This window comes from Meles meles, chromosome 6 (genome assembly GCF_922984935.1).
Source record: "Meles meles chromosome 6, mMelMel3.1 paternal haplotype, whole genome shotgun sequence".
In the NCBI taxonomy this organism is placed as follows: Eukaryota; Metazoa; Chordata; class Mammalia; order Carnivora; family Mustelidae; genus Meles; species Meles meles.
This window is the reverse complement of record NC_060071.1, coordinates 102,209,635-102,497,992: the sequence shown is the minus strand read 5'-3', so window position 1 is coordinate 102,497,992 and position 288,358 is coordinate 102,209,635. Positions and strand designations below refer to the sequence as shown.

At 39.5% G+C, this 288,358-nt stretch overlaps 9 protein-coding genes, 1 long non-coding RNA gene and 2 other non-coding genes across 20 annotated transcripts; 5 read left to right on the top strand and 7 right to left on the bottom strand.

Moving 5' to 3' along the window:
• Nucleotides 1-62,481: 62,481 nt before the first annotated feature.
• On the bottom strand, nt 62,482-66,535 carry ARF6 (ADP ribosylation factor 6). The gene is made up of 2 exons (XM_046009689.1): nt 66,382-66,535; nt 62,482-66,281 (listed from the first exon to the last, which is right to left on the bottom strand). Exon 2 carries the CDS (start codon nt 65,793-65,795, stop codon nt 65,268-65,270), a length of 528 nt encoding a protein of 175 aa, XP_045865645.1. The 5' UTR covers nt 65,796-66,281; nt 66,382-66,535; the 3' UTR covers nt 62,482-65,267.
• Nucleotides 66,536-98,891: 32,356 nt separating this feature from the next.
• Nucleotides 98,892-151,811, top strand: NEMF (nuclear export mediator factor). Its single transcript, XM_046007390.1, has 33 exons — nt 98,892-99,014; nt 99,838-99,906; nt 100,047-100,149; nt 103,199-103,324; nt 112,087-112,235; nt 113,216-113,283; nt 114,452-114,538; nt 116,638-116,711; nt 117,840-117,910; nt 117,990-118,065; nt 118,432-118,494; nt 120,604-120,681; nt 120,835-121,043; nt 121,606-121,797; nt 122,093-122,156; nt 124,931-125,019; nt 130,576-130,679; nt 132,238-132,300; nt 138,667-138,779; nt 140,570-140,627; nt 141,100-141,158; nt 141,248-141,368; nt 142,496-142,775; nt 143,911-143,953; nt 144,097-144,146; nt 145,711-145,864; nt 147,069-147,146; nt 147,767-147,964; nt 149,232-149,264; nt 150,118-150,218; nt 150,318-150,361; nt 150,442-150,521; nt 150,776-151,811. The coding sequence occupies exons 1-33, from the start codon at nt 98,956-98,958 to the stop codon at nt 150,851-150,853; spliced, it is 3,234 nt and encodes a 1,077-aa protein (XP_045863346.1). The 5' UTR covers nt 98,892-98,955; the 3' UTR covers nt 150,854-151,811.
• On the bottom strand, nt 150,878-163,024 carry KLHDC2 (kelch domain containing 2). 2 transcript variants are annotated; one of them, XM_046007393.1, is made up of 13 exons: nt 161,229-161,261; nt 159,767-159,846; nt 157,968-158,085; nt 156,125-156,240; nt 155,739-155,820; nt 155,501-155,584; nt 154,922-155,002; nt 154,789-154,847; nt 154,305-154,414; nt 153,833-153,905; nt 152,718-152,805; nt 152,566-152,618; nt 150,878-152,366 (listed from the first exon to the last, which is right to left on the bottom strand). In XM_046007393.1, exons 1-13 carry the CDS (start codon nt 161,244-161,246, stop codon nt 152,243-152,245), a joined length of 1,086 nt encoding a protein of 361 aa, XP_045863349.1. In that variant the 5' UTR covers nt 161,247-161,261; the 3' UTR covers nt 150,878-152,242. The 2 variants fall into 2 exon arrangements, with proteins under 2 accessions (XP_045863349.1, XP_045863348.1); XM_046007392.1 differs by lacking the exon at nt 161,229-161,261 and adding an exon at nt 162,452-163,024 and having other exon boundaries at nt 151,933-152,366.
• A 6,365-nt stretch (nt 163,025-169,389) lies between these two features.
• KLHDC1 (kelch domain containing 1) lies at nt 169,390-218,984 on the bottom strand. 3 transcript variants are annotated; one of them, XM_046008839.1, is made up of 13 exons: nt 218,606-218,984; nt 204,827-204,897; nt 204,208-204,361; nt 203,693-203,811; nt 196,670-196,748; nt 194,989-195,072; nt 191,523-191,606; nt 190,992-191,050; nt 186,142-186,254; nt 184,593-184,665; nt 179,466-179,550; nt 177,766-177,818; nt 169,390-169,816 (listed from the first exon to the last, which is right to left on the bottom strand). In XM_046008839.1, the coding sequence occupies exons 1-13, from the start codon at nt 218,699-218,701 to the stop codon at nt 169,630-169,632; spliced, it is 1,257 nt and encodes a 418-aa protein (XP_045864795.1). In that variant the 5' UTR covers nt 218,702-218,984; the 3' UTR covers nt 169,390-169,629. The 3 variants fall into 3 exon arrangements, with proteins under 3 accessions (XP_045864795.1, XP_045864796.1, XP_045864794.1); XM_046008840.1 differs by having other exon boundaries at nt 204,244-204,361; nt 218,606-218,982; XM_046008838.1 differs by lacking the exon at nt 218,606-218,984 and adding an exon at nt 209,233-209,281.
• Nucleotides 218,985-226,746: 7,762 nt separating this feature from the next.
• Nucleotides 226,747-255,944, top strand: POLE2 (DNA polymerase epsilon 2, accessory subunit). 2 transcript variants are annotated; one of them, XM_046007594.1, is made up of 19 exons: nt 226,754-226,833; nt 229,957-230,057; nt 231,581-231,656; nt 234,345-234,422; nt 234,565-234,658; nt 238,467-238,541; nt 240,640-240,723; nt 241,315-241,371; nt 242,063-242,111; nt 242,745-242,817; nt 243,588-243,760; nt 244,771-244,860; nt 245,030-245,084; nt 245,895-245,954; nt 246,039-246,116; nt 247,967-248,075; nt 249,304-249,480; nt 251,583-251,650; nt 255,369-255,942. In XM_046007594.1, the coding sequence occupies exons 1-19, from the start codon at nt 226,766-226,768 to the stop codon at nt 255,385-255,387; spliced, it is 1,584 nt and encodes a 527-aa protein (XP_045863550.1). In that variant the 5' UTR covers nt 226,754-226,765; the 3' UTR covers nt 255,388-255,942. The 2 variants fall into 2 exon arrangements, with proteins under 2 accessions (XP_045863549.1, XP_045863550.1); XM_046007593.1 differs by lacking the exon at nt 241,315-241,371 and having other exon boundaries at nt 226,747-226,833; nt 241,988-242,111; nt 255,369-255,944.
• Nucleotides 227,939-262,262, bottom strand: LOC123943411. Of its 3 annotated transcripts, none has more exons than XR_006818635.1 (6): nt 262,164-262,262; nt 261,131-261,334; nt 251,559-251,793; nt 240,326-240,389; nt 229,069-229,192; nt 227,939-228,495 (listed from the first exon to the last, which is right to left on the bottom strand). It is a non-coding gene; the product is annotated as an uncharacterized LOC123943411 (long non-coding RNA). The 3 variants fall into 3 exon arrangements; XR_006818633.1 differs by lacking the exon at nt 251,559-251,793 and adding an exon at nt 236,471-236,541; XR_006818634.1 differs by lacking the exon at nt 251,559-251,793.
• On the bottom strand, nt 232,278-232,388 carry LOC123945318. Its single transcript, XR_006819162.1, has one exon. It is a non-coding gene; the product is annotated as a U6 spliceosomal RNA (small nuclear RNA).
• Nucleotides 252,168-252,329, top strand: LOC123945151. The gene has a single exon (XR_006819067.1). It is a non-coding gene; the product is annotated as a U1 spliceosomal RNA (small nuclear RNA).
• DNAAF2 (dynein axonemal assembly factor 2) lies at nt 261,183-269,697 on the top strand. Its single transcript, XM_046007592.1, has 3 exons — nt 261,183-263,012; nt 266,410-266,550; nt 267,367-269,697. The coding sequence occupies exons 1-3, from the start codon at nt 261,183-261,185 to the stop codon at nt 267,871-267,873; spliced, it is 2,478 nt and encodes an 825-aa protein (XP_045863548.1). The 3' UTR covers nt 267,874-269,697.
• A 765-nt stretch (nt 269,698-270,462) lies between these two features.
• MGAT2 (alpha-1,6-mannosyl-glycoprotein 2-beta-N-acetylglucosaminyltransferase) lies at nt 270,463-272,179 on the bottom strand. Its single transcript, XM_046007595.1, has one exon. It carries the CDS (start codon nt 271,895-271,897, stop codon nt 270,557-270,559), a length of 1,341 nt encoding a protein of 446 aa, XP_045863551.1. The 5' UTR covers nt 271,898-272,179; the 3' UTR covers nt 270,463-270,556.
• Nucleotides 272,180-272,438: 259 nt separating this feature from the next.
• RPL36AL (ribosomal protein L36a like) lies at nt 272,439-273,730 on the top strand. The gene is made up of 2 exons (XM_046007597.1): nt 272,439-272,582; nt 273,305-273,730. The coding sequence occupies exon 2, from the start codon at nt 273,322-273,324 to the stop codon at nt 273,640-273,642; it is 321 nt and encodes a 106-aa protein (XP_045863553.1). The 5' UTR covers nt 272,439-272,582; nt 273,305-273,321; the 3' UTR covers nt 273,643-273,730.
• A 1,467-nt stretch (nt 273,731-275,197) lies between these two features.
• LRR1 (leucine rich repeat protein 1) lies at nt 275,198-286,880 on the bottom strand. Of its 3 annotated transcripts, none has more exons than XM_046007243.1 (4): nt 286,338-286,880; nt 282,523-282,624; nt 280,329-281,050; nt 275,198-277,404 (listed from the first exon to the last, which is right to left on the bottom strand). In XM_046007243.1, exons 1-4 carry the CDS (start codon nt 286,548-286,550, stop codon nt 277,164-277,166), a joined length of 1,278 nt encoding a protein of 425 aa, XP_045863199.1. In that variant the 5' UTR covers nt 286,551-286,880; the 3' UTR covers nt 275,198-277,163. The 3 variants fall into 3 exon arrangements, with proteins under 3 accessions (XP_045863199.1, XP_045863201.1, XP_045863202.1); XM_046007245.1 differs by having other exon boundaries at nt 282,523-282,621; XM_046007246.1 differs by lacking the exon at nt 280,329-281,050 and having other exon boundaries at nt 277,246-277,404; nt 282,523-282,621.
• Between the last annotated feature and the right edge of the window lie 1,478 nt (nt 286,881-288,358).

Genomic DNA, 288,358 nt, shown 5'->3' with positions numbered 1-288,358 from the left:
TGTTCTCTAGAGCTTAGAACAATTCCCTGTCCAACCCAGAATGTAAACTTCGCATCAGAAACCAAATTTAAAAAAACAAAACAAAGAGATTTCCAAGGTCTGGGTGGAAGAGAAGATGCCCAGATTGTCAACAAGGACAGACAAAGGCTGACACTATCTTGCATTTGTGATAACAAAAGCTAAAGGGAGATGGGAGGCTGACAGGAAGGGGCTGGCCAGGCTGTAAGGCCCTGTTATGTCCACTTCCCCTAAGCTTGCCGTCAACCCAAACTGCTCTGACCAGCTTCCGCATGTTCTATTACTGCCAACGAACCCATCAGGAAGAAAATATTCTATCCCTTCTTCAAAGAGGAGGGGGTCGAGGAGAGAAAAATCCCATCAAGTGTTGGCTCTTCAGGCCTGTGAGGTTTCCACAGAGACCAGTGTCTAGAAATTCAAATCAAAGGCACTGTGGCAGTGCAAGAGGAATTCCTGAAGAGTGATTTTTTTTAAAAATGATTTTTTAAAATGATTCAACTTTTATTAATTAGCATCTTGCATCTAGAAGAAACAAAATACTTAAGACAGTAGAGCCAGGAGAGCTCCCTGGGCAACCATAATAAAATAGGTGCGGACAGGGCTCAAGAAGCCATGTGAATGGATGGAGGCAACACCCTCTGAGAGGGGGCCCAGACCCAGGGGTGCTCCAGAATCTGGGCCAAGGGCAGTGCTCCTAAGACTGGTATCTGAGAAGCTTGAACATCAAGTCCTGTGCCCCCAAAGGTAATGATGGGGGAAACCTTATATCTTCCTTGAGGATGTGTCTATAGGTCTCATTATGGGATAAGCTCTCAAAGGGTGGATTTCCCACCAGCGGCTTATAACACAGCACTCCTATACACCACAGATCAACCTTCTCATAGTATATTCTCCCTTTAATCATTTCTGGGGGCAAGTAGTCCAGAGACCCACACATTGTTTTTCTCCTCAGAGGTGGGGTGTTCAAAGACCAGCCAAAGTCTGCAATCTTCACCTCACCCCAGAACCCCAGCAGTAGGTTCTCCAGCTTCCCTACAGCTAGGGAAGGCCTGACACACACAGGAGCATGGTTGCCCCAGTGACAACAGAAGCCGAAGCACCCCAGGGTCTCCAAGCCGTACTCGGCAGCCCTCATCCTCTCATTTTCTGTCCTTCTCCACAGAACAGACCCTCCAGGAGAAAGCTGCCATCTGATCTGGGAGCCCGAGGCCCATACTTCAGAGGAGGCTCCCACATCTGGGATCTCACCGGGCTCTGTGGGTTTGCTGGGCCTTCTATTCCCTAGGTGAGGACCTCCTCTGGTTGTGGAGGGAAGTCTTCCTCTCTGCACCTTTTAATAATTCTGGAGAGAAAGGAAAGCAAGCCCGCAGGCAGGCAGGCAAACCTGGACAGAGAATAGAGAACAGATGAGACTGGGACAGAGACAGGCCACCACAGGGGGAGGCCTGAGGGGGGAACTCACAGCAGAGATGGTGGGGGCTGTGGTAGTGAGTGGTGGGTGGCATTTCTTTCTGCTTATCGAAAGAGATGGCAAGTGGGTGTCTACAGAGCTGGGGATAGCTAGAGCTTCCCTTTCTGTGGCTAAAGGGATGTTGCATCTGGTCTGTCCTGGGTCCTCTTTTCTACTCACTTTCCCTCAGGACATCTCACATACTTCTACAGCTCCAATTTGCATCAGTGCTGGGGTTTCCCAGATGTCTTCACTATGATCCAGACTCACACACCCACCCTCCAGCCAGTCATCCCCATGAGGACGTCTTATAGACCCTTCAAACCCAGCCTGTCCTGACAACCCTTTGCCTTTCCAACTAGTTACACCCCCCATTTGGGTCCTCTCATCTCAATCAATGCAGGGGCAGGGGCAGTTCACATACACTGACTCGCTCAAATAGGTAACTTTGCCTACCCTTCCAACCCTATCTTGCCAATTACCAAGTCCTACCAACTTAACTCCTAAGAGACTCTGACCACCACCTGGGAGCTCAGGCTACTGTAACCTCTCACAGCATTACTGTGGCAGCCTCCTTCCTTTCTCTACTCTCGTCTTCCTCAAATCCAGCCAGGGTGATGTTCCTCACAAACAAATTTTACTTATTTCAAGTCTCTTTCTAGATCCTCATTCCCATTTAACATATTCAAGGCTTAAGTCTGGCATTAGGGGCTCACAATTCTATTCAGAAACAAAGCTTTTTACAAAGTTCCATTCTGAACTATTTCAAGCCCACAAAAAGGAAGATGGAATATAGCAGCGCACACGTACCCATCCCCTCGCTTTAGACACAATACCTTACCAGAACAGCCAAAGCTGGGGCACCTGGGTGGTTCAGTGGGTTAAAGCCTCTGCCTTCGGCTCAGGTCATGATCCCAGGGTCCTGAGGTCGAGACCCGGATCGGGCTCTCTGCTCAGTGGGGAGCTTGCTTTCCCCCCCTCTCTCTCTATCTGTCTCTCTGCCTACTTGTGATCTCTGTCAAATAAATAAATAAAATCTTAAAACAAAACAAAAGAGCTAAAGCTTCCTGTGGATTTCCACATCCCCCTCCTCACCCACGGAAGTCACTGCTATCCTGCATTTGTCCTTATTCCTATTATTTCTTTGTAATTTTACTTAACATGGCTTCTTTATTTCCTTATAACTTATTCTTCCTTATGAGCCTCTTTTGCTGGGTAAATTTTGGGTTTTGGTATGGTTCAGGAATTGCTATGAAGAGCTCATTTAAATATGGAGTCCCATCAGGCACATTTTCAGGTTCTTGGGTTTGTCTCTTCTTGCCCTCATTGCTCTCCAACCTGTGTCCGGGTGAGTGGGAGCAGTGTTGTCTTTTGTGACCTTATGATTGGAGGTCACAGAAGATAAGGTGTTCAAAACCATAACATGTCTTCCAGATCCTCACTGGTTTCTACTACAGGGTGGCTGGGAACTCCTCTTCTGGTCTCTCAGCTTAGTCAGGACTCAGTCATCCTGCTCAGCTTCCCCTAGCATTCTGAATCCAAGGGCTCTCTGCTAGTCTCCTCTCCTGCCTGTGACCCACCCAGCCTTTGCTACGGGCTTACCTGGTCCTTCACCATTGAAGACTCCAGTCAGCTCTTGGACTCTCAACTCAACAATCTCCCATGACGTAGGAGAAACTCTGAGTCCTGTCTATGTCACAAGGAAACTGAAGAGGGGTCAGAGGAGCCAAATGCCAGCCCTTTCTCTGCATAATCACATTTCCTGGTCTGCTTTACTTTGATGGGTCTGGTCAGTCCAAGAGGCATTCTCCTTTCAGATCCCAAATATGAAGCGGTCTTCATATTTGGTCTGGTCTGGCATTCATATCAACCTACCTGACAAGCAGACAAGTTTGTCCTGGATCTGTACCCTTCTTACTTTCATGGTACGTCATCTCCAGAGATGATCACTGTCAATTCATCTCTCCCCGCATGTGAATTCTTCCCCTCCCATTAAGAAGTAGAAGCTGCTTCCTCTCCCTGACTCAGGATGGGCCTTGTGACTTGCTTTGGTCAACCAAATGCAATGAAGTGGTGTTCTGGTACTTCTGAACCTAGATCTTAAAGGCACTAGCAGCTTTCTCTTCTTCTTAATTGGAAGCCATCAACCCTGTAAGAGGTCCAACTACTCTGAGACTGTCATGCTGTGAGGAAGTCCCAGTTACTCAAATGGAAAGAAAAGAAGAGAGAAGGATGGATGGAGAAAAGAGAGGAGAGGGAGAGAGAAATACCCAGCCAGTTGCAAATATTCAATTTTTCCCAGTTGAGGCACCAAACATGGGAGTTAGGAAGTTTTCTTGTATGTTCCAACCCCAACAGATAGTCTATGACCAGAAGAACCACCCAGCTGAACTCAGCTCACATTGTGGAATTGTGAGAAAGGATAAAATATTATAGCTTTTAGCCACTAAGTTTTGGGGCTAACCTCTTCTGCTGCACTAGGTAAATGAAACACCTCACCATTGCCGGCCTTATACTCTATGCTCCAACAACTCAGACCAGCCTGTGGCTCTCTGCACCTACGATGCTGGGTCTCACTTCCATGCCTTTATTCAAGCTGTAATCTCTTTGCCCACATTTCTCCTCTGCCTGACTAACTTTTTTTCCACTTTTGTCTCATTTTCTTTTTTTCCTAGGCAAATCACTATCATTGCATTAATGACATTACATTGTAATTGTTTCTTTACGAATCTGCCTCCCAAAGTAGGTTCTATGTCTTATTCAGCTTCGAGGCATCACTTTATATGGAAATGCAACCAAGTCCCTTAACTGCTTTTGTTCAGTTTAACTACTCCCTGTGTCAGGGAGTACATGCAGTTGTCTACAACAAAAACCCAACCTCACTGAGTGAGTTAGCCAAATAATGTTGTTGTTTTTTTTTTTCACATAGCAAGTCTGAAAGCAGGCCTTCGAGGACAGAAACATTGGTTTTGCAACATCAGAAAGTCCCAGTTTCCTTCTATCTTCTTGCCCTACCACCCTTAGAATACAGCTGTCCTCCCCATGGTGGCCTTGAGGTCACAATACAGCTCCTCCACCACCTGCCTCATACCCACGTTCCAAGCACAGAGAACAAAAGAACAAAGAGGAAGGAGCTATGCTCAAATCAGGAAAGCAACACTTTTACAGAAATCCTCAGAAGACTTAGATTCAAAAGTCACTGGCCAGAACCACATCACACGGCTATCCAAAGCTGCAGGGCAAAAATGAAAAAAATGTTTGCAGAATGATAAATATCTACAGTAATTGCCCAGACAGACCGAACTTTGAACAAGAATCAGTGACCTCTTGGGGTTGTCTGTGTAGGAAACATGGAAAGAATGGATGTTGGGTAACTGCTGATAATGTCGGCCTCATTCCCCCTATCGCAAAACAGGATTGGTGCCTACCTCGCAGAGTGGGTGAAATTAAGACAGAGTGTGGACACAATACGGTTCTTAGTACCAAGGACATTGTAAGCACTCAATAAAAATCATTCTCTTTCTCGGGTTTGCAAATGTGGCACTTAACTCTAACATCCAACAATTTTCCCTGAAGGAGCAGAAAATTAGTTGACTCAAGGAAGTTGTCCTGCTGTCTGAAATTCTTCTGCAGTGAATTTGCTTCTGATGATTAACAAGTCTTTTCTCAATAGTCTATTCAACTGTTCATAAATCCAAATGGCATTATCATTATGACTCTTCACTTAGAACGTGCGACCCAGAAAAAACAAAGCTTGGAGAGATACAAAAGGCAAATGAACTGTTTTCATTCCTTTGTGGCGACAGAACTGCATATTTCACTTCTGATTCATGGAAAAAGTATCCAGCACACAGGAGTCGGCTAGATTGGTGAGAAGCCTCAGACCAGGGGTTCAAGAATACAATTTCCAATGTCTTTGTTACTGAAATCCAGGAAGCTGACCTGGAAAATGTTAGCAATAGAAAGACTTTTTTGCCAAAAACTTGCTCTGTGAATCTGCAAGCCTCCTACCGCCACAGGTTGTGTTGGTTTAAGCAAATTATTTAAAACTTCTGTATTGGTGGGGTGCCTGGCTGGCTCAGTCGGTTAAGCATCTGCTTTCCACTTAGATCATGCTCAGAGTCCTGGGATAGAGACCCACATTGGGCTTCCTACTTGTTGGGGTGTCTGCTTCTCCCTCTACCCCTCCCCCCTGCTTATGCTCTCTCTCAAATAAATGAAATATTAAAAAAAAAAACCTTCTGTATCGGTTAGGACTTTTTTCATTTGCAAGGGAAAAACACAAAAGGGCTTATTACAAAGTGAATTTATTGGCCTGACTAAAACCTCCAACAGCGGAGTTTCAGGCATGACTGGATCCAGGTGCTCAGGAATCTCTCCATCTCTTGGGTTCTCCTCTGTGGTAACAAGCTTTGCAGCTCCTAAACTACTACTTACCATTATGACAATCTCCCAGAAAGACAATGCTTCTTGGGCAATGGTTTCAAAGCTCTGGAACTGGTCAACTTGGGTCACATACCCACCCCTGGAACAGATCACTGTGATAAAGAGAATATGGTTCTCTGATTGGCTAGTCTGGGTCACATGCCTAAGGGAGATGGGGGCGGAGTCACCTCATTCAAACCACTTGGATTGAGTGAGAGAGAGAAAGGTGATCCATTAAAGCATAGCTGGGTTATTCCTGCCAACAGAACGTTGTGCAGAGGCCAAAAGCTCTGAATATCCTAAACAGAATCAGATTCATTTAGCTATTATTGGACATGAATACCATAATAATACCAGTGACACTCTTTACCATCTGTCAAAATCCTACTAGTTTTTCAGGCTCATTTCAAATGTCACCACAAATAAATCATCTAATTTTCCATCAGCACATTGTTTCTTTTTCTCTCATGGTCGGGATCATATCTTGCCCCGGATTATGTTGAGTTACATACCCGTTTGTCTCCACTTCTGTTTGGAAGAAACTTCAGGCAGAGCCAGAGTGGGGCATGCCTCCCATTCATCCCCCCAGAGCCTGAGGATGAGGGCTTCTGTCCTGATGTGACCAGGCCTCGGAATGAAAAGAATGCAGGATGGAAAGGGGAGAAATCACATGGCTCGCTCCAGGAAGAAAATGCATCCATGACGCAAGATAGGATCATAGAAGTCAGGATGGCTTTTCTTTCTTTCTTTTTCTTTCTTATTCCTACTAGAATAGTCTTTCTTTCATGCGGGTGGTAAAACGTGGAGTGAAGCTGAAAACAGACTCAACCCTTAAGATGACAAGCAACTCTGAAATTTCCTGTCCTGAATGAACTGGAGAGAGAAAGAGAAAGAGTTGTGAAGTGCCTTTCTCCCTTCAATAAACAAAAATGCAGATACTCCAGATGCCTTTTACACTCTCCCCAGGGCTAGCAGATTATTAATAAGTTCAGAATCTTGCCACGCTGCTCCTATTTTTATAAGCCGTCTGTTTCCTCTCCTGTCGCTGTGGCTTGGTTCCAGGGACACTCCCTTTGGGGGAAGGAGCTGACATACCAAGATCTTTCTAGTGTCACCCTTGCTTACAGGCACCTGCAGATTCCTGTTGAATGTTTCCTGTTCCACTCAACAGGTTTTAATTATGTGAACTAATATTTGCTCACTGTTAAACCATGTTTACCCTCATAAAAGGCCAATTCCAAAGGACTGCGATTAGGCAAACCCAGAAAAATCTCAATCCTTATGCAAACGTGCTGTTGTTTCCCGCCACCTACCACTTCCTTACTGGAGTCATTCAGGGCACTCCGCTTTTTGGACATCTGTCTCTGGATCTTATTTAGAGCAAAAACCCACAAGTTTTTTCTTTTCAATTTCTACCTACCCCGGAACTAAGTTATTCTCCTATAGACACCTGATCAATCGATCTTTCTTCCTTCCTTCCTGTGCGTGTGAGAGAGTGAGCCTAAGTGGGGGGGGGGGGGGTAGGCAGAGGGAGAAACAGACTCCCCACCAAGCAGGGAGTCCAATGCGGGACTGGATCCAGGACCCTGGGATCATGACCTGAACTGAAGGTAGATGCTTCACCAACTGAGCCACCCAGGCGCCCTACAGATAACTGATCTTTCTGTGAAGAAATATCCTCTGTTGGCTCCTTAGGGAAAATTAACTGTTAATGACCCTAATAGGGCTGCAATGGTGCCTCCCTTTCTGTGTTTTCTTAGTCTTTACTTTTTGGTTCAGAAATAGGACTTTCTCAGAAAATCTGAGATGTATTCTTTCTCAAGTCTTGTCAAGCATATCGCATGGTTGGTCCACTGTCAAGTTTCTCCCTAATAATTCTGACATGTTTGGTTATGGGAAATGAGTGTGTTTGGTGACAAAGAGCCTTGTGGTATGTTGGGTGGGGGAAGGGGAAAATCTTTAGAACTCAGAAGATATAAAAACAGAAGCTAGTTATGTATTATAATACGTATTATATGCATATAATACGTATTATAATAGCAAACACAAGAGTTCCTTATGTATTGTTTTTGTTGGCTGTTAGACTCCAATGTCTTCATTCTGAGCTCAGAGATGCAAGGTCCCTCCACTCCCCCCAAACACACAAACCAGGCTGCTCACCTCTTCGGGAAGGGGGCAGGAATCAAGTCACACATCTATCAACCAATCAGAAATGAGCCATTTTATCCACAAAGTAGGCTGAAGGAAGAGCATGTACAAGTACCTTGGTCCACAACAGAACCTGAGTACAAATGACCAGCACTCTGGACCACACCAGAAACTTAGTACAATAGATTTTTAAAAAGGCAAAATGCATGCCCTTCCTCTTCTCTAAACTAGTTCCGTGACAGTGGTGGAATGAAGGTCTTCGGCTTTCAATATACATCACTCTGATATAAATAACAGCCTCTGGTGCCCTCAAACTTGACTTCCTCAAAGCTCAGGTCTTCACTTCCCCCAGTGTGTGGCCAAATGCACCTGTTCCCCCAAAAAAGACACGCTGAATACTCCTCAGTAATTATCCACAGATATTTCTGTACCTTGTGGATCAGATTCTCCAGGGCATTTCTTCAAAGACACCAACCTACAAATCCAGATACGTGATGCTTGAAATCAAAGAAAATCTGCCATACACCGGGTTCTTTAATCATTCCCCGCCTGTGCTGACAAGCCTGTGCACACCATGCACGCACACGCACGTACACACAGACACACACACCATGTGTTACAAACAGTAGAAAATGCCGTGCTTTTAGGACAGGCATCAGCCAATTCCTTAAATTGTGAAACTCAGAATGCAAGCAAAAAAACTTGTGATTTGAGGCCACTTTTGATTTACATTTTCTGGAGCTTGGCCAGCAGAGCAATTTCCAAGCAAACCAGCTCAGACAGTTGACAGCTGCATGTTCAGCTCACCAGCCTAAAACCAAGCTCCCTGTCGAGCAAAGGGAGATGTCGCTCCTCTTATTCCTAGCTCAAGCTTCAGGCCTACCACACGTTAACCAAGTCACAGGTAACTGGCCTTCCCAAAAATGTGTAAGGAAGAAAGAAAGAGGAGGGACAAGCAGAACACAACTGCCTCCCACTGGGTCATGGGAGAGGCAGCCCACAGCCAGACAATCTCATGCTGAGCAGTGAATGTGGCCAGTCCATGGGCATGACAGGCTGGTGCTCATTTCAGACAAAGCGGGGAGGACAGACTGAGTTCAAACACTGTTCTCCCATGATGTGACACCCATACCAATCATCCAGCCAGCCAAGAAAGTAGTTCTTGTAAAGAGGGCAGCTTGGCTGGGGGAGTCCTGTCTCTAACTAGAAGTTGACCCTGCAGAGTGGCAGCTGGACCTCCGTCTCTACTGGTGGTCGGCTCAGAGCACATAATCCATTTGGGGGCATCTACTGAAAGAAGCCAGGCATAAGAAAAGCACATGTTTTATGATTCCATTTGTATGAAATCCAAAAACAGGCACAACTAATTGGTAGGGGTTCAACATCACGACAGTGATTACTTTTGGGGTGGCGGGAAAAGATCTGATAACATTCCATTTCTTGACCTGAGGGGTGGATGCAAGAAGAGCTCACCTTGTGTTAATTCCTTCAGCAGCACTCAGGACTTGTGTACCTCTGTAATTTTATGCTTCAAGAAAAAGTTCAAAAAACCCCAAATGGTCAACAGGCATGTGAAACGATGTGTAACTTAACCAGTAAACCAGAAAAACGCGATTTTAATTGATGTTGCTTTTTCTGATTGTGATGCGGCCAATTATTCAAAAAGCTGATTACATCCTGTGTTGATGAGTGCCACATTAGCTATATAAATTACAACAGAATTTTCAGAGAGAACGTTTGTACTATTTACCAAAAACTGAAATGTGCATGCCCTTTGGTCCAGAAATTCCATTTCTCGAAATACATCCTTCAGAAATATTTATACATAAGCATACAAATTTTTGTATAAGAATGTATGTTGTAGTACTGTTTATGGTGAAAAACAGCAAACCACCTACATGTCCTACAGTAGGTTAAGAAACTGTGATGGAGCTCTACAGCCTGGAAGCAATGTAGCATTAAAAAAACAGGGAAGCCTAAACATACTAAAACAGAAAGATCTCCAGGGAATATTGTTAAGGTAAAAAAAAAGTCACAGGGTAGAACATGTTAAATGATTTCATTTATGTATAAATGACTTGAATATAAATAAAAAGATTTAAACATGAAAACGAAACTAAAATCTGATGTGGTTCATTTATCTAAATATCTTACGAAACCTACCACAAAAATGAACTTCTCTCCTGAGATAGAATGCACTGCAAAAGAATTTTCTGGAACTGTCTCTGCATCCTGAGACAGACTCAAAGGACTGCACCACAACAGGAAAGAACTGTTTCTTGTCCCCCGGCCTCCAAGAAGAGCCTCAGCATCTCAGAAATGCCAGCTCCCACACAGGCCTGAGCAACAGCACATGGAGTCACTCCAGACCTTCGTGCTTCCAAAGCACTTTTTCAATAACTAACTAATCCGCCTAACGGGCGGGGCAGGCGTGGCTCCCACAGACTGGGCACTCCCTGCTGCCAGCTGCCCTTCTCTGGAATGCAAAGGCATCCTCTAGAAATGGGTGTTCCTCAGCCCTGGTCCTACCTCAGCCCCCAAAACTCAGTGAGGTGAGGAGGGCCTTCAAGGCACCACCCGGGACAGGACAACCTCTTCTTCTGACGGTATGTTCTCTAGAAGAGTTATACCATTCTCCACTCTCCTGGCCCCACATCTACCTACCTCCTCCCTTATCTGAGGAAGAATAGTGCCACAGGCCACGGGAGGAATAGCATTTTAATACTGTCCGTTTCAACTCTGGCATTTCTGTTCGAGGATCCTATGAACAATAGGAAAATGCATAAAACCTTTCAATTTCTTATTGTATAAAGAAGTTGATAGCAGTAACAGTCTCTGTTATAATATTTTCAAATGGTTGCAAAGTTTCCCAGACTTTGGAATTTAAGGAGCCATTAAAATTTCAAAAAATTTTGAGAAGACTAACAGACGGGAATTTTTTTTTGTTTTTTTGTTTAAGCAAGCACCAGGCCCACCGGGGGCTTGAACTCGGGAACCTGAGCTCAAGAGTCTTGTGCTTTACTGACTGAGCCAGTCAAACACCCCAATTGTTCATTTGTATTTTGTCAAATATAGGCATTTAAAAAACAACCTATAGTCACCATCAATTCATAAATTCATAAATGAGTAGAGACCAAACCAATTCATGAGTAGACACCAAACCAATGTGGTCATGACAATCTCAGATTTTAAAACAGCACTTTAAATTTAATACACTTAGATATATGAACAATACACATATTAAACATAGACTTGCGAACATTTCCTCACAGACTGGCACCAGTTGCCTTGGAAAGAACAGGCAGATATTAAATCACAAATTTCTAAGCCTGGCTATGTCTGTGAAAGACGGGAAGGCATTAAAAAAATCTGGGGATGCCAGGTGGCTCAGGCGGTTGGGTGACCGACTCTGGGTTTTGGCTCAGGTCATGATCTTCCGGGTGTGGGATTAAACCCCATGTCAGGTTATGCACTCAGTGGGAAGTTTGCTTCAGATTCTCTCTTTGTCTCCCTCCCCTCTCTCTTTCTCTAACTCTCAAAAAAAGACAAATGGGATTCCAGGTTCCCAACTCATATTTACTATATCAGCCCTCTCAGCCTCTTTAATAGTAAGGCCCTGGTATGTGTAATTTTTTTTCTTACTGTGGTCAAATATACATAATATAAAATTTATGATTTTAACCACTTTGAAGTGTACAATTTGGTGGTCATAAGTACATTCACAGCATGGAGCCTTCGTCATCATCATCACTATCCACTTCTGGAACTCTTTCATCATTCCAAATAGAAGCTCTGTACCCATTAAACAGTAACTCCCTACCCCTTCCCCCCAGCTCCTGGTGACCGCTATGCTACCTTCTAAGTACCTCATAAAAATACAATCACCAATATTTGCCATTTTGTGTTTGGCTTACTTCACTTAGCAAATGTATTCAAGGTTCTTACATGTCACAACATGTACCGGATTTTATTCCTTTTATGGCTAGATAATATTACATTGTATGTATATACCACATTTTGTTTACCCATTCATCTGTTAGTGGACAGATGGGTTTTTTCTACCTTTGGTTATTGTGGAATAGGCTGCTGTGAACACTGGTGTACAAATACCAGTTTCAGTACCTGCTTTCAATTCTTTGGAGTCAAATGGCTAGATCATATAGTAATTCTATATTTAATCTTTAAGGAAACACCAAACTGTTTACCACAACAGCTGTACCATTTTACATTCCCAGCAGCAATTTACAAGAGTTCCAATTTTTCCACATCTTCATGAACACTTGTCATTTTCTGTTTGGTACAGGGTTAGGATGGTTGGTTTTTGGCTTTTGGAATAGCCAACCTAAGGGGGGTGAAGCGATATGGGTATGAAGCGGTATCTCATGGTGGTTTCACGTTGCATTTCCTTAGCAACCAACGATGTTGAGCATCTTTTCATGTGTTATTATATATGTATATCTCCTTTGGACAAATGTCTATTCAAGTCCTTTGTCCACTTTCTATTTTATATTTTTGAAAGATTTTATTTATTTATTTGGACAGAGAGATACACAGTGAGAGAGGGAACACAAGCAGAGGGAGTGGGAGAGGGAGAAGTAGGCCTCCCGCTGAGTGGGGAACCTGATGCAGGACTCGATCCCAGGACCCTGAGATCATGACCTGAGGCGAAGGCAGATGCTTAACGACTGAGCCACCACAAGCACCCCTTTTGTCCACTTTCAAATTAGGTTGTTTTGGTTTTTAGTTGTTCAGATATAGGAGTTCTTAATATATTCTGGATACTTATCCCTTAACAGACATATGATTTGCAAATATTTTCTCCCACTCAGTGGACCATCTTCTCACTATCTTGATAATGTCTGTGTATGCATTAAAGGTTTTAATTTTGTTTTATTTTTTATTTTCTTCCCTGTACTTTTGATGTCATGTGTAAGAAATCATTATCAAATCCAATGTTGTGAATATTTTCTGTGTTTTCTTCTTTCAGTTTTATAGTTTAACTCTTAAGTCTTTGGTCCATTTTTAGTTAATTTTTATAGACAGCATAAGGTAAGTGTCCAATTTCATTCTTTTGCATGTGGATGTCCAGTTCTCTAGCATCATTGTCAAAAAGATTGTCCTTTCCCCCACTGAATGGTCTTGGTACCCTTATCAAAAATCATCTGACCCTATATGCAAGGATTTGCTTCTAGGATCTCTATTCTATTCCACCAGTCTATATTTTCTGCCTTTTTTTCCCTAAGATTTTATTTATTTAACAGAGAGAGAGATCACAAGTAGGTAAAGAGGCATGTAGAGAGAGAGGAGGGAGCAGGCTCCCCGCTGAGCAGAGAGCCCGAGTGGGGCTCGATCCCAGGACCCTGAGACCATGACCTGAGCTGAAGGGAGAGGCTTAACCCACTGAGCTACCCAAGCCTCCCTACATTGTCTGTCTTTATGCCAATACTGTGCTACTTTGTTTACTGGAGCTTCATAGTAAGCTTTGGAATCGGGAAGTATAAGACCTCCAACTTCATTCTTTTTTAACAAGATTATTTTGACTATTGAGGGTCCTTCGAGATTCCATATGAATTTTAAAATGGGTTTTTCTATTTTGGAAAAAAAAAGTGGGACTTTGATAGAGATTGCATTGACTATGTAGAGCAATTTCTGTAATATTCATCTTAACATTAGGTCCTCCAATACAAGAGCACAGGATCTCTTTTCATTTATTTGTACCTTTAATTTATTTTAGCAATGATTTGTAATTTTCAGTGTATGAGTCTTTAGCCTCCTGGGTTAGAAATCTATTTCTAAGTATTTTATCCTTCCATTGCAAATGAAATTATTTTCTTAATTTCCACTTCAGAGTTTTCTTTTCTTTCTTTTTTGAAGATTTTATTTCTTAAAACAATCTCTACACCCAACGTGGGGCTCAAATTCACAAACCTGAGATCAAGAGTCTTGTGCTCTACCGACTGAACCAGCCAGACGCCCCCCATTTCAGAGTCTTCATTGCTACCGTACAGAAATGTAATTGATTTTGGTGTGCCATTTTGTATCCTGCAACTGCTGAATTTGTTGATTAGCTTGAGCTGTTTTTGTGTCTGTGTGTGTGCAATCTTTAGGGTTTTCTGCATATAAAAATCACATCATCTGTGACCAGAGATCATTTTACTTCTTCCTTTCCAATTGGAATGCCTTCTATTTCTTTCTATTGTCTCATTGTGCTGGCTAGACCTTCCAGTGTTATGCTGAATAGAAGTGAACATCTTTGTCTTACTCCTGATCTTAAGAGAAAGCTTTCAGTCTTTTACTACTGAATCTGATGTTAGCTGTGGGTTTTTTATATATGGCCTTTATTATGTTGAAGAAGTTTCCTTTAATCCTCAGTTTACTGAGTGTTGAATTTTATCAAATGCTCTTTCTGCATCAGTTGAGATGATCACGTGGTTTTTTTCCCCTTTCATTCTATTAGTGTGATGTATTACATTGATTTTTCATATGCTGATCCACTTTTGCATTCTGGGAATAAGTCCCATTTGGTAATTGTATATAATCCTTTTAATATGTGGCTGAATTTGATTTGCTAATATTTTGTTGAGGATTTTGAATCTATATTCATAGCAGATCCTGCTCTGTAGTTGTATTTCCTTGTGGTGTCTTTTTATGGCATTGGTATTAGGGTAATGTTGGTCTATAAAACAAATTAGGAATGTTCTCTCCTCTTCAACTTTTGGGAAGAATTTGAGAAGAATTCATGTTAATTATTGTTTAAGTTTTAGAGAGAATGCTCCACTAAATCCATCCGATCCTAGAATGTGTGTTTCGAAGCCAATTTCTCTTCTCTCTCCCTTCTTCCCACGATATACAGCTGCATTTGGAACCAAACGCCCAAAATACCTCATTTGAACACCTTGGGGTATTACTTGTGATAAACTAGCAACATTAGGCTTTAAAAGGAGAGAAATGTAACCAAGAAACATCACCAAGCTTCCTGGCTCCAGAAGGGTCCTGCAGGAGGACAACAGGCCCCTGGGAGAGCAAGGTTTGGAGAAGGAGGAGGGCATCCACTGCCTGGGGAGGAACCAGGGTGCACTGGGGCGCAGCTTCCAACTTCACCTGCTTCCGTCCAGCCAGCTACTCCTGGCAGGCACCCCGGCATGTAGCCACTAGAGAGCTGGACAAGTCCTTAGTCTGAAAGAGGGGGAAAAGCAGAGGCGTTGTGTGCGAAATGTGACTCATGGGAGTCAGACGGCCAGGGGTCAGGTCCCTCTCGCAGCTCTAATGGGCCCAGCAGATGGTGCCAACAGGAAAAAGGAAGCTTCTTGACACAAGCTGATTCCTGTCAGCTTACTCTCCCTGAAACATTTTCTTGGGCTCTTCGTGCACAAAGATCACAGACCTTGGAAAGGGTCCTAAAATTTGTAATTAGACAGAAAAGCAACTTTCTGTAGGTTCCTCTGCCTTTAAAACTCCGCCTCTCCCCCTCCACACCACCCCCATGGTTCCTCAGGCATTGGTCTCAGTTTCCAGTAAAAACTGGCCTGGCCACTTGTGCAGAAAGAGGAATGAATTTAATATTTGAATACTCAACTGACTGGTTCTCCTTGGGAACAAGGAGCCAAGCGAACATCCGAGAGAGAACAAGGGAAGGAACAAAATGGCAGGAAGCCCGAATGCGAAGTTCCTCCGTCATCCTGCAGCGCCTTGGACGTGCCACCATGTCCTCTGCGGGTGAGTCACCGCCGCCCACGCCCAGTGCAGTGTAGAAACATTTGCCTGAAACCCGAATGAGATGGGAAGAACAAGTCGAGCAGGTAAAACATTTCCCTGCTGTCATTTTCATAAACTGCTCAACCCTGCTTCAAGATAGAAGGAAGACAGAAGGAGGGTTTTTGGCAACACAAGGTTTTACATCATCGCACAGAAGCTCGGGATCTGCAGTAAGGCAGAGTTTGAAGACTGCGAGCCCCGCGAACATTCCCATTTTATAAACGCGAGAGTCCATGCAAGCTCTGAGCGGAGAGTTTGTTTTCTATTAAGGAGAGGGGCATCTGCAGAGCTCTAGACCTGGAACAGATGATAAAAGACACTTGGGCGGGTCTGCGTTTCCCCTTCAAAATCCAAGCTCTAGGTGCATAAACACACTGTTCCTGTGCCTACTTCCCCTGCCCCTCCCACCTCCGACCCCTGCAACGGAGAAGAGGAAATGAGGATAGCATCCCAGCAAATCAGAACTGGCTCAGAGACTGAAGACCTGAAGGAGATTGTACCATTAGCAAGAAAGGCTTTGATTAAAAACCCAAATTGTAACCCCAGCGCTCAAATACTCTAAGCCGTGGTTAGAGCAGGAGCGTGATTTGTGAAGACAGAGAAGGGCTGGTGAAAACCCTTACGGGTCTGCAAAGGTGTGAACTCACCCACAAGGCTGCTGCAGCCCAAGCTTTACCCTTGATGAATGCAGAAGTTCCTCTCCCTCTTCATATAAATAGAAAGTGTCCCAAATAGGCTTGTAGGAGGTCTCCGCATCATTATAGTGGTGGTTATTCTCAATAAATACTTCTTAGGCATTCACTTGGTCAGCACTGACCTAACCAGACCTATTTCAACTTCCCTGAACCACCACGTGGATGGCAAACATATCCAAGAGCGTTGCTTCATCCCTGTTCTGGAATTATAACCTTTGAAATGTCTATATAGGTAGGTGCTGCTTTTGACACAAGCTTTCATAGTAAGTAGGCATTAAAATAGAGGCTTATAATTAGCTGTCCGGGGAGGCAAATATGTGGTAGAGCAGAACTCAGCAGGAGAAAAGTCAAGGCAGGTATTGGAGAAACACCACATGGGAGAGGTTTCATGAACAATGTGTGGATGTGTGGGCAATCCCACTAAAGTGGGAGAAGGGAAGGGATTCCTATCACTGCAGACCCTTCTAGTTATAACTTCCATACATATGAGTACATGGTTCTGAAAGTGCATCTGCAGTTTATCTCACACCACTCAATCTTGGAAACGTGCTGTGGGCTGGAGGACAAGACCTATGATCCTGGGAGATCACAGCTCTGGGAGGGCAGCGTGATGTCTAATCCAGTCTGCGTCTCTAGCCCTGAGGCCAGCCCCTGGTCCCCGGACCAGCTCTCGATTTATGCTCCTTGAATCACACCCTTCCAGACCTCCCCATTTGTCACTTCTTCATCTTTTGACAATTTAGTCTAAGATTAGGTGTCAACGTTAAGCCCTATATATTTAAACGTCAAGCGTTCCGCCACTGTACCTAAGACCAGCCTTGATCCTGGAGTAGAAGCTTAGGACTTCTGCCTTGTCCTTGTCTGTGTGTGACTTACCACAGATGGGCTTCCGGTTGCCTGATTTTCCAACCCTTCCTGCGTTCCCTGACAACTCAGGTGACAGGCAGTCTAAGGACTTAGGCCCCGGGTCCCGCCCCTGTTCACCCTTTGCAAGTTTTTCCTCCCTTTGTATCACTTTTTTGTTACTCTTCTTCCTATATTTGGAGACTGTCTCTCACCAGCTTACTCTCACTTGGGTGAACCTAATGGACTATTTTCTCTTCTCAGCTTGTGAAAACAAAAGTTACAGTGGAGTTGAGTCTTGGTTAAGCTTCAAGCTTTTTGCCACCCCATGACAATCTACAGTGATCTAGGGGATGAGTATAGATGTGTCCCCAGAGCAGCTAACAACGGCACCAAGAAAATAATATGCTCTCTGGCAGTGTTTCTTCTCCCCTCCCCACCACCAAGTACGTGAGGTAGTGTTTGCCCCAGGGTTGGAGTGGGGTTTTCAGGGTACAAATCTGATGGGGTGATGTTCAGCAAAACTCTCTTTCGAGCAGACTGACAGTTCTAACCAGTGTCCCTTACACCCCATTTCTGCAGAGTGAGACAGACCTTACACGAATTTTAATAGCTGCGTCCTTCATACTGCATCCTGTAATAATATGATTTTGGAGTTAGATTGAGTGCAGTATTTTATTCCCTGCAGAACCCAGGAGCATAAGGAGGCATCCATATGATCCCCAAATTTCAAGCAAGTGACAGTTTGCCTGGCTCTATTCTCTTTTGTAAAATGAGTAAATAAACTGGTAAGTATAGAATAGTCAAAAATAAAACTCAAGCGGAGCTAAAACCTGCTCAGAAGATTTTTAACATGCAGACCAACAAATCAATGTGATTTGTGTATTTTTCAATCTACCCCAGGACTGGATGGGCAGGACGGGAGTAGGAACATTTGACTCAGAAAGCCTCCTTTTTTTCTTTCTTTCTTTCTTTTTTTTTTTTTTAAGGGCCGGGAGGGGCAGAGGGAGCCCTTGTGAGAGACTCTTAAGCAGGCTCCAAGCCCAGTGAAAAGCCCATGGCCAGGGCTCTATCTCACAACCACAAGATCATGACCTGAGCCAAAATTAAGAGTCAGACGCTTAACCAATGGAGCCACCCACGCACCCTAGGAAACTTTGACAATGACATTGCTTCACAGGAGGAGCCCTCCAGAAGTCACCTTCTACAGACGTTCCCTAGTGCTACTCATTTCCTTTATTTTGTCTTCAAGACTCCCACCCGGAGGAGAGCTCTCAAAGGTTTGATATAATGCACCCCAGAGCAGTCCCTGCATTCATCATTGACCCCCATCTCCTAAAAAAGCTACATTTCTAATAGTTCAGGAGCAAGAGAGAACCACCCTCTCCTGTCATCCCCAAAAGCAGTGCTGGCGAAAATACAACGAACCAGGCGTGACATTACTGAGCTGAGATGGGTGCACCCACAGGTGAGGGGGATTTCAGAGCCGGGTGTAGGAAGTGATGAGCAGACCTCCCGGTGTATAGGGAAACATAAGTCACAGAACTGTTGTATTTCGGAAACTCCCAGACTGTAACCAAAGAGCTGATAATTATGTCAATGAACATTCTACCTTCTTTTTATTGCACTCCTCTGTTCACTCACAGAACTAAAACTTCTAGGATTTCTTCCCAGAAGTCATTGGTTTCCAAAAAATGTGGAGAGTTTCACCAGAAAGAGAACACTGGGTTGCAGAAAAGCATTTTATTTTCATAATGTTTTTATTTATAGGTGTTCGTTCATCATCTTTAGGGGAGATAGATTATTCGGTTCATTAATTTCATAAAATTAAAATGCGACATATAAGAGGGAGATTAAAGCAAAACTATAAATTGTGGTCCGAGTAGCTGTGATGACGGTGAACTTCCACACACTAGGAAAGTCTCCTTTGATTCCCTTTAGTCAACCATTATCAAGAACACAATGTGCCAAACCGACGCCATACTGGATACAAGAAGGGGATACAAGAAGGCAGCATAATAAATGATCTATGCCCTCAAGGCATTTTTTAGTTTAACTGGAGAAAGCAATGATATATAGACGTAAATATAAATATCAACAATTCCAGGGGCACCTGGGTGGTTCAGTCGGTTAAGCATCCGACTCTTGACTCCAGCTCAGGTCATGATCTCAGGATCATGGGATCAAGACCCGCATCAGCCTCCACACCTGATATGAAGTCTGCTTAAGATTCTCTCTCTCCCTCTCCCTCTGCTCATCCACCCCCCTTCTCTTAAAAAAAAAAAAATCAAAGAAACCAAAGTTTCTTCTGGGAAGAAATCCTAGAAGTTTTAGTTCTGTGAGTGAACAGAGGAGTGCAATAAAAAGAAGGTAGAATGTTCATTGACATAATTATCAGCTCTTTGGTTACAGTCTGGGACATGAGTAGTGTAATGGTTAAGAATACAGACCTAGAGCCAGACTGCCTTGGTCTGAATTCCAGTTCTGCCACTGAAGGCCAGGATGAGAGTGAGGCACTCACCTGGGGCACAGAATTTAAGACAAGGCCCCCCAAAACCAAACCAAACCAAAAAAAAAAATCCTCTGTAATCAAGATAAATAATATTTTAATGCACTATTTTAAAAATTCATGATGCACAAAATAGCAGAAGTATAACTACAGACAGACTCTAAAAATGCTATGCCGAGGGGCACCTGGGTGGCTCAGTGGGTTAAAGCCTCTGCTTTTGGCTCAAGTCATGGTCCCAGGGTCCTGGGTTTGAGCCCCGCATCGGGCTCTCTGCTCAGCAGGAAGCCTGCTTCCTCCTCTTTGTCTCTCTGCCTGCCTCTCCACCTACTTGAGATCTCTGTCTGTCAAATAAATAAAATCTTAAAAAAAAAAAGCTATGCTGAGTCATACTGGAGCTCAAGGCCAAGGAAGAAATGTGCACCCCCATATACATGTTTCAGTGTATTTTGTAATGGTTCATTTTGTCCCAGGACATCAGTATAGTTGAGAAAATATTGAAAATCAAAAAGCAGGTGTACTAAAACTCATATTATTTTAAGTTTAAACATTTTATTCTTGCCCCAAACAGTATTTGTTAAAAATTTTTACTTTCCTGGGTTTCAAGGAAGCAAACTCCTCACTTACTAGCTTTGAAAGCCCAGGCGAGTTTCTTCACTTCTCTGTGTCTTAGTTCCCTCTTCTGTAAAAAGAGTAGAGGAAACGGTGCCCCCTTAAAGGGGCGCTGTGAAGAGTAAATGAGTTATTATGTGGTAAGCATGCAGAATGCCCTGCCTGTGTAGCAAATATTCAAGGTAAGCCTTTGTTCTACTGTATCTTCATTATGTAGGCGGTGTAAGTTCTAGAAGATCAGAGACAGAAGATGGGCTCCAGCTGAGATAACTCCTCACTCATATCCCTTATATCCAGAAGCGCAAGCTCCATGGGAGCTTGGACCCTGCGGCTTGTTCACTACTCTATACCCAGCTCTGTAGCAGCTCAGGTCCCCTAACAGGTTCTTGATACATACAGTTATTGGATAAATGATAATAAGAAAGTGGTTATGGGTTTATGAAGATCCGTCCTTCCCTCTTCCAGGGATTTGCCAATTTTACTGGAAGTGAGCCTTCCTCTGTGTGGAGTGAACTAAACCTCCAGATTCCCCCAAATGTGGATTCTTTGCTTCTTGGAATCAGCGTCTACAACGAATTTTTAATTAGCACCTGCTTATTTTATTTTAGTTTTCATAAGTTTTTTTTTTTGAGTATAGCTAATATACGATATTACGTTATTTTCAGAGGTACAGCACAGTGCTTTAGCTTGTCTATACGTTATGCTATTTCACCACGAGTGTAGCCATGGTCCGTCACCATCCAATGTTATTACAGTACCATCGACTGTGTTTCCCATGCTGTGTGTGCTCTTTGCTTCTATGACTTATCCGTTCTGTAACTGGAAGCCTGTATCTCCCTCTCCATTTTACCCATTTTGCCCATCCTCCCACCTGCTCCCCTCGGGCAGCCATCAGTTTCTTCTCTGTCTGTATAGGTCTGATTCTGCTTTTCATTTACTTACCCATTTTGTTTTGGTTTTCTTTTTAGATTCCACATATGAGCAAAATCATGTGGGATTTGTCAGTCTCAATCTGACTTATTTCACTTAACATAATACACTCTAGGTCCATCCATGTTGTCACAAATGGCAAGATCTCATCCTTTTTATGGCCGTGTGATATTTCATGAAATCTACATTTTCCTCATCCATTCATCTATGGCTGGACACTTGGGTTGTTTCCATATCTTGGCTCTTGTAAATAATGCTGCACTAAACATAGGGGTGCACATATCTTTTCAAATTAGTGTTTTCATTTTCTTTGGGTAAATACCCAGTCGTAGAATTATTGGATCATATGATATTTCTGTTTTTAATTTTTAGCATATACTTATTTTAAATGTGTCAGTGAATTACTAGGCTTTCATACCAGCAGAGACAGTTCACTTAAGCCACCTTACTACCAAGACTGGAAAACCTATAGTAAGTGGATTCTATTCCAAGAAGCAGGAACATGGGACTCAAAAGGAAACTTGATTATGGATTACACACTATTACATTTGTAACATAAACATTTGCTTCCAGCTGGAGTGGAAGTCCCATATTAATTACAGCTAGAATTGCTGACTTGGCTTACAGAATATAGACAAGAAACACTCCTCATTCCTGATGCTAAAAAGTTGGGATGGGAAGGGAGGGAGTGACATTATTCATACCAGAATAGCTCCGAATGAGACTGAATCTCTTATGAAACTTTTAGAAATCACAGAAGGTAGTGACACCAAATACAAATCCAATTAGCCCTTCCCTTTGGCAGCTGATAGCATTCTAGCGCTTCTATTTTTCCCCTTACTAATTTTAAATGTTGACAAGCCTTTTTTTAATCTATGAATTTGTTTTTATTCCCCTCCCACACCGTGTAGTGACCCCTCTCTCTTCTCCTATTTGAGCAAAGAACAGGTTCTGTACTTCCTTGTTTCAAAGGAGGTTTGTGGCAGAGCAGAAAGTACATGGTACCTGTGAGATGTTTCCCTCCTTGCCTTTTGTTTTCAAAAGCTTAAGTCATTGATTAATATATTGGGGTTGGGGGTCCCGTAAGGGAAACATGAAGAAAATGGCATGTTCATAAGACTAAAACATTCTGGCAGTTGAGACAGACAGACAGAGGTCTATGCATTCCTCAAACATCAGGGACCAGATCGCTCCATACCAGTGCCCCAAGGAGGCGACCAAATCCTCAATGGCTTAGCTTCACAGCACCCCTCAGGAGACAGAACCCTAGGCAGCAGACTCGCCAAAGATCCCCATGCTTCAAGCACCTCAGGGGAGAAAACAGAACCAACATAACTGAAGGGACTGCACTGGCCAGAACGAGGGGTGTTTCAGCCATCACTGGTACAATTCAGTGACTGATGGCTAGAGGGCCTCCCCCCATATCTGGTCTCTCTGAGACCCTGGGCTTCCAAACAACCCTCGGGGTGCAGGGGCTCTACACAAAGTCAGCTCTGCCTGGGGATACACTTCCTTCTTGCTGCTTAGGAAAATGTGAAGTTGAAATTCAGTTGATTTAACTACATAAAAAAAAACTCAGTATCTCTTGCCACCTATATCTGTGGCTGGGATTCCCACCTGCGAACCCATACTTGATGAATTTTCTCTCTACATTGAGTTAGGCGTGTCCACTCTGGGAATATACTCCAAACCCTTGATTCTAGGTTTGTCTTAAAATCTCTACATAAAGCTGCTTTCATGTAAAGGGATATAGCAGGCTTACTTCCAGACCATTCTAAACTGAGACCAACTAGGAACAGAGGGAGCATTTCTTAGGATTTGAAGACAGGAACATCAGATGGCCCAGTCCAACTCTTGGTAACAGGCAACAGAAGCAAACCCTGTCTAACTTTATCTAAGCTGGAACGGAGTGGAAAGATGTTGAATAGTTCACAGGATGGACGGGAGGGTTAGAGAACAAGGTTCAGGAAATGCACTGGAGGTCAAGAGAGAATGCGCAATACGGACCACAGCCAAGGTCATGCCACAGGACAGTGTGCACGCCCACGGGTGTCCACAGCATGACACTGTCAGCACAAGTGGCTTCTGGACTATCCTTGAATCTTTGTTTCACTCCTTTGATATTCAAAATCCCAGAGAGAAGGGTCTGACTGGCTGGGCCTAGGTCTTGTGTCATACCCTGGATGTCTAAGCTAGGGAGAGGGGTATCATCCTTGACACAATGTAGACCACTGCATCTCCCCAATACTACATGCAATGGGGAACTCCCTCCAGAGCAGAAAATAATGTGGATGAGTGCCCACCATGTTCCCAACCACTTACGGAAAACAAAAGCGTGTTAGAGTTCTGAAAGCTCCAGCTTTAAATTAACTACCTTAGAAATATATTCTCTTTATTTCCTGGAATCAAGACCTATGAAAGCTTTATGTAGGCTCATAATTTCACTCCCAGATCAATTTGTAGCTCGTGACCCTGATTCCTGCCATGCACTTAGCCCTGCTCATTGGCCCTGGATTTCTTCTTCTGTTGAATTTAGATTACTGTAGCAGTCCCCCAGGCTCAGGGGCTGAAATGCTTGGCAGACACCTAAGTTTAGAACAGTCTTTTCACTTGACCTCTCACCTCTGACCTCCACCCTGAAGCACATGGGTCATGTTGCATTCCTGGTGAAGCTGAAGAGGGGAAGATAAACTTAAGTACTATAGATTTAGAAAGTATTTTATGCCCTTATGTATAGAAGAACTAAATTCTCAGAAAAATCGAAATATGGTCTGTTTTTTAAGCTCTTCAGAAGCAGGAAAACAATATCCTTGATATACCCAATGATAAGGCCCAAGCTGTGTTTGAAGATTCAGTAGAAAACAGAGAACACTTTAGAAAAACAGGAAAAAAGATGCTCACAGACTATCAAATCCATTCACGTGCCCAGGAGGAGGATGTATAAACGATCGTGACAATGGCTGGGGACATTTCACTCCCACATCCGTGATGGCTCTGCTGCTTCTCCAGCTTTGGGCAATGGACAAGTGAGCAGACAGCTGGTGTCATAGGTCAAGCCAGGAAAAGAGCCCTCTCTTCCATCTGACAGCACTGGAGGAAAAAAACTCGGGATCTGTGTCTGACAAAACAATCTCCTTTTTTCCTAGAGGTTCCTCAGGATCTAGGACAGGACAGAGGAGACAAATGCTCTGAAAAGGGAAAAACTAGATGAGGTCTAAGGGGACATTCAAACCTTTGTTGTGCCACGATGAGTGTTATGAAGTCTTAGAAAGTATTTATAAGCCACAAATGATCAGTATGCTGCAAGTGCTTCTTAAAAAAGAAAAAGTTGGGGGGTGGGTAGCTCAGTGGGTTAAGCTTCCAACTCTTGGTTTCGGCTCAGGCCGTGATCTCAGGGTCAGGAGATCAAGCCCTGAGGTAAGGTCCATGCTGGGTGTGGAGTCTGCTTGAGAGTCTCTCCCTCCCTCTGCCCCTCCCCCAGCCCGCTTTGCTCTCGCACACTCTGTCTCAAGAAATAAATAAATAAATAATCTTTAAAAAAATAAAGAGAAAATAAGTTTGGAAATTGTAATTAAAGACAAAATCTTTCCAATGCTTCTTATTTGAACTCTCCTTAACTCTGTCACTTTGTTCAGTTCATATTCACAGTCTCGTGTTGTTGGCTGGGCCAGAGGAAGGGCAAAGTTCGCCCTAGGCTGCGCCTCCCTGCCCTGTCCCCAACCAGTGTGTAAGTGACTGTGTCAGTGAGCAGGACCTTGGGAGCCACAGCACCAGTGGCCCCGAGGTCGGCCACTGGCCAGGAAGAAACAGGTTCTGGCGGCTGTACCTGGGGTTTTGAAAAGCTACTTTGTACCCAACCCTGAGGTGCTGTGTGAAGCCTGGACAAGAAAAGGCATGCTTCTGCTGAGTTCTGTGTGGGGTGAGCCTGCTCTGGGCTGACTCCAGGTGAGGCTCCGAAATGGGAAACCTGAGGCAAAAGTAAGAAGCCTCCAAGAGAAAGGAGCAAATTTGAAAATTCTAAGGGCTTCGCTAAGCCTCAAGAGCCTATGTCTGCCTATCCCCCTCCCCAACCCCAGTTCCCTTCCCTCATGGCTGAGCACTCTGCAAAAAAAGAAGCTTCTACCTCATGCAGCAGCAAGAATCTTAAACCAGAAGAAGAAAGTGAAATGACATAATCGTCTCATTTTTCATCAGAGGTGAAGCTTATGTATATCGCATTTATAAGTATTACAAAAAATATAAAATATTGATGTTCTTCACAACATTTTCATAAATAAGATTGACAAGGGCTGAAGGTCACAGAATGAGGCTTTTCTGTGACTCACATTTATTTCTTTCCGTTTCTTAGCTGTCACACTCATCCATAATAAAAGGCCTTCCAGCCTATTATTATTTCAGGAACACCAACATTTCTCAGAGGACCTCCCTACCCCAAGGAGTTTTTACTCTATCTCCAAAGAAGATCCAACATTCTCAAAGAGTGAGTCGGTTTATCGGGTGAGTTAAGGCATAAATCACTCAGCCCGCCATCCTCCCATCTCAGATCTGCACGGCTCTGCAGAGCTCTGCCCTATTACACCAGGCTGCATCTGAAGGCAAGCCCTGGGCTCACCAGAAATTCCCAGGATGAGTTTTGCAAGCCCTGGAAGTTTTACGTCACTTCCGTGGCCTTTGGTATAAGTTACTGACCCTTGATCATGATGTTTTAGCTCTCAGAAGTGAAAAGTCACTCAGGTTCCAAAATGGAAATGTCATCTATGAGTTTGGCAAAATCTCGGTGCATCCCATTTTAATTTAGAAGGTTGCTGCCAAACTCCACCAAGGTGCCTTTCATGCTCAGCGGATGCACGTCCTGCCTCATTGAGAAGGGGAAGGGCACCAAGACTGATCGCTCTCTCAATTCCTCTGTTTCCTACTTCCTAACGTACAGTCTCACTCTCCTCCAGTCTTCCAGCTGCAGGCGTGCGGGACCTTCCTCCCCACGTCGAGCCCTACCATCCTGAAACCACCAACCAGCCCATTCTCTTTGCTCCTCAATTTCCCCCTTGCCGCCAGTTCCCCCATTCCTCTTCTCCCTAAGGAACCGATCAACACGCTCTATCCTGACGAACTGCCCCGTTCCCTCCTCATCTTCTCACTGCCAGTCTCCTGGAAGGCACTGGCCTCTCTCTCTTCGCCATTCGCACCTCACCCGAGTGTGCTTAACACCGACCTTTTTTCCCCCTTTGGATATTCACATCTATTCATGATTTCACATGTCACTTATAAACCAATTATTCCAAAGATCTACCTTTAGCCCTGAACTCTCTTCTGAATTCCAAACTGTTTCTAAGTGCTTGATGGCTCTGTCTGGCTGGGGGTACCAGAAGCAGCTAAGTAAGCATGTCTCAATCCAAACACACCAACTCAAACTGACACCCCCAACCCCACCCTCACCCCCAGCAGATGCCTGTGTCTCATCAAGCTAAGAGTTAATTTTCAAATATCAGAAATCTATAAGCAAGGAAAGATTACAGTTACCGTAAATAACTACAAAAATGCAGAGTTGTAAGGGGGGAGGAATCTGTGACACCCATAAAACAAACAAGCAAACGCAATTGAGAATAACCTAAAGGATTATTGAATGGAGAAACCCCAAAGAAGTAGAAAAATATATTGAAATAGTGAACTGAAGTGATGTCTTAGAGACAACTGGTGAAGACCAGACACGTCTAACAATTAAGAAGTCATTAGCTGATTGTACTTGCTTGGATTTAGTTTGCTTTGGCTGACCATTTGCAATGGAAGAGATCAAAAGACATCATTACCTGGACTGTGGGATTACTGCTGGCAAAGTGGATTTGCCTGTTGGGTCTGCCCCACACAGCAGGAAAGTTTGCTTCTAGAAGAAGAGGACATATGATTTACAGCTTTCCATTCTCGTTTCTGGGAAGAACCGACACCACAATAAGCAAGCCCTCAAAGTCCCAGGAGGAAAAGCCAGGAGAAGACACATGTCAAAAGTCGGCACTGATTCCATGAGCTAAACAAAGTTGCACACATCACGAATTACAGTCACTTGCTACAAGTGACTCTGAGATATAAGAGAACTGGATTCCAATCAATATTCAGCAGTTCCCAGCTCTAATCTGTTATTATTCAGTGACCCTTGACAAATGACTTACACTTTCTGAGCTGATTTCCAGATCTAAAAAAGGACCGTCTCCCAGCGAAAAATCACTTGACAAAATCAAGCTCAAGAGTGATAGTTAAGTGCTCGAAATTCCCAGCCCTGCCAACTGACTTGTAGAACGCTCAAATAGAACTTTACAGTTGCCAAAAGAGGGAATAATGTTAGCTTATATTTCTAGGAAATGTCAGATGAGGCAATTTGGAAAATCCACCTGCTGTGCTGAAGCCTGAATCTAAAACAATACACGGTCCATTTTTCTCTGGAAGTTGAGTTCTACTGAATTAATCTTGTTACAAGACCAATGCCTGAAAGTAAATATGATGATTCACTCCTCCTACCATGTTTTCCTCTCGTGGTGCTAGCAGCGGTTCCCTGCTCTCTCTCCAGCAGCATTCTAGTAAGGAGCCAAACGTCTGAAAGCGAAGTGTGATCAACAGATGCTCGTTTCCATAATTGGCACTTTTCCAATAGCCAACCCCAAATTTAATTAGCCACTTATCTGAAGCAGAAAGGGCTTTCTAAAGCATTCTAGTAATCTGTGCTTGTCCTTGCCACTGGTGCCTGCCCTGGCCCCGTGTGCCTCCTCACCCAGGAGTCTTTGGAGCAGGCGTAGCAAAAGCAGGATGTGTGCTGATTCCTACTGTAAATAAACAATTCTCTAAAAGTGTGCGTGAGATTTCTCTACAAGGGAGGAAGAATGATATTCTGTTGAACTGAAGCCCACACACAGCACATGGGAAGGATGCTGGAAATGAATCTGCACGAGTAGCTCAATATAGCAGGTCAGCATGTTAGCGGAGTGAAGTCACAGCCCTTCCACCGGGACCCACCCAGCGTCAGACTCCCATCTACAGCCGGATCCCAAATGTCCCGGTGGCTGCATTCATTTAATACTGCCTGGGAAATGCTGTCACTCCACCCTTCACTCTGTGACCTTGTACTCAATGAAGTCTGTCATAGCTCCAAATCCCTTGGAACAAAGCAACGGTCTACATTCAGTCCTGTTGACAACTGACTGCTGTAAGATGGGGTTTCCAGGAACTCGTGTGATCACATGGCTCCACTATCACCTCAGGGGGTCCTGTTGGCTCAGGGGTCTGGTGTCAAGCTGAAACAGAAGGCATGCATGCCCGTGAGGTGATGGCAGATGGGGTGGGAGGTTAGGCATCGCACTACCCGCTGCGGCTGGCTGTGTTCCTCTTGCCTACCCAGCATCCTTTGCCCTGTCTGCTGGGAGCAAAACTCCTCGTGGTGGTGGTGAACCCACCCCTGTGGTTCAGTCAGCTGACCCTTCCCCGTGCACCGCAATTGCTCCGAGACCCCAGCAACTGGGAGAGAGTTGGACCAGTGACCCACATCAAGCCAGAGACTTCTTTGAAATCTGGATTTTCAGAAAAGGTTTTCTCCTGAGTCCCTGAGCTTAAAGAGTGTGAGTCCTGCTGACCACATGGAGAGAATCTGTCTACCAGGTAGAGGTAGGGCCTCTTCCATTCCACATCTTTTGAGCCCTGGATCCAGCCCTGCCTGGAGCCAAGCAAGATTAGCCTGGATTTCACTTCCATGAGCTAATCTAATCAAGTCCTACTTTTACTTACACTGCATAGGATGTGGTTCTTTTCCCTGAAAGCTTCCCTGCTAATGAACACCTAACACCATCCCCCTTCTCAGCTTCTGCCTAACTTATTTAGAGGATTATCTTCCTTCTTTTTGTGGTCTTTGTCTAAAATTTTCCATATTCTCCCCTCCGGCCCTCAGGTCAAAACCTAACTCTTTTTTTTTTTTTTTTTTAAGAGAGAGGGAACACAAGCAGGGGGAGCGGGAGAGGGAGAACAGGCTTCCCGCAGAGCAGGGAGCCTGATGTGGGGCTCAATACCAAGACCTGAAGGCAGATGGTTAATGACTAAGCCACCCAGCTGCCCCCAAAAACTAACTCTTAAAGGGACCCTTCCCATATTAACCCGTAGCTTCCAAAGACCTAGAGTCCTTGATGTATGCATATGTGGGTATCTTTCCTCCAATAATCACATCTTACCTATTCCGTAAGACCGATTCTTCCTGTAAGAAGAATCTTACTTTAAACTTCTTACTTTACTTCTTTAAACAAGAAGTTTTAATTATTGAGGTGGGGGGTGGAGAGGATCTTCATTTTTAAATGTCCTACCTATAAAAAATGGGCTCCCAGAGGAAAATGCAGTGAGGCTCCAAGGTGTATGTATGTGATTTTTAATAAATGCTAAGCTTGAAAGCTTATTATATGCCAGGCAATATGCTAAGCCCCTTATACACATTTTTCATTGATTCTTACAACAACCTTACATGCCATGTACTTTTACCTCCCATTCTGAAGAAGTGTTATTAAGACTGCAAGAGGTTAAATGATCTGCTCAAGGTCACACAGCTGGTAAGCCAAAGCAACTGCACCGACTGCATTCAAAGGCCCTACTTATCATCCTTGACCCCCACCTACACACTAGGGACCAGGCGTTTGCCCTCTTGGAAGGGCCCCCAGTGAGGCTCCCTTTGCTGTTCCTCTGCACAAGGAACTCAGAACTAGCAGCTCAGTTAGCTGGGTTAGCTCAGTTAGCTGCTCTGGGTTAGCGCACAGCTCTGCTACTCTGACCTACCCAGCCCTGGACTCCCTCCAACCCTACAGCCGCATCCCAGGTGGTCCCAGGGGCTGCCTGCATTGAATACTGCCTGAGCAGCCTTTGGTGTTTCACTTTGTTAATAGTATTAATACCGATTTTTACACTTACATCAAATACTGCTTGGCTCTTTTGCTTCCTGGTCCACAGCAATTCGAAAAGAATAAAAACTTCGAAGTGATGGGGAGATGGAAGCTGACCCCAGGGAGTGGTCATCGATAACTGGTAGCGTTGGAAGGAGGTTAGACAATGGTTAAAGGAAGACATGGGAGCTCTAGAGGTGTCCGGAGCTCACCCCACCCCTGGCTCTTCATTGGCTGATTCACAGCCCTCCGAGTAAGGGGTTTTCCTTCTGGGGACTCTGCAGGGTGGTATCTTGACATGAATTGGGTCCTCCAGGCTCCTCCATAGAGTTGGCAAGTGTCAGTCTACAAAAAAGCTTACATGAGGACGAAGTATACTTTGAATGAATATGCAGTCATCAAACTGTCTTTACAAATACCTAAATTCTCCTTGGCTCTTCCATAGATGGTGGTGTTGAGGCAGGAGTCACACGTAATAAATCTAACTTCATAATGTGTCATATGAGTGCTTGATTCCCCACATGTCTTTATTACATAAATAATGAATTCTCTTTCTTTCTGTGATGAACGAGTTGAACACCCTGATTTTAAGCAGTAGTCCAAGTTGTACATGTTTGGGTTTAATATCATTCCACAGAAATCGTTCCCTGAAATTTACATGTTTTACCCAGAGAAGGGCACCTAAGTCCCTTCATCAGCACTCCATACTTTCATTTGCCTACAAATCCGAGTAGACTAGAATGTGAGAGAGAAGAGTAGGGAGAGCATCTTAGAAATAGGTACACAGAATGGGGCAGGCAGTGAAAAAAGTGAAGAGAGAGGAAAAATCTATATCAAAAGGAAGCATACCCAGGGCGTCTGGGTGGCTCAGTGGGTTTGGGTTAAGACTCTGCCTTCAGCTAGGGTCATGATCTCAGGGTCCTGGGATCAAGCCCCACATCAGAATCTCTGCTCAGCGGGGAGCCTGCTTCCCCCTCTCTCTCTCTTTGCCTGCCTCTCTGCCTACTTGTGATCTCTGTCTGTCAAATAAATAAATAAAATCTTTAAAAAAAAAGTAAGCATAACCCCCAAATAGCTAAAATTAAAAATTATTATCCCAGGGGTGCCTTGGTGGCTCTGTTGGTTGAGCATGCAACTCTTGGTTTTGGCTCAGGTCATAATCTCAAGTGATGGGATGGAGCCCCAAATTGGGCTCCAAGCGCAGCATGGAGTCTGCTTGGGTTTCTCTTCTTCCACCTGCTGCTCCTTCCTCTGCCCTCTTGTGCTCTCTCTCTCTCTCTATTCCTCTAAAATAAATAAAAATAAAATTTTTTTTTAAAAAATTATTATCTCCGGAGAGAAGCAAATCTCCCTAGCCAGTACCGCCTCCTTCAACCCCACCTCTACTCCACAGGTGTGAGAGATTTGTATGTGCATGTATCAAACTTTGCAGAACTCTGGGAGCCAGCCTCCAAGGTGACCCTGAAAATTCTTGGGTGGTGTTGTCCTCTTCCACGGTGAATAGGTCTGACTTGTGTCATCAATAGACCATTGTGTGAAATGTGACTTCCGAGGCTAGATCATAAAAGACATTGCAGCTTCCATCCTGCTCAGCTGATCTGAGGGAGGCCAGTTGTCATGTGTGAAGACACAAGCAGGCCTCAGGAGAAGTCCACATGGTGAAGAACTGAGCCTTCCTGCCAACAGCCAGCACTAACTTGCCAACCAGGAGAATGAGCCACTTTGGAAGCAGATCCTCCAGCCTCAGACAAGCCTTCAAAATGTCTGCGGTCATGACCAATACCTTGACTACAATCTCATGAAAAGCCCTGAAAGACCCCAGAACCACCAGAAGTTGTCCCAAATTCTTGGCCTACAGATAATGAGATAGTAAGTGTTTGACATTGTTTTAAGCCATTGAATTTTCGGGTAATTTGTTACACAGCAGTAGACAACCAGCACAAAAGATGATTTAACTCTATACTCTATGCTCACATAACTCTGATTTTAAAAATCCTAATCTTCGGTATGATACTATTTTCTGGAATCCTCACCTGACATCAAAATGTAAGATCATGGATGAAATGATGGCTCGTAAGTTCAGCTTGTATATACAAGAACCAAACTTTTCCAGACCTGACACTTCAGTACTTAAATCTCAAGAGAACAATAAAGCAAGGACGCTTGGATTCAGTCCTTAGTTCTATATTTAATGTTTGGTTCAGCTTCAGCCTAGCCAAGAATGCAGCTATAAAAGGGGGTATATGTATTGGCGAGGGGCAGGGAGCAGGTAGACACCCACCCATGATCATATGGCCATGACTGGAGGGGAAAAATCAGGGTTTAAAAGTGTAAAAGTAGTACGTTCATTAAATCAAAACACTTCCTTGAAGTGTAGAAAACACTTCCTTGAAGTCCAGGCACTAATAGAACCACAGCTCACATTTTTTTTTTTTTTACTTCTTCCCATCTTTTTTGCCCATCCAGCCTTGTTCATGTGTACAGCACTCGGAGTTCTTGACAATGAGAAAGGATGAATCAATGTCCAAACCCAGCCTTAGCAATTGGTGCCAAAGCTTTGCTTGACTACATTTTTTTCTTTTAAGATTCATTCTCAAGGGTACAGAAATGAGTTATAAAAATGTATGTGTGCATAAATATGTATAAAGTTCACTTTAATAAAATACTTAACAAGCATTTTTCAGCACTTCCTGTGTACCCCACACCAGAGCAGCTGTTTCCGGGAATCCTGAAGAAGATAGTTTCCGCCCACAGAGTCTAAATCTTACTTCATACCACTACGAGGCTAACATCAGAATTCATTTGTTTCATTGTGAGCAAGTGGCCATATTACTAATCCGGATAATTTTCTAAAAATGTAGATCTTCCATTATTCTATAATGCATAGAGATCGTGATTAGAATCACTATATATATTTATTTTTTAAAGTTATTTCTAGTTTTCACCTCACTGTTGGAGACAGGAAATACCAAGCTGGCTTAAATATGATCAGGTCAGATGCTTCTGTCTTCAGTTAATAATGAGAAAAACAATGGTTAGATAATATTAAGATTAAGATAATATTAAGACAATATCAACCCCATTTTACAGATGGGGAAAATGTAGTTCAAAATGGTTAAGTAACTTGAGGGGCACCTGGCTGGATCAGTCGGTAGAGCATGTGATTCTTGGTATAAGGGTGGTGAGTTCAAGCCCCACGTTGGGTGTAGAGCTTACTTAAATAAATATATAATTTTTTTTTAAGGGGTAACTAATTTGCCTGAAATCCCCAGCTTGTAAATCTTGGAGCCTGGATTGGAAGCTCAGTCTATAACTCCAAAACCTTTGTTCTTCTCATAGCACCACCCAACCTATTAAACTGGGCTCTTATTTTCCATCTGATCCCCAGGCCTCCTATTACTTACACCAACATAGCTTTACAGGTCTTTGTCCTCCCACAAGAAAACTGAAATATCTCATGAGGAGCCATGAGTTGAGGTCTGTGGGAGGGGCTGGGGATAAGAGAGGAGATGGATGGTCACAACCACCATACCTTAGCCTCTCCACACAGATGGAAGCCAAACACCTTGCCCGGAACTTTAATTGTTAAAAATTCATAGATTCTTAAAACTAAAAGGAAAAGGTTTTACTCACAAGAGTTAAAATATTCACAGAACAGAGCAGATAGAGTAACTTAATCTTATTACTTCATCTCTTTCATCTTATCTGGTTGCTTATTTCCTGGGCTAACAATTTTTCTATGCTTACAGACTCACAATTTGATCTCTTTCCATTAGAAACTATTGTTCCTTGGTGTTCAGGACCTTACCCTTCCTTCTCTGTGGTTGGAATGAGGGGCTTAAACTTTCCCACTCTGAAACAGGGTCATTAACTCTTCAGATTCCCCTGACAGTTACATGGTACAGCTGTCATGGCGCTCATGTACCAGACATTGTTCTTGGAGATCTGAGGTGCTTTCCCTCTCGAATGCAACTTCCTGTCTGGCAGTTACCAAGGTGAGAGCTCCAGCTTGGTGCCTCTCCTTCACACACAACTCCTCCAATCAGTGACTTGTTTCAACAGGGGTTTCTGAACACCTACTAATCTCTAGGCTAGGTAGTAGTAGTTAGCCACTACTCTCCTAGTACAGCTATGGGTCCAGGGAGTAAATGAAGACAATAACTAGTGCTTATCTTGATAGCTAGCACTCATACAGTGTGCAAAGTGGGCCAGGCACTGTTCAAAGCTCTTTACTTATGCTAACCCATGTAATCCAACACCAACCTTCATTCTACACGTGAAGAAACTGAGGCACAGAGAGGTTAAGAAACTTGCCCAAGTTCACACAGCTTTTAGAGCCAAGATCTGAACCCTGGCAGTGGGACTCCAAGTCTACATACTTAAACACTATGCTACATCGGTTCTCATGTGATTAGGTTAATGGTAGGCCGGGAGTGTTGTTATTCAAAAAGCAAACATTTTCCCCAGAGGCCAGCTCTGGTAAAAATCACTTGTGTAACTACATTATACCTCTCCAAGTCCTGAGCAGACAAATGGTTAAAATGAGCTGCTTTGTGTTCTGTAATTCTGAGCAGTTCTGTTAAGTCGACGGCCTCCATTACTTAGCAGAAAGTAACTGCTGACTCTGCCATTCGGAAGAATCACACGAAGCTGAAGAGGTAATAATTCAAAATTGACAAGCTTGGAGAAACTTGAAAAGTCAGGCCTGTTATTAGCATTTAATGGAATCAAGTATTTAGTAGACTTAGTAGAAAGTATTACAAGAATAAATCTCAATAAATCAGCAGATTCCAGGAATATTTTGGAGCTAAGAATCTTTAAAGTATTCTATATATAAAGAGTGAATGGCTATTCCTGGAAATGAATCCCTTAAGTTGACACAATAGTTTTAGATTTCTTACAATGTTTATTTTTAGAAAGGTTCAACTGAGTAAAAATAATTTAAACCTCATAAAAACTTTCAACACTACAGAGTTCTAAAGACACAACACAGACTTTCTATACACTGGGAAAAAGAAATATTAGCTTTCTAATTGGCTACCCTATAATTAAAGAAGTGTAACACTGTTACATAAAAGGAAAAAATAATTACAATTGCATATCAGCTCAACATGATCCTTATGAAGTATTTTTAAGTCTTAACATAAGTAAATATTAATTCCTATCTGTGAGGCAACATGGGTAGAATTGGCATGCTAGACTGAGAATAAAAGGCTATTTTGATGAAATGAGTACTAAAAATAGTGTACATTCCTTTGTTGTTCAATTCATTGTGTCACTGACCCCTAAAGAATGAGGGACACCCAAGGCATTTCCAATTTGAAGATGTCACGTAAAATTGGCATTTCCGTCATCTTTCAGAAACCACCCAGCAACAACAACAAAAAACCCAACAAAGGAAATGGGGACAGGAATAAAAACCCCATCTTCAATAAAAAATTCAGAACAGGTGAGGCTCTTAGCCACAAAATAGGTAGAAGGAATAACCAAAAGCAGTGGAATTTGAGCAGAGGCATTGAAGGGAGCTGAGAGAGGGCACCCAAGGCTTCATATCTCCTGAGATGCATACGCTGAGGTGAAAAATCAGTAGTTCTGTTTGTACAACAATGAGAGTAAGGTGGTATTATGAATTGAATTGTGTCCCCTCAAAAGATACGTTGAAGTCTTAATTCTGGTACTTCTGAATTTGACCTGTTTGGAAATAGAGTTTGCAGATGGAATCAAGGTAAAATGAGGTCTTCCGGGATCAGGGTGGGGCCTAATCAAATGACTGGTGTCTTCATAAGAAGAAAGAGATCTGACACAGGAGATAGAGAGGAGAACGCCACGTGAAGCTGGAGACAGAGATCGCAGCGATGCATTTATTTAACAGAGGAGAAACACCAGGGTTGCCAGCAGCCACCAGGAGCCAGGATGGAGGCAAGGAACAGATTCTTTCTCAGAGCCCCTAGAAGGAACCAACCCTACCAACACCTTGCCTTCAGAATGGCGAAAGAATATATTTCTGTTTAAAGTCACCTAGTCTGTGGTATTTCATTATGGTGGCCCTGCCTGTCTAATACAGATGGGTAGGCTGGTAGCATGAGTTTCCCTGGACCAGGTTTGGTTTTGAGTAGCAGAGGAGGTGGGACTAAAGTAGAATCCCACAAACAAGCCATAGTCACAGTAAAGAGACTACACTGAAAAGCTCTGTTGCGGCTTCTCTTCACTGGCTGGGGAGAAGAAAAAGCTAAAATGTCTCACATGCCAAATCCTGGGTCAAAAGAAACGTTTTCACTGATGGAGTAGGTGTCCATGTCCCCTTCAGAACACAAATGTTCTATAAATACAGTTAATCTAGGAAAAATTCTCAGAGGCAAGGAATAAAAAAGGAACCAACAAAGGCATAAAGACAAAAATGAAAAACAAACAGAAGAACAAATGCAGATGAAGAGTTACCTCAGAGCAGATGAAAATGTTGAACACATATTTTGTCTTAAATGTTTAAAAAATGTAACAAAACCATTGTTTCCAGAGAGAAGACACAAAGAACAACTCAGAGAAGCAGGGGTGAGATGACTAAAGGAGATGAAGCATATACTGACAGAGGAAAGACGAGAAAGAAAAAGAAAAAACAATAGTAGAGATGTATGCAGAACTGGCCACAGGACAAGGGTAAAAAGACACGGTATGGAGGCGCCTGGCCAGCCCAGTCCATGGACCGTGTGACTCTTGATCTCGGAGATGTGAGTTCAAACCCCACATTGGGTGTAGAGATTACTTAAACATAAAATCTTTAAAAAAAAAAAAAAGACACAGTATGGAACATAGGGCTCAGAAATGAGAAAAAGGTAGAAAAACGAAATGTAAACACAGACAAAAGTGTCCAGGGAGAAATTCATAAATACAAAAGCAAGGGTAAGCAACTCCGCATGTGAAAAATAAGAGGACCTGAAGAGAACAGCATAAATACTGGAAGAGAACAAACATTTAAAGATACACTTTAAAAAACTTTCCTGGAATAAAAGGCAACTTGAACCTACAGGTTGAAAGGGCATACCCTGGGGGCGCCTGGGTGGCTCAGTCGGTTAAGCGGCTGCCTTCGGCTCAGGCCATGATCGCAGGGTCCTGGGATCGAGCCCCACATCGGGTTCCCTGCTTAGCAGAGAGCCTGCTTCTCTCCCTCTCCCTCTGCCTGCTGCTCTGCCTACTTGTACTCTCTATCTCTGTGTCAAATAAATAAAAAACCTTTAAAAAAAAGAGAAAGGGCATACCCTATCGCACAAAAATCTCGACTCACTATGGTCATAGACAGTTTACTGGACTTTGAAGATAAAAGATTACTTAAAAGTAAAGACGCTTTGGGCAGCCAAGGTGGAAGGGTGGGGGGAGGGAGGAATCAAGTTATTTATAAAGGTGAAAAATCAGATTAGCCTCAGATTTCTCCACGATGACATTCACTGTTAGAGAGTAGAGCAGTATCTCCCAGAAAGAAATACACACTCCAAACTGTTCTTTACTTCTAAAGGCAATCAGCAATTTTCAACATGGAAACACTCAGGGAATATTGTTCCCATGAGCTCTTTCTGAGGAAACTATCAGAGGGCAAATTTCAGTCAACCAAGACAAATGGAAAACCTACATAGCAGAGAGCTGCCTGTGAGCATTGAATCTATTCAACTGTTGGACTTGAACTAAAACAAAAATGGGAATTACAGTTACAGAACCAAGTGCGAATGCTGTGAACTTTGACAAAGTGAAAACAATTTTTCTAAGAAAGTTGAAAGGGGAATGAAGAAAAGGTAGGAAGTTAAAGAATAATGATTTCTCTATTTTTTTATACCTGGGGCCAAAAGTTTTCTTTTAAACTGAGAAATTGGGGTGCCTGAGTGGCTCAGTGGGTTAAAGCCTCTGCCTTTGGCTCAGGTCATGATCCCAGGGTCCTGGGATTGAGCCCCTCATCACGCTCTCTGCTCAGCAGGGAGCCTGCTTCCCCCTCTCTCTGCCTGCCTCTCTGCCTACTTGTGATCTCTGTCAAATAAGTAAATAAATAAAATCTTTAAAAATAAATAAACTGAGAAATTAATTAAGGAAAATATAGGCATAATTAACAGTTACAAAAAAGGTAACATAATTTTTATAATAATATGGGTAATAGATAATATCACTAAAATTATGTGGCAAAATAAAGAGAAGGGAAATAAAGAGGAAATAAAATAATCTCATCATTGTTCCTAGTAGAGAATTACTAAACATCAGATAAAGAAATAGAGGATCCAGGGGCACCTGGGTGGCTCAGTGGGTTAAAGCCTCTGCCTTCAGCTCAGGTCATGATCCCAGGATCCTAGGATCCTAGGATCCTGGGATCGAGCCCCGCATCGGGCTCTCTGCTCAGCAGGAGGCCTGCTTCTCTTTCTCTGCCTGCCTCTCTGACTGCTTGTGATCTCTGTCTGTCAAATAAATAAATAAAATCTTTAAAAAAAAATCCACTCACTTAAAAAAAAATAGAGGATCCAGGATAATATTAACTATCCTTTTTAAAGTTTATTTAAGTAATCTCTATCAATACAGGGCTCAAACTCAAGATCCCAACAAGATCAAGAATCACACGCTCTTCTGACTACAGCAGCCAGGCATCCTGTATCAACCATTCTTAATGGACAACTCTTAGATCAAAAAATATCTGATCTATAAGAGCAGTGAAACACTCCAAATCAGATCCTAGGTATACATCTAAAACAATGGTCCTGAAGGCTCATAGCCTTGGGTAAGAGTTATGTCTACATAAAAAGGAAAGAAAAAAGAAAAAGTTTAATTTCTGACAACTCCATATGTTACGTTTACTTATCCTTGTTTGTTTCTTTTCTAAGGAAAACAAAATAAAGCAATAAGGATAAAAGTAGACATTAATTAATTAAAAAAAAACAAAGAAAAAATAGAACTAATCCCAAGAGCTGATGCTTTAAAACAAAAAAAGGCAAATAAAATCTTATCTAACAAATCAAGGGGGAAAAGGGAAATCTTGAATATACAAAATAAACATAAGGAAAAATCGCCACAGATACAGAAGAAATGAAAATATTCGTAAAAGTTGACTTTTCTCAATCTTCCAAAGAAATTTGAAAAATCTCAATGATACAAATACTTATCTAAGGAAGTATAATTTAACTAAACTTCCCAAGAAGAGACAGAAAACCTAAGCAGATCAACTATAGAGAAGAAACAGAAAAAGTGGTCAAACAGCTTTCCCACAAAAAGCACAGAACCCAGATGGTTTCACTGGGAGAGTCCTATTAAACCAACGGCTCTCAACTGTGGCTACACGTTACAGTCACCTGGGAAGCTTTGGAAACATCCAGGAGTCCAGGCATGGCCCCAGCCAATTAAATTAGCACCTCTGGGGAGCACCTGGGTGGCTCAATGGGTTAAGCCTCTGCCTTCAGCTTAGGATCCAAGGGTCCTGCTTGGGACCTGCTCCCTGGGGAGCCTGCTTCTCCTTCTTCCCCTGCTTGTGCTCTCTTTCACTATCTCTCTCTCTCTCTCAAATAAATAAATCTTTAAAAGAAATTTTTTTTTAGAAATTAACATCTCTGGGAGGTATTGATAATTTTTAAGCTCCCCAGGTGATTCCAGCATGTAGTCAAGGTTCAGAACTACAATATCAAATTGTCAAAGATATTTATGATGCTATTTAAACTGCTCCTTTGTACAGAAAATAAAGGAAATTATTAATTGTTAATAACTTACAAAGTAAATTCTTACTTTGTAATGTTACTATTAACAGTATTGCCTTGTATGTTTAGTGATAATAATTATAATTATTTACATTAAATATAATTAAGGGGGCGCCTGGGTGGCTCAGTGGGTTAAGCCCCTGCCTTCGGCTCAGGTCATGATCCCAGGGTCCTGGGATCGAGCCCCGCATCGGGCTCTCTGCTCAGCAGGGAGCCTGCTTCCTTCTCTCTCTTTCTGCCTGCCTCTCTGCCTACTTGTGATCTCTGTCTGTCAAATAAATAAATAAAATTAAAAAATATATATAATTAAGAATTAACTTACAATGTTTTTATTAGTAGTGTCATTTTGTTATAATATCAATAGACTACAATACTGACACCAAAATATGATAAAGATAGCACCAAAAAAACCACTACAGACCAATAGCACTAATGATCATCAATACCACAAAGCCTATATTGACTGTCAGCAAACAGAATCCAACAGCACATTAAAATAATGATACACCAAGTAGGTTTCCTTCTAGGAATGTTGGCTTGTTTTAATGTTAGAAAATCTCTTCATGTGGGGTGCCTGGGTGGCTCAGTTGGTTGGGCCTGACTCTTGATTTTGGTTCAGGCTCAGGTCACAATCTCACGGTCATGAGAGTCTGCTTCTCTCCCTCTCCTTCTACTCTCTGTGCACCCCCACCACTCGTTCATGCTTGTGCATACGCACTCTCTCTCAAATAGCTAAGTCTTTATTTTCTTATTTTTTTTTTTAAGATTTTATTTATCCTTATCAGAGAGAGAGAACATGCATGAGTGGGGGCAGGGGCAGAGGGAGAGGGAGAAGCAGGCTCCCCACTGAGCAGGGAGCCCCATGCGGGGCTGGACCCAGGATCCCAGAGTCATGACCTAAGCCAAAGGCAGATGCTTAACTGAGCCACTCAGACACCCCTCAGATAAATCTTTTTTTAAAAAAGGAAAAATCTATTACTGTAACTTACCATAACAGATCTAGGGAGAAAAATCATATATATAGTCCTCTCTATAGATGCCATTAAAGGATTTATTAAAAATACAATATCTCTTTTTTTAAGATTTTATTTATTTATTTGACAGAGAGATCACAAATAGGCGGAGAAGCAGGCAGAGAGAGAGGAGGGGAACCTGATACGGGGCTTGATCCCATGACCCTGGGATCATGACCTGAGCTGAAAGCAAAGGTTTTAACCCACTGAGCCACCCAGGTGCCCCATACAATATCATCTTTTGATTAAAAACTCTCACTAAAATAGGAGTAGATGGATACTTCCTCTCACCCAATCCCAAAGCTGTACAGTGGGGACACACTGGCTCTTCTCCCCACTCAGGATCTTTACTCTTGCTGTGTTCTCATTAAACACTTTGCTCCCAGATCTTCCCAAGGCTGATTCCTCCTCCATGTTTGGGTCCCAGTTCCTCTGAAGGGCTTCCCATGACCATTCAATGGAAGTGGTTCACTCTTCCAAAATATCCATTTGTTCACTTCCTTATTCACTGTCTTTCCTCATTAGATTTTAAACTCTAGATAAGCAGGATTTGGCCTGCTTTGGGGCTCAGTAGAGGAGGGGAGAGAGAGAGAGAAAGAAACTATCCTTCTGGAATACTAAACCCAGAGCACAGGCGTGGTGAGCAACACAAAGGCCTATTTATGAAAAATAAAATACCTGTGGTTTGTGAGGGTTTTTTTTAAATATTTAAAATCAGACAATGCAGTAGCTACAACTTAAAGGATTTCTTTGTTATGCATTTCCTCTTCGTCACTCAAGGGTTCTTCTTTGGCTAAGTCCACCTGCTTTGAAGCATAGGATTTTCACCAGCTATTTTTATTCTTGAAAGTAGATGTAACAGGAGCTTAAATTTGATTGGTTTAATTTTTTAAAGATTTTATTTTTTCAAGAGAGAGAGAGCGCATGGGGAGAGAAGCAGATGGAGGGGGAGAGGAGGGAGGAAGGAGAAGGAGAAAATCTCAAGCAGACTCCACACTCAGCTCGGAGCCCGACTGAGGCTCCATCTGACCCTGAGATCATAACCTGAGCAGAAACCAAGAGACCAATGCTTAACCAATTGAGCCACTCAGGCACCCCTTAAATTTGATTTAGGAAAGAGTCTGCCTTACTCACATCATCATCAGCTTAGTTCTCTTCTCCACCCTCCATGTCCTCCTAGACCCAGTCAGCAGGCACCTCAGCCATCCCAACCGACACATCTTTCTCTCTTTGTTGACCTTGGTGGTCGGTATGTGCTAAATCAAAACTAAACCTCAGAGAGGAAACACACTGGAATGGTTCTGGCTTAATTTGGCCTTTCCTGGGACAAAGATGTCCCATGACCTATACTCTTGACCTATTAGGCTACGGAATTCCAGACTAGTGAAGTGAAAAGAGGGCAACCAGCTGGTGAAATGTGTATTGACACCAGTATTATCGATGTACCAGGTCTTCTAGAAGCTAACATAACAGGAACTTTTCTCAATCTTTCAAAAAAGTCGCTAAGGCTGAGTTTATTTAGAGATCATAAGAGATTTGGAAAATCTCGAATACCTGTGTATTTGTGTATTCATGTATACCAGGGCACGCATCTGGCTTCATTCCTGATACCCCTAGGAACTGGTCTAGATGGCTTCCATAGCTCCCTTTTACTCCTAATATTGTTTTTTAGGGCTTTTGATAATCTTTAAAAAGAAAAATATGCCTAGCAAATTACCCATCATAACATTCAATACTGGAAAAAATGCAGAGAGGTTGGCATTCACATACAACTCTTGGGGCATACATTGGTTTAATACTCTTTGAAAGCAACTTGGTATTATGTCAGTGGTCCTTTTTTTTTTAAGTTAATATTCTAACAAAAAAAAATAATGACATTGTAACCCTGAAAATGGATCATATAGTACTATTTAAAATTACATTTAAGAGTTTTTGATGTGGGGAAATAAAATTTTTCATGCTAAGAGAAAATTGAAAAAGAATAGAAATATCTATGATAGTAGTTTTCTTTGGGTGGTGGAATTACAAACAATTTTCCTCTCACCTCCTGTTAGTTTTTGCATCTTCCCAATTTTTCATACAGATCATGGCTCACTTTCATAATTTTAAAACCTTAATGAAAGACTAGAGGAGGTAAGATTCTAAGAGGAAAATTGTAAACGAATGAAGTAAATTAAGGGAAAAAATTCAAGTGGGTGACTTTGGATAAGCTAAATAAGCCAGGATCACTTGTGAGTAGCTTGGAGTTTGATCAAGAGCAGATGTTGGCAGTCAGACAGGCTATTGAAAGGAGAAGCAGTTTGGTGAGGCTATGACTTGGAAAATTGGATTAAGAAATAATCAAACATAATATTGCACAAACCCAAGAGGAATAGTTTAGAGAGTCCTAGGAGTCAAGGCAATAGGAAGTTTAAAAATGAAACATAGGGGCACCTGGGTGGTTCAGTGGGTTAAAATCTCTGCCTTTGGCTCAGGTCATGATCCCAGGGTCCTGGGATCGAGCCCTGCATCGGGCTCTCTGCTCAGTGGGGAGCCTTCTTCCCTTCCCCTCTCTTTGCCTGCCTCTCTGCCTACTTGTGATCTCTCTCTGTCAAGTAAATAAATAAAATCTTTTAAAAATTCAAAAAAATAAAAAATGAAACATAGGACAGAACGTATGAGCACAGTGATCACCTAAAGAACAAGTGGGATGGGAAGATTCATGTAAACACTCCGTGTAGGTGTTGCTACGGTAGCCTATTTGGGACAGTCCACAGACCACAAAATATCCATAGTGAAGTATAAGTGCTAGGCTATAAATAGTAGGAAATCAATATTTAGAACATAGTTGTTAGCCTTGCCTCTAATTAGATTTTATATGATAACGTCACTTCTGTGGTTAGTGAACATAAAGAGGGATTGAATATCCTGCTTGGTACTCACTTTCCCTCTGTGGGAGCTGAGTGTAGTCAAGAGACCAATGATGAGCATAGGCAATAACATTCCTAGAAAGTGTAGAACATTAAAACATGACAAAGGGACTGGGGCTGTGTCAACTTGGCAAGTGTCTAGGAAGAAACTTACCCCTGGGACTCTTAGATTCATGCATTTTCCCTTTGTATGCCTCCTCACCAAATTAAAATTGATTTGTACTTCAGTACAAAAACCTATAGGTTGAATACCTTTAAGAAAATATAACAGTAAAAAAAAAAAGAAAATATAACAGTACTTATAAGTACTTATATTTCTGCTCAGAAACTACAAGTCAAAGTATCAGAGAGAAGCTTGGCTTTAGATACCTGGACTGGATGTAACCGGGAGACAAATTCAGCCAAAACAAATACATTACTAGCTTAACATACCAGCATACTTCCTTATACCCAGTAGAGTGTTCTATAGGATGCTAAGTGAATGATTCTTGCCTGATCTCACTGATTACATCCTATTGTTTTTTTTTTTCCTCCACCCTCTAATTATAAGTGTCCCCTTGGATCAGTTGTGCTCCCCTGTCCCAGTCTTTCCTCTGGGACAACTTATCCACATTCTGGCAATGCATTGAACAGATACAGATTAAGGACCAACTCTGAGCCAGGACAAGACACCAGGACACTCCAACACCACATTGTCCATGAGCCAGAGAGAAACACTTGAGTAAGGATAATACAATGTGATAAGCCCTCAGTGCACATTACCATGGGAGAAAAAAGAAGGGTGGGACTGACATCTGAGAAGTCTTCGTGGAAGGAGATATTAGTAAAAGATGACCAAAATGTTGAAAGACGGACATGACAATTTGAGGCTAAGAGCACATTAAGTGCAAAGGCATGGAATCATGACATAGCCCAGCACTTTTGGAAAAGGACAAGAAGTCTGGCGTGGAAGAACTTAGGGGGGTTCAAGTGCATGTACAGAAGTGAAGCTGGAGATAAAGTGAGTGTTGTGGAGGGTCCTTCTAAGCCCTGGTAATAAGTTCCAATTTTATTCATTGTGTATTGAAAGCTAGTAAAAAGGGTTAAGCAAGAAAGAGACAAGGTCATATTTGTACCTTAAAATGGTCCTCCAGTTTGGATGTTTGCCTGCGAAGACCTAAGCAAGTAAGGGCATCTTAATAATCCAGAAGAGAAGAGATGGAAGGAAAGACGGGAGAGGAGATGGAGAGGAAGGATGGATTCATGAGGCAGAATTGATCCGGTGTATGAACAAAAGGATGGAGGGGTAAAGAGAAGGACTGATCAAAGGCAAATTCAAAGTTTTTAGCATAGTCAGCAAGTTAGAAAATACGAGGCAAATATGAAGAGATGAAGCAAAGGGAAGGAAGAAAAATGATACCTATTTTGACAAGATGAGTTGGAAGAGTCCATAGAATATCAGAAGGCAGAGCTCCAGTGAGCAGTTGAATAGGAGAGTGTGGAGCTTACAAGTAAATGTGGGGTTAAAGCTGTTAGCAAGTGACAGCTTCAGCCTCGACAGGAAATGAAATCATTCAGGAAATATAGAATGGAAAGTACCTACTTTTATCTAGATACTCACACTTTTCTCTAATACTTTACTCTCAGAAAGTCTGTGTCTTCTATCTTCATGTACTTACCAGTCCTCTCCATTAGGACATCCTACCCTCCATTCAAACGAGAATTAATCTAATGATGTTGTAGGTCAAAGCGGTTGCCTATTGGAATTACATGTGATTCAGTTCTAGTAACTGGCGTTTCACACTGCATCATCACAGCGATTTCCTGGCTTCTTTACCTTCCAGTGTACCTTCTTCTAATTCATATTGGCAAATATTTCTCATCCCCTTCTTCATATATTATTCTCCTGCTCAAAACCCTTCAATGGTGTCCTGTTAATTATTACAGCAATGTAAGCCCCACACTCAATTCTATCACTTTTTTTTATTATTATTAAAGATTTTATTTATTTGAGAGAGGAACACAAGCAGAAGGAATGGAGAAGGAGAAGCAGGCTTCCTGCCGTACAGGGAGCCTTATGCAGGGGTCAAACCCAGGACCCTGGGATCATGACCTGAGCTGAAGGCAGACACTTAACAACTGAGCCACCCAGGTGCCCCAATTCTATCACTTCACAACATTTTTCTCCACCTAATAGGGCTGGGCTCCTCAGTGAACTGTGAACCAACCCACAGTGTTCAAGCAATTCTTGGTTCATGTTGTACTGCTAATTTTTAATTTCCTGCTCTAAACTTATCCAAATCCTGATGAACATTTAAAGCAGCACTTGTCAACTTTTTGACCATGATTACCTTCAATAAAGCTAACTCAAAACCAATTCCTGACCCTTTTCATCCCTGTCCTATTCTACCAGGAAGGTTGGAGGAGTTCAGTGCCCTTTTTCAGAGCCTCCTTTGGAACCAGGAGAGGCCATGGGGTATGGCTCTCTTTATCTCCCTGCCTTAAAAATGGACACAGGTGGGGCACCTGGGTGGCTCAGTCAGTTAAGCGTCTGTCTTTGGCTCAGATCATGACCCCAGTGTCCTGGGATGAATCCAGTATCTGGCTCCCCGCTCACCAGGGTCTGCTTCTTCCTCTGCCCCTCCCCCTGCTCATGCTCTCACTCACTTGCCCTCCCACACTCTCTCTCAAATAAATGAAAAAAATCCTAAAATAAAAAACTGGGCACAGGTATGTAGAGCTTCAGCAAACATGGTGGGATGATCAATCAACAAACTGGCACAGTAAGGATTACAAGTGGTGAAACACAGATTCCTGGGACCTTGAGTCTATCCCCAGGCTAGGCCAAGCCAGGACCACCTACCTCTGAACTTAAACCTTGGGAGAAAATAAGCCCTGAATTGTTTAGGCGATAGTTGCCTGTCTTGTTTGTTTGTTGTTTGCTATTGCAGAAGATATTCCAAATTGATACACATGGCATGCTCACATTATATATTTTCAAACAGTAGCATGCTCTAATAGCCAATAAAGTTGTGTAAATTTGTCTTTCTGCACAAAATGAACATTCCCCTGATAGTTCAAACAAGTCTCTAATAAAAAGCCTGCAAAAAGATATGTAGTCACACATATTCCACTGATTATGGCTTTTTGCAGCAGCTACTCTCTCTGAAAATTACAGAATGTAGGAGAGGCAACAATTAAACCCTTAATTTGTATTAAAGAGAGAGTTTCAGTTCTTCAATAGCTATATGTTGAGGTTAGTCTATAAGCATTTAGTTCCCCTTTATTGCAACTGCAAAGGGAGTTCTAAATTTTCAGATTTTTATATTTTAACCCTCTGCATTCCCTCTGAAAAGAGATGGGCAACCCCTCAGAACAGGGTACTGCCAAGTCCTCTGTCCTGACGTGGAGGGATGGCCATTCCACGCTGTGGGAGACTTCCTCAGAGATGGCCTTGTGAGTCTGCACCTCTCCGTATTTCCGGTGTTTGATCTGCTGCGCTAGAGCATGGGCAGGACTAGTTGCCAGGTCATTTGATAACTTGAATTTACCATTTTTAGAAACTGTCAAGCAGTTTTTCTGAAGTGGTTGCAGAATTTTGCAATCTAAACTACTTTTTAATCCATAGAATACATGCAGATGATTTAACCTGAGTTTTCCATCACTGATGGGACAGGATAATTCCAAAAATAAAGACTCTCATTTATTGAGCACTTACATGTACCAGCACTGTTCAAGGCAATTTCTCAGATTTCCTTAATTTAATCCCCTGCGATAAGGATATCAGATAAAATAAAGGACACTCAGTTGAATTTAAATTTCAGATTAAAAAAAAAAAAGAATAGTTATGTCCTATGCAATCTTTGCCCAAGGTCTAACGTACCAGGATGGGAAACTAGGCTGTTTATTTCTGGAACAACTGCTCTTAATTTTTAGTAATGTCAAGCAGTTTTTATAAGACAAATAAAGTATGTGAAAGGATTTTGTACCCACAGTAGGGAATTTTCAATAGATGTTAGTTCTTTTCCAGGTCTCTTCTTTCCCTGTCTTCCTTCTTCCCTCACTGCTTCTCAATCTTATTATAATTTTGTCAACCCTTTGGGGGCCCATAACACTTTGGGTACCCATACCTCCTTCATAGTAATATTCTACAGGTGAGTGTCATTGTTGAATGATCATAATTCCTGAACTGAGACATTAATGAAAAGTTATTTAAATATTAATTTGCTATGTCAAGTTATGGTAAGGACATCCTTGAGGAAAGCTTTAAGAAATAAATAATTACTCTATAAGCACAGACAGGGAAAGTAAAAGTCCCAGTTCTCTCTAAATTAACACATAACAGGCGCCTGGGTGGCTCAGTGGGTTAAAGCCTCTGCCTTCAGCTCAGGTCATGATCCCAGAGTCCTGGGATCGAGCCCCACATCAGGCTCTCTGCTCGTCAGGGAGCCTGTTTCCTCCTCTCTCTCTGCCTGCCACTCTGCCTACTTAAGATCTGTGTCTTTGTATCTACTTAAGATCTGTGTCTGTCAAATAAATAAATAAAATTGACACATAACATCTAATTTTGGTCTTTAAAAATAGGTAATTAATGATCAAGAACATCAAGTTTGATTGAAATACTGAGTACATTAATTATAGTCCTATATCATGAGTGCCAATTGCTTAGGTGACTCTTTTTTCCCAGGAATGGCTTTCTCAAATGCATTAAGCTCTGGAATTCACCCCAACAAGATTTGTAGGGATTTTTTAAAAAGTAGATCTTTAGTTTTCTGCAGTTATCAATGTGCCTTCAGTCAATCACAAAACACAAGATGGTCATACTTTTTTTCCTTTCAATGCTGTATAAAACAATCATATCCCTGTGAGTAAGTAGTCCACATTTGTTTGATCTCTGGAATTTATTCAGTTATGTTTATAACTCAGTATACATTCATTCTTAGAAAATTAATACGGTTTAGAGGAAAAAATGCTGGTTCATCTATCCTAAGATAAAGAGAAAATGTCAGTATATAAAGCTACTTCCCATATCATAAAGGTCATTTTGGTTATTATGTTTCTTGACCTAACTGGTCTTTCTCCGGCTGAAAATTATGTTGGCTGTGAGCCATGCCACAGCACCTCTACCCGGAGGAGTGACTCAGATAATTAGAAAAAAAGCACTTAAGCCTCTTCAGGATTTTTCAGGCTTCCCTTTTGACATTTCTTCCTCTTAGTCAAAGAACTATTCATGTTGTGAGTTGTTTGTTGAGAGGGAAAAAACTACCACCATTCATAAACCAGCAGTGCCTGTTCTCAATGATCATCTTCAAAAAGGTATAATCAACAAGTAGATGGTTCCTCATCACCTTGAGAAAGTCTTTGTTCACTGGATATTTTTTTGTATACAGTACAATTTTTAGAACTTTTTTTAAAGATTTATTTATTTATTTTGGAGAGAGAGTGCAAGAGCAGGGGGTGGGGGGCAGAAGGAGAGGGAGAGAAAGAATCCTCAAGCAGACTCCCTGCTGAGCTTGGAACCTGACATGGGGCTCCATCTCAGGACCCTGAGGCCATGACCTGAGCTGAAATCAAGAGTCAGTCACTTAACCAATTGAGCCACCCAGGTGCTGCTAAAGCTTTTTTTTTTTTTTTAGCTTTTTATTGTGGATAATTTCAAACATATAAATGATGAATGCCCATGTACCTATTCACTCGACTTGAACAATTGCAATTGTATAGATTTTCATCTGTGATCCCACTCCCAGATTATTTACTACAAATCCCAGTTGTATAATTTCATATTTAAATGTTTCAATGATACTAGCATAACTCTTGAATTTTATTTCTCCTTTAGTTTTTTTTTAAATTATTAAACTAGAGGGAAAAGGAGAACGGAACTAACTTTTACTGAGTGCTTACCATGCTGGAGACTTTCTCCTAATTACTGCTTTTAGTGATCTAACCCAGCAAGGCGAACATTACCACTCCCATTTTTAGAAAAGAAAAAAGATAAAGAGGGGCTGCCTGGGTGGTTCAGTGGGTTAAGTGTCTGCGCTTAGCTCAGGTCATGATCCCAGGATCCTGGGATGGAGTCCCACATCAGGCTCCCTGCTGGTGGGGGCTCTGCTTCTCCCTCTGCCTCCCCTCTTTGTGTTCATGCTCTCATTCTGAAATAAATAACTAAATAAGAAAATAGATAAAAGAGATAAATTTTGCAATGTCACTTAGCTATTGAATAGCAGGGCTGGGATCCAAACCTAAGTCAGCCTACTGGAGACCCTATGCTCTTTCCCCACATTAACCCTGTCAGACAGGGAAGTAAAATGTGATGAAAAGATAAAGTGCCTTATATGATGCTTTGAAGAAAGGGGGATCTCTTCCCCCTTCAGTCTTCCCTCCATGCTATGAATAGCATTCACAACATCATACATGGGATGTTTCCAGATCCTAATTTCTCTAGTTTTACTAGTATTGTAATTCAGAATTCAAAAGCCACACGGTTTCGAAACCCACTGTTCGGATACTCAGCAAAGCTACATGGAGTCTGAGGTGTACCAGCAGGCAACATACTTTAGGTTTTATTAGGATGGGACAGGCAGCAAGAAAAAAGAGAAAAGGAAAGAAAAGCCTAGCGATCACCAAAGGTATGCACAGAGAAAAATTAACATGTCTAAGCATATGCAAACAATAGCCCTGCCAACTTACTAATTAGAAAGATTAGTTACTCAGCATGTAATTTAGAAGTTTTGTCATGCTAGTCTAAAATCTCCATTCAATGACATATCCCACAAATAATAAAAGAAGAGTACCTATTAACACTGATTTAAATATTTTCTTCAAGATTCCAGTAGCATATTATTATACAAAGTAAAAAAAAAAAAAAAAGGAATAAAAAATGTAGTGTTTCATTATCTATTTCAAGTTTGTCTTGATAACAAAAATAGGACTTAAGAAACCCCAAGTAGCTTTCTAAATACCAGGTTCTTACATGAAATGCATTCAGTACCTTAAACTAAGTATTACTCATGAATTGGAAAGAATAAAAAATGCCATCCAACTGTATAAAAAGTTCAACTCATAAACAACCAACCGCAAAAAGCTGAAAGTTTCATATAGTGGCACTAGCATTTACTTCGAGATACCTATCTGTCTTCACTCTCAAAGCCAATAATTACAGTTCAGATTTTTAAGGTTTCGAAAAGAGGTCGTAAAACAATGTGTTCATTTCAGTCATGGGCTCAAGGTTCCTAAGAAACAATTCATGGCTTAGGAAAAAACTTAAGTGTATACGATAGAAATATGATGTGTCAATAAATGAGTCACCAGTTATTAACCTCAAAAATCTTGTTTTAAAAGCTGATTAAGAATCACTATTGGTTGGGGGCCTGGGTGGTTCAGTCAGTTAAGTGGCTGACTCTTGATTTCGGCTTGGGTCATGATTTCTGGGTCCTGGTATCAAGCCCTGTGTTGAGGCCCCAGCCACCCTCCCACCCCTGCCAAGCTCCAGCTCTGTGCTCAGCCAGGAGTCTGCTTGAGATTCTCTCTTTCCCTTTCCCCCTGCGCCTCCCCTGCTCTCATGAATACATAAATCTTAAAAAAAAAAAAAAATCACTATTGGTTGCCTAGAGCCAAATGTATAACTACTGCTTTTAATATCCCTGTATTTCTACTAAATGTTTGTTGAAAGAATGAATGAATCCCAAATACTAATTACCTTTAAATTTCTTTTTAAAAAATATGTTTTAAATTTACCAATAGCAAGCAAGAAGAGTTTTAAAAAATAATTCAACGTTAAGCTCTCAAAGTCAAAGTCTCAGAAAAAGGAAAGTTATGGTTCATAACCACTGACTCATTTCCTTAGATGATTCAACCTCTTGGCTTTAACACCGCCTTGCCTTCCTCTCCCCCTTCAAATTTTAAATCGGTCCTGGGAGGAAATAAACCACTGCTACTACCAAGCCAGCTTTCCTGTACTACCACATCATAATCTTTTAAATAAACTGTTTCTGTATAAGCTTTGATACACTTTTGATAGTAAAGTCCTATTACATAATTCAGTTAACAGTGGATCAAGCATATACATGCTACATGGATTTTTCTAAAAGGTACTGAAAACATTCAGGGATTTTATTTTTTTCCACCTCTTAAAAATGAGTAGTTAACTTGTCACTGGCACAAAGGCGATTTCATTAAAATGTCTATTTTTCTGCTACCCTACATAAACCTTTGAAAATAAATAAGTCTGTGCTTCACCTTGTTTTTCCATGTATTCTTTCAATATTTATATACTTTGAGTTCTTTATGAATAATTTCATAAATTTACCTAATACAAAGTTCAGACCAACAAAGACAAATTAAGAGAATTAAACACAAATACACCAAAGGCATGTCTACACATGCCCATAATTCCTGGGCAAATGCACAACAGAAACGGAGTGCGTCTGTCTCCTCCTCTCCAAATAAAAGCAACACAAGATCTAGCCAGCTAGCAAGGGTTCAGAAATCATGTGTCCTAATGCTGCTGTTGAAAAAGAGCAGCGTGCAAACCATCCCCTAGTCGGGGAACACAGAGGTGTAGTTCAAACTAACTTGCTTTCACTTCATCTAATCTAGGACCTGAGAGAGAAGAATGCGTTGTCCTCGGGATCCATGCCCCACCCCCTGACCCAAGGCCTTTCTTGTCAACTAGGCCCCCAGTGTCTAGGGGCGGTATGAAGAAGAATGTTTAGGAGTCGTTTAAAATTGCCAACTCTCTCACTCCTTGGATGGAAGCTCCTCCCTCACACATTTCAAACATTTCAATTAAGTCTCTGTCCCACCAAAATGTTGCTTCCTCTCCAGGAGCACACACAAGAACCCGTGATAAACTCGATTGGCAGAAGAAAGATCTGTCGGATATAGCCACCATGTCTTACTAGATTCAATTTTTGGTTTTGTTTTTTTTTTAAGAATGTATTTATTTACTTGAGAGAGAGAGAGAGCAAGAGCGAGAGTGTGCATGAGTGGGGGGAAGAGGGAGAGGGAAAGAGAGAATCTCAAGCAGACTCTCCAGAGTCCACGTGGGGCTCAATCCCATGAGACCCGAGATCACAACCTGAGCACAAATCAAGAGTCAGATTTCAACCAACTTGAGCCACCCAGGCACCCCAGATTCAATGTTTAGAAAGTATTTTAAAAAGTATATTACAGTTTATTAGGATCTCCTTTCCTAAAAACTATTGCTTTGGCGTCAACAAGACTTGTGTTTGAGTATAGGGTCTCTGGTCAAATAGCTGTGGTACCATAAACAAATTACTTAAATTTTTGTGCATTAAGTTTCTTATCTGTAAAATGGGAGGGAATACCACATATTTTGTTAGTCTGTTGTGAGGATTACATTTAAAACCGGTAGCCCACTAGCAGAAACACACTTAAGGATGTGTACTATTATTTAATTCATTTTAAAATTCATTTTGTCATCCTAGCCCCATTTTTCCCTCTAGCGCCAAATCATTGTGGAAGAAAATATCCTAAGGTTCAGAATTGATGGTGACAGAAAGTATTAAACCTCGGTTTGCAAATCTTAAGAGAAGTTTCATGGTAAATTCGCAACTCTGTATTTTAGTTAGAGACTAAGTTAATTGGCATGATGCTTACATATTAGAAATTCTTTTAAATTTCACTCCATGACTGTGTGAGTGATAAATATGGAGATATATTGAGTCTCAAGTTATATCACTAACTTCCATGATTTACTAGACAAGTCATAGCCACCCTGGCTTACCTTCTACAGTTGTGAGATAAGGATGTCACTATCTATACCTGTGATTGCAAGTGGGATCAGAATTACATGCACATGATCATTGCAGGCATTTCCAGGAGGAGAACCTTAACTATGCAAAAAGAGCAGCTTTAAGGAATTAAGATTCACATTTTAAATGGATTATTTTCCTAATTTTTCTTTACCTCTAGGAAACTAGTGGTAGGGAGCAGATGTTCCTCCTTTCCTACTCCACCCTCAATAAGCAATACCTACCACATTTATCTGAACAATGTTTTGAAAACTAAATGACCCTCTTGTAGTAAGGTGTCTTTATAAAGGTCTGCACACATCTCCCTCTGACTATCCCATTCTTAACATCTATTATCATCCCTTTATCTCCAGCTTTTTGGAACACTTCCTACCGCCTCTTGCCTTTTCCATCTGCAAACTAGTTTCTGGCCACTTCACTCAAACTTATCTAAGGAAAGTCCTGATGACTTTTTATTGTCAGTTCAAAAGAATTCATTTTGAACTTCAACCTTCTTGATCTCCCTGTGGGATATGACACCATTGATATTCTCTCCCATTTCTTCTTGGTCTTCTTTGTTAATACTCTCTTCTTCTGGCCACCCCTCAAACATTAGTGTTTCCTAGAGAGGTGTTGCGTCCTCTGCCCTTTATTCTTCTCACTCCCAGGAAATCTCACTACCATCTGAGGTTTCAAAAACCATTTACAAGCTCTCTTGTAAACATCTATCTGTAGACTAGATGTCTCCTGACCTCTCTACTGCATATCTCCATGTAGATGTCCCTGCTGTAGACGCCTAAAATTTGCTGACAAAACTGGGCCTCCTCCCTTTAAACTTGCTCTTTCCCCTCTAATTTTTGTCTTTATAAATGTAACCCTCATTAGTAGTCACTCATGCAGATTTTCCCCTTGTTCCCTCTCATCCAATTGGCCAAAACTTGCCAATTCTGCCTCCAAAATAGGATTTCCTGAACTATGGTCCTTGGCAACTTTGTTCCATAGAATAGTTGTTTTTTTTTTAATTTTTCTTTATTTTTTATTTTTTTTAATTATTAGGGTTCTGTGAGCAAATAACCTGGGGAAATGCTGGGGATGAAAGCAAGACTTCTAAGAACCTTCAATATAATGCTGAGGTGACTTGTGACTCCCAAATGCAGATATAATATGAAGCATTTTGCAAATAGCCTGGGAGTTTTTTCCTAAGGAGTATCTTTGGTGATCAGTGTTCTACAGAATATACTTTACAAAATGCCATTCAAGTATTTCTCAGACATGTTCTCCACTCCACTACCATGGCCATTGTTCTCTTACCTAGTCCACAATAGCCGTCCTGCCTAACCTTTATTCATCCTTTACAGTAGTTGGTAAGCTCCCTAAAATATAAGTCTCATGCGGTTTTGTGCTTAAAAGTCTTCACAAGGTTTTGGGATGCCTGGGCAGTGCAGTCGGCTGAGCGTCTGACTCTTGGTTTCCTGATCGCAGGGTGGTGAGATGGAGCCCAGTGTTGGGCTTTGCACTCAACAAAGAGTCTGCTTGAGATTCTCTCTTCCTCTCCCTCTGCCCCTCTGGCTTGTGCTCTCATACTCTCTCTCCAAAATAATAAATAATAATAAAATTGGCTTTTAAAAAAATCCCAGAAGGTTTTCCCAGTATCCAAACTATAAAATCCAAAGTTCCTTTAAAAAACAAAGGCACTTCATACCCAGGCCCTGACCATCTTTCCGTCTTCATCTCACACCAGTCCCCCTCATGCTCCAGGTATAACTAGTTGTCAGTTGCTGACTGCGCTCTGCTAACACCTCCTGACTTTTGCTCGGAACTAACTGTTCTGCGGCCTAAAATGTCATCTACCTCCTATCTGAATAGTTTCTGTTCGTCTTTAAAATTCACCTTAGGGGCACCTGGGTAGTTCAGGCAATTGAATGATGGACTCCTGATTTCTGCTCAGGTTATGATCTCAGGGACCTAGGATCAAGCCTGGTTTCAGGCTCTGTGCTCAGCTGGGAGTTGGCTTGAGGATTCTCTCTCTCTCTCTCTCTTGCTCCCTTTGCCCCTCCCCCGCTAACGGACTCTCTCTAAAATAAATAAATCTTAAAATAAAATAAAAATAAAATTCACCTCAGATGGACCTCTTCTTCTAGAGCCTTCCATTCCCCTGGATACCTCCCATTCCCCAGCTAGAGGAAGGTGTCTCGCTGGTGGGCACTCAATGCACCATCTGTTACAGTCCATCTCTGTGATTATCTGGATATACATCTCTATTTTCAACTAGCATGTGACCTTCTTGAAGATCTGGGACATTTATTTATTCCTGTGTATGGGGCCTACTATAGTGCCTAGAACCCAGTAAATAAATTCTTGGTGAATAAATGGATCAGTATATACATTACCTTTTAATGATTTCAATTCTTTCTGAAAAACTCATCTAAATGTATAAAGTACATGTTTTATCCATGAAACTTTAGTTTGGGACCTAAAAAGGTGTTGGCAAATTTCTATAAAGGGCCAGATCATAAATGTTCTGTGCTTTGTGGGCCATATGGTCTCTGTCACAACTACTCAACTCTGGTGTTGCTGTGAAAAAGCAGCCACAGACCATATACAAATAAATGACCATGGTATGTTCCAATAAAACTTTATAAAAACTGGCAGTGTGCCAGATTTGGCTTGTAGACCATAGTTTGGGCATCCTTGGTCTAAGAGGTTCATTATATCAACAATCTTAACTAGATCAAAACCCTCTAGTGCAGTTTTTAAAATTATAGGATGATAATAGAAATAACCATCCTCTAAGAATGAACTATTCAGTATGATAGCCATCAGCCATATACTGCTATTGAGCACTGGAATGTGGCTAGTCTGAATTGAGAAGTGCTTTGAGTATAAACTGTACACTTGGACCTTGAAGATTTTGTATGAAATAAGGAATGTATCTTATTAATACTTACACTGGTGCATTGAGGTAATATATTTGATATACTGAATTAAATAAAACATTACTAAAAATGATTTTACCTGTTTCTTTTTACTTTTTACTTTTTAAGCTGTGACTCCTAAAGCATTTAAAATTACATATGTGGCTTACATTACATTTATATTGGACAAAAATGCTCTAAGACAGAATAGTTACAAACAAGAGTACACTTAACAGATTCAATCTCTTTTCAAGATTACAAATGAGGTACTTTACCCAATTATCAAAGTGTCTCTATTCAAATCTGCTCTACATCCTGGTTTCTTTCTATCAATGTTGTGATTATCTTTTATGTAAGAATTGGTTTCATGATCTCAGGGTGATGAGATTGAGCCCCGTATTGGGCTCCACACTCAGCAGGGAGTCTGCTTGAGATTCTCTCTTAAGGATCAAAATCTTTAACTCTTTTTTTTCCCTTGGAGGGGGAGGAGGGGCTGAGGGATAGAGAGAGAATCCCAAGCATGCTCACCCACAATGTGAAGCCTGATGTGTCTCAATCTCATGACCCTTAGATCATGACCTGAGCTGAAATCGAAGAGTTGCAATCCCAACCAACTGAGCCACCTAGGTGCCCCTCAAAATCTTTCTTTCGCCTTCCACATGTAGTGTTTGTCCACCAATTTATATTATCTCACTTGTTTCTCACTTTCTCTATGCTATACTTTGTCTTCATTTTCTCACCAGAATTAGTAAGTCTCTTGAAAGGACTTCTATCCTTTATCTATCCATGACCCTGCCCCATGATTCTATACAAAACTACTAGATTAATATCTCTAAACATCATGACTCTCTCCTGCTATGTGAAAGTTTAAAAAATCCAGTGGTTCCCATCACACACACACACACACACACAAATATCCAAACTACTTGGTCTAGCTCCTGAGGCCTTCTAAAAACCTCATTTTCAACTTTTATTTTGAACCATGTCTCCCCCACCAAACACTCAAGTCAAACATAGGATTGCCGATAAGATATAGGCTACTCAGTTAAATTCCAATTTCAGATAAACAATAACTTTTTTTAGGATTTTATTTGACACAGAAAGAGAGAGAGCATAAGCAGAGGGAGCAGTAGAGGGAGAGGGAGAAGCAGACTTCCTGCTGAGCAGGGAGCCCAACAGGGTGCTAGATCCCAGGACCCTAGGATCACTACCTGAGATGAAATCAGATGCCTAACCGACTGAGCCACAAGGTGCCTCAACAATAATTTTTTTATATATAATTATAGGATATTACATGAGATATACTTGTACTAAAAACTGTGAAATTGAAATTTCACTGGCACCATGTATTTTATTTAAAATTATATTAGTTTTAGGTGTACAATATAGTGATTTGACAACTTCATATGTTATACTATGCTCACCACAAGTCTAGCTGCCATCTGTCACCATACAATGCTATTATAATATCATTAACTATAGTCCCTACACTGCACTTTTCATCCCCATGACTTAGTCATTCCGTAACTGGAAGCCTGTACGTCCCACTCTCCTTCATCCATGGCACGCTGTATTTTTATTTGCTAAATCTGGCAACCTTAGTCAGACAAGTCTTTTTTCTACCTCCCAAATACTTTATGTAGATTACTACCCATGCACATTTACTCACATTTTAAGTGAGATAATGCAAGTAATGCACATAGAACAGTGCCTAGCACACAATGAGCATGCAATAAATACTGTGATTCTCCTGAATTTATGGGTCCAACTCAATTCCTACTGGCCTTCTCTAGCCCATTCCAGCTCACAATATAATACTTCTTTGTGCTCTCCAGTATTTGATAGAGCCCTTGATTACTGACTTTGAACACTTCATGTGTACGTCTTACCTAGCCTTATATTTCTACCTCGTATAGAAATTACTGAGTAGGGGTGCCTGGGTGGCTCACTTGGGTAAGCAACTGCCTTCAGCTCAGGTCATGATCTCAGGGTCCTGGGATCAAGTTCCGCATCAGGCTTCTTGCTCATTGGGGAGCCTGCTTCTCCCTCTCCCTCTGCTGCTCTCCTGCTTGTGCTCTCTCACTCTGTCCAATAAATAAATAAAATCTTTTAAAAAAAGAAAGAAATTACTGACAAAATAGGATTTTCAAATAACACATTTTACATTTTACCAAAATTATCAACGTTTACTCTTAAGTCCTGGCTTAAACACCAACGTACATGATTAAAGCACTCTTGCTGAACTTAGACTCCAGGTTCTTGCTGACAGGAGGATATAGCATTAAGTAAACCTCACTTACAAAAAGTAAGCTATAATAGGATCGAAAAAGCAAGAAATTCACTTATTAAACAACGCCTGAAATGTCTTTAATTATGAATTTACCAGGTAGAAACACAATATAAATTGTACACTCTAAATTTCCTGAAAATTTTTCTTGTAAATAAGCGTGCAAATAATCAGTTTGGTGAAAACTTTAACTTTTCCTATTTCTTCAGCATGATCTGTAAAATTCACAATGAAGTAGTTACATGTGATTTTTACAGAAAAAACTAATTCTCAAACAGAGTCCAATACCATGCTCTCCATTATACAGAAGGCTCAAATTATACAGAGTCTCAAAATCAGGTGATAATCTTAAATAAGAAAATTATGGGCTATTACCTAGACTGACCTTTTTGTAAGCTAGACACAGAAAGTATTAAGTACATGGTTATTCACTAGTTCACCTTAGCCATACTCATAGTATAGTACAGACTACCCAAGTCCAAAGTCTGGCTCTGCTACTTATTAACATATTACCTCCTCAGCCTCAGTTTTCCCAACTATAAAATGGGGGCCTTTTCTCTCAAGTTTTTGTGAGGATGGAGAGAATTAATAATTAATATGCATGAAATGCTTAGAACAAGGCCTGGCACATGGTAAACATTCAAAATATGCTCTTATATTCTCTTATTCTTAGAATGTTTCCCAATTTGGTATCTTTAGGCATAGCTCCAACCTAGGACTTATTCACAAAACTGATTTAGAAACCGATATGGAGAGAAAGCACTTCAGTTTTCCAAATTAGAATAAATGTCAAAGATCCAAGTTCCTGCTGCTATTACACCCTTAAATTTGTGTTTTTATTTGTTTGTTTTCCTCTCTCACAATGCTATGACTTTCTCAGGCCAGTCTATTTGGTTATAATGGGAAACAATTTTTACTGGTCATAAATATCCAGTTGCACAAAGATCTTTCTATGAACAAGTGCTTTTATTTTTTAAAGCCCATTAGTAAACGTCCTCCATAAAACTTACTTCTGTTAATTCCTATTTAAGTATTGTTTAGTTTCTCTGTTAGGGTATTTAGAAATTCTCACGCTCTACCATGTAAATAGTATGGAACAACTCTCCATCCAAGAAATAATTCATGTGTGAATTTCCTAGTTTGTATTGCTTAGAGGAATAACAGTACAAGACATCAAATAGCATGCAACATGTTAGTTTCCAAGTCAACAAAACACTTCCTCTTATAAAGTTTCATAATATAAAATGCTGGACTCGGACTTGATTACAGTAATACCTGTATTATTGAATAAAAGTCAAAGATGTTATTTGAACCTATTCCAAACTAATCTAGGTTATCTGGAGAAAAGGGCACTTCGTAACAGAAACAGTTTTAACTTACTCTAAAACCAGTAAAACTACCATGAAGATATGGGAAATAATTTTAATGAAATGATTCATAAGATCTTAAAGAATATTAAAGTTGAACTTGAAAAACTACTGATTTCACATATTTAAACGTGTTTGGTGAGGGTGGGGGAATCCAGGTTAAACTACTCAATAATAAGTTTCAAGGATCACTAAATGTTCAAAAGTGGTAAATTGTATGAGCCACTGTTTCCTGAAGTTTTGATAAGACTCATTCATTAACCAAAGTCTTTTACTTTGGATTTCCTATATATTTTGGTAATACTTTAAAACTGGGCCTTAGATTTGAGGTCAATGTTTTTCATAAAGGGCCAGATAGTAAATATCTAAGGCTTTCCAGGCTAAATACACTCTGTCACAGTCACGTTTGTATTTTCCTAGTCTTTAAAAATGTAGAAAACATTCTTAGCTCATTCCCTGTAAAAACTGGTCAAAGCCAGATTTGCTCTAGGCCAGTTTCCCTGTCTTAGCTTTACAGTACACATATTATCTTTTTGTTACCATGTAAATTCCACTGATATTTTTCTTCAAGTATTTGTTCAAACATCACTTTCTCCATAAGTCCTCTGAGGACATTCCTACCAGTCCCCCTATATATAGAGCATACTGTATGATACATAGTACATCACCTAACATATCTTTATTATTTGGTCTTTGTTGTTCCCCACACCCACATCCCCACCAGCATAAACTCCATGAAAGCAGACTTTTTTTTTTTCACTGATGGATGGTCTCTATCTAGAATAGTGCCGGGTATATCTTTAGGCTCTCTAAATAAATCTATTCTTGCAGTTATAAAACAAATACCATGGAGGAGAGATGTATCCAAATGAAATTATGTAACAAGTGGAAAAGTATTTCAGGAAGATTGACAAATACCTTCCTTTTAAAATTGTTTCAAGTACTCATGAAACATTTTAAAGAGAAAAAAAAAATGTTCAAAATTACAGCATTTTCTTACTGTCCTACTGAGTGGTTTTTCTTAAAGACTAATTCCCGGGAAGGTTACCATTACTTTGGCTTATTTAAAATCAAATTTCTTTTGCCATTCCTAAACCTCTCTACAGAACCTGTTCTGCCTCTTTGATCTCACTTGTATGTATTCCCTGCCCATTAAACTCACTAATCTAGTTTGGCAACTTTATAAAGTTTAGCAAATCAGGGAAAAGTTACTTTACCTCTTCTCTGACTCCATGTCCCACCATTCCCTTTTTTATAAACTTCCTAACATTGTAATCTTTCCTACTTACCTTTACCATTCAATATAAACAAGGAGCTAGATTCTATTGAATGTTCTACTCCAAATAATTTCTGCTCAGTAATTAGTCAAACTTAAAAGTTCTTTTTGCTATATGTGGTTTTACAATCTTTAAAAGCCAAGATTTTTGCTTTACCACACCCTGATGTATACTTGGCAAGGTACTGGGGATTCCCAGGTAACTGGGAATTTAGGAAGCTCCACTACCATTCAGATTAAGGCTACTATATTTTTAAACATGAAAAACACAAAAACCCACTAAAGAGTAAAGTTATCTTCTGCTGCTACCACTGCTAAGTTGGTATTTGATAGCCATTAGTAAATCACAGTATTAAATATATTAACATTAATATGAGGGTTAAATAATATATCATCTAGAGAACACAGTAAGATATTCTAAAATCAAGTTATAAAAAGTGCTGATTCAAGGGGGAATGCTTACCAAAAAGGAAATGTGTTTAAAAAAACCTTTTACCCAACAAGTTATTCTTCATCTACTATTTTCCTTTCTAAATGACTACAATTCTGCCTTTCTTTTGAGACAAGCAACTGGCTTTTGGAAGACAAACTTTAAAAATCTAAAAGTCAATTGTCAAGGCTGAGACCACTCTGCAGGCCAATTCTTTACAGACACAGTTCTCTACTCCTAAAAACGGTAAGGCTGTGATTTTGGAAAAATGGTAGAATACAAACTGCTTAGAACCTTAATTCTTAAAAAGTTATTTTCAACTTCTTCTGTGTCCTAAGTTATCATAAAATCAGATTAAGTTTGGTGGAACTAAATCAGTACAAAACCTTCTGTACACCCAGCATTATAAAAAGCAAATTGACCCTTTTGTGTTCTTATAAAAGCTAGGTGACTCCAAATCTAGTCACTTTATACCATACATCCCTGGAGAGTAACATGGCCCAACACACCACATGTCCCACTTAATCTAGTCCAAACGAGTAACATAACGTGAGAAACTGCACTGTGTAATTCCTTTATTTTCTGCATATTAGTGCTTTACCAACACTACAACCATATAGAACACAATTCCAAGTACTGCACTTTTTAGTTTGGGGAGATCACAGTCTACAGACTCATTTACTTATATTAGACAAGATTAACCTCATTCAAAACTTACTGCAGTTTATAAATTCACATAAATACAGAAATTGATGCAATTAAACAAAAACTTCAGGATCTTATTTTTTAAATTCCTAGATTGTAACTTTTCCTGCAGGCTCAATTACCTGCCCCATGATCACCAATGGTTATGGCTCAATTTAACTACATCAATTATCAACCTTTTATATCCTTAAAGAAAATGTAAATAAAAATTACAATTTCTTACCAAGAAGTTTAGGGTTTTCCAAATTTCAAATATTTTCTTCCCCCCTCCCCCCTTCAGTTAGACATTTCAAATAAACTAAAAATAACCACATCTCACCTGCAACATTCAATAGCAATCACTTGATGTATAAAATTTTAACTATGCTCCCAGTTATTTTAAAACAAAAAAATGGCTGCCTATCAATCTGTCTGTCACAAGTTAGAAATACTACATTTAGGAATTAAGATGAGGGTTTCAAGTTTCCTCCAGTTTAGGCATTTATACCTTTGTGCTTGTCTTGTCTAAAGATGTTACTATAGCATCGGTATTTGTATAACCCATGTTTATGTACCTTAAAATGCAATCACTTAAAACACTAAGAATTACATTTATGTGGAGCTTTGGGAATTTTAAAAGCAACTAAAATGTTCTCGGATGTGTCTGTAAGCTTCACTTCTGGAGATCCTTCTAAAGTAAAACTGAGAACTTTAGTTGCATTTTGAATTCAAAAATCCCTCTGCACCATCAGGAGCCTACAACATAGCACCCTTTCTCATCTGCTTTAAGTAAAATGTGTCAAGACTTTTACTTTCAATAGTGAACTTTTTATAGCCTTATGCTTCTCATACATCTTTGGTAAAAGCTCCATTATACAATATGGCCAAAACATGAAGGACCAATACTGTCCAACTATGTACCATGATATCCCATTCCATTTTAGTTTTCAGACACCCTCATGAACAAAACCCACTCCACCTTTTCCTGTATACTGCCTTTGCAGTCTACGTTTCTTAAATTCCCTATGTTTAATTCCTCGAGGACCTCTAAAATTAATCCTTAAGGCTATATGAGAACCAGATGCAGCTCACAATTCTTTATCAAGCATTAACATTTGGCTCAAAGTATCATCATAGTGGTCTCAATCTAATTACCGGTCCTAACAAGCTAAGCAAGTAATCTTGCTAGGATCTGATTATCACCAGTGAGCACACTGCTTACCCTTGAAGAAAAATAAGTTTACATTCATTGTCATCCGTAGGTTCTTTTTCTTCATCCTACTTCCCCTTTAATTGTCATTCCTCAAGTCTACACATCATTCATTCATCACATTTCCTTCCTTAGGGGAGATAGTGTATTAATGAACCAACAGGATATTTGACTTACTATTTGTATGAGTTAATCCTACAATCAAACAGAATTAAATATCTTTTTTATAAAACATCTTTTCCAGTGTTCTAATTAATGGAGATGTGGATCACTCATCTACAAAAAAGACTTCTATCTTCAGCTTAATCAGTTGCTCTCATGTGAAAACAGGAATGTGTATTTTCCAAACTAGGTAGGTGTATATAATTTGAATTGTTAAATGCTTTATTAATGAACAAAGTAAACATTCTAGTAATTGTTAAACTATTGGTCTTAAACATTTGAAATGTAGTAGAAGTATTTATTCCAGTTTTGCCCCAAAGTCACTTAAAATATCTACAAATACCTCATCTGTGTGTGGCATATACCATTTATTGCTCCATATTCTGGAAAATCTACTTTTAAAGTTAAAAAAGAGGGAAAGCACAGCAAAGTTGGTAACCTTGCAGTGAAAAAATCCATGTTGACGGGTTACACTTTCATCTCTTTATGCAGTGTAAGTTAGCTATGTAATAAGGAACTTGAGTTTTATCCCTACTCATGCATGACGTATGTTTCAGAACTTAAGAGCTGACATTTCAAAGAACTTCTTACATTACCTGTTTAACATACTGATGTGCAACTGGAACATATTACAATGGTATTACTCATTATGTGCCACTGTAGGCTAAGTTTACTACACTGGTCTTAGATATAAAAGGTCACATTCGAAATTACTAAGTTAAAGGTAAAACTCATAAGGGCGGGGTAAAGGCCTTAAATATAAAAGACAAACGGCAGTTTGATTAAGCAATAATTTTCAGTTTACTAGATGAAACAGACTTGCAACATAGTCTGCATGAATGCAAAATAAGCCATCTACAGCAAGTGAAAAGGAAACGGGGCAAAAAGGGGAAAAAAAAGCATACATTGCAAAAAAGATTCTCTCGAAATAAAAAAATCAAACCATTATTATAAAGGACTTTACCAAAAACTGCTATATTTCCCCATCCCATCTGCTGGAAGTCAATAAGAGCATCTAGCACTTTGTGTTCATGTCAATTGTCAGATCAGAGCATCGTAACGCAAAGCAAAAAGAAAAAAGAGGGGGAAAAAGGAAAAAAAAAAAAAACAAAGAGAGAAACAAAAAAAGGAAACCCCTAACCCCCCCCCTCCCCAACCGTAGAACAGTAACTCCAGAGTTCAAATTCAAAAGAAGAGAAAGTGGCAATTGAAAGAGGTGATGGTGGCGATAATCCTATGAATGGGTTTTTGATTTCTCTCCTTCCGGGGGATAAGTAGAGAATGCTCATTAGGATTTGTAGTTAGAGGTTAACCATGTGAGCCCCTCATAGAGTCCATCCCCTGAGGTGGCACAGGAGGGCTGCACATACCAGTTCCTGTCCCGAATCCGGGTCAGGCCCAGTTTCTCCTGGATCTCGTGGGGTTTCATGGCATCAGGCAGGTCCTGTTTGTTGGCGAAGATGAGGATTATGGCGTCCCTCATCTCCCGGTCATTGATAATGCGGTGCAGCTCCTGGCGGGCCTCGTCGATGCGGTCGCGGTCGGCGCAGTCCACTACGAAGATCAGACCCTGGGTCCCGGTGTAGTAATGCCGCCAGAGCGGCCGGATCTTGTCCTGGCCGCCCACATCCCACACGTTGAACTTGACGTTTTTGTAAGTCACCGTCTCCACGTTGAAACCCACTGTGGGAATGGTGGTCACCGACTGGCCCAGCTTCAACTTGTACAGGATTGTTGTCTTGCCGGCCGCGTCCAGGCCCAACATGAGGATCCGCATTTCCTTGTTCCCGAAGATCTTGGATAGCACCTTCCCCATCGCGTCGGAGGAGCCGGGGCCGGGGGCATTCAGGTGTCCCGGGTCCCCTCAGCCAAATACGCCGCAGCCGCCGCGAAACCGAAACGAAGCCTCCCGGCCGCGAGTGCGCCCGTGCGGCCTGCGTGGGAGTTGCCTCCTCGGGGCAGAGGCCCGGACTCGCCACTCACTCGGGCATCACCGACCGCACAACTTGATTCCTCCAGTCGCCGCTGCCGCCCGGGCCCTGTGTCTGCGCCGGGAGAGCCGCCGCCCTGCTGAGGCGCGGCCCGGCCCGGAACTGCCCTTCCCCCCGCAAGCGCCGCGCGAGCGCCGCCGCGGTTCCCGCTCCTCCGCCTTCTCCTCACTCAGCCGCGGGAGACCGAGGCCCTCCGGCCCGCCCGCCGGTCCACGAGCTCTGGGCTCACCGCCGGCCCAAGCTACCCGAGAGTCAGCAAGGCTCCGGCGCCTCGTCAGGTCATTGATCCTCGCGGGAACTCGGTGCGCCGCCTGCAGAGACACGGAGAGGAAGAAGAGAGTTACTGGCGGAGTACCAGAGGGGAACGGAGGCCGAGGTGGCCCGCCTTTCCAGCTCAGTCCAAGAGGTTACCTCCAGCCGCCGCCCTGAGCGCGGGCTCCCTCTGGTCTCCACCTCCTCCTCCCAGTTCTGCCGCTGCCGCCGCCGCCGCCGGAAAAGGCGCCGAAGAAACCGCCTCACTTCCCCTCCCGATCACGCAGGCGCAGCAAGGCCGACCGTTCGACGAGCGCGACCTCTGTAAGGGGCCCGGCCCGCGCGCCTAGCGTCATGGGCGCCACGCGCGAGGGGCGGGGCTACGGAGGCTCGGAGGCCTCGAGGGTGCGGCCAGGCCCTAGACTCGCGAAACTCGGACTCTGACCCGTGCCCACCTGTTGCCACACTAGAGGCTCGCGTACTTTCTGCATTCCTCTTCCGCGCTCTCACCTCCTCCACCCTCCCTCGAACCGGAGGAGCAAATCCTCTGAGGAGCTCCACAGGGTGGGGTCCGCGGGAAGGGCGCTCCCGGGATGAAAGCCTCCCCCATGCTGCTTTCAGACTTGTCCTCAGACGTCGGTGCCCGCCAGGTGCTCCGCGAGTTCCCTTCATCCCGCCCCAGATTTCGCGCGTCTCCAGTCACCCGGGAAAGCCCTACATGCCCTTCCTACCCGTCCCCGCCTCTCCTTGCCCTCTTTTTTCCCTCGTGTTCTGTGCATTTCCTGAAAGACACGTGGGAGGCCCGTGTTTTGTGTGGAATCTGCCAGGCAGTGCGGCGCTTTTACTAGGCTTGGGTTTGCTAGGAAACCCTTGTTTTGAATGTTTGAGCTCCATCTTTATACAATCTCCTCCGGACCAGTCTACGTTACTAAAAAATGACAGTGTTAACCAGAGTTCCCGTGCCTTGCCACGTTTTCAACTGTATAAGGTGATAGATAACTTTTCATATTTAAGTATTACTTCCCTTCAATGTGATGAGCAATAACTTCTCACCCACCCTTTCTTAACTTTTAGAAGGCTAGATGATAATCATCTTAGCATACGGTTTAGAATCAGACTAACTACTTTTGTGGCCTGGATCTAGGCATTTAACCTTGCTGCGTTTGTTATCTCATGTGTAAACCCAGTGTCATGCCGACCTTGCTCTCTGTACTCTGTTTCAGGGTAAATAACAAAATGTTTGTGGAAGACTTTAGGAAACCTTTTTGTAGCAAATGGTTAGAGATCAAGTTAGACTTAAAGTAAGGCGAAGCTTTAAATAAATGAACGAAGGGGAGGAAAAACAGGAAATAGGGTTTGTTATTTTTTAAGATCTGTAACAGCATGTGATAACATACTTATTTCATAATACGAGAATATTTGATAATGGTAGATAGGTTAAATGATAACCTTACAAGCTTCAGCTGAAAACCTACTGGAGTCACTAGTACTCTAACAATGATCCAAATTACTTTCTGTCTGTCTTAATGGGCACTGTCATTAAACTTGAAGAATGATTTTGGAGATTAGGCTTCAAAGTGTTGCCTGTTTTATGGCTGTGAATCCTTAGGCCTCAACCTTCCTAAACTTAATTTTCCTTATCTGTAAAATCAGTCAAAGAATGATATTACTAATAAAAAAGTCACTATTTATTGTTTGTTATGGCAAACACTGTACTAAGTACTTTAAATATATTTTTTAATCCTGACAGCAATCATAGGAAGTAATTTTGAGTACTAATATTTTACATATGAGGAAACTCAAAGACAAAGAGTTTAAGTTGTTTTTTGAGGGTCACAGAACTGAGATTAAATCAAATCTGCAGCTCCTCCTCTTAATCCCCTAATTATGCTCTCTCCCTGACTACCTCACACCGTTGTTTGGAATCTCAGTTACAGTATTTCTTAAAATACTTTGTAAAGTGCCATACATAGTACTTATTATTATATTGGAGGGATGAATTTTTTTATATGTGGCAAATAGAAGTATTTTGTTGCATTTCAACATAATAGTTCTCTCAGAGTAGATTCTAGTTTTTCCAAGCAAATGGAAGATTGATCTGCTGGAGTTGGATCTGTTTTTCAGTGGGAGGAGTAATATAATGGAAAACAGAAGCAGCTGGAAGCACTAGCATCTACCTGACACTGGCACTTGTTAGGGTAAAAGTTTGTTTTTGAAAGCCATCTTCTGTTGATCTTCCACCAGAATACAAGTGTCATAAAGGCAGAGACTTGTTTTGTCAACGTAATGTCCGCAGTGACGTCATGTAGGTATCAGTATTTGAATGAATGAATGCCATTTATACCACAAATAAGACCAAAGGAAAAAGACATACTATATTTATCTGGGGTTAGAGTACTGCATATCTAGAGTAGTTCCTCATACAATAAATTATTTTAAGTAATAATTGTAAAACAAAATAATGGCCAGAAAATACAATGAAAATGTTAACTTTGTATATAATCATGGCAGTTGAGAAGATCACTAAGTGAATTTCAGTGAAACCAAAATCTGTAAAAAGTAACAATTTAGGCGACTACTAAATCATATCACTGATGAAACATTTTCTTGATTTCTTGAAACAGTTGACAATTCAAAAATAGTAAGTTTAAAAAATATTTTCACTCTGTGAAATATTTTACAGATAAACTACAATATGCATTTATGAAACAAAATATTACATTTCTCAGTGTGTACCCTGTTTCTGTTTTAAGTTTCAAACACAAATGAAAGCTCCAAAACTATAGAAAAATTACCCTGCTTTTTAATTTAAAGCCTAAGAATGAAAAGTTTTCTTTAGCTTACTTAGAAACCAGGCTCCCCTTTTAGAAAACACCATAATTTCTAATCTGCTGAACAACCACATTTATTATCTTATCTTGTGATATTCCTGACTAAAACACATAAGAAAAATACTTTAAAAAACAGCTTAATTTTTTGCTTTTAAAATGAAACGAACAAGTCTTTAACAATAGCACCCCATTCTGTTTACCCTATTTCTGAATTCCTAAAGCTCTTAATCTTTTATTCTGTATGACTGTCATATATTTCTTTTTATCCCATGCAGTGCTAAGGACAATTCTGACCACACAGCAAGGGCGGTCAGACTACATACCTGGTTAAGGAAGATACCATCCCTTGTTTATGGCTTCATTTTTGAGCCCTTAGTCCACTTACCCAGCATTGAGCTCTACCTAGTTTAACAAAGCCTAGAGCCCCCAGGAAACCTAGTAGCAGTAGAAATAAAGAGCAATCAAGAAGCTATTATAAATTATATCTTTAGAAAATTTTTAATCTATTCCGACCAAAACACTGAGGCAGGAGAATTAGCCCTCCCTTCGTATTATACCTATCAGTTTATAAGCTCTCTAAGAAAGGTTTCATGTTCTTTAAATTTTTGAATCCTTAGTCCCTAGCACAATACGGGCTATGTAGTAAAATAAAGTAGCAAACATTTTTTGACAATAATACAGTGAAGATCTAGACTGTTAAAAATAAAACTGAAAAATCCAATTGAGACAATAAAAACAAATAATTTTAATTTGTAAGTATTCTTGGTAACTTTTTTAAAAAGATTTATTTTTTTGACAGAGCACAAGCAAGGGGAATGGCAGGTGCAGGGAGAGGCAGTCTTATCCCAGACCCTGGGATCATGTCCTGAGCCAAAGGCCGAAGCTTCATGACTGAGCCACCAGGCACCCCTATTTTTGGTAACTTTAATGGATGCAGATACTTAAAAATACTTAAAAGGACACTGGGAACCAAAATAATAGTTCACTCCCTTGGCCTCTTCCTGTGTCAGCTAAGGAACCACTTTCTAATTCTTCCTGTTTAACCATTAAAAAAAATTTTATATCCCAATCTAAACCTTAATAATTACTTTAGTTATGCCTGAGTATGAAGATCTCATCTCATTTTTATTTTATTTTTTTAAAAAGATTTATTTATTTATTTATTTGACAGACAGAGATCACAAGTAGGCAGAGAGGCAGGCAGAGAGAGAGAGGAGAAAGCAGGCTTCCCGCGGAGCAGAGAGCCTGATGCGGGACTCGATCCCTGGACCTTGGGATCATGACCCGAGCCGAAGGCAGAGGCCTTAACCCACTGAGCCACCCAGGCGCCCCTCATCTCATTTTTAAAAGTATTAAAAGTGAGAATGATAAAACTAAAAATTAGTTACAGTTGATATTTTCGCCAATTTTTTAGCGGTTTCCCATTTATTTATTTTTAAAGATTTTATTTATTTATTTGACAGAGATCACAAGTAGGCAGAGAGGCAGGCAGAGGGTGGAAGGGAAGCAGGCTCCCCACTGAGCAGAGAGCCCGATGCGGGGCTCGACCCCAGGACCCTGGGATCATGACCTGAGCCGAAGGCAGAGGCTTAACCCACTGAGCCACCCAGGCACCCCTAGCCAATTTTTTAATAGTTAGGGCTTCAGACCGTAAACACTGAGGCAACATGGTCTAGGGCACAAGTGAATAGAAAAAACTAAATGACATCCTTAAATTATTCCCAACACTTCATAATTAGGTTTGGGTAAGTTATTCATCCTCATTGACCATCATTTTTTTCTGTTCCTGCAATGGGGACATCTCTCTTAATTGACTAGGACAGTATTTAGTATTTCCCTTTACAATTGAAAGAGCTGAGCCACTGAGAGGATAAGTTACTTTCTTAATAAAATGGTACAAAAGAGGTTCAAATTAAGATTTTTTATTTTTTGATCCAAGTCTGGTGTTCTTTTTTGTACCAAATAATTGTGCGAACTCAGTAAGCTGGACTAGATCAATGGTTTTTAGCCCTGGCTGCACATTAAAATCACCTGGGGCATTTTAAAACCACATAAATGCTTGGGCCCCACCCCAAATCAATTAATTCCAAATGTCTAGGGTAGAAGTTCTACCTACCAAGATTTTTTTAAGGTCTCCCTGAGTGATTCTAATGTGAAGCTAAAATTGAAAACCACTGAACTCATTGCTAACTTCCCTTCACATTAAAAATGAATTTTGGGGCTGCTGAAGTGGCTTATTTGGTTAAGCATCTGCCTTCAACTCAGGTCATGAACCCAGGGTTCTGGGATCGAGTTCCTGATTGGGCTCCTTGCTCAGCAGAAAGCCTGCTTCTTTCTCTGCCTGCCACTCCCCCTACTTGTGTTATCACTCTTTATTTATTTTCCGACAAATAAATAAATAAATCTTCTTTTAAAAGTCTATGAATTCTAAGCTCTACTTATATTTTTATTGCTCTTCCCCAAATACATACCTCGACACACAGTTTTTTGCATCGTATAGTGCAGTAATACCTTAATCACTAGTATAACTTACCAAGACATTAGACCTGTCATAAATATTTCTGAGATTCTTGTAAAAGAGTATTTTTTAAAACATACTATAATTATAGCTAAATTTATTGAATTATTAATAGAACCGTTATTAAGTATTCAGCACCATTCAATGAAAAGAAAATAAGATGGAATGCTTGGCAGCCATAGGATGATCAAACTCGTAAACTGTAGATTAAAACTTGTCTGTGGATACTTGCCATTTGGCTGCCCAGTATGCAAATACCTCTCCTTTTTGAGTTAATACCAAAATAGGTAGAAAGAAAGATGAAGGTGGGCAAATAGATACATTCCTTTTCCTATCTCCCTGGTAGCTAAGATCTGGGTAAGTGAACTGGGCTCAACCAACTAATTAATCAATGTCCTACTACATGCTTTGAATTTTGAGAGATTCAGAATTACAGAGTTGCTGGAACAAGTGCCCAGAGTGATTGAGTTCAGCAGGATGGTAGCAGATATCTAGTGGCAAGAGTGCCAATAGCAACAAATGTTATAGTAAAATCACCAGCAAACTGCTCTGTGGCATAGGCCCAACAGTACCTTTCCTCCCATCTCTATAGACTTCCCGACAATTCTATGGGTCTTCTAATACACTTCCTATGAAATTATCTTCAGTTCAAGTTAACTATGGTCAGTTTGATTATAAATAAGGACTCCAAATGGTACGCATTTTAATTTAAAGAATGCAAAATAAAATCTTGAACCAACATTGTGCAAACTGGAGATCTGATTATGTTGGTAATTTTCCCATTAGGCGGTCATTCGGAAATGGAGTCAGGTAGAATTCTAGAATCTTTCCAACCTGCTAAAATTATATTCCTCCTCACAGAAATCCATGATTGTATCATTTTTATATCAACCATTTGAATCATTATAATTGTTGGAGTAGGAAACATTTCATGTCGTGGAGATAACCATAACATTTGCTCTTAAAAAGAAGCATATAATGTCAGAAATTTGGTTTTTAATATCAGAAAAATATTTTTAAGCTAAAACAAGATTATTACTTCTGTCTAAATTGACAAAGACTGAAATATTGATTTTTCTGAAAAAGAGTTTAGTTTCTTAACAATGGAGAAGCTTAATCATTCAGACTGCTTAACAGAATCCTGCAAGCTTTGTAATTAAGTAATAAAAGAACCGTTTGTGTGAACTGTTTACAGTAAGAGTTGTCAGGCTCTGTTGTATCAGTTACTCAGATACGTTGTTATTATACAATAGCATACTTTATAGCTGTGGTTTGTGTGAATAGTGTACTCTTAGGAAGATATTCAAGGGACACCAAACAGCTGAGGGCTAAAATTAACCTTGTTCTGTCTTTATGTGATTCCAGCTTTAAATTTCTTAATTTACAGGTTCTGTTTTTTGTTTTATCTTGTTTTGTTTGTTTCCTCCTATGGTTAGATACATGAAGGAAATGGCATGTAGGCAAAATACTGACTTCTGATTGATGAGTCACAGTGGTACTAAACAAATAGATTACTCATTTAAATCATTATGCAGTATTAGCTCTTTATATTACCTTTTTTTTTTTTTGCCTCTAGCATAGTATTCTGCATTTGATCTGCCTTATTTCCTAAGTTGCTGGTAGGGGATTCAACTTCTCAAGGAGATCCTTCTAATGGCCAAGTTGGCAGTAAAAGCAAGGACTTTCTACGTTACAGAGCCCAGGGAAAAGAATTAATCTTCCAAATCTCAAGAAAAGGTGGTAAGCCAGTAAATTTAAAACCGTTTATGGATTAGAAATCAAATAAAATATTTTAAATGCCACACAGTGCTGCTTCAAAGACAGAGAGTAAATGAATAAATTTAAAAATGAGTGGAGAGGCACCTGGGTGGCTCAGTGGGTTAAGCCTCTGCCTTCAGCTCAGGTCATGATCATGGGGTCCTGGGATCGAACCCCCGCATTGGGCTCTCCCCTCACCAGGGAGCCTGGCTCCTCCCCCCCACCCCCTCTGCCTGCTTCTCTGCCTACTTGTGATCTCTGTCTATTTATTTATTTATTTCACAGACAGAGACTGAGCCACCCAGGTGCCCCAAATAGATAAAATCTTAAAAAAAAAAAAAATGAGTGGAAAGCAACAGCAGCAAGATGGAAAGGAATAAAAGAAGGAAGGAAGGAAGGAGAAAGGAGATAATTGTATTGAAAAATAGAGCATGGCAATCTTGTAAACTGTAATCTTGTAACCTAATGCAAAATCTAGCTTGGGGTTGGAAAGGAATGCTTCCGTAGAAAAGTACAACCAGGTAGATTTATGTGGGATTTCCTCCTCCATAACATTTTTTAATTTTGCTTTATGCACACGTAGCATGTATACCAAGAACAAACAAGGGAGCAGTTTTGCTGTTGAATACCTTTGGACTACCAGTATATAACTGTCTGGAAAGGTCCTACTCCAACATACAGTTTTGAGCACAGTATCCAAGATTTGTAAGTGTGAAAATAGTTGTAAAATCCTAGGTAAATGTTACACTATAACCAATTTAACAATGACTTAGTTGAGTTTGTTTCTATTTCAAGTAAGAAAGATTTATGTTCCAATAGGCTTAGAAATATACCTACTATTATATTATATGTCCACAGTAATGGATAACATAAACCTGCTGAGCCAAAATCTAGTTTCAGGGATAAAATTACAATTTTACCAACTGGAGTCTATTGTGCTATGATCCTCTCTGGTGAACTAGGGCAACAGTTCCTGTGCTCTCTTCACTTGGAAGGAAGGTCAGCTACCTGTGTGCCAACTTCCCAAACTAACTAGATTACTGCTGGAAAAAGAATGTTCTAGAGTCTTTAATTTCTGATGTCAGACTTCATTTTTAAATGTAAACATGGGTCTTTCTGCTTCTTACTATATCTTTTTGAAATGTCAGAAAGTCATGAATTCAATGTGCTTTCCCAGTAGCAACCTTCTTTGTATAAGGAGGTTAACCTGGGACTTTACAGCAATTTTGATATGGACATATCCTGAACAGTATATCAAAGATTTTAGGGCAGCTTGGTAGCTTAGTTAGTTGAGCGCCTGCCTTTGGTTCAGGTCATGTTCCCAGGGTCCTGGGATGGAGCCCCACATTGGGCTCTCTGCTCAGCAGGGAGCCTGCTTCTCCCTCTCCTTCTGCTTGCCACTCTGCCTGCTTGTGTGCTTACTCTCTCTCTCTGTCAAATAAATAAATAAAACCTTTTTAAAAAAATTTAGCAGTAGAACAAGTCACCCAATGTATTTGACACTTTCAGGATGTCTTTGGAAACAACTACCTCCTGCCCGCCCCCACCCCCCATCCATAGGAATACAGGAGTAGATTCCTGGCATTCATGTGACTCCTCAACACATACATCTCTGGTCATACTAGTTGGATCACAGGTACACTCATTGTTCTGATTGGCTAATCAGATTCTCATTCCTGAGAATTTTTTTTTTTAAGATTTTATTTATTTATTTGACAGAGAGAGATCACAAGTAGGCAGAGAGGCAGGCAGAGAGAGAGAGGAGGAAGCAGGCTCCCCACGGAGCAGAGAGCCCGATGCGGGACTTGATCCCAGGACCCTGAGATCATGACCTGAGCCAAAGGCAGTGGCTTAAACCACTGAGCCACCCAGGCGCCCCAATTCCTGAGAATTTAAAATCAGATCTAAAGGAAGACCATGTTAGTCTGTCTTTTCCCAATGGATCCATATCCTACTAACTAGTGACTATGTCATAGCCATACTCTGCTTTGAGTACTGGGTGGCAGACAGAAGTTAGTCTTCAGAGAGAAAGAAAAAAATATATGTACAGAAAGGAGCAGAGGCAAACAGAGATTATTTCCTAGGCCCCATTGCACAGTTCCAGGCCCTTCTTGGGGTCTGTCTGCATACCAGTCTTTGAATTTCACGAGACATCTTGTATCTTCATATAAAATCACCTTTGTTTTTGCTAAAGCAAGCTCCAATGGGCTGTTGTTACTTGTAAATAAAAGTGCTACCTTTACAAAATATGACAATGTAAAATAGTGTGCAAACAAAACAAAATTTTAACTGTCAAATAAAGTAAATGTATCAAAGTCATAGACGTGAATGCTTTAGGGAGAATTATATATGATATACAAATACCTAATACATAATAATTATATACTCCCATCACTGTTAAAAAATAAAACCACTATTAGAATTAAAGTGGGAAGGACTGGGAAGTAATAAATGAATCTAATTCATTATATAAAAAGCTCTAACAGGTCTTCAACCTGGTTTTTTGACCTATCCTTGAGTTGCTTTATAGACCTCTTACAATAATTTAATGCATTCTCTTATGTTGTAGCAATAATTATTTTAATGTGGGAGGAGAAAGAGGCATCAAAGAATCAGTTAATTAGCATCATAATCCTCAATTAGCAAAATTTGCCCTAAACAGAAAGTAATTATAAAATTTAATACTATACACTCCTGTTTCTGGAAAGATGGGATAGACATACTTTTTCCAATTCCACTAAGTGGAAACATCTAAAAACCTTGGATGTTAAATATTAAATAAGAATAAGAAAACTTTAACAGATGGAAAGAAGAAAGCAGACTGGCTGCACTAGAGTAGAGACCAAGGAGTGATGGTAGCGAATTCCCTGGGTTTTCTTTTTGCTTCATATATCCCAGACTTGGAGCTTAAGAAGTCAGAAATGCCAAATACAAACAAACAAAGTTAACAAACAAACAAAAAACCTCTAGCAAAAGAATGCTCTCTTTAGCCCAAAGGATTAGGAAAGGGACAACTTAGCAAGACAGAAAACTTTTAGAGAATAAACACTGTAATCCAGCCAAACAACAACAAAAAAGTTGGGGAGCCATGTTCACCTATGGTGGCAAAAGCTGGGTGGGTAGCTTAGATTTCCACCCTTGTGAGACTCTTCTCTCACTCTCTTTGAGATGTATTTGTTTATTTTAGAGAGAGAGTGTGTGCAAACAGAGGGAGAGACAGAAGGAGAAAGAATCCTCAAGCAAACTTCCTGCTGAGTGTGGAGCTTGATATAGGGCTTGATCCCAGGACTCTGAGATGAACTGAAATCAAGAACCAACCACTTAACTGACTGAGTCACCCAGCTATCCCTCCACCTTTGCTGGATTCTTTTTTTTTTTTTTAAGATTTTATTTATTTATTTAACAGAGAGAGAGCACAAGTAGGCAGAGAGGCAGGCAGAGAGAGAGAGGAGGAACAGGCTCCCTGCCAAGCAGAGAGCCCGATGCGGGACTCGATCCCAAGACCCTGAGATCATGACCTGAGCTGAAGGCAGAGGCTTAACCCACTGAGCCACCCAGGCCCCCCTTTGCTGGATTCTTAATGATGTTTTTTCTCACTAGGTAGAGTAGGGAATAGGGACTTTCATCCCTACCAGGTGGTAATGAGCCCCACCCAAAACACCTGGTATCAGTGGAGACCACAGGAGATCCTAGACTTTCACCTCTGTTAACAGTTAGGAGGTACCCCTTTCCCTCTGCTGGGGTAGTATCAGAAGAGGCCTAGTGGAGGGTCAGTATTTTCACTGTAAGTAGAGGCCCACACCTTCTCCCACCATGACCCCCCTCATCCCCAACAATCTTCACCCCTTGTGGTATGGTGTTGGTGAAAACCATGTGGGAAGCAGTAATGGATATTACTACTGCTTCCAACTGGAGGCCTAGTGGGGAGCCCAGTACTCCCACCCTCACCCAGCAGTAACAAGGATCCTCCCCTAAGTGTGTCAACAAATGCTCAATAAAGAATCTGGACTTCTCCTCCTACCTGGTAGTAATTAGGTAGTGCTTCACTTTTCCTGTTGGAGAGGTGTTAGAGGAAACGAGCTAACACAGAAAGCTAAATAAGATCCAGAGTCTCATAATGTGCAAATATTCAGATCTCAACCAAAATTCATTCATCATACTGAGATCTCAGACTGAATGAGAAAGGACAATTAATAAATGCCAACACCACTGTGACAAAGATGTTCGCATTGTCTGACAAAGATTTTACAGCAGCCATCGTAACATTGTTTCAGTGAGCGATTGTGAACACACTTGAAGCAATCGAGAAAACAGAGTCTCAGCAAAGAAATAGGAAGCCTCAGCATATATAGAGAAGAAACAAAGAAAAACAAAATGGAAATTTTAGAACTGAAAATGTAACAAAAAGCTCAGTGGATGGGCTCAACAGTAGAGTAACGAGGATGGAGGGGAAAGTTGGTGGACTGAAAGATACAGCAATTGAAATTACCCAATCTGAACAATAGAGAGAAAATAGAGTAAAAAAAAACAAAAAACAAAAAACAGAAGAGCCTCAGAGACCTGTGTGAATGTAACAAAACTTCTAATGTTCATATCATTGGAGTCCCAGGAGAGGAGAGAAAGGGTAGGGCTAGAAAAGTCCCTTAAGAGGTAATGACTAACCCATTCCCCAAATTTGGCAAAAACCATAAACCTACATATTTAAAAAGCTGAATGAACTTCCAAATAGGATAAATCTGATCTGAGGAGACTCACATCAAAACACATTATGGTCAAACTTCTAAAAACTGAAGACAAATCTTGAAAATAACCAGAGAAAAACAGTACCTTACCTACAAGGGGAAAAAAAAAAACAACAAAACCAATTTAAACAATAATGGATTTCAGAGGGTGCCTGGGTGGCTCAGTCAGTTAAGCATCTGCCTTCCACTCAGGTCATGATCTCAGGGTCCTGGGATCCAACCCTGTGTCAGGCTCCCTGCTCAGTGGGAAGTCTACTTCTCCCTCTCTTTCTACCCCTTAGCCCTGCTTGTGCTCTCTCTCTTGCTCACTCTACTTCCTGTCTCTCAAATAAATAAATAAAATCTTGGGAAAAAATTAGTGGATTTCTTACCAGAAAACAAAAAGGCCAAGAGGAAATAACATTTTTTTAAGTGCTGAAAGAAAAAACTGTCAACTCAGAATTTGATATCTAGTAAAATATCCTTTGGGAAATCAAGACATTCTCAGATGAAGAAAAACTAAGAGAATCTCACCAGCAGACCTAGCATAAAAAATGTCCAACAGAAGTTGGAAATTCTCTAAACAGAAAGCAAAGAATTTTTTAAGAAGGAATCTTGGAACAACATGGGGGAAGAAAGAATATAGTTAAGCAAAAATAAAGGTAAGTGCAATAGATTTTCCTTCTTCAGTTTTATAAATTACTGTTGATGATTGAATCAAAAGTTTGTAATATTGTCTGATGCAGTTCTAAATGTATATAGATGGAATAAGTATTAAAGACAATTATAGGGCACCTGGGTGGCTCAGTTGGTTAAGTGACTGCCTTCGGCTCAGGTCATGATCCTGGAGTCCCAAGATCGAGTCCTGCATGGGGTTTCCTGCCTGGTAGGGAGTCTGCTTCTCCCTCTGACCTTCCCCCTTCTCATGCTCTCTCTCTCTCATTCTCTCTCTCTCAAATAAATAAATAAAATCTTTTTAAAAAAAGACAATTATAGTATAAACTGCATAACCAAGGGACAAATATGTGAAGCAAAAACTGGTAGAACTGGAAGGGGAGATATCTAAATCTACAATTACAGTTGGAGATTCCAGTACCTCTCTCTTAACAATTTATAGAACAAACTAGACAGAAAATCAGCAAGGACAGAGAAAAACTCAGCAGTGGCATCAACCAACAGGATATAATCAACATTTATGGGATATTTCACCAAGTAATACAGAATACACATTCTTACCAAGTACCCATGCAGTATACATTAAAATGGATCATATCCTGGACCATAAAACAAATTCAGTAAATTTTAAAAAATTGTCTCCATTAAGAGAATATTGCAACTAATATGTAATGATTTTGCCTTTTCTTTATTTCTTGCCACGTGCCAGGCTGAGCCCTTCTTGGGAAATGAGCTATGCCATAAAATGAATTATAGCTCTGTTATTGTACAGTGACAGGGTTCATTTAAACAGGCACAGGCCGCCTGTGCCTTCCATATTCTCTGTAAAAAGAGGTACTTTCAGGGTACATTAGCCCTCAAAGCAGCCCCTAAGGAAGGCATGAATCACTTTGGTTGGAAATCATCATATACAGAAACCAGAGTGTAACAGGGTATATTTTTAAGTATCAGTCATGTGAATTGTGAGAACAATGTATTTTACAAAGTATCCCCTAGCAAACATGCCTGGCGTTATATATTCAACTATTGCATCATAAAATCTCAGTAAGGAATATTAATAAGTTCCCTAAACCACACAGAGAAAAGCTTAAAATTTCTCCCTGCAAAATAAAAGTGAAAGTAGGTTGCCCTTAGAAGGCCTCAGTATTCTTACACCCATTCATGATAAAGGGAAGAGGTCTAGGGGAAGATATTACCCTCCTCACCATCTCCACATAGGAAAACCATAGAATTTTTATATTAGTCATACTTGGGGCCAGAAGTCATCCAAGAGTAGACATTCTTCCAGTTATTCCTGTCAGAAATTATGCCCTTTCCTCAGGGCTCAAGGGGAATAAACATAAACCCATCTATTAGACTGTTTCATGGCAAGCAGATTCATTGTTTCTGTTTACACTTCTTCTCAAAACTAACCTTTATCCCTAATACTAACTAATGGCTAACACTTCAGGACACCTAGCACATAACACGTGCTCAATAACTATTTGCTGGATGAGAGTGATTTAAGCAAAGAATGTTATCTTGATCCTCTCTCACCTTAGTGAAAGCTGTATGCAATTTAAAGTATTTGTTTTGCTACCAAAAGCCAGGTTGTTGCGGTATATTAACCTGGGCAAATAATCAGCCTTGAGAATAGAAGTCACGAAAAAGTAAATCAATTTGCAAATTATCCTGGTTTGAAGTGACGTTAACTTAAGTCTACAGAGTCCCCAAACAAAGGAAGCACTCTTCTAAACGTTATCTGAAGAAAGTGAATCATTGTAATGCATTCTAATACTTTCAAGAGGAATAAATTAAATACAGCAAAAACCTTTTACCACACCGGTGTAAAGAGATAGAATCAATATTTGCGATAAAATGTTAAATATCGGGTTTTTAATGTATGAAGTTTTGGTTTGGGGATGTGATTTATTCCACATCAGATCAGAATCAATGTAATAAATACCTATGCTCTGATGGAGTTCTGTTGAGTTCTATAACGTTAAAAATATTCCCGCAGAATGTAGGATGAAAGTCAAAACGTATTCAAATTTAAGAAAATAGCCCCCCCAAATGTAACTTCTGTTTATAAGCCCAGCTGTGTGACACTGGGTAATTCTGACATCTTAAAATCTGCCACAAGAAATGAGTTTCTGGAGGGTTGAGATATTGTGTATTAACCACAATAAAGGCTCTTCCTCCACGTAGGGTGCGGCCAAGAAGTAAACGGTTACTATGGCAAAGTGCTAATTCTCGTTAATGCATTGTTCGTTTATTAAATGTCATAGAATCAGGGTCAGCCCACAGGGACATGACTCTGAAATGCAAATAACCTAGCGTGATGAAAATCCTGCCGGCAGCAACAAGTAATTCCCCCTGCGGTGAGCGGCGGCGAACGGGCTGCGTGTCAAAGAGCGGGGACCGGGGCCTCCGTGGGAGGATGCGGACCAGTACCGGACCGCGCGATTGGCAACCTAGGTCGTGGTGAGTACTTTGTCTGCCTCGCCCCCTAGCGGCCTCCTGCCTTCCCCTTGCAGGCCCTGCTCGGTCTTCTGGAGGCCCTGCTTCCCGTTCCTGGAGTGACCCCGCCTCTCGCCTCCTTCTCCGCCCCTCGGCCTTCCCACGGTCCTCAGGTGCCTGGCGCCCTGACCGCCCACCTTTCCTCCCCTGCCCGTCGCTCCTCTCTCCCTCCCGCTCTCTCCCCTCCTCTCCCGTGAGGCCCCGCCTTTCCAGGGTGGCCCCGCCTCTCCCTCCCCCGGCGGCCCACCTTCACCCTCTGAGCGCAGCACCCCCCTCCCGCTCCCGCTCTCCCCGCCCAGGTTCCTCTTCCGTTCAGCGGCCGCGGGGCGGACTGACGTTTTTGGCGGGCGACGATGGCCGACGCGCACTGGTTTCCTCTCTCTGTGACGGCTGAGCCGCCTTTTCTTCTGTCGCATGGAGCCTCCTCCTCGGGGGTTCTCTCTGGGGATAGCAACTGGGGCTTCTGCGGCCCCCGCCAGCCTCAGGCTTGTCTGGTGCTCTTGCCTGATGGCTGCTGAGGATGTAAGCTAGAGCCTTTTCTCCCCGACCTGGGCAGAGAACCTCTTCGTCTGACCCCATGCCCTCCTTCATTTAACGTTCCAGAAGGACTAATGTATAAAGGTCTTGAGCTCCATGGAATGGATTTTTTCACACAGATTTGAGACATAACCATTTAGGATGAGTGCATTAGCTATTCTAATGTTTCAGCGCCTCAAAATTAACTGCCATTCAGGTTACGTTTGGAAGAAGCAAAACTCATATAGCCAGACATGACCTAGTTTATTGAACTATTAAAAAGTAAACAGTCTAAGGGCGCCTGGCTGGCTCAGTCGGAAAATCATGGACAGGATCTCAGAGTGGTGAATTGAGCCCCACTTTGGGTGTAGGGATTACTTAAATAAATAAAAATAAACTTATTAAAATATGCACACATAGGTTTTTTAAAAAAAAACTAGATAATTAATGGTGGCCATAATGTAGAGAAAGGGGAACCCTCGTGCACTGTTCGTGGGAATGTAAACTGGTTCAGCCATTATGGAAAACAGTATGGAGATTCCTCAAGAAATTCAAAATAGAACTACCATGTGATCCAGCAATCCCACTTCCGGGTGTGTATCCAAAGGAAACAGAACCATTATCTAGAAGAGGTAACTTGTAGTTCCATGTTCATTGCAGCATTATTTACAATAGTGACGATATGGAAACAACCTAAATATCAACAGTTGAATAGATAAAAAAAACATATGGATGGATGGAATATGATGAAATATTATTCAACCATTAAAAAGGAAATCTTGTTTGTGACATGGATAAAACTGGAGGGCATAAGCTAAGTGAAATAAGCTAGACCAAGAAAATACTGCATGGTATCACTTATATGTCAGATCTTTTTTTAAAAAAAAGTCAAACTCATAAAAACAGAAAAGTGGTTGGAAAGGGCTGGGGGGCATGGAGGAAATTGGGAGAGGTTGGTAAAATGGTACAAACTCTTTAAGTTGTAAGATGAAAAATGTCTGCGGATTTAATGTATAATATAGTGACTATAGTTGATAACTGTATTGCACAACTGAAATTTACTAAAAGAATAGAACTTAAATGTTCTTACTGAAGAGGGAAAAAAGTAAATATGTGAGGTGACGGATGGAAGGAGGGAATGGAAGGAATCCTTTCACAATGTATACAGATATCAAATCATCATGCCGTACACTTTAGCTTACAATTTTATTTGTAAATTATACCTCAATAAGGCTGGAGAAAAAAGCGACAAAACCTAAAAAAAACAAACACTGATTCAAGCGTGTTAACTGGCTTAGCACTGAATATTATGCATATCACTAGTTCACAAAACAGTGCAGGTAAAATATGTAGCATGATGAAGAGCTAGCTGGTTAGTGTAACTGACAATAGTTGAATTTAAATCATCATTGGCTATGCATCACATTGAGAGGCTTATACTACCCCTAAAAGTATAGTGACAAGTGAGAAAAACAGAACATAAAGGTTTTATTTATAACATGATTATGATAAAAATGGATATGAATATGGAGATTGTAGGAGGACACAGCCTCAAAGAAAATCAGACTTCTTAAAGGAGGTCGAGTCTGATTCATCCAACTGGGGTGAGCTGGAGATGCCTGTAGCTCATTTGGTTTCTGCCCTTTCTGAGTTCTGGTTAGTCAGGGTTTTCCTCTTTGAGCTTCCATGTATAGCTTAGAGTACTGAGTATGCTATGGTAACAAAAGACCCTCCCCATACAGTAATCTAAATGAGATAGAAGTTTATTTCTCATGTAACAGTCCAGAGGTAGGAGTGGCCCAGGCTGGCAGTGTTGCTCAGCTCCCTTAAGTCAATAATGACTCTGGTTTCTTTCCTCTCGGTGCTCTGCTCCAGCTTAGGATATTTTCTTCATTTGCATAGAGCTGGGACACTGCTATGGGTTTGCCTTAGCGCCATCTAGCTCTGGGGAAGGGCAAAAGAGCAGAAATAGAGGACAAAGGAATTATTTTTAAGCAAGCGATGCGGAGGTTGCACCTATCACTTTCACTCGTATTCCATTGGTGAGAACTTGAACATACGTGGTTGTAAGAGAAACTGGGAAATATGGTCTCTGACTTGGAGAACAAGGGCAAAAGGAAATGTAGATACAATTAAATTTCCTTACAACTTACAATCCATTGACAAATATTTGAGACAGGCAGAGTATGACATTCCTCCAGGAACTCCCAAGCATCTTAATGTTAGTGCTTTGTTAGTGGCAAAAAGCAACGTTAGCTTGACAAGAGCTAGGCCTCCAGGATCCTGTAAGTCTTCTTTAAAATATGAAAATACTTTTGGAAACTTCCTTTGTCTCTGCCCCCACCAACTTAAAAGTATATAGCCAATCTTTTGGCTCCTTACAATACCAGTGCAGCTCTTTCTGCCCATGGGTCCTGTCCCCTGGGCTTTAATAAAACCACCGTTTTTGCACCAAAAATGTTTCAAGAATTCTTTAACATTTGCTCTTGGACCCCACTTCAAATCACATCTGTCTCTAAATGGGGCTTCATCTGTCCAGCTAAAAATTTATTAGTGTAGTAAAAGGTGAGAACAGACAGGGACAACTACCATTCTGCCATATTTGCCCCACTGCCTTCCAATGAGTTCTTGCTTAAGAGGAGTCTTTTACTTCAGTTTACACATAGCCCTTACTGCTGGTAGTTGAAGTACCCTAACCGAAATCTCATTCTTCAGGCCCCATTTCAAATGACACCTTCTCAAGGAGGCTTACCTGACTACTTTTTCTGAACTATGTCCCTACCCACTTCCTGCCATTGTTGTCTTTCTCCCAGCACTTTGTTTCCTGCATGGCCCTTATCAGAGCATACGTATATACTGCTGTGCTTTTTTTTTTTTTAAGATTTTATTTAATTATTTGACAGAGAGAGATCACAAGTAAGCAGAGAGGCAGGCAGAGAAAGAGAAGAGGAAGCAGACTCCCTGCCGAGGAGTGAGCCCGATATGGGACTCGATCCCAGGACCCTGAGATCATGACGTGAGCCGAAGACAGAGGCGTAACCCACTGAGCCACCCAGGCGCCCTATAGCTGTGTTTTTGTCTCCTTCAAATGTCTTTTTTCATCACTACCACATCTTTATCATCTAGCACAGAGCCTGTCATTGGATAGGCAAGAAAAATAATACCTGGTGGTAAACAAATGAAACAGTGGTCAAGGATGACTGAGAGAGTTCTGAAATGACAAACTAAAAAATTATATTAGTAAAAAGTGAGAATATAGGAAACTGAGTGGGCAAGTTTAGAGGTAAGGATCAGAAGATGGTTAGGTTTGCTTGCACAAGTTGGACTTGAAGTTTTGCATGATTTTAATATGATATCCAGTAGGCTGCTAAAACTATGTATGGCTTTCCAGAGCTTCAGGTTGGAGCTATAGATTTGAAAGCCTTGAGAGATGATGAGATCACTTGTGAAAAGTATAGCAAGAAAATAAAGATTTAGAAGGGAACTACAAGGAACAGCAACATGTGTAGAGTTGGCAGAGGAAAGACTGGCGAAGCTTGGGAGGACCTATCAGAGGCTATCAGCAAGAACCAGCGAAAAGAAAATTTCAGGGAGGAGGTAGTGGTCACAAATAAAACAAATGGGGTGATAAATTATGTCACATACGGGGTGCCTGGGTGGCTCAGTGGCTTAAAGCTTCTGCCTTCAGCTCAGGTCATGATCCCAGGGTCCTGGGACTGAGCCCTGCATAGGGCTCTCTGCTCATTGGGGAGCCTGCTTCCTCCTCTCTCTCTCTCTCTCTGCCTGCCTCTCTGCCTACTTGTGATCTCTGTCAAATAAAAAAATAAAATCTTTTAAAATAATTATGTCACATACGTCTTAAAGGGTCCCTAGATCTGCCAGTTAGGAGCGTAGGTATGAGAACCTTAGTAGAATAGTTTCAGTGGATCAGTGGACTGTGGACTGAAGATAGAATGTTAGGAGCTGAACGCAGTAATTGTAGAACAAATTTTCAAAAAGTGCAGCCATTAAAACAACACACATTTCATTTGGAAAAAGCGGCAAAGTCAAAGGAGAGTTCTTAAGATGAAAGAAAACTCAGCATCCCTTTAAACAAGTGAAAGAGATAGGATGAGTATGGAAATGACTGAGAAATTTTTACCTACTGGATTTGAGGTAGGAAGCTACAACAGAGTTGGCCTTTCTTGAAGATGTAAACAGATTTGGAGGAGGGAGTAACAAGGACTTGATAGAGTTTTCTGATGGCCTTAATTTATCTATGAAAGTGGGAGTAAAGTTCTGTGATGAAATGAAGGTGGAAGAGAAAATTTGGACTATCTTCTAGGAGAAAAGAGGAATGGGAAAGATTGTGACAGGGCAGATAAAAATGTCTGGTGGTTGCAGATCCACTATGGTTGGAAATCCTTTTTTCCTTCTTCCTGCTACCCCTTCCTAACTCAAACTTCTTCCAAGAAGGACTCCAGACTGACAAATCCTAATCCTTGAGCTCGTCTACCCAGATAGGAGACCTTTTTCCTGCAATAACCGGCAATGAACATGCGGGGGCTACGAAAGCAGACTATTCCCTTAAACTCCCTTCAGTCCGGTAATGAAAAGTGAGTGGGCCTCCGACATTTTTGCAGACCCACAGCCCCCTTGCTACGACAGGTTATACTTCGTACAGCTGTACAGCAAAGGGACCGGCTTGTAATGGACAATGAGACTTTTAGTGACAGATGGTTCCCTCGTAAGTAACTTCCCTCCAAAGTTGCAGTATGTGCGAAAGACTGGTTTAAGTAACAAGAACACAGGGTTCGCACCCGAACACTCAGAGCGGAGGCCGGAACAGTGAGTGAAAGCGGCTTCACCGGCTCAGAGACCAGTAGAGCAGGACCGCAAGCCATCCCCGATGACGTCACACGGTCGCGGCTTCCGGCCCGCCTCATACTGGGCGTTCCCATTCTCGCGACAGCCGCAGCCCCGCCTTTGCTCCACCTCCAGGTAACGTCATCACACCACAGTCTCTAGTATCTCCTTTGCAAGCTTTTCGACCGCCGGGCGCGGTGGCGCGCGCCTGTAGTCCCAGCTACTCGGGAGGCTGAGGCAGGAGGATCGCTTGAGCCCAGGAGTTCTGGGCTGTAGTGCGCTATGCCGATCGGGTGTCCGCACTAAGTTCGGCATCAATATGGTGACCTCCCGGGAGCGGGGGACCACCAGGTTGCCTAAGGAGGGGTGAACCGGCCCAGGTCGGAAACGGAGCAGGTCAAAACTCCCGTGCTGATCAGTAGTGGGATCGCGCCTGTGAATAGCCACTGCACTCCAGCCTGGGCAACATAGCGAGACCCCGTCTCTTTTATACCTCTTCCCGATTTAGAAGTAGTAGTCCTACTTCCTAAATGTAGAAGTTGGCCCCATTTACTTATGCATTTGAGAGTCTATAATCTGTATATTAAAAATAAGTGAGATGTAACTGGTCTCTATTTCTGGAGCCCTCTTTTCACGATTTGACGCTTGTCTTCCTATTTTCCATCTCTCTTGGGGTCCAAGCTGACCGGGTAACTTCAGATATTCGGCGTTCCAGAGCCTCCTCATCGCTGACCCCTACCGGACCATCGCCAAAAGTTCTTGGCGAAGGGCTGCTATCACCCTCGCAGCCAACAGGGGCTGCTCGTTTACTCGCCGCCTGTTGGGAGAAAGTAGCCCCGGGACAACAATACCAAAAGCGCGTCCCAATTCCCACGTTCTCCTGGCGGCGGTCCAGCTTGCTGCTCTGTTACCACTCTTTCTCCGGACCTTGCCTCCCCACCTCCATCCACGGAATGTTACTTTCTTTCACGGTTGTTAACTCAAGGTTTTTGCTTTCAAATGTTGCAGACGAAAGATCTGGCAAATCAGCAGTCTTTTCCCCCGAATCCTTACGCTCTGCCTGTCAACGGGTAGGAGCGAGCTTCCGACTGGGTGCCCTGCTACTCCCTCCTTGTACAACAACTTAGGCGCCCACACGCCTTTGTGAGAGCAGAGGTGAAGAGCCAGCATGGCAGAACGCCTCGCCTAGTCTCCCCCATGATTCTTGGATTGCCAACAGCCGACGTTGGGAACCTGGAGCACCCTGTGCGCGGCTGTCTTGAACCCACTGTTGCAGAGAGCAAAACCTCGGCGCCCCGCACCGAGCCGCACCGAGCCAGTCTTGTGTCCCGATCTAATTTTTTTTTTTTTAAGGAAATAAATGAGCACACGAAGAAAGAATAGAATGTTTCACATTGTCAGAAGTTCTTGGTTGTCTGTAATCGTAATTTCACCTTTGTGAAAGAACTGTCTTAGAGGATTCCCTTTTAAATTCAGGCATTTAAGGACAGCGGAAGTTGATCAAATGTTCATATCGATCTTAACATCAATCTGATAATCGATCAGGAACTTTAAGACTCTAAGCACTAAACACAGACTTCACCACTTGTAAAAGGACAAGGAAAGGGGACAATGTAGTAAGCTTTTCATAAAGCCAATTGTATTCAATTTCTTTGAGATGATTGATTCTGTTTGAACAAAGATAGCTGTCAGAAAAGGCCCTCCTTGAATTGCTGTTTCTGGGTCTCCCTCTACAACTACATGGAATAAGTTCTATTCCAGTTCTTCAGGACAACGTTTCAAGACTTTAGAAGTCACCTCCAAATGAATACATTTCCACAAAATGGAAATATACAGAAATGCTTTTTTATTTTTTTAATCTTTACCCTGCTTCACCCAGAAAATAGGAGAAAAATACTTTGGGCACATCTTATTTTTCTTTTCTTTTCCTTCTTTCCCTTCTTTCTTTCTTTCTTTCTACATGGATCCCTGAATTTGGCTCAGAATGACTTAGCTATGACTATAAGGGCTGCATTTCAGTTGCCACCTCTGCTAGCTTTGGGATTTACGGTTTCCATTACTCTTCAGCCTTTTCCACCACTTCTAGAAATCTTCTCAGCTTTCTGGAACTGAGGTGTTCTGGAACTAAGGCAGAATAACGACCCCACCCCAAAGATGTGCACTTCCTAATACGTGGAACCTTTGATTTGTTACTTTACATGGTAAAAGGAATTTTACAGATAGGAGTAAATTAAGGATCTTGAGATGGGGAGAATATCCCAGTGGGCCCAATGTAATTATAAGGATTCTTAGAACAGGGAGGGAGGCAAGAGGGTCAGAGTCAGAGAATATGTAGCCTGAAAGCAGAGATTGGAGTCATGCAAGGTCACTAAGCAAGGAATGTGGGCAGCCTCTGGAAGTTGGAAAAAGCAAGGAAACCAATCTCCCCTTGAGCCTCCAGAAAGAATGCAGCCCTGCTGACCCATGTGGGACTTCTGACCTTAAGAATTGTAAGATGATAAGTGTGTGTTGCTTAAACCACTGAAGTTGTGGTAATTTGTTACAGTAGCAACAGAAAACACATGAAATTACTTGAGCTGTGTCAAGGTTAGCCTGTACCTGAAGAAAGCTCCTGAGGTCAGAAATAAATTATATAGTAGATAAGCAGAAACAATATTGACTAGTTGTTGCCTTTGTAGAGCTTCTGGTCGAGTTGAGTGTGAGAAGGAGATCATTTTTGAAAAATAAGTCATGTAAGTTGTGTTCTAGTGTTCTCATGATGGTTTCCCAACCATATTTAAGTCATGAGCCTACCTGCATGCCTGAAATCTCTAAGACCAAAAACTCTCCCCTGGGCTAAGTCATGGTTTTCAGTAACAAATGCACTTTGTCATTTACTCAACACCATTAGAGAACATCTATCTCAACCACCCATCCACCTGACACTTAGTTATACTTTACAATTTCCTACAATATTCATAAAAAAAGTTCAGTATATCATGAATTCGACCATACTTTTTAAGACTTTACGTTAATGGTGTAATATTTTTGACAATGACTTAAAAAATTTATATATTCAAAACTGTTAATCTTACCCTTTATGGTTTCTTTTTGTTTGTTTGTTTTTTAAAAAAGATTATTTATTTATTTAATTGTGTGAGAGAGAGAGAGAGGGAACACAAGCAGGGGGAGGGGGAGAGGGAGAAGCAGACTCCCCACTGAGCAGGGAGCCCAATGTGGGCCTGATCCCAGGACCTCAAGATCTTGACCTGAGCCAAAGGCAGACATTCAGCTGACTGAGTGACTCCAGCATCCTCCTTTATGGTTTCTGCTTTAGTGTTTGCTTTGAAGAGTTTCACACATCTCAAAAGCATGTACATAGTCCCTTTAATGTACATATGTGACTGATTTTAAAATAGCACTGTTGGGGTGCCTGGGTAGCTCAGTCAGTTAAGTGTTAGCCTGTGGCTCAGGCATGATCCCAGAGTCCTAGGATTGAGTCCCACATGGTCTGGCTCCCTGTTCAGTGGGGAATCTGCTTCTCAATCTCTCTCTCTGCCCCTCCCCCTGCTCAAGCTCCCCCTCTTCTCAAATAAATAAAATTTTTTAAAGATTTTATTTATTTATTTGACAGAGAGATCACAAGTAGGCAGAGAGGCAGGCAGAGAGAGAGGGAAGCAGGCTCCCTGCTGCGCAGAGCCCCATGCGGGACTCGATCCCAGGACCCTGAGATCATGACCTGAGCCAAAGGCAGCAGCTTAACCCACTGAGCCACCCAGGTGCCCCTCAAATAAATAAATTTTTAAAAATCTTTAAAAAAAATGAAATAACACTGTCTCTCTGAAACAATGGTTTTTCTGTTCTTAAATCTACTTTGTTGTTGTTGTTGTTGTTCACATTCCTGGTGCAACGTGCTTGGCAGCAGCAGAAGCAGTACAGACATAATTCTCAAAAAATTGTAGTTGTGTGTTTTGACCTGTCTGGCAGCTCCCTAAGGGATCAGTTTAAGAGTTCGCCTTTGTTTTGACTACAGAGGGGCTTTTCCAGGGCTGGAAAGGCTTCATTGGGCCATATTTGCTGAAAGCATTTAAAGGCAAATGTATTAGCTTCTGCCAGCTGGGGCAAGAGATAATAGGGCAAGAAATAGATTTAAAAGTCTCAGAAGAAAGAAGCTGAGGAAGGAGATACTTGGAGGAATATAGACTATGAAAGTTCTGGTATATTCCAGGAAATCTAGGAGGTCACACACATGCCTAGGCCAAGAATGCATGCCCAGAAGAGATCTGAGAAGACTAAGCTCTCACCTCTGCTTGACCTTTAGGCTCAGAACAAAAAGAAAATGAATGCTAAGGCAGAGTCATAAACTGCCATGCTAAATGTGCCCCAACATAGCACACTCTGAAAAATCAGAGAGAATTCTTTGTTTGGTTGTTTGGTTGGTTGGTTCGAGCATTTAAGGAAATCTGTCAAACTATTAGTAGCCTATTATTCTTTTTTTAAAAAATTAATATATTATGTATTATTTGCCTCAGGGGTATTGGTCTGTGAATTGCCAGGTTTACACACTTCACAGCACTCACCATAGCACATACCTTCTCAAATGTCCATAACCCCACCACCCTATCCCTAACCCCATCCCCCCCCTGCAACCCCCAGTTTGTTTTGTGAGATTAAGAGTCTCTTATGGTTTGTCTCCCTCCCGACCCCATCTTGTTTCATCTATTCTTTTCCTACCCCCCAAACCCCCCACGTTGCCTCTCAACTTCCTCATATCAGGGAGATCATATATGGTAGTTGTCTTTCTCGGACTGACTTATTTCACGTAGCCTATTATTCTAGTAGAATAGGAATTTCAGGGGTCACAAACAACAAAGAATAAAGACTTTACAAAATTAGGCAAGAAAGAGAATTCTGGAAAGATGGTAGAGTTGGAAGCACCAGGAAACTATCTCTCGACCTAGACAATAATTGCAGAATTGCAGACAACAACTGGCAGAACCTGTCTGGAGTACCTGTTTTGGAACTCTGAGTCTACTGACTGTCTGCAACTCCAGAAAAAGTCTTGGATGGTAAGTTATGGTTAGCTTTTGTCAATCTCCACTCTGAGCCCCACATCAAGCAGTTGTGCACATGCTCCTAGAGCAGCTTGCACCTAGCTCTTGGCAGCCAGAATGGGCAAAAGGACCCTGTTTTCCAAATATTGAGCATCTGTTTTCTGATTGATGATTGCAGCTTCTGGTCACAGAGGTGCAGACAAAGAGGCAGGTGGTCATTGTTGTACCTCCCGTCATTGGTGAAAGCCACTACTAATTTCTGGAGGATTAAAAAAGCCAGCACCCGGGGCGCCTTGGTGGCTCAGCGGGTTAAATCCTCTGCCTTCGGCTCAGGTCATGATCCCAGGGTCCTTGGGTTGAGCCCCACATCCGGCTCTCTGCTTGGTGGGGAGTCTGCTTCCTCCTCTCTCTGCCTAGTTGTGATCTCTGTCTGTCAAATAAATAAATAAAATCTTAAAAAAAAAAAAAAGGCCAGCACCCTTTTTTCTCGTCTCATTTTTTTTTCCTTTTTCCCCTTTCAGGAGCCAGATATCAAAGACTAGGACATTCAAAAGCAACTGTATATATGGGAAAAATTAGAAGTTTCTGCTTTCAAGGACTTGAATAGACATTTATCCAAAGAAGTTATTCAAATGGCCAATAAGCACATGAAAATCTGCTCAACATCATTGATGATTAGGAAGGTGGATACTAACACTACAATAAAATATCACTTCACACCCATTTAGAATGGCAAAAAAATATTGGAAAAATAACCCAGAAAATAAGAAGCCTTAGTGAGGATGTAGAGAAGTCGGAATGCTTGTGCACTGTTGGTGGGAATGTAAGATGGTATTGCCATTGTGGAAAACAGTATGGTGGCTCTTCAAAAAAAATTTTTTTTACGACTTTATTTATTTATTTGACAGAGAGAGAGACATCCAGAGAGAGGATACAAGCTGGGTGAGTGGGAGAGGGAGAAGCAGGCTCCCCACTGAGCAGGGAGCCTGATGCGGGCCCCATCCCAGACCCTGAGATCATGACCCAAGCCTAAGATAGACACCTAATGATTGAGCCACCCAGCTGCCCTGCTCTTCAAAAAATTAAAAATAGAACTGCCATATGATCCAGCAATTCTATTTCTGAGTGTATACTCAAAAGAATTTATAATAGAGTCTTGAAGAGATATATGCACACTCCTGTTCGTAGCAACATTATTCACAACTGCTAAAATGTTATAGCAATTCAAGTGTCCATTGATAGATGAATAGATAAGCAAAGTGTGGTCTATACATGCTATGGAATATTATTCAACCTTAAAAAGGAAGAAATTCCAACATGCTACAGCATGGGCGAAACTTGAGAACACTATGCTAAGTGAAATAAACCCATCATAAAAAGACAAATACTGCATGATTTCAGTTACAGAAGGTACTTAAATTAGTCAAAATTGAAGAGACAGTAGACTGCAGGTTTTTAGGGGCTGGGCACAGTGGAAATTGGGAGTTATTGTTTAATGGGTATAGAGTTTCAGATTTACAGGACAAAAAGAGCTACAGCATTGAATGGTGGTGATGGTTTACAACATTATGTATTTAGTACATAATGTATTTTAATATCACTCAACAGTACCCTTAAAATAATTAAGATGGTAAATTTTCTTTTCTTTTTTTTTTTTTTTTAAGATTTTGTTTATTTATTTAAGAGAGATCACAAGTAGGCAGAGAGGCAGGCAGAGAGAGAGGAGGAAGCAGGCCTCCTGCCGAGCAGAGAGCCTGATGTGGGGCTCAATCCCAGGACTCTGGGACCATGACCTGAGCCGAAGGCAGAGGCTTAACCCACTGAGCCACCCAGGTGCACCCAAAGATGGTAAATTTTCTATGGATCATATTTTACCACAATTAAAAAATGGAAAAAAATTAGTTTAGAAAAAAACCCCCGAAGTGTTTAGTTCATTATACCAACAAACAACAATTACAATAATACAAATGTTTGACCAAATATCTAGGCACAGTGACCCAGCCAAGTTCACACACAAAATTAACCATCACAAGTCCACCCCTGGTCAATTAGGTACTCTTATATGGCTTCTTAAACCATACTTAGCTTCTAAATAAAGGCAATAACAAGGTCATACTTCTGTCTAACATGATATAACTATCTATGTGCAACCAAAAATGCATGAAGTCTTTCCCCAAAGAAGAAGGCTAAGTTGTTGGGAGATGTTTGCTCTTCTCCTTGGTATTGCATGCATGATTTAAATACTATGATGTACAAGTAACTGTCCTGTAAATTTGTCCTATAAATCTGAAACATTTAAATACTATGATATAAAGTCATTACATCTTATGTTACATGATAAAGGGATAAGAAAGGGGAGAAAACAAAGATATTTCCTTGACATATATACATATCAAAACACACACACAAATACACACACAAATAAGGAAGAAATATTCCTGACAATTACAATTCTCATTTCTGAAACAGGTTATGTGGTCATAGCTGGTATTTGTAACTATTTTCTTCCACCTCAGCTGAGAGTCATGGTTCTTCAACTGGTGGAGTTATCCAAACCTTCTTTCCTGAGGGGGTCTAAGCCATTAGTAGTCTTGTCTGGATCAGGCTATTGTAGTTCTCTATTGACTTTAATCTCAGAACATGGTCATGCTAAGAGATTCCCTAAGGGATCTACTATGTTCCAGACATACTCCCTTACTCCATGTGGAGTAGCAAATTTCTCCCTGGTAGTCAGGACTAATTACCCCACTAAGCACAATAACTCCCTTCTGGCGTATAGATTCAGAGGTATGAGGAACCCAAAGTGACTAGGCAGCTGTCTAAACTTCCAGTTCAATGGAATCATTATTGTATCTCAAAACTAGCAGCTTTTTGGGTCCCTTGGTAAATGGATCCAAGTAACACACGCCGAAGAGGAATATGCTGTCTCCAAAATCCAAGAAAAGTCCACAAGGCATTGTGGGTTCTTCTTTGTTGCAAGGGGGACCATATGCAACACTTGTCTTTCACATTAAAAGGGATATCTGACATATCCTGCATCACTGGATCCCTAGAAATTTCACTGAAGTAGGTCTCTGAAATGTCATCAGATTTATTTCCTCCCTCTGCCACAAATGTCTTACCAGTAAGTCTACAGTAGTTTCTACTTCTAGTTTGCTAGGTTCAGTCAGCATAATATCATCAATATAATGAGCCAATGTGATATCTTATGGAAGGGAAAGGCAATCAAAGTTCCTGTGACCCAAATTATGATATAGGGTTAGAGAGTTGATACCTCTGAAATAGGACTGTGAAAGTGTCTTGCGGCCCTTTACAGCTGAAAGCAAACTGCTCTGGGTGGTCTTTATTAACAAAGATGGAGAAAAAGACATTGCTAGACCAATAGCTGCATATCAGATATGAGGGGGTGTGTCGATTTGGTCAAGCAATAAAACTATGTCTTGTAGAGCAGTTCCAATTGAAGTAATCACTCGGTTGAGTTTACAATAATCCACCATCACTCTCCATGATCCATCTGTCTTCTGCAGAGACCAAATAGGCAAGTTCAGTGGAACATGTTGGGAATTACCACCGCTTCATCTTTCAAGTCCTTGGCGGTGGCACTGATTTTTCTTAAAAGTTTTATATATTTATTTTAGAGAGAGAGCAGGGCATGGGAGGGAAAGAGGAAGAGAATCTTCAAGCAGGCTTGACCTTTCCTACCATAATAGTCTCACTCTATAGGCCAGAGAATCTGTGTGGGGGATTCAGAAGCTGCTAAGTATGTCTATTCCAATCTTATATTCTAGTATTGGGAAAATAACCACAAGATGGGTTTAGAGGGGCGTCTGGGTGGCTCGGTTGGTTAAGTTTCTGACTTTTTATTTCAGCTCAGGTCATGGTCTCTGGGGTCATAGGATTGAGCCCCGCACAGGGCTCTGTGCTCAGCGTGGAGTCTGCTTGTCCCGCTCCTTCCCCCTCTCCTCCTCCTCCTAGTCTCTCTTTCTTTCTCTCTCTAAAATAAATGATTAAATCTTAAAAAAAAAAAAAAGGATGGGTTTAGAGATGCCCTGGGCCCACCGTGAGGCAGATCTGAACTAAAACTTCATTTATCACATGACCTCCATAAGCCCCTGCTTTGACTGGTGGACCAAAGTGACATTTTGAGTTTCTTAGAATTAGTGTCAGGTCAGAGTTAGGGTCCAGCAATCCCCAAAAGGGATTTTTAAAAATTTTTATGATTTACCGACCATTTCCTTTCCCCCCCAAAATACAGTTACCTTGGTAAAAAGGTAAAAAGACTCATTTGTCCCTATGGGGTAGACTGGGAAAAAGAGTAACAGTAGAAATTTTTGGAACTGTACTAGGGTTCTTCCTCAAGGAGACCTGGTCTCCCTTTCAATTCAAGGGACTCTGGGTCTATAAACTGGCTCAAGTCTGGAAATTGAAGTGCTATGACTCTTATTTTTATGATTTAAGTTAGATTTTTGTCCATTTGAGCTAGAACTCTTCTACTTATACAGATCAAATGAGAATTTACTAGGCTTCCCATATCTTTTTCTCCTAGGAATGCCATAATCAAGAGCCAGCATCACATATCTCCAAGAGTCAGACTATTGGATTGCTGTTTTGACTCTGCTGTCCACTATGGTAATGCACCCAGTTTGCCTTTGGTGATGGAGTGTTGCCATTTGGACACTGCCACTTCACCATTCAATCATTCTCGTTGCATTTAGGCTTCCAATTCAGTGGCAGCAGTTCCTACTGTTAAGTTCTGACCTACAGAGAAATGTGACCGTAGAACCCTTCAAGGATGCTGAGGCTTCCCTCACAAATTTATTTCTCACTGTTGTAGTGAAAGGTTTGTCCCCAATGGAAACTTCTAAAGTAGGTGAGTAGGTCTTAAATGACAAATGCACCCCACTTTTATGGAACTAGACAGTGGAGATGGTTGCACAACATTGTAAACATTTTGAGAGTTACTGAGGTGTATACTTCAAAATGGTCAAGATGAATTTTAAGGTGAATTTTATGTTATGTGAATTTTATGTTGTTGAATGTATATGAATTATATATTTTATGTTATGTGAGTTTACCTGTTTTTTTTAAATCTCAAAGACTACATATAGAATATTTCCACGAGTTGAGTAGTAGAAAGTAAGATTAATTATATCATCCCTTCATCTTCTAGAGATCAGTCAACTTTCAAGTATAGGCCAGAGGCCCCTTTCATCTTGGTAGTGTAGTGCCCAGGAATTTGCTTTAATTATGTCTACAGTTATTATTGAATGCACATTAAAATTTGAGAATCATAATTCTAGATGCCCATAAGTCACCCATTAATAATTTTCTCTAAAATTTTGGCTGCTCCAAATGTTAATAGTACCTGTCTACGGTTTCAAGTGGTCACTTTTATCTTCTCTTTGAAAATCAGAAGATGATTTGCTCACCTGGTTGCTGCTTATTTTTTCCAAACATCCTCAAATAACCCTATCTCAGAATTTTCTCAAAGTAGAGAAATTACTTCAAAAACTAGAAATGATAGAATTCAGCAGTAAATGATACTGTTCTCTGGTAATTTTTGCACTTATCTTGATCTACTTCTTCCCTTAGGGATTTTCTTACATTTTCTTTCTGATGCCCACTTTCCTTGACAGACGAAGCAGAAGCAACGTCTGAGTTGTTTGATAGGCAGAGGGACCCTGTATAACTTAAATCAGTGTTCTGCTCCTATCTTATTGGTCCAGTGCCCCAAAGTGGGAGTTTTGCTATGAATACTTCAGTTTTGGTTTTGAAGAAACATCCGAGTGCTGTCCCTTTCAATGTGGAGTTTTACTCGGGTGCTTTGATGCAATATACTTAAGCAATCTTTCGGGAATGGCTTCAGAGCCAACGTCATAAACTTAGTATTTTTTAGGTACAGCGGGACCTCTCATATTTGCACTTTCGACCACAGACTACTTGGCTCCCACTCTTTCCTGACTCTCCAAATGGTTTATTTTACATTTTGAGCTATTCTGCATGGTTTACTGTGTCCTACGATGCAGTAATGAAAGCTGTGTGCCCTTTGTCCCATAGCAGTCCCCCCCGCTAGCACCTGTACAATTCCGTCTTTCTTCCGAAATGGCAAGAGCGTCCGTTCGAGGTAGAGTCGCCTTCTGCTGGTGGGAATTCTGACGACAGCCGCCGGCAGACTGGAGAATCCTCCCAAGCCGTGGATCTTCGCCGGACGCGGTGGCGCGCGCCTGTAGTCCCAGCTACTCGGGAGGCTGAGGCAGGAGGATCGCTTGAGCCCAGGAGTTCTGGGCTGTAGTGCGCTATGCCGATCGGGTGTCCGCACTAAGTTCGGCATCAATATGGTGACCTCCCGGGAGCGGGGGACCACCAGGTTGCCTAAGGAGGGGTGAACCGGCCCAGGTCGGAAACGGAGCAGGTCAAAACTCCCGTGCTGATCAGTAGTGGGATCGCGCCTGTGAATAGCCACTGCACTCCAGCCTGGGCAACATAGCGAGACCCCGTCTCTTTTGAGTTCTCACCTTAAAGTATCCTTTCTTCTCATGTATCTACCCAGCACAGCCAAGAGTGGCATACTTACATTCCTGCACGATGGTCTTCCCACTACCCTGTGAATCCCCCATAGTGGGGTGATCTCTTATTCTCTCTTACTTTTTTTGTTATCTAACGAAATACCTGAATACTCAGGTTGCCTAGCGTTTATGGAGTTGGTATTGCATACCAGATACTACACTGAGGCAAGGGGATGCCAAGACCTAGGTTAAATGAGAACCCCACAATACATCTCGAAATACTCAGCAGGGTCCATCAAAATAGGAACTCTTTTTTGAACGTTGCTTCATCTTTATCACTGAGGGTAATTGTAAGGCGAATGAAACAATTCCGCTTCGTTACATTTCAAAATTCTACTGGTCCGAGTACCCGAATGGAAAGGGGCTGTTGCTCCGACATACCGAACCCTACCGGCCATCTAGGGGAAACCCTCCCAGTACGCTTCTCATAAATTTCTACCACCAGCAGGGGTCACTAGGGAGACTCGCTTGAGTCCCGAAACAGAAGGGAGAAAGGTAGCCGGACTAGTCCGTCAGCTTTCTAGGAAGAAGTGCAGTTTCAAGAGAATAGTTTGGATTTATTTCGAATTGTTTCGGTATAACGAAAAGCCAGCTGACGGCGATTCGATAACCCAAATCTTTGGAGGAGTGACGCAAACACCTTCGCTTCAAGGAATATTGGGTCTTCTGCGCGGCCGTAGATTTCGGTCTAGTGCGCCTGCGCATAAGAGTAGCGGCGTTGAGTCAGGCAGTCAGTGGAGAAAACTGCGGTAGCGACCCTCAGACCTCGCCATGAAGACTCGCTTTAGCACCATTGACCTCCGCGCGGTACTCGCGGAGCTGAATGCCAGGTACTGGGTGATAGGTGACCAGGCTCGTGCGAGGAATGCAGAAGGCAGAGGCCAGTGCTCCAACGTGGAAGAAAGACCAGCCTGATGTTTCCCCTTAATCCTCTAGTGCTGACTTCTGCGGACTTGGCTAGGCCTGGGTGGGCGAGCGCGTGACATCTTTCCCGTAGCCTTCAGGACACCTGGGGGACCCCAGCGTCCGCATGCCCCACACCCCACTCTCACGGGTTGCTTGTCTCACCAGGTCTTGGGTCAGGCTTCCGCGGGGCCCTCGCCGAGCTCTCGCCTTGTTGGCCTGAGTTGCCCCGGTCTGGCAGCAAACATTAAGTAAAACAAGAGTCACCGGGTGAAAGCCAGAATGCCCCAGGAGTCTTTTGCCTCAGGTTTCCAGAGTGGAGGCCTGATTAGACACTCCTCCTTACTCCTAAGAGAGGGAATGTCGGCGTCCTAGCTGCAAGTAACAGATGCTAGTCTGGTTTCTATTCAGCTGTGTGAGTTTTGTCATTTTTCCAGGGTTTCATTTACCTTTTTTCCCCCTTTTGTAATGTGGATTAAATTGTACTATATTTCCTTTAAAATATTGGGTCATTTCAAGGACGCAGGGCATTGCCTGGTTTTCTTAGGGCTGGCATACCACTTTTGTTCATAAAAAGTTACGGTTAAGTTTGGCTGAACGCCTGGGACCTTCAGACTCTGCTCCCTGGTTGACTCCATATCCTTAGAGTTGGAAGATCCCCTCTTTCCAAGGCTCTGCTTCTGCCTGCCGCTTTAATTTCTGTGAAGTTTATATTTCAAACGTTGTTACATGTTTCCTTTCTCTTTGCAGCTTAATAGGAATGAGAGTAAACAATGTTTATGATGTGGATAATAAGACCTATCTTATTCGTCTTCAAAAGTAAGAGCATTTTACAGGCTTGTTTTATCTTTGGTAATTAAATATGAGATTATTAATTTTTTTACTTGCACTTTTAGTCTTTTTCCTGAGTTAGTATTGACAAATGCCCTAAAGAAAAATTTAACTTTTTTCTTCTACAGACCAGACTTCAAAGCTACACTTTTACTTGAATCTGGCATACGAATTCACACAACAGAATTTGAGTGGCCTAAGAATATGATGCCATCTAGTTTTGCCATGAAGGTAAACTTTACGTTATACTTGAAGCTAAATTATAAGGCCCTGAGATTGGTCACTAACGATTTAAGTTTTAAAACGTTTGGTTTTCCTTTACTATTATGAATAAAGTAGAGATAAAGTAGAGTAGTTGATAGATACTGGGATAAACAAAGTAGCTGTTTATTGACTTTTTCCTGTTACTCTTCACACCCCATTGTGGTCCAAATCTTTCTGTTCCCACAGTCACTATTCTAGTTTGAGCTTTCATAACATTCCCTTAAAGTCCCTTAATTACAGTCTACTTCTTGCTATGAACATAATTGTGTCAGACCAGTGTTAACATTTCTAGAGCCTCCTTTTCATCAGTTTTTCACCTTTTCATGATTCCCTAATTTCTGAACTCATCTCCTACCTATATCCCATAATTCTTGGCTTTCTATGATATGCCCTACCTCCGCTTTCCTAGTTTCCTAGTTTGAGCTACCAATCTGTATTTTGTTGGAATACTCAATGACATTAGTATGTTACCAATCATACCTTTTTACTTTTCACTTTTCTCTTTGCTTTTGTTTTTTATTAAAACTGAGATTCTGCATTTGTGGACGTGTTACCTATCCGTTTGTTGACATAACAGATATACTGAAAGATTATATGGTACAGAGGAAGGACATTAGAATCAAATATACCTAACTTAGAGTTAATGATTTTGCCGCTAAATAATTTTATAACCCAGAAAAGGTACTTAACCTCTTGAAACTTAGTTTCTTTAAATGTAAAATGTGGATAATACCTCCCTCATGGGATTATTGGTGAGGATTAATTGAAGTAACATGTAAAGCACCTAACACAATGCCTGACACATATTAGGGCTCCATATGTATTAATTTCCTTCTTCCTCTCCTCCTCACTTTCCTTCAGAAATTTATTTGTTTTGGCATTGTGTTATTTCATTAGAGGCTTTACAGAGAAGAATCTTATCCCCAGCAACTTAGAATCTGTTTTGGATTACAAGTTAGGTAAGTGTTTCCCAAATCACAAGGCCTGTCACAAAATTATCAAAACTTAAAAGTTTAATATACTTAATAGTAACCCTAAATGGTTTTTTGGGAATTATCCCTAATGGTGGCACTTGGTATTTGTATAGCACTTTTCAAAGTAAATGAATAATGTATATTTTAAGTTGTTTAATATATCAGTGGATATGAAGAACAGTTATTTTAGTTTTACAGATGATGTAACAGATGATAAGATATATGATACTGGGATTGTGGGAAAAATCCCCAAATTAGGCTATACCAATAGAAAGCCAAATACTCTAAAAAGTGTTAGAATTTTATGAGTTAGGTGGAGCAGACAGTGTTAAGCACGTTACAAATAATTTAACTGTTGCTACTGTTGTATGGCATAGTCATGCTCAGTTTGTGGTAAATCACAGTGATTGTTCCTCATTCTCATATTTGGGGATGCCAGTTAATGCTTTTTGGTACTGACAGTTGTTTTCATCAAGCTGCTAATAGGGAAATAAAATAAGCACTGCATATGTACCATACGCCCATCTATATTCATGATAAATAATCTTCCCTTTTCTCCATTCCATTGTGTGGATTTCTGTTCCTTTCAAGAATGCCTTTTATCTCCATTTTTGACTTTATTTTTCTTGAATAAAAATACTACTGGGGGACTCTGGAAGGATTGTGATTTTCCCCTGGGGTTTTAAAAATAGCTCTATATGTAGGTCACTGTTTAAATCAAAATCATTATAGACCACTCATAAGTCAGAACTATTGAATATAGGAAGGCGAGATTGTTAGAAGTTTGAAAAGTCTTATTACATCTGCCTGAATATATTAGTACATAAAATGAGAATTTTAGTCAATTTGAACTATCAGGTCTGGGGAAGAAGTCTTGGTTATCAAAGAGTTGGCATTCTAAAATTAATTATATATTTCTTTCTTTTGATTTTTTTTTAAGGTGACCTTATATTAACTTCTCTGTAAAATTTGTCTTGAATTTAAGTCTTGAAAGCATTCTATCTTACTGGTCTTGACTAAGGGGTCTTTCTAATTCAAGAATTAGAAATAATTGGAAAATTTTGGGGGGCACTACAGAGTAGTCTTATTTCTGGTTTGTATTATACTTAAATATTTGTACTAAAGGATGATACATAAAATCTAAAGTAATAGGTGCTTACTGGGTAATTTGTGTTTGGGTTTAAAAATGTTAATTTTATTTTAATTGCTAATAAAAGAACATCATGACTTAGGGATAGGAAGAATGGGATTTGATAAGGAATGGGAGTTAATACATTTGGATTTAAGCTAAGTTGATCAAAACCTTTGGAGACAGTACCAGAAAAATTCTTTCTGGGTTGGATTAATAAATTTGGGGGGGGAGGCGGGCGCCAGGGTGGCTCAGTGGGTTAAGCCTCTGCCTTCGGCTCAGGTCATGATCCCAGGGTCCTGGGATCGAGCCCCGCATCGGGCTCTCTGCTCAGCAGGGAGCCTGCTTCCGCTTCTCTCTCTACTTGCCTCTCTATCTACTTGTGATCTCTCTTAAATATATCAAATAAATAAAATCTTTAAAAAAAATAATAAAATAAATTTTGGGGAATAGAAGGTAATTGGTTGTATGTAGAGGACTAACTTATAGAATACCAATAAGCTCATGGTTCAGAATTTGTATTTGAAGTAGAAGATTAGTGGAAACCACTAATTAATTTTGAACACAAAGGAAATTGGGGATACTTAAAAGATGGGACTAGAAAGAGGCTTAAAAGGTTATAGTTTTGAGTGAGGACATCAGGGTAAGAAAAAGGGATTTAATAGTGTGTAAACAAATTTCTCTGTAGGTCTGTCATTGTCTTCTTAAAAAAATATAAAATACTGTTTCAGAGTTAGCAGGGTCATCTGAAATAAAGTGTTTTTCCTTAAATTATCATTTGCAAGCTTTTGTTTACTACTTTTTAAATATTAATACTGACAGTAATGAACAGAGGAAACTTACTTACAAACCAGTATCAAATGATTAGAAATTGACTTCTGTATAAGTGACTTTTTCTTCTGTTTTTCACTAGTGTCGAAAACATTTGAAGAGTCGGCGTTTGGTCAGTGCAAAACAACTTGGTGTGGATAGAATTGTAGACTTTCAATTTGGAAGTGATGAAGCTGCTTATCACTTAATCATTGAGCTCTATGACAGGGTAAGTTAAATTTGGGGAATGCTATCAACGATAATTGATCATTATATTGTTATTTATTTGTGCAATACTATTGTACTGTAAAACATGGTCAGGGAATCTTCTGCCCCTTCCCTTACAGGCAACTGCAACTGCAGCCCATCTGAAGTTGATTTTTGTATGTGATCTCAGGTAGTGGTCAATTAAAATTTGTCTGATACCGTCTTTTAAAAAATTTTTTTTAAAAACTTCTTTGTTTGGAAATGACTATAGATTCACAAGAAGTTGCAAAGATATGTCAGTGTCCCTCAGTTGCTACATTTTACATAATTAGAATACAGTATCAAAATCAGGACTAGTGTGCATCTAGTTCTGTGGATTTTACCACCTTTGTAGATACATGTAACCACAACTGTAGTCAAGATGCATAATTTTCCATTGCCACAGAGATCTTGGTGATACCCCTTTATGGTAATATCCACCCACCCCACTTCCTCCCACCATCCCTACCTCCTGACAACTACCAATCTGTTCTGTCTCTATAATTTTGTCATTATACTGGGCCTTCGACAATGAGGTCAGTTTCAGAACCTTGCTTGAGAGGACATATCAGATACTCTTAAACAGGAGTTGTTAAACTGCCGGTGTCCCCTTTTTATAAAGCTCGTGAGCTTAAGAATGGCTTTTATGTTTTAAAAGGGCTCTTAAAAGGAAAGAAGATGCAGTTGAGACCATATGTAGCCACAAATGCTAAAATGTTTACTATCTTGCCTTTTTGGTAGCATGACCCCCTGCTCTTATAAAATAGACTCACATCATCCAAGCCAGTATTGCTTAGACAAATGCCAAAATATATCAGGGAACCAAATTAGAATTTGTGAGACTTAATTTAATCTAGAAGCAGATGCTTTTATGAAAATAGAGTGCCAACCTGTGATCTAGGATGATCAGAATTAATCACACAGGACTAAATAAGCTGGAGAGAATCTAATTGTGGTAATTTTTTTTTTTTTTTCCAGAATATTGTTAGTGTTATTTTTGTGATGAGTGTCTTATTGTAGTATATGATAAAGCCCTTTGTCTTTCTCTTGATCTTTGGTAATTCATACTTCTGCAAATTGAAGTGATCTATTCCATATATGGTAATTTGCTCTCATTGGGGTTATATTTTATATGGAATAGTAGTGTCCACAAAGCTCTCCTGAGAAACTGGTTTTGTACCTTTTTTGTGGCTTGTAAGATCCTAGCTTATTTGTTGTGAGGAAGATCACATCTGTGTAGGTTTGAGTAACTTTAAAGAGAAATTTACTTATGTTTATAGGTATACCACAGACATAGTGAGTAGTGGAGGTTTTTTTGTTTCTTTGTTTTTCTGTTTTGGTTTGGTTTCATAAGATTTGAATTATAACCAAGTATTAACTTTTAAATCTCTGGGATAACAAACTTTTGAAAATAAAATCCCAAATTTTTTTATGAATTCTCCAGGCAGTAGTAATTATTACGGCTTTAGTAACTGCTTCTTATCTGTGGCTCTAGATTTGCTGATTGTAAGGAGATTTGTATATGTTAATTAACATTTCTTGCTTACCTATATAAATAAATCAGGCCAAGATGTAATAAGAGTAGCTTATGTGTGTGTGTATTTGTCATTAATAATTTTGGATGTTATGATCATGAGAGGGGACTGTAAAAAAAAAAGTATCCATTTGTCTCTTTAAAAAGAGGCAAAAAGGACAAAATGTCATTTTAGTATCCTATTGAGTGCTGTCTAGTAGGCATTCCTGGGGATTATCTTTTTCCTTAAAGATGTATAGCTTTAATTTGGTATTTACTATTGATTAGGTTTTTTAAAAATGATTCTATAAAGGTAGATTTTAACTTGTAGAAAACTGATAGCAATACAAATATTTCTTGCATCATAGCAATGAAAATAATTGCATCCAGTAGAGATTCAAATTGTATTTGTCCAGAGAAAAGATAGCCCCAAAGGTTGGTCTATCTTACTGCCTTGAATTGGCAATCTTTTTTTTTTTTTTTTAAAGATTTTATTTATTTACTTGACAGACAGAGATCACAAGTAGGCAGAGAGGCAGGCAGAGAGAGAGGAGGAAGCAGGCTCCCTGCTGAGCAGAGAGAGCCTGATTCGGGGCTCAATCCCAGGACCCTGGGATCATGACCTGAGCCAAAGGCAGAGGCTTAACCCTGTGAGCCACCCAGGCGCCCCTTGAATTGGCAATCTTATACAATCATTCTCTTAGTTACTCTAAATATTTCACTTCATTTCTCTTACAACCAGTTTTACCATCTAGTTGGTTCAGTTCTTAATTCAATACTTTTTTTACAGTTACAAAAATAGTTCATTGTCTTGTGTCATCCATTGTTCCTGATCAGTGTCAGCTCTTTTGAAGGTAACCTGGCCTTTTTATCTGGATGCTTTAAAATTTTTTCTCTTCCTGTTCAGTTTTCAGTTTTGCTGTGGTGTGCCTAGTTGAATTTTTATTTGAAATTATCTTTTGGGGATTCATAGCACTTCTAGAAATGAGTTGATGTTTTTCATCAGTTTTGGGAAATTCAGCCATATTTTCTTTGACCTGTTTTCCATCACTAATTTTATTGCTATGGGACAAGAATCATTTGAAATTGCTTTGTGTGTCTGTTTTTAGTTTCTGTTGCCTTTTTATTTTAATTACATTGTGTGTCTCCTCACATGTCTGGTTATTGTATTGTGTTGCAGGCATTGAGTAGGAAAAACAGTATAGTTACATTGTGAGATCTGGAATGATGTTCTCTTCCTCTAGAGAAGATAATTGCTTTTTATAAGTAGCTAAAGACACAAACAATACCAGATTGCCTCACTCCAGTTAAGAATTGAATTGATTAGAAGCTGGGCCTGGAGAAGCTGGTATATTTCCGATTCATCTCATCCCCTGAGATGCAGCCTTTATGACTCACTATTCAGAGTTAGATTTACAGGGTATCTCTCCCTCCCCAACTCATCTTTCACTTGGACTCTGAACTACAGTTTTTATTCTCCTTAGTTGTCCTGTAAGTTTGTCAAAATTTATGCTCAGCTTCTCAGCCTATCAGCTTCTTAACAGTTAGACAGATGATCCTAGGGGAAAATTAGCCCCAAGCGTGGGACTTAACCTTTCTGAGTTTTCTTCCCCTAGGATTTGGTCCGGTAAATGTTTACTGTCTTGGTTGCATTTTTTATTTCTTCCTTTCTTTTTTTTAAGATTTTATTTATTTATTTGACAGAGAGAGACACAGCAAGAGAGGGAACACAAGCAGAGGGAGCGAGAGAGGGAACACAAGCAGAGGGAGCTAGAGAGGGAGAGGCAGGCTTTCCGTGGAGCAGGGATCCTGATGCGGGGGCTTAATCCCAGGACCCTGGGATCATGCCCTGAGCCAAAGGCAGCCACTTAATGACTGAGCCACCCAGGTACCCCTCATTTTTTATTTTTTAAAACACAGGCTTTGTGTATTTTGTCCAGCTTTCCTACTTCTCAGTAGGACAGTGGTTGGAATTAACCTAGACTACCATTTAAATTAAACATGTTCTTACAAGTAGTATATGAAAACATTTTCCAGAATATAGAGAAGTACATAGAATTAAAGTGGAGGGTCTTACCATTCCTAGCCCAGACCATTTCCTCATCCCAAGGTAACCACTGTTGTGTTTGGTGTCCTATTTATGATCTCTTTCCCTCTCCCCACCACCGTAAAAAAATTTTTTTTTCATTTGGTGGGGGAAAATCTCTAGAATGTAACTAATTGCAGGCATGCTTGGGCTTTGGTCACTCTAAGTGACCAATCATATACCAGGTATGGGATTTGAGAGAGAAAGAATGAACATGTGGGCAGGAGTTGGGGTGATGGCAGGGAGGGGTAGAGGGAAACAGAATCCCAAGCAGACCCCCTCTGAGCAGAGCCAGCCACAGGGCTGATCTCATGACCCTGAGATCAAGACCTGAGCTGGAGCCAAGAGTCAGACACTTAACCAACTGAGCCACCCAGGCGCCCCTTTTCTTTTTCAATTTAATTTAGACCTTAATGATGCATAAAAATTCTTTCTATACAATGACTTTGTGTAATCTTTACTGTAGTTTTAAAAAATCTAAACCTTTTTATTTTGTAATAATTTTAGATTTATAGAAAAGTTGAAAAGGTAATACAGAAAGTTATCATATGCCCTTCATGTAGTTTTTCTTAACATTAACATCTTATGTAATCATAGTCCATGTGTCAAAAACCAAGAAATTAACACTGATGCATTACTGTTAATTAAACTGTATATTCTTTTCAGATTTTACCAGTTTTTCTAGTACATGTCCTTTTTCTATTCTGGGACTCAATCCCGAATACCCCATTGCATTTAGGGCCTTTATATTTTTAGGGTTTGAGCAATTGGTATGCAAAGTGCTAGATTTCAGAGGTCCAGTTATTGATGAGTTGGAAATAGAAAATAAGGATTTTGTACGTGGGAGTATGAGCTTGGGAATTTTCAGTAGTCACTGTGGTATCTAAGAGAGGTAGGTTGGTTGGTGGTTACAGTAAATCTTGAAGATTGCTCTTTCCTCAAACCAAGGTTTGATCTCCCAGCCTTCATGTCTGGAATTTTGATGCATGGTTTATCTAGAGTTGATCAGACCTTGGGTAAAGAGGTGATTACTACTCAGATTCATTTAAGAAAGTCAGCTTATTAATTTATAACAAAATTCCAGTAAGAAAGACTCTGGAGAAAGTAAGTTAAGATCAGAAAGTAGTTTATTGAGTTTATCAGAGTCAATTTCCCAAAGTATTTCCCAAAGTATGTTTCTTAGATTCCACCTTCCATAGCTAATAGGTGTACCTAGGAATATGGATCCCCCAGCCATTAAAATTTGAGGACCTTTGATAATAAAGTAAGGTAATATTTTTTTTAATTCTAGGACTTACCAGTGCCTTTAATATAATAATGTGATGTGTATATCCTCTAGAGAAGGATTTGTTATTTAGAATTTCCAACTAATTTGATCACAGAATTTTTTTAGAGGTGGGGGAACCATCTTACAGAAGAGTTTTGGGAAACCTTGATTTAAGGAAAAAAACATTTCCAGGGAAGTAACTGCCTTGGGATCTCTCGGATGGTCTTGATAACTGCACATTTTGATTCAACAAACATTAAGTACCTTCTCTGTGGCAGGCTTTATGGCTGGGCCTGTTTTTCAAGTTGTATATTCCTGAACCAGACACTATATGGCCATTTTTCAAGCTCCCAACTTTTCCTTCAGTTAACTTTTATGTTAAGTTAAATGCATGAATGCTTTGAAATCAGAACTTTCAGGAGTAGGTATTACTCTTTCAACACCTAGTAACTTCTGGTTTATCAAGGTTTATGGTGGTCCCATTTGTTGTTGCCACTAATCTTGCAACCTGTCATCCCCAACGTGAGACTCGGGCTACTCTTACTATCTTCTCTGACCAACTTCAAATTAGTTGCTAAAGCATTTATGATTCCCTACATGGATGCTTCTTTGTATTTTTTTTTTTTTAAGATTTTATTTATTTATTTGACAGAGACACAGGGAGAGAGGGAACAGAAGTAGAGGGAGTGGGAGAAAAAGGCTTCCTGCTGAGCAGGGAGCCTGATGCAGGGCTCTATCCCAGGACTCTGGGATCATGACCTGAGCTAAAGGCAGACACTTAATGACTGAGACACCCAGGCGCCCCAGGTATTTTAATTCTATGACAACCCATGTCTTTGCTGCCTATAGTAAATTTGGAATGCTGTATTCTTTGGGCAGTTTTATTTTCATTAAGTTTCTCCCTTCTTCAGCTGGGTGGCTGAGTCGGTTAAGCGCTTAACTCTTGGTTTAGGCTGGGGTCATGATTTTGAGGTTGTGGGATTGAGCTCCGTGTCTGGCTCTGTGCTCAGTGCAGAGTCTGCTTCAGATTCTCTCTACCTCTCCCTCACCTGCACTCTCTCTCTCAAGTAAATAAAATCTTAAAAAAAAAAAAAAGTTCCCGGGGTGCCTGGGTGGCTCAGTGAGTTAATAAGCCTCTGCCTTGGGCGCCTGGGTGGCTCAGTGGTTTAAGCTGCTGCCTTCGGCTCGGGTCATGATCTCAGGATCCTGGGATCGAGTCCCGCATCGGGCTCTCTGCTTGGCAGGGAGCCTGCTTCCTTCTCACTCTCTCTGCCTGCCTCTCTGCCTACTTGTGATTTCTCTCTGTCAAATAAATAAATAAAATCTTTAAAAAAAAAAAAAAAATAAGCCTCTGCCTTTGGCTCAGGTCATGATCCCAGGGTCCTGATATTGAGCCCCACATCGGGCTCTCTGCTCAGCAGGGAGCCTGCTTCCCCCCTCTCTCTCTGCCTGCCTCTCTGCTGCTTGTCATCTCTGTCTGTCAGATAAGTAAATAAAATCTTCAAAAAAAAAGTTTCCCCATTTTTTTTATTGAAAAGATTATGTAATAATATTAAATTTTAAAAAGTCTTTTTAATCTTTTAATATTTTCATTTTCCCATATATTTGCTTTCCACTTCCTAGAATACAGAGTTTTGGGGTTTTTTTTGTCTTGTTATTTTTTACTTAATCTAGATTATAAACATTCCCTTACTTTTTCAAGACATAGTTTTCATAAGTTAACAGCCTTTAAATAGTTTGTTATGTTGATATATCATAATTCAGCAATTTCCCTCATTTTTACCTTTAGGCCATTGCTAGTTTTTTCTGTTGTAAATAAACTTAAATAAGTATCTTTAAGCATGTAGTTTTTGGTTTTATTGAGTTATTACATTAGGCTACATTATAAGTGTGGAATTACTTGGATAGAGGGTATAACTATCTTTAGTCATTTTGCCACAGAACTATTGCTATCAAAAGAAAAATATCTCTTCACTTAGCTCTGAAATGTCTGTTCTGAATTGTTCTGAGTAAGATACAGTATTTGTAGACCTGCCTCATACAAGGGCAGCAGTTAGTTCAACTGGTGGTCATCAAGGTGTTAATTAACTACAGGTTTCCCCTGCTGTCCAAAAGTAGACATTTTTTGAAACCTTTTAAAGCTGAAATAGTGTAAAGCAAAGACACAGTTGCCATCAATTTACATGGAAAAATTTTTGAGCATTCCCAGACCCAAAAAATAACTTCTCTTAGGCTTTTCTCTTTTTCTTAAGACTTTTTAAAAATTATTTTTAGTAACAGATAATGTATTATCTGCCCCAGGGGTACAGGTCTGTGAATCATCAGGCTTACACACTTCACAGCACTCACCATAGCACGTTCCCTCCCCAATGTCCATAACCCAACCACCCTATCCATACCATCCTCCACCCCCCAGCAACCCTCAGTTTGTTTTATGAGATTAAGGGGCGCCTGGGTGGCTCAGTGGGTTAAAGTCTCTGCCTTCGGGCTCAGGTCATGATTCCAGGGTCCTGGGATCAAGCTCCACATTGGGCTCTCTGCTCAGCAGGGAGCCTGCTTCCTTCCTGCCTCTCTGCCTACTTGTGATCTCTGTCAAATAAATAAATAAAATCTTTAAAAAAAAAAAAAAGAGTGTTTTATGAGATTAAGAGTCTCCTATGGTTTGTTAAGACAATTTTTTTAAATGATTTTATTTATTTATTTATTTATTTTTTTAAAATATTTTATTTATTTATTTGACAGAGAGAGATCACAAGTAGATAGAGAAGCAGGCAGAGAGAGAGAGAGAGGGAAGCAGGCTCCCTGCTGAGCAGAGAGCCCGATGCGGGGCTTGATCCCAGGACCCTGAGATCATGACCTGAGCCGAAGGCAGCGGCTTAATCCACTGAGCCACTCAGGTGCCCCTGATTTTATTTATTTATTTGAGAGAGAGAGAAATAGCGAGAGAGAGCATGAGCTGGGAGGGAGGGAGAAGCAGGCTCCCTGATGTGGGCCTCAATGCCAGGACCCTGCGATCATGATCTGAGCTGAAGGCAGACACTTAACTGACTGAGCCACCTGGCACCCCAGGCTCTTCTGATACGTTAAGTCGTGTCTTACTAATACTTGCACAAAATAAGTAGAGCTAAAGCACAGGTAGTTCAAAGCTTTGATCGCTTGATGCGGAGATGCTGAGCGTAATTCTGTGGAATCAGTGGTACCACCTTTTACTGCTTGGGGTATGTGCTGACTCTGACAGATCACTGCAAAATACACGGAGTGCTTTTTTTTGTTTTTTCCTTTTTTTTCATAAAAGTGAAAATCCTTTTCGGATTTCTTTTGGTTAGTGAAAACGGATGCTAATGTAGGTCTTTTATAAGAAAGCCAATTTCAAAAACTGGGAGTAACTCTGTGTGCTTCTATTAGTGACTTCTGCAGAACCATCAGACAATGAGTTTAAAGTTACTGTGCATTCCTTTATTATGTTTCAAACTTGGGGTCCTTTATTTGCTCATCTTCACAGTCTGTGCTGTGCAAATGTAAAAGAGCGGTGTTTAGATGTGACTTAAATGTTTTTTGTTTGTAACATCATTTCTGTAGCTTTAAGTTTTTAAGAGACTGCATTTTTTCTCACCTTTTTTTTTTTTTAAGGATTTTATTTATTTGAGACAGAAAGATACAGAGAGAGCGAGAGAGCAAGCATGAGCAAGGGGAGATGCAGAGGGAGAGGGAGAAGCAGACTCCCTGCTGAGCCAGGAGCCTGATGGGCTGGGATCATGACCTGAGCCAAAGGCAGACGCTTAACCAACTGAGCCACCCAGGCGCCCTTTTTACTCACTTTTTACAAAGTTTCAAGAATGATTTGGGAAAAGCAGTAAATTATATTTTATTCTATTACAGGGAAACATTGTTCTTACAGATTATGAGTACCTAATTTTGAATATCCTGAGATTTCGAACTGATGAGTCAGATGATGTTAAATTTGCTGTTCGTGAACGCTATCCAGTTGATCATGCTAGAGCTGCTGAACCTTTGCTTACCTTGGAAAGGTAACATGTTTTATTTAAGCTCATTTCGTAATTTATTAGAAGGTAAAATAGGGTATAGGTCAGAATATGAATGAACTGTCACATCAGAAAAAATATTTTGTTTACTTGCATACAGTAAGTAAATTTGGATTGCTTGAACTACATAAATGCATATAAGCAATTAAGCTTCATTTGTAGGTAGCAAATGTATGTCTTTTTATCTAAGTCTGGTGTTAGTTCAGATGTTTATGATTTCTTGGTAAAGTGAGGGGACTTATTAGCTATTCTGTGAGAAGACAGATGTCTGTCTTGGGCAGAGTGCAAATGGAAATGGTTTAGCTAAGAAAAGGGAGTACTGTAGGATAAGGTGCGGATTTTAATTTTACTCTTCTGGCTGAAAGGTTTTGCTGGCTAATAGCTATAGGAGAGCTTCTGAAAGTGTAGCATGCGTCACATTCACCTGGAGGGCTTAATAAAACATAATTGCTGCCCCTACTTTCGGTATCTGAATCAGTGGATCTGAGATAGGCCCAGGAATTACATTTCTAACAAGTTCTCAGGTTATGCTGATGCTGCTGATCTGGGGACTAGAGTGGCCTACAGTATTAGTAAGAGTTCTTACTAAGTGCATAATTAGGTAAAGCCATTCCAGGTATTAAGATGTATCACCAGGTTCTACAAACACTTACCTATTATATGAAAACATCACTTTCCTGTCATGTATAAACACACTGGCAGTAAGCAACATGACTTAGTTGAGAAAGTACTGATTTTTCTTAGAAAATTTGGTTTCATGTCCCAGTCTGCTGCTCAGGAACCTACTACCCTTGGATAAATTACTTTTACAATTCATTTTCTTACATACAAAGTGAACTAATTCCTCTTGTACTTGAGTACCCTGATGATCAGGCAATTTGATGCATATGAAAGTATTATGAATATGAATATTGCTATTTGTTAAATACAAAATTGTAAGAGGCATGTCAATTTTGTTTTCACAGACTGACTGAAATAATAGCCAGTGCACCGAAGGGTGAACTACTGAAGAGAGTTCTTAACCCATTACTTCGTGAGTAATCCTAAATAGAGCAGTGAAATGGTTTTTTTCTCCCTTTTATTTATTTTTATGTTTTATAATTTTTTATTTTTTTATTAACATATAATGTATTATTAGAGCAGTGAAATGTTTGCATGAAAATGTAGTTTTCAGGGTTCTCTTAAGAAATTAGAAGTCATTAAGTTATTTACACGTATTTATAAATGAGTTTAAAATTTCACTACACTCTGGGTGATGTACGGAATTGTTGAATCTCTGTATTATACACCTGAAACTAATAAAACATCAAATATTTAAGAAATGAAAAACATAAATTAAGGTGTTTGGGGAAAAAAGATAAAAAAAATTTTACTCCAATTAAAAAATTAAAGTAAAAAAAAAAGTTATCTCTGTAGCTTTCCAACAGTTAGTATAGCACACCTAAAATTTGCAAGTTGGGATTTTTTATTAATTTAGTCTATTAATGTTAGCCAGTTTTTGGATATTAAAACTATCTTTTCATTCCTGATTTATGTCCTTAATATGTGGCTCAATTCCATTAAATTTCTGTAACTTAGGCACTGACTTCTACAATTGTATTACAGTCTCAAATTTTTTAAGTACCTGAATTGTTACTTCTTTCTTTTTTCTTTTTTTTTTTTTTTTAAGATTTTATTTATTTGACAGAGATCACAAGTAGGCAGAGAGGCAGGTAGAGAGAGAGGAGGGAAACCTGATGCAGGGCTCCAGGACCCTGGGATCATGACCTGAGCCAAAAGCAGAGGCTTTAACCCACTGAGCCTCCCAGGCTCCCCTTGAATTGTTACTTCTAATAACATTTCAAAATAAGTAAACTAAAAAAAAAAAAAATGGCTCAGTGGGTTAAAGCCTCTGCCTTTCACTCAGGTCATGATCCCGGGGTCCTGGGATCGAGCCCCGCATCGGGCTCTCTGCTTGGCAGGGAGCCTGCTTCCTCCTCCTCTCTCTCTCTCTGCCTGCCTCTCTCCCTACTTGTGATCTCTGTCAAATAAATAAAATCTTTAAAAAAAAAAAAAAAATCTTGAAAAGCAAAATAAGTAAATTGTTTTCACTGCCTACTGTTATTGAGTAGATATTTATATTGGGATAAAAATTTTGAATTATATTTTGAATTTTAAATTTTACAGGAAAATACTAAAAGTGATACCCTCTGCTTTTACAGCCTATGGACCAGCTCTCATTGAACACTGTCTTATAGAAAATGGATTCTCTGGCAATGTCAAAGTGGATGAAAAATTTGAAAGCAAAGGTACCCCTGCATGCTACAAGTCCATTTTCATTTATTTCCTTTTTTAAAACTATGAAAATTCTGAGAAAATAATAAAAGTGAGCAGGTAATTATAAACTTAAAAACATATGACCTGTGAATCTTCTATCCATATCGTATTCCCAGCTGCTTACACTGATGTGGCACTTTTATTTTTTTTTCTTTTTAAGATTTTATTTATTTATTTGAGAGAAAGAGAAAGCATGACCAGGAGGAGAGGCAGAGGGAGAAGTAGGCGTCCCACTGAACAGGGAGCCCAATGTGGGGCTCAATCCCAGGACCCTGGGATCATGACATGAGCCAAGGGCAGATTGTTAACTGACTGAGCCACCCAGCTGCCCCACTTTTATCCTTCTTAAAGATTTTATTTATTTGGGACAGAGTGAGAGCACAAGCTGGGGGTGAGGGGTACAGAGGGAGAGGGAGAAGCAGACTCCCCACTGAGCAGGCTTGATCCCAGGGCCATGGGATCATTACCTGAGCTGAAGGCCGATGATTAATAGACTGAGCCACCCAGGTGCCACCCTAATGTGGCACTTTGTCCCTAGTAACTCACAGTTCAGTCTCTACCTTATTACCTTTCAACTTTAGAATAATTTCTCTTCCTTTACCTAAATATTTGAAGTGGTTATCAAACAATAGTCTCTGGTACAGGCTTGAAGGAGTTGAATTATTCACCTTCTGACTAGGAAGTTAGAGTGCTTTTAGAAATAGCATTACACATGCATTTTAATTTTGTAAGAACTGTAATGTAGCTATATGATGAATTAGGCTTTTGTAATTACTTAAGGGAACCTAACTAAATTGCCAGATTAGGATAGTGAAAATTAGAGGAAATACAAGGGAAATGGAAGACTTGGTCTTTGACAAATTTATCTGCAGATTCTCGTGTAAAAAGTCCTTCTTCATGTTTATATTTTGGGATTATGTATATATAATTTAAGGTTTAGGGATAGTAATTTTTTTTAAAGTTTTTTTTTTTTTTAAGATTTTATTTATTTATTTGACACAGAGAGAGAGATCACAAGTAGGCGGAGAGGCAGGCAGAGAGAGAGAGGAAGGGAAGCAGGCTCCCTGCTGAGCAGAGAACCTGATGTGGGGCTTGATCCCAGGACCCTGGGATCACGACCGGAGCCGAAGGCAGAGGCTTTAACCCACTGAGCCACCCAGGCTACGCAGGATAGTAATTTTTACTGTAAATGTTTTTACGTTTAAAATTACAAGTTAAGGGTGCCTGGGAGGCTCAGTTAAGCGTCTGCCTTCAGCTCAGGTCATGGTCTCAGGGTAGAGTCCCACATCGGGCTTCCTGCTCAGCAGGGAGTCTGCTTCTCCCTCTGACCTTCTCCCTTCTCACGCTCTCTCTCTGTAATAAATAAAATTTAAAAAAAAATACAAGTTAAATGTTTTAGTGAATGCTTTAGTAGTTAAAATGCGAATTCAGTGTAATCCTGATCAAAATGCCAACAGGTGGTATTGTTTTTGCAATTGTAGTGTTTTGTTTCAAATCTGATATTCTTGTGGAATAAAAGCATGTGAAGTGTTCCAGAAAACTCTGGAAAATAATAGTCGTGATGGAGAATAACCATTTCATACTTTAAAATATATTAAGAATCTAACAGTTTTTTAAGAAATACAAAATAAAGAATTCAGAGACAGGCCCAAATACATAAGGGAATTTAGTATATGAACAAAATACCCTTAAGGGGCGCCTGCCTGGGTGGCTCCGTGGGTTAAGCCTCTGCCTTTGGCTCAGGTCATGATCTCAGGGTCCTGGGATCGAGCCCTGAATGGGGCTCTCTGCTCGGCAGGAAGCCTGCTTCTCCCTCTCTGCCTGCTGCTCTGCCTACTTGTGATCTCTCTCTCTCTGTTAAATAAATAAATCTTAAAAGTTATTGGAATCACTAGCTGGCCAAAACATGTCCTTAATTATATCTACTGATTACAAACATGAAACAACTATATCTGCTTTTCTCCAACATTTTTTATCATTCCATCAGCACTTTTCTGTTTTATACATGGTTGTTTAATAGTTGTTCATTGACACTTGATTGGCACTCCTTTTTTCCATTTTTATTCTGTAGATATTGAAAAAATACTTGTTTGTCTGCAGCAAGCAGAAGACTATATGAAAACAACATCCAACTTCAGTGGAAAGGTAGTACCACATATACTTACTGTATATTGTCGTGGTTCTATTTAGATTTTCAGAATTTAGGTTCATTAAGGATCACTACCTTTAAGTGTTTTGTTGTAACTTGGAAATTCAACATCTATAATATGGTTATTCTAGGGTTTTGTTTTGTTTTTTTAATTCATGTTGGCTTTATAATTTTTCTTCTGTTTCTTTTGTAGAAGGTATTAGGTCAAGTCATTACTGGTACACCAGGAAAGTTGAGGGATTTGAAAATACATCCTCTTAGGTTGATTTTTAGATAGAGAAGCATATTTTAATTTGCTAGTGCTTTTTTAAAAAATTAGTGATTTACATCACTTTTTTATATTTAAAATTTCTTTTAATTTATATTCAGTTAGCCAACATATAGAATATCATTAGTGTCAGATGTAGAATTCAGTAATTCATCAGTTGCATGTAACACCCAATGCTTATCACACCATGTGCCCTTCTTAAAGCCCATCACCCAGTTGCCCCATCTCCTACCCACATCCCCTCCAGCAACCCTCAGTTTCTTTCCCTTAGTTAGGATTCTCTCCTGGTTTGTCTCCCTCTCTGATTTCTACCCATTCCTTTACATCACTCTAATAGGAAAATATCCTGAATTATCTCATACCTTCTTTTTCTTCCGTATTCAAAGTATAACTTTATTTATAACAGAAGTTCAGAAAAAGTTCTGATTAATTACACCTAAATTCAGTGCAAATATACCTGCTCAGTTTTTTAAATGAATTAGAATTTCCTAACAACAAAGTGAATCTAAGACTTTCTACTGGAAGTAAAATGCTTCTGGTTATTTCAAAGTTGCAGAACATCTAAAAATGGAAAGAAAAAAGTGTAGTGTACATGTATAATCCTACCATTTTATCAAATCACTAGTTTTCATTTTCTTCCTTATTTTTTCTTGTCCATATGAAAAAGGCAGTGTTACTTAATACTATTTAGTCTAGAAACATCATTTAAGAATTGATACAATCAATAGACAAATGCAGCAGATTATTTAAAATTGGAATAATCTTATAAGTTAAATCAATAAAATTTGTATCAGTTGTGGAAAGTAAATCTTTGTTAACTGTGAAGAGAAAGAGTTTTAATATTGGATTTTTGTAGGGGTACATCATTCAGAAAAGAGAAATAAAACCAAGCTTGGAAGTAGATAAACCGACTGAAGACATATTCACGTAAGCATGTAGGCATGAGTCAATTTGCTTTGGATGTTTATTAATGTTCTTGAATGATATAATAAATATGTTTTTACAGGTATGAGGAATTTCATCCTTTCTTGTTTTCTCAACATTCACAATGTCCATATATAGAATTTGAATCATTTGACAAGGTGGGTTTTCCAATTCTGTTTTTTGACCAGTTAGCATGATATGAGTTATTAAGTTAATACCAACTTGCTTTGATTGCTAAATTGAAAATATTTTTGGTTTACAGTCACTGTGAATCTGGGCATTAAAAATCAATGTAGTCACAAAAACTATTGAAAATTTTTGTTGTCCTCTTATTTCAAGACGAAGGACCAAAGATTTTAACTTAAGTTGATTGTCTGTTTATCTATATGATACATTTACTGGGAATCTGTTCAAGTTCTTTGAGTAGTGTTATAAAATGGACTCTAAAATTCTATGTATGAAGTTGAAGTAGAGACTGTGTTTTTTTTTTAAACTAGTTATTATCTTTTTTTTTTTCCAATAAGGCTGTGGATGAATTTTATTCCAAGATAGAAGGTCAGAAAATAGATTTAAAAGCTTTACAACAGGTATGGTATTGCTGAAAACATTTATATTAAACCAACTAGCCTTAGTGTGGTTTGCTGTGTAAATGATGTTTTCATAATAGGAATGGGCAGCCTTTCAGAAGTGGTATCGGAATGCCCTGATCCTTTGGTTTAATGATAAAGGTCCAGGGGAGGTCTCATTGTTGAAAAGCATTCCCTCATTTGGTCCATCAGTATGTCAGATATTCTGCAAAATGCAAAATACAGTGGGAAGGTGGGCCTGTTATTTATTCCTTAGTATAATTTGCATTATTACAGCAACCTGAAGCTTCTCAAACTTTACCGTTAAGGGAATACTATTCCAAGGAGATTTTTAAATAGGCCAAAAGAGAGGGAAATGTCCTTTCTGTACGGTTAATCATATTTGTCATTAAACTGTTTTTTTCTAAGTGGGCTAACTCTGCAGGAGAGTTTAATATGCTGTTTCCCAGCACATTTGACCACATTTTTGGAGCACTGCTGCAGAACAGCTTCAGAAATTAGCCACAGTCACTCTTGATTTGAAGGGGATTTGATTTTTCAAAAATATTAAGTAGGGGCACCTGGGTGGCTCAGTCATTAAGTGTCTGTCTTCGGCTCAGGTCATGATCCTAGGGCCCTGGGATCAAGCCCGGAATCAGGCCACCTGAAGTAGGCAGGGAGCCTACTTCTCCCTCTCCCTCTCCCCTAGCTTGTGTTCCCCCTCTCGCTGTCTCTCTGTCAAATAAATAAATAAATAAATAAAATCTTAAAAAATATATTAACAGTTAAAGTCTTGAAATATGTGTGCAAAAATGTGAAATTATGTGAATCCCTGTACCCTCCCTCTGTCGTATAAAATTAAACAGCACAATTTCAAAGCAGGTGGGTTGAATGAATTAAATAGTGTTACTGCCACACGGTGGCAGTACATGAACCAGTACAGTTATTTCATGGAACCATTGAATGGCATTTTTATGAGCATCAGAATATCCATGAATTATTTTAGTGATCACTGTGTTCTTCTAATAGTCACTGTTGTGTTTTTTAAATTTTTTTAAAGATTTTATTTATCAATAAGAGAGCACAGGCAGGGGGAGGGGCAGAGGGAGAGGGAGAAGCAAACTCCCCTCTAAGCAGGGGCCTAATTTGGGACTTGATCCCAGGACCCTAGGACTATGACCTGAGCCAAAGGCAGATACTTAACCGACTGAGTCACCCAGGTGTCCTCCACTCCCCCTTTTCTTAAAAAATTTTTTCTTAAGATTTTATTTATAGTCCCCATTCTTAAAATTCAGATTTTTAATTAACTTCTTTATTTTAAAGATTTTATTTATTTATTTGTCAAGGAGAAACAGAAACAGAGAGCGAGCATAAGCAGGGAAGCAGCAGGCAGAGGGAGAAGCTGGCTCCCTCCTGAGCAAAGAGCCCAATACAGGACTCTATCCCAGAATAGGTCTGAGATCATGACCTGAGCCAAAGGCAGAGCTTAACTGACTGAACCACCCAGGTGTCCCAATTCAAATTTTTTACATATTACATCCAGCATTCAAACATTCACTAATTGGTGATGTTATTACTGGTGTTAGAAAACTTGCTCCAAATCAGTAAACTTGAAATGTAAATGATACATGATAAAATGCTATATAGAAGGTAAATGAACTACCATGAGCCTTTGTGGCATTAATTTAGGAAAAAGAGTACTCTGTAGAGATGATGATGAGAAAATTAAAGGAGCAATAAAATAAAAAGAAGCTGTTTTGGTAATTTATGTTCTTTAAGAATGCATTTCCCCAAAACTTCACTTTTGTGTTAGGAAGACAATGTCTTGAATTTTGCCTTGAATAATGCAGGGGCATTAGGAGCATATATTACATACAGTGTCCCCAGTAATCAAAATACCTTCTTATATAGGGAAGGGGAAGTGGGTAGTCAGGAGAGGTAATTTGAGAGCTTGAAACACTTTGGGGTAGGATAGACCTGGGAGGTGGGCTATAGGAACCTTTGCTAGCAAGGTGACAATATTTAGGGGGCTGAAGTGGAGATGGGATAGCGAGTTTCAGGACAGAAGAGAGAAAAGGTACAAAAGGCATGAGAAATCTAGTTTTTAAAAATCTGTTTTGTCTACAAAAGGAAAAGCAAGCATTGAAGAAATTAGATAACGTCCGAAAGGATCATGAAAACCGATTAGAAGCTCTTCAGCAGGCTCAGGTATTGTTTAGCTTTTTCAGTTTTCAAAAATGGTAACTTGAAAAAAAATGATGACTTTAAATACAACACTGTGTTAACTAAGTGGAATTAAAAACTGAAAAAAATGGTAACTTTAACTGGCATTATAATAAACATTTTTGTTTATTTCTTAAGGAAATAGACAAACTTAAAGGAGAGCTCATAGAAATGAACTTACAAATAGTTGACAGAGCCATTCAGGTTGTTCGAAGTGCTTTAGCCAACCAGATAGATTGGACAGAAATTGGGTTAATTGTGAAAGAAGCCCAAGCTCAAGGAGACCCAGTTGCAAATGCAATTAAAGAATTAAAACTACAAACAAATCATGTTACAATGCTACTAAGGTAAGTTTGATTCTTAGTTAAGCAGTTCACGTTTGTTTTCAGTTTGCTATTTAATTGTTCACTGTATTCATTTAAAATTTTTTATCTTTTATTTGGAAATTTATAAAGGAAATAACAATAAAGGAAAATACAATTTACATTGATAAAGGAAAGGATAAAGGAAAGGAAAAAAATTACATTGTTTTTAGGATAAAGGAAAAAACAATTTACATTGAGATAAGATACCTATTTAATTTTTTAAAAGATTTTATTTAGAGAGTGAGAGAGTGTGAGCATGCGCATGAATACACATGGGTTTGGACGGAGAAGGAGAGAGAGAGAATCCGAAGCAGCCTCCATACTGAGCGTGGAGCCCATCATGGGGCTCAGTATCATGACGCTGAGATCACGACCTGAGCCAAAACCAAGAGTTAGGCACTTAACCGACTGTGCCACTTAGTGTCCCCCCACCAAATGCACCTATTTGAATATTGTAAACCATCTATAATGTAATTGAGGAAAAAAATTGAAAACAAAGTGATGTCATTGACATTAGTGAAATACTATTGAATATTTTTAATAGAAATCCATACTTGTTATCAGAGGAGGAAGATGACGATGTTGATGGTGACATCAATGTTGAAAAAAATGAGACTGAACCACCAAAAGGAAAAAAGAAAAAGCAGAAGAATAAACAGCTACAGAAGCCTCAGAAAAATAGGCCATTACTTGTTGATGTTGATCTCAGCTTGTCAGCATATGCCAATGCCAAAAAGTAAGTGTTAAATATAAGTATGAATTGTAGGTAAAATACTATCTGCAATAAATCAGGATATTAAGGATAATATATGTATATATATATTTTGTATGTATGTGCTTTTGGGTGAAAACACTTTCAGATCTCATTTTGTGCATTATACAACTTTGTTTTCATAGGGAACATATAAAATAAAGATGGGTAATGCACAAAACTTGTTTCGTATGATTTGAGAATCTAAAATAAGATAAAATAAGTAGAAAGCTAAAGAATAAAGATTTTACTTAACATTAAGAGAAATATATTTTTCTAGATACTATGATCACAAGAGGTATGCTGCTAAGAAAACACAAAAGACCGTTGAAGCTGCTGAAAAGGTACTTAGTATTTCTTAGAGTGAACGTGAATTGTTTTTCTCTGCTTTAACTTAATGGCCCTAATTATTTCTTCTGTTTAAATGAGGTTATCTAATTCAGAAATATCTTTTCAAATTTGATTTTGCTTTAAATATGTATATTTCTAGTATTTGTTTTCTTCCCCAAACCTCCTTCCCAGTCTTCCCTGTCTCAGTAAATAGTGCTTTCTTTTTCCCCTTTACTTGGCTTAAAAATGTTGGACTCATCCTAGACCCTTTGCTCATAAACTGTATCCATTCCCTCATTAGCATATCCATGTAGGTTTTCTTAAAGGGTATAACCAGAATCTGGCCACTAATTAGTCCAGGCCCTCATCATCTTTGTTCACATGGTCTGTAATAATAGCCTCTTCCTGGGTCTCTCTCATTCTACCCTTCTCCCCCAGTAGTCTGTTCCTCACACAGCAGCCATAGTGATCTTTTTAAATAAAAAATAAAGTTTTTTCTGTCTGTTCAAAATCCAGTTGCTTCCCATCTTACTTAAGACAGTTCAGGGGGGCCGCCTGGGTGGCTCAGTGGGTTAAGCTGCTGCTTCAGCTCAGGTCATGATCTCAGGGTCCTGGGATCGAGTCCCGCATCGGGCTCTCTGCTCAGCAGAGACCCTGCTTCTCTCTCTCTCTCTGCCTGCCTCTCTGTCTACTTGTGATCTCTCTCTGTCAAATAAATAAATAAAATCCTTAAAAAAAAAAAAAAAAGACAGTTCAGGGGTGCCTGGGTGGTGTAGTCTGTTAAGCATCAGACTCCTGGTTTTGGCTCAGGTCATGATCTTAAAGAGTTGTGAGATCGAACTCCATGTCAGGCTCTGTGCTCAGCCTGGAGTTCGCTTGGGTTTCTCTCTCCCTTTCCTACTGCTGTCCACCCCCCACCCCTTGGCCACTCTTTCTCTCAAATAAAAACAAAACAAAACAAGACAGTTCAAAGCCCTTCTTCTGTCCTAAAGGCCCCACATGGTCTGCTCCCCTCCCATTTAATCACCTGCACTCCTTTTGCTACACTCTTTCCAGCTACACTGGGAACTTAGCTGTCCCTGCAACAGTGACCCATGCTGCCTTCTCAGGACATATGTGCTTGCTGCTCTTTCTTTTGAGAATCTTCCCTCAAAATTTCCATGGTTTGATCCCTCCATTCATTGGCATGTTTTCTAAAATGAGACTTGATGAGACCTTTCTTGACCACTCTTACTAAAAGTAGTACTATCCTCAATCACTCCCTCTCTGCTTTATTTTTCTTCTTAAAAAACACCCCTTCCGGGGCGCCTAGGTGTCTCAGTTGTTAAGCATCTGCCTTCAGCTCAGGTCATGATCCCAGAGTCCTGGGATCGAGCCCCGCATCAGGTTCCCTATTTGGGAGGAAGCCTGCTTCTCCCTCGCCCACTCCCCCTGCTTGAGTTTCCCTTCTCACTGTGTCTCTCTTTGTCAAATAAATAAAATCTTAAGAAAAAAAAACACAACAAAAACCCCTCCCCGCATATGTTTATCTGTCTTCCCTCTAGAATATAGGTTGCGTGAAAGTAGGATCTTTGTTTTATTTATTACGTTGTCCCAGCCCCTGGAATATTGCTGGAACCATAGTAACATTAATATGTTCAATGAGTGGCCTTCATGACTTGGCCCTCTGTTTGCCTCTCCAGCCTCATTTCTTGACATTTTTACCTTGAGCACTACTTTCTGGTCAAGCTGGCCTTTTCTTTTTTTGCCTTGATAATTCTGTTAACCTTTCAGGCTTCAGCCCAAATGCCATTTTCTCAGAAACACCTTGTTTGACCTAAGCAGTTATAAATTAGTTTCCCTTGTTTACTCTCACAGCATCCTTAGAAGTGATTAACCTATGTTTTTTTTTTTTTTTAAAGTGCACTGAATTCTGCACGTTACTTTTTTTTTTTTTTAAAGATTTTATTTATTTATTTGACAGAGAGAGAGATCTCAAATAGGCAGAGAGGCAGGCAGAGAGAGAGGAGGAAGCAGGCTCCCTGCGGAGCAGAGAGCCCGATGCGGGGCTCGATCCCAGGACCCTGAGATCATGACCTGAGCCGAAGGCAGCGGCTTAATCCACTGAGCCACCCAGGCGCCCCTGATTAACCTATGTTTTATTTGAATAATTATGTGTTTTATATTTGTATCTTCCGTAGACCCCCTGGTGGGGTGGGGGTGAGAACTTTGTCTTGTTCACTTGTGTGTCTCAGCATCAAGTCCAGAACCTATTATATGGTAGATACGCAATATCTTGTGAACAAATGATGTTGTTTGTAATTTGTAGGTCTTGAGCAAATATTTGTATGTGGCAAATCTTTAACTTAAATTATTTTAATATTTAAGACAATCTACTTTCATGTGTGTATGGGGTGTGTGTGTAAATAGTGCCATTTTGTGACATTTAAAAATGATTTCTTGCCCTGTCATTTATCAGTGTTTTATACATATGTTATTTAATTTCTCAATCTATCTATCTATTTATTTATTTTTGAGAGAGAGAGAGAATGCATATGTTCCTGTGCACGTGGCAGGTGGGGGGAAGAGGAGCAGAGAGAGGAGAGAGAATCAAGTAGGCTCCATGCTCAGTGCGGAGCCCAGTGCGGGGCTTGAGCTCACAACCCTGAGATCATGACCTGAGCTGGAATTAAGAGTCAGATGCTTATCCAGCTGAGTCACCCAGGAGCTCCTTACTTGCTGTTATTTAAATATGTTCTTAACAAAATTTTTTTAACAAATTATTTAAAAACTCTCTTCTTATAAATAGGCATTCAAATCAGCAGAAAAGAAAACAAAGCAAACCTTAAAAGAAGTCCAGACAGTTACCTCTATTCAGAAAGCGAGAAAAGTGTATTGGTAAGTGTTTTACCTTTTAAAAATACAGTTTTTTGTTTTTATTAAAATTATACATGCACATTGTTTAGAAAATCAAGCAGTTCTATAAAGCTTGTTGCAAAAACCAGTAGCCCTGCAACATTTTACCCCTACTCCTGTTGCCTCCTCTCTGTAGAAACTATTGTTAGCTCTTTCAGCTGATTACTTTTGGTATATCCCTCCCTTTCTCTTAGTAATATGTTTATACTGCTGCTTCTTAATTTTTCTGTTTTATACTCTATTAATGACTTCCACTGTGTAAGATGAAGATTTTATTCTTTCCACCTGTGTTGGCATCACACACATACACACCACTCAGCCTCCTAGTAAAGGTAGCCTAATTTGCCACAGTTGATATTCAGCATTAATATTATATTAATATTTTAATTGTAGTTACAGCTGAGTCATATGACATTATGTTTCTTTTCTTTCCCTGCTCAGCTTTTTGTCTTCCCTAAAGGTAAAAATTGTTGTTTCATTTACCTTTCTCTTCCAAGTGTGTTCAGGCACATTGGAATTCTATCAGCATCATCTTGCAGAAATCTCTCATGAGCTTTTTGTTCTAGATCAGTTACTCTTAACATCTTAAGGTCTTTTATTCTTAATCTGGAAATTCTCTTTACCCCTCTCTGTTGTGGATTTTCTGTCCTGGATCTCATACTTCCTTTTTCTTTGTTGATAGAATATGTTCTAGAGGCTACATGAGAAGGGTGTATAAGATGTAAAATTTTTGAGGTCTTCGATATATAAAAAAAAGTATTTTTACCTTTATACCTAATTGTTTGGCTGGGTGTATATTCTGGTTTGAAAATGTTTTCTTCAGACTTTTAAAGTCATTGTTTATTGTGTTAACTTTCAGATTTGATCTTCAAAAGTCTGATGTCATTTTGATAATACTTTATTGAAAATTTGTTTTTTTTATGCTCAGTAAAAGAAACCAAACCCAAAATGCAAAAAACAAACAAACAAACACAAAAACCTTATTTTTGTCTTTCTGTAAACTTATAGATCTTTTTTCTTTCAGTTTTCTAAAATTTCACAATGGTACAGGTTGGTGAAGATGTTTTTTAATCCATTATGCTAGATTCTCTGTGACACTTTTTAATTTAGAACCTTTCAGTTCTGAGAAATTTTCTGGAAATATTTCTTAGCACTCTGTAGATTGTGTTTTCCGTTTTGTTTTGTTATTTTTTTTTCTTTCTGTCTGGAAGTCTTATTTATTGAATATGGGACTCCTTGGATGGTTCTCCAGTTTTCTTGCATTTTCTGTTTTTCAACTCTTTATCGTTTTGTTCTTTATTCTGAGAGATTTCTGTATCTTTCAGTTCTTCCCCTGAATTTTTAAATGTTTTATTCCTTCCTATCATGTTTTTATTTTAATCTATTTTTGGGTTTTTTTTTTTGTTACTTTTTAAAAACTTTCCTCTTCACTTTGCTTATACTGAGAATAGTTTTGATGTATTAATTTTATTTAAAAGTATTCTTTTCTTGCAGGTCTTCTCTAAGGTTTTTGGTTTTGGGGTTTTTTGTTTGTTTTTTAATTTGTTGGGTTTGTTTTCAACTTTTGTTAAAGACTTTTATTAATGTCTGGTAAACCTGAATTGTCTGTTCACATTATTGTCTGTTCACATTTATACTAGACTATTAAAATGCTGATTGGAAGTTCTCTCTGGGTGGCTGGGCTTATAAAATGATGTACGTGGGCCATGTTGTGTGGAACTCTCAATGTCTTTAGCTTTTTGACTCTTTAGCTGGTCTCAATTTTCAGGAAAGATTTTTATCCTGCTTGCAAAGTGAAGACCTGGCTGTCATAATTTTGGAAGCCCAGTGGGAATAGATTGGGAAAGTTTAGTATCCAGTAATTCATAATTAACTTAATTGCCCTCTTTTATTTATGTTACCTCTACTTAACAACTGTGCCACTTTTCCTCTAATTCAGGGATACTCTTTGTACACTTCCTAGAGAATTGACTTCTGGCCTTCTGTTAGGATATGGAAGGCACAGCTTACTACCATGTTCAGAGCTGGAAAAAAGATCTAGGGAAGTAACTGCTTCTTGATCAGATTTTTGGCCAGTTTTCCTGTTTTTAACCCCATATTAAACCCTATTTCTACTGCTATTTTAAGCTTTTTATGGGTTACACAGTGATTTGTTTCTTTGCTTATTCCATTGTCAGCCTAGATTTCAGGTTCTTAAGTCCAGTCATTTTTCCATTTCTCAGGATGCTGTTGCATTTTCCTTCTTTCTCCTTTCTTTTCCTCACATCTCTCTTGATTAATAGAATATACCTGTAATTTTCATATCTCGTGTTTTTCTTAGGTATTGGTCTCAAGGTAACATTACTTCATAAAACAGATTGGGAAGTGTTCCTTTATTTTTTTTTAAGATTTTATTTATTTGAGAGAGAGGGAGGGAGAGAATGAACAGGGGGGAGTGGCAAAAAGGGTGAGAGAGAGAAGCAGACTCCCTGCTGAGCAGAGAGCCCAATGTGGGACTCCATCCCAGGACCTGGAGATCATGACCTGAGCTGAAGGCAGATGCTTAACTGACAGAGCCACTTAGATGCCTCTGGGAAGTGTTCCTTTATCAGTTGTCCTTGGTTGTTTGACAAAATTCCACCTGTGAGGCTGAGTAGTCTTGAAGTTTTCTTTTTGGGAAACTTTTTCACTACAGATTAAAATTCTTTAGTACTTCTCAGATTGTCTGATTTTGGTTAGTAGTATTTTCCTAAGACTTTGTCTATTTCTACAGTTTGGAATGTACTGGCATAAAGTTTTGATGTTCCACAAACCTTTTAACATCTGTATAGTCTTTAATACCTTCCTTTGTCATTTATGATAATTGTCATTGTCCCTTCTCTTTTTCTTGGTTAGTCTGGCCAGAGGATTTTCAGTTGTATTAATACCTTTCAAGAACCAGTTTTGACTGTTGATCTCCACTATTATATACGTGCTCTCTATTTTATTATTTTCCTCTTTCTACTTTCCTTCAGGATTCATTTGCATTTCCCTTTCTGATTTCTTGAGATGGAAACTTAGTTCATTGATTTTTTTTTTCTTTCCCTCCCAGCCTATTATCTTTTCTAATACATATTTCAGGCAGTAAATTTCCCTCTAAGTTTGGCTTTAACTATATTCCATATTGTATTTTCATTGTCTTTCGTGTGAAAATATGTTCTAATTTACATTTTGATTTCTTCACGCATGCGCTATTTAGAGTTAACGTTTATTAATTTTTGAACCTATGGAGCTTTTTTGGTTCTCTTTTTGCCATTGATTTCTAACTTAAGTTGCATAATGTTCATTGATGGTATTCTGAATTATTTCAACCCTTTGACACTTGTTATTGAAACTTGCTTTATGGTCCAGCATATTTGCAGGGTACTTCATTTATAAATGTTTCATATGTAGTTGAGAAGAATGTTCTGTAGTTGTTGAATGCATTTCTCTAAGTATCAGTTAGGTCACATTCATTAATCAAATCTTTGGAATCTGTACTAATTCTTTTTTTAATGATTGTTTTTTCTCAATTACTCAGCGTTGTGTTAAGAATCAGATAATTGTGCATTTGTTTCTCCTTTTACTTCTGCTAGTTTTTGTTTTACATAAGGTGATAAAAATATAGAGCTATTATCTTTCCAGCAAATTGAGCCTTTTATTAACTGTACTCAAATGTTCTTTTAACTTGTAACTTCTTTTTTTCTTCTGTGTGAGATAATAAAACTAAATCAACTTTATTTTGGTTAGTGTTTGCATGATTTATCTTTTTCCATCATTATTTTTCAACCTTTTTATATTCTTATATTTTAAAGCTGTATATATATTATTTTCCAGTCTGACAGTCTGCATTTTACATGGAGAATTGACTACATTTACATTTAATGTAATTACTGATGTATATGGGTTTAAATCTAATCATTTTACTGTTTGCTTTCTGTTTCTCCCAATTTTTCTTTACTCTTTTTTGTCTTTTTCCCTCTTTTTGATTTTTTTTTCCTTTTAGTTATATGTTCCTTTACTAAGATGATTACAAAATTTTTACATCTTTATGTTTCTCATTTTCTGTCCTTGTGGGTTTATGTCATTTTAGAAGCCTCTTTACCATCAATAAGGCAGTTGTTAAATAAGTATAGTACATCCATTCAGCAGTGAAGACTTTTTTTTTTTTTTTTTAAAGACTGTATTTTTAGGTAATCTCTATACCTAACATGGGGCTCAAACCCACAACCTTGAGATTAAGAGTCACATGCTTCACCAGCTGAGCCAGCCAGGTGCCCCAAGAAGACATTTTTAAGTGAAATAAGAAAGTATTTTCAGAATAGCTTGTATTGTGTCCAAAAGAAAAGGTTTAGAATAGCGTTTTATTTTAGCTTCTGTATGTATAAAGAAACTCCCGGGAGGCATACACAGAAAGCTAATAACAATGGATTACTATGTGATAGTGGTTAATAGGAACTGAAGATGGATGCAGGATCTCTCAGTATACCTTTTTGTATAATTTTTAAAATTTCTAAACTGTGTATATGTATCAACAAAAAATCAGATTAGAAAACAGGAATAATGTTGGGACATATAAAGGAGTTTAGTGTAATGCCTGTGCTTAATCTATCATTTTTAACCAGAAGTTTTTAAATTGTAGATTAAGTCATAGAGATTATTATCTTGGTGGTCAGGTGTAATATAGGAAATATTTCTGTTCATCTCTATTTTATGTCATTTTCTAAATGCCTTACAAGTATACACTCTTTATTTTTTATCATGATAGTACATATTAATCATGAAAACCCAAATTACTTTGTCTGTTGAGAAGTTAAAATTTTATACTTCTAAAGGTAATTTTTGCTTTATAAATAAGTGTAAAGAATATCATGTCTGTAAACATTCAGTTGAAGATAGAATGGAAAAACTTTTTTTTCTTACCAGTAGCCCCAAAACCTAGCCAGTGCCCCACTGGAAGAAAGATAAACCTAGGGACCATGTGACGTTTTATGCTTTTGCTTTGTGTAACTCATCATTATGTTATCCTTAAGTTTAAGAAGGATCTGTTTGAGAGTGAGATAAGGAGAGAACATACTTTTTTTAAACATAGAATTTGGGCATGGGTGGCTCGGTTGTTAAGCGTTCGCATTTGGCTCAGGTCATCCAGGATCCCAGCATCCTGGGATTGAGCCTCATACATGGGGCTCTGTGCTCAGCGGGGAGCCTGCTTCTCCTCTCCAGCTCCCCCATACTTGTGTTTCCTCTCTCACTATCTCTGTCATAAGTAAATAAAATCTTAAAAAAAAAAATTAACCATAGAATTTAATTACCTTCTAAAGATTATCCTAAGGTGATTTGTATTGCAAGATTTCAATAAAAATTCAGTTTGATGCTTTAAGAAATTAAATCATCAAATTAAAAAAAATTAAATCATCATTCTTAACATATGAAGGTAGGAACCAGCTTCATTGGTTCTTTTTTTTTGTTTGTTTGCAAAATTCAGAATTCAGGCGACTATAAAGGAAAAGAGTGTTAACTTTTTTTCTTTCAATTTGATAGGTTTGAGAAATTTCTATGGTTCATTAGCTCAGAGAACTATCTAATTATAGGTGGACGAGATCAGCAACAGAATGAAATAATTGTGAAAAGATACTTGACAACAGGTAAGTACGATTAAAATCTTAAAGAATTTTCTCCTAAGTAATTGGATCAGTTATCTCAGTATGAGAACAGGTTTTCATCTTCTACTTTGCTTGACAGGTTTAATTGATAGAGTTTCATTGTGGTGGCTTATTGTTTGTTGAACATGTGTTTTGACACTTAAAATTCTCATTTTAAGTGAATAGTCCTAAAGTAGTAGTGCTGAGCTAATCTGTAGTATTGGACTTTTTCCTTTTTTTCCTAAGATCTTATTTATTTGACAGAGATCACAAGTAGGCAGAAAAGCAGGGTGGAGAAGCAGGCTCCCTGCCGAATAGAGAGCCCCACGCAGGGCTCAATCCCAGGATCCTGAGTTCATGACCTGAGCTGAAGGCAGAGGTTTAACCTACTGAGCCACCCAGGTGCCCCAGTATTGGACTTTTGATCCCCTGCTGCATTAACAAAATAGCTTTCAGTCCTCCAAAATTATTGTACATCAAAATTTTAAAGACTTGATTTTTTTAGTGCTGAAGTTTATAACTTTTTTTTCACATTTAGAAACAGGACTTAAGCCCTGTAGTATAAGGCTTCTCATTTATTTTTGTTGGCTGATAACCACCACCTCACTGTGGTTAAACCCTCAGTGTGGGGTGTCTGAACTCAATAATCAGAACTAATTCCATGTCCAATGAAGATCCCAAACCAGAAAAGCAAGAAACAGGGATCAGGTTATTACATGGGGCTCAGGGCTTGGTCTCTTGTTTCCTATAGCTCTGTTATTTGGGAGCCGCACCTTTCTTGGAGCACTATGAGTTTTTCTCTTTGAATTTCAAATCCCAGACAGACTGTCATGGCAAACAGTGGCTGCTCATTTTACCTTTTAGGAACTGTGCACTTTCTTTTTCCCTCAAAAAAAGAGGAAAGATCTGACTTCTGCATTTGTTTGTTCATTTGGTTATTCATTGGTATCAAATACTTAGAATATAACTTGAAGCCATCATTGTGGCTTACAAGCCTTCTGGCTTCTTCTCCAGCCTCATTTCTTACCACTCTTCCCTTAGTCTGGCCTTCTGACTGCTCTTCATATATGTCAAACATCCACGATCCTTAGGATCTTTACATTTGCTAAGATAACTCTTCTCCCTGTGTCTCTCACCCTCTAGTCTAGATTGGCTTACATGGTAACTCAGCAAGTTTGTGAGAAAAGTAGGAAACACACAAGGACTATTAAGTCCTAGGCTGAGAATTTGTACGTGGTCCCAGAGACCACATTCCGCCAAGGCAGGTCATGGGACAGACCCAGACACAAGGGATGGGGAAGTGACTCCACCTCTTGAAGAGAAGCTTCAGGGTCACAGAGCAAAGAGGTATGGATAGCGGAGGAGAGAGGAACTGACCATTTTTGTAATCTACTGTATTAGAATTGCTTTTCTATAAGGAAGCCTGTGAGAGCTCTCTTAGGGGTGGGGAATGGACTTTTCCTTATAGGCCTTCTTATACCCTTTGGATTTTGAACCCATTACCAATTAAAAAAAAAAAAAGAAACAGGACTTAAAGTATTATTTCTCATTTGTTTTTAAGGGGACATTTATGTACATGCTGATCTTCATGGAGCTACTAGCTGTGTAATTAAGAATCCAACAGGTAATGTATATCTCTTTATTATTCAGAACTTTAATTCCTTTCTTTAAAATATCTTTAGTATAACTATAAGACAAAAATTGTTAATTGTTGTTATAAAGGACTTATAATGATAATAGGGTCAATTCATCAATAAGATATAACTATTATATAGGGGCACCTGGGTGGCTCAGTGGGTTAAGCCACTGCCTTCGGCTCAGGTCATGATCTCAGGGTCCTGGGATCGAGTCCCACATCGGGCTCTCTGCTCAGCAGGGAGCCTGCTTCCCTCTCTCTCTCTCTCTGCCTGCCTCTTTGTCTACTTGTGATCTCTCTCTGTCAAATAAATAAAATTTAAAAAAAAAAAAAAGATATAACTATTATATATATTTTAAGTTTTTTTAATTATTTGTCAGCAAGAGAGGGAGACACACACAACACAAGCAGGGGGAGTAGCAGGCAAAGGGAGAAACAGTCTCCCTGCTAAGCAAGGAGCCTGATGCAGGACTTGGTCCCAGGACCTGGGATCATGATCTGAGCCAAAGGCAGACACCCAACTGACTGAGCCACTCAGGCGTCCCAGTCACTAAGGCATAACTATTATAAACATTTATGTACCCAACAACAGAGCCCTAGAATTAGCCATGAAGCAAAATCTGACAGAATCGAAGGGAGAAATAGATCAACAGTAATAGTTCAGGACTTTAATACCTAACTTTCAGTCATGGGTAAAATAACTAGGTATAAGATCAATAAGGAAATAGAAGATTCTGACAATACTGTAAGTTAACTAGACCTAACACATATCTCTGGTATCCTAACCTAACAACAATAGACTGCTCAAGTGCATCTGGTATGTTCTCCAGGCTAGACCATGTGATAGTCTATAAGACAAGTCTTTAAAGCTACTGAAATCATACAGAGTAAGCTTTCTGACCATAATGGAGTGAATTTAGATGAAAATTTCAAAAATTCACAAATGTGTGGAAATTAAACACATTCAGAAGTAACCAATGTCAAAGAGAAAATGATAGGGGGTGTTAGAAAATACTGAGATGACTGAAATGAAACACAATGTATCAAAATGATACCAGTTGCAGCTAAAGCAGTGCTTAGTCAGAAGTTTATAGCTGTAATGTTTATATTTAAAAAAGAAAAGCTCTAAGAAATGAAATGTATACATAAGCTCTAGAAAAACAAAAGCAAATAACCCATAGTAAGGAAAGGAACTAATAAAGTTTAGAGTGGAAATGGGGCGCCTGGGTGGATCAGTGGGTTAAAGCCTCTGCCTTCGGCTCGGGTCGTGATGTCGGGGTCCTAGGATCAAGCCTCGCATCGGGCTCTCTGCTCAGCGGCGAGCCTGCTTCCCCCACTCTCTGCCTACTTGTGATCTCTCTCTTTCAAATTAAAAAAAAAAAAAAAAAAAAAAGTTTAGAGTGGAAATAAATGAAACAGAATTAGAGGAACAGTAGATAAAATCAGTGAAACCAAAGTTGGTTCTTTGAAAAAGTTCAACGAAATTAATAAAACTTTAGCTGGACTGACCAAAAAATAAGAGAATATTCAAATTCCTAACAGGAACACAAGGGGGGATATTAATACCAACTTTACAGAAATGAAAAGGATTTTTAAAATCACTAGCTTCCTCTTAGAAAACACTGTTTTAGAAATACTTGTATGGTATTCCGTGTGGTGGATGTGTAGTAAGACAGCGGAACTCTGTTTTCTCATAAGTGACTTCTTGAACCAAAGAAGGAGCTTTTCACTGTGATAAAAATTAGATCTATAGTCTATATCTGGAACATGTATTAAATACTTTTGGAAGCTGCATTTGCTGAGGGGAGAAAAGATTGTGAGGGCATGCTACATACAATTGTATAGCAACATATTAAATTATCTAGATGAGACAGGCTCATTCCTAGAAAGACAAAGACTACCAAAAACTGACTCAAGGAGAACTAGAAAATGAAAACAAACCTATAACAAGTAAAGAGATTGAAACAGTAATTAAAAAACAACAACAACAATGACAATGGGGCGCTTGGATGGCTCAGTGGGCTAAGCCTCTGCTTTCGGCTCAGGTCATGATCTCAGGTTGCTGGGATTGAGCCCTGCATTTGGCTCTCTGCTCAGCAGAGAGCCTGCTTCCCCCTCTCTCTCTCTGCCTGCCTCTCTGCCTACTTGTTATCTCTCTCTGTCAAATAAATAAATAAAATCTTTAAAAGTAATAATAAAAAAACTTAAAAAAAATCCAAAAACAAAAACAAAAACCTAGGGGTGCCTGGGTGGCTCAGTCAGTTAAGTGACTGCATTCATCTCAGGTCATGATCCCAGAGTCCTGCTTCTCCCTCTCCCTCTGCCTGCTGCTCCCCCTGCTTGTGTTCTCTCTGTCTGTCTCTATCAAATAAATGAATAAAATCTTAAAAAAAAAAATACCCAAAACAAAAAATATGCTCACAAAGAAAATTCTAGGCCCAGGTAGCTTCACTAGTGAATTCTACCAAACTTTTAAAGAAGATTGAATACAAATCCTTTACAAACTTCCAAAAAAATTTGAAGAGATGGGAAAACTTCCTAACTCATGCTGTAAGACCAGTATTAGCCTAGTAACAAAACCAGACAAAGACATCACAAGAATTGAAAATTAATAGACTAGTATTGCTTATGAACAGACAAAAAAATCAACAAAATATTAGAAAGCTGAATTCAGTAGCATATTAAAAGGATTGTATGCCACGACAAAGTGGAATTTATCCCAGGAATGCAAGGTTGGTTTAATGTATGAAAATTAATATAGTACAGTGTTAATAGAGTAAAGGACAAGAAGCACATGATCATCTCAATCAATGCAGGAAAAGCCTTTGGCAATAATGCAACACCCCTTTCTGATAGAAAACACTCAGCAAACTTAACAGAAGGGAGCTTCCTTAACTTGGTAAAGAACATTTATCAAAACAAAACAAAAGAACATTTATAAAAAACCCACCGCTAACATCAGACCTAATGGTGAAAGACTGAAAACTTTTCCCTTAAGATCAGGAAAAAGATAAAAATGTCTCTTCTTGTCATTTCTATTCAACCTTGTATGGAGGTTCTAAGTAGGCCCTTAGGTAATAAAAAGAAATTAAAAATATCCACATTGGTAAAAAACAAGTAAAGCTTTCCTGTTTATAGATGGCATGATCATATATATTTAAAACCTCAAGGAATCTACCAAAGATTATTAATTAGTAAACAAGTTTAGAATGTTTGGAATACTAGGTCATTATATATAAATCACTTGTATTTCTTTTTTTTTTTTTTTTTAAATTTATTTATTTGAGAGAGATTGCACACATGTGAGTTGGGGGATAGGCAGAGTAAGAGACTCTCCAAGCCAACTCCCCACTGAGCATGGAGCCCGACTCAGGGCTCAATCTCACAACCAGTAAGATCAAGACTTGAGTTGAACCAAGAGTCAGATGTTTAACCAACTGAGCCACATAGGCATCTCAAGTCAGTTGTATTTCTATATACTTGCAGTGAACAGTACTAAAGTAAATTAATAAAACATTAATTTATAATAGCATTAAAAAGAATAAAATACTTAATAATTATTTACCAAAAAGAAATGTAAGACATACTCCCCAAACTATAAAACATCATTGAAAGAAATTAAAGAAGACTTAAATAAATGGAAAAACCTCTAGTGTAAGGATTGGAAGTCCTAATGTTTTCTGATGACAGTACTTTGCATATTAATCTATAGATCTGATGTAATGCCTCTCAGAATTCCAGCTGACTTTTTTTTGCAGAGATGGATAAGTTGATCCTAAAACTCACACAGAAATGCAAAGGACCCAGGTCAGCCAAATCATTTCTAAAAATGAAGAACAAAATTGGAGGACTCACACTTCCTGATTTCAAAATCTCTTACAAAGCAACAGTAATACAGACAGTGAAATACTGGTGTGAGGATGGACAACTAGATCACTGAAGAGAATTGAGATTCCTCATTTATAGTCCATTGACTTTGAACAAGTGTATGAAAGCCTTCAGTGGGGATAGAGTAAACTTGTCAACAAATGGTGGTTGGTCAGTTAATATCCATATGCAGATTCACATCATTTATAAAAATTAACTTAAATACATCAAAAACCTAAACCTAAAAGCTAAAACTGTAAAACTGTTAGAAGAAAATGAGGCATAAATCTCATAGTGAATCAGGAAGTCATTTCTTAGCTAAGACATCAAAACATAAGCAACAAACAGGTAAATTGGACTGAAAACCCTTAGTTCAGGACACAATCAAGAAAATAAAAAGACAACCCACAGAATGAGAGAAAATATTGGCAGGTCATTTATCTGGTAAAGAACCAGTATCTAAAGAACTCTTAAGTCTCAACACTAGAAAGGAAAAAAAAAAAAAAAAGAAACAACAAAAACAATTTAAAGATGACAAAGCACCCAAATAGGTTATTTCTCCAAAGATATAAGAATGGCTAACAGGCAAGAGCAAAGATATAAGAATGGCTAACAGGTAAGAGCTTTGGCATCATTCATCATTAGGGCAATGCAAATAAAAACCACACTGAGATACCACTTCACACCCAGTAGAATAGTTACAACGAAAAAATGATATAGAGATTGGAACACTTATATGCTGCTGGTGGGAATGGAACATGATGCAGCTGCTATAGAATAGAGTTTGGCAGTTCCTCAAAACGTCGAACTTAGAATTTACCATGTGATCTAGTAATTCCACTCCTAGGTATGTGGACAGACATGACCATACTAAATTTGTTTGCAGATATACTTAACAGCATTATTTATAATAGCCACAAAATGGAAACAACCTACGTGTTCTTCGGTTGATGACTAATCAAGATGTAGTATATTGATATAATGGAATATTATTCAGTCTTGAAGAGACGAAGTACTGGTAATTAACAGGGATGAACCTTGAACACATGATGCTAAGTGAAAGAAGCCAGACACATTTGATTCCATCGACATGAAATTCCAAAATAAGCAAATCCATAGAGACAGAGTATATTTGTGATTGTCAGGGGCTGGGAAAGTGGAGAATGACTATTAATGGATATAGGATTTCCTTGGGGGATGATGAAAATGTTCTGGAATTAGTGGTAATGGTTATATAGGTTTATGAATATACTAAAAACCACTGGATTATATACTTTAGAAGGGTGAATATTATGGTATGTGACTTATATCCCATTAAAAGATATTTGAAATTAACTGTAGGGATATATTATTAATATGCTTTTCATTTTGATTTAGGTGATCTGTAGTAATTCTGAAAGTCTTCAGAATTTGAATAGACTTTTCTAAATTTCTAAAATTCTATCTGGAATGAAATTAGAGTTATTAGTATAAGTGAGAGGGCATTTCTTTGATTTGTTAGAACAATTAAAAGCCTGCTTTGTAAATATATTTTTGTTGTTATTTATTTTTATCTTATTTTAATACCATTATAGCTAACATAGAGTGTTACGTAAGTTTCAGGTATACAATTAGTGATTCAACAATTCTGTGTATTACTCATTAGTGCTCAGTAAGATAAGTGTATTCTTAATTAACCTGTTTCACCCATCCACCTACCTAACTCCCCTCTGATAATCATGTTTGTTCTCTAGTTAAGAGTCTGTTTTTGGTTTGTCTCTCTTTTTTTTTTTCTTCTGTTTGTTTTGTTTCTTAAATTCCACATGTGAGTGAGATCAGATGGTATTTGTCTTTCTCTGGCTTATTTTTCTTAGCATTACATTTTTTAGATCCATCCATGTTGTTGTTGCAAATGGCAAGATTTCATTCTTTTTCGTGGTTGAATAATATTCCACCATGTGGAATCTTTATCCATGCATCTTTTGACAGACGCTTGGGCTGCTTCTGTAATTTGACTGTTGTAAGTAATGCTGCAGAAACATGGGGTGCATATATCCCTCTAAATTAGTGTTTTCATATCCTTTGAGTAAATACCCAGTAGTGTGATTCCTGGATCATAGGGTAGTTTTTTTAGTTTTTTGAGGGACCTCCATACTGTTCTCCATGGTGGCTGCCCCAGTTTGTATTCCCACCAACAGTGCACAAGGGTTCCTTTTTCTCCATGTCCTCGCCAAAACTTGTTGTTTCTTGTGTTTTTTTATTTTAGCCATCCTAACAGGTGTAAGCTGATAATACTTTATGGTTTTGATTTGCATTTCCCCTATGGTGAGTGATATTGTAAATATATTGTTAATAAAAAACAGTAACTTCATGTAATATTGAAATTAAAATGTATCATTATTTAAGATGTAAGAGAATCAGATCTGTCATGCTGCATGTAATTTTCATATGTTGCTGTGTAGAAAGTCTGTATGTGGGTACCGAAGCATTGCAGTGTTGTTTCTACAGGAGAACCAATTCCCCCTCGGACCTTGACTGAAGCAGGCACAATGGCACTTTGCTACAGCGCTGCTTGGGATGCACGAGTGATCACTAGTGCTTGGTGGGTGTACCATCATCAGGTAATAAGGGCTGTGGTCCTTTTTCTTAATTTATTAAGGGCTACTATGTACCAGGACACGTGGGTAGCTTAGTAGGTTAAACGTCTGACTCTTGATCTCAGCCCAGGTCTTGTTCTCAGGGTCCTGGGTTCAGGCCCCGCATTGGGCTCCCAAAGTACAAGAAATAAAAAAGCTATTGTGTACCAAATTTTGAGGGTATAGACGTGAACAGGTGATTTTGCAAACAGCTGACATATTGGTGCTGGGGAAAAATACATAAACAATGTCTGGTAACAAGTGCTGTAAAATTTTTTTCTTAAAGCTGAGTAGGCAATAGAGAGTGATAAGGGCTACCATTTTGAATGAAGCATCAGGGAAGGCCTTTCTAGGAAAGTGAGATGTGAGAAAAAACCTATATGAAGAAAGCAAATGATTCATGCAGTTACACAAAATGATGAGTGTTCAGTTATGACTGACGTACTGACCTAGAAGATCTTTCTTCTCTTCATCTTTGTTGGAATTTTCTGACCTCTCTTTGGCCCTTCCCAAAAAATAGCTATATCTGGTGTTTTAGTAATTGTCCTTCTTAAATGCTGTTTTACTTGATACTTTACTCCGTATTTGACTTCACATCGCTATTTCACATTTTCAATAATTAAAGTTGATAACAATGGACTGTAACAAGGTCCTAAAGCTATGCAGTAAGATAAAGAATTCAGTATTATTATCCTCCCATAGTTTCATTTTACATCTATTTATATTCATTATTTTCTGCTATGCTGTGATACTGTGTTTTCAGGAAATTAGTATCACTTCTGAGATATTTTCTGCCTCAGTACTGTTATAAAAGTGGTTTTGTTTTATTGAATTTTTTTTTAAGATTTTTTTTATGTGACAGAGAGCGAGAGAGGGAACACAAGCAGGGGAAGTGGGAGAGGGAGAAGCAGGCTTCCTGCTTAGCAGGGAGCCTGATGTGGGGCTCGATCCTAGGACTCTGGGATCATGACCTGAACTGAAGGCAGATGCTTAATGACTGAGCCACCGAGGTACCTCTGAACTGGTTTTTTAAGGGTGAAATTAGTGTGCTTTTAACCCTTCCAGTATTTATGACAAAGATACTCTCAGATCTGGGGGTGTCACAGATAATATAAAATTTCATTTTTTTATTTTTTAAAGATTTTATTTATTTGACACATAGAGCATACACAAGCAGGGGGAGTGGCAGGCTCCCCACTGAGCAGGGAGCCCAATGTGGGGCTCAATTCCAGGACCCTGGGATTATGAACTGAGCCAAAGACAGACGCTTAACTGACTGAGCCACCCAGGCACCCTGATAATGTAAAAATTTTAAAATACTGTGCAATTATCTTATTTTGCCAAATTAGAATATATTTTTTTAAAAATCTACTATCATTTTTATTTCCTAAAATGAAAGGTTATTTTACCACCCCAAAAACAGTACCTCAGGAAAGGATTGTATTTAATAAATATAGTTTTAGTAAATATAGCTTTGTGATTAAGCTTATTAAACTGTCCTTATTTTTCTCATTATATCTCAAACCAGCAGAAACATTTGGACAAGGTCTGACTCTAACCCATGGCATTTGAAAATTATTGGTGTAGTGTATCCTTCATTATTTCTTTTCTGTTACTGCCAAAGGTATATCTGCCTTAAAGAGATATTTAGCATTGAGAATTTTCACTAAATTATAAACTTTTTAGGAGACAGTGCTGTTTACTTGTCTATGACTTTATTGAGTGAAAATTTTAAAAATGTATTTCTTATGACAACAGTATAATGTGTTCCTCAGGTGTCTAAAACAGCACCAACTGGAGAATATTTGACAACAGGAAGCTTCATGATAAGAGGTATGACTTGTCGGTGGATTATGGAGATGGTTTGAGGACCATTGTTAATAATATTTTCAAAACAGACTTCTGATTTCATATATGAAATATTTTGATTTCACATATGAAATTTATGAAATAAGGAATATCTTGTGTGCTCTGGCAAATTTAGCATTTGTCATATCATCTTCATATGTACTTTTCTTAATGAGAATGTGCTTTCACATAAAGTTATAAGGGTAAAAATGTATAGCATGACCTTTTTTCTAAAAACAGATCATTCAGGGCTTGACTAACTCAAAGATAAGAGCAAGTATTCGTACTTTTTCTTTCTTAATTCCTACTCCTATATATAATACCAAATTCTGTGAATGCAGAATGTTCCTTCATGACAGATACAAGACAAAATAAATGTCATCACCAGTGTCAGGTGATTTGCAAATATAAAATGGAAAAGAGGATTTTTAACATTTATGTTTATTGTCTTTTATAGGAAAAAAGAATTTCCTTCCTCCCTCATATCTAATGATGGGGTTTAGTTTCCTCTTTAAGGTATTCCTCAGTTTCTTTGTTATTTTATTTTTTCTGATTTTCATGAGTCTTACCTAAAGTTCTTCAGTGAAAAAGAACTATTTCCATAGGTAGATGAGTCTTGTGTTTGGAGACATCGAGGTGAACGAAAAGTCAGAGTGCAGGATGAAGACATGGAAACACTGGCAAGTTGTGCAAGTGAACTCGTATCGGAGGACATGGATCAACTAGGTAGTTTACAGATTTTAATGAAGTAGCTTATAGTGCTCCTTGTTTTCTAGTTTATCTTCTAAGATCTTAGAGGATCATATCGACTTTGGGATAATTGAAATTTTAAAATACCACTTGCTGTTTAATTTTACTGAATTTTGTTTTTGGAAATGTTAAATATACTTGTTCTAGTGAACTATAATTAGATCTGTAACGAACATACTATATAAATATATGTATTAAAGTTTAGTATTTAATGGGTCAAACATAAATGTTTTCAGCAGAGATAGAGCTCAGTTATTTACAAATGAGCATTTACTTTTGGATTTAAGTATCAGAAGTGATACAAAGGTGAGTTTATAACAAGTGTAATTTCTCACATGAGAATTTGGCTTGATTTAATAATATATTTGCTTCAAGTGGAAAGCTGCTGTGGTTGCTGGAATAAATTTACCCACCTACCTAAAAGAACGAGAGAACGTACTCCATTATTTTTACAGTTATTCTCCTAGGGTCATTCCTTTTTAGGAATAATATTGCATTGTTTCATTTATAACTACTGTTGCATTACAAAATTTTTAAAATTTTTCACCATGTTCCTGACACTGTACAAAGTTCTCTATTTACATTATTTTTAATGGAATTCTCAGAACCATTTTGTCAGATGGTGATGGCATCTCTTTTTATAGGGGAGACAACTAAATAATATTTTTTACTACTAAACGGTGTTTCTTTTGCGAAAGTGTGACTACCTTGTATGTGCCAGTTATATTACATGTATTGTCTCATTTTACTTCTCATGTGCAAGTTACGATAACAGCAGCAGAATTTATAGAATTATTTCTCTTGTCTTCCTATTTGGAAATACCTAACCAAGAAAGGTTAAAGTTTTCATTGTAGAAATGGTTGCCATATCCAAGAAATTTATAAAGTATCTTGGAGAGCATTTATTCCAACCAGTTCATGATACAAGAGTATTCTTTTGTCTGACTGCCCATTAGGGATGATCAGGCTTTTTTTTTTTTTTTTTTTTTTTGGTGATCTTTTGGAGAAATGAAGTCAACAGAATGCCTTTTTGAAGTTTTCGAGGTAGTCACTAGCTTTGTTGTGGTGGTATCACTCTGACCTTGCTTACGACAACTCCACAGATGGAGGTGACAGTAGCAGTGAAGAAGATAAAGAGGAACCACACGAAACTCCTGTGGATGTGGAACTTATGACTCAGGTTGACCAAGAAGATATCACTATTCAGAGTGGTGGGGATGAGCTAAATGATGAACTAATTCAGGAAGAAAGCTCTGAAGATGAAGGAGAATCTGAAGATGTAGCAAAAGATCAGGAACCTGTTGGTGAAATGAAGGATGAAGAGGAAGAGACATTAAATTATCCTGATACCACCATTGACTTGTCCCACCTTCAATCCCAAAGGTAATTATAAACTGTTATTTTATAGCTGGCAATGATAGAAGAGTTAATCCTTCTAAAACAGTACCAAGGTTAACTTTAGTCTATTTACCCTCTATTGTCCTATAGTCTTAATTATGTTTTTACCATTGATTGGGGGATAGATTTCACTAAAGAAATTTCCAGGACCCAGGTAGAAAAATACAGTAAACATAAAAGTGGCCAGGGGCGCCTGGGTGGCTCAGTGGGTTAAGCCGCTGCCTTCGGCTCAGGTCATGATCCCAAGGTCCTGGGATTGAGCCCCACATCGGGCTCTCTGCTCAGCAGGAAGCCTGCTTCCCTTCCTCTCTCTCTCTGCCTGCCTCTCTGCCTACTTGTGATCACTGTCAAATAAATAAAATCTTTAAAAAAAAAAAAAAAGTGGCCAAAGTAGGTCAAAACAGAGACATGTATATGAGTATAAATGCTGATAATGTAAGGAAATTCCATAAAAAATTTGAAGCGTTTTAATCTTTAAAGTCTTACTGATCACCAAGTAAACAATATCATTGTTTTAAAAGCTTTATCACTAGAATAGTTAAGAAGAGCTTAGGAGTCAGGCCAGAATTGAGTCTTAGGGTATGTGCTTGAGCAAGTTACTCTGTGTCTGAGCTTCAGTTTCTTTCTCTCTGAAAATGGCATATTACCCACCCCCATAGGGTTTTGGTGAAGATTATATAAAGCCTTGGGCAGTGCCTGGCACGTTGTAATTGTTCAGTACATGTCCGCTATTTAAGAATTTATTTAAAAGTCTGAGATAAGCAATATCGTTCTTAAAAATTTTATCAGGTGTGGGGCGCCTGGGTGGCTCACTGGGTTTAAAGCCTCTGCCTTCCGCTCAGGTCAACGATCCCAGGGTCCTGGGATTAAGCCCCGCATCGGGCTCTCTGCTCAGCAGGGAGCCTGCTTCCTCCTCTCTCTCTCCCTGCCTCTGCCTGCTTGTGTTCTCTGTCTGTCAAGTAAATAAATAAAATCTTTAAAAAAAAAAAAATTTTTTTTATCAGGTGTGAAAATTTTTAGATTGCCAGTAATTAAGGGTGTGATATGGGAATGTTTGCAGACTTTGTAAATGAATGCCTTTTATAGGCTAGTAGATGCCTCTTTCTGCTTATTCTCATAGGTCCCTTCAGAAATTGGCTTCAAAAGAGGAATCTTCTAATATGGTAAGCTATTTTCAAAGTTTTGTGAAGAATATTATGTCTTTCTCATTAAATCATTTTTTACTTTTAATTTTACTTTCTGGAAGATTAATAGCAGTGATGTTATTTTTTATATTTGCTTATGTTTTTTTGTTTTGTTTTAATAGAGTGACAGTAAGTTACAGAGTCGGAGACACTTGTCAGCCAAGGAAAGAAGGTAAACAAATTTGTGTTATCTAACTGGAAAGCATGTAAATTTTTTTTTGGTTACTGATGATTCAGTTACAGTAGATGACTTGGAGGTTCTAAAGACTTCCCTTATTAAAATTACCAAGATTTAGCATAATCTTAATATTCAGCTCTAATAGGTTTTTCTGTTTTAGGTCCCTAATCTGTCACTACAGTCAGTGAGATAGGTCAAGTAACATGAGACAGACCCTTTGTTACATAAATATGTGCATTAAATAGGCTGGTTCTAGATAATATTGGCAGGAATAAGCAGGAATACTTGAAAATGATTAGGAAAGTTTCATTTAATAGAGAAGACTTTTTTTTTTTTTTTTTTTTTTAACATAGAAGGTCTCAGGAGGCAAACAGAAAGGCAGAAGCAGAAGGACAGGGATAACTGAGAAATCACAAAAAGGCTGTATAAAGCTAGTAAAGCAGTCCAAGAAGAGACTCTAGAGTGGAATGGATAATAAACCCTTTTGCTTGAGAAAGATAGTTACTAAACAGTTTCAGCAAACTCTCTGAGGACATAGCACTATGCTAGATACTGAGTATACAAAGAGGTAAAATATAATAGTTTGTGCCTTTATGGAGTTTTTGAGTCCTGGATTCAGGAAAGAGCCATACTAGGGATACAGTAGTTCAAGACTAAGAAACTGCTGTGAGTCCAGGTGTATTGAGAATTCCATCAGAAGTATACCTTGAAGATATATCAGGATGTAGGTAAATGAAGATAATAAGGTCAAAGATTCCAAGGAGAATAGGCATGAACAAAGCAGGGCAGGGATTTGGAAGTAATATGCATAGTGCTTTGGGGAAATGGTAAGTAGACTGAGGTGAAAGGGGAAGAAAGTTCATGTTTGTGAACTGGTAGATGATAAAACTGACAAAGTGAACTTGAATCAAAAGTGGAGAACTGATTATCAGAAGCTACGTATTTTTGGACTTGATCCTGGAAGTGATAGGAGGAGCACTTTTGGAAGATTTTAAATGGGAATGTGAGATAGGTAAACAATTAAGGAAGACTAATCTAGAAGTTCATCCAGAACAGTTTATGGGGGAAATGCTGGAGAAAGGCCTGGGTGGGAAGTGATGAAGACTAGGGCTAGCACAGTGGCACTGGGAATAGAAGAGATGACACAGAGAAAGTATCATAGTAATAGGATTTCCCATTCCTCCTTAATCTGTATCATTATCCACTTACTTATTTAGCTAACCTAGCAACATATTTTATTGAATACCTAAGATCTGCCAAGGCTGTGCTGTCACAAAAACTACAAATCCCAGTGCCTGGGCATCAAGGGTGTTGAGGCTACTGAGTAAGGATAAGTCCAAGGTGACAGTGTGTGAAGCCTGGATGACGGAATGATAAATCCATGAGAGAAGAATATTCAGCTTTTTCCTATATGCTAATTTGTGCTGCTTTTATACTATAGCTGGTGGTTATGAAGTTAACCAGACGCTATGATCTTTTATATATTGTACATGTTCCCCTTCCCCTGCAGTATTTTAGGACACTAAGAATTAGATGTTCCCATTTCATTTCTATTTAGGGAAATGAAGAAGAAAAAGCTTCCAAGTGACTCAGGGGATTTAGAAGTGATAGAGGTAAAGGACAAAGAAAAAGAAAATACTCTACACGTTGAAACTCATCAGAACACAAGCAAAAGTGTCCCAGTTGTGCAGCCAATGAAACGAGGACAGAAGGTAATAAAACTTTGGGGTGTGAACTGTTAAGGTGAGTCTGTGGTTCACAAATGAAGTTGTGAGGTTCTTCTTAATTTTTTAAAGTTTAAGTGAAACAAAAGATGTAGTTTAAAAAATAATGCTATGAGACTTCCTTTAACTGAAAATTAAAGAGGTAAGATTCAGGGAACATAGAGATCATTGTTCTGTGTCCCTTTAAGATCATCTAGATGGGAAGCTCTCATTTTATGTAGAATAAGAATTAGAAGTATAGACTTTTAGAAGTCTGAATTATCAATCTTTTATAGTTAGAGGAGTTCTTTGTGTCCTATTTAAAGAAATCTTCAAAAATTAGTAAATTTGTTATTTGGGCCCCAGTTAAGAATAATAAGGATAGAAATCTAGGTGACACCTAGAGGTCTATAGTTTGAAAAATTACTAGGTAATTTGGATGTGTAGCTGCATAAAAGAATCACCAGTTTAGTGAGAAAGTTCAGTCTTAAGAGCCTTTATCCAGCTTAGCTTTGCTGCCTTGTTTCTTATTCTTCCTCTTTATGTAGATCCTGACTCCAGCCACATGCAAGGACTTGCTGTTACTGAACTGTCCTGTCTTTATCTTTTAATCCTGCTTTTCCTGTGTTCCCTGATACTATAAAATTTACTTAAGACTTTCAATTTGTGCTTTCATTTCTTCCCCACAGTTCTTGCTTAAGCTGAAAAAAAATCTTTCTCTGAATTACCTTAGAAATGTTTCCATTTAGAGTATGTTGCATTAATTTTTTTAGCACTTTTTCATTTTCTTTTCAGTGTTCCAAAATTCATTGTTTATGCACCACACCCAGTGCTCCATGCAATACGTGCCCTCCTTAATACCCACCACCAGGCTCAACCCACCCCCCACCCCCCTCCCCTCTAAAACCCTGTTTGTCTCTCAGAGTCCACAGTCTCTCATGGTTTGCCTCCCCCTCTGATTTCCCCCAACTCACTTCTCTCCATCTCCCAATGTATGTTGCATTAATTTATCCTTACTCTTGGATGTGTCATCTTTTTCTGCCAGATGGTAAATTGAGGCTGAGGACTATGGTTTATCCATCATTTTAGCCTCCACATTATTTATTATAATGGTACCTTCTCAGCATTTTTGAGAAGAGCATCTTTTCTTTATAAACATGTTGACATTTTTTAGCTGCTGAATTTTTCCAAGTAAAGTCTTTTGATTTTGTAGAGTAAAATGAAAAAAATGAAGGAAAAATACAAAGACCAAGATGAAGAAGAACGTGAACTCATCATGAAATTGCTGGGGGTAAGTAACATCCAAACCTATTTTCTTTTTTGTTTGTTTTTTATTCATTTTTAGATTTCATTTACTTGATAGCGAGAGAGAGAGAGAGAGAGAGAGAGAGAGAGCTATCAGGTTGGTGCAAGCTAGGGAAGCATCAGGGAGAAGCAGCAGAAGCAGACTTCCCGCTGAGCAGGGAGCCCAATGTGGGGCTTAATCCCAGGACCTTGGGATCATGATCTGACCGAAGGCAGACATTTAACCAACTAAGCCACCTACTCACCCATTTCTTTTGCTTTCAAGGGGCATCCAGACCACTGCCTATCCTATGCTAGGATTCAGTACATTTTTGTTAAAATAATTGACAATATTGAACATACTGACATTTTTTTTTTAAGTTTTTTTTTATTTATCAGAGTGCTCACAGAAGCAGGGGCAACAGTAAGCAGAGGGAGAAGCAAGCTCCCCACTGAGCAGGGAGCCCAATGCGTTACTTGATTCTAGAATCCTGGGATCATGGTCTGAGTGGAAGGCAGATGCTTAACTGGCTGAGCTCCCAGGCACTGCCCCCCACTTATTTTTTTTTTAAGATTTTTTTTTTTAATTAGGGCAAGCTGACATTATTTTACCTCTATAAATTGAAGTCTGCAGGTTCAAACAAAGAAGAAAAAGGGAAGAAGGGGAAGAAAGGAAAAACAAAGGATGAACCCATGAAGAAACAGCCCCAGAAACCTAGAGGTGGACCAAGGGCTTCAGACAACATAAAGAAAGAAACTCCATCCCTTGAGGTTGCAACTCATGAGTTACAAGACTTGACCGTAGATGATCCACATGATGATAAGGTAGGGCCACCACACACACGGATGTGCGCTTTCACTCCATTAAGTTCACTAACCACTTCAGGGTTCCCAAGACACGAGGCTTACGTAAGTGCTAAAACCAGGACAAGTGGAAACCTTATTCTTAATGGAAAGTCATCTTAGAAATACAACCTAAAAGACTAAATTTCCAAGATATAAGTGTAAAAATGGTCGTGTTCATATGATAAAGTTTTTTACCTTTAGAAAATTTTATGGAGAGGCTTTATCTGATTCTAGTGGGAACTTAGTTATAATAAGACAAATAATTTGGATTGTCTTGAAGATGAGTAGAAAGTAAATTTGCACTACTCTAGATTTTTCTATAGGAAAAATGCTGTATTATCTTACATAACGTTCAGTGCCTGTACAGCTCAAGTTCCCTAGTGGAAAAACCAGCTAAAAGTGAACATTTATCTAGTTAAGAGGGTTGCCTAATTATTCTGTCAACTAAACACAACAAGCCCAGCTTTAAGTGTATCTTTTTGAAATCCTGAGCAAAGGATTTATTACGTTATACAATTGAAAATAATGTGGTTTCGCTGGTATTTGTATTAATAGCAGTTAAAGATTTGGTTAGAATCGTGTGCTCTGTTCAGTGCAGGTAATACTTACAGGGATTCTTAGTGTGTTACTGTTTTCTTCTTTCCCTGAACAGTGTTACTGTTTTATAATGTGACAACTCATTTTGATCCTCAAATTTTTATACTATTCTCATATTTGTAATTTATTCTCTAAACCGAAGACTCCTAAATATTGAGGTGTTATGAATTATACATGAGAAATCTGGAGATAATCTAAGAAGAGCAAACAAAAGTAAGCTTACCTTAATATGTGAAAAATTTATCTTAGAACTAATGAACAGAGCATAAAAAATAAAAGTTCTGTTCACCAGGATTCTCCATTTTCCCTTGGCAAACATCAAATTTAGTTGTCATTGTAAATTATCACTTTAACATTGAAAACTGTCATTTTAAATTTAATTTCCCTATTTTAGCATGCACTCCCATGTGAAAGTCTTTTCTTTTTTTTTAAGTTTACAGAGAAGAGTGTTTTTTCTCCTTAAATGGCTTTGCTCTCTGAAATAGATGCACAACTGAGTTTTGGGACACTGAAGAACTCAGTCTTGGGGTCCATAACCTATTGTTTAGATGGGATAGTCTTGTTACATTACTGGGTTTTTTTTCTCCTCATAATTGTGTGAAATTTCAATTTAAATTATAGCTGACTTTTAAAATTTTGTTTGGAACAGGAAGAGCAAGATCTGGATCCACAGGGTAATGAGGTATGATTTTGTGTTGGGGTTCCTGTTATGACACTCTGACTACAGTCTAGTTCCCAGAATATGTGATACACAATTTCTAACTAGTTAAAACTTCTAAGGCTAAGACAAGGTTATAGGCTCTGGAGTCCAGCATTCTAGGGTTGAAGCCCAACTTTGCTACGTGTAACTGCAACCTTGAAGCATTATTTTTTGTTCTTCTGTTTGCTCATCTGAAGCATGGGGATGATTGGTCCCTGCCAGGAGAGTATTTGGAGAATATACATAAAGCATTTAGAAAAGTCCATGGCACACAGTAAACACTACTTCAGCACCAAACATCTTGTCCAAGTTTTATTCATGTTGCTAAATAAATATGGTTCATCTTGTAGGCAGCCCACAAAATGGCCACCCTAGGAAGCCTATAAGAATAGGCAAAATGTTCAGGTGGGTTGGTGGGGGAGGGGTAATGGCTAGAAAATCCCCCCGGTCAAGAACTGCTGGTGTAGCCAAAGTATCAGTCCCGTTTCCAGGCAATGGATTTAAATCTATTTGTGGTCATTATTATACATCATTTTTCATCCATAGTAGTTTTCTGCAACAAGTAACATCAAGTTTTTTCTCCCTTAAATATATTTACAAATTTATGGGTATTATTTTTGAAAATCATTGTTCTCATTTGTCATTATGCTAGACAAAAATTTTAGTAGTAAAGAATATAAACACCATTGGCCTTAAATTCTTTGGACCTAGAAATAGCAGGCAGAGCTTAAGACTTAAGTCTATCAGAAAACAATAAAAATATATTGAGATATTGGACTTTTCCTTCTTTAGGACTGGTTAAGAATTTTGTAATTGTTTTTGTTTTCCTTTTTAGGAAAATCTCTTTGACTCTTTGACTGGGCAGCCACATCCTGAAGATGTATTACTGTTTGCCATTCCAATATGTGCCCCTTACACCACCATGACAAACTATAAGTAAGTGATCCATAGTTTACTCAAAACTGCTGACACAGCAGTGACTTAGGAATGGTTTTGTAATCTCTGTTCAGTAACACACACAATTCCTTTTTAAAGATACAAAGTGAAACTTACTCCTGGAGTTCAGAAAAAGGGAAAAGGTATTTTAAAATTTTTTTGAATTATGATTTTGAACATTTTTGACAAAACAGAAATAGATTACTCTATTTTCTACTTACAGCTGCAAAAACAGCCTTGAATAATTTCATGCATTCCAAAGAAGCAACAACAAGAGAAAAAGACTTATTTCGCAGTGTAAAGGTAAAGTATTCCTCCTGAAGTCTGGAGATCGGTGGTGCAGTTACAGTGTTCTGCTTTCTGTTCTTTATTCAGTAGACGCAAGCAGAGCTATTGTTTTGGTAGAAAATGTCTTACTAGAAGCAGTGTAAAGTAAAATCATTTCAGTAAAATTTTGGAAATGCCTTTCTTTTGATAGCAGAGAACACATAGCTGTCATAAAAGAAACCTGACCACCATATAGAATATGAAGATATTCAGCAATTCTCTTTTTTTAGGACACGGATTTATCAAGAAACATTCCTGGCAAAGTCAAAGTGTCTGCACCCAATCTTCTGAATGTAAAAAGGAAATAGCTGAGATGAAATCCTACAGTATTTGAGAAGAGCCAATTTTATAGCCTTTTGGAAGTTCACAGATGAAAACACCGTGTAACAAGACTTCCGCATTTAAAAAATGAACTAAACATTGCCTTGCTATATTCGCCAAAAGGACTTTTGGGTTTTTTTCCAGTTTTTTAGAGAGGAAACACTATGATAGGATTTCCTAAAATATTTGTGGACAGTTAAATGTTAATTGTATACATCTGTAGTTATCCTACAGTTTCTTGAAATTTGGGAGGTTAAGTTTTCATTTCGTGTTGTAAAGAAGTCAGACAGTGAAGTGGCTCAGTTGCTTAGACTATTGACTTGTTAGTCTGCCGTATAGAACATCTAATATATCTATTCCTCACAGGCCAGTCACAAGATTTTTTTTGTTTTGTGTTTTTCTGGTGGTGTGGTGTCGGGGGGTTAAATATTTAGGATTAAGTCTTGGAAACCTTCTGCCTTTACTTATACTTGTCAAAAAATATTAGACCAGACTTAAAATACACATAACACCTAGAAAAAATTGGCATTGATCATTTCCACACATTTACACAACTTCAGTTTTCATCCTGATTTCTTTCTCGTACTCTCATTCAGTTTTATACCGATTTATTTTCTACCTCTAGTAATTATCAGCATGTTACAGAGTATCTTAACCTATGATAATATAAGTGCAATTTTAGGCTTATCACTAAAGACTCCTGACCCAGCTCCTGCTATCTCCTAAGAAAACAGAGAACTAAGTCATATATCATTCCCATTCTTTGATGAGCTAAAAAACTGTTAATTATTAAGTGATTAGACAATAGCTACCTACAGTCAATATGACCACTTGCCCCACCCCTATACCAAAGCATTAATAAGGTCAAGTACTGAACAGCTGTTGGACCTTCCAGAATTTCTTTAACCAGCTTAGTCCTGTTGAGAATATTTCTCCATTTGAAATGTTAAAAAAAAAAACCTTTGTAATTATATAGCCTAGTGTTGTAAATACAAGACTACTCTTGCCATTAAAAAAGTAATTTTAAAAAAGAACACCATTTTGATAGTAGTAATAATAATTAATAATAATTAGTATAATGTTTCTATAGCTATATATCCTGAAGTTACCAAAAAGTAAATATAACAACCATTCCTTGGGATAAAAAGCCCAAGTATTAATTTTCTTTTGCTTTAACAGAAGACAGTTACTGGTGTTAAATACATTTATTGTAAACTTTAGACACAAAAATAGGTTCTCTAGGCCATTCACATGCACATTAAAACCAAAAAGCTGCAAACTACAACAATGCATATAATTATACAAATGATGCCACTCTTTGATGTTTACAGAATTGCTGTCCATGCAAGGGGATCAGAGGCATTATCTATGAAGCCTTAAGATCCAGAAGTATTGTTACTACCAAACCTCTGATTAACACTGTGAAGTAAGTGTTTTGGAAGGCAGTTCCATGAGTTGGCTAACATTTCCTTAAAGCAAATGACTGCTTCTAAGCTTAGCCTGAAAGGGGACAAGAAAAAAATAATTTGAAAACTTAAGAAAAAACAGCATGCCCCTCTCCCCCCAAAAAAACAGTTGAAAGATTTTCACAGGAACTTGTTAGTTATATCATTGACGGCTTGTTATTGCCCTTAATCTATAAACCTGGTTTTTCAAAAGCATTAATTTAAAATGAAGTACCCAGTAAGAAGTTACTCACCTTACAAGAGATTTTGGTTGAACTGAAAATATAAGTATTTCATTACTGTGTGCCTGAAAAACAGATATAAAGAAAACATATAAAAGTAAGTACTCCACAAGTAAGTTTCAGAAATATTATAAAGTGTCCTTTAACTAGGGTAGTATACTTACAGCTCTGTGATGGACAAGAAGGTTATTGGCGCATCCGCCAAAAACAATTACTTCTCCTTCATCACTGGCACAAGCTGTATGCCATAATCTGTATTTAAAACAAAAGCTTGAGTTTGAAGTTACCCAAACACCAAAATGACAATTTATACTACAGAATAGGATGATGAAATAAAGACTAGAGATCTTTAGTACAGACCAGAAACATGTTGAAAAGCAATTATCTTAAGTAGCAAACACCAGGAAAAAAACAGTTAATGTCTGTTTTATCTGATGTTATCATTTTATCTCTCTGGTCCAGTCCTAACTTATGCAATGAGGGGTTTGAACTGAATGATCTGTTCTCTAGGTCTTTGTTAGCAATAAAAATCTTATGGGAGATGTGTGGTATATGCCCTCTCTCGATCTTTTCACAGCAGGGCCATTCGACCTTACACTAAACATCTGAAAGACGCAGTCTGCCTGAAATACTCCCAAGTGTCAGGCCTGGTAATTCTATGGAAAAATTTTTTGTGCCAAATGAAGCCTTTGTGCGTAAGTGTACTTAAATTAGAGGCTTGGGGGGAAAAAGCAGGCTGACCTACTTAAATGTGCTCTGAATACCAGTTATGACTAGATCATATCCTCTGGCAATTTTTTGTAACAATTTTGACATTAACAGAACTCTTCTTTTGAGGTGATTTGACTTAATATTTGTTAGTGCTACTGCAAATCTGATGGAAGTTTTTTCCCACAGACATTGTTCAAGGTTTTGGAATTCTTTCCAGTTACTTTTCTTAAATGGCAATCATAGAAGCAGTTGAATTCACTTGAGAAAAAAGCTTGACTATAAATTTTAGCTATATCAATCTTATGATAAAAGCAGCAGCAAAAGTCAAAGTCCAGCTCTGTTTTTTATGCACAGTGACAGAAGAGAAAGCATTTGATACTAGGATAAGTGTTTTGTTTTTTTTTTTCTCTTTCAAGAGGTATGATGTGAACCTTAGTGAGTGTTAGGATTTTTATAAGAAGAATGAGGGATTTAATGCAGCCATAATTTCCTCTCTCATTACCAGTCTTGTACATCTTTCTCGACCTCAATTACTCAGTATAAGAATTACTTTTTAAATAGTTCATACCTTGGTTTTTCAGTATAGGGATGATTAAACTGTATCCATTCATTTTTACTGATGCAGTAAGTCCAGGCATCACCTGATGGAAGCAAAGAGAGAATAGTCATGAAGTATGTTATTTTGTCAATAGAACGCTGGTAATTAAAGGGCACAGCTTTAGCAAGAAAAAATAAGATTGTGAGTACAAATAGGAAGTATATATCCTTTATTTTTTTCCCCCTCTGCAATTAACAAAATAAGCTAGCCCTTTGCCTGTTACAATCTTTCAATAGGGCTTTTAAGTGTTGCACTGGACAGAATCATTGATGTCCTAATATAAAAACAATTATAGGTTTGTAATGGAATCAAAATTAATAGCAAACCTTCCAACCAACCCTATAGCCCTCTGACACATCTAAAATAGACTAATTTTTTCTAGCTATTTATAGATCACATATGAATGATACATAATGATTTCTTGTATTTTTAAAAGACTTACTTAGTGGCTGTTTATCAGTGGTAAATCCTCCGAAAAGAAAGAGATGATCTGAAGAAACTGGTGTTAGTGAGTGCCAAGATCGGCCCACTGGGCATATGCCTTGTGGAATTCTGAAAACAGCAGCTAAGTTATAATCTGTGTTTAAAAGCAGCTATTTAATAGAAATATTAAAGAAGTTTTCTTTTAAAGCTTATATAGAATTATGAAAAATGAGACTTTAAAAAAACCTCTTGGTATTAATAGCTACATACTTTGGAATTAACTATGTTCTTAGAAGATAAAATCAACTTCAGACCTCTTTGCAACAATGAGCATATGCTGTGTGCCAGGTACAGTACGGGAAGGGGAAATTTTAAAAAAAAATTCCTTTAAGGATCTAGTCATCATGTTTAAGTTCTCAGTTATAGAAAATTTAAGTACATTATATACTGATAACAGAATAAGAAAAATTAAATATCTTAAAAATATCTAAAGTGATACATACAATTCGTTCCACTCCCATGTATCCAGATTAAGGTAGTGAAGATCATTCATTCTAGCGTCCTGAAAAAGGATAATTAAGTAACTACATTTTGAATGACTTAAAAGCAAGTCATTGAAACTATTCCCACACTTACTCGATATCTGCCTCCAAACACAAAGCCTTTGTTTCCAACAGTTGCACAGGCGTGGGCAGCACGAGGTGAAGGTGCTTTACCCTATAAAAGTCAAAAGAAATTTTTAAAAATAAATACAAGTCTTCTCTGGATATGGGATGAGGATATGCAAGACACCTGGGCTTTCAAGCTAAGGTGCACATGTCTACAGCTTCGAACTGTAATTCTGCATTTGAGTCTGTTACTGAATGCGCTAGCTACCAGAACACTTGTCTTATTTCTATCTTTTAAAATTAAAGGTAGCATATTATATGACACCTGTCAGATGAAAAAAATCTAGAATTTTGAGTGACTTAATTACAATCTAGTGCTAGGTCATTTATCTAGTTACAAACAATACCACTTATCTATTAGAGAATGGATACTGGGTTAGTTTATATATTCCCTAAACTTTTCTGAGGTATGGACTCCTTGGAGAATAATGAAAGCAGTGAATCTTCTTCAGAAAAACAGGAATGAACTGTCCATTTTTGCCACCTCCCAACCCTTTCTCCTCCAAGAAGCCATGCTTTAATAATTCATTATTCTTCAGTAACTCACAGTAGTGATAGGCTGACTCCAGATAAATGTTTCAGTGTCTAAAATATGTACATGATCATTCCATCCTCTTGGGTGGCTTGAATTCTACAGAAAATGAGTAAGAATCTGAGTTACTTTACAAATGCTTATAAAATTGTACAGCTTTGGTTTATGAATAAGGCAAAATGAGTAAGACTAGCAGACATATATTATTTCAACATACCAAGAAGGCCATATCCAAAGACAAAACTTCACTTACCCAAAAAGAGGTTTCATCAAATTCAAAAGTTCCCAAAACTTTATCTTCAGGTAAATATCCATAACCTCCAAAAAATATTAACCTGTTTGATAAAAAGCCAAGACACTAAAAATTCAAACATCCACAGGTTAGGAAGACTCAAGAAGTTTTTCTTTCGTCATGCTGAGAAGGCACACTTATATATATAAGACACTTATTCACATAATAATGGCTACTAGGGCTGATTACGCCTTAGGTGCTATGTTAAGCACTTTGGTGTATTCACTTAACCCTCATATGGGCCCTAGAAGGTATGTTCTAAGGTTACAATGGTTATTGTCTAAGGATACTTGAATGGCATACCATTTTGCACATAAAAACTCAAACCTACAGGGCTGCTAACTCACTTGTTTTTATATACCCAGACACCAAGTTTGTCCTTTGATGATGGAGGAATTCCTTGGCAATCAATCCTTTCCCACTGTAATACTCTGTCAGTAGACCTTGAATCCAGCATGTAGAACTGTCAGAAGCAATGATTTCAGTTAGATTTGGTTATGTGCAAGAAATTCAACTTGGCATTTAATTTTATTGTGATTTAACAATAACAGGAATATCATCAGTTCTCCTAAAAGTGTGACTATAGACTGTTACTGGTCTGAGTCTACATAAGGAGCTTATGCCAGAATGTAAATTACCTAAGTCACCAGGACCCTGTTCAGCTCATTTTTTCCCCAGTAGCCTCATGGATTTGTATTCTGTGCCTTATTACATAGGCACTTTGAGTCATACTGATCTAATTTATGGGTATGAAGATGGTATTACCAAAAAAATTCAACTCAGCACTTTCACCTTCAAATTGAATTTAACAAACACATCGTAAGTGCCTACTTAATCTTTTAAGATTTATCCTTAGCTGCTACAGTTAAGTATTGATCTTTCTTTCAGAGGGTTCCCATCCAGGCACTTGAATAAATGACTATATATATATATAAATATATATATATTTATATATATATATACATCCCCAGCTTCTTGATACATTAACTACTCCCATTTTTCTGTCCAGCCCTAAACCACAACTTGTTTCCCAAGCTGCTTCATGTTGTGTCAAAGTTACCTTTCTCTGCCTTGGCCCTGAAAAACACATGGTTCTGCTACAGCCTACTGGTGCACCTGACAAAATCTTCGAGGCGCAGAACCCTTTCTGCAAACAAAATCTTCAGCAAGGGCCTCACTGAAGTGGAGCTACACTTGTTAAAATGCAGTCGGGAGGGGTGGTCTGGAGCCTGCCCAACACCAGTATGCTCGCCCCACAAGTGTCCCAAGGCCTGTCAAGGAAATCTGTAGAGCACCTAGGAGTATAGTTTACAACTATGTCAGCTGAATGCTCCAACCACACCAAACCACCTGGCATTTCCATGAATAAGACATATTTGCTTATACCTCTGCCTCTTTGATATCTGTATCTTGGCTATCCCTTTCAGTTATGATTCAATTCAACCCTCTTGGGTGAAGACTTTCTTTATTCTATTCCTCCATCCTGCCAAACACAGTGTCAAGGATTCTTTTTCAGATTTAACAATATTTACTGAGCTATTATACTGTGAGCCAGGCTCTATCTCCTTATATGCTACTGAAATCATCTATTTCTTGTATGTGTCCCTTTTAGAATGTGAGTTCCTAGGGTGGGGACTGTATCATTCATCTCTGTGTCTCCAGTGTCTGAGTGCTCAGAGTATAAGGTGATAAGTTGCTAAATAAATTTATGAGTCTCCCTAAATCATATGCACCTTTCTGACTGACATTTGTGTCTTACTGGCTCGAGAGAACAACTGTTATCTTTTTCCTATTTGGAAAAAAACACCAACAAAGTCTGAACAACAGTATTTTATGGTGCCATATTAGAGGAATGTTCTGGTCTGCTATTTTTTACCCTGCCTCTCATGACTGCATCTCATTTTCAACTGATTTATTAATACTTTTCTAACACCTCAGGGTTCTCCAGAGAGCACAAACAAAACCACTTATGAAATCACTGCAAATAAGTATCAACCAAAGTTGATTTTACCAAAGGCCTAGAAAAAATATAGACTGGTAGACAAAATACTAAAATGCACATTCATACCATTATCACATACATGTATCTTTTAAGCTTGGACAGGATTAAGTGTGGGCTAACCTTAGAAATCCGAAGTCGTCTGAAAAAGAGTAAAATTGCCTTAAACCATAATCCTTAGAAACACTAACCTTATTCGTATTGCCTCTTGAATGGTGTCCTCCAAACAAGTAGAGCACCCTGTCTACGCACACAGCACAGCTTCCTGACATGGAAGGAGGAACATCTCCCTCCGTGTTAATTTTTTTCCTGAGGGCAGAAAAAAAATGTAAACGTTTTGCAAAAGGGAAGAAATGCAAGAGTTACTCATTTCTCTTCTATCCCCACCACAAAGGGGAAACAGGCTGGCTAACTAGAAGACACCCGGTGTCTCTTGTAGCTCTAGATTTAATCCCGAAGGAGTTCTTCCTCCTCACCCACCCTCCAGGGCCCCTTGCACCTGGAGCCGCCTGCAGCTACACAAGGGCTGCAGGAGCCAGGGAACACAGTCGCTCAAATTAAACTCTATTGACTTAACCAGTGGCTCTTTTGTTTTTGGTTTTGAGGGAGCCGGGAACCCCAAAGGAAAACTTCATCCCACTCCTGGCCAATTAATTCAACAAGTATGTTTTATTCAGTCACCTTTTAGCCATTCAAATGACTAGACCTTATGTAAAATTACAGGCAGTTAGTACTTACTGTAGGCCAGGCACTCCTCTGAGTGCTTTGCATACCTTAAATCATTCTGAACCTAAAAATGAATCTGAATCAAAACGTCTAAGAAATCCAGGATTCAGAGTATTAACAGAATGGTTAAGGTCTTCTCATTTTATCACTTTATGCTAAGCTTTAAGTTTTGGTAGTGTTATTTTTACAAATCCTTTATGGGGCTGAATGTTTTAAGAAGTTTGTAGAACTCCCCTCTTAAGGAATACTATTATAAATTTCCAATTCTCTTTAAAAAAAAAAAAAAGACCAAACAGATCAACACTGATTTGCTAGGTACAGAAATAATCTTGCCTTTTTAGTTGAACTCTTAAATCAGGCGGGACCACTACTCTCCTAGTTCTGTGATCTAGAATGTGCAAAATATGTAAAGGGCACAGAGTTCTTAACAGAGCAAACCATGGAGAAGACTACTTTATAAATCCCCAAACATGGCTGACCCAGCATTTTAAGTAAGAACCACATTAATTCTGCCAAGAACATACTCTTGAGTACTACTGTTAGGAGACTGGCAAAAGATCTTTTCAGAATATCCCCAGTTGTATGAAAGGCAGATTTAGGTTAGTGGTTTGTTCTTCGTTTTTTAAGTATTTTAAAAATACCTGCATTGAAATTTTAATGTTAGGGCTCAGAATACCACCTTTATTTCTAGCAGGTAAAATCTAGAAATTCTTTTCTCATTTACCATATAACAGAAGATATAACATCTTGAAAAAATATATATGGAACTTTTACCGTATTTCCGTCCCAGGATCTGAAGTCTCTACTTCTTTAATATTACAAGGATACTTTATAGAGCCCTAAACAGAAGTGTCTTCCAAGGTCATAAAAGTACCAAATTACTGAACCACTGAAGAACTGCTAATGTATCTAAGCTTAGCAGCTAAGCTAAACTAGCACAACATTGTTTTTAGAACAGTTTTGCATCTTCAAATAAGATATTTTTATTCTAATAGAATAGGCTTTACAGAGTTTTGTTTTGTTTAGTTTAAGGTTTATTTTATTTTAGAGAGAGAGAGGGGAGAGGGAGACAATGTCCAAGCAGATTCCCCGCTGAACATAGAACCTAACTTGGGGCTCGATCTCATGACCCTGAGATCATGACCTGAGCCAAAACCAAGAGTCAGACATTTAACTGACGGAGCCACCCAGACACCCCTAGAGTTTCTTTTTAGTTGCAATCTTATTTGAACTTTTTAGTCTCCCTTATAAAATCCACAGTTACCATCTTCCAGTCTCCATGTTGTAGATCCATAGTTCTTCTCTAGGCAGATAAAAGTCATATAGTCCTCTGACTTGATTACTCTAAGAATAAAAAAATAGCAAATATAAAAAATAATTGGTATTCTAAAGAGGCACTATTGTGTACTTTTCATATCTATCCTGCGATACTAATGAGAGTTATGAGAAGATAAATAGGTCTTACAATTCAATTCCATCAAACGGACAACCATCCCTACCCCATGCCACATACTCAAGGTAATACAGACAACCCAATCCTGAGTTCAAGCTTTTGACAGAGCACTTGCGATAACGCAGACAGTTGAGAGATCTCAGGAAATCTCCAAGGCCACTTCATGCTGAACAGACAATGCTCCAACTTTCAGCTGCATGACTTTAGGAGAGGTTACCCGTGCCGTACCTTGCATGCTACAAACCGGTCTACTGTGTAAGTGCCTGACCCACTAACACACAACGTCACTTTCTAGCCATTTTCTCCTTGCATCCATTTGTTCTCTACCAAGAAAAGGGGCAGAACTGCACATGTGCAATTAAGTCCATATGCAAAATTTTAAGTTCCTTCTGCTCCAGTTCCCTTCAGGCAATAATTCTTAACAGAAGGTGCTTACCATATGTCAGAACTAGCTGAGCTCTTTCAGTGGATTACTTTATTTAATCCTCTTAACAACCCTCAAAAGCAGTTACTACAAGAAAACAGGTTTTTTGGGTTTTTTAGAGAGGTTAAGTAATTTGCCCAAAGTTACTTGTAAGTAACAGTGGAACCAGGATTCAACCCTCCTTTCCTTGAATTTGCAACTGCAATTGAGGCCCAACCTCCACAACCCTTGAACCTCCCTGGTCACTTTTTGAACAATGTCAACATGTGCATGAACAACAGCAGTTCACGAAGAGTGGGTGTCAGAGTCGAATAAGCTTGTATATAAGTAGTATACAGAAATCAAGGAGGCGGCCATGTAAACATTTTCTATTCCACCACTTAAAAGTGAAGAGAAGGCTGGAAGCAAAACAGCAGGCTGGGGGGGGGGGGGGGGGGGGCGGGTGCAGACCAGCCTCACCGGAAGAGGAGAACAGACTACTATCCAAGAAGCTAAGGTTTATTGCCTTCAAAACAATCTCCAAAGGCTTCTCAGGGTTCTAGCCAAAATACTGGGGACAGCCTGTTTTGGAACCACCCGCTGACTTCATTGATCATGCCTCCCTCCTGCTTAAGTCCTAGGCATCCAGGCCCTCAAAAATTCACCAAAAAATCTTCCTGACAACCCCCCTAGTAGCCCCACTCCCCGAAGTCAGGTCCCATTCCCTCAACGCTGATTTTTACAAACAGAATTATGAATAAGTAGCTTAGATCAAAGTGTGATTGACTAACAGGCTCACTTCTCCAATAGAATAATTTACAGTTTATTGTCTCTATATACCTGCCCCCCTTCCTCCTACCAAGTACCCACCTCTAAACAGGTATTCATTGGACCCTGAGGAAAACACTGCAGATTAATTAGGACTGGCAAAAAAAAAAAAAAAAAAAATGCTCTTGTTATAAATGAATTCATCAGGACAGCCATAGCAGTTTATTCCATCTGCCTTTTTTGACAGTTATCAGCTATGATCAGGTCAGCTGTGCCAGAAGCCGAACTCTATTACCAGAGTCAAAATAAATCATCAAAGGCACAGCTGTAGTGGGCCAGATTTCAAGCAAATGGGGTGGGGAGATCAATTTTAAGACCAAAACGGACTAAAAAAAGAGTATTTTTGGTAGGAATGGATCAGAGCCACGCCAGTAAATGCAATGAGCCAATTCTAGAACGCGGACAGTTACTGGGAAGCCCTAACAGCAGAAGGGCAGAAGTAGTGAACAAGGTTTAAATAGGAGACATCGGGAGGATTCCCCAGCCAGAGGCAGCAAGAAATGCAACAGGCTCTCAACTGGTAACCAATCCCATTGCTTATGATTAGGAGTAAAAGAACTGATTTGGTGATTACAATTGTTGCTATTTTTTGTTTGGTTTGGTTTGGTTTTGGCGGAGCCCTTTCCGTTACTTTTCTTGACAAGGGTTTCTTCTGGAAAATGTTCAGCTGAAACCAAAAGGAAACCAGCCCTGCAATGTTCACACAACAGGTGACGGCCATCTGCTCAGGTGTAGCTAGGACTCCTGAGCAGAAGAGAAGGTGGAATTAGGCGATTCCTGCGGCCTTCGGGAATTCCAGGGAGTTCTCCCAGACCTCAGTTACCCCATAAGCGGGCAACAGAATCCGTGGGCCAAATGACCTCAGCTCCAGAGGGTGAAATGCTCCCCAGCGGGCCCGATAAACGGTTAAGGGTGACATCACACGTCACTTCTTACACTGCCCCCCTCCACCACCTTTTAAAATAAAACACGCTCGGGGCCGTGCGCCACCCAACGCGCCCTCCCCCAAATAACGTTCTAACTTCCACCAGCGCTCGGGGGCCGGGGGCCGCGCGGGCTTTGGAAGCGGCGGGCTAGCGTGACAACAGCCCAGGCGCGTCGGGACGGGCTGGGGGACTGGCGAGGAGACCCCCGCTCGCGCGAAAAATGCACGGACGGGCAGAGTCGCGTCGCGGGGGCGCACCGGGCGGCCGCTCTGGCCTGCCCGCGGACCGGGACTCGGGGACCAGCCGAGCGACGCCCGCCGCGGCCGGCCGCCCACTGACCTTGTAGCCGCCCCAGACGAACATGTGGCGCCCGTCGCCCACCGCTACGTGGCCGCTGCGCTCGGCCGGGCAGGCGAGCTCCATGGACTCGTAGCCCTCGTAGGCTGGCCCCGGCAAGTCGTCCGCCCGCAGATCCTCGTTGCCATCAGCCATCTTGAGGCTGCACTTTTGTTCACCAACAATCCTCACACGCGCGAGGGGGGAAGAGACAAAGGAAAAGGAAGAAATACACGGCGGCGAGAGGCGAGCAGAAGGCGGCGGCGAAAGGGACGGCGTCAAGGCCGCTCGCTGGCCGCCCGCTAGCCGCCCGCGCCCTCCCAGCCCTCCTCAGCGAGGACAGCCTCTCCGCCGCCTGGGCTGCGCCGCGAGGTCGCGGGCCGGGGGCGGCGGCGTCCCGCCGGGAGCACGGCGGGAAAGAGGTCCACTCGGGGCCAAGACTAGCTTCCAGCCCGTCCGCCCCGCCTCCAGCTCGCCTCCCGCCGCCGCCGGCCCTTGTTTACGCCGCGGCCGGAACCGCCCGTTCCGCTGACGCCGCCCGCCGGCCTCCGGAAGCGCGGCCGGCGCTCAGCGCCCCCAGCGCCGGGTCCTCCCGCCGCCGCCGCCTCTCGCTGGCCCGCTGCCTGCCGAGCTCCGAACACGCTCCGAGCCTCCTTTCACTGCGGGCGCTGCAAGGATGGGAAGAACTGTAGCCGCATTCTCGCAAAAAAAAAAATAAATTTTTTTTTAACCGAGAAGTCCTCATGTGATTGAAGAATGTTCTCAAAGGGCCCACCGTCCGAAAAGGGGTAGTGACATTGCTCAGTAAGTTTCTGGTCTCAGTTTCTCCAAAAGAAGAGTCTGTGCCCTGTTTTCCTGGGCCACCACGCGTGGCGCGTGGCCCTCCCGTCTGCTGCCAGCCGGCTTGCTAGCGCGCGGGGCGCCGGGGGCTCCCCATCCCCGCAGATTGGTTCCTGGCATCTCTGCTCGCTGAGCTCTTCTGGCTCAGCAGAGATCTCAGGGCAGCATCCTTCACCCAGTTTGGAAATGGTCCTCCGAAAGTACATCAGGGGCGCCTGGTTGACTCAGTCCTTAGGCATCTGCTTTCGGCTCAGGTCATGATCCCAGGGTCCTAGGATCAGCCCCACACCGGGCTCCTTGCCCTGCGGAAAGCCTGCTTCCTCTTTTCCCACTCCCCCTCTTGTGTTCCCTCTCTCGCTGTCTGTCAAAAGTTTTTTTAAAAAGTACATCAGAAACCATTGCTGCCCAGCCCTTAAGGGAGGATGGCAAATCCTGTTCACACAGTTACTGTTTTGTTTTACATTTTGTATGATACATTTAAATTAGGTAAAGAAAATGAATTATTGTAACCGAAACTTGATTCCTCACCTGTCATGGTTGAACCAAAATACATCTTAAATCCCCAGAGCCATGGTCCTCTTTACTTGGATGTGTTTGGTGAGAGGAGTCTGCTTCATCCTATCTTTTCCCCCACATTCATGCTGGGACCACTACTTGGGAGAAATACTTTGAACAATAACAGAGGCTTTCCTGGCTCAAATTTTCATAGCCTGAAACTCTTTCCCTAGTCACTGCCCGTATGATTACAATTTATCAAAATTTGTAAGATGAATGAAAGCAATCCTCAGAAGGAAATTTATAGCACTGAATGCATATATTAGAAAAGAAGAAAGATCTAAAACCAATCATCTAAGTTTCCATCTTAGGCAACCAACGAAGAGCAAATTAAATCCAAGTGGAAGAAAATAGTAAAAATTTAGAGCTGTATCAGTAAAAATTAAGAAATAAGCAGAGAAGGGATGTCTGGGTGGCTCAGTGGGTTAAAGCCTCTGCCTTCGGCTCAGGTCATGATCCCAGGATCCTGGGATCCAGCCCCAATCAATCAGGCTCTCTACTCAGCGGGGAGCCTGCTTCTCCCTCTCTCTGCCTGCCTCTCTGCCTACTTGTGATCTCTGTCTGTCAAATAAAATCTTAAAAGAAAAAAACCACACATGCTCTTTAAAGCAGAGAAGACAAAAAGCTGGTTCTTTAAAAAGATCGATAAAATCAATAAGCCACTTAGCCAGGCTAACTAAGGAAAAAAAGAAAAGACATACATTACTAATGTCAGATATGAAATAGGGGACAGCACTGCAGCGCCCATGAACATTAAAAGGATAGTAAAGAGATATTATGAACAACTCTGCCCCTATATTTGATAACCTAGATGAAATGGACCAAGTCCTTGAAAGACACAACCTGCCAAACTCACAAACATAGACAATCTGAATAAGCCTAAGTCTATTAAAGAAACTGAATCAATAATAACGTACCAAAACTGAAAACAACAGGCCCACATGGGTTCACTGGTAAATTCTAATAAACATTTAAGGAACAGGTATCAATTTTCTACAATCTCTTTAATAAGATAGAAGCAGAGAGAATACATTCCTAACCCATTCTGAGGCCAGCATTGCCCTAATATATTTTTTAAGGTTTTATTTATTTGACAGACAGCGAGAGAGGGAATACAAGCAGGGGGAAGTGGGAAAGGGAGAAGCAGGCTTCCCGCTCAGCAGGGACCCTGGGATCCATGACCTGAGCCACCCAGATGCCCCACATTACCCTAATATTAAAACCAGACACAGACATCACAAGAAAAGAAAATGACAGGCCAATATTGCTCATGAACATAGATGCAAAATCTTCACCAAAATATTAGTAAATCAAATCCAAAAAATTAAAAAGGAATTATATACCATGAACAAGAAAGACTTATCCCCAATATGTAAAGCTGTTCAACATTGAAAAAGCAGCTAATGGAATCCACCATATCAGTAAGCTAAAGAAAAAGCAAATGATCCTATCAATAGCGGCAGAAAAATTATTTAACTCCTATTCAGGATAAAACTCTTAGCAAGGGGCAGCTGGGTGATTCAGTCGGTTGGGTGTCCGACTCAGTTTCAGCTCAGGTTATGGGCTCCATGTTCTGTGTGGAGTCTGCTTGTCCCTCTCCCTCTACTCCACTCCCACGCTTGCTCTCCTCTCTCTCTAATAAATAAAAATAAAATCTTTACAAAAATTCTCAGCAAACTAGGAATAGAGGAACTTCCTCAACTTGAAAAAGAACATCTACAAAAACCTATAGTTCCCATCATACTTAGTGGTGAGAAACTCAAAGTGTTCCCTACTAAGATTGGAACAACGAAAGGATGTCTCCTCTCACAGCTACTTTCCAATACCATACTGGATTGTCCTCACTAGTAATTATCTATGTAGAAAATCCTAAAAGAATTATTCTGGCACATCCAGACAATGGGATATCATTCACTGCTAAAAAGAAAGGAGCTATCTTTTCAAGCTCTGAAAACATACAAAGGAAATGTAAATGCTTATTGCTACTGAAAAACGCCAACTTGGAAAGGCTACATACTGTATGATTCCAACTATATGACTGTGGAAAAGGCAAAACTATGGAGTAAAAAGATGTGGTTGCCAGGGGTTAGTGGGGAGGGAGAAATGAATGAAAAGAACACAGACCAATTTTAGGGCAGGGAAATGATTTTATATGCTACTATAATGGAAGCTACATGTTGTTACACATTTGTCTAAACCCGTAGAATGTATATCACCAAGAGCAAACCCTAATGTAAACTTTGGACTTCCAGTGTGTCTTAGCTTGGCTGCTATAACAAAATATCACAGACTGGATGGTTTAAAAAACAGACATTTATTTCTCCTAGTTCTAGAGACTGGGAAGTCCAAGATGAAGGTGCTCGCAGAATTGATTCTAGGTGGGGGCCCTCCTCCTGGCTCACAGATGGCTGCCTTCCCATTGCCTCCTCTTTGCCCCTTCTTAGAAAGACAATAATCCCATCATGGGATTACCCTTGATTACCCCTCATTACCCTTAGGACCTCATCTAATCCTATTTACCTCCTGAATACCCCACCTCCAAATACTACACTGACTGAGGATCAGAGTGTCAACATATGAATTTGGGGGAAACACAAATATTCAGTCTGTAACAGGATGATAGTAAATGTTCTTGCTGTTCCCACGTGCTGGACTGTGTGAAAACCTCATCAAACCGGAAATTCCCATACAATCACACTAATACAATGAAAAAACAAATGTGTGCACGGGTGTTCACACACACCGGTGGGCAGAGAGCATAACGTTTCTTAAAACTGCTTTTCTTTTGAAATGCTCTGATGTCCAAAAATTTTAACTTGTCAGATAGTAAATACTATCCTGAAAATTATTCTCTTAGTTTATACTATTTCTCTCATACACACATACAATATAAATAATGTATTAGTGAAAGCATCACTTTGTGCCCAGAGAGAAGGCACAAAGTTCTAAAGAATAATTTTACACTTCTGTCCAAAGGCTAATCATTTTTTAAAGGTGTGTGTGCAAAGATACTATTTGGGAAAAAATGTACCCTAACTTTTATGTGTTATTGACTATATCCTACTAACGATGGTAATACTCAAAAGAATTATTCTTGACAATGGGAAGAATTTCCTAAGAATATCCATAATATAGATAGCCGGAAATCTTTTCCCTTGAGAACCAGATTAGAAACCTATTCTGTGAACCATCTGAAAAAAAAAAAAACAACAACAACAACAAAAAACAACCAAACAAAAAAACCTATCAACCCCTGTAAAGTTGTTTTTCAAACAGGGAGCCTGTGATGGGAGCTCAGAGAGGAAGTTATGAGGTGTTGCTGTCTTGCTGCTGAGGAGATCCGCAGCACAAAAGTTGATAGTAAAGCATCAGCTGGTGAGAAGTGAGGAATTAAGACTGCTTGGCTTTGAGCCTTCAAAACAATTCTGGTTTAAGCGAACTTTTGGAGCTTGAAGGTAAAGATCAGAATGTTCTGCCCTTCCTACTAATGGAGCTCCTACCTCAGGACATACAAGTTCTCAAAGCAGCACAGTACATTAAGTCAAAAGTTTTGTGTGCCACAGATAATAGATTTCTGTTGAAGCTTAAATGATCGTTTATTTTGAGGGGGCTAATCCGGTCCATATACACAATGGGATATTACTCAGCCATCAGAAAGGATGAATCCCAACTTTGCCATCAACGTGGATGGGACTAGAGGAGATTATGCTGAGTGAAATAAATCAGGCAGAGAAAGTTAATTATCATATGGCTTCACATGTAAGGAATAGCACAGAGCACATTAGGAGAAGGAAGGGAAAAATGAAGGAGGGAGATGAACTTGGAGGGGGAGATGAACCATGAGAAACTATGACTCCAGGAAACGAACTGAGGGTTTTAGAGAGGAGGGTGGGTACGGGGGATGGACGAGTCCGGTGATGGGTATTAAGGACGGCACGTATTGATTGAAAGACTGGGTGTTATGCGCAAACAATGAATCATGGAACACTATATCAGAAACTAATGATGTACTGTATGGTGACTAATATAACATTTTTTTTTAAATGTAAACCATTTTTTTTTAAAGTAAAACCATTTTAAACCGGAAGTGCTTTTCTAAGAGGCTACAGAAGGCATCTGCATAATCTAGAATTTAAATTCACATGATCCACATTTTAAAAGATGTTCATTCCATTCACTCTCATCTATCACTGTTGAATAGGTTTTGATATTTTTCCCTTAAAAATGCTGATAACAGAAGTTCATGTAATAATTACTGCTAAGATGTATATTGCCTGAGAGATTTGTTTTCTAAATCTGTTATTCAGCCTAAAAATAGTAAAGAAATTTTTAAAAACTTACACTGAAATATTGTTTGCACCATCAACTCTAATGACTGGTTCACACTAATAAAACTATGAAAATAGTATACCTATATAGTTCATATAATAAATAAAATGTAAGCACAAAGTATTTCAATACATAAAAGCTTTACACATCCAAAATATGGTGTATATATATACATATATAAAATATATCTGTAAAATTTAATGACCTACTATAAGCTACTATAATTATTATAAATTACATATTTATTTCAATATAGAAATATATTCTCTCTAATGTTTTAAATTTTAGGGATAACTTGAATGGTGCTGTTATGGAGAGTAATTTCATGTACAGAGCTTTTTAATAATTCATTGTTATTAGTAATTCAATGGAAGGGTATAACTGATAATATGAGTATTTTCTTAATTATGGCAAAAGTACTGATTGAAGGAATATAAAGAAAAAGACAGTGGGCCGTTTCCGTAGAGGCAGTTAATACTGACAATCAGTGGAAATAAAACATATTTCCAATACGGTGGGTCTTGAGGACCAGCTCTATACGATGGGCCAAATAGCAGGGTTTCTATGCAGGCAAATTATTAGGTGACCATCTCATTACTTACAGAAACTACTTTAGGAGAATTCTTCCAAGGCAACAATGTATTTTAACATGTCTGGAAAGTTAATACATCTACTGCTTCTCAATATTTCAAAGTCTGTGATAAGTAAACCTCCACTTTAGATATTTTAAAACATGGTCTTTATCAATTTGGACAAATTTGTGACTTAGGGGTAATGGAGAGACAGTTGAAGACATTTATTCTGCTCCTCAAGTAGAGGTGAGGAAAAGTTATGATGATGTTTAGCGAGAGACTTTGCTAGGTAAACACTGAAGGGCAGGAGGCCAGTACTGAACACATAACTAGTGTTTGCCCATGTTATCATTTTGCCCAGATGGATCAGTTATTCAGTCAGGGAGGCGTTTTTAAATAACTGGGTTATTTAATGAGAAGCTGTAGATAATTTTTTTTTGGAGGTTGTAGATAATTTTAAAATGGCTTGAGAAAATCCATTCTTTCTGAAAGTTGATGTATAGTGTTTTTATCTATCTATCTATCTATCTATTATTATGTTGGGGAATTTCTACAGTCCTTGGGTTATTATCTCATTCTTGTCAAATTCATATAAACTTTCCAGTAAAGAGTACACAGTGAGTTAAAAATCTCTTACAACTGTACTTACTTTCCCAAAGTATATTTCTTCCTACAGCTTATTAGGAAATTAGTTTACAAATATAAATATAAATTAATTTTCCATTCACATCTTATTCCCATATATTCCATGACATATAATCACTTTAACATGGCATTTTTGCTTCAGATTTTATCTTCTAAATAAAGCCTCCAATTTGGGGGGGGGTAAATATACAGTCTGATTAAAATGTTTACACATATTAAATATGTAGAGTATATAACAATTTAATTGTTAGTGATCCACTGATACTTATTTTCTGTTTCTTCTTTTTGGGCTCTTTGTTCTTCCCGGTGATTAGCTGCAGTCCAAAATGTTATTTTTTTGACTACTTGTTGCAGAAGTTTAGGAGGTAATAAAGATATGTGACTTTCTAAAATTAAAGCATTTTTGCCAATGCAGTCAAGGCATGACCTGTAAACAAAACATAACAGAATTGTTAGTTTTTGAACCTGAAGTCATAAAATATTTATAGGTAAGTATTCTTCATAAAAATGATTATAAAATTTTTACATGATAATGTATTTCCTCTGTATTGTTTGGAACATGAGAAGATACACGTTCTTTCCAGAGCACCACAGTAATTACATATTTTTATAGCATAGAGGCCATATCGGGCCAAAATCTAATAGAAACAGAAATTACAATTTACCATGCACCATGCATAATGTTATTTAAGCAGAAAAGACTCAGACTTAATATCAAAGCAGGGTAGTCTATAGCAGATGTTTTTTCATTTATCCTTCCAGTCCAATAACCATTTAATCTTCTCTGAGAACTATCTTTTTCTTCCATCACCCCAAGATGAGGTATCTAATTCCCATTTTTATGCCACAGGACCCGGTCCTCCCCATCCCCATGCTGTAACTCACTGCACTAACACACTCCACTTCCATTGACCCATGGAGAACAGGTCTGAGGAGAGGAATGAAGGGAACAACAATATAGAAAGAGCCCAAGAGAGACCACCAAGGTCCACCCCTTCTGGGTACCCCGTTCACTTGTCGCCTTTGATTCTCCTAGACAGTGTGTCCTTCCAAATACAGTTCCCTTTTTATCTTCAGCTATGTTGAAGAGGATTTATATTTTAAAACCAAAAGAAACTTGCTTGAGAACTATCAAGAAAGCATCTATTTCAATGGATAAACTTTTAATCAAAAAGGTAAGTAAATCTTTTTAAAATCTTTTAAAGATAGATTCATTTGATTCTGCTGTATTTAACCCCAGTTGTCATTTTATAAGGACTTACACTCTAGATATTGCAATCTTCTTCCTTACTTTCATGAAACCTTTCTTCTCTACCCTGTGACAACTCTAAGGAGAGTGAAAAGCAAATGACACAAATCCTACACTTGATGTAAACTTAACTGGGCCACTCTGGTAACATAAGAACTCCCGTGCCCCTACCACGTCCATGAAGGGGGAAGGGAAGAGTCAGATAAGGAGATGGACTCCGTCATTACTATTCATTCACTGACGCAACAAGTATTAATTCGTGTACACAACTTAGGAGGAGAAAGCCCAATTTTGAGGAAACCCCCATTTCAACTTTTTTTTTAAAAAGATTTTATTTATTTGAGACAGAAAGCATAAAGGGGGAGGGGAAGGAGCAGACAGAGAGGGAGAAGCAGATTCCCTGAGCAGGGAGCCTGATGCTGGGGCTTCATACCAGAACCCTGGGATCATGACCTGAGCCAAAGGCAGATGCTTAACTGACTGAGCCACCAGGTGCCCCCCACAATTTCGACTTCCAAGGAGATTACAATTTAGTGAAGATAAACGATGCTGTGACTAGGATAACATGAAATTTCCAGGCCAGGTATGGGGTTCTAGGGGACTCAGAGAGGAAGAACAACCAGGACAACTGCAGCAAGGAAAACCTTCCAGATGGGACGTCCAAGCTGAGACCCCGAGGGTCTCAACAAATAAAAGTATTCCATGATAGAGGAACCACACCTGCAAAGCCCTAGAAGTGAGAAATAAGATTTATTACAGAAACTGCAACCGAGAGGTTCAAATATAGCCCTGGCAGAGTATGAGGGGTCGGGGGACATGGCAAGAAATGAGGTAGAGAGATCCGTGGAGGCTGGGAACATCATGGTGAAGCATCTGCAGTTTGTCTAAGGGCAGTGGGAGCCGCTGACTCATCACAGTGTAAATAAAATGTGCATTTGCCTTGATCCACCAACATCCTTTGTAGGAATTTCCTCCTGAGAAGTTATGCAAGTGTTCCAAAAGCATATACAAGAATATTATACACATAATTTCTTATAATAGCTCCAAATTTTAGATATCCTGAATATATATTAAGTAGACTCAGTATATATTATATATATTAGACTAAGTAAATTATAACTTCCATGAAATAAATACTGTATAGTCATTACAAACATAATGACTGAATGACTATATATCTACATGAAATATGCCCACAGTATGAGTTTCAAAAGCAGATTATAAACAGGATGCATAATCTGACCCTTTATACCTAAACACGTGCGCGTGCACACACACACACCCTGTGTATACTGCTTTCGCTAAGGTTTGAGGGACTTCTTAGCATGGTTAAATCAACATTTTTCAGTTTAAAGTGTGGAAGGATAAACATCAAACTGCTAACAATGATCATTGTAAGATAACGGCTTTTTTTCATATTGTATGAATTTTCTCGGTAGACACATTTTATTTTTTATCAGAATAAATAACAGGTATTTTAAAACTATGTATGTAACCACGTGTACGATGAGCACGATCCCACAGATAGATGAGATCACATTAGTTCTTTGAGATGAGGAACCACAGCGTATCCATCCTATTCATCTTTCTTCCCCCCACTGTCTCAACACCGTAAGTGCTACTGTCTTCTGACTGAACATTTTAAAGTAAAAAGATGGCTCTGGCGGCACTGCTGGCGGCGGTTGTGTTGGACATGCCTCGCACTACGCCACTAAATTCCTGCTAGATTCAAGGTTTAGTTTTAGATTCTAGGGTTTCAAAACGAAGGCTTTTAAAAAGGAACCTCCACACCCGAGGCGGGGCTCCAACTCACAGTGCCAAGGTCAAGAGTCGGGGCTCCATCCACCTGGGCCAGCCAGGCGCCCCTTTTACAGTCTAGCTCTGGTGCCACACTCAGGGAGGTGCTGTGCTGGGGCGGAGGGTGCCACGGAGGAGCCTGAGGGGGACCCCCTCCGTCCCAGCCTCCAACACCAGCGCAGGTAGCCTGCCCTCCCCGTTTCCCGCGTCTCTCTGCCGGGGCCTCTTCCCCACCACCGCTCCCCGCCCATCCGAGCTCCGCGCTTTCTGTAGCAGCGGCCACACCGCAAACACCCTGCCCGCGCCGGCTTCCTCGCTCAAACTGCTGCTCTCTCTCTGCCGCGGCTCCCGGCAGCCTTCCGGAGAGGAGCGCAGCCCGCCCGCCGCTGGGCGCGCACCGTCCAGGGGCTGCCGCCGCTGCTCGGGCTCCTGCCGCGGTCCTGGGGCTGCGTCCCTCCGCCTGCGGGGCTCGCCTCTGTTAACCGATTGCTTCTCCCAGTCCCCACGGACTTCGTGTGGAAAACCGGTTTAGTCTTTCCAACCTCACTCAGGACAGGGCCGCCTCCGAGATCGTCCACCTCCACGACCACCCTCTCCCGCGGGACCACCGCCTTGCTCCCGGCTCCTCCATGCACTCTCTTCCTCCCCACGCTCTTCCCGGTCCTCCCGGTGCCACGCCCCCTCCGGCTTTACCTTTTTTTTTTTTTTTTTTTTAAGATTTTATTTATTTGACAGAGAGGGATCACAAGTAGGCAGAGAGGCAGGCAGAGAGAAGGGGAAGCAGACTCCCTATTAAGCAGAGAGCCCGAGGCAGGGCTTGATCCCAGGACCCTGAGATCATGACCTGACCCAAAGGCAGAGGCTTCAACCCACTGAGCCACCCAGGCTCCCCCCGCTGTATCTTCTTTTCCTACCCGCCCAGCCAGTCTGCACTTCGTGCTCTGGCCCTCAACTGGACCCCTCGCCCTGCGAGCCTCGGTGACACTCAGCTCCCACGGGGATGGACTCGGCGCCGTGTCCTTCCCGCGCGGACCACCGGGTAGCCTAGTGCGGCCGCATCGGAGCCTGCGTGGGCTGACCTGCCCTCCCCGCCCGTTCTCTTCAGCCTTGGCAGGGCCGCGAGTGCTCGGCTGTGTGACGGGGTCCTTGTCTGCACCTTCTCCAAGCCACCGTGGAAGTGATCTCCAGTCTTCCCCGCGCCTCTTACGTTCGTGTGTCACCTCTCCTCCTTCTTCCCCAACCACCTCACTACCAACTAAAACTTTCTCTGTACCCTGTCCCCCACCGCCCAGCCAACAAATTCCTCTGCCTTTATATTCCTGCTTCCCTCATTTTAAACCATTCTTTTCCTCAACAACTAATTCAGTTAGCTGCTGACTAAAATCCACCTTCTCAAGACCCTGCTCAGACCATTTTTCCTTCGTTTTCTTGCATTTCCAACAACTTGGCTGCTGCTTCTCAGCATATAAACAAATACAGTCACCTTTCAACAGAGACAGGGTTACGGGCACCCAGGTCACACACAGCAGAAAATCCACACATAACTTTTGACTCCCCCCAAACTTAAGTACTAATAGCCTGCTGTTGACTGGAAACTTTATGGATAACATACTCAGTTAATATACATTTCGTATGTTATATGTTATATGCTGTATTATTACAAAAGGGGAAACGGGGAAAAAAGACATGTTACTAAGAAAATCCTAGGAAGGGGCGCCTCAGCAGCTCAGTCCTTAAGCATCTATCTTCAGCTCCGGTCATGATCCCAGGCTCCTGGGGTTGAGCCCCACATCAAGCTCCTTGCTCAGCCAGGAAGCCTGCTTTTCCCTCTCTTACTCCCCCTGCTTGTGTTCCCTCTCTCTCTGTGTGTGTCTCTCTCTGATAAATAAGTAAAATCTTAAAAAAAAAAAAAATCCTAGGGAAGGGGTGCCTGGGTGGCTCAGTGGGTTAAACATCTGCCTTCCACTCACTCAGGTGATGGAGATCAGAAGTTCTGCATCCACTCCCTGCTCAGTGGAAAATCTGCTTCTCCCGCTCTCCCTCTGACCCTTCCCACAGCTCATTCTCTCTCAAATAAAAACCTTAAAAAGAAAGAAAGTCCTCAGGAAGAGAAAACACATTTACAGTGCTGTGTGGATTTATGGGGAAAAGCCTGTGTACAAGTGAACCTGTGCACCTCAGACTTGTGCTGTTCAAGGGTCAACTGGCTCCTCCCTCTTCCTGTAGCCTTGGTGCTGCTCCAGAGAAGTGATCCTTGTGATCACTGCCAAACACCACAGCACTTTTCAGTCCAGATATTCTGTGACCTTTTTACAGTTAGTAGTCTCTCTGTCTTCAGTTCTTTCCTCCCTCCGTTTCTCGTTTCTCATTTCCAGTATCTCCTGGCTCACCTTTCACTTCCCTGGTCATTCTCTTGTGCCTCTTTTCCTCTAACTCCTCAGATGCTGAGTTCTTAGCACTCAGTTGTTGGCTTCATCCTTACTCTTAAAATTCTTCTTGGGCAGAGCTAGCACATGCCCATTTATACTTCAGTGATTCTTTTTTTTTTTTTTTAAGATTTTATTTACTTATTTGACAGAGAGAGTATGCATTAGTAGGCACAGTGGCAGGCAGAGGGAGAAGCAGGCTCCCCACTGAGCAGAGAGCCAGATGAGGGACTTGATCCCAGGACCCTGGGATCATGACCTGAGCCAAAGGCAGGTGCCTAACTGATTGAGCCACCTAGGCACCCCATGATTTTTTTTAAAGTAGGCTCCATGCACCAACATGGGGCTTGAACTCATGACTCTGACATGAGGACCTGAGCTGAGATCACCAGTTGGATGCTTAACCAACTGAGCCATCCGAGAGTCCCTATCCTCCAATAGATTCTTTATGTCTATCCCAGATATCTCTCCATATATTTATCTAGTTAATGAATAGCTCCATTAAAGATACCACAAATACTTCAAGCTCAAAAGGCCCCAAACCAAATTCATCTTTCTAAGTCATCCCACCTTCAAACTCATTTCCTTCTTCATAGACTCCCTATCACTAATTCTTCCCTCTTCTTTTCCTACCAAGCCCATTCTACCTCCATCCCTTCTCCAGCTCCATGGCCACTTTTGAGATCAGTCCCACACTTTGTGTCTGACCACTGTAAGACTCTATTAACTTTCCCTACACAGTCATATAACCCTCTAATCTCTTATCCACATTGTTCTCAAAGGAGCTTTCTTATTTGTAATATGATCATCTCATTCCTCTGCTCCAAATTTTTCAGTGGTTCTTGATCTCCCACGAGATAATGTAAACTCATCTGCATGAAACACAAAGGCTCTAGATGATATATGGTTTCTGATTTCTTGTCCAACTCCCTACCTCATGCATGTCTAGGAACTCTCAAGAATTCAGTTTCCAGAACATGTATATTTGTGTATCTTGTACTAACACCCTTGCACTGCTTGTTTGTTGCAAACTGTCTCAAACTCTTCCTCTTATGCAAAGACTCCCCTAGCCCTCACCATCTTAACCACATGGGTAGAGGGTCTTCTTTGTCAGTAGTCCCATTAACTTCATATATGCTTCTCTTAAAACAATTTTATTTTTTTTATAGTTGTTGAACACTTGCCTTCTATATTACTAGCAATTTAAGGGAAAGAGCATGACTTTTCACTTCATAGTATAGTGCCTTCCCATGGCAGGCACTTGAATACTATATTTTTTGATCCCTGCATATAAAGAACTTACAATCTACTTAGGGAAAGTAGTTATGTTCACAGCAAAAGTTAAGTAACAATACGAGACAGTATAATCATGACATCTGCACTTTAGAAGTATGGGGCACCTAGGTGGTTCAGTGGGTTAAAGCCTCTGCTTTTGGCTCGGGTCATGATCTCAGGGTCCTGGGATCAAGCCCCGCATTGGGCTCTCTGCTCAGCAGGGAACCTGCTTGCCACCCCCCACCTCTGCCTGCCTCTCTGCCTACTTGTGATCTCTGTCTGTCAAATAAATAAATAAAATCTTAAAAAAAAAAAAAACAACTACGTTGGGGTCTTTCAAAAATTCCTAAGTTCAGGCCATACCCCAGACCAATTAGATCATAACACATGGGCACAGAACACAGGCATCAATACTTTTTGAAGTTCCCTATGAGACTATATAAACATGCAGTCACAGAAGGAACCATTGAGTAATAGAAGGAGGGGCCTCTTTCTCTCTCTCTCAAATAAATAAAATCTTAAAAAAACAAACAAACAACAACAACAAAAAAAACTTGGTCACTGAGCAACTTCTACTTCACTCAAATCCTTCCTCCTGACCCTCACAGGAGGAAATGGGATTTTTTTAAAAGATTTTATTTATTTATTTGACAGAGAGAGAGACAGAGATCACAGGTAGGCAGAGAAGCAAGCAGAGGGGAGAAGCAGGCTCCCTGCTGAGCAAAGAGCCCAATGCAAGGCTGGATCCCAGGACCCTGGGATCATGACCTGAGCTGAAGGCAGAGGCTTATTAACCCACTGAGCCACTCAGGCACCCCAAGAAATGGGATTTTTTTCCACAATCTTCCAACTAAACCTTGTATATACTCCTTTTAAAGCAAGAATGTATGCACTAAGACACTGTAAGTCATACCACCGATTTAATAACAGCTTTGGTGTTTAAAAAAAGAGAGAAATTCTACTAAATTAAATGCATATATATGTGTCTATTATTGGACATGCTCTGATTTCAGAAAAGTTAAAATATGAAATATTTCAGGCTTAGAATCAAGGAAGTACAGTAAGTTTAATATTCCCATATAAAAATATGATTGTACTATATATTTTAAGTTTTTAAAATCACATTGGTGTATGGTTCACTATTATAAATTTGATTATACTTTTAGAAAGATATAAACATTTTCTTAAATTCAAATCATAAACTACTTGAAAAGTTATCACACTTCTCAAAAAGGAAGATGAAAATTATCATATCTTAATAGCATATACATATCATATCTTTTTTTTTAAGATTTTATTTATTTATTTGACAGACAGAAATCACAAGTAGGCAGAGGCAGGCAGAGAGAAAGGGGGAAGCAGGCTCCCCGCTGAGCAGAGAGTCCGATGCAGGGCTGGATCCCAGGACCCTGGGATTATGACCTGAGCCGAAGGCAAAGGCTTTAACCCACTGAGCCACCCAGGTGCCCCTACATATCATATCTTAATAGCATATAATTATATGCTGTTATACCTTAATATATTAATATATATAGCATATACTAATAAGATATGATAATTTCTTTCATCTTCCTTTATATATATGTATATATGTATATAGCATATATATATATATATGAATTTACTTACCTGAGTAGTGAATAAGGCTGTGTTTGAAAGATCAATAAATCATTACAGTGGCCCTAATCAGCATAAAAAAAGAATTGTCAAGGTGTTTAAAGAATAAAAATGCATTAATAATTCAATATTTTTATTTTGTAAATGTAAAAGAAACTATAAGCAGCAAATAAATCTCTCCCCCTAGTTATTCATACACCCCCCCCCACACACACACCCCAAACATACATACACACCTGCTAGCCACACAAACTTTGGGTGGGTCGCTACCATTTCTCAATGACCAAGTTTTTACCTAACCACAACATATATAATGGCAAATTTAAAATTCAGATACATGTTTTTCTCTTAAAACAATGAGATCAAAATGAGAAAAGTAGTGATTTTCAAGCTTTTTTGTTTTTAATGAGAACTTTTCTCTTCCAAATGACTCTTATTTTAAAATCTCTTTATCTTGTCTCTATTTTCCAAATGGTCCCAGGCGTCCCTGGGAATTCTTCATTTGGAAATCTCAGATCCCAGAAGATTTTTTGAATCATGATTCTCTCATCTAAAAGTTAATGTGGAAGAATCAACAGAAAAATGTCCCTAATCCTTTCAAATAAGCCTTTAGAATTTCATAACATATGATCATGATTTTAATCAGGATTCCTGTTTTAATGATAAACTCCTACCAATTTCTAGTGCCAAGAAAAAGAAGGCAAACCACAAAATTTGCTTTTCAATTAAATGCAAAGTCGTGGTTTTAATCTTTTGTTGAAACACTAAATTCTCACCCAAAGAAAGTTCTCAGACTTTCAATGTATGGAACGTTAAATTGGAGGCTTCAAAACTGTAAAATAAACCAAATCCCCTGGAGAGAAGCCAGCTCATTTCAGGGTTCGCCACTTGGCAGGCACAACTCTGGAGATAACTATGTCTAGAAAGATGTCAGGGAGAATGCTGGCACCAACTTGGCTGGATTCTGGCTGGTGCCTCCTGTCCCTGCCAGTTCTGAGTCTCGCTGTTCCCAGATGTTCTACACAAACCAGAGCAACCAATCCTGAGCTGCTGTCCCATCACAACACAGTATGAGCGTGGCCACCTTGCTCTGAATTTCCCAAGGTGCAAAGAGTGAAAGAACAATACTTTCCAAATGCTTTTCATTTATTTATTTGACCTTAGTTTTATCAAATTTTAAAACTGCAATGCTTTACTCTTAAATATAAGGTAGGTAAAGCTGTGGCAAAAGACACATAAAGTAAAATGAAAGTACACTTAAAAATTTCAATCTACTTTCCTCTTGATGGGAGAAGCTAGCATTGGTGTTCCAGTTAGGTGAGGTAGCAAATTTCATGAGGACTTACTATTATACTTAGGAGTTTACATATACATTATATATATATATATTCTTATGAAATATCAATTATAACTTGGAAATGTTTTAATCTAATAAAATTACAAACACCCTACTATGGTGATTCTCAGAAAAAGAAGGTCATCTTTTAAAAACTCTTAATAACTTGACTAACGAGGTTTGTCATTAGTCAAACTAATGAGTTTGACTGAAATACTTCACAAAAGCTACTCATTCTGAAGATTAATCACACTATCAAGTATCATTTCATATTCTCCCATATTTGGCAATGTGGGAATATCAACAATTCTGTTGAATAGCCATTTAGTTAGAATAACAAAACCACGCAGAGGAAATAGATGTGAAATTTTCTTACTGTATCCAAGGAAAGTAAATCATCTTTGCTCCCACCAAATACCATTATTTCATTTTCTTTCCCCAAACAGGCTGTATGCCATAACCTATAATTGAAAATTATAAGCAGAGTAAAATACTATGAAGAAGGAAACTATATATGACATATAAATCAATTTTAAACTGCACACTTCACATTTAATCTATTTCAAAGTGGGTATGATTGCATTTGAACCTTTGGCATATCCTAAAAGAGATTTTGAAGATTCCTCTAGAATCACTAAAGCATTAGATTCTTATTAAATCACATCAATTAAGGAGATGACCCCTAATAATTCTTTTCTATCATATCCCCCAACCTTTTCTAGCCTCTTCATCTTATAGATATTATCAGTGAAATAAAATTAATTGAAAAGGAACTGATCATCCTATTACTGAAAAATGGAACCTTTCCCTAATTTTCTTACTATTATCTGCCATGTTCCTGTTTTCATCATTTTTGGCTTTTCTTTCCTGTTCTCTGTTCCCCATCCCCTAACAAACCCAACTTGGCCATCCCTTCACGTTTACACTGTCACACTACTTATCACTCTGGGCACAGAATACCAGAATTTTTCCTTATTTTTCTATCTCTAGTCTCTCTCAGCTACACTTGGCTGTTAAATAATATTTTTGAAATGTTTTTAACCACGGACATGTCCTGATCAGGAAGCAACTGTGCCATTTTTCTCAGCCTCATATGCATGATCAATGATTATTTCTTTTTCTCATAATTCTTAATTCTTGGCCCCTCCCCCTGCAATGAACCCTCTCTTCCCCCAAGGCATTTATTTGCATCCCCTAAGAGAAAAGCTTATCTGTCTGTAGGCTTTTGCTCACCCCATTTCTGATGCTTAAGATGATAAGTCATTCTTTCAGGGCCTTAAACACAGGTTCAAAATCCCCAGGAATCATCCAAATACCCAAACAAACCGGCTCGGTTACCCTAGCTGGTTAGCACCTTTGAAGATTTCCGTGTTCGTTTTATAATCTTCTGACTTACATTTGGAGAGAAACTGCTCTATATACTACTTTAATTATCTGATGTGTGGATCTTCCAAAGGTCCACACATGAGGTCCTTAGATCAAAACTTGCCAGTGGTGTGCTGGAAGGGGCTTACCAGCTCGGTGAAACCGACTCTGCCTGTCTCTGTCCAAATCCACGTTCAGTGCCATTTTGGTGGGATCCTGAAATTGGCCATAGCGGGAACCAGCAAATACTACAAATTAGGGCTTTTTTGTTTTGTTTTTCCTGGAAAGCAGTCGTTTAAGCCTTTACCAGCACACCACAGTAACTTGGGAAATCTAATTTTATGCTTCTCCTTAAAAACACCTAAATGTGGTGCTCTGCATCCAGTGGGGGGTCAAAAACTCTAATTAACAAAAGGAAATGCAAAAAACCACCATAATTTATTCAATTAAATAAGTTATTTCGTAGGAGTAGAGCATCTAATGTTCTTTCGGAAATGGTCTGATAGCTTATAGTCATCTCCAATTTCACATTATTTACAAAGGATAAACATATGTTTGATAAAATTCAGTATTTGGGGGAGCGCTAAGTCTCAGGACAAAAAAGTACATGTAAAGTTCTCAATTTTAGAAGATAAATCGAGAATTTTACACAGTCATTGCTTTGACTCTGAATTTTGATGACTTCCCTTAATAGACCAAATTGCTGAAGCAACAGACACCCCAATTACACATTATCACTTATTATATTACCACATCACTTATTTTTAGTGCATTTATCCTTTTCACTTAACTCCCACAGGTGCAAACCAGTAGGATTATGCACAATTGGCTACATCAAGTACTTTCCTCAAACGATCACTCACACATTCAATGACAGTTGCACTCGGCACCCAGGATAGAACTGAGTCATAGGGGATTTTGTTTCGGAAATGCTCTGCCCAATTCTCCAACTTATATGTTAGAACACAAATTGATGTAAGTCTTCATCGACACCCAGATTATGGTGTGAGCTTGGGGATGAGGAATTGGATAAAGGAAATGGAATACAAGGAACATTTAATTTCTGGGAGAGAAGGCCATGTGTAACCTCAGCAACAATCATGGGATCCATCAGGAAGTACTGGAGGCTCCATAAGTCAATGCTTTGTTGGACTTCTTTTATAGACATGTTATAAAAAAAGGTCCTTGCTGACAGCTACTTATCCAGGCAGTTAGATATGGCTAGAAAGATGGCCTTTCAACCAAGCCTTGCTCTAACTAAGGTGCGACCTGGAGAAGAGAGTGCAATGCTACAAAATGGTGGTTTTCAACCAGGGCTGATTTTGCCCCCAAAGGACATTTGCCAATATCTGAAATAATTTGTCACAACTCCAGATGTGTGTGTGAGGGGGGCACAGGACTACTGGGCTCTAGTGGGTGAAGGCCAAAAATGCCACTAAACATCCTCCAGGGCATAGGACACCCCTAGTAACAAAGAATAATTTGGTCCAAAATGTCAATTGTGCTGAGGTTGAGAAACCCTGCTGTAGGATTACAAGAGGAGAATTGGACCATTTACATTTCAAATTATAACTTGAAACAGCACAACATGTATTTAGATGTTAAGTAAATTCTCACTCATAAAAAATTAGTACATATACATATATATATATATATATATATATATGTTCTCCTTACACTAAACTGTATCCCACCTGTTCTCCTCCTCACCTCATACCTGAAGATAGATCTGCCTCTGTCTTATCTGCCTTAGGGAAACTCTGGCCTGGACTTCATCATCGAAGAACTCTGGAAAGCCTTTCCTGCCTTGATTTTGGTGACATCTAGCTTGCAACCTGATGTTTGTCTATAGACTGATAGTTTTTGTCCTCTCACAGCTGCTCTAAACTTATCACCTAAACATTCTAATAAAGCATATTATTTACATGACACATCAGCTGAATTCAAAGAAATCTCTTTACATAGCTCAATTCTAACTAATATTATCAATAATAACAGTTGTGTTGCTCTAAATACTTATTAAGGATTGAGTTATAAAATAGGATCAATTTAAAAATTAAACATATTCTTACTAACACTTTGGTCCAAAATTAATGCAGTCATATATTCAAACAGCTCGAAGAGAACTAAGAGCTTCTCTAGTCCAACTCCCTCATTTCGTGGGATGAAGAAATTAATGCTCAGTTTCTTTAAGTGACTTTCCCAAAGCCAAAAAGCTAAGTAGTAGCTGAGCAAGGACTAGAACACTGGGTTCCCATATCTTAATATACAACTCTTTAAGTTAAAAAATGCATTTCAAAAGATCCAAATTGCTAAAAGAATGCATTCCAATGAATTTTTACACATGAAAATATAAGAATCACATATGTGATTATGATTAAACTCTAAATGTTTTATGCATATTAATATAAATATTAATTAACTGAAATTAATTAATTAATTAACTGAAAGATATACAAATTCCTTCAGGCCTTTTTCTCAAGTAAGTTACTTAATTGTCATTTATTAAACTTCTGAAATGCACATGATTGAGTTAACTTCACACTTGTATATATAATCTATAGCAAAAAAATTTCTGAAATACATGGCATGCAAAAGAGTAAAATCTATTACCAACTGTAATGATTATAATGTGTTGACTCTGAATTTCCTAAGAATATATTTTTATTATACTATTCTCTCAAATTAGAAAAAAAGGTATTACAATTCTAATGTGGTTTTCTTTGTACAGTTGACCCTTGAACAACACAGGGGTTGGGGCGGTGATACCCCCCAGAACTGAAGATTAACATAGGATTTTTGGCTCCTCAAAACTTAAGTACTAATAGCTAACAGTTGCCCAGAAGCCTTACCAATAACATAAATCCAATTAATACATATTTTGTATGTAATATGTATTATGTACCGTATTCTTATAATAAAGTAAGCTCGAGAAAAGAAAACATTATAAAAAATGAATAAAGAAAGAAAAAGCAAAATCAGACCTACAAATACAGAGAACAAAGTGATGACTGAGAGAGGAAAAGGGAGTGGGGAGGATGGGCAAAACAGGTGAAGGGGACTGGGAGATACAGGCTTCCGGTTATGGATGAGTAAATCATGGGAATAAAAGGTACAGCATGGGGATACAGTCAGTGACACTGCAGTAGCGTTGCATAGTGACAGATGGCACCTACAACTGTGGCGAGCATAGGTTAATATATAGAGCTGTTGAATCACCATGTTGTACACCTGAGACTAGTGTAACATTGTGTGTCAACTACTCACATTTTAAAAAAGAGAATGTTATTAAGAAACTCATATAGAAAATACATTTATAGTACTGTGTTTATTAAAAAAAAAAATCTATGTAGTAAGTGGATCCATGCAATTCAAACTTGTGTTGTCAAGGATCAAGTGTAGTCTGATCATATATTGTTTCTACAACTTTTACTCTATAACATATGACAAATAATTTACATGTCTCTTTTTCAAAAAATTCATATTACCGACTACATCAGTTAATTAAAATAATAATCTGCCACCTATTTGATCAACATTAAATCAATTTTCTTATTAAATTGCAAAAAACCTCTTCTAAAAACAAATAATTACTAAAGCCAACCCCATTCTTGTCTACTTATCAAAAATATTAACATTATATGATACATCCAACTTCTTAGCCTTTTCATATTATCAGGCAAGATTACACATTTACCTAAGAGTAACATTTTTAACTATGAAAACATGGATGAAAACAGAATAGACCATATCTAACAATCAGACATAATTAAAATGATAACTACTTAGGTAACATCTAGCTTATTTGAAAGATATCTTTCTTTTTTTTTTTTTTTAGATTTTATTTATTTATTTGACAGACAGAGATCACAAGTAGGCAGAGAGGCAGGCAGAGAGAGAGAGGGAAGCAGGCTCCCCGCTAAGCAGAGAGCCCGATGTGGGGCTCGATCCCAGAACCCTGGGATCATGACCTGAGCCGAAGGCAGAGGCTTTAACCTGCTGAGCCACCCAGGTGCCCCTGAAAGATATCTTTCTTGATGATTTACAATTTTAATGGCAAATGCTATAAAATCAGTGCTATATTTTAATACTTCAGAAATTCTTAACTATTTTACTAGTCATTAACTTCTAGAGTTACCTGGGTCTTGTTTTAGGTAAGTGTGTAAGTTGTTTCCAACCATTTGTTATGACATTATAAATCCAACCGTCACCTGCAATTATGACAGTTCAGGAAGTAAGATTAGGTCTTTCGTATAAAATTTAAACTTTTTCCCAAATTTATCATGCTATATTTATACAACCATATTTTTTTGTGTGTTTGTATATTATCTCACAAAAATTTTCAGAGATATACACAGGTAGAATGGCCATGACAATGCACCCTCACATACCCCAAATTCAACAACTATCAAGGTTTTGTCACACGTGGTCCATTTATCTCTTTTTTGTTATTCTTGTGGCTCAGTTACTCTAAAGCAAATCTTAGCTCTCCTGTCATTTTCCCCATATATACTTCAGTAAACATCACTTTAAAAAATACATTGTTTACAGAACCACAATGCCGTTATCTCATTGCCACAATGCCATTATCATAGTCAACAAAATTAATTCTTGGTATCATATAATACCCAGAAATTAAGCTGAGTCTGTACAGGAGGACTGTGACTGGACTAAGAGTTAGGACAGGAAATTCCCCACATGTCCATGACCAAAAACACCAAATAGGAATTAAAAACATTAAAGCTCAAAAGACATGATATTAAACAACCTCTACTGAAACAAATAGATGTTTGTTTTTTATTAGACTCCAAATCTCTTTTAATTAAAAACCTTCAAGTTGGAGAAGCATAATCATTTGCAATACCTAACATCCCTACTAGAAACTCCTGTTTCCCTAGCCAGCCTCTGGAGTTCCTTTGCTGCTTGACACATAGTTGATGATCAATAAATTGCTGTTGAAAAATAAAAGTTGTTTCCAGATCCTATATGGAAGTGTATAAATGAGGTTTCTTATGAAAACCTCTCTAGTCATGGAAAACTTCTGAGTTAAGAAAACACAAAACACCTAATATCAAACTAGAGAGTGGATACTCTTACGTCATTTGTCTATCCTGATGCCACAATTTTACTGCTGGAAAAACAAAAACAAAACCCCAGCATTACAAAACCACAGCCACTGGAATCAGCAATGACAGGCATTTAAAGTTTCTGGCTAAGCACTTTCCTTTATAGTTCTGGAACAAAAAGAGAAGCAACTGGCCTTCCCACCTTATATTTCCAGAGCCTTCTGGGGAAGACTGTTCTTCTAATCCCCATTCCAGGCTACAATGTAAGTATCTGGATCAAAAATCAGGAAGGCACAGAACCACAGAATATTATAGTTGAAAGGGGCTTTAATTCATCTAGCTTCAACCACCCTTCCTTTTCTATATACCTAGGAAACAGAAGAACATGGAGAGCCAAAGGTACTAAAGCAAAGGGGTCTTCTAATTCTTAATGAAAGCATACAGTTGGGGATAAGCATAAACCAGAAAATGAAAGAAAGAGAGAAAGGAAGAAAGGGAGGGAAGATGGGAGGGAGGGAAGGTGGGAAGGAGGGAGGGAGGAAGGAAGGAAACTTACATATCAAATACAATTAAGAAAAAAGAATGAGATAATAATTGTAGGCTATACTTTAATTGACTTACTTAATGGAATATTGTCTGCACTTAGTCCACCAAATAGAAAAAGTTTATCATCAGCTATTGGTGTTAAAGTATGCCATGACCGATGTTTGGGGTTTTCTCCATTAACAGGAATTCTGTGGTAAAGGGAAAAAAAAAATCTAGTTACTGTGTTAGTCAAAATGAAAGGTTTCCGATCATCTCAGATTAAGGTAAAAAACTGCCTCATAATTTTTTTTTAAAAAGCTGCTTTTACTACTTCCAGCTGCATTAAGATTAAGATTTCAAAAACATTCTTGGGGTGCCTGGGTGGCTCAGTGATTAAGCCTCTGCCTTGGCTCAGGTCAGGATCTCAGAGCTCTCTGCTCAGCAGGGAGCCTGCTTCCCTCTCTCTCTCTCTGCCTACCCCTCTGCCTACTTGTGATCTGTCAAATAAATAAAATCTTTTAAAAAAAATTCTTAAATGCTTAGATGAATTTAAACAATCTTTTCATTTAGCTCTATGCCACTTGGTCACAGAACACAGACTGAAAATTACAGTCAGTTCCCAGTGCATGCTTCATATGTTGCTTAATCCATATAACTTCTTCAGTTTTTCAACATAATTATTTTTTATGTCTGTAACTTTTTACTGTGGGCCCATGTTTAATTTTATATTTTTAGCTGATTTCCTCAAGGATATTATGGGATTTGGGTGCTGTTCCTTTTACTTTGGTTTACTTCCCTTACAATTTCCCAAAGCTTCTTTACCTGAAAATGCTAGCTACTCACTCCAGCTTCAAAATAAAAGTTTGCAGGGGCATCTGGGTGGCTAAGTCAGGTAAGCAGCTGCCTTTGGCTCAGGTCATGGTCCTAGAGTCCCAGGATAGAGGCCCATGTCAGGGTCCCTGCTCAGTGGGGAATCTGCTTCACCCTGTCCCTGTGGTCCGCCCCCCTCATTATCGAGCTCTCCCTGTGTCTCTCTCTCAAATAAATGAATAAAATCTTTAAAATAAGTAAATAAATAAAAATAAAATAAAAGTAGGTCTGGGTGGCTCGGTCGGTTAAGCGTCTGCCTTCTGCTCAGGTCATGATCCCAGGGTCTGGGATCGAGCCCAGCACTGGGGTCCCTGCTCAGTGGAGAGTCTGCTTCTCCCTCTGCCTCTTCCCCTACCCACCCTGGCTTGTGCTCTCTCTCTATCGCTCACTCTCTCAAATAAATAAAGTCTAAAATACAAAACAAAACAAAAACAAAGACATCACAAGAAAAGAAAATGACAGACCAATATTGGTCATGAACACAGATGCAAAAATCCTCACTCACCAAAATATTAGTAAATCAAATCCAAAAACTTAAAAGAATTATACACCATGACCAAATAAGACTTATCCCCAGTATGCAAGGCTGTTCAACACTCAAAAAGCAGCTAATGGAATCCACCATTTCAATAGGCTAAAGAAAAATCAAATGATCATATCAAAACAGCAGGAAAATAGAAGCATGGCTTCCTGCTCATCAGGGAGTCTGCTTCTATCTCTCTCTCTCCCTCTGTCCTTCCTCACTGCTCACTCTCTCCCTCTCTCAAATAAATAAATATAATATTAAAAAAAAAGTTTGCAAGCCATTCCAGGTCCAGGATAAACCTCTAAAAATTTCAAATACTGTCCTATTCTTAAAGAAATAAAAACATAAGTACAAAAGTTTAACTTAGGAGGTAAGAGGATACCATTCTCCAGCATTCTGGGATGTTCCAGAATAATATGGGCCATTTGTAGAAGATACAATTATTTTTTCCAAAATGGAAATATTTTTATGGTTTGCGTTGGCTATAAGAATCATTTGGTTACAAAAGATTCAACAACCACAAAAGTAGTTTTTTTCATAAAAGTATTTTTAAAAAGGAGAGTTCTCTTATAATCCTGTCCTCCAGCAATGCGAAATAATAATAATTTGGTTATATCTTTCTAGGTTTTAATGTACATATAAACATTTATTAAACAATATAAATGGGATCATATATTCTGTTCTGCAACTTTTTTCATTCAAGTAATACGTTGTAGAATATTTCTGTAAGTATAACTTCCTTTGGTAACGGAAGCATAGTACCCACTGCACAAATGTGCCATAATTTAAACAATCCCCACTTGGAAACATGAGGGCTGACCTCCAGTTCTTGCTTTTTTTTTTTTTTTTTTAAAGATTTTATTTATTTATTTGACAGAGAGAGATCACAAGTAGGCAGAGAGGCAGGCAGAGAGAGAGGAGGAAGCAGGCTCCCTGCAGAGCAGAGAGCCCGATGCGGGGCTCGATCCCAGGACCCTGAGATCATGACCCGAGCCGAAGGCAGCGGCCTAATCCACTGAGCCACCCAGGCGCCCCCAGTTCTTGCTTTTATAATAACGTTGTAACACAAACACACGCGCCCACGCATCCAATTACTGTCTTTGGAGAAACTCTGGATCAAAGTAAAAATTCCATTTTATGTTTTATTTTTTTTTTAAGATTTTATTTACTTATTTGACACAGAGACAGAGAGGGAGAGGGAGAGCACAAGCAGGGGAAGCAGCAAGGAGAGAGAGAAGCAGACTCCCCGCAGAGCAGGGAGCTCAACAAGGTGGGGCTCAATCCCAGGACCCCAGAATCATGACCCGAGCCTAAGGCAGATGCTTACCCAAGCAGGCATCCCTGGCTCGCATACTTGTATTTTATTTTACATTTTAAACATATTGCCTCCCCATTTTACATTTTAAATATATTGTCAAACTACCTTCTAGAAAAACTGTACCAATTTATATTCCCATTAATAGTCTTGTTATAAACGAGCACACACTTGTTATTTGTAATTATTTTGTATCTGATAATTGGAAACTATTATTTTTAGTTCCATTTCTTTGATTGTCTATAAGGTTGAACACTTTTTAAAAATAATTTTGGGGGGCGCCTGGGTGACTCAGTGGTTTAAGCCACTGCCTTCGGCTCAGGTCATGATCTCAGGGTCCTGGGATCGAGTCCCGCATCGGGCTCTCTGCTCGGCAGGGAACCTGCTTCCCTCTCACGCTCTCTGCCTGCCTCTCCGCCTACTTGTGATCTCTCTCTGTCAAATAAATAAATAAAATCTTAAAAATAATAATTTGGGGGGGCATGTTGGTGGCTCAGTTGGTTAAGTGCCTTTGGTTGGGGTCATGGTCTCAGAGTCCTGGGATTGAACCCTGTTTGAGGCTCCTTGCTCAGTGGGGAGTCTGCTTCTCCCTCTCCCTCTCTCCCTCCCCTTACTCATGCTCTTTCTCTCTCTTTCAAATAAATAAATGAAATCTTAAAAAAATAATAATTTTTGCCCATTTGTATTTCTCCCATGAGTTGCTCATTTATGTTCTTTGTCTACTTTTCTGTTGGATCATTTGTCTTTTTCTTTCTGATTTTTTTTTAACATTTTTTAAAAGATTTAATTCACTTATTTGACAGACAAGAAATCACAAGTAGGCAGAGAGGCAGGCAGAGACAGTGGGGGAAGCAGGCTCCCTGCTGAGCAGAGTGCCTGATGCGGGGCTCGATCCCAGGACCCTGGGATCATGACCCAAGCCAAAGGCAGAGGCTTTAATCCACTGAGCCACCCAGGAGCCCCTCTTACTGATTTTCTAAGTTCCTATGGCTTTAAGCCCCATAAAATATACTGCAGGGGCACCCAGGTGGCTCAGTCAGTTACTCCTCTGCCTTCAGCTCAGGTGGTGATCTCAGGGTCTTGGAATCCAGCCACACACTGGGCTCCCTGCTCAGCAGAGAGCCTGCTTCTCCTTCTCTCTTTGCCCCTCTCCCCATTCATGCTTTCTCTCTTTCTCGCTCTAGCAAATAAATAAATAAAATCTTTTTTAAAATACTGTAAATATGACTTTTAGTTTTTTGTTTGCATTTTCCAATTTGCCTTTTAACTTTGGTAAAGTTTTTTTTTTTTAAGATTTTATTTATTTATTTATTTAAGGGGCACCTTGGTGGTCAGTCAGTTAAGCATTTGTCATTAGCTCATATCATGATCTCAGGGTCCTGGGATTGAGCCCCATGTTGGGCTCCCCACTCTGTTGGGGAGTCTGTTTCTCCCTCTCTCTGCCTCTCCCCACTGTTCATGCTCTCTCCCTCTCAAAAATAGAAATATTTTTTAAAATAAAGATTTTATTTATTTATTTGAGAGAGAGCACAAGCAAGAGGAAAGGGAGACATAATCTTCCCTTGATCCCAGGACTTGATCCCAGGACCGCAAGATCATGACTGGAAGGCAGACACTCAACGGACTGAGCCACCCAAGCACTCTGGGTTTATACCATCTTTAAAAAAACTTTCTCCATTGCAAGATTTCAAAGACAATCTGCTATATTTTTTTTCTGGCCATTTCACAGTTTCATTTTTAATAGTATTTCTATTTTAGAATAATATATAGCTCTGATTCCATCTCATTACACGAACAGCTAAAATGATAGCTAAATAGATTTATTCTATTGTTAAATATATACTTTGAACCACAATTAAAATCTGGCTTTTCCCTACTTCGTTATCTGTTTACTTGTTATGACCCCAATAAACTGTTCCTTCATTTCTTCTTCTGACCAGTTCTCAAGAATACTTAGTACAAAACCAGTACTTTTACATAATCAATTTTCAACTGCTGGTATTCTCATGTTTTATTTAATTTAGTTAAAGAACATACTCTGCATTTAAATCTGTATATTCCTTGCTTAGACATATGATCTGAAGGAAAAAGATACTAGTTCAGTTTTAGAGACTCAGATTTGGATTATGATCCCAAAGACAGAGAGATAGACAGACAGACAGACAGACAGACAGACACACACACACACACACACATACCCCTTTTGATTAAAATATACTTAAATCTCAAACTTACCTTCCAGACCAAGTCCAGGTATCTAAGTTCAGATAGTGCAAATCATTCATCCTAGTTTGCTAAAATAAAAGTGTGTTAAATTAGTCTGTGTTTTACATCTTTCACGGGCTAAAATTTTGGTTTTAAAATAAGTTCAGATTAAAAATAGACCATCTCCATTTTACCAAACAGCAGAAATTTATATATTGGGAAAAAATGCTGAGTGTTAATAAAATTAATCTAGAGCTACCCAATTAATTTATCAGTGGAGGGGGGGAGAAATGGGTTTAAACTAACAGGATTTAAAGGTTCAGAAATTTTAAAAACTTTTCTGGTTATGCACTGAAGTGAAGGATTCTCTTCACTGAACTATGATTCATAAATCATCCATGAGGATTCATGTATAGTCTGTTTAGGGGATGGAAAATAAAAGTTACTGAACAGCATTTTAGTATCTAGATAATTTGAATAGTCTGTTGTTCCCCCAAATCAGAGAATAATTTATGTAAGTAGAATCACACATAAAAATACCATTTCCATGAAAACACTAACCAAAACACGTCCGCCAAAGATATAGCCCTTATTTCCAAGAACGGCACACGTGTGCGCTGCTCGTGGCTGTGGAGGAACTCCACCCTGCAAGCAGAGATGAGAAAACAGAATGCAAAGCCTTGAAACATGTCTAAGGACGTTCTACTCCTACGCTCAGTATGAGAAATACCACCAGGTCATTCAATAAAAATCCTAAGGCAAAATTTCATTCTGAGTAGTAATAATTATAGACAAACAGTGCTTTTTTTTTTTTTTTTTAAAGATTTTATTTATTTATTTGACAGAGAGAGAGATCACAAGTAGACAGACAGGCAGGCAGAGAGAGAGGAGGAAGCAGGCTCCCCGCGGTGGCCCAGTCAGTGGGCGGTCTGCCTCTTGGTTTCAGCTGAGGTCGTGATCTCAGGGTCCTGACATGGAGCCCTGCCTCCCGTGGGCGCTCAGCAGGGAGTCTGCTTGAGATTCTCCCTCTTCCTCTCCCTATGCCCCTCCCCTGCTCTTGTGAATGCTCTCCCAATAAATAAATCTTTAAAAAAAAGAATGAAATTTATTTACTCTGAGCTTTACTTTTTAAAGTGTTTTTCTTAACTGCCTGACACTATTTAGCAAAATAAAGTTTCATGTAAATTTCAGCTTGAACTATAAAGATTTAAAAATCAAATTAAAAAGATTCTCTCTCTCTCTTCCCCCTTCCCTCTCTCTCTTCCACAACTCTCTCCCACAGAATTCATATTATGAGTGAGTAGTACACAATGATCTCAGAGACTCTAAGAAATTACATCCGCCCCCTCAAACTCTTGGAAGTCTTAAATTCCACTATAAGGACTTCACTCTTCCCTTAAGCCAAACATTGCTTTATCACTTACTAAAACTCTTCTCATTAACTGGTAACACTTTTCTATACTTTACTTTGAATAAATATAGATCTCTTCTCCAGAGAAGTTTGGATTGGTGGGAAAAGAGAGAATATAATGGGTAGATGAATGAATGGGATTTAAAGGAAAAATTTTCTGCATAATTTCCTTGTGTTCATGGTGAGTGCCTTTGAGTATGGATTTCATTCCAAGTTCTGAAAGAACTTTTTCAACATTTTCAGTACATTGGCTCCTGAATGTGGGCACAGAACATTTATGCTCTACAGCCAATATCATAACTCTCAAGACTTTTCAGGCTTACTCAAATGACTGTCCTGAAGCCAACACCAAAAGAAATAATTCAGCTATTACCAATTTAACACTTATATAAGTGAGAAAGAACCTTTTGAAATGTGGTTCTCAGTCATTCCAGCAAAACACAATCATTATTATTACCCCATTCCTGATCTGAAATTTTGGAAAACTTATTCTATTGTATACACATTGATTATGAAATAAATACCAAACTTCTGTTGCATTTATTAGCCACCTAAAGCTTCTGAATAAACTGAGTTCATGTAATTCTAAACAAAAACAAAGAAATGGCATTTGCATTAATCTGTGTGCCTAATTGCCTAAGTAATGCACAATGCTTATTAAGTTGCTTGAAATACTGAAAACAATTCGAAGATATCTATTACTAGTATATTGCTCTTAAGGGGTAAAAATCCCATGTAGGAAAAACACTTTCAACCTTTCCATTTTATAGATGACACACTAAATGGCTTATCTAAAGTATACAGCTCTTACAGGACAGAATTAGAATGCAAACCCAATTTCTTTTAACTTTGACACCAATAATTGGTACACCCTTCCATGCTGCCTTGTCTTTTGATCCTAATATTGGGAATAATGAAGTATTTTAAGAACATCTCTAAAAGATGAAGAGACATCCAGGCACAGCCATGTGAGAACTTTCAATAAAATAGAAACAATATAAGAACTCATTTGAAGAAATCATCAGAGAAATTACACTGAAAATCTTGGTAAATATAAACTAAAATAGGGTTAGGTGTGTGTAAAAATGTTGGAGAAGGCTATAGACTGAGGTAAGAAGAGAAAGAAGGAGCCCAAGAACTAATTACAAGCTACCTGAGCTCCCTTATCCTCAGAAGCACATTCTTTTTTTTTTTTTAAAGTAGGCTCCAGCCCAAAATGGAACATGAACTCACAACCTCGAGGACAAGAGTTGCATGCTCCACTGAATGGGCCAGCCTGGTGCCCTGACAGAAGCATATGCTACAAATATGCCTTCAAGAGCTGCAGACTCCTGGTTTTTCTGTAAAGAAGTAGAGGCAACAGATGCCTGAGAGAGATCCAGGATGAGTTTCGGTAGATCCAGTCTCAACACTATTTCTTGGCACCTGCTTGCTGACATAAAATTATCTGAATAGAGATAAAATGCCTTTATTTCATTAACAAAAGACATAAATCTTAAAATTCAAATGGATGTATACCATTTGTGTGTATTTGTGGACAGTTTTGGTTTTGCCCATTTAGCACTCCATTTGGCAAGTTCTGGTGACCTATTACCCACAACCCTCTGCTCCCCTAGGGTAAGCCCGAGACACGGGCCTAGCCTGTCATCTCTCTGGGAACAGGGACCAATGTAAAGAGTGGGAACCTGCCCAAATATGCAGAGTCCTCTTCTAAGACTAATTTATAGACCTTGAAAGAATACAGCACCAGTGGAAAGGACTGCCTGGATAGCCAGGACCACGTTCCCTCCTAAATGAGCTGGCTGGTCTGCAGTAGACAGAATGAAGCTAGAACACAAAGAGAAGCAAAGAGAAGTTGACAAAGAGCTATGGAAAATGTTGTGATGGTGTGGAGTAACTTCCTCTAGCTCCCGAGGCCCTAGTCCCTGCAATTCTTTCACTATGTGAGCAACTCCAAAATATACCTTCCCTCTATGTAAAAATTCATTATGGCTTAAACTAATTTGAATTTGGGTTTGCTCACTAACTCATGAAAGAGAATAATAATGTATTTTTGTCATGCTTTAATTGTATGTAGATTTCAAGAGTATGAAATATGGGCTTTTCAAAATTATGGATTTGACTGTAAAAGGATTTTTTTAAAAAAAGATTTTATTTATTCATTTTTGAGAGAGAAAGAGTGGAGGAGAGAAAAAGAGAGCCAGTGTTCATGAGTGGGGGGGAGGGGCAGGGGAGAAGCAGACTTCCCGCTGAGCAGGGACTCTATCCCAGGACCCAGAGATCTTGACCTGAGTCAAAGGCAGACACTTAACTGATTGAGCCACCCAAGTGCCTGCCCTAAAGGGACATTTAAAAAGTGCCATCATTACATCAGGACATCATACTTGTGGGTAAAGGACAATGATGGTACCCACTTTGGAAGATTTTTCTAGACAACCTTAGCTAACCTGGAGAAAAATAGGTGATTTAAAAAAAAAAAAAAGAGTATTAGTGATGGCAGTTAAGGGACTATATGATTATAAACTCAATTGCTAAAATCCAAAAAACTTAGCAAAAAATATTCTTTTAAGGTATCAATGAATATATAAATAGAAAGGTAATTTTTATAATACTTACTTTAATTTCTGGTTGAAACCAACTCTGTGTCTTTGTATCAAATACATGAACATCATTATGCCATCCCCAGAATATCTGTTCTTCCTAAAACAGGAATTTTTAAAATATTTCAAAGCTTTTGTGAACTTTAGGTTATTGTAATAAATTTCATTGCATATTTACTGGTGAAGTAATAAACACCATTATAAAAATAGAGGTTAAGTGTTATCACAGTCATAAAGCTAAAGCACACACCCATGACTCATAAAGTGTGGCCTCCGGACTAGTCGCAGCAGCCATCTGGCAACTTGTCTTCTCATAGCATTGCTTGCAGTGAGTCATAACTTTACTTGTTGATAATCTTCCAATTCTCTCAAAGAATAATCTCTTTTAAAGTTGCAGAGGACAGAATGACATTCATATTTTGCACTCTGTGTTCCTAGAGTACATGCTCAGAATTCCTAATCTTTACAATCAGGAACTTCAGTGGACCATGGCTCCTTTTTCCAAAAAGCTCCAATCACTTCTACTTAACCAAGCAATTTGTTCTTATAGGTCAAACTTGGGCTTACCCTCTTGTTTGTCTTCTAAGAGACAAAACTGTCAGCAGGGCAACCATTTAGCAATTACACTATATTTAGCATCACTGGATTGTTGAAATCCTCTATTCCTGCTTTAGCTTGCCTCTGTGTCAGTTTTATGTTCTATGCCAGAAATACATCATTCATTTTTGTCAGAACTTGTCAAACAATTTAAACACACTAAACAATTTACTTAATTTAAAATATAAATGCAATCTACTTGTACACCCAAAACTTTAGGACATGGTTCTTAGCCTAATGGTACTAGGAGAGGGAAAAAAAAAAGGGTAAAAATACGTAGATCAAAGTAATGGGAATTTATATTTTTGAAAATTATCAGTAATACTGTAAGTAACAAAATTTTAAGAGGCAAAAGATTTATACAATCTGAAGAGAAACCAGAGTATTAGTAACAAAACTTTAAAGATATTTTACTTTAAAAACTCAAAAACCATGTAAATAGAGATCTTTTTAAATACCCATATACAAAAAGATATATATGAAATGTACATATAGATTTACATTATAATGTAAATATATATGTATTATATATGTATAATAATATATACTAATAAAAGGTAAAAGCAACGAGCTACTATATTTGTTGATGCTGGGATCAATGGTTTCTAAAGTTGTCTTTTAAAGGGTTTCATTTTCATGTCATGTCTTATTTCATTAGTAACAGTTTATTCTCTAACCAGTAAGAATAAGTAGGAAAGGTAATATTACTACCAACTTACTCACTGTCAAACAGAGGTCAGCCTGAGCTATGAATAGTTCTGGTGGACACACCTAAAAGGAGATGTATTTCAACAACAGCTGTTCTGGTTATCTGTGAGCAAAGTTTTTCCAAGTTGTGCTAAAATCTCTACTTGCCTAACAGAAATGGGTATAAGTGATTAATAAAGTAAGAAATTACTCTCCCGGTAGCCATGAAGGCTAATACCACTAGGTGAGAGAAGATGAGAGAAACTCCTCCAACTGAATCTAAATCCAAAAAAGAGAAAACACATTTTTTTCATAGTGTCAATTGTGGCAAGTTAAATTGAAAAAGACTGGACTCATTATTTCTAAAGACTTAAAGTGATACTAAATTAGAGGAAAATGTAAACAGTGATTACCCAAGATGCATCATGAACATCAAAACAGTCTTGGAGTTCATTATGTCTCCTACACCCATAGCCACCAAAATATATTAATCTGAAAAACAAATACAAAAGAACACACTTTAGAATTTCTACTTCCAGTCTGTTCATCAAAATTTGAAAGAGATCCTCTCTCTCACCCTACTAACCTAAACTAGCCAAGTAAACTAAAAAACCATAGTTTAAAAAAAATCAAAGAGAGAAGGGAACAAAGAAGTCTAAATGAACTATTCCAGAAAGCGATGAACTGTCAATAAAAGGGAAAAGACCCGTGTGTGGCTACTCTCATTCCTGAGAGTAGCAAGAGGAAGAAGAATCCAGGACAGGTAGAGTTTGTAAAAGAAACCACCCAGATCAGGAGATCTGAAGGAAATACCTCACAAGCATACGAAGTCATTATAGCACACAGGATGGCTGCCCTCAAAAGACCAAGGGAGGAGGTACAAGGCTGAAAAAGATCTCCCAAGGTACAGAAAGCAAAAGGTGGGACTGGAGAGCAAGAGAACTTCCTGGTGACACAAAGATCTCCCAATGAGGCTATGAAACAGGGAGAGATCTTCCAGGGTTCTGAGGGTGGGAACAGTGTGAATGAAGTACAGCTGAACTTCTTTAGACAATCTGCAGTGCTCAAAGGAAAGTCATGATCTTGCCTCAAAATATTTGAAGGCAATTGTACAACAGTTCCAATGGTTGCAACAATTCTAAACACAAATCAACTATGAATGAGACTGACTGAACTACCACTCACTCTAGCAGCCTAAGAAAAACAGAAAGGCCATGTCCTCTCCTGGAAATAAATATTTTTTCTAAACCTTATTATTCTTTCATAAAGAATGTCTGGAATGTGGTGGAAAAATTACAAGATACATGAAAAGGCAAAAAAAAAAAAGTTACCTATGATCAAGAGAGGGGTCAATATAAGCTGACCCCAAGGTGGCTCAGATAGTGGAATGATCAGACATGGCATCTACAATAACTATGATAAAGATGCCAACAGATCTAGTTTGTAACAGGTGGACAACATGCAAGAACAACAGAGCAATTTCAGTAGAGATGTGGAACCATGAAAAAGAACTGCTAAATAGAAATGCTAAAAATTGAAAAAAAGATGACAGAAATAAAGAATTGATTAAATAGGCTTCACAGGAGACTGGACATAGCAATGGAAAGACCAGTGAACTTGAAGACAGGTCAAGAGGCTAATAAAAAGTATCCAAGGGATGCCTGGGTGGCTCAGTCATTTAAGCTGCTGCCTTTGGCTTGGGTCATGATCCCAGGGTCTAGGGATCGAGTTCCGCACGGGGCTCCAGTCCCGTGGGGCTCCATGCTTTGTGGGGAGCCTGCTTCTCCCTCTGCCTGCTCTGCCTGTGCTCCCCTCTTGCTTGTGTACTCTCTCTCACAAATAAATAAATAAAATCTTAAAAAAAAAAAGTATCCAAATTAAAACAAAGAGGAAAAAAGAGATGGGGGGGGCAGGAATCCAAGGAGCCCAAGCTCTGTGGAGCAATACAAAATGGTTTTCTGTCATATAACAGGAATCCCAGAAGGAGAAGAGACAAATAAATGTCTAGAAGAAATGTTTGATAATTACTAAGAGCTTCCTAAAACTGATGAAAGATGTAAACCCACCAACCCAAAAAGCTCAGTGCACTCCAAGAAGGATAAATACAAAGGAAACTACAAATAAGAACCTTTTAATCAATGAGGAGCAAAAATTTAAAAAACAGATAAAGAAAAGCCAGAGGGAAAAAAAGACATATATGGGGGAACAAAAACACGAATGAGAGTGAATTTCTCATGAGAAAAATGGAGGCCAAAGCAATGTAATAAAATCTTTAAAGTGCTGAAAGAAAAAAAAACAAGTCAACCAATGGGTGGAGGAAAAAAAATCACAAGGGAAATTAAAAATTATCTAGAAATGAATAAAAATGAAAATACAATAAAACAAAACTTATGGTATGTAGTGAAGGTGGTGCTCAGAGGGAATTTTATAGCTATAAATGCCTACATATTTTTTAAAAAATCATCTCAAGTCAATAACATAACTGTACACACTAAGGATCTAGAAAGAGAAGAGCAAACTAAACCCAAAGATAACAAGAGGAAGGAAATCATGAAAAATAAAGGAGAATAAGCAAAACAGTGAATAGAAAAAGAGAAAAAGAACAAACCAAAAGTTGGTTCTTTGAAAAGAACAACGAAATTGACAAATCTTTGGCTAGGTTGACAAAGAGAAAAGAAGAGAAGACTCAAAGCACTAACACTGGAAATGACAAGAAGGGACATTACTATCAACATTACAGAAATTAAAAGGATTATAAGAGAATATTACAAAAACTATGTCAACAGATTGGATAAGTTAGATAAAACAGAATAATTTCTGAAAAGATACTATAAAAAATGGCTTATGAAGAAATAGGAACACTGAATAAACGTATACAATTGAGTCAGTAGTCAAAAAATCTCCCAACAAAGACAACCTCAAGGCCAGATAGTTTCAGTGGTGAACTATACCAAACATTTACAGAACAATCCATACCAACCTTCTCAAAGTCTTCCCCCCTGAAAAAAATGAAGAGAAAAGAACACTTTCTAACTCACTCTGTGAGGCCAGCCAACGCAAAACATTGGAACAAAAAAACCCTGCATATGTCTGATAAGAGATTAATATCCAGAATAAGTAAAGAACTCCTATAACTCAATAAGAAAAAGACAAACCAATTTTTAAAAATGGGCAAAGGACTTAAATAGACATTTCTCCAAAGAAGATATACAAATGGCTAATAAGCATATGAAAAATGGTCAAACTGTTAGTCCCTGGGGAAATACAAATCAAAACCACAATGAACGCCACTTCACACCCATTAGGATAGCTATGATTTTTTAAAAAGAAGAGAAAGAAAGAAAGAAGAACAGAGTAAGTGTTAATAAGGACATAGAGAAATTAGAATCCAAGTACATTGCCAGAGGAAATATGATATGGCACAGTCATTGGGGGAAAAACAGTTCAGTGTTTCCTAAAAAAATTAAACATAGAATTACCATATGACCCAGGAATTCTACTCTTAGGTATATATCCAAAAGAATTGAAAACAGGGACTCAAACAATACTTGAAAGCCAATGTTCATAGCAGCATTATTCACCACAGCTAAAAGGTGGAAACAAAGCAAGTGTTCATCAGATGAACAGATAAATGCACACAATGCATATAATGGAATGTTATTCAGCCTTAAAAAGGCATAAGTTCTGATACATACTACAACTTAGTGAACTCTGAAAATATTTTAAGTGGAATAAGCCAGACACCAAAGAACAAATATTGAATGATTCCACTTCTATGAAATATTCATAATAGGCAAATTCATGGAGATAGAAAATAGATTAGAAGTTACCAGAGGCTGGGGAGAAGGGGGAATGGGGAAATAATTGCTTAATGGGTATAGAGTCCCTGTTGGGAGTGATGATAAATTTGGGAACGAAATAATGTTGATGGTTGCACAAAATTGTGAATGTAATTAATGCCACTGCATTAGACGTTCAAATATGGTTAAAATGGCAGATTTTATGTTATATGTATTTTATCATGACTTTATCATGTCATGATAAAGGTGTAGTAAAAAGTAAGTCTCTCTTCTACTCTCAATCACTCAGTCTCCCTATCTAGGGCAAATACTGTTTCCCATTTCTTATATATATGAACAAGAAAAACTTCAAAAGACCAAAAATACTTTGTAGAGTTGGGATCAACTAAGTCTAAGACACAAAAGCACTCATCATAAAGAAAAGATTGGTAAATTAGACTATATTGAAATCAGATTACATTATTGAGAGAATTAAGATATACCCAATAGAAATATTTACCCTTACATACCAAAATACATAGAAGAATGTTCATAGTTGTGTTATTCTAAAGAGTCAAAAAGTAGAAATGCCCCACATGTTTATCAACAGTAGCATGAATAAATATTTTGTAATATTTCATTAAATAGAGTGATATACAGGAAAGAAAACAAACCACAGGTACATATGACATCATGAATGACTCTCAAAAATAAAATTTCAGTAAAAGGATAAATTCTATAGGATGCCATATCTAATATAAAAAATAAAACAATAATTTAGGATACTAAAAGTCAAGATAATGGTTTCCTTTAGAAAGGAGGATGAGCATAGTGATTATGAGTGAACATAATGAAGGATTCTAGAATGTTGATGATGTTGTTTCTTTACTTGGGGGTAGTTATGTGAGTTCATCTTGTGATAATTATTTTAGGTATACATTCATGATTTACAGTCATCCTATAAGAATGTTCTGTAAAGCTTCAATATCTACACTAGTGAAGTATTTGTACATTAACTGATCAATGTAACAGAATAGAAAACTCAGATCCAAATACCAGTGAAAATTAGGTGAATATATGATAAAGGTAAGGAAATAACTGAGTTACAGACAGGTAGCCATTCAAAAAAAGATAAACCTGGATCCATATCTCATAACTATTCACAGACTCAGTTCCAAATGAATCTACAATGTACATGTAAAAAATAAGAAAAAAGGGGTTGAAGGCTGGGGTAAATGGATGATGGACATCGGGCAGGGTATGTGTTACAATGAGCACTGGGTATAAGACTGATGAATCACAGACTTGTACCCGTGAAACAAGTAATACATTATATGTTACTTAATTTAATTTAAATTTAAAAAATAAAAAAATGTAAAAAATAAAATGACAAAAGTACTAGAGGAAAATATATAGGTAAATTAATGTATAACCTTTTAATCAAGATTTCAAGATCAGGAAGCCACAAAAGATAAAGATAAAAAAGGAAATTACTGATAAATTTATCTAATAAGTTTTAAAAATCTGTTTAATGCATGCAGAACACATTAAGTAAACTCAAAAGACAAATGACAAATTGGAAAAATATTGTCATATTGTATCATAGTCAAACACTAATTTCCTTAATATATAAATAACTCCTAGAAATCAAGTTTATAAAGGGAAAAATCAAATAGGAAATAATTAGCAAAGGATACAAACAGTATAGAGAAAAAGAAATAAAAATTGTCCTTAAACATATGAAAATACATTCATACCCACAAAAAATATTTTTCAGTGAAAATGAAAATAAGACTGAGATATTTCTCATCTGTCAGTCTGGCAAACAAACAAACAAACAATCGGAGTTTGCCAGCAAACTCTTGGCAAGACTATGGAGAAACAAGCATTCCATTGTTGAGAATGCAAAATGGCCCCACTTCTAAGGAGGAAAAATTGGTAGAATCTTTTGCTATAGGTTTGCATTCTCCTTTCATATGTTGAAGTCCTAATCCCCAGGATCTCAGAATGTGAACTTATTTGGAGACAGGCTCTTTACAGAAGCGAACAAGTTAAAATGAGCTCCTTACGGGAGGCCCTAATACAGTATGACTGGTGTCCTTATAAAGGACAAACTGGAGACAGACACACATACACACAGCAAACACTCTGTGAACATGAAGGCAGAGGTCAGAGTGATGCCTCTACATGCTCAAGAACATCAAAGGTTAAAAAAAAAAAAAAAAAGAACATCAAAGGTTGCCAGCAAATCCACCTAAGTTAGGGGACAGGCATGGAATAGATGGCTTCCTCTAAACCTAGAGAAGGAGTCAATCATGCTGACATTTTAATCTCGGACCTCCAGTTTCTAGAAACATGAGAAAGCACATTTCTGTTGTTTAAGCCACTTAGTTTATGGAACTTTGTTACAACAGCCTTAGCAAACTAGACATTTGCCAAAGTTATAAATGCAATCTCATTTAATCCAATGGATAGATCTGCAATCATCCATATATACATACAGATATATGTATACACACACACACACACACACACAGTCATTAAAGCATAGTTTGTAATAGCAAAGGAACTGAAATCAGTATTATTTTGTTTATAGGGGAAAGGTCAAATAAACTATGGTATATCCTCAAAGGGGAATACTATGCAGCTATTAAAAGAAAGGAAAGAAAAGAGAAAGAGAAGGAAGGGAGGGAGGGGCGGAGGGAGGGAGGAAGAGAGGAAGGAAATCAGCTTTCTCACTCGGGATACAGAAAGATGAAGATCTTCATGGTATATCGTTAACTAATGGAAGAAGCAGGGTGCAGAATGTACAGAGTACACGGCCATTTGTGTAAGGAAGAGAGAGAAAAAAGGGATACATGCATACACTCCTACATATTTGCTTCTATTTGCCTAAGGTAACACTGATGGCTGTGGTTTCCAAACTATCTGCATCTTGGACACACCTGAGGAGTTTCAAAATATCATAACCCCAGAGATGACCATTTAATTGGTATGAGGTATCACCTAGACTTTGGAATTAAAAAAAAAAAAAAAATCCCCAGGTGATTCCAATGGCAGACCAGTTTGGGAACCACTACTCTAAGAATACAAGATTATCTGTGCATGGTGGAAGGGAACAGAGTGGATGGGGACAGGGGTGGGAGCCAGACCTTTCACTACTGACTTTTTAATACGGTTTCAATTTTTGAACCATGTGAATGGTTCAAATGGTGAACAACTATTCAAGAAGTCTAATTAAATAATAAGTTTATTTTAAAAAACAAATAGTTGTGGGGCGCCTGGGTGGCTCAGTGGATTAAGCCGCTGCCTTTGGCTCAGGTCATGATCTCAGGGTCCTGGAATCAAGCCCCACATCTGCTTCCTCCTCTCTCTCTGCCTGCCTCTCTGCCTACTTGTGATCTCTCTCTCTGTCAAATAAATAAATAAAATCTTTAAAAACAAAAAACAAAAAACAAAACCAAATAGTTGCTTTCAAAGTGCTTATTTTTATGACATGGCCCTTATCTAGAAGGCAGAACTGCCATTACCAACAGGGTCAAAACGAAGTTTGTAATCATACCTTGAAAAAAAATCCAGACTTTCAAGTTTTCTCTATTTCGGACAAGCGATAACCCTTACTTAAGTGTAGTTAATGAGATGATTTTGCTGCATTACCTGTCTTTATATACCCAGCAAGAAAGTTTATCACGTGGTGTGGGTGGTTGTCCTTCAAAACTGGTGATTTTTTCCCAAACGTAGGTTCCATCTCTTGTTCGCAAATTAACAAAATAAAGCTTTTAAAAGAGGAGAACACCATTAGCAGAGAGGGCATTTAAAATTTAAGTCTGTGTCTGAGGGATATGTGATCCAAGAATTAATAATTACTCTCTTCTCTTTAAAAGTAAGATTTTCATTGTAGAGTTAATAAAAATGAGACTGTGTTTTAGAAGCAAAAATGACATGTAAGACATCCTGAAATAAATGGATCCTGTCCCATCATGCTCTGCCCTATAAGACATCAACTAAGCGTGGGGCTAACTACGAAGCAGAAAGACATGGAAGAAGAGAAGAACACAATGGCTACATATTCACTCTATTTTTAAAACCCTGTAAGCTCAAGATTTTCTATTTTTATCTTCTTTTTTAAATATTTGGAAACTTGTGAGATTAAGCGATACACTAAATATTACATTTTGCTGCATTCCTGAATTGAAAGAAAGTATTACTCGATTGCTGTATCCTTTGTCATCATATCCTCCAAAAACGTACAGCTTTCCATTAATGCAAGCACCACAACTTCCTGACATGGAGGTAGGGAGTTCTCCTTCCATGAGGTGCATGGTCCTGCAGCAAGAATAACATGGAATTCCATGACTTTTTAGAAAGGCAAATCAAAAATTCCCTTTGAACTCCATGAGTACTCTTTCAATGACAACTGTCACTGACAGTTACAATTGAAATGCCATGGTAGCTAATACTGTAAAAGCTCTAAGATCCATGGGAAAGATTTTTCAGCCTATTGGAAGAAAAACTGCAGAACCTTCTCGTATCACTAGAATTGGGAATTAATTGGTAGAACAAAGCAAAGCCTTCTGGGGCAGCCTCAGCCTTGAGAGGAATGGCAAATGGCAAAGAGAGGAAGGGAGCAAGGGAAAGAAAGAGCCAGAGAGAATAAAGCATTCAAAGAAAAAGAAAGGGAGACAATAAATATTGCAGTATGTTCAAAGTTTGGTCTTAATTTCCCTGTAGTCTATGAAAATATTTAAAACGATATTAAGATTGGACATTCTGCAATTGAAAATTACTTACCACAACCCACTATCAATATCATAGGTCCAAATTTCATCATTAGGCAAATATACTTCATTGTCTTCAATAGACTAAAAACAGAATACATAAAATTATGTTTATCAATTACACAATAGCAATTAAATAGTTCCTCAGGATGGGAAAACTGCAATTAAGATGCTGCAAAATAGAAAAACATAAACAGGCTCCAAGATGGGTTTTTCAATTTAAATTAAGATAGATCAAAAAAGAGGGAAAAAAGACATCTTCTAAGAACAAGTGGCAAACAAGAGAGGTCTAGAATACAAAATAGCAAGTATATGTGTCTGAAGGAAAAGACTCAGGGCAATTAAACCTTAAAAAAGGGATTCTGAGTAACGGAAAATAGCAAAATAATAACATTCTGAGCAGAACACCAAAGACGACAAAGTCAGGAAGAAAAGGAATATCAAAAAAGAGTAGTATGTTTTGGGTGAAAGGAAGGAATTAAGAAAGGAAATTTTTATAAGGTATATTAAGAGCACTATATCAGATATTTTGATTTACTGAACATATTTTTTGAGTGCCTACTATGTGCAAGGCATAGTGTTAGGTATTCATTAAATACAGACTCTAGGATCAAGATAAATTTACCTAGTCAAAGTGACAACTCAGAATCTGAATAATCTCTAAAGAAGCTGATAACATAAACAGAACAGTACATTCTGACATTTATGATGAAAAGAGAAAAAAGAATAGAGAAACAATCTTATTTATATTAAGTCTAAAAACTTAGGGATTAAAACAAATCCATATACAAATCCCCAAATTTATTAGTCTGTAAAGTAATTCAAAAAAGCTAGTTTTAAAAATAGCAGTTTAAGAATTTCTAAAGCTATATGATACATATATTATTTATATGCTAAATATTATTTTCTCATTGGTTTGTTAAATTTTAAAAGATAGTATCTTGACTACCAAATATCTGACTTCTACCACTATCCCTCTGACACATACACACAGCAGAAAATCATTCTGTTAATTCGAAGGAAAGCTGCATTCATGTCTGGTTATAGAAGCCATATTAGATGGATAAGTAAGCAAATAATTGTAAGAAGGCGTGTAGTAACCATATGATCTAAGGTTTAACGGCATCAGGCTCTAGTAGCCTCATGAACACACTTTTACAAGGGAAATATTAAAAAATAGATTCTGTCACTATTAAGTCCTTTCAATGTTTCCTAGCTGCTCCCAGGATAGTCTACAATTCTTCTGATTCTGTACTGTACGGTATCTGCTACCCTCCCAAATCTCATCTTGCCTTTCATTCACTATGCTCTAGTCTTCTTTGAGTTGCTAGATTTCTGCAAATTCCTTGCTGCAACAGGGCCTTTATCTGTCCTCTTCTCTCTTCTTGACAGGCTCTCCCAAAATTTGCCTGGTTAACTCCTCATTCTTTGGAAATCAGTTTAAATGTTGCTTCTGTAATCTCCTAGAATAAGGGTAAAGGATTAAGGTTCCTATTAAATGCCTCCTACAGTACTCTGTTTGCCCTTCCAAGTCCTTTGTCTGTATCACATCCACCCACTACCACCAACCCATAGCTTTGTGAGTGCAGGGGTCATGTTTATCTTGTTCTAATTCTGTTCCCAGAACCCAGCACAGTAACTGCACATAAAAGGTAAATGTAATGTTTGTTGATTGAGTGAATGGATACTTGAATAATACTTGTTAAATTGACAGCAGGCTCATCTCAGCCTGATTTAAAAAACAAAAACAAAAACAAAAAACCTCTTTCACTAATCTTTAAATGGGGTGGTACAAAAAAAAAAGAATCAAAGAATTGAAAAATTTGGACTTAGATCCTTGTTTTCTGAGAAATTTCATTCTTAAATTATCCCCTCTTTTCTACATCATCAAGTTTTCCTTCTCTACTAGATCATTCCTATAGATATCCAAATGTGCCTTAATATCACTCACCTTTAAAACAAACCCTCCCTTAACTCCTTCTCCTATTTCTTGGCTTTCTTCACAACAAAACTACCATTCTAACTATAGTGAATGTCCCCACTGTTTCATCTGTCATTTTCTCATCAATCCAGATAAATCTGGCTTCTGAACCCATCATTCCACTAAAATTGTTCTGTCAAGATGACCCTAAAAAAGAAAATTAGTTAACTGAGTAATCTGGAAATATGGCCCAGAGAGACGGAATATACAAAAAAGAAGTTAAGAGACATGAAGAAAGAGAAGAACTTAGTCTAATCAGAATTTCATTAACATGTAATAGAGAGAATGAGGAAGAGGCAATATTTGAAGAGACAAAGGGTGAGAATTTTGCAAAACTGCTGAACATTATTAATCCTTGAGATCTAGGAAGTCCAAACAAGTTCTAAGCATACATAAGCAGAAATCCATACCAAGACACAGTAAAACAACAGAACATCAAAGAAAAAATATATATTCTTAAAAACTGCCTGATAAAAAACAAATCACCTTCAAACAAATGGCAACTAATGACCGAATTCCCATTAGGAACAACCAAGGATTAGCCAATGTGTTTAATGAAAATAACTGTCACCCTATAATTCTATACCCAGTAAAAGAATATATTCTCAGCACCTGGGTGGCTGAGTCAGTTAAGTGTTTGCCATCGGCTCAGGTCATGATCCCAGGGTCCTGGGATGGAGCCCCACATCGGGCTACCTGCTCAGTGGGAAGCCTGCTTCTCCTCTCCCTCTGCTGCTCCCCCTGCTTGTGCTTCCTCTATCTCTGTTAAATAAATAAATAAAATCTTTAAAAATACATATATATTTTAAGAACCAAGGTAAAATAAATTTTCAGGCAAACCAAAGTTGAGACAGTTGGGCAATAATCAACCCTCATTTAAAGAAATTCTAATAGCTGTGTTATTTCAGACAAAAGAAAAATGATCTGCAATTAAAGATCTGAGATGTGTTAAGAAACAGTATGACAAGATATTGGTAAATGTGTGGGTAAATTTAGACCATAAAAAGGGCTAAACTTTTTTTTTATGTTTAATTCAAGGGGAGGGAAACAGGATAAGACTACCTAGGGAAAGGGGTGATTGGACTTTAAATTTTCTTAAGTACTTGAACTCTCTGGGAAGAAAGAAAACTATTACCTTTGAACTTTGCCAAGTATTCATGTTGAAATAGAATAGCTACTACACGGTTAGAAATAAATCATAATTTCTACACAAAGACAAAAAAAAGTGTAAAGAGAACAAAAAACTCCTTAAACAATCCTTGAAATGAGAAAGTTGAGAAGGAGAAGGAAGAGAAATAGAGAGAGGCAAATATAAAACATATCTGGGGAAGCTTGGTTGGCTCAGTCAGTTAAGCAACCAACTCTCGATTTCAGCTCAGGTTAGGATCTCAGGTGGTAAAAGGGAGCCTCACATCAGGCTCCACACTGGGCATGGTACCTACTTAAGATTCTTTCTTTCTCCCTCTGCCCCTCCCCCACCCCACCCATGCTCTCCTTCTTTCTCTCAAAACAAAAACAAAAAACAATAACAAAAAAAAACCCCACATCTGGTGAAAATAGTATATCAGAATCACATTAAGTATAAATTGGCTAAATAAACTCTTCAGATAAAATATACAGAGTGTCAGATTAGACAGAAACAAAATCCAGTTGTTTTCAGGTTATAACACACACATCTAAAATACAAAGATACACAAAGTTACCATCAGAAGATAGAAAAAGGTATACCATGCAAACATTAACCAAAAGAACACTGGTGTAGATGTATTGAGAAAACAGATTTTAAGGCAAGCAATATTACTACAGAGAGAGAGGATCATTACAAAATAATAAAACATTCAACTACCCAGGTAAAATAATTCTAAAGTCATATATACATTAAAAGGTAGCTTAAAATACATTAAAGTAAAAACTGACAGGACCACAGGGAGAAACTAAAAAATCTAGTCAGAGTAGGAATTTTTAATGCCTGTTCATAGTCACTGATAGAATAGGAAATAAAATAATCAAGAAGGATATAAGAGATTTGAACCACACAATCAGCAAGATTGATAAAATAGGCATATATAAAACACTTCACCTGATCATTAGAATATATATTCTTTATAAAAACAAAGGTATAGGGGCACCCGGGTGGCTTAGTTGCTTAAGCAACTGCCTTGCACTCAGGTCATAATCCCAGGGTCCTGGGACAGAGCCCCACCTCAGGGAGCCTGCTTCTCCCTCTCCCTTTGCCTGCCCTCCCCCCATGCTTGTGTGCATGCTCTAATATTAAATAAATAAAATATTTTTTAAAAAAGAAGAACTAAGGTACATTTATGAAAACTGATCACATGCTAGTCCTGAAGGCAAGCTTCAACATATTCCAAAGGACTGGCAACAAAGATAAACCACATTCTGAGTATAACACAATTAAGTTAGAAATTAATAACAGATACCTAACTGGGCGCCTGGGTGGCTCAGTTGGTTGAGCGACTGCCTTGGGCTCAGGTCATGATCCCGGACTTCCAGGATTGAGTCCCGCATCGGACTCCCAGCTCCTTGGGGAGTCTGCTTCTCCCTCTGACCTTCTCCTCTCTCATGCTCTCTTTCACTCATTCTCTCTCAAATAAATAAACAAAATCTTTTAAAAAAAATAACAGATACCTAACCATAAAAATAACATAGAAATTTAAAATATTTTCCCAAACATATGGGTCAAATAAATAATAGCGGAAAGTATAAAATATTGGGATTATAAAATAACAAAATACTGCTCATCAAAATGAAGAAGACAGCTAAAGAATTTTAAGAATTTAAAAATCTCAAAAAGAATGAGTTAAGCATCCAACATCAGAAGTTCAAGAACTAACAACATAATAAACCGATAGAAAGTAGGACATGAAAGGCAGACATTAATGAAATAAAGAAACACAAAAGAGAAGATCAAATAAACCAAAGTTGATGTTTCAGAAGGCTGATAAGCCTCTGGCAAAATTATTCAAAAAAGGAAAGAAAGGAAATTGCCATTAAATGATTTTAGGAACAGAAAAAGGGATACACCTATAACTACTACAGAGATTAAATAGAGGGTATTATGAACAACTTAGATTTATGCCAAGAAAATTTAAAACTAAATGAAACAGATATATTCCTGGGGCTGGTGGTGGGGGGTGAGGGAACCTTACCAAATTTGACTCAAGAAAAAAAATGGAAAATCTGAACAATCCATAGCCTTAAATAGATTGAATGTGAGATTTAAAACCTCCCCTACAAAATACCAGATGGCTTTACAGATGAGGTCTTCCAAACATTCAAAGAATAATTAACTCTTACAAAAACCATCCCAAAAATAAAAGAAGGAACAATACCCAATCCACTTACAAAGGGTTGTAAAAATCCTCCCTTAAGATTAAGAGTCAAGAGACTCTTAATCTCACAAAACAAACTGAGGGTTGCTGGGGAGTGGGGGGGGGGGCGGGGCAGGAGAGGGTGGCTGGGTTATGGACATTGGGGAGGGTATGTGCTATGGTGAGTGCTGTGAAGTGTGTAAGCCTGACAATTCACAGATCTGTACCCCTGGGGCTAATAATACATTATATGTTAATTAAAAAAAAGAAAAAAAAATCCTCCCTCAATAATTAGCAAACTGGACCCAGTAATGTATTTTTAAAAAATTATATTAACTTACGTTTAACCTAGAAAATGCAATATTGGTTTAGCATTATAATACTACTACTATAAATTATCCTGTTACAAGACTAAAGAAGAAAAAATATGATTATCTCAGTATGATGCAGAAAAATCACTCTCTAAAATTCAACAGCCATTCATCGGAAATCAGATGGAAGAAAACTTCCTGAATTTGAAAACGGTTATCTACAAACAAATAAACAAAACACTAACACAAACATCAAACTTAATGGTTAATAATTGAAAACTACTGAGATTAGGAACAGGAAAAAAAAAAAACAGCTTCTATTTAACATTGTACTTTGGGTCTACCAGTGCAGTAAAGAAAATTAAAGGAATAAAATTTGAATGGAAGAAACAAAACTGTCATCACCTGCTGATTATATGACTATCTATATAGAAAATAAAAAGAAAATTAACAGATGAATTATGAGAATTAATGTAAATTAAGAAAGCTTGCCAGAATCAAAAGTATTCAAGGTCACGTGTATTTCAAAACACCAGCAACAACGAGAAAACTTAGTTATAAAAAAATTAACAACAGAAATAAAAAATACAAAGAAATAAATACAACAGAAGATATACAAGATGCCTATGAAAACACTGTAAAACTTTGTCAAAAGACACTAAAAGAAATCCTGAGTAGAGAGATTTACTATATAATTGGAGAAGACTCAGTTCCACAACATGTCTGTCATACTTCTATGATCTAATGATTAAATACAGTAACATAAAATTTCAATAGGGTACTTTATTTGACAATCTCACTCTAAAGTTTATACAAATGAGGAAGCACTGTGAAAACAATTACACAGTTCTTCTAAGAGTTAAATGCAGAATAACCGTATGACCCAGCATTTCAACTCCTAGGTACTCAAAAGAATTGAAAATAGGGGCTCAGCTATTTGTATGCCAATTTCATAGCAGCATTATTCACAGTACACAACAAATGGCAACAACCCAAGTATCCCATCAACAGATGAATGGAAAAGCAGAATGCAGTACAGACATACAATGTATCTTACTCAGCTGTAAAAAGGAGTGAGGTTCTTATACATACTATTACACAGATGAACCTTGAAAACATTGTGGTAAGTAAAATAAACCAGATTCAGAAAATATTGTATTATTTCAATTCTTTATAATATCTAGAAAAAGTAAAATTCATAAAGACAAAAATATTAGAAGTTACCAGGGACTGAGGAAAGGAGTATGAGTTATTGCAGAATGGATACAGAGTTTCTATTTGGAGAAATGAAGAATTTTGGAACTAGACAGAGGTAACACTGTATAATGTTATGAATGTAATTAATGGCACTGAATTGCACATTAAACTATGGGCTAAAATGGCAAATTATAAGTTTTATATATTTCACTGCAAAAATAAATAGTAAAGAAAACTACAAAAGCACAAAAGGCTCTAAAAAGCCAAAATATTCCTGAAGAACAAGACAGAGTGGGTATTTAAACTTCTAATTTAACATTTAAACATTTAAACTTTTAATACAGCTATTGTAATTTACATAATGCGGTTCTGTCAAAAGAATAAAGAGATAATTGGATATAATAAAGAGCCTAAAGGGGCGCCTGGGTGGCTCAGTGGATTAAGCCGCTGCCTTCGGCTCAGGTCATGATCTCAGGGTCCTGGGATGGAGCCCCGCGTCGGACTCTCTGCTCCGCGGGGAGCCTGCTTCCTCCTCTCTCTCTGCCTGTCTCTCTGCCTACTTGTGATCTCTCTCTCTGTCAAATAAATAAATAAAATCTTAAAAAAAAAAAAATAAAGAACCTAAAAACAGATCATACATACATGAAAAGTTGATGTGTGATAGATTGAGTTTGCACATTAGCGCGGAAAGAGGGGACTCTTTAATATATGACACAAGGACAATTGGTTATCCATACAGAAAAAATAATGAAACTGGATCCCTATCTTAAACCAATTAAGCAAACAAAAAATTCATATTAAAAAAGGGTTGTGGGACACTTGGGTGGCTCAGTTGGTTAGGCTGCTGCCTTCAGCTCAGATCATGATCCCAGGGTCCTGGGATTTCTCCCATTGGGCTCCTTGCTCAGCAAGAAGCCTGCTTCTCACTCTGCCTCTGCCTGCTTATGCACGCTCTCTCTCTCTCTGACAAATAATAAAATCTTTTAAAAAATAAAAAAATAAAGGATTGAAACAAGGATGACAAAACTGAAAATTGTTTAGAAGACAATATAGAAAATTTTATGATCTCCATATTGTCAAAGATTAAAGCTGCAGAATGCACAAAGCAATAAGGAAAAGACTGAAATTACATTAAAATGATGGACTTGTGTTGAATAAAAGACAATCATCAAGAAAGCCCAAAGACAAGCTACAAACTGAGAAGACATATTCAATTCATACAATTATATACTTAAAGAATTCCTATAATCAGTTCAACAAAAACAAATAACCCAAATAGACAAATGAGCAAAAGATAGGAACCACCCTTTTTACAGAAGAGGAAATACAAATAGTTTATAATAGTTCATAGGAAAAGACACCTAACTGAAATAATAATCATAGGAAAGCAAATAAAACCACAATGAAATATGTCGCACTCACTGGATTGGCAAAATACTTCAGGCCAGATGGTACCAAATGTTGTCAAGGATATGGAGCAAGGAGGAGGCTCATGGGAGTGCAAATTGATACAAATATTTGGGAAACAGTGACATCTCCAAGTAAATCTGGAGATGTGGATGCCCAGTGACCCAGCAGTCCATTCCTTGGTATGTGCCCTAGAGGGTACGCATGCTCTTGTGCACGTGTAAATAGGAGACGTTATAAAAACGTTCAGTCTAGCACTCGTTAACAATACCAAAAAAAAAAAAAAAGAAACATTCAAATATTCAACAATAATGGAATAGATAAATTGCAGTAAATTCACACAAAAGAATATTGTACAGGACAGACATCAGGTCAGTGAATTCAGGGGTGATTTTCAAGATATTTAACAACCAGGCAGCATGGAAACTGACGAATCAGAATGGACATCAAATCAAAACTGGTACAGCCATGGCAAGGGCACACTAGCCAAATACAAGCAATGTGTGAATTTAAAACACATTTACTAAAAGAATTAAGTCACAAAAGAAAATGTATGCTAGGCTTCCAAAACCAAAAATATACTGTTTAGAGACAGACATGTGTGTGGCAAAACTATAAAGAGTGATTAACTAGAAATCAAGATACTGGTACCCTGTGGGGTGGGAGGAGCACTGTAGTAAGTGAAAGACAAACAAAACTTCTAAGGTACTGTTTCTAGTTGATTTCTTAATCTGGAAGTTAAACATGTTTAACTTAAATGATACTTATTTTACATATCCTTTTTGTACATATGTTTCAAATTTTAAAATTAAGAATCTAAAATTTTCAGAAGTGAATATGAAGTCTCTCACAAAATTCTCAAGGGAAGCTGGAGAACAGCCTCTGACCTCCATGAGGAAGAGCAAGGTCTGAAATTGAGCCAAAGAACAGGACAGGTGAGCTAACCTGTCACTGGGAGGACCATGCCGCAGTTTGTAGCTCTGCCTTTTATGTCAGGGACCTCGATCTTCCTATAGATTCTACTGCTGGGTAAGAATCCGCTTCAGGTCCTCGTTTTTCACCTTTACTCCAAGTCCAAATCTAGCAGATTCATCTAACCGAGTCCAAGCCACTTGCCCACAGCCTAGCCGCAAAGGAGGTTAGAAAAATGAGTACATGACACCCAGCCTCTTTTTATAGGTCAGTTCCTATAAGCTCTACTCAATTCTAGATGCTGGGACTACAACAGGGAACAAAATTTCTATCTTTATAGAGTTTACATTCTAGGGAGGTAGGTAGGAGGTAGTCAGACAACTACAACAAATATCCCTACAAGACTCATTTGATGGGCGATACTACAATAGAGAAAGGAGGTTCAAATTTTGGGCATCTGAAAAGAAGAAGTGTCTTCCACATGACATGAACAGCCTATGTCACGGTCTAATATGTAAAGCAGAACAATTAGGTTAAAGAGAACACATACTTAAGGCTTTTGATACCTATCACTAAACTTCTCCTTAAAAAGGTCATACAAATTTATGCTCGCATTACCAGATTAATTTCCTCATGTCTTGTCAAAAATTTTTTGATATTTGCAAATTGAAGAAGAAAAATCGGTTGGGTTCCTTTGATTCATATTGTATTTCTTCTTGTGTAAGTTGCTTGTACATATCCATTGGTCATTTTTCAATGGAGATACTTTTATTGGTACAGATATTTATAAATCTCTATTTTTGCCAGTCATATATGTTGCAAATATTTTCCCCAGTTTGTCATTAGCCTTTTTACTTTATGCTGTTTAGAAGCATATTTTTTTGCTTTTTTAGAAGTTTTATCTACCAATCTTTTTCCTTCACACTTTTACCCAATTCATTTTTTTCTCAACTTAAAATTTTAAGAGTCACATATTTTCTCTGATATAATATAGCTTAATTTTCCTACATTAACTCTTCAATCCATGGGATGCCTGGGTGGCTCAGTTGGTTAAGCCACTGCCTTCCGCTCAGATTGTGATCCCGGAGTCTGAGGAGTCTGAGGATCGAGTCCTGGATTGGGCTCCCAGCTCCACGGGGAGTATGCTTCTCCCTCTGACCTTCTCCCCTCATGCTCTCTCACTGTTTCTCTCTAAATAAAATCTTAAAAAAACAAAACAAAACAACAAAAAGAAAACACCAAAAAAAACACCAACTCTTCAATCTTAAGGCTTTAATCTATAATTTTCTCTATTTATTGAATAACTGTTTTTCCAGAATTAAAACGCTACCTTTTAAGTATAAAATAGTTTGGTGTGCTAGGCTGTTTATGTAACTTCTTTTCCATTCCATCATGTTAACTCATCTTGCATCAGGAGCACTGCTGTAACTATTACAGTATTGTGTTATGTTTTAATATCTGGCACTGTAAGCCTCTCATTTTGATTCTTTTCAGACACGTTCTAAATTATCTTCCCTTTAAGTCCACATCCAAAACAGAAATATGTAGTTAAGCATATTTATGCAGATATTTTCTATAAGGGAAATTTCAGGGCAAAAATTATTAAGAGCAACTGTGTTATGGAAATAAAACCCTAAGAGGAAAGCATACCACCTACAAACATGATAAACCCCTATGCTTTTCCTCCAAAATTTGGGAAAACTACTCAGAAATTCTAATTGTTCCTTGCAGCAGTACTAAAGTTTGCATGATACTGAAAGGATATGGAAGAAGTAGGTGCAAAAGAATATTCTGGCACCAATTCAAATATGTCACTTACTTTTTCCAGCACTTCCACTCTTACCTCTAGAGAGAGGTAGAACTGTTTTCTGATACACTATCCTACAGAATATGTCTGACAACGAGTAATGAGTAATCTAGACAGTTATCTGTAGGCCATTCAAGCTTTAGGATATATATTTATGAATTTTGACATACATTGTTTTTTGTTAGTAAGGAAGAAAACTACAATTATAACATACAATCTGGAATTATTTGATCATTATTCTTCATTACTGACTACTGGATTACCTCCAGATTCCACGGCCTTTTAGCTATTTTCTGTTCAGAAGGATCTGAATAAAACAGAAGGATTCTACTTTTTCTCATGATATTCGGTGTCTTCTTTCTTACCTCCCATTTTTTCCTTCCACTCATGCCTTAGACATATTTTAGCTGCTGATAATCCCTGGAATTTAAAAAGTACAGGCATACCTTGTTTTATTGCACTAGCTTTACTGCGCTTCACGGATGTTGTGTTTTGTTTTGTTTTTTTCGAACTGAAGGTTCAAGACTTCAGTGGAGGAAGGAACTGCAGACGTGATAGAAATAGCAAGAGAACTAGAATTAGAAGTGAAGCCTAAAGAGGTGACTGAGTTGCTGCTATCTCAGGATAAAATTTGAGCTGATGAGGAGTTGCTTCTTATGCATGAACAAAGAAAGTGGCTTCTTGAGACGGACTCTACTCCTGGTGAAGAGACTGCGAAGATGGTGGAAATGACAACAAAGGATTTAGAATATTACATTTTCTCTTCTTAATCAGGCAGCAGGACGGTTTGAGTACTGACTCCAGTTTTGAAAAAAGTTCTACTGTTGGTAAAATGCCATCAAAGAGCATCACATGCTACAAAGAAATCATTAATGAAAGCAAGAGTCAATTGATAATGCAAACTTCATCACTGTCTTACTCTAAGAAATTTGCCACAGCCACTCAACCTTCAGCAACCACCACCCTATCAGTCAGCAGCCATTAACATCAAGGCAAGACCCTCCACCCGCAGAGATTAAGACCTGCTCAAAGCTCAATGATGGTCAGCATTTTTTAGCAATATGGTATTTTTAAATTAGGGTATGCATATTTTTTAGACATCTTGCCATTGCACATTTAATAGACTACAGTATAATGTAAACGTAACCTTTATATGCACTAGGAAACCAAAAAATTCATTTGACCTCCTTTACCGTGGTGGTCTGGAATCAAACCCCCAACATCCAAGGTATGCCTGTAGCAGACTCTAGTTAAAGCTGTAAGGCACTTTTCAGAGCAGTCCTAACAGCACTCTACTCATTGGATCAATAAATAGTCTATTCACTGACTACAACCTGAACGAACACCTGGAATCTTATCAATTACACGATTTTCAAGATTAAAAGGAGATAAAAATATTCAGACATTTCATTTGTAGACCCAAAAGAAATATACACTATCACCAGATCTGAGATAGTGGATTACTACTTTAAATGAGATTTTTTTCACTTAACTTTTACAACATTAAGAATCAATATAACAGAGGAAGTTTGACACCTCCATCTTCAAGTGGCAGAGCTCAAAAACAATCAAAATATTTCTTCTGCATAAAGCCATCATTATATCTAGGCTCTTTTTCTATGAAGAACAAAGGGTGGAAATATTAGACATTGAGAAAGCAGAGTCATCAAATTTATGTTAGTTTATCATGGAAAAAATAGCCTTTGGAAATCCAGTATACCTACCTTGGAATCTCCTGCCCTTGAGGTCAAATAGCCATTATTCATTCTCATTGACTCATTCTCTTTGACTCATCATGCTTATTTTTAATGGGGCTATTACTTACCTTACAGGGTATGGAAAAGATTATATAAGATTAAGGATATGTAAGTTCCTAGCACATGCCAGGTATAGTAGGCACTCAAAGGTTAGTTCTAATTTTCCCGTCCTGATACTGCACCAAATTAAAAATAAACACACAAACAAAACAACAACAAAAACCGATTTGGATCTGAGAATCATTTAACAGAGATAGTATGTACTTTATTTCAGTGAGTGATTCAGTCATGTTACATCTGTCACATAATAGTATCGAGACAGTCAGAAAATGTAGGTTCTACTTCCAAGAGAACTTCCAGATGGCTTGCCTTTTTTTAAAAAAACCTGTAAACCGAAGTGGTTGGCATATATTCCTGAACTGTTTTTTGGCTTTAGAATCCTTGGTTCTATAATCCTATGATTATAAAACAAAACAAATACACACATTCAAACCTCTCTTGTAATAAACATTTAAGCAATTTTTAGTATATTGTTGCTAATATGCCTCTATTTTGAGGCTCGAAAAAACTTCGTAATTACCCAATGATAAAGGAATGCCACTAAAAATCGCTTAGAAATATTCAAATGCTTCAGTGATTTCAATATTCCGAATCGCGCTGTAGCAATAGGGAAATATTTACAAAATAATACAGCACGGCGTCCTCGTCGTGCCTGTAAGTCTGCGCAAGCATTTAGAGATAATTAATCGCGCAGAGACGAACTTAGCGTTGGCCAGACCGGGGGGTTACTGGACAGCTGTGGGGAGTCGGGGGGAGGGGGGCCGGAGAGTGGGAAGAGCCCCGGAACGCGGGTTTGAAGGCTTTCAAAGTGGAAGCAACGGCGGGGCGGCGTCAAGCCCTGGCGCGACGGGGAGAGCGGCCCACGGCGGAGGGACAGGCGGGGCGCTGGAAGCGCCGGGCGCGCCGGACCCTGGCCGCGGACCGGCCTCCGCCTCGGGGCCGGGTGTGGGCGGGCGCTCGGCGTCCGCTCGGGCCCAGAGGCCGGACGGGCTCCCGGCGCGAGTCCGCCCCGTCCCGCCTCTTCCCCTTACCACGTAGCCCCCCCACACGTAGAGGAAGTTTCCGTCCACCACGGCGCAGTGGCCGCTGCGCTCCTCCGCCACGCAGAACGGCTGCGAGTCCGCCATCCGCGCCGTCGCCGGGTCCAGCCGCTGGGCGCGCCGCAGCCCCTGCCCACGGAGCGGCCTCTCCTCCCGCCCGGCTCTTCCACGCACGAACGGAACGCGTCGAGGGTCGAGATTGGTGGGAAGGCGGAACGAGTGCGTCTGCGCCGTCCCGCAGCCGGCCCGGGAAGCCCGGCCCAGGGTGGCGTTGCGGGTTAGGGATGCTCGGGTCTGAATAGTGAGGGTGGTGCCTTGACTTCGGAGCCCTGCCACCTGCTGATTTCTTTCCGCTTGGGACCGCGTTGTTTTGGCATTACGACCTAACTGTGTATCTTATTCGCTCGATAAATAGACTTCTGGTTCATAGTGTTGCTGCTGCTGTGACATAATATATTAATTAACTAATGCTTTGTGTGGGTTTCCTTTTCCATTCAACCTCCAGCAAAGACGGTTATACAAGAATGGAGGGTGAGTGTGTGTGTTTGTATGTATTTATTAGAAATAAAGAAATATTTAATATATATCATATTATATATGTATACATGTATGTATATGTGTATAATATACTAATTACATAAATACTATATATTATATAATAATTACAATAATGTAATGTATAATACATATATGTATGTGACATAATATATTACAATATATTAAAATATAATGTGTGTGTATGTATGTGTGTGTGTGTGTGTATATATCTATATATATATATCTTTGTTTTTCATTAGGGATTTTCTAAAACGTCTTCCAGCAAACTACAGCCTGGGGGCCAAAGTCACTCTGCTGCCTGCTTTTTTTACTGCCCACAAACTAAGACGATTTTACATTTTTAGATGGTTGAAAAAAATCAAAAGAAGAATGCTGTTTTGTGATTGGTGAGATTGAGAAGATCAAATTTCATCATCTGTCCATGATGTTTTATTGACACACAGCCACCCTAATTTGGTTAAACGTTGACTGTGGCTGCTTTAACCCCACAACCATAGGGTTGAGTGGCCTGAGTTGAGCAGTTGCAACAAAGACCATATAGCCCACACTGCTGGAAATATTGACTGTTTGGCCCCCTGCAGACAAAGCTGGTGAACCTTTGTCATTAAATGATGCTATGGCCAGGAAGGAAGATGATAATTCTACCAGTGTCTGTAAATGCGCCTGTCCAGAATCATTCTTTGAAGAGCTTGTGGCTGCTCAAGACTCAGAACAAGTTCATTTATTCATTCATCAGTATATATTAAGTACCTGGTTAATGTAGAGTGTGGGTTCTCAGGCTCTATTAGACTGGAAACACTGAAGGACTCAAGTATTATTGACTCTCCAGAAACTGGTACCAAGTAGATACTAAATAAATATTTGTTGACTAAATGAGCAAAAAGACAAAGTGAATTTTTAAAAGTTTTTTAAAAAAGATATTTATTTATTTATTTCTTTATTGATTGATTGATTTGACAGACAGAGATCACAAGTAGGCGAGAGGCAGACAAAGAAGAGAGGAGGAAGCAGGCTCCCCGCGGAGCAGAGAGCCTGATGTGGGGCTCAATCCCAGGACCCTGGGATCATGACCTGAGCTGAAGGCAAAAGCTTAACCCACTGAGCCACGCAGGCACCCCAAGACAAAGTGCATTTTAAGATGAATAAAACATAGCTCTAACACGGGCTTCTAAGTCCAGTCAGAGGTAAAGATATATAAAGAAATAGATGTGGCGTAGGATGAGGAGTTGTATAATTGAAATGTGGACAAAATACAGCAGAAAAATGGGAAGAAAAGATGTGATCTATTGAGGAAGGGGGTGCACAAAGAGAGACACTTGAATTTTCTTAAAAGTTGTATGAAGAGTTTAGGATGACTAGAATGATTATAGAGAGCAGCCAGGGATGTAGTTGAGGCAGGAAATCACACAGTTTTGTTCATTATGCCAAGGAGTCTAAACTTTAACTGTAACCCAAAATGGTCTTAAGTGAGGAGTAAATAATGTAACTTAATTATTAGAATATTTACTTTTTTGGGGTGCCTGGGTGGCTCACATGGTTAAGCGTCTGCTTAGGCTCATGTTGTGGTCCCTAGGTCCTGGGATGGAGCCCTACACCTGGCTCCCAGCTTAGCGAGGAGTCTGCTTCTCCCTCTCCCTCTGCCTCTTCCCCTGCTTATGCTCTCTCTGTCTCTGTCTCTCCCTCTCTCTCTCTCAATAAATAAATAAATCTTAAAAGAAGAAGAAGAAGAAGAAGAAGACGACGACGACGACGACTGCCTGTGTGGTTCAGTTGTTCAGTGGCTGCCTTCAGCTCAGGTCATGATCCCAGGGTGGTGGGATCGAACCCCACATCAGGCTCCCTGCTTAGCAGGGAGCCTGCTTCTCCCTCTCCCACTCCCCGTGCTCCTAACTCTGTAAAAAATTGAATTAAATTTAAAAAAAGAACATTTACTTTGGATTGTGGGGCAAATGGGGGAGTCAAGACTGAAGACAGAAAGATGGGCAACATCCAGCACAGGTCTGGTGTACAGTAGGTACTCAGTAAATGGTGGTAGCACTAGTAGTAGTTATTAATATATGTAACCCACATGCTCATGGGTGGGTCTTTGTCCCAGTAACCCCATTTCCACCTGCAGTGGAGTTCCAAAGCCCTCTCCAAGATTTCTGTGAATTCTTAGGATTATAATCTCATAGTCACTTCTGCCTTTAAACTCCTCCTGCTACTGAAATAATTCTACTCACAGACTTATGGATCTTCTCCCTATGGAATGTGCTCTATCTCTTCTCTGATGCATTGTTCCTGACATGAGACTCAGAAGCCTACTGTACTTTCTTTAAAAACCCACTCTTAGAAGTCATTTGTATTTCTACTAAATTTTACTGACATGAAAGATAAGAGTAAAAAGACAATAGAGGCGGGATTTATATCATAGAAAGAAAATAATTCCAAACAGAACATTATATACCCTTGTTCCTCAAACTCCATTAGCCACACCATCATTGTGGCTTTTGTCAAAGATGAAGTCAGGGGCGCCTGGGTGGCTCAGTGGGTTAAGCCTCTGCCTTCAGCTCAGGTCATGATCAGGTTCTCTTGTAGGCAGGGAGCCTGCTTCATCCTCTCTCTCTCTCTGCCTGCCTCTCTGCCTACTTGTGATCTCTCTCTGTCAAATAAATCTTTAAAAAAAAAAAGATGAAGTCAGACACTGGTTAAGGAGGTAAGGATAGATTTTTTTTTTTTTTTCAGTAGTAAACTACCCTCATAAGGAAGGCGGTCCAGTATGACCTGAAATCAACTTCGTGGAAACAGAAGGCTGGAGACTTTTGAAAGGCAGGGATGTGCTTATGGGAAGGCACTGGGGAGTGCTGACAGTGGGGGTGATCCATGTGACTAAGCCATCTGGGCTTGCTAAGGAGCCTAACCAGGGAAGAAACAAACTTCTATCTTTATGACCAGAACTGGTGGTGCAAGTTAAAGCAAGGCCCCCCCAAAGTTAGGCCTTTATCTTCCCACTCAGGAACTGGGATTGAAACCCACAATTCTCTCCCTGAATGTATGCATTTCAAAAGGATCTCTCTTCCATCTTCAGAGAAATGGTTTAGGATGGTAGATTTACATCTTTTTTTTTTTTTAAAGATTTTATTTATTTATTTGACAGAGAGAGATCACAAGTAGATAGAGAGGCAGGCAGAGAGAGAGAGAGAGAGAGAGAGGGAAGCAGGCTCCCCGCTGAGCAGAGAGCCCTATGCGGGACTCGATCCCAGGACCCCGAGATCATGATCTGAGCCGAAGGCAGCGGCTTAACCCACTGAGCCACCCAGGTGCCCTAGATTTACATCTTAAAGACAGAGAAAGTATTTATAATTGCAAACTTTCTAAAGTAACTGCTGTAAGAGAGGGCTCCGGATCTATCTGCCTACCACCAGAGTTGGAACTGGAACAAACAAAATTCTCCCAGCGGCCTTGACCCCTCTAAGAGGTACTGGGGGTCATTCTAGGGGATGTGACCTTGAGCTGTTAGGAACTAAGCTAGCGTTCAAGTCTCTAAGTGTGTATAGGTGGGAGGTGTGGGGGATGAAGCTGTAGTTTGCTGCTCCTCAATCTAAAAAATATACCTAGAATTGAGCTTGTCGGCTTATAAGGTATGAACATCTTCAACTTTACTGGATAATACCAAGTTGCTTTCCAAAGTATTTGTAACAATCTGTATGCCCATCAGCAGTAGATAACAAGTCCAATTGCTTTTAGTCCTTGATATCATCTACGTTTTTAATTTTGCCAACCAGGTGACTATAAAAAAGTGTATTGTCCTGATTTCAAACTATATTATAAAGCTATAGCAATCAAAACAGTACGGCATTAGCATAAAAATAGATATATAGATTGATGGAACAGAAGAGAGAGCTTGGAAATAAGCCCATACATATACAGTTAATTAATTTATGACAAAGGAGCCAAGAATATACACAATGGGAAAAGTGTCTCTCCTTAATAAACAGTATTGGGAAAACTGAATAGCATATGCAAAAGAATGCAACTGGACCCTTATCTTACACCATACACAAAAATCAACTAAAAATGGACTTTACTGGGGGCACCTGGGTGGCTCAGTGGATTAAGCCGCTGCCTTCGGCTCAGGTCATGATCTCAGGGTCCTGGGATCGAGCCCCGCATCGGGCTCTCTGCTCCGCAGGGAGCCTGCTTCCTCCTCTCTCTCTGCATGCCTCTCTGCCTACTTGTGATCTCTCTCTCTGTCAAATAAATACATTAAAAATCTTTAAAAAAAATGGACTTTACTTAAACATTCAACCCAAAAGTGTATAACTCCTAGAAAAAAAAGGGGGGGTTAGCTCTCTGACATTGGTCTTGGCAGTGATTTTTTTGGAGATGACATCAAAAGCACAGGCAACAAAAGCAAAAATAAGCAAGTGGGATTGCATCAAACTAAAAAGATTCTGCTGGGAGCACCTGAGTGGCTCAGTCAGTTAAGCGTCTGCTTTTGGCTCAGGTCATGATCCCAGGGTCCTGGGAACCCTGCATCACATTGCATCCGGCTGCCTGCTCAGCAGAGCATCTGTTTCTCTGTCTCCCTCCGTGGCTCCCCCTGCTTGAACTCTCTTCCTTTCTCTCTCTCTTAAATAAATAAAATCTTTAAAAAATAAAAAAAAATCTGCCCAATAAAGGAAACAATCAATAAAATCAAAAGAATGGGAGAAAATATTTGCAAATTAGATACCCAATAAAGGTTAATATGAAAAACATGTAAAGAATTCATCAAATTACAAAAACAAACAAAAAAACAGACAACTGGATTATAAAATGGGCAAATGACCTGAATAGACATTTTTCCAAAGACGATATACAAATGGCTAACAGGTATACGAAAGGTGCTCAGTATTACTAATCATTAGGAAAATGCAGATGAGACAAAACTGCAATGAGTTGTCACCTCATACCTAGTAGCACAGCTGGTATCAAAACATCAAAAGATAAGTACTGGTGAGGATGTGGAGAAAAGGGAACCTTCCTGCACAGTTGTTGGGAATGCAAATTGGGTACAGCTATTATGGAAAACAGTATGGAGGTGCTTCAGAAAATTAAAAATAGAACTACTTTGTGATCCAACAATCTCATTTCAAAGTATATATCTGCAGGAAATGAAATCACTATTTTGAAGAGCTATATCTACACTCCCATGCTCATTGCAGCATTATTAGGGAATAGCTGAGATATGTAAACAATGTAAGTGTCCATCAGTGGATGAATGGATAAAGAAAATGCGATATATATATATATATATATATGCACATGGAATATACGTTGTAAATATACAATGGAACATTATTCAGCCTTAAGAAAAAAAGGGGCACCTGAGTGGCTCTGTTGGTTAGGCGTCCAACTCCTGATTTCTGTGCAGGTCATGATATCAGGGTTGTGAGATTGAGCCCAACGTCAGGCTCCACATTGGGCGTGGATTCTCTCTCCCTCTCCCTCTGCTCCCCATTCTGCTTGCATGTGCGAGCCCTCTTTCTCTCTTTCTCAAATAAATAAATCTTAAAAAAAAAAAAAAGCCCTCATGGAACTGCATTCTTCCAATATGTACTAGTGGGCGAAGAGGTAATGAATTAGTGTAGTGAACATGAGAGGAGGAACAGGTTCGAGAGGGAAGATGGTGAGTTCATTTGGGGGCATACTGAGTTGGATTTGAAGCAAAGAGAAATAGGGGCTAGATATATGGATTTTGGAGTCATGAAGTATTAGGACTTTTGAGTTAGCCAGGTGAAGGAGATTTGGATGGCAAGTTGGTGCTAGCTGTTGGCAGGAGACCTTTGCATAAAGCTGCCTAACCCAAGAATCCGAGACTCACAAGAACCTAACCCTGTATTTTCCTGTATTTTCTCTAGTAGCAATGATTAATTATTTGCTAATACGGTGTTGGTGGTGACTTTACAGAACATAACTACCTCAAATAATGAGAATCAGACTGTATGTTTCTCTGTTTTTACTTCTTCAACTTTCTTACATAAATGTTCAAATTTTCTTTGCAATGTTTTTGTCCTCAGAATATATTCCACTGAAAATAGAGAACTGTGTTCAATAATTTCTCTATGATGTTATAGTTCCAATTTAATGCACAGTTAGGTGTATTGATTTGGATGTGCTTTCAATTTTAAGTTTACTTTTTTCTTTTCTATTTTTTGAGTAATGTAAGACATATAAATGAGTCTATGGTTGAAAGTCTTACTAGAAAGAAAGCCTCACTCCCATCCTTATCCCCTACTGTCCTTTACAATTAGCCATTTTGGGGCTTCTGGGGGGCTCTGTCGGTTAAGTCTCTGACTTTTGATCACAGGGCGGTGAGTTCAAGCCCTGCATTGGGCTCAACACTAGGCATGGAGCCTACTTAAAAAAAAAAAAAAGTGAATACACACACCAAAAAAGTGAATACAGTTAGCCGTTTTTTCAGTGTCTAGTAAAACATTCAGGTTTTTAAAAACAGAAAATCACGTAAATACATATACATGTATGTATTCTTATTTCCTCTCCTTTATCATACTTAAAAAAAAAAGATTTATTTATTTATTTATTTATTTGACACAGAGAGAGAGATCACAAGTAGGCAGAGAGGCAGGCAGAGAGAGAAGGGGGAGCAGCCTCCTGCTGAGCAGAGAGCCCAATGTGGGGCTTGATCCCAGGACCCTGAGATCATGACCTGAGCCGAAGGCAGAGGCTTAACCCACTGAGTCACCCAGGCGCCCCTATCACACTTAAAAAAAAAAAAGTTAATCTTATACGCTGTATATCAGTACTTAGAAATTGTCCTCTTGTTTCACAAGGCTGCGTGTTCACTTATAAGCACTCGATGGTTTTGTTCAACTCATTGGAGCAAGCGTTTTAAGGCGCAGCCGATTAACAGTGCACTCGCTGGAATCAGACCACATCACCTACCGAATGTTTCATCTTGAGGAAAACATCTACCGTCTTTGCGTCTGTTTTCTCACCTGTCCAATGAGGGTGTTGAAAATAGCCCACCGTCCCTTCAGTTTTATGAGCAGTACTATAGTGCATGTATTTCTAGCGCTTATGATTTTCCATGGAACAAAGGAAGCCCTCAACTTAAATGCAAAGCAGGATGGGTGGGGATGGTGGTGATTTGCAGCAGCTTCAAGTGAATATCGGGGAAAACCCTGTGGAAACACAGAATATTTCCAGAGCCTGTGTGAAGTAGAGAACAGTAGTACATAGGAGCCCCCGGGTCTGGGATGGCCGGACGGGAGTCCCAGAAAATGACAGCATGGAGGGCGGCGATGTGACTGTAGGTCAGGAACGGGCTTGGGATAAGGAAACGCATTCCTGACCAGACACCAGGATAGGACGCTTTCGCCCTTCAGCCTCCGGGCAAAAAAAGAGTGCGGTGTCGTTTCCCCCTTTAGCCGGCCAGGCACCCGCCACTGGGAGCTGTCAGCGGATAAGCCGGGACTGAGGCGGAACTTGAGGGTTCCCAGCCTGGGCGGGGTCAGGGGCCTGGCGAGCCGGGGCGGGGATGGGACAGGGAAGGGGGCGGAGCAAACCCGGGAAGGGGCGGGGCCGCTACCGTGGCGCCAAAACGCGAACATGGCGCCGGAGCGGCTTCGAAGCCGGGCGGTCTCTGCCTTCAAGCTGCGCGGTTTGCTGCTCCGGGGGTGAGTCTTCCCGGGGCAGCTTACGGGACGGGGCAGCCAGGGCCAGGCGACCGCGCGGGGCAGCCGTACGCGCCGCGCGCCGGTAGGCGGCTTGGCCTTCAATCTCAAAGACCCTTGAAAAACTTGAAGAAGTGAAATTGATCTGGCAGGGTCTAAAGGCTGTTTCCCCGAGTCGAAAACGTTTCTCCCAGGTGGGATGTGGCTTTCCTCCAGCATGTGGCCCGTGGAGCCGGAGAAGCGGCGGTCTGTGTCGCGGCAGCGGTTTATTGGCACTGTGATTTAAGCACTTCTCAGCTCCCCTCCCCCAAGTCTGTGCCTTAGCCAAATGGGAATAATAACAGAGCGACTTCACGTTGTTTGTGAATCATCAGTTGAGCGACCTGGGAAAGCCCCTATGCGTGTCAGTAGTTGTTACCTTATTTTGTGAAAATTGTGAGCCCTCCCCGTTCTCAAATTTGGGTCAGGTATTATTCCTGAGTGAGAATTCCTAGAGAGTGAGTTAAAAAGTGGGTAAGTTTGAAGCACATTCCTAGATTCTCCTCTTCCCCCTTAAACATTCCCTTTAGAACTTATTTGATAGGTCTCCTGGCCATAATCATGTTTTCCTGTACTTACAGAATGCACTTTTCTAAGATTTTTCTAAGTCTGTTTTGCTTTTTAGAATACAGTATTTTTTCAATACATATTTAAATACCTGCTGGATGGAATATACTTTTTTTGGGTCCCAGATTATGATTGCATTTGCCAGGGTGTGGAGAGGTTTTGTTTGTTTTCGAAATAATGAGTTTTATGAGCCTTTTATCTTTGCTTTTGGTTTAGTGGTGAACAAGGGCAAGAGTGGATATGCCCTGGGAGAAAATAATGAATTTTGTTCATTTCATCCCTAACATTTTGCAAATATGAGCAGTTGATCAATTAAATTTTCTTTCTTTCCTCTTAGAAGTTGACCTAATACTCATTCATTAATTAATTTAGTCAGAAATATGCTGAAATCCTGTCTACACAGGATCTGGGCCAGATCGTGTATAGCTTTACAGGGTTTGGTCTATCCTAAGATCACTGTGCTGCGGGAAGGAGTACAAGAGACAGGAAGACACTGTGGAGCTTGAGGAACAGATAGCATATTAGTTATTTATTGCCGTGTAACAAATTACCCCAAAATTTAGAGGTTGAAAACAGCACACTCTTTATTATCTCACTTTTTCTGTGGTCCAGGAATTCAGGTAGGCTTAGCTGGGTGTTTTTGTTTGTTTTGTTTTGTTTGCTTTTTTTAAAAATTTGACAGACAGAGATCACAAGTAGGCAGAGAAGCAGGCAGAGAGAGGAGGAAGCAGGCTCCCTGCTGAGCAGAGAGCCTGATGAGGGACTCTCCCAGGACCCTGAGATCATGACTCAAGCCCAAGGCAGAGGCTTTAACCCACTGAGCCACCCAGGTGCCCCTTAGCTGGGTCCTCTTAGCTTCAGGGTCTCTCATAAAGCTGCAGTCAAGATGGGGTCATCTCAAATGTCTGTTGGGCAGGATTTGCTTCCAAGTTCATTCGGTGGTTGGCAGGATTCAGTTCTGCCGCCGCTCTTGGACTTGGGGCATCAGTCCTTGTTAGCTGTTGGTTGGAGGCCACCCTCAGTTCCTTGCTATGTGGTCCTCTCCAACATGGCAGCTTCCTTCATCAAAGCCAGCAAAAGAAAGAGTAAGACAGAAGTCACAGTCTTCTGTAACCTAATCAAGGAAGTAATATCTTGTTGTTTTAAAAATTTTACTTTTAAAATTACAGTACAGGAAAATGCTCCATTACTTTTACTATAGTATTATTAGAAGCAAGTTACTAGGTCCAGCCCATACTCAAGGCGAAGGACTGCACATGGTTGTGAATACCAGGAGGCATGGATTATTAGGGGTTGTTTTAGAATTCTGTCTACCATGGATATTAAGTAGTTCACAGTTATTTAGTTTCACTTGTGAAAAGGATCCCAAGAAAGAAATGCTCTGGTAATGTATAACATTGTAACTACTCTAGAATAAAAGAAGGACTTCATTAAAGAAGTGGTTTGAGCTGACTGTTCAAGGATGAACAGGACTTGAGTAGGTGAGGAAAAGAGCAGGGAGAAATGACCATATAAAGGCCCTGAGGCAGGAGAGCACTGGAGGAGCCTAAGGAGATTTGGCAGGGGCCACATACTATATCCTAAGAGCTGTCCCACCATCCACCCAAAATGTGTGTGATTTTCAGGACTCACCAAATATCTGTGGACCACCTTCAGGATGCTTGGCACTCTGCCAGAGGATGACACAGTTCTAGTTTCCAAGGAGCATCGTCCATGATAAATTGGAGAGTTGTGATACCCACACATGAAACAATCACTGAGCAACCCAAGTTAAGAACAATTAGTGTGATGACTGTAACAATAACAATAACAATAACGTTAAGTGTGAAGTTGTATGCTACAAACAGAATGGCATGCAATTAGTTGATTGTTTAGACAGTGTTCATTCTGAGCCCTATGGGTATTTAAATCAGGGATTTGTGTGGATTTTTTTTTTTTTTTTTTAAAGTTCGGTCTTACTGGGTTCTTTTGGAGCCAAGGGATTCTTGTGATTTCAATAAGTGTTGCTTCTATGACTATATTCATATATCATAGTTTTTTTCTAGTCTAATTTTCTAATTTTAAGATTGAAAACAGCAATGAAATTACTAAAATTTACTTTAAATGCATCAGCAAACCAATAAATATATACTTAAGTGTCTGTTATGTTCAGGACATTGAAGCAAATGAAGTCCTGCCTTAAATGTAAGGCGATAACTGGTACAAAGCTATTGTGATGTGTCAGATCTGAGGTGTATAGGAGTTTTAACAATTAAGAAGGGAGGGGAGGTTGCAGCAGGTAGGGCTGGTCTAGGAAGCCTTCCTCAAAAAAGATGTGATTTGGGGCTTTAAAAATGGTTATGTTGGCTGGGGAGAAATGGAAGATTTGTTCAGAGAGGAGTGGAGAGGTGAGCACTGCTTGCAGTGAAGTGTGAACAGATTTTAGTTTCAATGCCACATTGATGAGTGTTTGTCAGTTCTGGGCATAAAACTTTGAGCCTCGGTGACCAGTGGCCTTCCATATCTTTTCTTTCCATTCAGGGAAGCCATTAAGTACCTCACAGAAGCTCTTGAGTCTATCAGTGAAGTAGAGCTTGAAGATGCACTGGAAAAGATCATCGATGCTGTTGAAAAGCAACCGTGTAAGTGACATTCTCTGATAGCTCTTAAATTGTTAATATAGTTTTATACCCCCGATTACATTTATAAATTTCAGTGGAAGTTGAGGATTCCATATGAAGATATTGCAAGGTTATGAGACATACCCATGGTAGCACTTCTTCCCAAGGGGTAACTTCTAGTTCCATTGCAACTTCAGGACTTTCCCCAGAGACTCCTAAAGTTCTTTCTTCTCATGGAGCTGTCATGGCTAGCTGTCCTGCACTTGACTTCTGATTTTGATCTGGTGCTTACAGTCACTTTTGTCTCTCTGCATACCTACTACTTTGTCTTTTTTTTTTTTTTTAAGATTTTATTTATTTATTTGTCAAAGAGAGAGCAAGAAAGAGTGCAAGCACAAACAAGGGGAAAGGCAGGCAGAGGGAGAAGCAACCTGATGTGGATCATGACCTGAGCCAAAGGCAGATGTTTAACTGACTGAGCCACTCAGGCGTCCCCCTACTACTTTGTCTTACTTAGGTTTGGAACTCCTAAACACTTTGGGGGGGAAAAGAATAAGTGAGCAGGGCTAATTCTCCCTTCTGGCTTCAGCCATTCTCAAGGGATCTTTTTATTAAATATTTAACCTTTTACCACAAACATGGACCTACAAAGGAGGAATGCTCTTCTTCTAGGCGTAAACGTCCAGTGCTTCTAGAGCACTGAGGGACAGAAGCAAGTGCGGCTTCCTCTGAGGCATTATATTGATCTAGTTTCTTCGATTATGTAGGAAGACATACATTCCATGATAGACGAGAAATTACTGTTACGTCTTATTTTCAGTTGTAAAGGCAGAATTTTAAATATACCTTTGCTTTTAAAAACTGCTTTATAGTTGAAAATTTAGAAAATTATTACTTATGAGAAAGTAGTATATATTCCTTTAAGATGGCGCATAGTGTCTTTGAGAACAAAACAAATTGTTCAAGGGTGTCCACTCTGGAATCAGGCTGGCCATCTATACTTTCTAGCTGTGTTCTTGGGGAATTTATTCAGTCTCTCAAAGTTGTACTTCCTCCCCCTTTAAGATATTAGCATATGAACAACAACCTATCTGTAAGGATATCTAATGTGAAGTACTTGTGAAGTACTGAGCATAATGTCACACATTTATTAAGGGCTTAATAAGTGGTAGCTGTTATATCTGTTACTATCATGCCTGTGGAAACACAGCATTGGTGCTGGAAAGTTCTACTAATGCAACTAACCTTCTTGAACCTAGGAGTTTACAGAAGTGTTTATACAACTGAGTTTATATTATTAGTCTTTAGAAAAGTAAGGCATTTGGCTGTGTATTAGGATATTACAAGCGTATCTGAGTGTAAAAAGATGAAGGTTTTTGAGATATGGCTTCTGTTATTGTTCTGACCTAATCCTTTTTTTGTCCTAAAAACTATGTAATGAGAATCTTATCTTTGCAGATTATTTTTAGGAAAAGAGCTATCTGTGGAAATAAGTAATTTTTATGCCTGTTTCTGAAATTGAACTTTGAAATTCTCTTTTTCAGTGTCATCAAACATGATTGAACGGTCTGTGGTGGAAGCGGCGGTCCAGGAATGCAGTCAGTCTGTAGATGAAACTATGTATGTGGATAAAATGAACTTCCCCCCTGCTGGCAATATGAAGTGCTTATTTTATTTTTTCTTTTTTTAAAGATTTTATTTTTATTTATTTGACAGACAGAGATTACAAGTAAGCAGAGAATCAGGCAGAGAGAGAGGAAAGCAGAGAGACCGATGTGGGACTCAATCCCAGGACCCCCAAGATCCTGACGGAGCCGAAGGCAGTGGCTTAACCCACTGAGCCACCCAGGCGCCCCTGAAGTGCTTATTTTAAATGATTTTCTTGGGGAAAGAATTAGTGATCAACCTTTCTACAGTGGTTATTTTTTAGTGTTTCTTTCTTTACTTTTTTAAAAAATTAACATATAATGTATTATTTGTCTCAGGGGTACAGGTCTGTGATTCATCAGTCTTAAACAATTCACAGCACTCACCATAGCACATACCCTCCCCAGTGTCCATAACCCCGCCCCCCTTTTCTTCCTTGCCCCTCCACTCCAGCAACCCTGTTTGTTTCCTGAAATTAAGAGTGTGATTTGGCTTGTCTCCCTCTCTGGCTTTATCTTGTTTCATTTTTCCCTCCCTTCCCTATGATCCTCTGTCTTGTTTCTCAAATTCCTCGTATCAATGAGATCATATGATAAAAATATAGAATGCTTCATGAATTTGCATATCATCCTTCCTTGCACAGGGGCCATGCTAATCTTCTCTGTATCATTCCAATTTTAGTATATGTGCTGCTGAAGCGAGCACTCTTAGTGTTTTTCTTTTAAGTGATAGCTGGCATTATAAACCTCATTAAGTGACTCATCTTTACTATTTTTTTCCTGGAGATTTGAGATTACAGTGTTGTTTATACCATTAGTAACTTTTGCCACTATCCATTGGATCTGAGTTTATATTATGTATGCTATCAATAAATTGAATTTTCAGAAGTATACTTTGCTTTTGCTCTTAGGAAAGTGGGGGGTCCAAAGGAGTTCAGCAGCTTATGTTGGGTCCCATGGTCAATGACAGAGAGGATAGAACCGTAGTTTATGATACTTTACACTAACTCATGCTATGAGAACTTAGGAATTTATATGGGAATAATTTTGGGGGGTTTCATTTCCAGGTGTCCCTCTTTCTTTTCCTCTTTTGAATAGGATACTTTCCAAATTCACAGGGTTTAACTGGGAGGAAAACAACTGGGGAAATGGACAGAGAGTATTAACTTTATAATAGTTTTTTTTCCTCTTTGGGGCAATGGGGATCATTGACAGGAGTCATTATTTTATTTATTTATTTATTTAAAATATTTTATTTATTTGATAGAGAGAGAGAGAGTACAAGTAGGGGGAGAGGCAGGCAGAGGCAGAGGGAGAAGCAGACTCCCCACTGAGCAGGGAGCCCTGTATGGGGCTTGATCCCAGGATGCTGAGATCATGACCTGAGCTGAAGGTAGACGCTTAGACTGAACCACCACTCAGGTGCCCTGAGAAATTGAGGAATTTTAATTTTAACCTTACAGACACATTTATAAGATACTAGGGTATGATGACATACCCCTAAAGCCATCAGTAGGAATTCAAAATGACTATATCGAAGTGTAAAGATTGTAATCATAAGTAAGCATTAAAGTTAACTGTTGTTTCTTTCTAGCTCTTTATATGCCACAGTTAGCCAATGCAGAGGCCCAGTGGGACTGAATGGTGAACAATCTTTGCAACTTCAATAGTCAGGAAATTATTATACTATAGCACAAGAGAGGCTTTCATTTTTGTAGATGAAGAAGTAGCATGAGAAGTCAAATAACCTGTCAAGATAGACCCACTAAAAATGGTGGAACAGGGGGCGCCTGGGTGGCTCAGTGGGTTAAGCTGCTGCCTTCGGCTCGGGTCATGATCTCAGGGTCCTGGGATCGAGTCCCACATCAGGCTCTCCGCTCAGCGGGGAGCCTGCTTCCCTCTCTCTCTCTCTGCCTTCCTCTCTGTCTACTTGTGATCTCTCTCTGTCAAATAAATAAATAAAATCTTTAAAAAAAAAATGGTGGAACAGTATGTGGAATCTAGGTTTTCTTCAAGTCCACTGGTTCTCTGCTGTCTCTACTAGGTGTTACCACTAGGGTAGCAAGAACATTTTTGACCATATTCAGTCTGGGAGATAAATAGATGAAATTTTAGGGAAGATTTGTTAAATTGGAATATTTATGCAGTAGTGCTGTGAATTTTTTAAAAATTTGGTTCAAACATGGTTACTTATTAACAATGTCTGAAAGTAAATTATTTTGTTGAATTTCTTTCTCTAACACTGTTTCAAGGATATGGCCAGTATTTTGAGGGTTCTTTTCTATTTTATACCTGGTTTCTGGGACACTTTTGCGTAATATTTTGGATTAAAAACTTGTTGGAAATGAATTGTATTTTTAAATAATATTTACTAATTTAACCCACTGAGCCACCCAGGCACCTCAATAGGTGACTTTCTTAATTAAAAGTTAACTTGATTATTATTATGATTATTATTTTTGCTTGAGAGTGTTGGCAATACTTTCTTATCTCTGAGAGGAAAATTTTATCCCCATATTATGAGACGAGACTCCAAGAAATTTTGTATATGGCCTGTGGAAAGTACATTCGTAAACCATAAAATTATAATACAAGTTTTTATGCTCACCTAAGATTCTTATGTTTTAGTAAATCAAGTCTGTTTTTGTGTACTGTTTTTCAGAGAACATATTTTCAATATCATAGGAGCATTTGATATTCCACGCTTTGTGTACAATTCAGAAAGAAAAAAATTTCTTCCGTAAGTATACCATCTATTGATTTCAAGCTAATGTCAGATGTTCAGATGTACATTTTTTTCAGAAGGCATATAGTCCATGGTTCATTTTTGGCCCACCTTTGTGTATTGTGATAGATATAAATAGGCATTTCTTTTTTTCTAGTCTATTAATGACCAACCACCCTGCCCCAAATTTATTTGGAACAGCAAGAGATAAAGCAGAGCTGTTTCGTGAACGATATACCATTTTGCATCAGGTAAGCTGAGAGGGGAAAATGAGACTGTTGAAACTTAGGTAAGACTCAGTGTTAATTAAAGGATGGAATTTTGTAGTCCAGTGCTTGTCATCCAATAGACGCTTATTGGACTCTCTAGGTTTGAAAACATATGGGGGATACAGAAATAAAAACAATTGTTTTTGTGATGATAAAAATAGCAGCTATCATTTATTATCCACTTTTAATGCGCCGAGCACTGTGTTTAGCATGTTATGGACATAATTACCTCATATAATCATTGCAATGTCAGTGTATGTATAGATGTTATTATCCTCATTTCCTCATTATTTTTAAAAAATATTATTTATTTGAGAGAGAGCGAGTGAGCACAAGGGGGTGGGGGGAGGGTGGGCAGAGGCAGAGGGAGAAGTGGAGCTGATCTGGATTATGACCTGAGCTAAAGGCAGATGCTTAGCCAATGGAGCCACTGAGGTGCCCGACTATTATCCTCATTTTATAGATGAAGAACTGAGACTTAGATAAATTTAGAAATTTGACCGAAGAGCACATTTAGTAAGTATAGACAGGATTCAAATCCAGTGTGTCTGACATGGGAGCCCAACCTTTGCCTACAGCACTATACTAGCTTCTAGCAGCTTCCAGTCTGTGACTTTAAAGACATTTGTATGAACAAAATATAAACTGGAATTTTGTATGAGCTGTAAAAGAGATACGAGCAGAATGTATTCTTTGGGAACAGCAGAGAAGCCTTCAGGGAAATGATGGCATTTGACATAGGCCTTGCCTATTTGATCTCGTGGAAAGGGTGAAAAGGTGGCGGTAACAGTGTGAAGAAAGACAGCAGAGGGAAAGAGTGGAGTCTGCCAGAAATGATGAGAAGGTGGTCCGTTCTGTGTGTAGAAGAAGGCTCATGAAGAAGAGTAGATGGGATAGATAGGTTTGGAAAGCAAGTGGGAGCCAGATCGTGGGAGCACCTTGGATGCCACTCTTGGCAGCTGGGACTCTGGTTTCTTGGTACAAAGAACCTTGGAATATCAGAGAGAGACCCAGTCACAGTTGGGTTTTGTGAGCACTTCTCTCCCCGAAGATTTTGGGATGAATTAAGAATGTGAGAGAAGACTTTAGGGAGTCTGTTGTATTAGTCTTGCTAGGAATGACAGCTGTGGGGAGAAGAAGTGGCAAGGGTTGTAGAGAGGGGACCACACCAGAGCAGTGGAAGCCATTCATGGTGACTGAGTGGATGTGAAGAAGAAGGGAGAGAGCGAAGACTCAGATGATTAAGGTAGTGAGTCCAGGAGGGTAGAACAGTGGAATAATATGTTAACAAATAAGAAAAAGGGAATGTTTGGGGAAGATGATGTAGATGACTCAGGTTCTGTTTTAAACATTTGAGTTAAGGGTACCAGTGGGATATCAGGTGAAAAGCATACCTAGAGCTGAAGAAAGAGGTCTGGGCAGAGAGAGAGATTTAGGGGGATCTGCAGAGGAGAGGAGGAGATGGAGTAGAGGAGTAGACCCTCTGAGAAAGAGAGGCAGCCATGAGGAGGCAGTGGCAGAAGGGAAGAGGAGAGAACTGGGGAGCCAGACCAGGATGGTGTTAGATGGCGGAAGCAGAAGAAGATTTCAAGGAGAGGATGGGCAGTGGGAGGAATCCCTGAAAAAGGATGAAGAGGGTGAGCACTAGGGATGCCTATTCTCTCCTGCTTCCATCACCTACATAATGTTGCCAGATCAATCTTCCTGACATGAAGCTCTCGTATTGTCATGATTTTGCACAGAAGTCTTTCGAAAGAGAGGCTTACTGCCTATTGAATTAAATACAGATTATACTTAGTGGTTGAGATCCTCCTGCTGCATCTTTTTGGCCAGCTCTCTACTTTTCCTCTAAAAGTTCCTCTGTGCTGGAATAAAGAATGAAATACAGAATTACTGTTCATTTCTTCTTCTTCTGTAACTTTGCTTATACTATTGCTCTTCCCTCTTTTCTGTGCTGCTGAAACCTTCCTAATTCTGGAAGGGCCTTTTTTTTTTTTTATTTTATGTATTTGACAGAGAGAAATCACAACTAGGCAGAGAGGCAGGCAGAGAGAGAGGAGGAAGCAGGCTCCCCGCGGAGCAGAGAGCCTGATGTGGGGCTCGATCCCAGGACCCTGAGACCATGACCTGAGCCGAAGGCAGAGGCTTTAATCACTGAGCCACCCAGGCGCCCCCTGGAAGGGCCTTCTTAAATTCCTCCTCTTTTCTGAACCTCTTCGTGATCAATTGGATGTAATCTCTTCCTGCTTTAAACCAGTGAGGATGTCAGTATATCTCCTACAGCAATTACTAGAGATAGCCCTGCCTTGCGTTTGGGGTGTTTACCCCTGTTATCAGATACTCCTTGTTTATTTTCTCTGCCACATTTGGCACAGTGCTTTCCATAGACAAGACGCTCAAGTAGATACTGCATTTCTTTTTCCTTTCTGTACTCTATCTCACGACCCTGAGATCATGACCTGAGCTGAAATCAAGAGTCAGACGCTTAACAGACAGAGCCACCCAGGCACCCCTTAAAAATTACATTTTCAAGCCCATTACATTATGTTGGGTGTGTAACTTAACCCTTCTGAGCCTCATTCATTCTTATCTGTGAAAAGGGTTGAATTTTAGTCCATTCACATATTTATTGCAGTTATCTCTCTGAAAGCAAATCTGATTTTATTATTATCCCACTTCAATATCTTTGTTTTCCAATGTCTATACAAAAACTTCCTGGCTTGGCATAGAAAGTCCAAACTGTCAGGAAGGCTCTTTTACTGGAGATTATAGAGACTCAAACCAACTGAAACAGAAAGAGGCATTTATTGGCCTTTGGAGAGGTCTAGAGGTCCACCAGTTTTAAGCATGGCTGGGTCCAGGATCTCACACGTCATGAGGGATCTACCTCTTTCCATCACACAGCAATTTTTAAAAATTGATTTTACTTTCAAACAAGTTCTCCCCATGAGATGACAGAGCCACTATAGCATTAGCAGCACTTGGAGAGGGAGCTTCCCTCTTCCAGTAGTTCTAGCAACAGTTTCTTAGCAGCTCTTAGCTTAAGGCAGTTGGTCAACCCTGAACCATTCACTGGCTAAGGGGTGGAATACTTTGATTGATTAGGCCTTAGTGGCCGGTTTATAGGAAGGGGAGGGGACACCAGCCCTGCCTAAACTACATGGACCACAGTGGGGTGGGGGGATGGTTCCCCAAACAGAGGCTCCAGCTCATCTCCTACCTTGTCTGACACTGCTTTGTACACCTCATGAGCCAACTCTACTAAACTTGGCATCACTTCCAAGTACTCTTTTACTCTTGTAACTCTTTCTTGTGACACATCCCTTCCTCTTCCTGAAATGTCTTGTCTCAGCCTCTTTTGGTTTCTTACTAGCAAAGTCTTGTCATTATGGTCTCATTAAGTGCCCCCTTCCACCTGGGGTCCTTTGTTGTATGGTGGCCCTTGACTTTTCTCTCTCACAACCCCCGTGCCCTCAGGAAGGCACTTGGTTTGTTCTTATATCTTTAGCCGAGAGTGCACTGCTGCCAGCTGCATAAATAGAGCTTTTTCTTCAAAAAAAAAAAAAAAAATTAATTAAATAGTTTTTAAATTTCAAAATTACATTGCTAAGTATTTGTATATTAAAATATGTGGGCTTTCAGATTTGTTGAGAATAGGCAGTAGTAACATTAGTTTAAGGACAGTGTTTTGTCAGAGTATTACTTTAATGAATTTTAAAATTTTATTTTGATGAATTTTAGTTTAAAATGTCTGATTCAGTAATTCATGTGAATCTTTCTTTTTTTATAGAGGACCCACAGACATGAATTATTTACTCCTCCAGTGATAGGTTCTTACCCTGATGAAACCGGAAGCAAATTCCAGGTTAGAACATCACCCTAGTTGTTTAGGGGGTATAACTATATACTTAAATATTTATTGTTTAATTCTAATTTATTAAAATTTAAATGAAAATGAATCACTGGTAACTGTTTAACCAAGTAACTGACCTGTGCACGCTCACTGTTAATAAAGTCCATGCCCTGGGTCCTGGGTCCTACAAATCTTTAATAGAAGCTACCACTTCCTTCTTTGGGACAGGCCCTGAGACGATGGTAGCCCCCAGACAGTCTCTGGCCACTAACACAGATCCCTAGTCCTCTTGGTCTATTTGCTGGATATGATATTGGCTTTCTGATCAACTATCAACATTAACCTTTCTCCCCTCACTCAGACTCCAAAATCCTGGTCTTTGTTCCAGCCCATCCCTCTAGTGACCATGACACACTTAGCTAAAACATGCTCTATCCCTTAAAATGAAAAGTTTACTTAAGGCAGTAAGGAAATAACAAATTACAAGATAAATGAGAGAGCACAGACAGGCCACAGGGGGGATGGGGCCTGAGGAAGAGGTGAGAGGGAGAATGTTTTCTGTCGCATGCACTCCTCCCACTTTTATACTCCTGTACCCTTTGTTCCCTTTCATTCCAGCAACATACATAGTCACTGTCAGGATTGTGGAGTTCAGCCCCCCGTTGGGCTCTGGGCTTAGCTCAGCATGGCGTCTGCTTGGGACTCTCTCCCTCTCCCACTGCCCCTCCTTCCCTCACTCTCTCTCTCCCTCCCACTATCTCAAATAAATAAATAAATCTTTAAAAAGAAAAAAAAAAGAAAGAAAGGCATCAGGAAGGTCCCTGCCCCCGCCACTGCTCTGCTTAAGGAGGGAGAGGGCATGGAGGGGAGGGGCAGAGGGAGGTGGAGAGAGAGAGAGAATCTTTTTTTTTTTTTTAATTTTTAAAATTTTTTATAAACATGTAATGTATTTTTAGACCCAGGGGTACAGGTCTCTGAATCTCCAGGTTTACATACTTCACAGCACTCACCATAGTACATACCCTCCCCAATGTCCATAACCCCACCACCCTCTCCTGACCTCCTCCCCCCAGCAACCCTCAGTTTGTTCTGCAAGATTAAGAGTGAGAGAGAGAATCTTAAAATGTCCATGCCCAGCACAGATCTCAAAACTCAGAGATCATGATCTGAGCCAAAATCAAGAGTCAGATGCTTAACCAACTGAGACACCCAGGTGCCTCAGAAAGGATTTTTAAAAATAGTATCCTAATTGTTACTGCCTTTAACCTAATGTTAAAAATATAATGGTCAGATTGAGAATGTAAATAATAGTGACAACCTTTCAAAATACTAATATAACTTTTTTAATAGCCTTCTAATTTGCAAGAGGTACTAGTTAAATGAATAAAATTTATATTCTTTTCTACATTTTAAAGGTAAATGCAGTTTATCATTATTCAGAATATAGTAGTTTCTCTCTATTCATGGGGAAAATGTTCTAAGACTCCCAGTGGATGCCTCAAACCACAGACAGTACCACAACCTGTACATACCATGTTTTTTTCCTACACATACATCTGTGATAAAGCTTAACTCATAAATTAGGCATAGGAAGAGATTCACAACAATAATTAACAAAACAGAACAATTATAACAATATACTGTAATAATTATGTGAATGTGGTCTCTGTCAAAATATCTTATTGTACTGTACTCACCCTTCTTGTGATGATGTGAGATGATAAAATGCCTACATGTTGAGATAAAGTGAGGTGAATGATATAAACATTATGATATAACTTTAGAGGATTACTCACCTTCTGACGATTCATCAGAAGGAGGAGGACCATCTGCTCCTGGGCCACAGTTGACAGAGGGTAACTGAAATCACAAAAATTGAAACTGTGGATAAGGGGAAACCTGCTGTAATATGGCATGAGACTTGAGTCATTGTTAAGTGCCTGAGTTGGTATTTTAGCTTTTTATAGGATAAATTCTATTTTCTGAGTTTTATTTGATTTTCTACTGTTAAGTAGGTATAAATACTAAAATTTGCATTCAAAACTTTCTTATTTATAAAAAGATTGGTTTCTTCAAAAGACTTTAAGAATTTATTTTGTCTTATTTTAAGCTTAAAACAGTAGAAACCCTCTTGGGCAGTACGACCAAAATTGGAGATGTGATTGTTCTTGGAATGATAACCCAGTTAAAAGAGGTGAGTTAAATTTAGTAAGCGTCCGACTATTGTTTTCAGCCTCGGGACTGATGAAGTGCCAGTTACTGTAGGGTTCCTGCAGAGGTATAGGGCCACATTCCTCGTGGAAGGCTCCTTCCTCTGTTAGCAAGTAGCCTTTGCCTCTGCGTTCAGCTTCCTGAGGAGACATCAGGAAGGAGTGTCTCATATAGGCCACCCGTAAGCGTGGTTCAAAAGTAGTCCCCAGTGACCTCTGGTTGAGCCAAGAGGATGGAGGTTGTGAACAAGCAGGGCTGCAGACCACATCCTGGTCCCTCAGGGAGAGACACTGTTGACTTTCTCAGGAGAAGGTACCTGGTGAGGCCTTGGGCAGCCTGCCAGCGCTCCTCTTGCCCTCTCTGAATTTGAACTGGTTTCTGCATACCTGGCAGAGGCTCAGTTAGGTGATGAATCTGAGGCGACCAGACTAGCAAATGGAAACGCCTAGACCAGGAATTGCTCGTTTTTAAAAATACACTGTACTCTACTATGTTCTGTTGTCAATGTTGTAATTATTTTGACCTAGTCTTCATTTTTACGTAAATGTGGACATACTTCTTTTAACTTTTTTAGGGAAAATTTTTTCTGGAAGATCCTACAGGAACAGTACAACTGGATCTTAGTAAAGCTATATCCTTCATTATTTATTTATTTATTTGACTTAAGGTTTTCTTTATTGAGCTTGATGATAGTTTTAAAAAATTTTTTAAAGATTTTTATTTATTTATTTGGGGGAGAGACAGAGAGAGATCGAGATCATGAGCAAGGAGGAAGGGCAGAGTGAGGAGAAGCACACTCCTCCCTGACCAGGACGCCCAGTGTGGAACTCAATCCCAGGACCCTGGGATCATGACCTGAGCCGAAAGCAGATGCTTAACCAATTGAGCCATCCAGGTGCCCCTTCATTTTTATTTTTTAAAATCTTTGTTACATGAATTGGGGATATTGATTATGTATCATTCTCAAGTTAACCTATTTGGGTTCCCACTGTAACTTACATATGGCGATGACGTAGCAATCAAGACCTAATCCTAGCCAGAGACAAGAAAATCTTTAATTCACTCTTATTTGGAGAATCCAAACAAATCACCAAGGAAGTTTAGAACGTACTAAGAATTATTCATACTGTCACTATTACCAAACTCCGTGTTAGAATCAGACATGGGGCATTTAAACCTAAAATTTTTTAAGTTGTCATCTATTCACAGTTTCAAGTATGAGGACTTTGAATTTATTGTTTAGATAGGCCTTTGGGCCCAGAATGTGTGTTGACTTTATCATCACCTCAAGCACAGAAATATTTTCCTCAACTGTTGTGTACCAGTTCCACAGTGGCTTGTACACTGAGTCATGCTTTGTCTTAGCAGAAGGTAAGTCAGTATGTTTTTTCCCTGTCCTCCTCATGCTACCATAAAAGCATTTCTACATTGGTTAAAATATATTAACATGGTATAATTTGGGAGAACATTGCTTATGAGTGCATACTTTTTTGAACAACATTAAATAACTCTCAGAGTGGTAAATGGGCCTGGGGTTTATTTTTGGGTGATAAAAATATTCCAAAATCAGTGCTGATGGTTGTACAACTTGTGAATATATGAAAAAACCATTGAATTATATACTTTAAAGGGTAAAGTGTAATGACATGTGAATTACATCTTAATAAAATTGAGAAAAAAAACCCAGATTTTGTATAGGATCATAAAATGAAGCATTTCCTAATCTTTGTACCTTTTCTCTCTGTACTCTAACATCTATTGTGAAGTTAAGAAGTGGGAAGTTTTACATCTGAATCTATTTCTGTTTCATAACTTTTTGAATATAGAACTAGACTCTCTTGGGCTCTGAAGCTGTCATGTAGCTTGATGGGACTGGCAAATTCTATAGTTAGTTGACAGAGGGTGAGACAAAAGTTTAGCATTTGCTTTGTGTTCCACAGTTTCTTCCTCTCAAACAAGAAGAATTGGACAAATAAAAGTGATTTATTACTTATCTTTTTTCAGGTTGGTTTGAAGATCAGGTGTTTCATGTCAATGCCTTTGGATTTCCACCCACGGAACCTTCCAGTACTACAAGGTATAAGATGTTTGACTGCAGTTCTTTGGGAATTTTGGAATTGTGACAGTAGTGAATGTCAGCTAGGATATCATATCTCAGTTATTACAAGGGCTTAGGCTTTGTGTCAGATGCAAAGAGTAATAGACACTGAGAATTAGCAGACGGGGCTGTGCATGTAACTGAAAACTAGCATGTTGATTCCTGATGACTTGCAGTCTCATTTCCATGCCTTGGCTTTTTATGGGAAAGATTTCTAGTCTTCCTGTCTCTCTTATCTATAGGGTTGACTAGAAGTTCAACTGAAATAAGAGATAGGAAAACAGAGGAAGATAATTTTCATGTTACTATAAAGCCTTGTTTTGTTTGCTACAGGGAGGTTCCCCACCTGCTAATTATTTATTTTAAAATATTTGCTTTAGTCAGTTTTAAGAGACTCAGACACAACCTATTAAGTATTTATTTACTGTTTTTGTATTTCTTATTTTAGGACATTTAAATAAACTTGTTTGCTTTTCAAGTGTTACAAATAGTGTATTTTCATGGTATTATATACACTGAGGGGGAAAATAACCTCATTAGAAATAGAAAGAAGTTAAAATTGTAAAATTATTAGAGAAACATCTCCAAAAAGGGGCACCTGGCTGCCTTGGTTATGGAGCATGCGATTCTTGATCTGTAGAGATTACTTAAACATAAAATCTTAAAAAAAAAAAAAAAAAAAGAAAGAAAAGAAAAACACCTCCAACAGAAAACAGGCTAGAGGCTAATATTGTATTGTAATTACCTAGGGCATACTATGGAAATGTGAATTTTTTTGGAGGGCCTTCTAATACATCTGTGAAGACTTCTACAAAACTAAAACAACTAGAAGAAGAGAATAAAGATGCCATGTTTGTGTTTATATCTGATGTTTGGTTAGACCAAGGAGAAGTGTTGGGCAAACTTCACACCATGTTTTCTGGTGGGTGCCATTCTTTTCTACTCTTTTGAACTCAGTACAAGGGGTCATGTCCTAACACTAAATTGTTACAAAAACGCATCTTTTTGAGTAGTCTATTTTCTTGTAAATGTTGATTCAGCAGTGAGCTATTTTAAATGAGACCACCTTAAAGACTTAAGTTTTTACATTTGAAAAATTACCGTGTGTTACCGTGTGTGTGTGTGTGTGTGTGTGTGTGTGTGTGTGTGTGTAATCATGAGAAATAAGAATTAGTCCTAAGTATAGTATAAGAATGGATAAGAGTTTGGGCTTTGGAGTCTGACAGAAGTGGATTTAAATTGCAGCCTGAGGCCTTTGGGCAGGTTACTTAATCTCTCCTTAGCAAATAGGGAGGTTGTGAAAATCAAGCCATTGCAGGGCCTGGCATATAGTAAGTCCTCAATAAAAGGGCAGCATTGCTACTATTATTTAAAAATAATAGTTGTTGGGGCACCTGGGTGGCTCAGTGGGTTAAAGCCTCTACCTTTGGCTCAGGCCATGATCCCAGGGTCTTGGAATGGAGCCTGCACTGGGCTCTCTGCTCAGCAGGGAGCCTGCTTCCTCCTCTCTCTCTGCCTGCCTCTCTGCCTGCTTAAGATCTCTGTCAGTCAAATAAATAAATAAAATCTTTAAAAAAAAAATAGTCATTAAAATGTTATTATTAAACTTGTAAGTTATTATTAAAAATTCATGGTTAAGGGTGCCTGGGTGGCTCAGTGGCTTAAAGCCTCTGCCTTCAGCTCAGATCATGATCCCAGGGTCCTGTGATCCAGCCCCCGCATGGGGCTCTCTGCTCAGTAGGGAGCCTGCTTCCTCCTCTCTCTCTGCCTCCCCCTCTGCCTACTTGTGACCTCTGTCTGTCAAATAAATAAATAAAATCTTAAAAAAAAATAAAAAGCAAAACAAAATTAAAAAACCTCTCATAGTTAAAGGGTTTTTAGTCTGATTTCTGGACTCAGAAACTGATACTCATTTTATTCTCTTATTTTTAGGTTATTCACCAGCACCTCCAACCTGCTTTATACTGTGTGGTAACTTTTCTTCTGCACCATATGGAAAAAATCAGGTTCAAGCTTTGAAAGGTATTGAAGGTCTACTGAATAAGTGTTTCTACATTTATATAAACTACTGATTAGAAGTAATCTATAATATTTTAATTTCATTCAAAAGATGTAGGATTCTATCTAATCAAATATAATTTGATATTTGTGTGCATTCAAATTAAAATTTTATATCCCTTTAAAATTTTAGATGCCTTAAAAACTTTGGCAGACATAATATGTGAATATCCAAATATCCACCAAAGGTAATGATTTCTACAGTTATTTTTTTTTAAGTTTTTTTTTTAACTAAAAATGAATTCTAAGTTTGATATCCATGATTATTAAGAAATGAATGGAAGAAAAAATTGAGAAAATTAGTATGCTATGAGAGAAAATTATCCTTACATTGTGAAAATATATATTACACTGTACTAGAGATTTATAGTGAAAAATATTAAAAGGAAGAGTGATACTTTCAATTATATTTTGAATTTCTTGGTGACATTAAGTATTTAGAGCTACACTCTTCAATATGATAGTCACTTGCCACATGTGTCTCTTTAAAGCTATATTACTTAAATGTTAAATTATTAGTTAAATATATATATATATATTTTTTAAAGATTTCATTCATTTATTTGACAGAGAGATCACAAGTAGGCAGAGAGGCAGGCAGAGAGAGAGAGGAGGAAGCAGGCTCCCGGCTGAGCAGAGAGCCCGATGCGGGACTCGAACCCAGGACCCTGAGATCATGACCTGAGCTGAAGGCAGAGGCTTAAACCACTGAGCCACCCAGGCGCCCCAGTTAAATATAATTTAAAATTCACTCATACTAGCCATAATTCAAGCACTCAGTAATTGGATAGTGTAGATACAGGCATTTCCATCACTACCAAAAGGTCTATTGGACACTGTTAGTCTGAGACTTTTAGTAATTCATTTATTAAAATGCATGCAATTTAAAAAATATTAAAAATTCATTATTGAATTAAAGGCAATAACTTGTTTTTGGACTGTTGGATAGTGTTACAGTAATTGTTTTTTTTTAATGAATATGTTGAATTTTGCTATAGTAGTCGTTTTGTGTTTGTACCTGGTCCAGAGGATCCGGGATTTGGTTCCATCTTACCAAGGTAAGTTTTGTTTAGGTTTTTCTAACAATAAAAAAAATTATACAATTCAAAGATATATTCTTACCACCTAAATTGTTTTTATAGGCCACCACTTGCTGAAAGCATCACTAATGAATTCAGACAAAGAGTACCATTTTCAGTTTTTACTACTAATCCTTGCAGGTAAATATTACCATTTTGTGTTACACTTTTTTTCCTTTCATTTCAAAATTAAATTGATTCTTAAACTGTGTCTCTAAACTTTGACTACTGTGAATAAAGAGAAAATTTCTCTTCATTTTAGGTTTCTCAAAACTTTTTTTTTAAAAGATTTTATTTATTGGGGCACCTGGGTGGCTCAGTCATTAAGCGTCTGCCTTCAGTTCAGGTCATGATCCTAGGGTCCTGGGATTGAACCCTGAGCAGGGACCCTGCTTCTCCCCTTCCCACTCTTTTCTTTGTTCCCTCTCTCGCCGAATCTCTCAAATAAATAAAATCTTAAAAAAAATTTTTGAAAAAAAGATTTTATTTAATGTCAGAGAGAGAGTGGGGACACAAGCAGGGGAAGCAGCAGGCAGAGGGAGAAGCAGGCTCCCTGCTGAGCAAGGAGCCCGATATGCCACTTGATCCCAGGACGCTGGGATCATGACCTGAGCCTAAGGCAGAGGCTTAACTGACTGAGTGACCCAGGCGTCCAGGTTTCTCAAAACTTTAAAAATATTTTAATATGATTTAATTCATTAATAATGAATTTAGAAGCTGAAAAACAGATGGAGATTTAAAAATTGATATACTCATCTCACATCCTTTAAGAAAAGTTACGGTGGAAAAGTGAAAAGATGATACATTTACTGCATGTGTCGCTCACTGTAATCATAGGCTGTTACCCTAGTCCTTGGTTCTCCTCTCTTTTCTGCCTACATTTGCTCCTTTGGTGACCTATCCACTCCCAAAGCTTTCAGTCCCACCTGTGTATTGCCAGGTCAACTCCCAACCTGTTCTGTACCCTTATCAGAGTCTGTGGCACCTTTATCCTTCCAGTCACTCAGGCCAAGAACTTTTGGGTTTCTCTCACATGTAGTTTTTCAGGAAGTCCTTGAAAATTTTGAAGGAAGACTTCAAAGTATAGGCAGGACCTGGCTGCCTCTCCCCACCTCCTCCTCTGTGATCCTCTACCATCTTCTCTAGCCTGGATTACTGTGGTAGCCTCCTAGTTGCTCTGGAGCTTCTCGCCCTGCCCTCCTTCTCTAGTCTATTCTTAAGGTGTCAGAGTGATCCTATGACACACAGGCACATCACATCGTCCTTACTGATCCTGAAAGATAGGACCCCCTCCTGCCATTCAGTGACAGCCCACATCCTCGCAGTAGTAGTCAGGGCACTGCATGATCTGGCCTCCTGTTCCCGCTCCGATTTCCTCTCTTCCTCATTTATTCCAGGCACTACAGCCTCCTTTCTGTTCCTCAGACATGCCAGACTTGCTCCGTCTCGGGGCCTCCGCTGTACCTGCTTCCCCGGCCTGCACGGCGTTCTTCCTCTGCCACCTGCTTGATTAACTCTCTTGCCTCCTTCAAGTCTGTGCTCAAATCAGACTCTGTTATCAGCCTACCAGTTTTGATCATCCCGTTTCATAGCTCAGCTCTGTGGCCCTTCTCTCCTCACAAATGGTCCCTAATAGCCTGTTTTTCTTTTTCGCATACACCTGTTTCCCAATATCCTTTTCAATTTCACCTATATCCCAATATAGTTATCATGTTTATTGTTTATTTTCTCAGACTGCCTCCATTAGAATATAAACTGATGAGGACTGGGATCTTTTTGTTTTGTTCATTCATCCCTAAAATGGTGCCAGACACATACGAAGAACTTATTAGATTACTGTTGAATGAGTGGATTAATAGATTTTAGCTGCATTTCTGCTATGGTAAACAATGGGAAGGGAGAATGGCTTTGTATCACGAAATATTTTGCCTTTTAAAATATCTCATATTTTCTCCTGAGGAAGTCAAATTAAACTATTGTTTTCGTTTCAGAATTCAGTATTGTACACAAGAAATTATTGTCTTTCGTGAAGACTTAGTGAATAAAATGTGCAGAAACTGTGTCCGTTTCCCGAGCAGCAATTTGGATATTCCTAATCATGTAAGTTGAGTCTTCTTTATTAAACTATCTTAAGAGTTGCATTATATAAAATTTTATTAAGTCACTTAATAATTTGCCCTTTTATGTTTGTTGATGGTTCAAAGTAATTCGAACATACTTTGGTCAGTAAGTTAATTTTTGTTACTAAGTCAGTGTTTCTCAGCTTTCTTACTGAAGTCTGCCTAATGGGCAGAGGGAAACCTAGAATGAACAGGAAATTTCTTTGATGCTTCCTATTTTGCTTTTAAAACTCATAAATCTTACATTGTCCTTCAAAATATATGTATATTTGTTTTAAAAAGATGTTTATATTCTTCACATTCATTATATGATACGTCCACATTAGGAGGATGTGTAGTGTTTATCTTGTAGTTTCAAGGTTCCCTGACATAAACTTGTCAGTCCCTGGTTTCATGTACCCCCCGTACCGCTTTGGGAAATGTGAAAGTAGATCATACAGAGCATTTTTAGTATTTATTTTATAATAGTATACTCAAGCTGTGGAATTATTTTTAGATGAACATAATTAGTAGCTTAGTTTATTATACAGCTACAAGTACAGTTGCTCCAATATGACTGTTTGGGGGAGTAGCTTTTTTTTTTTTTTTTAAGATTTTATTTATTTATTTGTCAGAGAGAGAGAGAGAGAGGAGAGAGAGCACAAACAGGCAGAGTGGCAGTCAGAGGCAGAGAGAGAAGCAGGCTCCCCACCGAGCAAGGAGCCTGATGCAGGAGTTGATCCCAGGATCCTTAAACCAACTGAGGCACCCAGGTGTCCTGGGGTCGTGGGGGAGTAGCTTTTATGACATATGGTATTAAATGAAAAACTTACAGGTTTTTCCTAAAATACAGGGTAGTTAATTCCATTTCATTTTTTTCCCAAGATTTTATTTATTTAAGAGAGAGTGAGCCATAGTGGTGGGGTGGGGCAAAGGGACAGAGAGAAGCATACTCTGTACCGAGCAGGGAGCCTGACCTGGCACTCCACCCCAGGACCCTGAAATCATGACCTGAGCAGAAGACAGACACTTAATGGACTGAGTTACCTGGGCACCCCTTGTTTCATTTCATATCAGTATTTCCTAAAGCTCTGTGATTCAAAGTCTCCCTAATTGTTTCTCAAATTTTCTAAGTCCTTTTGGTAAATGATATTTAGTTTAAAATGATTTGTTAGCAATTTTAATTTTTACAAATGAACTGACATTTGTTTTATACCATTCTTTTTCAGTTTGTAAAGACTATCTTATCCCAAGGTCACCTGACTCCTCTACCTCTTTATGTCTGCCCAGTGTACTGGGCGTATGACTATGCTTTGAGAGTGTACCCTGTGCCTGATCTTCTTGTCATTGCGGACAAATACGATCCTTTTACTCTCACCAATACAGAATGCCTCTGCATAAACCCTGTAAGAACATAGTTAATGTTATATCATCATAGTTTGTCAAGATTAGAGTGTAATTTCTTTAAACTTAAATAATATTTAGTAAGATTATTGTTGTCTAAAAATGTACTATTAGTGAAACATTGAGTTACTTTGGTATACAAAGAAAGTTCTTCAACATTCAGGAAAGCATATGATGGTAAAGTAATGCAACTTAAAAAGTACACCAAAGCATATAAATCCAAATGCATGTTTTCCCCTTCATAGTTAACTGCCTTGAGATTCCTTTCTGGGAATTGCTTTCAGAGCCTCTGTCTCATTCTCTTTAAATATATTAATGTCCTTTGTGAATGATTTTGATTTTTGGAAATTTGTGCAAGTCCCAAAAATGTGTAACCCTGATGAATGTGGAAATTCTTACTGGGATATAATTTCTACAGAAGTATGATTGCCTTTTCAAGTTTTGGGAATAAGCACTGCATAAACATTGTTGATGTGAAACAAAATATCTTCACCAGTGATTTTTAATCTGTATGTTTCCTTGATTCTTGTGCATTTTAGATTGTAATACTTTTTTTTGTTTCATCTAGGTCACTTCTAGAAACATCATGACTTACTATTGGTTACCGCTTTCCTCAAACACTCATTTATTTTGTCCAACTCCCTCTAAGACAGGGTTTCTCAACCATGGAACTATTGACATTTTGAACCAAATAATTTTTTTACTGTGGGCCACCGTCCCTTGCACCGTAGGGCACTGTGCAGCATCTAGCCTCTCATCCCTACATGCCAGTGGTAGCCCCCACTTGTTACAAACAAAAATGTCTTAGGATATTTGCCACATGTCCTCTAGGGATGGCATTATCTGTGGTTGAGAATTGCTCTAAGGATGAGCACAGTCAATGGATTTGGTTTCACGTTTAAAACTTGTGGCCTGATGTTTTTTAGAATTTTTATTCACTTTCCAATATTTCACAAGAAGGCTATTTCTTTATTTAAATTTAACTCTTTGGGTGATCTCATAGTTAATGCTTTATTTGATAACACCTTATTTCTGAATTTTTCCACTTTGTCTTCCTGTCAGCCAGTAAACAACCATCTCCTACACCAACATTATATCCTTTTTTACTTCATACCTTTTGAGCAAACCCAAAACTTTTCACATTGCTTCATCCCTTTTTTTTTTTTAAGATTTTATTTATTTATTTGACAGATAGAGATCACAAGTAGGCAGAGAGGCAGGCAGAGAGAGAGGAGGAAGCAGGCTCCCTGCTGAGCAGAGAGCCTGATGGCGGGGCTCAATCCCAGGTCCTGGGATCATGACCTGAGCCGAAGGCAGAGGCTTTAACCCAAGGCGCCCCTTCTTTTTTTTTTTTTTTTTAAAGATTTATTTATTTTAGAGGGAGAGTAACAGAGCACGAGTCGGGGGAGGGACAGAGGGAGAGAATCTTTAAGCAGCTCCCCACTGAGCACGGAGTCCAATGTGGGTCCAATCCCTGGCCCAATCCCACCACCCAGGAGATCACTACCCGAGCCAAAATTGAGTCAGATGCCCAACTAACAGCCGCCCAGGCACCCTGCTTCATCCCTTCTTGATACTTACTCACCCTAACGAATGCCTGCAATGGGCCGGACATTGAATTAGTGCCAGGGACACAGATCCTGAAATGAACAGACCATCTCTGCCCTAGAGTTTAGTAGACACACAGTTGTGTTACTGCTTAGTTGCTTTGGGGGCACCTCAGAGGGCCATCAGTGCCGATTTTCACTGCAGAGAGGGTCAGGAAAGCTTTCCTGAATGTGATGTTCAGGTGTCTTATGTGCATATATAGCATCACACGGTACTGTCTCTTACGCTGTGTATTTCTTACTCCTAACCATTTCCAGTTACATCTGTTAGTATAAGACTCTCTAGCCAACTAGAAAGATTTGCTTCGAGTGGAAACATTTTATATTACTATCTTCTCTCTATAAAGATCAGGAAAAAAAAAAACCCCTCCATTACTTTTTAGTTACATCTTACAACTTTATTTTTAAGTCATGACCAAGGAATTTGATCTTAAATATAGGCATTCTTTTATAAAAGTTCAGTATTCACTTACAGGCATTTTTTTTTTTCTCCAAAGGGCTCTTTTCCAAGAAGTGGATTTTCATTCAAAGTTTTTTATCCATCCAACAAGATAGTAGAAGATAGGTAAGTGTACCCCAGAAACAGCAAGGAGGAGTTGTCTTTGGCTTTGTATTGCTGAAAATCAGATGTCCTGTAGGCGTGTTGAGGTTTTAAAAAATGTCTGTAGTGGTCCTTTGGAAATGTTTCAGGCTGAACTTCTGGTCGTACTGTGGGACATAGAATTGTATGTACTTGATAAAAGAGATTAAGAAGTGTTTTTTGAGGGCTGTCTCAGGCCAGCCACGGAGGTGGGCCAGTTCTCTCACAGGCTGACTCGGGATGATGTTTGTGTTCTGAGAGGTCAGCCCTACCCTCCACGTGGTTGATTCTCAAAACCTAGGCAGTCGGCCTTAAACTGGCATTAAAGAAGTGTGTGGGGAGGGCATGGGGTGTTAGTGATCTTGAGAGGTTGGGGTTGGGGCGTTGTCTTGGGGATAAAGAATAATCCACGTTGGGGGGTGGGTAGTGGTTTTCAAAGGATGATCCCTAGACCACCCTCATCAGAATCCTCTGTGAACCTTGTTAAAAAATGTTAAGTTTCTCACTTCACCCTGATGGGAGATAAAATAATCATGAATGTGGTTTTTCCAAGGTGAGGCTTATCTTTTGCAGTCCCTACGTGCTGACCCCTGCAATTTCCCCAAATGTGGGAAATCTAGCTGTGTAATTTGTGGTAGTGGGGGGCTGTGTTTGTGCTCTCCTGGGCAGGATGGCGGGGGGGATCCCACTCCAGACTTATCAAATGATTCTCTAGTTGTAGGGCCCAGGAATAAGCATTATTGACACCATTCTCTTGGATTCAGGCAGCCTAACACATGATTTCTCAGTTAATCATATTTTGAAAAAGCAGCTCTTCCCCTTCAGATAAGAACAAGTGACCAAATAATGCCTCCCAGGTTCTTATCAGAGAATGTAATCTTGAACACACAGCTCAGTTGTCTTTATTTTTTGGTAATTAACATATTTATTTAAATGAAATCAATATAAGTACATGATAAAAATTTCAAACAATGCTCAAGGTATAAAATTGAAAAGGAAAAAATACATCTGCTTCCTAACCCTGAAACCATGATTAAGTTTTCTATATTTCTTAAAGATTTATTTATTTGAGAGAGAGAGGGTATGCACACACATAAGTGTGGTGGGGAGGGGCAGAGGGAGGGAGAGAGAATCCTCAAGCAGACTCCTGGCTGAGCACTGAGCTTGACTTGGTGCTCGATCCCAGGACCTTGAGATCATGACGAGCTGAAATCAAGAGCCAGAAACTTAACCAAATGGGTCACCCAGGTTGCCCCTTTTATATATTTCTTGAAAAAACAATTATGCATTGTTCTTATCACTCAGTACTCATGGAAGATTTAAGTTCATTCACTTTATGAGATATTTTAAGTTTTCCTCTTGGATTTACTCATTTGACATATATATGATTCTTAATGTATTCCACACACTGCTTGGTTTTTGGAATGAATATAACCCGACAGATACTCTCATTAAGGTCACAGATCTTCTAGTCTCTTCTATAAGCCCCAAACTATATATGTCTGACTTTACCTAGACCAAGTTGAATCCTAAAAAACCAAAACTGATTTGGAATGCTCTTAGGTAAGAGCAAGCACTTGCCTCCAGTGTCTTGGCTGCCTGTCCTCACCTGGATGCCCCTGAGGGCGTTTGATTTTGTGACCCAGGATTACTAAGGGCTGTCTGCCTGGAGCATATTTTTTCCACCTTTAGAATGACTTTTACTGAACTGCAATTTGATGTGAAACTTACTCTGCAAGGAAAACCAATATGGGAACTTTTAGCAGGTCTCAGGCCAAGGGGATTCTGTGTCTATACCAAGCAACTGTTTATCTTAGGGGAGACTGGGAATCTTCTAATGAACTCCCTTTGCTTTAGAAGCACAACCAAATGTGTAGCCCACTTCTCTAGCTGCAGAGGAATTACTACCATAAATGTTGGGCGTGGCCCTGACTTCATCTTTTTTTTCTGCACTGTATTTTCCCACTACTTGAATTTCTTCGTTTACTTTTATCTTTTTATTCATTTGTCTCTGCAAACCATTTTATATTCTTTTTTTTAAATGAGCTGGGATAGAAATTAGTAAACCACAATAGGAAATTAATTGATTTATTAATTATGATAGCACAGGACAATTGTTACATTTCTGGTAGTGTTCCCTGGGTGCCATGCAGAATTGTTAGGTGTTCTAAGCACTTTTTACAGAACTCTGTGATAGTTCCACACATTATGGTATTAGAAGTCATATAGTACCCATCTTCCTTAAAAGCTTCTAATATAGCCCTTGACTTGAGTTGATGCTCACCATTCATGGGGTTGAAATAGTTGGTTCCTTTATCATATAGCTACTGAAAAGCCTTGACATGATTTCCAGACTATAATTTAGTAGTGATAATTGAAGGAATTTTTTTAGTGCTTGATCAAACAGGTTAACGATGTACATTTATTTTTGAGGGAACAGAAACCATTTCAAGATATAGTGGGATCATTTGGTTTTCCTGCTACCTAGTTCCCCCAAGGAAGAAATCTTTTGGTAAATTACTTGTGAAATCATATCGTAACATTAATCACAGAAATGTAGTTGAAGTCAGTAAAAGTTAACCCTGTTTCAGCAGGGACTCTCATATAATTGTTTATTTTAAAATACAGTATTGGTGATGTAGTGGAGAAATACCCAATTTCACACATAGCTGGGTGGAATAAAAAGTGGTAAAAACCCTTATGGAGGGCAATTTGACAGGATTTCTTAAGACCTAGACTGTATATACCAGTATTTACATTTCTAGGAATTTATCCTACAGATATAGTTGTGCTTATACATCAAAGTAGGTACAGGTGTTTTTATTGTAGCTTTTGTAATAACAAAACAAATGGCTTAAATGGGCACCCATATTGGGGTGCCTGGGTGGTGTGGTCAGCTGAGCCTCTGACTCTTGGTTTTGGCTCAGGTTGTGATCTCAGGGTCATGAGATCACGCCCCTTGTTGGATCAGTGCAGAGTCAGCTTGGAACTCTTTTTCCTTCCCCTGCTCCCCCCACCCATATTCTCTCTAAAATAAATAAATAAATAAATAAATATTAAAATAAATAAATAAATGGGTACCCATTTAAATGTGTGTACTTTTTTTTTTTTTTTTTTAATGTGTGGGGGCACCTAGGTGGCTCAGTGGGTTAAGCCTCAGCCTTCAGCTCAGGTCATGATCTCAGGTCCTGGGATCAAGTCCCATTATCAGGCTCTCTGCTCAGCAGGGAGCCTGCTTCCAGACCAACCCCCCCTCCCCCCCACCTGCCACTCTGCCTACTTGGGATCTCTGTCAAATAAATAAATAAATCTTAAAAAAAAATGTGTGTACTTCTTAGAACTTTTCAAATGTATTTAAATTTCAAAACCTTAAAGGAAGGGATTAGTTTTAAAAATTATAGGTAAATATATTACCAACTGAGAAAAAGTGTAAAATAGTGTGCACTGTATTCTAATACTTGTATATCTTTTTAAAGCACGTACCCCCCCATAGATGCTTATATATGATAAGACTGTCTTTATAAGGATAAGTAATTGGTTCCAAGAACAGAAATAGAGTGTGAGACTGACTTATTTTTCACTCTGTCCCCTTTTGAATTTGGAACAATATCCATGTAATGACTTATTTTTAAAATTAAGTACTTAGAAATGTACAATAACTTAGGTTTCCAACATGTTTAATTTTATCAATTTCTATTTTCAGCAAACTTCAAGGTTTTTGAGATTCTTAAAGAGCATCTGAAGAAAGAAAATTCCATCAGTTCTGCTTAATTTTATATTTATGTGATTTTGATAAGTTCCAATAAAATTATGATAAACTCTAGAATGTTCTGAAATTTGTATTTTATGAAATTTTGGTATTAAATTACAACAAACATGGTACACTTGACAAAGTTTTACAGCAAAAATATTTTCTGTATAGTCTTAATATGAAAATATGCATGAAGATATAATCTGATTTATGCTTAAAAACTGGTTTCATAAAAAAACTGGTTTCATTATTCTAGACTAAACATATGCTAATATTCATTTTAAAGAAAATACAAATATTTGAAATTTTCTGATTCTTTATTTTGTCTAACTTGAGTCCTAATGTTAGATTTAGCAATCTTCCAACTAAATTTCAAGTCACAGAATTTATTCTAATGCTAGTGAAAACCTGTGTTACTAAGATAATCATTTCATAATTATATTTTGGCACTGGAGATTTGTTTTTAAGATTTTATTTATTTGACAGGGTGAGACAGCAACAGAGGGAACACAGCAGGGGAGGTGGGAGAGGGAGAAGCAGAGAAGCAGGCTCCCCACTAAGCAGGGAGCCTGATGTTGGGCTCAATCCAGGACCCTGGGATCATGACCCAAGCCGAAGACAGACGCTTAACCCACTGCGCCACCCAGGTGCCTGTGCACTGGAGATTTAAAAACACATAGTCACTGTAGGCTTTACATTTAGAAGACACGTTATTTCGAAGCAGCAGGTTTTGCTATTTGGATGTGATTACTTAATACCATCCCCTTACTTTTAGTTTATAGCACTTTTAGTTTATAGCACTGCAGTAATAGACTAGAAATGAATGTGAATGACAGACAGGAAGTCAGGGGTACAAAGAATATTTCAAATGTAGGAGTAATCTTTTTTTTTCTTTTTAAAAAGATTTTATTTGTTTATTTGACAGAGAAAAATCACAAGTAGGTAGAGAGGCAGGCAGAAAGAGAGAGGGGGAAGCAAGCTCCTTACTGAGCATAGAGCCCAATGTGGGGTTCGATCCCAGGCCTCCGGGATCAGGACCTGAGCTGAAGGCAGAAGCTTTAACCACTGAGCCACCCAGGCACCTCAAGAAGGAGTAATCTTAATATTACAAAAAGCCTGGAATGGAAGACATTTCTTTGAAAGAAAATTAGCTTTTGGGGGAAGAGAGACTGATAAAAAATAAAAACAACATACTGAAGGGAAAATTTCTCAAAGAGAATTAATCTGAATGTAGTGATAAGTGAATTAAGTTAAAGGTGAAGTGGCAATTTGAGAAGTTTGAAGACAGAAAATTTTGGGAGAATGTTAGTAGAGGCCTGATGTTAGAAGAGCAAGATTTAGCTTTAATTTCAAGAAGAGCTTAGAGAAAGAGATGAAATTAAGGCATAAGTTCAAAAGCTATATTGCTTGGAAAATTTATAATTTGGGCCTTGAAAGTGGTAGTGAAATAAACACTGCAAGGCTGTTGGTTCAGTTATGAGAACCAGAGCTAAATATGAACGATGGCAGGTAGGAAGTTATAAATGGAAACTCATAAAAGTGTTCCCACACTCATTTCATTGTTTCTATAAGATGCCCTTTTTGAGGGGCGCCTGGGTGGCTCAGTGGGTTGATCCCAGAGTCCTGGGATCGAGCCCCACATCGGGCTCTCTGCTCCGCGGGGAGCCCGCTTCCTCCTCTCTCTCTGCCTGCCTATCTGCCTAGTTTGATTTCTCTCTGTCAAATAAATAAAATTAAAAAAAAAAAAAGATGCGCTTTTTGAGATCTTTTTACATTTAGTGCCTAGAAAGACAGGGTAACTTAGCAAGGTGAAGTGAAACGAAGCAAGGCAGGTAACTACGAGCAGGTAAGTTGCCAGAATCAGACAGTAAGTGTTAGAATAAGACCGGAACTAGAAGCAGGTGGGAATCCGCATCGTCCGGAAATGCAAAGCAGAAATGCAAAGCAGAAGTCTGAAAGATGGGGCAGCAGAGGAGGAGCACTGAAAGGGTATCCTGGGCTTCTCTTTGAGGGGTGGGAAGCAGAGAGGTGTTGTGCTCCCTGACTTCGGTGCTTCATCAGCTGGTTGACCTCACTGCCAGAAATGTGGGTCTGAGGCACCACGCCTTAGAACAGAGGCCAGGTAGATCACACCAGAAGACAGGCGTGGGAAAGATTTCTCTGCCGTGAGAAAAATAACACTTGGTCTCCTGGGGGAAACCACAGGAAGTGTGACTGGAACACGCAGGTGCACCTAACGGCTGCACCTGGCGCTCTCTGCTCCAGCCAGCCGTAGCTATGTGGGAAGCCGAGCCCAGCTGGCCATTCTAGAGAAATATGAATTTTCAGGTAAAGCATCCTGACTTTTCAATCACCAGTGGTTTAAATCAGTCTGCATTAAGGAAGACATGATTATGCACTGGATTGTGCCCATGAATTGCTTTCTCTGCCTTAAAAGCGCAGGAACTTAATCTGGTGTTCTATCAAATATACCTATTAAGTAAGATGACTTGGGTCCCAAACAATTACCAAAATCTATTGTGAAATTTACTATGTCCTCTTATAGTGGTGGGACTGCTCAGAGCAGGCAGGGTAAAATTAAAACAGTGTTTCGGTCTTGACCCTGTGCATATTCCTGTGTTTTCTGTGCAGGGGAGGCCCCCACCCACCAGATTCAACCAGCAGCACAGGCTACACAGGAGAGATGGGTGTTCTGCCGGGGATGTAATGTTCTGCTGGGGATGTAAGGTGTAATGATCTAGGGTGTGAGTGTGGAGAGCGCTGGGGATTAAGGCATGATGGCCTTGGAGACACAAGTAAGGAATTTGGACGTGGGGCTACTGAAAAACGTTCAGCAGATCTGGCTTTCAAGATCACTGAGGTTACCATGTGGAGAAGAGACTGTAATAAGGAAAGACCTGAAGAGACCAGTCAGGAAAGTACTGCAGAAGTCTGCAATGGAGATGATGCAGGGGCTCAGACCAGAAATGGAAAGAAGGGGATGTATTCGGGGTGTGTAAGAAGAGACCGCAGGCCTGGGTAACTGAATAGAGATACAGGATGGGGGTAAGGGGAATCAAGGATTACATTTAAGTTTCAGGTTTAAGCACCTGGGTAGACCGTACTGTTTACTGAGACTGGGGGCATAACAGGTTTGAGAGGGAAAAGAAATCAAGACTTCTCTTTGGAGGGGTGCCTGGCTAGCATTCGGTCAGTGGAATGCGTGAATCTTGATCTTGAGGTTGTGAGTTTGAGCCCCACATTGGGGCTTACTTAAAATCTTAATTTTTTTTTTTTTTTTCTATTTAGAGATGCCCATCACACATCCAGGTGGAGGTATCTGGTAGGTAGTGGCATGAGCCTAGAGCTCAGAGGTTAAGTGTGAGTGGAGATAAAATTTTGGAGTCACTAGTCTCATCCCACATGAGGTCCATGAAGGCAAGGATTTTTTTTTTTTTTAACAAGTACTTTCAAGAACTTTTAAATTGAAGTGTAAGATACATACATACATGTCCCCTACCATCAGGGTACAGCTCAATGAATTCTCACAAACTGCACATCCTGTTAACAATACCAAGATTAAGAATCAGAATACTACCCACCCCAGAATCGCACTCCTGCTCCCCTCCAATCACAACACTCCACTCCCCCTCAAAAGGACAATCACTATCCCAATTTCTAGCAGTAAGATTCATTTTGCCAAGCTTTGCCTATTATAGAAGGAATCATACAGTATGTATTATTTTGCATCTTGTTTCCTTCATACAACCTTGTCACATTTATCCACATTGTTCATTCATGTCCATTGTGTGGATATACACATTTTATTTGTCCATTCTACTATTGATGGAAACTTGGGTTGTTTCCACTATTTATCTATCACAAATAGTGCTATTATAGATATGCAAATTCTAGTATATGTCTTTTGATAGGGATATGTGTTTCTATTGGATATATATCTAGGAGTAGAATTTCTTAGTTATGAGATATACATTACAGTCAACAGAAATTTTCCAAAGTAATTGACCCAATAGCTACTTTCAGTATCAGAAAGTGCCAGTTGCTTCACATCCTTGGGACACAATGACTTTGTTTTGTTCCATCCAATGCCTAGAACAGTGCCTTACCTACCTAAGTAGTGGGTGTAGCAGTGTACAATAAATATCTGTTGAAAGAATGAATCTAAACTTAGATGGCATTTAAATCCTTGATTAGGATCGTCTAGGACAATTCAGTAAGTAGGCTGATGAAAAGACTTTGGGTGACTCCTGATTTAGAGGACAGGCAGGAAAGAACAAGCAAAGGAGGAGGAAAATGGGAGAGGATGGAGTTCTTCAAACCAAGAGTAAAGCATGTTTCAAGGAGGGGGACTCAACTGTTTTGAATATGGCCAAGAGATCATAAGATGAGGGGAGAAGTTGGGAAAGGAGTTAAGATTTTTGGTCATTTCAAACCTGATGGACATAAGCATTAGATCATTGAAATAGAGAATTCAAATGGGCAACTAGATATACGAGTTTGGAATTTAGAACCTGATACAGAAGTCTGGTATTTGTGAGTGTAAAAATATTTGTGAAGGAGAGAATGCAATTGGAGAAGAGGCAGGGTCCCTGTCTTCAGGCATTTCCACTTAGAGGTGGAACAGAGACAAACACTTGCAAAACAGACTATATAGTGTCAAGTATCTAAGGCAGGAGAGAAATCTGGAATGTGTCCTGTCACTGAGGTAATCCTAAATCAACTGTGTTAAATGTTGATTAAAGTTTCAACAAAATGAGAAAAGAAAAACAATCACTGGATTGAACAACTACCAGTTAATAACTCCCGTAGTCAATAAATACTACTCTATAACATCCTTTTGAATGCACAAAATCCCACTGTACGACCATAGTAAAATCTGCTCACCCAGTCCCACTGCAGGATTCTTGGATTCTTCCCAAATCTTTAGAATCACGGGAAATGTTGCCTTGAGCACACTCTTAGACTGAGAATTGCTGGATGAAGTGTATGTACGTTCTAAAGGCTTTTGATATAGCTACCAAACTACTGTCTAGAAAGGCTTTGCTACCACCCCAAGGAAATACAGTAATTGTAAAAACAGCCTTTGCCATTTTGAAAGATAATCTGTGGGATCTTACATTTGCATTTTTATTATTAAAGTCCTGGGGGCCTGGCTGGCTCAGTCAGAGGAGCATGCGACTCTTGATCTCAGGGGGCTGAGTGTAGAGATTACTAAATTAAAAAAATAATAATAAACGTAAAAAAAATCCTGTATACTTACTGATCATTAGTTATTTATGAATAGCCTGCCCATAGCTCTTGCCCCAAATGTGAGTTGGTATAGGGCAAACCTTATGGTGAAATGTCTAAAAACTGAAGTGTTGGTTTGGTAAAGTAAAACTTGTAGATAAGCTTAAAATTGAATTACAGCTTGTGAATAAGATAATGTACATAAATGCTGGAAATTACAATTATTATGACAGTTATTCTGCAGAAGTAATTGCACCACGGCACAGGAATCTAAAGAGGTAGTATGTGGTGTAGTTGGTTGCTTTGAAATAAGTTATTTGCGGCATTTCCACCAGCCCACTCCAATTCCTGCCCCTCCTCCCGGCAGTTGGCGGTGTCACTATGGCAACGACCACGCGCTGCCCCAGGCTCAATTCTCCGGCGGTTACCGAACTGGGCCGCCCCACTCTGGGCAGACCAGCGACTCTACCGCGCGTCCCACCCACCTTGTCTCGGGTCGCTCTCCCCCGGCCGGAGGGCTAGGAGCCCCGGGGCAGCATGGCCAGGGCGGCAGCCTCTTCGCCGCTGGAGGACTTGGACCTGAGCGGAGAGGAGGTCCAGCGGCTCACGTCAGCCTTTCAGGACCCGGAGTTCCGGCGAATGTTCACCCAGTACGCCGAGGAGCTCACGGACCCGGAGAACCGGCGGCGCTACGAGGAGGAGATCACCGCGTTGGAGCGTGAGCGCGGAGTGGACGTGCGGTTCGTGCACCCGCAGCCGGGTCACGTACTGCGCACCAGCCTCGACGGGGCGCTGCGCTGCTTCGTGAACGTGTGCAGCAACGCCCTAGTGGCCGCGCCTAGCAGCCGACCCGGCCCCAGGGGCGCAGCGGCCGGCAGCCAGTGGTCCCTGCCTTATAGCCTGGCTCCCGCCCGCGAGTACGCGGGGGGCCGAGGGACCCGCTACACGGTCTACGACGTGGTCTTCCACCCAGACGCGCTCGCGCTGGCCCGGCGCCACGAGCGCTTCCGCCAGATGCTGGACGCCACGGCACTGGAGGCCATCGAGAAGCAGTTCGGCGTGAAGCTGGACCGCAGGAATGCCAAGACCCTGAAGATCAAGTACAAGGGGACTCCGGAGGCCGCCGTGCTGCGCACACCCCTCCCCGGGGGCGTACCGGCCCGGCCCGAGGGGGAGCCGGAGAGCCCTCTTCCCGATTTCCCCTACCCCTACGGGAGCCGGGCGGTGGCCGGAAACTCAGTGGTCCCGCGACCCCAGGCGCCCTCCCCTCCCGAGGCTGTCCTGCAGCCCGCCCACACCGAGCCTCGTTACAGTGTGGTGCAGCGCCACCACGTGGACCTCCAGGACTACCGCTGCTCCCGGGACTCGGCCCCCAGCCCGGTGCCCCGGGAGCTTGTGGTCACCATCGAGCTGCCGCTGTTGCGCTCGGCTGAGCAGGCGGCGCTGGAGGTGACGGGAAAGCGGCTGTGCCTCGACTCAAGGAAACCCGACTACCGGCTGCGGCTCTCGCTCCCGTACCCGGTGGACGACAGCCGCGGCAAGGCTCAGTTCAACAAGGCCCGGCGACAGCTGGTGGTCACGCTGCCCGTGGCGCTGCCCCCTGCGCGCCAGGAACCCGCCGTGGCGCCGGAAGAGTCCGTCTACACGTCCGGAACTGACGGCGCGGCCTGCGCTTCCGCTCGCGATGGGGAGGTGGGCCCGGCAGGGGGTTGTGCTGGGAACAGTGGCCCGGATCCCGGGGCTGCGGACGCCGTGATCACCACGCCCGACGCCGCTGCGGAGGAGTTTGTCTTCGAGCCCGACGAGCGGGACTTGGACGAGCAAGCGGTGCGCACAACGAGCATCGAAGAGGAGCCGCCCTCCGTAGCGGAGAACTCACCTGGGGACGGTGGAGGAGGCTCCCCTGGTACTTCATCTGGGGGCCTTGACAGGGGATCTGCTGCTGGAAGAGAGAGTGCGCGTGGAGATCTCGGGGCTGAGACGCGAGTGCTCGGGGAAGGCGCGGGCCGGGAGCCCTCCGATCGAGCCATGGGTGGTCCCGGGACCGGCGGCAGGGAACCTTTGTGTCCTCGTTTGCTGTGTAATCAGGATGAAGAATCCCTGACTCTGCTGATTCAAGTGCCTCAGATCCAACCGCAAAGTCTTCAAGGGGATGTGAGCCCCTTCGGGTACAAACTGGGCTTCTCCACCCAAGACTTAGTTTACTATTCCTTCTTGTTGCAATTTGCTCCGGAGAATAAATTGAGTACCAAAGAACCTGTGGCTAGTATTTCTTCGAACAATGCAGTGATAGAACTGGCCAAATCTCCAGAATGCCATGGACATTGGAGAGAATGGTATTATGGTTTAAACAAGGATTCTTTGGAGGTAACAGTTCTTTCTAGACTTGTATATATTTTTAAAGATGGTATTTATTTATTTGTCAGAGCACGAGCAGGGGGAGAGGCAGAGGCAGAGGCAGAGTAGGCTCCCCAACCCCCCCAGCAGGGAGCCCTATGTGGAGCTCATCCCAGGACCCATGAACCGACCTGAACCGAAGGCAGATGCTTAACCAACTAAGCCACCCAGGCGCCCCAAGACTCTTATATTTGAAAAATTCTATCCCACTTTTAAAATTTGCTCTTAAAATTGACCCTTGAATAACACAGGTTGGAACTGCCTGGATCCACGTATAAGTGATCTCTCTCTCTCTCTCTCTTTTTAAAGCTTTTATTTATTTATTGACAGAGATCACAAGTAGGCAGAGAGACAGGCAGAGAAGGGGAAGCAGGCTCCCCGCTGAGCAGAGAGCCCAATGTGGGGCTTGATCCCAGGACCCTGGGATCATGACCTGAGCTGAAGGCAGAGGTTTAACCCACTGAGCCACCCAGGAGCCCATAAGTGATCTTTTTGATACATACAGTATGATATTATAAATGTATTTTCTTTTATGATTTTCTTAAAAACATTTTCTCTAGTTTATAAGAATACTGTATATAATACACCATACAAAATATGAGTTAATGGACTGTTTATGTTATAGGTAAGGCTTCCAGTCAACAGTAGGCTGTTAATGGTTAAGCTTTGGAGGGGTCAAAACTTGTAGGTGGATTTTTCAACTGGGGCGGGGTGTTCCCCTAACCCCCCTGTTGTTGAAAGAGCAACTGTGTATTTGTTACCTCTTGTGGGCAAGTCCTCTAGAACTTGGGGCTGAGCAATACCTAGTTTACTTAGGACATAATTTTCATGAATAGTGTGCTCGATTGTAGTTGCTGCTATACTTTTTGGGTTATTGAGGTTCTTGAATTTCAGATTCAGTACTCCAGTATTATGGACAATTTAAAAAAAAGATTTTATTTTATCTTGTTTACTGACCTGTATGGGGGGAAGGGCAGAAGGTGAGGGACAGAGAAGCAGACTCGCCTGCTGAGTGGGAGCATACACTGGGTTCATCCCAGGACCAGAGACCATGACAGGAATGAAATCTAAGAGTGGGTTCCTCAACTGGCTGAACCAATCAGGTGGCCCTATTGATAATTTTTTTTTAAAACTAAAATTTTAAGTTCTAAGGAACTTTTTAAACTCATAAATTAACAATTGGTGGTTTTCATTGAGATATGTATTAGTGTTACATGTAATTTTTTTTTAGCTTTTATTTAACGAATCAAGGGTTAAATTCCCAGAAATAAAACTAGTTGCAAGGATTATGTATTGAAAATTAAGTTTAGCCTTGGGCTTTAACTTGCCAGAAATTTTCATTTCTTCCTATGATTTTTCCTGGATATTTGCTGATAAGTTACATTTTATGAGGGGTAACTTCTGTGAGAAGTGGTTAATTTCAAACTCTCCCAAAATGGTAAAATACATAGCCAGGGCAAGGTAAGATACTTTGTGAGAATATAATATGAAATTGACTATCTGCTTATATCATCAGCAGGGGGAAATTTAGGAAAGGGTAGTCAGTTTCCTGTAACTGTTGTATTTATCTATTTATTTTTAAAGTTTATTTACATAGTCTCTGGCCCTCTACCCTGTGGTGGGGCTCGAACCCACTACCAGAGATAGAGTTGCATGCTCCTCCCACTGAGCCAGCCAGGTGCCCCGTAATTGTTTTAATAAATGTAAAAATAACAACTGGGAAGAAAGTTTATGAATAGGCAGTTGAGAGAATACTAAAGACTGTTATTTTAATCTGATTTTCTAGAAGGCTAACATTATTTTAGCAAAGAAACTAGACCAAAATGGGATTATGGCAACTGTGTTTTATATCTTTGATGCTTGAAATGGATTTATAATTACTTCGTTAATCACATTTGCTAAAGCTGATGAAGCCATAATATTAAGTTATTTTTCTTTACATTTTGCTGGAGTAGGGTCTAAGCATTAAAGTAAAATTTCTTAAAATCACAAGAGTAATGGATGGGAAGACATGTACTATATGATGATTGTATTATATGCATCATATGAAAATAGAGTGATTTGTGACGGTCAAGGTCAGAATGTTATTTTACACATAAACAAGTACAAAATAGATTTATAAAAGCCTAAATATTCACTGGACATTTTCCTAGAGCTTTAGGACCACTAAATTCAGTTTCTTTTAGAGTAAAATCAGTCATTAGAATAAGGTGAGTTTATGCAAACACATTGTTTTAATCATAACCATTTCCATTATATATACTATATAACTTACATATTTATATACTAAAAGTATTTGGGTATTTTTGTGCAATTAATGTCTCTATACCAGAGGCAGGAACCTTAGAAATGCTTTTAATTGGGGAATGTTTCTATAATACAGTTATTCTGGAACTTTAAAATAATAGCAAGGAAATTACTCCAAATATAAGATTTTTCTGTACCCAATGTTCATGGTAGGTGTTCTTAAGTTTAAATACTATTTAATATAAGGGAACTTTAAAACTAGTCTCTTTCTTGATTTTGCTCTCCTGTTTGGACCAAATAATGAACTGTTTATTTGGAAATTTGTTTTTATGAAAGTACTTTCATTTGGGGCAATATTAAACTGATTTTATGCATTTTAAATACGGTTTTTCCCTTCAACACTGTAACTACATACCTGCATTTACTTGACATGAATATGTACAAGTTGCTTTGTGTTTGGGATTCTGGTGAAAGTGACTTATACATTCCCTAATTATAGTTTGGAAATTTTTCCATGTCAGCCTCTTGAAATCTACCTCATTCTTATAAATAGCTATATGCTACTGTCACAATGGATTATCTCAATGCACAAAAATAGAATATACTTCTCTTAAATATTATATCTGACTCCTATCTGGCCAAGAACTAAAAGGCAAACTGGCCACACAAAATTTGAATAAATCCTATCATATATATTTCTTAGCTGTCTCATTGGGAAGTATTATAAAATTAAATTACATTTTATAGCTTCGACTGCAGTTATAACTCTAGAGGTGATTTTTTTTCCCTAGAGGTGATATTATTCTTATAAAATATTAAGAGGAAAAAAAAGGAAAGGAAAATACCATTTGTAAGTAAGATTATCTCAGATTGTTAACAGAGACTTAAAGAAGGAACTTAACTTTTTTCATTTTGGATCTTTTCCGATATATGTATATACTCTTGCTATTCTTACTGCTCTGTACAATACCGTTTTCTTCTGCCACGACAGCGTAGGAGTAACATTAAGCATTTTAAAAGCATAATCCTGAAGTGTGTAAGAACTTGTATGAGCTGTTTTTAGATCAACACTGTCAAAAATGACCTATAAAGCAGAATATTTTTTCTCTTTTTATTTTAGGAAAGGCTGTTTGTCAATGAAGAAAATGTTGATGAGGTTCTTGAAGTCCTGAGCCCTCCATTTAATCAGACAATGTCCTTAACCCCACCATTAATTGAAGTTCTTCAGGTTACTGATAGTAAGATTCAAATTCATGCAAAGGTAAGGATTTGGTGGCCTTTGTAGTGATTTAGGACAAGGTTAAATCAGATAACTTAATTTTTTATTTCTTCATGTCATAACTCTAAGTGTACGTAACGGCTGGGAAGACTTAAGAGGAGTAGAGACTTTTTTGCCTATATTTTCCTATGTGCCAAACACTTTGTGATTCATTTTTACATATCTCATTTAACCCCGAAATAAGTGTCCAGTGAGGAAGAGGGAAACTAACATTTGGGAAGTTTGAGTATGAGTCCAGGGACAAACAAGTCTTTTTGACTCTCAAACCATGGGAAGGAGCTATGTCATTCAGTTTGTTCATTCTTTCTAGTTGAATCTTAAGTCTGGTTATTCTTAGTCTTCAATATTGCACACAAGTAATTTAGTAACTAGCACAATTGATTTACATATGAATTGGGGAGGAGAGTGGCTCTGAAGAATCACAGAAATTCAGGAAAAAGAAATTCAAGAATGCCCTTATAAGAATGAATACTAAATGGTTTGGTAGGCCTTGTCAAAGGGTTTGTAGGCCAGGAATATTTTATTCTGAAGGAGGTAAGGGGTCATTGAAAGGAATTAATCAAGAATTAATGCCAGGTTTGCACTGTCTGCATTGTTAAAAAGAACTGGCAGCATTTAGAAGATGACTTTGAGGTGGAAAGCCCAGAAGCCTATCTGCAGATCTGTAAGCGTTCTTTCTTCACAACTTACCAAAAAACAAACAAACAAAAAAACCCCCCACCAAACCTATTTCAGAGAGTACAATTTAATTTTGTTTTTTTTTCAAAGATTCTTAATTTGTTGTTTCTCTTGACATAGTTGCAAGAATGTAGTAACTCTGAACAGCTTCATGAAAAGGAAGAAAAAGGCAATGAAGGAAGTCATCTAACTGAAAAAGAAAATATAGAACATCCTACTACCTCAACAACTGATTCTGATTCATCTCTAGAAGTTAAAGTACTAGAGACAGACAGTTGTGGTTCAGTTGTGTGCTTGCAACGAGGGGCTCCTGATGTTTCTCACTTGCTATCTGAAAAGTCTCAGCAACCTGAGTCAAAAATGGAACCTGAATTTATAAAAGAAAAAAGTCCTACTTACTCAAATGAAGAAAAAGAGGACTTAGAAGAGCCAGTGATAACAGAAGAGAAAGAATTAGATGGAGATGACCTATCTTCATTACTAAACAGAGCTTCAGTTCACAATTTACCTGGTCTTAACAATGTAAAAGAAACCAATATGCAGGACGGTAGTGTGCAGTTTATTAAAGATCATGTGACTCAATGTGCATTCAGTTTTCATAATTCTCTGCTATATGACTTGGACTGATTCTGTGTAATTTTAGAGTTTATAAGAGTAAAAAGTGTTTGGCCTTAAAACATTATCTTTCTGTTAACTACTATCTTAAAACAAAGTACTCAAAGTATAAAATTAAAATTTGCAGTTTTGATTCTCATGGGAAAACTGGAGATAATTTGTTTTTTTGTATGTAGAGTTTATACAGTTTCCTTAATTATGGAGACTTTTGTGATTCCTCTGATAGATATATTTTTTCTAATGGCAAGTTACTCATTTAGTTTTAAAACACCTGTATATATTTGCTTGTTTTTGGCTTCTTTTGTTTACCATTACTTTAATAAAGTTTCAAAGTAAATATTCACTAAGTTGTGTCTGTTACAAAATGTAATTCTTAAGAATGCAATTAACTAGAAATTATCAGTGTGGGGGAGAGGGGTAGAATCTCAAAACTATGCATTTATGTTTCACTAAATATGATTATTTATGCTTAAAACATTCTTAGAACTTTACTAACCAATATTAACCATCCCATTATGATACAGATACACTGAATGAAATTTAGTATTTTTGCTTCAACTCTGTATTTTATGTGTGCCACACACACACGCGTATATATAGTTATACAGGTTATATAGTGATGCCTTTAAAATTCAACTTCTTAAAAGATGTTTTTGGAAGTTACTATTATAGTATTAAAGCATTTCTTGGTTTTATAGATACATTTATGAATTTTTTAAAAGCTTTTAAGTAATCTCTCTGCCCCAACATGGGGCTTGAACTTACAACCCTGAGATCAAGAATCATACACTCCACCAACTAAGCCAGCTAGGCACCCCGACATTTATGAATTTTAGAACAACTAAAAAATCTGGGAATTTGCTCCCATAGGAAAATTGTCTTCACTATACTACATGAAAAGAAACCAAAGAGCCAGTGTTTTCTATTTAGTTTTGCTTGTAATATCTAAAAGAGGGCAATAGATAATTCATCTTAACAGTGGTTAAGTTATTAATATTTATATTGGAGGCCAGGAGAAAATCCAAAGAGATTTCTTTCTCACAAAAATTTTTAGTACAGCATGAATGAATAGTACAGCATGAATTAATGAATGTAGAAAGGAAAATATTTGTTGATCTAATTGCTGACCCCAAAACCATGAGCTAGTTTACCAATGATCTTTTTCTGATTCAAAATAATTAATTCAAACTTCTGGCCTACCTTAGTCCTGAACATTAATTTTTTTAGTCCTCTGAACTGCTGAAAGTCAAATCAGAGCACCAAAAGCTAGTACAAAGCATGACAATTCATCCTGATTTACATTTATAACCCCCTATAAAATCTGGAACCAAACTGGGCTGTGAAGGTAATATAAAGGTAGCTCATAAAGCAAGAGAACTATTTGTTCCACATTTAACAACCACATGCATTTCTCAAACATAGTATGGCTCTTAATTTGATGAAATAATTTCAAAATTGTCCATTTAATACACCATCTTCTTAGAATGAAATGATGTCCTAACTATACAGAAATTAGTCTCTGAGTAACTTCTGGTTGAAGGCAATTATGTACTATTAAGAGAAACTTCCATAAGAAATATGGAATAAATTTTAAGCATGTTTCCTATTATTTACTGTGTCTATCCTTTTAAAAAGTATGATTTCAGTTAAAATAAAGCTGGCACTAGAACATGTTTCACTTTGGCATGACTGAACTTTCTATCATTTCTGGCTTTTGAAAACAATTTAGGCTGTATTTCACTTACACAGCAGCTTTTTATTGTTCATTATCTTTGCTTGGGTAATTTGAAAGCCAGTGTCTTCTAAAGGGAATGCATTGTCAAGAGTGGGGTTTTCTTTATTTCAAACTCAGTTATATGATGTACAAACAGTACACACGAAAATGTAATGTAAACTTTAAAAACTTCTAGAATGTCTTCACTGAATTTTGGTGTAAAGAGTAAACAAAATTTATTCTGCAAAATAATTATGAACCTTTTTATGCAAAAATGAGTATTTTATTTTGGCAGCACTAAAAGGAAAAAAAAACCCACTGTATTTCTACATTGAGGTGAAAACAGTGTTTAAACTTTCTTATCAATCAAATACATTCCAAAAGAAAGTGTGTTCTATGAAGGCTCCAAAGCACAGGCAAATCATAACACAATAATACAGGAATCTGTAATACTGAAAATGTCTGTTCTGATAGGGCGTTTAACAAACATAACTTTTGTATTATAAAACCAGTGAAGCAATCCCTTCCTAGTAACCGTGTCAAGAGTGAAACTGGGCTTGTTCCATTAATACTAACAATTCCATTGTAATACTTTTTACTGCTATGACAATTTTAAATAAAGTCTGCTGTACTTAAAATAAGTTTTGAAAGTGGAAAAGTATACAAAGTTCCAGATAAAAAGATTAATAGATTCAACTTAAATAAAATTTCCCCTCTTTTCTTTTACCAATTAATAATTATTACCTTTAGCAGATAGAGATTGAACTTTAAAACCCAACTCCCAAAATGAAAACTTGTGTTTAAATTTTAATCAGACATAGAAGGAAAAGATTACTATATTTGGACATCTTTTACAAGAAATTTTTTTTTCTGTATTAAAGCAGAAACCAGTTCCTAAACCCTTTTATTCAATTGTATATTCTGTTTGGACAAATATCAAAAATAGAAGACTGTGACTTTTGCTTTTGTAATTGCGATTTTTCACTGCAGTCTTCTATAACTTTTACAGAGTTCATGGTCCCTAATATCTCCCCACCCTCCGTTTTTCCTAGGTGGGGAAATGGCTGCCACAAATTTCTCACTGATAATTAGAGTTTCTGGAAACAAGTACTGTTTGTTATTATTTAAGAGTGACTCAATTTGGGCACTCTGGGTGGACGGTCTACAGGTTTTCTTGTGGTGCATACCACAGTCTCCAGCATGAAATATCCTAGGAACTTGAGGAACCAGCACTTTCCAGAATTTTGGAAGACAAGATACAGTTAAATATTGAAGAGTCCAGTCCCAGTTATAATCATCATAAGTACAGAAAGTGTCTGTGCACTCAATCAGCTTCTGATATGCATCCCGGGTCAAGGCTAGACCCATATTGTGCTCTGTGGATTTCCAAGTTTTCACATCTACCTTGTCAGCAACGCCATGGAAACTTCGAATGGCCGTATAGGTCCCCAGGGAGAGAACATCACACTCAGGACACTCCTCCTGCTTTAACTTCCACATCTTTTTGAAGACATGGTAAAAGTCTGGGGATAAGTAGTGATCTTCCTCTAGGAAAAGTATGAGGCCAGTATAGTCTCGAAGAACTTTGACCCTTTCCCATACAAAATGCAGCTTCCACCACCAATGGTGTTTGGTTTGGGAGAACTTAGCCTCTCTATAATGGCCAAAGGAGTCGGGATACTCAGCATTAATGCATCCCATCTTCAGAGCTGCATTCTTCTCTAGATCTCTGGGGCAATCTCTGGGGTCGCTGCCTGGAAACTCGTTGGGGTACAACTGAATGCTGAAAGGAAAGAACACCTGCAGAACCGGACAGAAATCCACCCCAGCGATCAGCTGATTGATCTCTGTCGACCAGAAGTCATGGCTAAAGATGACGAGGACGTTGTCAATACCCTGGGCTTTTCGGAGTGAGTCCAGCAGCAGTCTGAGGTAATCGGGCCGGTTATGCACCTGGACCACCAGCACCAGCTCTCGAGGCGTCCAGGAGCCGGCCTTATCTACATTCCTCAGCGTCTGGTCAAAGTTCAGCTGGTACACCAGGGACCGGTACCGCAGCGTCAGGTTGTCTGCCTCGGGCTGCGGGGCCGCCGGGACCAGAGGTGCCGCCGACTCGTTGGAGACCCGGCGGATGCCCACAGACACAGCAGAATGGTCCCCGCCCCGGCCGCCCGCACCTCGCGCGGGCTCGGCGTCCAGCAGCGGCGGGGCGAGGGCCTCGCTCTTCCTTTGTCGCCCATTGCTGCTCCAGAGGACGAAGCCGCAGGCGGCCACCACGAGCGTCAGGATCAGCACCTTCCGCTTATAGATGCGGAACCTCATGGTCTCCAGGGCAGGGAGCGCGGACGGGCGCAAAAAGGAGCTAGCGGCTTCTGCACAGAAGGGGCGGGCGGGTGGTGGCCGTCGCCTTGGCCTGTAGCAGTCAGAACTGGCCCCCGCGGCTGCCCCAGCTAACTCATCCCGGGCCCCGGGGGTCCAGGAGCCCCAAGGGTCTCAGTTCCCCCGTGCCGCCCGGGCTCCACACATCCTCGCCTGGCAGCTGCAGCTCGGGCAGCGGCCCCGCCGCTAGGAGCCGCGGCTCGGCGTCGCCTCGGTCCTCTCCATTCAGCACCGGTCCCGGAAGAAGTCCCGCCGCGGCCCCACCGCACCCCGCTTGGTTACCTGCGCCTCCAGCGGCCCTGCGTCCTCTGCGCTCTCATCCTTACGCGGGCCCCAGACCCCCAAGACCGAGCGACGCAGCCTCGCCCCACTCCGGCGGCGACCGTTCTGACAACCCGCGACTGGCCCGCGGAGCGCCGCGGTCCTCAGGCCCACACCCCTCCGGCCCGCCCCCTGGGCCGTTGGTTGGAGATTCCCGGACGCGTCCCCAGACGACAGGCCGCCGCTGCCTGCTGCCTATTGGTCCGTAGCACTGTCGCTCACGCTCAGTTCCTACTTCCGCTTCATCCTCCCTTTCCTGTTAGGCGCGAGCAGAGCGAGGCGAGGTTCGTGGTTGCCGAGTTTCCCGGTAAGCTAAGACGGGAGTGTGGCGGTCTCAGCAGGAACATCCAGTGCTCAGAATCTGGGGATGGACCAGGCCCTTGTAGGAACTGGAGGGCGAGACCCGCTGCCTTGGCAGAGTTAACGGGCTTCTCCCCTCGGAGAGGGGCTCACGCATGGCGGCTAGTGGGCCGGGAGATACTTATTAAGGGCCACGTCAGCCTTGAAGGCTGCTCACGGGTGATGGTGCTTCGGAGGGGAAAAGTGAAACCAGACAGCTCCGGTTCCCGGAGAAGGAACGGAAGCGGGCGGTAGCTGGAGCTACTGACCGAAACCACGCACTGAATCGGGCATACCCGGGAGCTAGAACATGGAGGAAAAGGGTGCGAGGAAGAGTCGGAGACTCTAGCCTTGGACCTCTCTGAGAAAGAAAATCAGATAAACACCACTACGCTTTTTGGGACAGCCTCAGTAAATTAAGCTCCAAAGTAACCCACTTTGTACGGGGAACTGGCTGTCGGGTGCCCCTATGCTGCTTTTAGCTGATTTTTAGTGAGTCTCATTCCATAAATACTCTGAACATAACAAAAAGGTGTGCACTTTTGTATTGAGTCATAGGTAAAAGGAGTATTTGGTGGGTTTATACGTTACTGACATATGTAATGTATTCCTATATTTTTAAAGCACTTTATTAAAAATGTTTGAAGTTTGCTACTTTAACTTCAAATATTTCACATTTTCATCGTGCAGACAGCGCTGCTGCAGAGATGGTCAACGTTCCTAAAACCCGAAGGACTTTCTGTAAGAAGTGTGGAAAGCATCAGCCTCACAAAGTGACCCAGTATAAGAAGGGCAAGGATTCCCTTTATGCCCAGGGAAAGAGGCGCTATGATCGGAAGCAGAGTGGCTATGGTGGGCAGACAAAGCCAATTTTCCGGAAGAAGGCTAAAACCACAAAGAAGATTGTGCTGAGGCTTGAATGTGTTGAACCTAACTGCAGGTCCAAGAGGATGCTGGCCATTAAGAGATGCAAGCATTTTGAACTGGGAGGAGATAAGAAGAGAAAGGGCCAAGTGATCCAGTTCTAAGCTTTGAGATTCTTCTTTTATTTTTGAGAAGAAAATGTTGACCCTGTAGAAAAATTACCTGTATGAAAATAAAGTGATATTTTACCCAGCTGTTTTTTAAATCTAAATAGAATGACATGCTTAGTGAATTGAATCACATGCTTAATGTGATTCAAAATAACAGAAAATTTGTCAATGAACTAAGGTTTATCCTCATATATATATGTGTATTTTAAAGATTTTTATTTATTTGACAGACAGGGAGAGAGGGAACACAAGCAGGGGTGGGGGTGGTAGAGGGAGAAGTAGGCTTCCCATCCAGCAGGGAGCCCGATGTGGGGCTCCATCCCAGGACTCTGGGATCATGACTTGAGCTGAAGGCAGACGCCCAATGACTGAGGCACCCAGGCGCCCCTTATTCTCAAATTCTTACTTAAATTTAGTTCCACAAAATTGGAATTTTGTATTTATATATAAAGAAGACAGGAGTCCCACCTCCCAACTTTACAAACTAGGTTATGGATATAAATCACATAGCAGGGGAAAAACCCATACATTTTCTGGTCAATTTCAAATTAATGTGTTTGGTGAATTCATAATTACAACTGATGAGCTGCTGGGAAAGGTCTAAATCAGATTTTGAAAAAAGTAAATGAGGATAAATTAGGCCTGTGTATAGCAGACTGAATGGGGCAGAGTTATCCAAGTTGGGGTATAAGAAGAGCTGACTTGCAAGTTGGTGTCCAGTAGGGACCACTAGTTATACATAGATATTTATTTAAAGATTTTTTAAAAATTTTTTATTTGACAGAAATCACAACTAGGCAGAGAGGCAGGCAGAGAGAGAGGAGGAAGCAGGCTCCCCACAGAGCAGAGAGCCCAATGATCCCAGGACCTTGGGATCATGACCCGAGCTGAAGGTAGAGGCTTTAACCCACTGAGCCACCCAGGTGCCCCTACATAGATATTTACATGAAAAATGCAGTTCCTCAGTTACACCAGTTATATTTAGTGCTCAATAGCCACATATGCTGAGTGGCCAACCTACTGGACAACACAGATACAGAACATTTCCATCAGTTTTTTTGGACAGCACTGTGATAGACTGGTTCTGAATGTAAGGCACGAGTTTAAAACTGAATTCTAACTGAAAGACATTCTGAAGTTAGTGAAAAAACAGTGAGTCATGATGGCATAAACTGTTTTTTGATTCTTTAAGAAGCCATCCTGGAGATACTCAAATGTTAAAACTTCTTGGTTATTAGGAGGTTTGAGAAAGTATGCAGTTACCACTTAAAATAGAATGGAAGGCTGAAAAAGAAGTGAGACTTGTAACACACAGAAGGCAAAACATGGGGCACCTGGGTGGCTCAGTGGGTTAAGTCACTGCTTTCGGCTCAGGTCATAATCCCAGAGTCCTGGGATCGAGCCCCATGTCAGACTCTGCTCAGCGGGGATCCTGCTTCCCTTCCTCTCTCTCTCTCTGCCTGCCTCTCTGCCTACTTGTGATCTTTGTCAAATAAATAAAATCTTTAAAAAAAAAAAAAAGAGTATTAAAAGGAAAGAATGACAAAGGGTATGGTTTATGAGAAGACAAATTCTGCATTTTGTATAAGAATTTTAAGTTGGCCAAGATATTTACATGGATGGCTTGTAGATGAATAATGCAAAGGGCTAGGGTGTAGGACTAACAGCTAGTTGGCACTTAGTCCCAACACAGACTCTTCTGCATTTGTTGATGAAAAACTTCTGGAGTGCCTGAGTAGCTCAGTTAAGTGTCTGCCTTTGATTCAGGTCATGTTCCCAGGGTCCTGGGCTTACTGCTCTGTGAAGAGTCTGCTCTCCCACTTCCTCTGCCCGTCTCTCAAATAAATAAAAAAATAAAAATAACTTCTACAAGAACATGTAAAAATCAGATACACACATGTTAAATATGCCACAATACATTTTTAAAAGAACGATGCTTTAATGTAGTTACATAATATTTATGGGTAATCCCTCAACATTTTGAGTTTAGCAAATCCTAAGATGTTTTACTTAATTATAGAATTCTTGGTTTCAAGAGCTTAAGTGAATTAACTTTAGAAGGTATATAAAACCTGGGCTTAAAATCTCTGGTTTGGGTTCATGGTACCTCCTAGGGTAATTTGTGAGGATTAAATCAAATGCTGTATGTAAAACACCTGGAACAAAGATGGAGCTAAATGCAGCTCTTTTTAATGTAAGCCATTTTTGCATTATATATGATTTTTTAAAATGAAAACTAGAAATTACACAGAAATCTTTTGTGGGAAGAATCTGACCACAAGCAAAACAAATTTAAGGTCACCCAAGAATTACTCTGGATGAAAGAATCCACTCTGAGAAGAAACTACATTTTAGAGATCATATACATAAAGTTTTAATAAAAATCTTCTAACAGTTAAACCAGTATTTACTCAGGAATATGTGTAATTTCAGAAAAGAATAAAATGCTCCAAATAAATATTTTAGGACAGAGGAAATAGCAGCTACCTAAGCCATAAGAAATAGTCTTACACAGACTAACTGTAAGTCCAGGCCCAAAGCAGCAATGGTATGCTAACACCAGAGATGGTTTTCTCTAGTAACTTTTACTTCCTTTGTTCCCAGAAACCGGTTATGAGGCTATTGCAATGATCTAAAAAAGAGGCTGATCTGAAGAAGGGCCATAGGAATGAACAGAATGGAGCAGTTCTGATTTTGTTTTCCACAATTTTTTCAAGCAGCTTCATTTTCCATTCCTTTCCCCTGGTTCAAATCCTCATCATAGTTTAGCTGGTGTATTACCACTTTTTAAATTAAAAAATAAAAATATTAAGTGACTAAAATAATAAACAGAAAAAAGAACAACCTTCAAATACAGAATGTAGTCAGTAAAAAGTAGCAATTTTTAACTCCTACCCAACCCTAAAACCGTAATCCAACTCTGGAAGTTAAAAAACTGAAATCACAACAAAGATGTGAGTAACATTATAAAACCTATAAAAGCTAAAGTCTGTTTATCCCAAAGCAGCTCCAACTTTATGCTTGAATATAGAATTCCATATGTACAATAATATACTCGAAAAACACAAAAAGTGGTATGCTTATGTGGTTTCATACCAAACAAGTTTTCACTAAAATTTAGACTATCTTAGTCCTTCAAGGTATATTTTCTACAAATAGGAACTCAATTTCTTTAATTGAAACTCAAGAAGAAAATTGTTAAGAAAACTCTATGACTGGAGTGATAGGGATCAATATCTGTTTAACATTAAAAGATAACCCACAACCCATTCTGGAAACACTAGGTTAAAATCAATACAAGTGCAATAAACTGATAAAATTGTTTCTTCACAATGAAACTAAATAGGTTTTAATGAAATTAAGGTTTTACAGTCAAATGATTGAAAATGTTAGAGTAACATCTTCCCCTCAAGTATATGAAAGGCTTCCCTTTCTCCAGTTTGACACAGTTAAACCACAAATGAATCCCAAACTGATCTGTAACTAAATGGAATTTCTTTTTGTAGTATCACCTATTACTTTAACATATCACAGGAATTTACATAACAGGCTAGAGAACAGAAGTAAGACATAACAGGTGCTTCAGTACCACCCATATTATCTACTAAGACCACAGTGTGAGCAACAGAGTGTAGATTCATAGTAGTAGTTCCCTGAATAAAAGAGTTTAGACAGAATCTTCCACAAACACAGGTTTTTGCAGTATCCAAATCTTGGCAAAGATGAAAAGGAATGATATGAGAGCCATATGGAATCCTATTGGGAAAAAAAGTTCAAAAAATATTTTTTAATACACTACTAGATTCAGAACTTCATGCATTAGGTCATGAATTACTGGACTCTGAGTTATAACTATGGAAAAACAAGATTTTTAATTAAGTGACTCAGTATATTGTCCTCCTTTCCAAACAGTTAAGAATGGGGAAAATATACTAAAAACACCATACGACATATTGTATACCTATACTACTCCATAAAGTATCTTTTAGCACTGTCACTTAATAGCAAAACCCATGGAATAGAGTGCAGAGAGTCATCTGTCCTTTATGGATCTACACTGTAAGACCAGTATAACATGATCATTTAAAGGTATAGTTCTGTTACACAATTCTCATAATGGTAATGGGAAAATTACTGAGTTCTATTTGTGAAGAAACATTTACGTAAATAAATCCAAATACTCTCCTAGGCATCCACTGTTCAAAAGGGACTTCTAAACTGTGAAACAGATTTAAAACACTTATTGTTTGGGGTATTTGTTTTAATTTACTGGCTGGCTAAGCCAGTAAGGCTGACCTCACCTTGCTTAAATCACTCACCCTTCCTACTTAAAACTTCCAATGATGCCCAATGCAATTAAAATCAAGTCAAACTATTTACCCTCCTCTATAAGTCACTGTAAGATGGTCTTTTGAGGTTGCCCACTGTCCAACTCCTTCCGCGAAACTCAAGCAGGCCCATGTCACTTTGTCTGTCTCCCACAGAGTCTATGCTTTGTTCTCTAGTCCCTAACTTAGGCTGGCACGTAATAGGTATTCAGATCTTTTTCAACAAATAAATAAAACCTACTCATAATTTAAACTGGGGTTCAAAACCCTTTTAGAAGGAGTCTGAAAAGAATACATATGAAAATACATATCAAATAGAAAATAGTTTCCTTTTCATAAGGGATTAGTGACCAGCCTTGTTTGCAATTCATTTTTTTCAACTGTACTAATTTCTTGCTTGTATAAATAATAATTAAAAAAAAAAAAACTGCTAGGAAGTGTCTACCACATGTTTATGTTTATCTCTTTCAGGCTGTTGGTTATAGCCTAGCGAAATAGGTAACAAAAACTGTATTTTCTATCTAACATAATTTAAATTCCCACAAATTTTTCTAATAGACCGTAACTGTTTGTAACCAGTAGTTAGGGCAATTTACCAGCAGCTAGATAAAGGCACTGTTCTCATAGTTTTGGATTAGTATTCTTTTTATAACAAGTGGGCTGAAAACATGCAAAATTATACATTAGTAAAAATTAAGGTCACCTTAAAAGAACATATACCAGTAGAGGTCAAGTTTAAAAAACAATGTAAATACTACATGCTATATCATTCACCACTATCAATTTATTTTTCTATGTTCCCTATCATATCACATTTTGATCACCTATTTTTTCCTTCCACTTTTCTATGTTGGATGTCAGTTCTGAGCCAGCCATGTGTCTCAAATCATCAGAATTTTTAAAAGCTCCTCAGGTGACTCCCAATGTGAAATAAAGTTTGAAAATCACCACTTTAAACTAAGAGCTCTTAAATACAAATGGTGAGGAGGGAGGGTTGTAATTGATTTCAGTCAGGGTCCATGAGCATTACAAAGCTGTAGGCAAATTTTTGTGTATTTTTCTAGGCCTATGGGTTTGGTTTTTTTTTTTTTAAATCCTCTCTACCCACTAAAAAACCAATTCCGTCTCTGAAATATGGTCTTCCTACTATTTTATGGGCACTCGATAATAATTTGGTCTACATCTTAGTCTCCTATATGAAAGAAGCACGGAGTTTGGAGTCTCATGAAACCAAGTGCAGTTAGTGTTCAAAGACAAGGGGGAAGAGGACCAACAGCTATTGAGTCCTACTATATGCCAAAGTATTAGCACCTTTATCTTTACAACTGTGTAAAGTGGGTATTATTATTCCTGTTTCACAGATTAGAAAATTGAATCAAAGGAGGTTTAATAACTTGTTAAAGCCACACTAAGGGGTAAAGCCAGGAATCAAACTCAAGTCTGACTCCAAAGACCATACTTGACCACTATGCCAGATTGTAATTCTCAAACTTTAGAGTGCATCAATACTACTTGGAAGGACTGATGAAAACACATGGGGTTAGACCCCACCCTCAGATTTTCTGATTCAATAGGTCTGTAGTGGAGTTAAAACCTCACATTTCTAACAAGTTCCTCCTAGGTGATTCTCATACTGTTGGTCAGGGACAACTCTCGGAGAAACAACTGCCATTCATTCATTCATTCAAATATTAATTAAGAGCCTAATATATGGTAGGAACAGAGGAATATCACATTTTAGGCTCTGGAGAAACAGTAAGTAATAAGAAAAAGTCCATGCTCTCATGGATCTTACATTATAGTGGGGAAAACTGACAGGAAAACAAATGTTAAAAAATATGTAATGCCGGGATGCCTGGGTGGCTCAGTGGGTTAAGCCGCTGCCTTCGGCTCAGGTCATGATCTCGGGGTCCTGGGATCAAGTCCCGCATCGGGCTCTCTGCTCGGCAGGGAGCCTGCTTCCCTCTCTCTCTCTCTCTGCCTGCCTCTCTATCTACTTGTGATCTCTGTCAAATAAATAAATAAAATCTTAAAAAAAAAAATATGTAATGCCAGGTAACAAAAAAGTCAAGCAGTGTAAGGGGGTGGGGGGTCAAACTTTAAATAGAGTCAGGAAAGGCCTTTCTGGGTGCCACGTGGGAAGAGAACTGAATGAAGTGAGAAAGTGAGCTATGAACCTTCTGGAAGAAAAGCATTCCAAGCAGGGGTAAGGAGCACCAAGAAGGTCACTGGTGCAAGGGACCAGTTTGTGCACAGCATTGTAAACTATGTTAAATTCTGTGACTATTACAATGAGGATGATGAGAATACTAGAATGCTAGATACCACATTTTATGACTGTTAAAGTCTTACCTATTATATAATACCGCTTGTGCAGAAGATTCCAATAAAGTTAATGGCGTTTGCAGCATTATAATCGGAAGGACTTTTGGTTGTTCAAAAGTATTTCCAAAAAGATCCAAGTACTCAAGGGATAAATTTTTAAATTCACTAGGCAAAAAGGGAAGCTTATTTCGAGCTGCTGACAAAAAACGCAGTTTTGTCAACTGTCCCATCTTGAAAGGAAATCGAATCAATTCATTATCGTCAAGTTTCAAATCTGTAAGTTCTCGGAGCTGGCAAAACTGCACAGGTAGTGCCTTAATTTTGTTCTTGCTGAGATCCAAACTCCGAAGTGACGTCTGGAGTGTAGATTGACACAGGGCTACACTAAATGACTCCAAGTGATTGTCATTCAAGTTAAGTTCTTGAAGATGGATGAGGTCTCCAATTGTAGCTGGAAGCTTTTTTATATGGTTGTGACTCAAGTCTAATTTCCTCAGGTTTCTTAAGCAAAGCACACGCATATCAATTCGGACAAGCCCACAATAAGAAGTCTGAAGATGTTCCAGAGAATATGGAAAGTTCTTGCTTAGAGGATAGTCCTTTTTGGATGTGATAACCATTTTAGTTTTAAATTTTTCAAACTCTGAAGTCTTCACTGGTGTGAAGGTTGTAAGTGGTGCTTCAATATCACAACCTCTATGAGCCAGTCTCACAGCTGAAAGGAAACTTTTTAAACTGCTGGAATTGGCCTGAATAAATAAAAATAAGTCATACAATTATAAATTCCATTTTAGATAATATATGCATGCTAATTCATCATACAACAAATTCTGTAAAATTATACATGCAAAATGGTGCAATCATTTCTTGAAAATGGCAGTAAAAATAATTTTTTAGCACTTTATTTTGACTAAATTTCAATATAGATACAAAAACTTTGAAAATTTCTCAAAAAAGGTTATGTTGAAAGACACACTCTAAATAAAACCATTCAAAAAGGAACCAAAAGAGCATAAAATAAGATGGGAAAGCATGAAAAGATTCCACTTAAGACTTGGGTTTGGGGTTCCTGGGTGGCTCAGTCATTAAGCAGAGCCTTCTACTCAGGTCATGATCCCAGTGTCCTAGGATCCAGCCCTGTGTAGGGCTCCTGGCCCAGGGGGGAGCCTGCTTCTCTCTTCTCCCTGCCTGCTACTTCTCCAACTTGAGTTCTCTCTATCAAATAAATAAAATCCTTATTTTATTTATTTTTTTAACAATTTTATTTATTTATTAGCCAGAGATCACAAGTAGGCAGAGAGGCAGGCAGAGAGAAAGGAAGGGAAACAGGCTACTTGCTGAGCAGAGAGCTCGATGCGGGGTTCTATCCTAGAACCCTGAGATCATGATCTGAGCCAAAAGCAGAGGCTTTAACCCACTGAGCCACCCAGGCGCCCCCAAATAAATAAGATCGTTAAAAAAAGAAAAAAAGACAGGTTTAAGATGAACTGAGATGGGGACCTTGCTGGCTCATTTGGTGAAGCATGCAGCTCTTGACCTTGGGGTTGTAGGTCCGAGTCCCACCTTAGGTGTAGAGATTACTTAAAAATAAAATCTTTAGGGGTGCTGGTTGGCTTAAGTCCACTAAGTATCTGACTCCTGGTTTTGGCTCAGGTCATGATCTCAGGGTCATGAGATTGAGCCCCACATCGGGCTCTGAACTCAGCTTCGAGTCTGCTTGAAATTCTCTGTTCCTCTCTCTGCTTTTCCCGGTCATGCTCTTTCTCTCTTTCTCTTTCTCTCTCTCTCTAAAATAAGTAAATCATTTTTAAAAAGTTTATTTTAATCGTTTAAGTATTTTCTAAAATGATAATAAATATAACACCCTCTAAATTGTCCTAATTGCATTTTATCTTTTTTTACACCAAATTTAGATTTGCAACCTGATTATGCTGGCAAAATGTAGACTTGTGCCACTGGCCTTATAGAGTTCCCCTCTAAGAATACTATAAGGCTCCATCTGGAGCACAGAGCTAAGTCTCCTTCGTCCCCATCCTGCAAAGCCTTTCTGCACTTTTAGAGCTGGGCCAGCATGCCAGAGAAGCTGACATTGCTTCTTCAAACACATCTGTCAAGTGTCCATCCCTGTTCAGCTAAGTGAGATATCAGGATGCTCAAATATCCTCTTCTATAAAGAAAATACAGTCAACCAGCCTAACCATTAGTGTTTTTAATACCATACCTTACTTAGACAGATATCCACAGGAGGCTCCTTTAACCGAACAGTAGCTTTCCCCTCATCCATAAATTTGGTGAAGAATTGCTCAACGTTCTCCTTTAGCTGCTTAAAACCAATGAGAAAAAAAGGACAAAACCAGGTATTGTGATTCAATATTTATTACAACTAGAATGTGCCAGTCACTTTGCCAGACTTTTTATTCAAGTCTGGGAGTTTTGTGGTTTTAAGTTTTAATTTCATTGTGGTTTTTTTTTTTTTGTCTTTTTTTTTTAAGCATTTGGGTAGCTACATTTCTTATCTAGCTTCTGGTAGATACTACTGTTTTATCAGCCCAGTAACCCTTTCCTGTGAATCCCGTTTGGGAGAATGATCCTCTTCTCCCATTCCAACTATGTGACCATAGTAGGACATGCCAATAGTAGTTACTTGCCCTCTCAACTTCAGTTCATTAGTCCCAAGTGGACACACTCCCACAAGATTATAAACTCCAAGAAACCAGGAATCTTGTTTCCTTTGTTTGATGCTGTATCCACAGAGGCACAACAGTGACCAACACATAATAGGTGCTCAAAAATTTGTAATGACAAATGTTGCTTCTACTTTAGACTTCAATAACTATTTACTGAAAAGCCACTCTGTACCAGATACTATGTCGGGGGTGTTGAAACAATAGTAGTGAAAAAAACCAACATGATAATTACATTTATAAAGTTGTCAGTCTGATGAGAGACAATGATTAAGTAAGCAATTATAAGCACAACAAATTTTAAGACAAGGGAATTAGAGATTGCTTTAAGACCTTATATAGCAAAGGAATCTTACCTGGTCTAGGGAAAAGAAGGTGACATTAAAGGTGAGAACTGAAAGATTAGGAGATGTTGGGCAAGTGAAGATACTGGGGAGAAAGAGGGAATAGCATACCGATATGGAAAAATGTGTACAAAGCCTTGAAGGCAAGGGAGTTTGGCAGCTGTGAGGAGCTGAAAGAAGTTCGATATGGCTAAAGGATTCAGTGAAGAGGCAACTGAACCCAGACAGGTAGAGACCGAAAGCTGAAAGATTTTATAAAGCATGTCAAGAATTTTGGATTTTGGGGCACCTGGGTGGCTCAGTGGATTAAGCCGCTGCCTTTGGCTCAGGTCATGATCTCAGGGTCCTGGGATCGAGTCCCTCATCGGGCTCTCTGTTAGGCAGGGAGCCTGCTTCCCTCTCTCTCTCTCTCTCTCTGCCTACTTGTGATCTCTGTCAAATAAATAAATAAAATCTTAAAAAAAAAAAAAAGAATTTTGGATTTTATCCTGCAAATGATATCCACTGAACGACTTGAAGTTGTGAACATAGATCTACACTTTGATAACTTCCCTTTAAACACAGCTTAAGAATGAACTTTGGGGGAGGGGAAATTAGGATAGGGAAGTGTAGAAATAGGAGCATCTTTTAAGAGACTAGCCAAGGAAGGGTTAATGGTGGTTTAGACTGCAGTTGGGACAAAAGGAGGTATGAAAATCTGAAAGATACTTATGAGGTAGAACTGAAAGAATTCAATATTTTATTAGATGTGGGAATGTAAAAACTTTAAGGCTTCTAGGTAGAACACCTTTTTTTTTTTTTTTTTTAAAGATTTATCTATTTGGGAGAGAGAGAGAACACGAGGTGAGGAGCAGCAGAGGGAGAGGAAGACCCCCCTCTGAGCCTGACTCAGGGTTTGATCCCAGGACCCCATAATCGTGAACTGAGCTGAAGGCATATGCTCAAACAACTGTGCCACCCAGGCATCCCAAGAGCAGAGCACTATTTAATGAGATGCAGAATTCCAAGAAAAAAGCAAATTTAGGGTGGCAAAGAAAATTAATTTTTAGATATCTTGAGTATGAAATGCTACAACACATCTAAGTGAAGATTTCCAATCAATAGAAGATTCAAGTTGGAAGTTAGAAGAGGACTAGTTAAAGATACAGATTTAGAAATTACAGTGAGATGGGTAGTAGCTGAACCATGGAATAGAAAAGTTGGTATAAGAAAGATCTCCAAGATACTTCCACACTTAGCACTAATACCTTGTCTTCAGGACCCAGGAAGAACACCACCACTTTTAACTCTTCCAACAAACGTTTACTGAGCACCCACTATGTCCCAAGCCCTGTGCCACTACCTCTTCTACAAAACCTTTCTCTGGCGCCTGGGTGGCTCAGTCAGTTAGGCATCTGTGTTCAGCTTTGGTCATGATCCCAGAGTCCTGGGATTGAGTCCCATATGAGGCTCCCTGCTTAGCAGGGAGTCTGCCTGTCCCTCTCCCTCTGCCCTGCTCCTGCTCTCTCTCAAATCAATCAATCAATCAACCTTAAAAAAAACCCCCACTTTCTCAAGCCTCTGTAATGAAATTCATTTAGCTTTTTGATACTTTACTATTATACTTCTACCTTTATTATAGCATTTATCATAGACCACCTTTGTAGTGCAAACACTAGTTTTTGTTTCTTCCTTTCTAGTCTTGGAAGGATAGTGACTAAATGAAGTTTATTCTCCCACAGCATCTAGCACTGCATCTTGCACACAGTAAACCTTCAACTCATAGTTCAAATCAAAACAATAAAATTTTGATTAGGATCACGACCTACCATTACTAGTGCACCATAAGCCTTAAGGAAGAGATCGTTACAGACGTTTTAAAAATATACACTACCTGAGCTGGGCATGACAGAGGTTTTGGGGAAGACAATGGTGAAGAAAAGGGAGACACAATTCTTGTTATAAGTTTGCTTCTGTCACCTTACAGTCTTCTAACCTATAAAATGTTGGGTGATTGCTGAAGTCCTTTCAAGTTGAAAGACTATATGAGTTGATTCCATGAAAAAGGAGAAATTATACTTTCAACTGCCTGTATCAATTATTAAGCGTCTCTGAATGAGATGCAATAAACACATCCGTCAACTAAGAGTATTCATTGTGGAGTACAACACTATGAGGGAATAATCCCAGAAACTGTATAAAATCTGGAGAAGAGTCAGATGCAAGGGTGGGAGATGAGTTGCCCCCTCAATTTTATGTATAAACTTTATTTACACATAAGGGTATTCCAGTCATTCTGACCAAATAACATAGTGCCTTGTAAAATGAGGAAGAAAGAATTTTATAAAACTTGTGTTTTGAAAATTGTTTCAATTTCCATTTTTTTTAGAGTTTACTACTGCTCTCTAGAGGAGAAAAAGCCCTCGTCCTAGAAAATCAAGTCTTAGGAAATGAAACATTTAAGGAAAAAGAGAAAAGAGAGAGAGATGCAGTAACCAGTAACATTAATAAAAATATCAAGATGCAACCCAAAGCATTACTGCTATACTATTATACTAATCTGGTCTAGCGACCTTGGATACTATCCAGCATCACTTAAAGCCAAAAAAAAAAAAAAAAAAAAAAAAAAAAAAAAGCTAGCGAAAGTACCGTGGGGCAAAAAAACTTATTGAACGAAAGTGCGATTATTTTACTGGTTCCCCAAACCGGAATGCTGTTTCATTTAAAGTTTAGTTTCACGCAGACCGGGTTTCCAGAGGCTTTAAAAGGTCAGGGTTACCATCCACTACTGAACAGAAAGACTGCCAATTTAAAGCAAAAAAAAAAGGGGGGGGATAAGGAAAAGGTGCCCTCTCAAAAGCTTTCCTCCTTCGGGTTCACAGGGAGACGCCCAGAGCTGGAAGGGGTGGTGGGGCTCAGGTATCCGCCCCCAGGACAGGCTCCAACATCTGGAACGGGCGAGCATGAGAGACCCGAAAGGGAAGAGCTCGTGGCCAACTCCCGAGGCAGGCTCGGTTCGGTCCACGCACCTCATAGCGGGTCCCGCGCTTGTCCTTCAAGGTGGAAATGAGGAGGCAGGTGGGGTGCGGGCCGCCTCTATCGCCCCGAGCCCCAGCCCGAGGCTGACTCCTGGGCGTCTGCTGACAGAGGCTCAACACCGCCCGGACGCCCTTACCCCGGTTCCTCATTCCCAGAGCCGGCAAATGCCGACTGACTACCTCGACGTCGCAGTGGAGCTTCATTTCTCCCAGCAGCTGCAAGCCAAATCCAGAACTCCGCTTTGAAACTTCCCCCTTCCCGCCGCGCCGCGCCGCCGCCGGGGTCCTGGAGCATGCGGGCTGTCCCCGGATCTGCCTGCCTGCTCGGAGTGCCAAAGGCTAGGATATTCTCAGAACAGCGGCTGTGTATACCTGCGGGGATGCCTGCCTGCACTTTCACTTGCAGGGCCAAGTCCTCACTGCGGCTGTCTGTCGGCGGAGTGCGGATACCGGCCGCCTGAGGACTCGGCTCGTGCCTCCCGATACCGGCGACTGGCGAAGGCGCAACGTCCTTTCCCAGGAACGCTTGCGGCTGGCGGCGCAGGTGGTATTGTTTGGGGCGGAGTTCTAGTTTCCGCTGTTGACACTTAACGGGTTTCCTGCACTTGTTGGGTGGTTGAGTTTTCCAAAGAGAAGCGGGTGCTCCCCTGATAAAGGGAGAGTGTCTTTACCTACATAGCTTCGGAACTTGGGACTTTACGAGCTGCCCATTGCCGCATTTCCTGGCGCTGATGGGCTGTGTTTGTTTTGTTTTTGGTGGCTCCGCTTACTCCGGAGGCAACACTTGTCCCGTCAGAACTGAATGATAGGACAGTATTTGACTTGCGATTTCTGTCGAACAAATGCCTAGTAGCGGTTGTTACTAGGTTGGATGGAGTGACTGGCTTAACTGTATCTGAGTCTTGTTAAGACCGTCTAGACGTCGTATGCCTTTTGGATTCGTTACATTTATTAATGGAGGACTGGACCGTAGGCGGGGCGAAGGAGGTGCTCTCAGTCGTAGTCTTGTCTCCTTAAATTTTGTGGCCTAGGCGCTCTCAGTCGTAGTCTTGGCTCCTTAAATTTTGTGTCTTGGCGCCTCTCTCACCTCACCTTCGTCCCGGCCTTTTATTAAACATTCAATTCGTTTGAGCTGTACTTTCGCGAATGTGAAATGATTTACAGAAATACCGATTTTCAATTCAATTATGACCCTATAATTATTTATCCTTAAGTGAACATCCCTGTTTACATGTTGAACCTAAAGTGTTCTTTAAGAAAGTGATTCTTAAAAGTGATTCTAGTTCCGAAAAACGTAATTGGTTTTTTAAAATTAGTGATTAATAGAGCACTACCTCCTCCCCCCATTTTCTATTCTTGCATGTAGAATATGAAAACACAACTCCTCATTTAGCAACAGCTAATCTCATGGCCAGAGGGAAACAAAACTAAACTAAAACGACACCTTAGAGTTTTCAAGAACAGACTTTACAGGTATTACCTATTTTTGTTCTTTGAGTAAAACAATAAAAAACCAGCTTAAAGCATGACAGGTACCTCAAATACACTCTGAACTTTCAGGGATAGTTGGGAGCTGGGAAAATCTTAAATGTACAAGCTGATGTAATCCAATTAGAATAGACATGTACAAAAACCAAGAATATAACAACAATAACAAACCAACCCTCTATTTGGTGCTAACCTGGGTAAATGAAGCACGGATTCAGTGATCAGATGTTAAATAATCTAAGTATATGAAAGTTACTTAACAGTTTCAAGGTGATTTTAGAATAAAACAATAGTGTTGATGTAGTTTTTTGAATGTTGTTGGTAGGGTCCGGAGTCCATGGCCAAGAAAGAATTCTTGAGAGATCTTCCGTGTGAAATGGTCGTTTTGCCTGGACATCAGGCACAGGCATCTAGGGCTGCTCCCCACTGCTCCAGGATTCTGAGGAGCAAGTGATTATATACTTTAGGTTAGGTTTGGGTTAGTTCCAAAAGGACTTTCAAATGTTAAAGAAGACTCAAGATCT

What these genes read in the sequence shown, in the direction of transcription:
- NEMF (XM_046007390.1), top strand. Translation starts at nt 98,956, where the DNA reads ATGAAGACTCGCTTTAGCACCATTGACCTCCGCGCGGTACTCGCGGAG. An exon ending in CCGACTGAAGACATATTCAC is followed by an intron (nt 117,911 to 117,989) that starts GTAAGCATGTAG and finishes ATGTTTTTACAG; the next exon opens with GTATGAGGAATTTCATCCTT. An exon ending in ACCACCATGACAAACTATAA is followed by an intron (nt 150,219 to 150,317) that starts GTAAGTGATCCA and finishes TCCTTTTTAAAG; the next exon opens with ATACAAAGTGAAACTTACTC.
- POLE2 (XM_046007593.1), top strand. Translation starts at nt 226,766, where the DNA reads ATGGCGCCGGAGCGGCTTCGAAGCCGGGCGGTCTCTGCCTTCAAGCTG. An exon ending in GATATACCATTTTGCATCAG is followed by an intron (nt 234,659 to 238,466) that starts GTAAGCTGAGAG and finishes CTTTTTTTATAG; the next exon opens with AGGACCCACAGACATGAATT. An exon ending in TTTGGTTCCATCTTACCAAG is followed by an intron (nt 245,955 to 246,038) that starts GTAAGTTTTGTT and finishes TTGTTTTTATAG; the next exon opens with GCCACCACTTGCTGAAAGCA.
- DNAAF2 (XM_046007592.1), top strand. Translation starts at nt 261,183, where the DNA reads ATGGCCAGGGCGGCAGCCTCTTCGCCGCTGGAGGACTTGGACCTGAGC. An exon ending in TAAACAAGGATTCTTTGGAG is followed by an intron (nt 263,013 to 266,409) that starts GTAACAGTTCTT and finishes TTTTTATTTTAG; the next exon opens with GAAAGGCTGTTTGTCAATGA. An exon ending in AGATTCAAATTCATGCAAAG is followed by an intron (nt 266,551 to 267,366) that starts GTAAGGATTTGG and finishes CTCTTGACATAG; the next exon opens with TTGCAAGAATGTAGTAACTC.
- KLHDC2 (XM_046007392.1), bottom strand. Translation starts at nt 162,604, where the DNA reads ATGGCTGATGGCAACGAGGATCTGCGGGCGGACGACTTGCCGGGGCCA. An exon ending in TCGTCTGGGGCGGCTACAAG is followed by an intron (nt 159,847 to 162,451) that starts GTCAGTGGGCGG and finishes TTTTATTCTTAG; the next exon opens with AGTAATCAAGTCAGAGGACT. An exon ending in TGTTTGGAGGCAGATATCGA is followed by an intron (nt 154,848 to 154,921) that starts GTAAGTGTGGGA and finishes ATCCTTTTTCAG; the next exon opens with GACGCTAGAATGAATGATCT.
- MGAT2 (XM_046007595.1), bottom strand. Translation starts at nt 271,897, where the DNA reads ATGAGGTTCCGCATCTATAAGCGGAAGGTGCTGATCCTGACGCTCGTG.
- RPL36AL (XM_046007597.1), top strand. Translation starts at nt 273,322, where the DNA reads ATGGTCAACGTTCCTAAAACCCGAAGGACTTTCTGTAAGAAGTGTGGA.
- LRR1 (XM_046007243.1), bottom strand. Translation starts at nt 286,550, where the DNA reads ATGAAGCTCCACTGCGACGTCGAGGTAGTCAGTCGGCATTTGCCGGCT. An exon ending in TGGATATCTGTCTAAGTAAG is followed by an intron (nt 281,051 to 282,522) that starts GTATGGTATTAA and finishes TTATTTATTCAG; the next exon opens with GCCAATTCCAGCAGTTTAAA. An exon ending in CAAGCGGTATTATATAATAG is followed by an intron (nt 277,405 to 280,328) that starts GTAAGACTTTAA and finishes TTTTCCCAATAG; the next exon opens with GATTCCATATGGCTCTCATA.
- ARF6 (XM_046009689.1), bottom strand. Translation starts at nt 65,795, where the DNA reads ATGGGGAAGGTGCTATCCAAGATCTTCGGGAACAAGGAAATGCGGATC.
- KLHDC1 (XM_046008839.1), bottom strand. Translation starts at nt 218,701, where the DNA reads ATGGCGGACTCGCAGCCGTTCTGCGTGGCGGAGGAGCGCAGCGGCCAC. An exon ending in GATATTGATAGTGGGTTGTG is followed by an intron (nt 204,362 to 204,826) that starts GTAAGTAATTTT and finishes TTCTTGCTGCAG; the next exon opens with GACCATGCACCTCATGGAAG. An exon ending in TTACCTAAAACAAGACCCAG is followed by an intron (nt 179,551 to 184,592) that starts GTAACTCTAGAA and finishes TTTCAATTATAG; the next exon opens with GTTATGGCATACAGCCTGTT.